Genomic DNA, 258602 nt, shown 5'->3' with positions numbered 1-258602 from the left:
TATCGAATGTGAGACATAAAGTATAGTAATTACATTATTATCATTTTCACTGATTTAAGAACATTGTATAGGAATAAATTCCATAGGGTCAAACACAGCCCAAATCTCTGCCAAGGTACAACCTGGAAAGGAGCCATTTCATCTCCAGGAAATGAAGCTGCCAAGGGCCTGGACTCTTGACAAAGGGTAACGGCTTTCTGCCTAAATAAATAGCCTTTAAAATGTATTTGGCGAAGACAAATTCATAAAACTGAATTGGCTTCACATTCCAAAGCACATAACATTTCTGTATCATTAATTCCTCCTTTCTGCAGACAGCAAAGAGGAAGGAACATCAAAAAAATGAGACAGAAATGTGCAGAATTTCTCCAACTTCCAAATACTGAGCCATCTTACGGGCTGTTCCATTGTGGTACATTTTTTGTCCATGAAGGCCATTTCAGTGCAGGAGAAAGTGCGTGCTGCGCTGTTTGAAGTGAGGCATGAAAAAGTGTAATCTTTTCCTGAAAGGGGAATGATAAATGAACAATTGTGGAAACTAGAGTTTCTACCTTGACCAGTGATTTTCAGCCTTTTTCATCTCACAGCACACTGACAAGGTACTTAAATTGTCAAGGCACATCATCAGTTTTTTGAAAATTGACAAGGCACACCATGCTGTTGGTGGGGGGGCTCATAGTCCCCAATGCCTCTACTAATAAATAACTCCCCCCCCCCAAGCACACCTGCAGACCATTCGTGGCACACCGGTGTGCCATGGTACAGTGGTTGAAAATTGCTGACCTAGACCAGAGGGTTGGAGCACCATCTTTATGAAGGTTGGGCTTTTTTCACTGACAATTTGGGGAGTGGACATTTTAGGAACCTAAAAAATGTTTACAGAATGGAGAGAGAGAGAGAGGGAAAAAAAATTCTCAGTCTGAGCCTTTAAGTTGATTGGCAATATATTCAGTGAAGGCAAAAGGAAATCTTCTTTCACACAACAAGTTCTGAACTTCAGGAATTCACTACCACACCATGTGGTGTGGTAGACTACCACACCATGTGGTGATAGACTACCACTGCCACACCATGTGGTGATAGACTAGCTAAAAAAATGGTTGGCAACCTTCAGTCTCGAAAGGCTATGGTATAAGCCTACAGCACCCAGTATTCCCAGGCGGTCTTCCATCCAAGTACTAACCAGGCCTGACCCTGCTTAGCTCCAAGATCAGACGAGATTGGGCATGTGCAGGGGAAGTGGCTTTAGAGAAAAAACCACTGAAGATAAGCATATAACTATGACACCTAGCTACCTAGCATATAGCTACCTAGCTCACATTCATCCCTTGCTTAAGATCTTCCAGAGGCATCTGGTTGGTTGCTGGTGGAGAAATAATACTGTAGTTGCTTTTCTAGGTCATGAGGTCTTAATGTCCATGTAGGGCTTTTCCAGAAGGTTATTAAAAAAAAAAAAAACACCTTAGAGTGTGTGATGTTGACACTAGGTTGATATGAATGTACTGTATATAGGTATGTCCCTAAGAAAGCTTCAGAAAACAGAAACCCAGTCTGGCTACAAAGTTCCTGGACACCTGGTGGAAACACCTTTAAGAGGAATGATATTAATTAGAAGTGTGGTGGGATTTTGTCTAATCCTCAAAGAATCCTATCCTGCAATAGTTCAGACCCTTTGTCTGTTATATCCCAGTCAAGAGGTTTCTATGTATTCCTTGTTGATTGTCCTCTAAATAGTTCTGTCCAGTCTACCCAGCAGCCCGTTCCTTCCTCCTGATGGCATTTGTCTCCTCTGGGATCCATCCTGTGCTTCTTATCTGGGAGCTCCAGGTGTGCATCAGAGTCATACCACAACAGCAGTGTTGCTGCAGTGTTTCTAGCCAGGCTGTGTTTACTTCTATCCAGGGCACTTGCTGTGAAGGTGTGCTCTTGCTCCTCTCACTGGAGAAGACCAAATGCATCACAGCCAAGGGACTTGCATCAGCCTTGTGGTTGCAAAATCCCTGGGTCCTTGGTAGTGAATACAAAGTCAGAAAATTGCCTTGAATATTATCAGATCCTTAAGCTGTGGCAGAGTGTTTGAAAGTTGTTTGAACAAGACATTCACCTTCTGGAACGTTCCCACTTTAATTATCCTTACACTTCACCAGCAAATAAGAAGAGATTGGTTCTTTCTCCAGAATGTACTGAGAGAATAGCTTGGCTCACGCAAAAAGGATCAGCGCCTACAAATATTAATCCTTAGATACTTCCATATAGCTGGTATAATTTCTGTAGGCGTGAGTGAACTCCAAACATCTGTACCCTACATGGCTTTGAGAACACGATGAAGTAAAATTAGATTGAACTTTAAATAAAGCTAATGCTATTTTTCCACCAGCTCATATAGCGGTGTTTTTAACACGTACGAGGCATAGATTAGTACGGTATCATTGTCCTTGAATAAATCTGTATTGACGCAACTTAATCTAAAAATTATACAACTTTTCAGAGGCTCATCATCAAAAATTGTCAGGAAATTATTGAGAACGAAATAAGGAAGACTATTAGGCATGTTTTGCTCTGCCCATTTCCCACAACACATATAAGCTCCAGGAGCAGCTTTTCAGATTCTTTGACAGTTAGTAGGGACATGTTGCTTTCGTTTAATCTAAGTTTCTGTATAAGTATGCTGGCAGTGGAAGCGGAAAGAGACCAGACACACAGACAGGAGAGCTGTACTCCTAAAACTCTTTCATGCCTCAGAAGCAACAGTGGAGTAGGGCTGTAGCTTAGTGGTGGAATGCATGCTTTCCATGCGCAAGGTCCCCAGTTCAACCCCTGGTATCATTGTCCTTGGAAAAAAAATACTGGTATTAGCACAACTTCATCTAACAACTCTGTAACTTTTCAGGAGCTGTGCTTCCCTAGTTGGGGCTGAGGAAGACCCCACTCAGTACAGATAATATTGACTTAGATCAGTGCTTTCAAACTGGGGCATCATGATGCCCCAGCCTGTGGGCCCTGGCCTCTGCCCCCTTAAGGGGCGGGGGCAGCCTAGAGGCAGGGAGGAGGCAGGGAGGAGGCAGCGGTGCGATCCCCAGGATTGTGCCGTTCAGGGGGCTGCAGGGGCTTGGGTGCACTTACCCAAGCCTCCTGCAGCCTCCCTGGGGTGCAGGGAGACCGGTGCGACCTTTGGCCGGCCCCCCCAGGAGTGAAAGTGAAAGCGGAGTGATAGTGCTCCACTTCTGCTTTAGCTCCATGAGAGTTTGAAAACCACTGACTTAGATGATCCACAGCCTGATGATAAACCCAATTCTAAACCCAGTCCTAAATGGCTATGGCTGCATCCTATGGGTGCTGTGGCAGCCGCTGGATTCTCCTCAGGGAAAGGGGGCATTTGTCCTCTTCCCATGGGTAAGGGTGCAGGCCCCACAATGGATCTCCTCCAGTCTGCACTGACTATTTTGGAGGAGATCCAAGTCGGGTTTTTCAGCCCGATAAGGTGCATACGCTCCTGCAGAATTGCTCTTTTGTCCTATTTGGGTTACTACAATGAACAATTCTACCCTTTCCCTGTTTCTGAGCTGTAGATATTTGAAAAATGCAAGCATATGCCCCTTGAATCTTCTGTTCTCTGGGCTAAACAGACCCAGTTCCTTCAGTGTGTCTTGACATGGTTTGGCTTGGAGACACGTTCCTGTAGTGACACTCCCTGGAATCCTTTCCAGCTTGTCTGCAGTCTCTGTTTGCAGATGCCGATATATACAATTGTTCTGCAGACTGGTTTTCTGTTTTTCCCCTGGCTGAAGTTCAGCACATTTGACAGAAAATGAAGCAAACTAAAGGGGAAAATGTGGAGTTAAAAAAAAATAGAAAAACAAATTCCAGCTTATAGCTAACAGAGGAAAAGAGGAAGATGTTTCATGCAGCAGAGGTTATTTGCTTTTGAATAGTTTTGCCAGCTTTGTTCTGCTGTAGCAAATAGTAAATAGGTCCTCATGTGAAGTTGCAGAGCCCATCACTTTGTGTCACCATCAAGAAGAACAAAAGCTTGCAGACCCCATTTCAGAACAAGAGCATTGGAATGGCACAGGGTTGCTGCAGCTGCAGCCTTGGCTCCGGAGTAATTTCTTACTATTAGGTATTTCCGCCCTTCTTCAAGCTCTGAAAATGGTTCAGCTGAAATACACTGGGCACAATCCACCAGCGAGTTCTGCGATCTCCTCTTTGAAGTCAATGGCAGTTGTACAAGAGCACTGCTGTCTGAAAGTGGCAGGGAGGTTAGAAATAGAAACTGATGCTTCATCGTAAGGCCAGAACTAGATGTGCTACTTGCATAAGAGCATCCCCACATTGGCAACTCCTCTCTCTCCCCAGATTGTGTACTTAACCCATTTCTGCCCAGCCCGCAGGTGTATACATTCAATCCCTGTTGCATATATGCAACATTGGGCAGAAATGGCTTAAGAAGACACACACACAGCCCTGTCCTCCCCTCTGCATGATGTTAGGAAGTCTTGCCCTACATTTCCATTATTACTTATTATGAGATCAGGAATTATGAGGGCAATACAGGAACCTGACCTAGGACAGTTTCTACTGGTGGCTTTTCCATGATCAGCACCTCACCCCTTCAACCTCCAACCTTATTTTTTTAGAACAGGGCCCTTCTAACTATGGCCTGCAGTGCATCAGAAAATCATCTCAGGTGTGGTATGGCGGTGGTGGAGACTTACTGTTTCGCCCCGCAGCCTCCTGTCTCCATGCCCAATCTTTGAAGAAACTTGCACCACTCACTGCACAACACCCCAGAAGGCTCTGCACCCCAATTTCCTGGGGGAAGTGGCTGCCTGGTTCGAGTTTCTGCAAAAGATTGGGTGCAAAGACAGGAGGCAGGGCAGAATGGTAAGGTTTCACTGCCACTACGCTCGAGATGATTTTCTGGTGCACCAGATCTGGCCCATGGTCCAGAGTTTGGAAGTCCCTGTTTTAGGACAACGAAAGAGCTGTTTGTGGTTTACCGACAGCCTGGGCAATACTGCAAGTAACTCAGCTGACTCTTAGCTAATAGTGCAACTCCCCTCGCTACCTACTGGTAAAACCTGAGACCATTCCATGTGCCACAGCATGGGCCTTCGCTCCAGAAGCATTCCCCTTTTCAGTCCATCAGAGTTTCAGCACCGAGGCAGGTGTGAGCAGTGGCATAGCTAATGATGGTGTAGACCGGTGCCAAGCTCAAAAAGTTGCCCCGGAAGTGATGTCACAACTGGAAGTGACGTCACGCCTGGGCTTTTTAAAAAGTGAAAATTGGGAGGAACCCACTCCCTCCCCCAGCAGCTTGCCACCCACTTGCTCTGCTGCCTCCCCCAGTCAGTGGCATAGCTAAGGCATCTATCTGCTACCTAGGGTCAAAGAAGATTTGTAGCCCCCCCCCAACAGACAAAATTAAATTAAGTAAATAAATAAAAAGTGTGCCATGTTAACCAAACCAAACCAACCTGATTGGTTTGAGACACTGTGGTGGGGTGAAGAGGGATGGTTATTCTCCCCCTAATAACAGAAGCATCACTTGAAACAGTGCCTTTTACCCAGTTAGCAGGGGTAACTGTATTATGATACACGGAAATGTGAGCTGACATAACAACATGTCATTGGCTCTCAGAACAATCAGTCGCATAGGTCAGTTTTGAGTTAAGAAAATTCACTTTTTGTTCCATAAGGCAGTTGTGTTTCATTTCTGGTTAATTGACCATAACTTTAGATAAAATACAGATATTCCAATGCAGTTTGATTAATTGCATTCAACATTAAATTACCTTTCCAATGATATATAACATGATGGTATTATTCATACATACCAAGATTTTCACAATTTTGGTCACTAGTGTCAAGCTCAGGTTGTTGCCCCCCTAAAGCTTGATGCCCGGTGCAACTGCTACTTCCTGCACCCCCTTAGCTATGCCACTGGGTGTGAGTCTTGTTCAAGGTATAAAAGGACTCATTTGAGATTTTGTCTTTGTGAAAGTTGAATTGCTGCTGCTTTTGGGGGGGGGGGTTCAAATCCATTTCATTTTTTGAACAACTTTGGTGCAATCTAGCAAGTACTGTTCAGGTGCCCCACTTCCTATTAATTTGCTGGACGTGTTCAAGAGCACTGCTGAGTGGATTGTTCCCTTTATATTGGATTGCTCTTGTTGTACTGGATGAATCAGAAGACTTTTTCAGAATGCTAGATGTAGTCTGAGAGCATCTTGTTCCAAGTCTTATATGACTTTGTCCATTCTGATTTTGGCCTGCGTGTCGCCCATCTTGATACGCCTCAGAAGTATAATTTGCAGAAATTAAAGCATGCAGCTCTTGCCAGCTATTGGCACAAGCCATACTCATTCTAGCTAACCTTCAAAGCAAACAGTGTTCCTGTAGGGAGAATTTATTAGCATGTCTATTAGGTGGTCTGACATCAGGCAGGACAATAAAGTGATTTACATGGAACAATCTATTATTACTGCTTTTAGACGAAATTAGTTTATGGTGATTAATGACTTTACTGTAATGACAAAGGGACCTGGCTATGGCTGGCCACTTAAATGTGCCCTATATTTTTATATTTCCCCCTCTTCCCCAGTTTAATTAAATTACAGAAATCACCTATTTTAATGTAAGATGGTGAAGGATGCCTTAAAATGGAGACTAGCTTCATATCCTAATTGAGGAAGTGGTATCAAGAACAGAAGACATCTACAGAAAAAATATTCCTGGCTCTTTCAAACGTAGAGCAGATTCATGTACAGTACATTTTTTTTTGCATATGATGAATTCCTTCCCTCTCCCCCAGTCATCCCAATGTTCGACTTGAATCTTTTTTCACATCATCATTTTTAAAGTGAAAGACCAATGTAAATAATTCTGCATACTTACAAGGGGCTTTGTTTTATGAGTCTCAAACACTTTGGCTTGTGTTTCTTGAACAGCTCTTCATTCCAACTGGCAAACCAATTGTAAAACTAATGGGACCTTTCAAAAGCAGTTTGAGATGTGGCACAGAGGCCTGCTGTTTAAAGAAATAAACTAAAGAAATTCCATTGCACATGTCCAAATCCTTCGGTAAACCTACGTTTGTTCTTTGGATACTGGCTGAAAGTTATTTGTGCTGGCTCCCAACAGTAGTGTCTTATCCTGCCGCCATGTGACGGTGTGATAGTTTTGTGGAGGAAGTATTGTAGAAAAATACGCTGGAGATATTGAATGGCCCTGTTATATGAGGAAAATGTTGCCTGCTGAGGTGAAAAAAATGGGTTCACAGTCTGAGGAAAAGTTGCAGAGGGGGAGGAAGGCTTGCTGGTTTTTATCCCTTTTGAAAAGGTTGTTGAAGGGATGAATGGCCATACTCGCATAGTACAAGCAAGGAGCACGTATTGATGCCGTGAGCCAAGAGCTCTCACTAAACTTTAGCCAAAGGAACGCCATTTTAACATCAGCTCTGACTCTGCTTCTGGCCTAACAAGCAAATATGCTTGTTAGCAAGAAGCTGCAAGCCACCCCTCACCCCGTGTCTTGTCCTAGAGATAGTGGGGCCTCAAGAGTCAGTCTGCAACAATACCTCAGAGCAAGGGCAACCTACATCAGAGTGCCTGTGGTCTCTTTTATCTCTCCAGTATGGTCCAGCTCACTATGGCAAAGGGTGGGGGACTGGGCAGTGAAAGTGGAAAGTTACTGGACCCTTGTCCCCTTAGCTTTGCTAGCCACACCTAAGAGTTGAAATGAGTATAAAAAGCGAGCTGTTTCTAGCTACACTTGTGCATGATCTGAGGCAACTGGCCTCCTTGCTGCCTTGCTTTGGTACAAGCAATAAACAAGCTGTTTTCTACTATAACTTCCCTCAGCATGTTAAATTGGGATGTAGCACTCCGGGTAACAAACCTCATGCTGCCTTTTTGGGTTCAAGGGCAACAACCTCTAAAGCTTTTTTTTTTTTTTTTTTTAGTGTGGCTTTAAAAAACAACAACAGGATTTCAGAATGGGGAAGATGAGAGACTTCTTTTGCTTGTCGCAAACATCTTATAAGGTGACCTTGACAGTAATTCAACTACTATGCACACAACACTCAATTGCAGTGTTTGTGTGCTTGTTTGCTACAAAACAATGTTTGTCCTATCTAACACATCCCTTAAGGACAAAGATGCTTTTTGCATTACTTATGTGCAGACTTCAGTGATTTAGTGGTAATTCAAAGAACATCATGTCTGTGAAAACCAATGTTAGTAACAAAACATTTTTACACATTCTGAGTATGACTGAATTACAACGCGGTATTTTCCTTAAATGTAGTGAAGAAGCTTCTAGACAGGGGACTGCAGTGACTGCAAAGCAGGCGACATGCTCTATTTGGAAGGAAGAGCTCCCTTTTGCCGTATTTAGTACTGATTGTATTTGTGAGCTGGAATCCAGTACATTGTCTCTACAAGACCCTAGAGAGATGCATCTGGTTGGAAGGTGAGAGAACTTATTGGTGACTGAGGGTTTTTTGTTGTTGCTGTTGGAAAGAGACAAACCAACAGGTGAATGGCATCTTCATTGTACAAAGAAAACAGATCAAATCTTCAAGGACAGACTCCATCCTGGAAGTAAAGATGCAAACAGCTGAGCTTAAGAAGGGCTGTAGCTCAGGATAGAACCACCACCAATCTGAGAAGGCAGTACAGGGCTGGATGGACCAATGGTCTGCCTTGACATATGGCAGCTTTCTACGTTGTATGGCCAAAGTAGATACAACGTAGAAGATTCACAATCAGGGCTCATTGTGTAGGAAGCAAACTTAAAATACCTTCTCTCAGCACTGGAGGCCTGTGCCAACTTTTAAGCTTTGAAAAAGACAGCAGGAGATCCATGTCGCATTTAGTTTGACCTTAAGCTAACGTTTTAAACATTAATTTAAACTGTAGTTCTAACCTTAAAATAAATGGTGAGCTGGCTGAAATATTACCTCATCATTGGGATAAGTATCCTCCTTATCAGTAGTATATGTAGAGTCTGGATCAAGAACATTCCAATTTGATCTGCCCATCTAAATTTGGGCAGATCTGTTATTCCATGCTAATGGGCACCCTCCCACACAGCCTCACCCTCTTCTTTAATCACCCAGCAAAGAGGATGGGCATTGCCTCCTGACGGGCTAGGACTCTGTGTGTGTGTGTGTGTGTGTGTGTGTGTGTGTGTGTGTGTGTGTGTGTGTGTGTGTGTGTGTGTGTGTGTGTGAGAGAGAGAGAGAGAGAGAGAGAGAGAGAGAGAACACCAGCTCTTTCTCTAGTTGGAAAAGTATCACTCTTCCTATTTACTTCTGGGTGGGAGCAAGAAGATTATTTCCGTTCTGAGTTTTCTCAGCTGCTTTTGGGCTCACTTGATAACAAATTTGTAAAATTTGTAAACCCCCCACCCCCCAAAAAACCTCAAATGCTCAGCAAGAGGAGGCATGGGACTTCTGAAACCATTGAAAAAAGATAAGATGGCGGTGTGAAAGTACTTAGTAATTCATGAAACAGGGACACTACCTTGAGCCACATGTTGCAACCTCTTCATCTCACCTCAACTGTCCCTGTAATTCCAGATCAGCTTTGTTAAAACTGCTTCCATTTCATTCCGCAATTTGTGGGATAACAACGAAGGGAGGGATAAGAGATAGAAAAACTTAAGAAAATCTTAATTTCAGCAGCCACTATCCTTGAAATTGGAAATCCTACCTACCGCCTTATATTCTGCTTTTGTTTGTGGATCAAAATGACAAAAATTCTGTCTTGGTAATGCCAGCTCAGAGGCCCATACCACCATGTCAGATTCCGTTCTGTCATCCTTGAGATTAACCACAACTAGATAATTTCCTAGAGAGATAAAACTGCAGATGCCATACGTTCAAGATGAGCAGAAGTGCTTTTTCACATAATAACTGAACTGTGTGTTTTAATTCATAAATATTTTTTTTAAAGGAAAGCCACACATTCTAAACTTCCATTATCGTCAGGATCAGTATGGCATTTTATTTCCTTATTTAAAGCATTTATGCTGCGCCCTTCAGCTGACAAAATGCTCAGGGCAACTGACAAAAAAAATCAAAGAATGGTAGGGTGGGGACAATGTGACTTCCTGACGTATTTTCTCCTCGCCTTTACAGGGTAGTTATTTTTATGGCCAAAGTCCAAGCTTAAAGAGGTGATAGTAGTTTTTCACCATGCTGGCTTTGCCTTTTCTCCTCCTCAGAGAGCAGTTGGTGTTTGTGCAGCCTTGTTAGAGCCAGAGCAGTGGGTTCTCAAACTTTTAGCACTGAGATCCACTTTTTTAGAATGAGAATCTGTCAGGAGCCACCGGAAGTGCTGTCATGGCCGGAAGTGACATCATCAAGCAGAAAAATTTTTGACATTTCTAGGCTGCGATCCTACCCACCCTTACCCAGGAGTAAATCACATTTACTATCATTGTTAAAAGCATATACATAGTAGCTTGTTAAAAGCACAGATGTGCAATATTTCCTCAAATGTGACTACAATATGGTAGCATAAAGTCTAATATATTAAAAATAAAATATTGAATGGGGACCCACCTGATATTGGTCACGACCCATCTAGTGGGTCCCAACCCACAGTTTGAGAAACACTGTTCTAGAGGTAATGCTGGGAAACTATTTGAGTTGCTTTATGGAAATGGGTAAGACAGGAAAAATCTCATTTATTTAAATACTTGATTTAACAATATGCAAATACTGATTAAATTAATACATTTTGTTGCCATCACAATGTTCACATCCTTGACAGCTACCATAACATGACAATTATTTTGGACCCCGGAGGACTGAAATATAAATCTAGTTAATATAATTTAAGCTAAAATGCAGAAGCTAACAACCAAAAGGTTTGTCCCATTCAGGTTACTCTGAAAGTACTGAAATTCAGGTCTGTCTGGAATGCCTTAGAAGACATAAAGTAAAGATTTAGAAAGGCAAATGAAATAAAGGGATTGTTGACTACAATAATTTTTAAAAGCACTATATCTTTCAATTAAGCACCTGCCTTCATCATTAACATTAACTAAAACTAAAGTCTTCTTAATTGACCAACCTTGATTACCATGTCCTATAGAACGTATGGACGTTTTACCTCTGTGGAATGCAGAAGCATGTTACTCTGATAACATGTGCTATTACCACTTTGAACATGCATCTTCATGCTGTGGCAAGGCCAGCTATGATACATTAAGACATGTGCACAGCCATTCAAATTTAGCATGTGTAGCATGAAATGGATTTTCACAGCTTGCTATTAAGAGCAACTGTGTCACCCTGACCCAAGGGATATTTCATTACAAAATGCAAATTACTTGCCACCTTTCAAAAGATTACAGAACAGCAACATTTTGTTATATAAAATTACTGCATTCCAAAAACTGATGTATTTTGGTTACTTAATTATACTTTAGCTGGGAACAGGCTTAGGAAGTTTTCTTTTATCTAGTTCCATCAGCCAAATTCTGGTGGTAGAAACAAAGCAAGAAAATACTTTTAATTCACAAGTTTTGTTCTTGGATTGAGAACTGATGTCCTGAGGAGATGACATGTCACCTCAGCAACAATGTCATTTTGATGCTGAATACAACTCAAAATTTACGAAGACAAAAGCCATAGTAGGAAAGCAAAACAGACTTCGAGAATTAAAGCTTTGGGAAAGAAGAGCAAGATGAAAAACCTACAACTAACGAATGGAAATAAACTAAGAATACTGCATATGGTGTAACACTATGATAAATTAACTAACGTCAACCATGACAGATTCTTTCTTCCATTACAAACATGATTAATTTGTAGAAGGGAACTGTCTGTCTTCCTATGACCGTGTAATCACTATTTAGTGTGTGGATAGATTTACTCCCTGAGTGACATTGCCTGCCACAGAAGGTACAGGGATGTGACACTCCGGGGTTGGGGACAACTGGCATATTACTTGTAGCACCCAAGAGCTGCTATACACTCTTGACATTTTGTTCTGCTCATCTTTCTTGGTGGCCCTTCTTAATTAGCTTTTTCTGGCTGCTCAGTGTGAAGAGCTTGTTTAGCCAAATGCGCTCCTTACCCAGCCATAGCAAGATGGCTAAAAGACCAAGCTATGAATTAGATGGTGCACCCAGCTAACCCCACATTGCAATATGGGGGTGAAAATAGCAGACTTCATTATAGGTTAGACATGAGGGTTGCTAAGGTATCAGTTGGCAGCCTTCAGTCTCGAAAGACTATGGTATTGCGCTCTGAATGGTGGTTCTGGAACAGCGTCTAGTGTGGCTGAAAAGGCCAATTCGGGAGTGACAATCCCTTCCACACTGGGAGCAAGTGCAGTCTGTCCCTGGTCTGTCTCCCTGGCTATGGGCCTTCCTTCTTTGCCTCTTTGCCTCAGACTGTTGGCCAAGTGTCTCTTCAAACTGGGAAAGGCCATGCTGCACAGCCTGCCTCCAAGCAGGCCGCTCAGAGGCCAGGGTTTCCCACCTGTTGCGGTCCACTCCTAAGGCCTTCAGATTCCTCTTGCAGATGTCCTTGTATCGCAGCTGTGGTCTACCTGTAGGGCGCTTTCCTTGCACGAGTTCTCCATAGAGGAGATCCTTTGGGATCTGGCCATCATCCATTCTCATAACACGACCGAGCCAACGCAGGCATCTCTGTTTCAGCAGTGCATAGATGCTAGGGATTCCAGTACGTTCCAGGACTGTGTTTGGAACTTTGTCCTGCCAGGTGATGCCAATGCGTCAGAGGCAGCGCATGTGGAAAGCGTTCAGTGTCCTCTCCTGTTGTGAGTGAAGAGTCCATGACTCGCTGTAGTACAGAAGTGTACTCAGGACGCAAGCTCTGTAGACCTGGATCTTGGTATGTTCCGTCACCACCTTGTTGGACCAGACTCTCTTTGTGAGTCTGGAAAACGTGGTAGCTGCTTTACCGATGAGGGTTGCTAAGATAATGCACTCAGTATATGAACTTTTATAATAAGTTGCTAGGAAAGTGCCCTTTGTCTCAGTTATATCATAAAAAAATGGAAATTTCTTATCTGAGAATTCCGGTTCTGGGGAGGGAAACCAAGGCATTCCCTACTCCTTGGGTAATGCCCCTCCCACTACCAGAAGGCTGTGGCACTCAGATCACAATCTCTTCCTGTTGTATAGGGCATCTCACCCCCAGACCATCCTGCAGAGGGAACATCCATATAACCCCCAGTAAGATCAACTACTATGCAAACTCCTTGGAAAACAGGTGAAAAGGGGGCAACAAGCCACACAGATAAACAATACAGATTAACAATACAGGGAAAAAGGCACGCTGGCAAAGCCACTGCCTAAAAGGTGGAATAGATTCCCCAAGGAAACCTAGCTACCATCCCCACATAGCCTGGTAAGACACTGATCCTAGTAGCAGAAGTGGATAGAATGCCCCCCTTCTCTCCCCAGAGCTCAGGTAAGAAATTCTCATTTTCTCTGGTGGAGAGAGGAGCAATCCTGATCCTTCGGGATTTATCTAATCAGCTTTCATACTGGATGGGCCAGGCAAAGTGGGAACTGCTCAGATCTTCACCGCCTTCCTGAGCTGAGAATTCTCCTGGCAAAGGCAGCTTCCACCAAGGCCACAGCATTCATCTTATAATTGGAAAGGTACTGGCTCAGCCAAGCCTCGGGTCCCTTGGCAGCCCTCCTTCCCTGAACCAGTACCCTGACCTAAGAGTGTGTGTGACCCAGGAGTCTTTTGGCTCATACAAAATCAGTGCCACTTGTGAAAAGGGTTCTAATTTGCTGACAAGAGCTGCTTGAGCCAACCAATGAAGAAGCTAGTCTGCAGTCTCTGGTGCCCTTCTCTCCTGCACCTGGTAGTGATTGAAGCCTCTGTGCCAGGTAACCTAGTTACAGCTTCAGTCAAGGAGCTGAACCTTGGCTTGACTCCCTGAAAGATCACGCAAGGATGAGAAGGTTGTAGCCCGTTTTGCTGGCAGAGTTGCTGGGGGGGGGGTGTCACAGCCTGGTTTGGGATCACTCTCTGCCGCCAATACTCATCCCAAGGCCATACCTGCTTCTGGAGAGGCAGGTGTATAATCCTCTGTCTCACTCTTGCTGCTAATGGCACAGTGTGGACACAGCATGAGGTGATGAGGGCATACTACCAGTCTCTGCCATGTCCAAGATGGTACAGGGTGAGACAGCTGCTATGGAAGAAGCTGAAGACTTCCAGACACTACCTAAGCCAGTTGAGGCACAGGCAAGGTGGGGGGTCAAGGAGCTCTAGGGCCCCTGGAAGCTTCACCATTGCTGCTGCACTGAGGCTGGCCAGGAGAAAATGCTGGTAAGATGGTTGATGCACTTCTCCTGAATACCACTGCAAGGATCTCTGTTGGTCACATGACAACTCTCCTCACTGCTGTGGGCTCAAGTTGCAAGCCCTCTGGTGTGGCATGAAGCCTTTAACCCAGGGCTTTTCAAACTGGGGTGTCGCGACACCCTGGCCTCTGCCCCCTTAAGGGGCGGGGGCAGCCTGGAGGCAGGGAGGAGGCAGCGGCGCAATCCCCAGGATTGCGCTGCCCAGGGGGGCTGTAGGGGCTTGGGTGAACTTACCCAAGCCTCCTGCAGCCTCCCCAGGCTGCGGGGAGCCTGGTGTGACCTGCAGCGGGGCTCCCTGTAGCAGTGAAAGTAAATGTGGAGCGATCGCGCTCCACTTCCGCTTTAGCACTTTGAAATGCTAAGTATACAAACACACATCCTTGTACCAAAAGCTACAAAGAAAAACATTTTCTGCTTTTCAAAACGTATGATACACGGTTGTGGCCAAACATGGACTACAACACAAAAAGAGGTTGAAACCTAAAACAGAACATTCTACAAAATAGTTTGCTTATCTTTGACAAGGGACACAATATTGCTACAACACCATTAAGCAACAATGCTTATATTGTTAGTACTATTGAAAGATTTTTCCCCCTTAGAAATGTATATAGCATTAATTCTTTTGTTCAAGAAATACTGAAAGCAAGCACAACTTTGTCAAGAAACACCCACATGAGCTGGTATCATGAGCTGGTTTTCAAGCCTATATGGTATCATGCTCAACATTTCTGAAGGACTTTCACAATCCTGCCTCCGACACATACAACACTCTCTCCCAGGCCCAAGGATTCCCAGGGTCCTTGCAAGGGCAGCAATCACTTCCTGTGAGTGTAGCTTGTCCCAACAAAAGATAACATGAAGCAATGTCCTGCAACCATTTCCACTTGTTTTATTCCTGAGGCTTCCAGCAGTGGTCATTGGAGGTCAGACACAATGGCAGTCAAGACTTAGGACAATTCTTATTCTGGGGCTCAGTCTCAACATAGTATCCAATAAAAAGGGTCTCATGAAGTGGCTCTGTTCTGACAGCTCTGCACAATGAGGACATGCTACGGATTAACATACAGACAGATGCAAGCCCTTTTAAGTGACTCAAAATTTTTTACACACAGGCTTATGTACACCAGTCATCAGTTTAGAACTCAAGTAATGGCATTCTTAATAATGAGAATTGAATACTGAAGTAAACAATGCACTAACCTTTCAGACTTCTGATATTAGAACCTAAAACAATGTCACACATGAAGGGGACATGTCACACACTAGGGACCAGCCAGAGCAACAACAACCTGCATTTTGATATTACTGTGCAGATGATTTCCCCCAAACACAATGCAGAAGTACCTTATTATAAGGTCACTTGTACAATATGATCAACAGAAAAAAAGAGGGGTTATCACATTGTTTACATGGTCCGTGATTAGCGGTGTGGCAGACCGCCCAGTGCAGCTCTGCAGCAGCAGGTTAAAGGCTTAGATCAAATCACATTCCATATACAATGTATTAATAAGTATGCTTTCTGCAAAAGTGCCTGTTCCTGGCTAGCCTGCACTCTCTTCTGCTCCTCCCCCTCCAATAGCATGTTGGGGTGGAGAACTGTAACTTACAAGGTGGGCGCTAAATAGAATTTTGACAGATGTTCTGAAATCTTCAGAATTCTTCATTCCTGTTGCATTCAATGTTTTGACTGCTAGTTTCTCAAAAATTAATTGACCCATTTGCTCATGACCCATAAACAGAATATAGTCAAAACAAGTGCATCACAATTTAACTGTTATATATTACTTGGTGTTGGTCATTAGGAAATTCCAGAAGGGGATGTCCTTGCATTCAAAGGACGAATGAATTTCTTGTCCCAATTTCTTCCATTCCAGAAATGTTGCTCCTGCTGTTCTCGAGCAGAAGTCATCCAGCTGCTAATGGAGAGCTAAGAAAGATGAATTCAGCAGTCCACATTTTGGCTGAGGTAAAACCATGTGCATTTATTTCATCCGCATTTTAGAATTAGTAAGCATAAAATTAAATATGTTGACTGTAATAAATTCAGTCATACAAGTGCAAGTCTCTAGCTAAAATGAATTTATGGCAGATTATTTAAAAAAGGTACCAGTAAATCATGAGAGAGAGCGTGTCCATTTGACCTTTATTGAAGTTTACAGGAGGATCTCTTTAGAAATCAAATATGAGAATGGAGATATGGCCAAACGTAAAATCTATCAAATTCAGTGAAAACTCTCAGACTTTAAATAGTAGCTGTAAGAATGACCAATATATATTCTTTGTTACAACCGCCCTCACTCTACAAGTAAAAAAAAATAATAAACATTCAGTAAACATTCTTTCCTAAGGTAGCTTCCCTTATATATCAGTGATTTATCCATTCTTGTATACATAACTTTTTAAACATACCAATCAGTGGTTCTCACAATTGGAAATAAAAGCACAAAAAAGTTTACACTCTTGTACAGGTAAATAAAAGATCATCTTGAATTAAACTGTATATCCTGAAGGGCATAGTATAGTTTCAATTTCATTACCTATTACATAATTAGCTTCTTAGATACAAATATTGACATATTTGGCTTGTGCTTCAAAGCCTTTTGTGTCTATAAAGTCCATGTCAATGCAGCTCATAATTTGAAGTCACTGGGGAGGTCTTTACTGCTGCTTGGCTTGACTTGCTCGTGCAACAGAGTGTCCTCCACACTTGTCATGGCACTGCATTTGTCAGCTGAATCATCAGCATCTGGGTCCAGGCCTTCAGGGCAGGGGAGTTTCTGAAGCTCTTCCCGCAGTTGAGCTGTGTGACGCTGCACATGTGAACAAAGTCATAGTGAAGGAAAGAAAAATCTTTGGCAGTAATTTGAGATAGGTTATATTAAAATTCTTTGGTATAGACATTATATATATATAGCATAACAAATATAACCTATTTTGTTACTGGTTCTGATGAATTATAGCCACTGCTCCAAGCCTTTGGATAGATAGATAGAACTCCAAGAACAATAGTGCAAACTAAAAGGGGTCCACTTTGTTATGCAGATGGGCTGCTGGAAGATTATTACACCATTACGGTCTTACAAGTCTTCTCAGGAGTGACTCAAGTTTTTAAATGCCATTTATTAAGTTCTCTGCTTGGATGCATCAAGCCTCAGGATTACCACTTCCATTGTGGGCTGGTTCACATATTTAAGTACATTAGATGATTTTTCATTCCTGCAACTGAGTGTGTGAAATGACTGAGAAGTACTGTGTTGGAGGCAAGTTGAAAATTCTCTGTGGTTTGATCTATAACAGCTCACTCACACATGCATCACTTGATGCTGTAGTCAAAGCAATGAAAGTACATGTGTGAACTGGTTCTTTGTTATGTCAATCTCTAAGATGCCTCCTGATCCTTTGATCTATATACCAGGTTCACACAAGGCAACATGGGGTGCATTTGCAACTGTAAATTCATTTTGAACCAGTGAGTTTGAAATTTTACATTTTAAAGTAAAATGAATGGAGCAAGTGAGAAAATGTAACAAGATCTACACTTAATACTAGAGCTAGATGTTATGGCGGATGTGTAGTTGCTGCTGCCACTCTCTACTCATAATGTATTACAGTTCTCATGTGTATTATAAATAAGCTCAATAAAATTCATTCATTCATTAAGTTCCATCTCTAATGTATTCATTTATGTAAATTTATCCAAATAATAAATGTAAATTAATTCTTTTTTTCCCCGGCCCCCAACAGAGTGCGGCCTTCCTGCCAAAAGTCTGGACACCCCAATGTATAAGCAAGGCAAAAACATGTGAAATAACATCTTGAGTTTCCTAATCCCTTACTCCTCTCCACTGACTGCCATTTGTGAGGAAAAGGGAAATACGCAAAACAATGACATCACTTCATACATTCTCTATTACTAATAGTTACTGGAGGAGGTGAAAACTCAGAGCTACTGCATTCGGCAGCAGCCACAAACTGGCTGAAACATCTAGTTCTGGTGCTGGACACAGCTGAACTTCCTGCTTGTCAAAATATTCTGACTCTGCAAAGTTACATGTAGACAAATGTTGCCTTATAAAAACAGTTAAAAGTACACAGTCCAAACTGATGCACTTTCATGTACTATAGTATGTTCTAAGCATTGGACCAACAATATTAGGCAGGAGAGATGGGAAGAAAGGTTTTACACCTTTAGTGTAGATTCTGATCCAGTTTCTTTTTTTTTTTAAAAAGCCCCTTCTTCACTATTTTTATAAGTGCAAGATCTATTAAAGACAACCGCATATGCTTAGTACTGGCCACATTACAAGCAATCAGGAAACCCACCTTTAGAGCTGCAGCATGATGAGACATTGTCCTGCCTACCCGTTTATCGCTGCTGTACTGCTGTATATCTGCTATCCATTCCTCACACTGAGCCATGATTTCAATTCTCTTCAAATAGAAGTGTTTATGTATAACCTATAAGAACAAAAAGCTGTGTGAAGGGGAGGGGAGATAAAGCTGTCAGCTTCTCTACCCGCAAAACCATTCTGAATCACCCATATTGTGCTCCTCATACTAACAAAGCACAGCATGTGGCATGGTTCTAAAGAAGATTTTAAAATGCTGTAGGTTGTGACTAGTAAAGGTCCACTGCTGGGTATAAAAACAAGAATGAAAGTAGGACTACTGCTCTCTGTTGCATCATACAATTTATGCTGGAAAATGCCACAAGTTCTCTGTCACATGTCTTTCTTTTGCGAAGGAAACACCTCTGCCACACCTGTCCACAAATTTCATAGTGTTTGGTTCTCCAAATAGGTATGAACAAATAATTGGATACTTTCCCTTTTTGATAAAAAATTATAGAGAACTCGTGCAAGGGAAGCGCCCTACAGGTGGACCACACCTGCAATACAAGGACATCTGCAAGAGGGATCTGAAGGCCTTAGGAGTGGACCTCAACAAGTGGGAAACCCTGGCCTCTGAGCGGCCTGCTTGGAGGCAGGCTGCGCAGCATGGCCTTTCCCAGTTTGAAGAGACACTTGGCCAACAGTCTGAGGCAAAGAGGCAAAGAAGGAAGGCCCATAGCCAGGGAGACAGACCAGGAACATGCTCCCGGTGTGGAAGGGATTGTCACTCCCAAATTGGCCTTTTCAGCCACACTAGACGCTGTTCCAGAACCACCATTCAGAACGCGATACCATAGTCTTTTGGGACTGAAGGTTGCCAACGCAAGTATCACAAGTAAGTGACATCACTACAATATCCAAAGGAGTGATTATCAGCACAGATTTTATTGGATTGAGATTTAATCTGAATTTTAGATTAAATCTTGGCATTCCACCAAAGCAAAACCAAAGCAAAACAAAAACCCACATACCCATGAAGATCACCTTCAATAGTGACCCTAGCTAAAGCACCTTAACAGATTTGCTCCTTCTTTCTGCTCATAAAGCGGAGTTCCCTAATAAGGCAACATTTTAAAGTCTCATTCCAAAATGTCCCATTATTATTATTATTATTATTATTATTATTATTATTATTATTATTATTATGTGACTTTAGACTAGGCGCAGGAATGCAGTAAATCCAATTGACCAACGCATTCAGTTTAAAACATTTTAAAAATCCATTCTAGCCAAAGCACGAAACTGCCTCCAATGTTCTTTATGTATTTTACATGATAAATCAATCAGGCTAATAAGCTTTCATTTTTAACCAGTGCATTTATAACCCTTATCTGGGATAAAACAGAAATGCTCATCATGTCAATTTACCACAATGTTCCAATGCATATGTTGCATTCAGCGTGGGCCATAGGACTGGGCACAACCCTCCCCCAAGGTCCTCCCAGTACAAATTCCTCTGTTTTTCATTCCTTCATGACCCCAACAACAGTTAATGCAAAACAAGATCTAAACACAGCTGTTCTCAAAACTATAACAGTGAATCTCAGTAAGCATTCAAAATGGTTAAGGTTAGCAATGGTAAGGTTAAGTGTTGGTGTCAGGAACGAGTTGTAGAGTATGTGTTCCAATGCTATCCCTGCACTTCTTTTAACCACAACTAAAGTGTGAGTGTTATGCATGCCAGTTCTGTATGTTGCCAACAGGTGAGCTTGATTTCTGAAAGCAGCTTAGATGGGCAGATGCTGTCATATGGCTGCTGAGCAAATTTTAGCTGTACTATTATGCAGTGTGACTTCACAATACCAATATATACACTCCAGTCAAGATAATCTCTACTAACACAGTACCCATTATTTTACAGAGAAATGCATTACAAATACAGGGGGAGGGGATTTATAATACAACCATGCATTATGAGGATGCCAGAGCTGCAATGCTAAGCAGAACTACGCAGGCAGCATTACCACACTGCAGCAAAGACTAGAATACCTAAGATTCTATGTATGCTTTACAATCTCACATAGCGACAGCAAACATATGACGAGCGAGAGACAGTAGAATCTGTTCCTGAACAAATCTGGGGCACAGCGCTGTCTACTTCTGTTCCAAATGCCAGCCTCCAAGGTCACTTCCAAATCTGGCAGTGTTCCATGGAGAAAGGGTATCGACAGATAATACAGGGAGCGTAAGAGCCAACTGTGTATTTCATTAGTGTCTTAAGTGCCTCAGAGCCTTAAAAAAGCAGAAGCTAGTGCTCTAACTTGTCCTTGCTGTGCTGCTAAGGATCAAAGGCATTTTCAGCATGATGTTGAGGCTTTTAATTATTCTACTTATAAATCAATGATTCAGCTCTCATTGCCAATCCCTAAAATTACAAATGCCTTAGGCAATGTCACACCTAACACAGTAAGGGAAATGCAAAGAGAGGAAATCACAAGGGAGTATCATGAAGTTTAATTACTCCTCCAGCAAAAGTATACTGGCATTCTTGTAGCGCCCCTAACTATAGAGCTACATTCTTTCAATGCAGTCTTTGAACACTAGTCTAGAACACTAATCTTGCTGCAAGAAACGACAGGCTTGGCACTGCTTAGAACATGGTCTCTATGGTAACTCCATATGTAGACTGTTCAAGTTGGTGTAACCTGATGGGTAACACTAAACTAATCATAATATGCTTGGGAAAAGTTATATCCACAGCTAACAGTCAATTTTCTCAATGCAAGTCTCCTTTTCATAAGTAAAAATATGTGGGCAGAGATACTGCATCTTGAGCTCAAAGTTTTAAAAAGGATAATTTTCTTAGGCACATCAATATCACCAGTACTGCATTAATCACTCTCAATACAATTGCCTTGGATGCTGGACAAGGTATCCAATTCCCTACTGGAAAATAACCTTAATGTCTGACATGCACACCTTTGTAGGCGATTAGAGTCATGAAATTATCAAAGAAAATTTATGACAAGTGTCAGAACTCTTGCTTGGCTATGTTATTAGCCAATTTAATAGCAGTATCAAATATCATTGGGGAGAAAAATAGATCATAGTCAGCTGACATCTTAATTAAAATGCTGAAATAAAAAGGAATCCCGATGAATTGCCACTAGTTGTAGAAACAGAGGTGGTTGTTTTTTATCCTCAATTCCCCCCCTACCACCTTTAGATTTTTTTTTAATGGACATTTGTATTTCTAGGGAAAAGAAAAACAACTACACATTAACATTATAAAGAAGAGACATGTGACCAATTCATGCCTGACACACAAATGGACCGATAGTGACATTGATCACAAAATACCACTCACCACACAAATTCTAATTTTAATGATGTCAATATGGATGGATAGTACAGCTTAAAGTGGATTTAAGGTTTAGTTTTGAAATCAAATTAACTTTTGCTACTTTAAGCAGAGCCTGATAGGTGGAGTGGGGCAGACAGAAAGGATCCTTTTAGATGGAAATGATTAGAACAGGGACTGCAAAGACACAGAATTAGAATTCATGGACAGCAACAAGCTCAAATTACACCTGCCTTATATACAATTTGAACTGCATAAATTAGGATGCATTGTGGTAAGCTACATTAAATGTGGCAAAGGTTGTTCATCACGTATCTTACTGATGCGTTTCCAGAAACACAGAATTTCCTACAATCTGGATTTTTACATAGCCAGTGAATGTTATACTGGCACATGACATGGAGGATTTCAGCAGAAGCAACAATCCTCCATCCTCAAAACTGATAATATCCAATATCACCACTCATTGCCTCTTGACAGTTTAGCTTCAGCCTATGCTGACTGACTGCTGAATTACTAAACCACGATCAGTTTAGCTTGTGTTATTCCATCTCTCTACGTTCAGTTTAAATTCTGAAGGAAAAGAATTTTTTCATGAGTCCTATATTTAAAAAGACGATGCTTATCTGACTGATCCAGCATGCCGCAAAAAAACCAGGACATGTGCCCTCTTGGTGCACTCCTGCCCTAATCGCATGGAACTGGGCTGGAAAAATAAACACTGTTCACCCTGGCTGAAGCAGGTATTTCAAACTACTGCTAAAAACACAAACCTCTTTAAAACATGGCGAGGGATTTCTGATTTGTTCGAGCATAGCCCACTTGACTGTTGCTTGCCGTATATTTCCATCGTATTCCCTGGAACTCTGTGTGCCACTTGGAGTCCCTCTAGATCTTTCATATCCTGGTTCATTGAAATAGGGCTCAGCAACTAATATGAGGGACTGCACAGACACCAACACCTATGGAGAGACGCAATTCAGAAAGTTTGCAATCAGAAATGTACACGACAGCGTTAGGGCTTAATTAATACAACATACTTCTGACTTTCGTCATAGTGGTATGCTTGTGTTGGCACTGATTCAGCAGCACCAGTGAAGATATCTTGTCCAGACATAATGGATTGCATAAGGTCACAGTTCATTTGAAACTTCTGAAAAGTAAAACAAAGGATGCCAGATACCACAAGAATGGTGCATTAGAGTACAAGCCCTTTATAGGAAATAAAAAATGAAGGTTCCCAAATGCTAAGGAATTGCTTGAAAGGCAGCCTTGCTGTTTTGTTCTTTTTTATTTACTTTTTTTGCAGGACTGCAAGAATGCTCCTGTGTTTGAACCACACAGCAGGGAAATGCTTAGTCTTTACAGAAGCTTAACAACATTTACAAAAGAGTCACAAAATGGTGTGGACAGAGGAGAAATGATTGCAGCTCATCATCAATGATATCCTCAATCCCATACGTCACTATGTAGAAGAGAATGGCAAGTGGAGAGGTTGGCAAGGACTCTCCTTAAATTAATACAGTATGTTTGGCAGAAGTTGGAAAGTGCACCTTCTGACAGTCTTTTGCAATACAATATTAAGAGGGGGAAAAGATGAAAACTTTTTGGGTTGAGAATGGAGAAAATGAAATCAATTACTCAAATATAAGGCCCTCACCATTTCTGTAATGGTTTGTGATAAATAATGATGCGTAGAGACAATTGTACCTGGCAAACACAGGTGAAGTATGAGAGGAAACCACAATCATGGGTCTTTTAAATGTGAGCAAGCCAGTGCCTTCAGGCTTATTTAGTCTCCTTTCACTTTATCTGATAGCTTAAATGGAAATTTGACTGGTTGAGGTAATTACCACACATGTAGCAGTGTTTTTTCACATAGTTTTCCACATACACTTTCTCTAATCCACTGAATACAAAAATATTTATCACTTCAGTTTTTCTTGTGACTGACAAATTAAGCAACTGAAAAAACAGCTAGCATAGCAATAAACTTTCTTATAGATTCTGGGTCTGGCCTCAACTGTGAATTCCTTCAGGGTCTGACATTTATGGTAAAAGCTCTTAACAAGTGCCCGTGGGCACTGTGACGCTGTCCTGTTTCATCCTAAAAGGACAGTCTCAGAAGGGGCTATAGCATCACAGTTGACAGCCATTTGTAAGAGTTATTTCCCAAATGAAACACGCATCAGTAAACGACTATACTGAACTCTGCACATTTTCAAAAAAAGTAATACAATAAAAAAGGCCTGCTATGCATTCATTTCCAATGAGCAATTATTCTGTGACAACTAAGCAAAGCTCTTTATCAGTGGCGAAAATTAACAGAAATTAGAATAAAGTCAGGAAGAGTCCACCTAGTTCATAAAGGTTTTGCTGCCAAGGTTCTGGAAAATCCATTTAAATATTGTATTTGCTAGGATTGTGCTTGCTAAATATAATTAGATGATTATAAGCACATTAAGATTGATATAGCTCCTAACAGCAGCAGCTGAGTTGAATAAGTGGATGTTTACATAAAATAAATTAATGTTAGGAGAGCGTGACTTTGTGCTAGATATTTAGTATATATTAATATCAGCAATGAATAATAGATTATGAAATACAGGTCCAGCCTATTTATACACAGATTTTTTTGTACACGGATTTGACTCAACACGAATGGCCCCTCCAAATGAGAAAGAATGTGCTGATCCCTGGAGAAGGGGAAAAATGCATCCCTTTAAAATCAGTTTAAAAACTGAACAGTCCTTTAACAACAGCCTCCTTAATGAGAAAGAGAGAGGGCAGCAGGTTAACAATCCATCAATCCTTCTCTCTCCTCCGGACCCCTCCCTTCCCCCTGAGCATGTGAAAGAAATGTGATAATTTTGCAATGGTGAAGGGAGGGGCTGAGTGAAGTGCGGATGGATTGTCTTCTTAATGACTCTTATCTGAGTCAAAGGGACAGCAAGGCTGTTTTTCCATCACTGTAGCAAAGAAACTTTGTTTTTTTAAATTGATTTGCTATAGTGCGTTTTTTTTAAATCCACATGAGTGCTTGGAACAGAACCCACGTGAATAATTAGTCTCAACCTGTAGTCACTAGTGGATATTACGTTTCCAGCACACAGATCAGTCATCCTTATAACACTAAAACTTAAAATATAGAGTATGAAAAACAGGAAGCCCTCCATTTTATAAGATGTGTTGAACTTCTTGGTATTTAGGTATGTCCTGAAATGGACAAGATTTACAATGTCTCATTTAAACACACACACTCATCCTCTTGTTGAGAAGCTTATTTTGTCCAGTACTGCAATTGCTCAAAAATAAGTCAAAAATACATGTAAGATCAGGACTCATGATTTCAAATAAACACTCCTTCAATTAAGCACCTTCAGGTACATCCAAGGCCACCCCGGAAAGTCAATTAACTTTTAGGAATACCTTTTGGATAACTGCACTGGGGGATGGATGGACGGACTTCAGAATAGTCAGCAAAATCGCATAGTGGCCTTTGAAGTAATTTTCTTGCAGACAAAATCTTTCTTTCTGTACTATACACATCCACCCCATCCCATACGTACAATGAAAAGGAGAAAAAACCATCACATACTTGTAAGAAGCTTGATGTCTGGGGATTCCACTTCTCTTCTGGTCTTCCATGCCAGGTGTTAAGTATACTTAAACAGACCTGAAGAATAAAGTTTTTGAATAGTGAAATAAATATTCCAATACGTAGCTAGTTCTACAACTTACGGCAGGAGTTCTCAAAGCGTGCGCCATTACACCTTAGGGCATCATGGCACACTCACAGGGGTACTGCAGGATGTCTCTGGTGGCCCTTCCTACTTGTTCTAGTTGCTGCCATTTTGGATCTTGCAAAATCTCATGAGATCAAGATGGTGGCACCCAAACCTTGCACAATTTAAGCACTATCCTTTTGGATCTCAAAAGATTTGGATGCATCTTGAATCGAGGTGATCTGCAATGTCAAAGTCAACATCTTTATTGCCCTCTTCAGTAGAACAGGAGCTTTCTTTTGCCAGCACAGATTGCGTCCAGAAGAACACCCAGACATGAAGGCTTGTTTCCATACAAAGGCCATATTGGGGCATATGAATATTCATGTTACAAACAGTTTAAAAGACAAGTGGACTGTACTATGCAGTAAATTGGGTCACTGACTTGCCAGAAAATTCATTTTTGCCACATTTATCAATGCGATAAAAAACCCAACTATTTACCTTGCCGTCATTGTAAAGGTTTGGATTGAATCTCACACTGTGTCCTCCAGTTGTTTCCAGATTTACAAGTGGAGGTGAATTAGGGTAGTCTTGTGGAAAATATACATCAAATTCAAAGCAGCCATTTGCATAAGGTGTGTCTGCTGGGCCAGTTATTAGAACCTTTGAAAAAAATTAAAGTTACAATGAGAAGCTTGGGAAACTAAATCCCTATATACCAGATAGTAACACTGCAAGTCAGATTCTTCCTCCAAAAATGCTTGGTTAATGTATTCAAATTCATCCCAACTCTGTAACCTATAAGTCTCCAATGCTACCTTGCATGCCTACTCCTTTCACATGAGCAGTTACAGCCCCTCTCTCCAGAAACCGTATGGCTTTGCTCAGAACTGCCCTTTTCACACTGAACTCTAGTTTCAGCTGTCTACTTCATCCTTTCCTCCTACATATCCTTCCCAGAATTTGAACATGACTACATATAAGCATGGTAATGAGTATCCCACACTTTTTGCATGGGAATTGGGCACAGAATGCAATCTTAACATTCTTCTAAAAAGGTAAGAAGCAAATGTGTACCCAACAGGCCAAGTACCAAGCAGCCACTGGACCAAATCAAGCCTCCTTAGTTGTCAGCTGAGCAAGAGGTATAGAGGAGGGTAAGGGCTGTTGCACAACACCTTGTCTATAGGCTGACTTTGGGAGGGAAGTATTTGCTCTTCTGTCCCCTTCTCATAAATACTTTCTGTCAACAGTAGTTGCTGATCAAGGTTTATGTGGCTTGTGGCTGCACAGAGAGATGTGAAAAATGGGTGGACAAGGTCTGGAGAAATCTCAAAGGTGGTGGCACTGGGCAGGACACTCAGTGACCAAAGAATGGGACTTTAGTGCCCTGCACTACTCCCTGCCTCTGTCCAAGTCCCACAAAAACAGAATAAAATGCAAAGTACATGGTAATCATGGTTATTCAGCATGATTTATACCAGCTGCGCAACTCAGCTGTTCTCTGAAGCCAAGTTTGATTTTTACCTTCATGATGTCTAGTCTCTCCTCATCACAGCGGACAAAGACACTAGATGAAGAGGAAAGAGGCAGTGATGTAGAAAGGGTCACAGCTTCTTGAGCAAGACGTCGAGCTCTGGCGGCGCTGTTAGCATCACTAGCATTTTTCACCTGAGACATGTAGTGGTAATTTACTTTAAACACCAGCTTTCCATCATCGTCTTCAGAAACCATTTCAAAAGTATCTAAGAGATGTAAAAAGCATCACATTGTAATGTAAGGAGGGAAAATGTAGTTAAAATTGCATCAAGTAATTACATTCATTCAAAAAAATAGCTAGTATGTAAACATCCTATCATTCCAAAAGCAAAATTCCACACTGTAACAAACAAACAAACAAACAAACAAACAAACAAACAAACAAACAAACAAACAAACAAACAAACAAACAAGAACAGCACAGGGCAAAGCTCCTCTAAGGTCAACTATTCTGCTGTTCTTGCTTGAACACACTGTAGCACTTCCAAGGGAAGAGTTATTCTAGCTGTGCAGCATTCAGGAATACACTGGCATTGATGTGTTGTAGCATTCTGGTTAGGATGTTGATAAAAGGGGAGATTTGGAATTACCGGAGGAAGCAAACAAAAATAATCGCATTGTACTTTATGGATGCATGGTTAAAGACTTATGCTAACTCTCCAGAACAAACATTCCATCATCTCTCACTGGCAGGAAGAAACAGATCACTGGACAGGAGAGTAATACCATTACAAAAAGTGCTAGCTTTGTTTCAACCCAGTTTTTTGCTTATTTTGCTGCTCATAGGTTTTCTAAGACAGCCAGTTTTGTTATTGCACAAGCTTAATGCAAAAAGAACTGAAGAAAATTCCAAGCACCATTATTTCCCCAGGTTGTCTAAAAGAGATTAAACTACACTGCCCCTTTTAAAAATGAAGTATCTTCAGTATACACTCTACTGACAATCCTCTGGAATTCATTCATGGCTGCCACAAAATAAAAGGTTCTAAATTTACTGCTAGGGCTTTGGTTTGGGAGACCACTTCTCTGAGAAGACAGACAGGCTTGACCGCATGACAAGAATGATAGATCACTTGTGGATTATCTCCAATATCTTTGGGTTGGTGGTTATTTGTCATAATATAATAGTTGTATTGCAGAGGCAATGAAAGAAGTTAACAGATCTATAAAGATATCCTGCTTTGCTTTGCTTCAGAAATTCCAGAGAAGCAGGAAGAGAGAAAGAAGAAGCCACTTTTGCTTCCCTTTCACACTGAAAATATTTAGGGGGAAACCTGTGTTTGGTCTGTGGAACTCCCTGCCACAGGATGTGGTGATGGCATCTGGCCTAGATGCCTTTAAAAGGGGATTGGACAAATTTCTGGAGGAAAAATCCATTACGGGTTACAAGCCATGATGTGTATGTGCAACCTCCTGATTTTAGAAATGGGCTATGTCAGATGCAAGGGAGGGCATCAGGATGCAGGTCTCTTGTTATCTGGTGTGCTCCCTGGGGCATTTGGTGGGCTACTGTGACATACAGGAAGCTGGACTAGATGGGCCTATGGCCTGATCCAGCAGGGCTGTTCTTTTGTTCTTATGAATCCTGGCAATTAGTAGAGATATTACAGACTATTATCAGCCTTTGCTACCCTGAATATATTAAAAGAATGAAGGGTTGTGTCCTAACCCTTACTTCCATTGAAGACAAGATACTACTATTCATGTGGTGGGGGGGAGGGGAGCAATCCTTGTTGATCTTCTTATAAGCACAGAGACCTTTCCAACTCACAGGATCCCAAACTGGAGGGTCGCCTGAACCTCCAGAGCTACTTTCTGTAGAGCGGAGACCTATCAAGCTGTGGATGGGTGAAGACAATCCCTTTGGGATTTACTCTGCAGAAAACAACTTTTAACACAATGTACTACTTAACTTTTCAGTAACTGGTTAATAAATCATTCACTAACTGTCCAGAGATTTTGAGCGTTTCACTTATACCTGATCAGCTTTTCAAGTGTTCTACTTAGAATTGGTTTAACCACAAAGCATCACTGTAATGAAGGTCTCAGACATGCACTTGGGGATGGATGGGATTTGAACTATATCATAGAAATGCATAGCTTAATTCAACTTACCAAACTGAAGTTTTTTCATTACAGCCACATATTTTTCTTCAAGAGACCTTAAAACAGACAAAGGCTTCGGCTTCACTGCAGCTTTTTTACAGTATTCAGCCAATTTTCTCTCTGTTATATTTTAAGAAAATGAAACATTATATTAAAAGGAATGCGCATGATAAAACAAGTTAAACATACAGTGCAATCCTACACATGTCTATTCAGAAGTAAGTTCCATCGTGTTCAACAGGGCTTACTCCCAGGAAAGTCTACATAGGATTGCAGCCTTAATTTATGTTAGATTATCATTCCTGCACAGCAACAAAGTCAAACCTATGTATGCTTTTAGTTTCAATTCAAAAGACAGAATTCGATAGGAACTGAAGACATTTTTTCCCAACTGGCAGATAGTAAGCTTGACATCTATGGTCCAAACTGGAAACCTGACCTTGGAGTGAAAGCACCATTACCAAGTGCCCCTATTTCTTCTCTTTTTCTTCCTCAATACCACCATCACTTGTCTTACCCATTTGCTCATATTTTAAAGAGGTGCTTTGGTTCAATCACTTCCTTAACCTGGGTGATGAGAATCTCCGTAAGATCAGGTTTACAATATATCCACTCTAGGCAAGCCTGCAGAAAAACGGATACTATTGACATACTTTACCTTGGTTTGCCTGGCGCAAACTTGTCGTAGCAGCATAAACTATCTCAGCAGTTCTTTGGATATCAGGCACTAAAAGTGTCAATCCTTCTGGTTCTTGATCTGAAGTATCTGATTTCACTCCAGTTTTAGCCTTGTCTTTTTTAGACCTGCAAAATACAGAAGTTACCTCAAGTTTTAAGGAAATGTTCACTTAAATTCAGAAGTAAAAAAATAGAAACATTCTGAAGTGCTAATTCCCTCCATTTATTATCATTAAGAATACTTATATATAGCTTTTAAACAAAAAGTTCAGACACAATAAAAAACCTAAATGGTTCCCTGTCCCAAAAGAGCTCACAATCTAAAAAGATGCAGATGCAACAGCCACTAGAAAATGCACTGCGCTATGGTGAAGAGGGACGGTTACTCTACCTCTGCTAAATATAAGATGAGCACTGCTTGAAAAAATGCCCTTTGCCCAATTTGAATGCTATGCACTGATTTGTTATTGAAGAAAATTAAAAGTCTGTTTGCGTTTAAATGTGAATATTTGCCAAATAATTTTAATTGTGAAACAGGATTTTTTTTATTTTGTTTTTTGCATTTTGCAGCACTGTGGGGGTGCTGGACGGGCACACGGGGGGGGTCACAGTTTTCTGGACCCTCTGGAGAGCCATAGCAACTCCCAGGTAAGTTGAAAAACCCTTTGCCCCACCAGCATTGCAATCATGTTGCTGCTGTCACCCTGTCCCTTACGGGGGCAGCAACATAGTTTCTCTGGTTAGGGCATCACGACACCCCAGTTTGGGAACCTCTGCAACAGAATATTGGCCTGCAACACTATATATACTTCCCTTGGAATAGGAATCACGGATTTCATGGGGCTTACTTCTGAGTAGACATGCATAAGACTGGGCTGTGGAGAATTCCATTCAAGTTCTCATTTAATAGATATACTGGTCAAATGTGAAAAGTCACACATAGAATGTAATAGGTAATGCATGCATAACCTGAATTCCCTATCATATTAAGAAAGTGATGCTTGTCCTTTAAAACATCCTTCAATTTTTTCAGGCTGGCTATTTTGACATGCTAATTTGTTTTTCAGAACTAGAATGTTTAGACTTACGCTTTAGGATGTTAGGTTCTAAGAGCTGCATTAACAAGAGCACTCACAGGAGTATTCAGAAATTCATTTTCACACAGGCCTCTGTGTCTGACTAATTTGATTTTTATTTTGTGCTCATCCATATTCTGCTCTACTGAACTGTCATTCAACTGCTAATAAGACTATTGTTCTTCATGAGTTATTTCAACACATTTTTCCTGTTTTGCTCTGAAAGATTTAGATCTCATCATCTGACTCCATTACTCTTCCATCTTTTGCCTATGAAGCTCTCTTCTTTTTATTCATCTCATTTAATGGGCCAAAGCGGGAGGTAGATTTTCCTACTCTAATAATGTTGCAGTTTTTCCTTTGACGTTTATGAATATCGTTTTTATTTTTTGATCCTGCTAATTTTTTTTTAAATTAGATTTTCCTTAATAGGTAAATAAGCTAATATAAAACAACAATACTAACAAAGCACAATACTACAGGAACTCTAAGTGAAATGGGACGGAAGCTGAGATAGGAGTTACAGGCAGCACTGACGTATGCTGTTCCTTACAAGGTGTGCGGCTGTGGCACAAAGGCACAGAGTTGTGAACAACCTGGAAGTTCAGTGATGACATGGCACCTTGCTGACTGCCTGGAGGCGGAGTCACAGTGAGTTGCAACACCATGCAGATGTCAAACAGGTCTGCACAATGGCATGGACCCCTTAGATGGAATGTAACTGATGTACATCATTGCTTGTGGAAGTTATGCCATAACATATCATCCAATAAAGACTTTTCAGTCATTGATGGGGAGCTTGCAGAATTGCCAGCATATATGTGCATAATAAATGAATAATAAATTCATTTATAAATACTATGCATAATAAATTATGTGCATAATAAATGAAAGCCATACAGTGGCAAGAATGTTCAATTCTGTATCCTTGCTCAGAGCAAATGATGTGTTAATTTTTTCATATGGGTATTTGCCAACTTTTCTGGTACCAACAATTTCAAGGAAAGTTCTGATAATGCTTGCCAGTGCTTTGAAATTTCTTCCGTTGCAGCTGCTAACCAAAAATGAAGCAGGCTTTCATTTGAGCCAAAAGGTGCTAGCAAAGCCAAAGTCAGATCTGGGATTCTTTCCTGCTTCACTCAGAATGTTGCTACACCCTTACAGTCCTACCACTTAGGTTTATAAGAACCAAGAGCTTGACATTCTGAGCCAATAGTGCTGTTGTGGTATTATATACTTGGATTATATACTACCAATAGGATAATTTAATAGGAAACAATGTGGACACAGGAGTTTTACACTACAGGAATTCTACACTTCCTTATTGTCTTCTCTATGATCTACAATTCCACTGGCCTCCTGCTTAACTTATATGATCTCGGCCTTCTTCTTGTGGAGTCCTATTTATTTATCAGTGACAACTTGGAGGTGAATTTTTTTCCCTGCTCTTCCCCTTCCTTTTTTGTACTCACTTTGTTATCTTGCCTATTTGTACAACTGGTCATGTTTTGGGTCTGGAAATATATTTTTCTCATCACCTCACAATTGTTCAGAGGAAACTAGATTTGTTTACTTAGTCACTTCTCAGTACTGGTACTTTGCTATTATGAAATCAGGTCCCCCCCCCCAAAAGGCTATGCAATCAAGGATCATACCTAGAAATGAGAAGGTCAGGAAAACATTTTTTTTTCCAAGTCTTTCCCCCCTTTCCCCAATTTTCCCAGTGAAAAAGTGGAAGGTTTGGGAGGAATGGAACAACTCATTTGAATGGTTTTCTCTTCTAGCATAATGAAGGAATGTTGTTTAAGGAAGAATTACAATCCCTGAATAATGTAAACATGTAAAACTCACATTCAGGTTGCATTTCTGCACCTGAGTGTCCCATTCTCACAACAGGAGCATCCAGGACCTTTTTGCTTGTGGATTGTTGAATGCCTTCTTCTGCTGATCTTCTGACTCAGTGTTTGAGGGGAGCAGTAATTCTTCCATAACAGACACCTTCCTGATTTAGATCCTATGAACACCTGTACACCTTAAAATCTCCTCACCTCTAAAAAGCCCTCTGTTTTCATGGAATATAAAAAAGTCAAGACAAAAAAATGTTCACTCTCACAGGAAAACTTGGGTTTGGGTGGAACCTGCTTCTTCCTGGTTCCTGAAACCCAGGCTAGAGACAGTGTTGTTTGTGTGTGTGTGTGTGTGTGTGTGTGTGTGTGTGTGTGTGTGTGTGTGTGTGTGTGTGTGTGTGTGTGTGAGAGAGAGAGAGAGAGAGAGAGAGAGAGAGAGAGAGAGCGCGAGAGAGAGAGCTAGCTGAAAAGTTTCAGAGAAGATTGTTGCTTGTGGGGTGTACAGTTATCCAATTGTTCCTTAAAAAACAAAACAACCACTATTTCTCCTGTTTTGGAGATAAAGTTGTCAGGAGAATATTTTGTTCCTAAGCTCAAATAAAAACTTTACAAAGTTGATTGTTTCTGTTCTAACTTGGTTTACTCTCCAGCTGGTTATTTTTCCAACTGGCAAAAAATAAAGTATGCTTTGGTACCTTACCATGAGACAGCTTGTAACCCCATCTCTCACCCTGGATTGTTTGTATATTATTGTCATTATTAAGAATATTGGCCTTGATTCTCCAGTGTGATCACAGCAGAATTGTGCTTCATACAGTATAATATCTGCATAAAGATGACAGACTTTGGGCCAGACCTGCTGGTGTATAAACCTATGTCTTGGACTATGCACAGGAATATATTATGTATGAAATAATATTTAATCACGTGAGCCCCAGCTGAACTATGAAGGATTAGAGTCCAGACACAAGTTCTCAGTAAAAGAGTAAGTCATAGTGAACCATTACATTCTTTCTTAAAATACAGAGAGCACATACCTCAGTCGATTAGTGTATGTATCAACACAGGTCTTCATTTTAGCCAACAGGGTTCCAACGGAAGCTTGAGACTCCAACTGCTCTTCTTCCTCTTCACCATTTTCCCCAGACAGAGGCAGCAACAGTGGTACCATAGATGTGCATGAAGCAATCGCACGGAGAAGCTCTAACAAAGCTCTGTACAAAGGGACATGTCTGGCCATATCCAAAACTAGGAAAGAAAGAGAGTAACATGGTAAAAATATATGTAATCAAGACTGAAAACAGATTCTTCTATACCAGGGGTGTCCAAACTTTTTGGTAGAAGGGCCACATTATATCTCTGATACTATGTCAAGGGCTGGGGGGAAAATAATTAATTTTCATTTAAAATTTGAATAAATTTACATAAATGAATATATTAGAGATGGAACATATGAATGAATGAAGGTCTTAAAATAGCTTAAGGTCTATAAAAGGCCTTGCACAAAGCAAGGTTGACCTTTCATTCACTGCCATTACTGCTTCACAGACTTAAAACAGCAAGCATGCAACAGAGCCCTCGGCCTGCAGCTCACACAAGAGGTTGAACAGTCGCCCTCATGCTGACAGCAGTTGTGTCGGGCCAGTACGTGCTTCAGCAAGCCTTCAGAGGGCCAGAGGCTCATTGGATTCCCTTTTGGGTTCCCTTTTGGGCCTGATTGGGGGTCCCTGAGGACCACAAATGGCCCCCAGGCCGGGATTTGGGCACCCCTGTTCTATACTGTTGGAACAATTACCTATTTTAGACCCCTGTTCATTGGGAATGGCAGCACAATCAATTTTCATATTTCACAATTAAAATGTGTGATTTTACTGTAGTTTACATTTAAAAATTAAAATAACCGTCCGAGTAACCTTCTTCTAACCAAGTAACCATGCTTTGCCTCTTTTAGCCCTATTAGGCAATTCTAGTAACAAGTTTTATCTGATCTACTTTATCAAAGGAACTACCCTCTTGAGCAACTGCAATTAGAAAAATAAGCACACACACAGTTTATCATTTTAAACCATATTGATAACATAAAGGATAAAAATAAAACTGGATTACTTTTCAGGACTAAAAGCTCCTTTAGAATCCAGTGTTCCACAAGCGATTCAGAAATGATCATATATTGGATAGAATTACCGGCAGGTTCTTTTAGTAGTTAGTTTGGTGGCAAGTGGTTGTGGATGTTACGCCTGTAGAATATCTTGGTATAAATACCTTGACATTTACTATCATATTCAATGACATTTGGGGAAAACACTGTGCTTTGTAGAGATGTATCAAGCAGACATTCACCAGGTTTATCTCTAGCAGGTGCATAGGGATGTGTCATCTATTGAATTTCTGTCTAGATACACCCCTCCCCAGCCCAATGTCGAGGTAGAAGACAAGGCACAGTGTTAGTTACCTGGAGCATAATTTGTAAAACCAGCATTATATATAAGACCATATAACTTCCCAAGCTTTTTGTAGCATGATAAAAAATTGAAAGCATTTTAACTCTCCACATCAACCAAATGTTTGTTTGCCATCCAGATCCTATTATGATCTTAACCTGTAACTAGAACTCATTTCTTCAGCAGAAACCCCCAAAACAAATAATCACAGAAAGCTACAGTATTTCTCTCTACTTAGGACAAAATGTAAGCAAGGGAAGACAAGGCTAACTAGTCAAAACATAGTAGCTCATTGCCTGGAGGCAAATAGGTAAAGGAAAATGGAAGAGGGGCCATACAGCATGGTGGAATTGTAAGATTCCAGAGAAGAGGTCCCATGAAGGTTTAAAAAAAGCATGGAAACTAGAAAATGGTCCCAAGACCGTTAAATGGAATAGTACACAGCTATCTATAACCAAACTGAACTGATGCAGACAGGCAGTGGTTTAATAATAGCTGAATATCCATCCAAGGTATATAAATTAACTCCTGCCTCTTCTAGCAACAACTTTTAGTTGCCAGGAAAGCAAGCAGGCAGACAAGCATCAACATCAAGATCCCATTCATCTAGACACCCAGCAAGCTGTCCACCAACTAGCTCCTCTCCAACTGGCTCTTTATCAGTTGGGGAGAATACTTGAGGAGGCGGCCAACTCCAGCTCTGTTCATTCACTTTTGGCCATTGACCATTTGGACAGTCTTAAAGACACCTGGGTCAGCCAAAGGTCCTGAAAGCAGCAAGGTAAACATCAATGTAAGTGGCTCACTCCCACAACACATCATCTCTCCCACTCTTCCACACTCGTCCCCATCATCAGTTTGGTGAGAACATGCTAAGGGACAGACTGATTAATCACAGATTCACTTCTGGCTACTTTGAGCATAGCTTAGTAGTCAAAAGCTGTGCCACTGGCATATACCTCAGCATGTCCCACACTGTGTCACCTAAGAATGTACTTAAGGTCGCAATTGAGGACATGAGATTCATAAACCCTCAGTCATTATGGAAATCATATGTAGCCTTGCTTCTGACTCAAGACTACAGTTTTAGAGTCATGAACCAGTGGATTTTGCCACAGCACATTGGTAGGGGAACACTCATCCAACTTTATCCACTTACCCACATAACTTACTATTCAACCCCATCTTGAAACTATTAGGCAAATCTGGACAGACCAGTAGGGTTTTCTCATGCACGCCTAAAACTAGGGTCTAATCTAAGACTACGTTTCCCACAAAATGGGAGCAGGTCTTGTTCCACATGCATTTATTAAACAACTTTTCAGCATAAGTTACCAAAGTGATACATGCTTAGAATAATAAATACAGTTTGTACTGTGATAGCTAAGGTATAAATTACGCTGAAAATTTGGATGATTTTTTGGATATATGAATATTTTGAGAAAGATTTAACAGAATAGAACATTCAAATTTTAAATACTTTTGGACTTTGTATAAGACATTGCTCCTAAGAAAATATGGTGCTCACTAGATGATGATGATGATAAATAGCAGTGCCCAGGAAATGGTGGGATCACAACCAAGTTATTGAAAATGAAGAGGTCAAAATACTGTGGGATTTCCACATCCAAATAGATAAACATCTGGTTTATCTGGTTAAATACACCAGATTTAACAGTGATAGAAAGGAAAATGGTCTGGATCATAAGATGTGACAACACCTAGAGATGGATGAATTGAAGATAAATAACATGAAAAAGTAATCAAATATAAAGACCTTCAGACTGAAGTCGAACTACTTTGGAGAGGAAAGGTGAAGACTGTGCCAACAGTAGTGGGTGCTTTAGGAGCCATATTCCAAAATTTGGGAAAAACCCTGCACGCGTTAGGTATAAATGAAATAACCACGAGTTGCAAAAAGTAACTTCACGAGGAACTGCACATATTTTATGCAAATAACTCCAGATATCCCAGGTCCTTGGGAAGCACTTGATATTTAGAAACACCAGCCACCATTACATGGGTTGTGAAATAAATCATCATCACTATCACCACTACTATTGCATAGTGACTCATACAGCAAAGAAACCCATATCAGATCAGGTGCTGCTGGGTCAACAAGGGTAGCACAAAACATGACTCCCTGGGCATCAGGTAAAAAAAATGGGCTACACATGACTCTGTGCCTTTTACTAGGGCAAGACACAGCAAAGTTATGAGAAGAACTATAGCAAAAGAAATGAACAGCAGCAAAAAATGGAGCAATAATGGAATGTGATTTCCAGGCAGATCTGTCTACTCAAGGACATAAAAAAATGAATGTTCATCATCTGGAAAGAAAAGCTTATAAATGCTGGTGTACAGAGCAATGAATATGCGACCAAAGATGGTTCATTATGAGAAATATTCTCAGATGTTATACTTGAAGAAGTGCAAGCAAATCCAATGGAACTTGAAACACACAAGGAAAGGAGTGAAATTGAGGAAACAGAATAAGTTGAAACTGATGTAACTGCATGTGAAATAGGCCAACTGTTGAACATGATATTAACACCCATCATGCGACTGAATAAAGTTCTAAAATGTTCAGATACCAATGGAAGCAAATACTACAAAGCCATTGCTATTTATTGTGTCTATCTCAGGGGTGTCAAACTCATTTCATACCGAGGGCCAAATACCATTCATGGTGCCTGCTGAGGGCCGAAAGTGATGTCATTAGGCCGGAAGTGATGTCATTAAACAGGTCATAACCGAAAATAAGCACTTTTTCTCATTTAGGAGCTCATTCACTGCAAATGACAGAAGAGAAAATACACAAATCTTGATCATATTTCAAGATATGAGATAGCCCAATTTTCATGTGGGCTGCCCTTATAGTAGTAACTCCTCAACACTGCTCAGCAGCTGAGAGTTAAGAGGGCCAGACAAAAAGCTTCCTTGGGCCGCATCCGGCCCCCGGGCCTTATGTTTGACACCCCTGGTCTATCTAATGGATAATTTGGCAAATTTTTCTTTCACCAAATTTGCATCCGCTAATTATTTTCACACACAGTTTTGTGGCACTATCTTTGCCTCCTACAAAGAAGAAAAACCATCTAACAGCAAACAGCTAAAAGTATTTTAGCTATACCCACAGATGCAGAAAATCTAACAAGAAAATCTATTAAAGTAAGAAAAGAATTTGCATAAAAAGCTGCAATAAGAGGGGTACATTATTAATTTTTGATTGCAGATAAAATATTTAAAGAAGGATCATAGGTAATCTGAATAGGTTGATTAAAACTTAGTTCACATTTTCAATAAATGTCACACCATCTCATTTCAACACCATCTCATTTCACCCATAAGTCTTCAATACATATTAATAGTCAGATATGTTTCACAGCTGCTTTCTCTGACCCTAGGACATGCTATTTTTAACAACACTGCAGAGAAAGACACTGCTCTAATTCAAAATACTTAAAGGTGAATGAGTTCATAACACTCTTCTGCTCTTCTTAGCAATTGGTGAAAAAACCCTACCTGCCTGCACTTTGCAGAAGGGCCCAGGGATGCACTACAGCATATCCTGAGCAGCACACCTTAACCTTGGAATTAACATACAACCAGCAACCTCTTCTGTTTCCTATGACTAAGCACCTTCATTCTCACTGAAGAACATATCCATTCCATTGTTTGTAAATGGTTCAGAGAAAACATCCACACTGATGTTCCTGCATAACCATAACCATCCCATAAGAACATACTGTAATTGAGATTCAGGAGCTGGACCAGTGGGGACAAGTATAATATTTTGCCCACTTCCCTCCTGTTTTCTCTGCATATATTATTATTATTATTAACAGTATTTATATACCGCTTTTCAACTAAAAGTTCACAAGTGGTTTACAGAGAAAAATCAAATAACTAAATGACTCCCTGTCCCAAAAGGGCTCACAATCTAAAAAGATGCAAATGAATACCAGCAGACAGCCACTAGAACAAACACTGCTGGGGTGAGGTGGGCCAGTTACTCTCCCCCTGCTAAAAAAAAGGAGCACCCACTAATATATGCCACAGCCAGTCACATTGTGGGCATTTGACTAGTCTAAATTCTAATGTTTGTAATGGAGTGAATATCTTTCACATTATTAAGCCCCCCCCCCCCAAAAAAAACAGGTATATGGCAAAATTATTATTAATAACTTGTGCCTGGCATTGTGCCCTTCACAGTATCTAATGCAGAAAGCATTGCATATATTTGCAAATTTTATGCTGGTCTGTGACCACAATACTAGGGACATGCTGTTTGTAAAGCAACATTTTCCTGTGTGTGTTTACATTTTTAAACACTCACACAAGACTTCTAGTACAGAAAACACTGGATAACTTTTAACTGATGATTTCTAAAACAATGCTATTCCAAAGGAAATTAAATTAAATTTATGAAAGTGTTCAGCTCTCCTTTAAATGGTCCCTCCACCTGGTTACACAGTATCACAACTGCAAGCTTATCCCTTTTATTGGCCAAGGGGACCAATGTTGTGTATTGGGACACTGCTAGAACTTACCACTTACTTAGTGCCCAGTGTGCTCCCAGCCACAATCACAATAATTACTTCAGCTGACCTGTGTCAGCTACCAAAATTTCTCTATCAACTGGGTACCCAAGGACACAATTGTATCAACACTACCTATAAGGCTTGTAACTATTTTGTACGTATACAGGCATGCCCCCGTATCCACGGGGGTTCTGTTTCAGAAACCGTGGATACGGTTGAACACCTTCCCTGCACCCTCCAGAGCCAAGGGGAGCTCTGCTCCCCTTGTTGCTGAAAGGCCCTCTGAGCCCAGCAGAGGATATCCATTTGTGGCCTCTGCCAGGCTCAGACTGAGCCTTAAGGTAAAAAAAGTGATTTCCAGTTTCTTTGTGAAACTGAAAGTGACGTTTTCAATGCCTTATAAGGCATTAGGAGCCCCGGAGAAGCCGTAATTAAAAATATCATTTCCAGTTTCAGGGAGAGGGTGCACCCCGGGGGGGGGGGGGCGCAGTTCCAATCTGTGGATAAGTGAATCCACAGATATGGGGGCACTCTGTACAACTGTTTTCATCAATCTGGTGATTTTTTTTTTTTAAAAGTTGTTAGTGCACTTATGCCTATAAGTTTTTAGTATATTTAGTTGTTTTTTCTTGGCTTTCATAACCTTAATATACACAATACTGCTCATGGAACACTTCTAAATTGTGCTTCTCAAATGCGTGTCTATCTAATGAAAAATTCATATGCCATAAATCAGCACTAATGACAGTCTAAAAACATGAAGTAGTAATGGTGACTGTGAAATCTGGATCACTGCAGCTTTGACATTGAGAGCACAGAGTGTGAGGGCAGTCTTGCTTCAAAATCCTCTATATCAATCCCGTGGTTTACATTCTGACATTTGCAGGTATAGCAGGCAGAACCATGAAGAGAGAGACAGATTAGTAAGCAACAGATGTGGACAGGGATGCTATGTTTATCTTAGAGAGCTGTCATTTAGCAATAATGATTCAAACAGGAACAGTACCTTAGAAATAAAGAGCCTTGTGTAATTTAAAATGTATCATAAATCACATGTAAATAGAAAGAAAAAGTTTAGAGAGTTTTATCCTCTTTCAAAGGGCATGGAGAAGCACAACGCAAGCTCTCAACTGTAGTCTGGGTGATACGTTTTCTGTGAATTTCAAGGGTAAGCACACAAAAAACCCACAAAATTTTTTTCTAATGCCAAATAAAGATGCCCTATAGTGGTCATGGGTTGAGTATCAGAAGGAAAGGTTTACTTAGCTTCTTTAATTCCTCCTAGTACAATATTTCTGGAAAATGAAATATTTTGTCACAAAACTTTGATGTGCAGTAAATGCACTTGGCTTTAACTATTCACTTCATAAGAAGGCAATATCTACAAAGATCATAACTCTGCAGAAGTATGGACTGGGATCCAAAAAGCCATATGCTCTTCTCAAATTTGCTCAACCATTGTAAGTGCAAGATCACCCAGGCATAAGCTGGAAATAAGGAAATAATTGAATAGAACAGAGTGCCTTTCGGCCCAAGAAGCTGATTCAATGGTTTTTGTGTCCAGGAGCGTCTATATTATTTCAAAGGAATAACAACTGTGTATTTCAAAGGAATAAGAGCTGTGTATTGCTATTGTCAAACATAGACCCTGGGGGGTAGGGTCTTCCAAGTCAACTAGAAAGAGGTTATATGTTTTCCTCAGAGGTGTGTTTTTATATGAGTTTTTTATCTTAGCAGATCTGAATTTATATCCGTAAATCATATATTCATACTGTTCAATATTAAAGTTTTGTATGACTTCCTGACTTGGCTGGCTCAAGTTTGACCTAATCTCAGATGTACCCAGTTTTGCTTTACTGAAAGGCTTACAGAATGCTAGAAACAGAAGACAACACCTACTGTTTGCAATAAAGTTTAACAAACTGGTTTTCCAGTTTAACAAAGAAGATATTATTCTATGGCTTACAGGACACTACTGATTTGTCCATAGCTGGTAAAGTCACTGGTTGAGAAAATGGGACTTTTCCTGGAAAAAAGTAACTGATCTTAGAAGTTGCTACTAAGAGCTCAGTTTGGAAAGATGCTTTTTTACTTTTGACCTGTTGTAAAGATTATTTTGAAAACATAGAATGCATATGCTCCTTGGTCAAGAGTATGCTAATCATTTGTCGCCAAGTTTCCTACGAGCTAACACACAAACACACTTTTAATATATCACCTGAAAGGTGACTTGTGTATTCTAAACCAGGAAGCAAGCTGCTGCTCAAAAGCTTGGAAAACTGTTAATGGATTTCCACCACAATAAACACTTTGAACAGTCAATGAAGTGCTGTCTATCACTATGCTTATCTAAACATATATCCTTCCATTATGAGAGAACCCTATGGCTTTGACCTGAGCAGCTTGCAAGATCCCAGAGACTTTGAGAATTGCATGCTATTCCCACTTATCTGAGCTACAGAGGGATCCTGTATTGCTATGTTCATGTGACAATTCACACCTAAGCTATATCAAGGAAATCTGAACATACAATTAAACAGGGATGGGAAAACCCAGCGTGTGATCACTATGAAACCTGCCTCCTCTCTCCCTGGGCTGAGTTGCCCCCTTTAAAAAGCCAGCTGTGGGAAAAACGGGGCTGCTGCTGGGCTGTGTGTGTGTGTGTGAGTTCTCTTTAACTACTCTCCTGCTGCCCCCTTCCATTTGTGAACAGGGTGGGAGGGACTGAGTGAGAGCCAGGACAAAAGCGGGAAGAGGGTCACAAGCAGCATCTGGGAGGCTTACCAGGACAACCCGATCCTTGGCAGCCCTAATCAGAAGTAGTCCCACTGTAGCCGGTCATTCAGTAAGGGTTGTCCCTCCCTACCACCCATGCTGGCTCCTCCTCCTGCCCTCCCTCAGCCTATGAAAATATGAGAATGCACATCCTTCGTCCAATGATAATCTGTTCCTTCCTATCAGAGATGGGAAAAGAGCCCAGTACTGCCTCCCTGTTCCTGCTCACATTAACCTTTTCCTGCCTGCCGGCTGGAACTCCATACTGCTTGCTGGTCAGAATTATGGCCCCATGAGGTTTTCCATGCCATAGAAACAATAAGCAAGCAACCCCCCCAGACACAGGCAGACTCGAGTCAACACACATGGGGACGAGGGGCTCTGACTTGAGTCTTTTTCAGAGTCTTCCATGTGCGCGAGTCACAAAGTCACCCCAAACCATGCATTTTTGCAACTCAAGTCTGAGTCACTGACTTGAGTTTCCAACACTGCAATTAAATATGTTTAATTATGCAAAGCAGACAGTGAGCAGATTTGTATATGTTTGCTTAATAGTGAGAGAAGTCTTAACATATAACAATATCCATCACACTCATGGGCCCAAGTTCTCAATTCAGGGAATCAAAACCTGAAAATGTCATTATGAAAGTCTGCATCAGTAAACTGTTACCAGTAGTTGTAAGTTTATTTACTGTATTTCTACCTCGCCTTTCTCCCTGAGGGGACCCAAGTTGGCTATGCCAAGGCAGTTACATTAACCAAGGAGTTTAGTGTAAGTTCTAATACTAATGCTATTCCAAGTCAAGCCTACATGAAACATGTGACATATACATATAAAAAGAGCATGATTACTATCACCATTAGTATTTCAATTTTTCTCTAAAGTATAACATTTTAGCCAAAGAGAGAAACAGGCGTTAAAGCATAATCTTAATACAAAATAAAAACGAACTAAGAATAGCCTGTCTCCTGAGGGGGAAAAACACACTATATGGCAGTTCTTGCAAACAGTTCCCTTTTCCCCCCTGCTGGTAGGGACGATTTCTTAGCAACTGGAGTTTTCCACCACAGTTACCCCACCATAGAAAGAAACTCTTACACTAAGAGCAACATTCGCAATTCAAAAAGTTTGCCAGCACACTTATATTCAAAAATTGTTGAAGATAACCAATACCTGAGCCAAAACCACCCATTACTTGACACAAACACACACACACATATTTATGGTCTTGTCTTACATAGCTCTTTCCTCATTCATTGCAGGACTGGCAATAACTCCATTTAATCCTTGATATGTATATCAGTTTTGACATGAGTCTATTAAAGAGATCTCTTGGAACAGAATATATATACGTAGAACTACAATCATGATTCTTTTGCTCTCCTTTAATGTTCCAGGATACTCCAAACTAAGAATAACTAAGCCTAATGGACCATTAAATAGATAATATTGAGCGACTCTAAATTCTTTTTCCAAACCATTTAACATTCCAAGTATAACTTAATTGGCTACAGGTGACAATAAAAAAACCCCATTGTTACCACTGAAATGTGAAATGTTACCACAAAGAACAGCATGAAATATAGCATATGCAATTATTAAGGAGGAAAAGGCAAGGTAAACACTGGATATTACATGGTACCACTATTGATTCCGTTACGCCAATATCTGAGAGGACATTCTATATGTTTTGGATTTTTCTAGTTCCTGTCTCCAAGGTCTGAGAAACGGCAGGTAAAACTGTTACAAGTTTCAAACCTGGGAAGCAGACTTAAAGATAGTCTGCTAGAAGAAAGCAATCCAAAGAAGCCTGTGTACGTGCTTCAATACGCACACATGAAGATTTTGCCTTCTGGTAGCACCCCATGATGCTCAAGAATAGAGTTCCAAGGGGTCTCTATTTTTTTTCTTTCAGGTCACAGGTCCATAGGAGACTGCTCCACGAAGGCAGAAGATTAAAAACCTACATGTGCTGCACTCTAGATCAGTGTTTCCAAACCTGGGGGTTGTAATCCCTGACAGCAGGCATTCCCAGCCTTCACATTTGAGCAGAGTCCTGGTTTTTCCTAGGTTTGTCCACCAGATCTGGGGGGGGGGGGGAGAAGAGGCCTGGGCACATGCTACTCTGGTCCTCTCCTGCTACTTTGGCCTGGTGAATGGCACATCAACAGCAACAATCCCTGCTGGTGCATCCTATGACCTGGAATTTTGGTGGTGTGGAAATACAAAAACAGGAACACCAGCTGCCTCTGGAAGGAAGAAAAGGGATTTTCAACCAAAAGTGAAGAGGCCTGAAGGTCCACTAAAAGGTGAAAGGGTGATGAAAAGGCAGCATACAAATGCCCAGGTAAATAAGGAAGCTTGTAAAACGTTGGGAAAATTCCTTTTTATCCTTCTTGTTCCTACCAGGCCTACTGCACTTGCTCTAAACTAGAAAAAGTTGTGATGGAAGATGACAAAGACAGAGGAGTCAGTTCCACAGAAAAGAAAGGTAAAACTTTGGAAGCTCTGCTACTCCTGTGCTTCCTGTAGTCAACATTCTTGAATCTGGGCAAGGATATTTCCAAGAGAGGGGAGCTTGGCACAGTATGCCACTAGTTTGTTTGCACATGTAACAAGATATAATTCCAATTTTCACTGATGGAGATATCTTGATGGCTTTTCTCTCTTTCCTTTTTTTGGCACACGTCTTTTTGACCCTGTTGGAGATTGAGCTGTCAATTGACCTGACAAATATATGCAGTCTTCTTGGGATCAAGATCACCATATCCACTTTCATTCTTTCAGCAGGCCTGACACTGTTATTTGAAAGGGCAGAGCCTTAATCTGGTATTATCTAAATGTTGTGTGGATCAGCAATTAACCCATTGAGCCATACAAGGCAATACTTTGGATGACTCTTTAAATACCAGTAAATAGTATACTATAAATCCTAAACTCTGTTTAGTAAAATGCCACACAGTGCTGCGGCACAGGCAGCTTTACCTCAAACTTTATTTTTAAAGTAAATACTATGATACTGAAGGTAAAAATACAGGTTTGCAACTATCTATTTCTCAAGCGCTGTGAGGTATGAATGAAAGAATGTCACAATCCATGTATCTCAAAAAGTTCTACTTCATTTTCATTTCTAATATCAGAATCAGAAACATGTGCAGTTTTACCTCCAGTTTACAGTGGAGAAAATCTCCAAAGAGCATCTTCCTGAAGAATCTGAGCCATGGACAGAATATGCAACAACTCCGTAATTAGAAGGACTGCTCATTCTAAGGCTATGAACTAATACTGCTAGCAAGCCTGAAACCTTCAGGGCCTGTTAGTTAATAGGAATTTCAAGGATCTCATGTGCACTCTGAAGATTTCAAGTAGCGAATACAGTAATTAAAGAGAAAAGATTTTACAATTTTAGCTATTTAATTAAAACATCTAATACTAGTTTTGTTGCTACAGGAATGGTCAATTATTTGGAGCTTCAGAGAAAGCATTTCTGTAAACAAAAAGGTCAAGCTTTTGTTCCCAATGTTTCTAAATAATTCAGAACTGTAGACTTTCCTCATCTCAGCTTCCTTAGTGCACCTTTCCAAACATATGATATATGAATACAGCCTATGCTAGAGGCTCTAGTGTCAGTTCCAAATGCTTCATGCTCTACTGCCTTCTGCTTTTCTATTTAAACAACCACCGGAGGCAAGTCTTTTAGAAAATGTCTAATTAACACTCTCTAGTCTGTTGCTTTTGAATGAAGAGATTGCCTGGAGAACTCTACATAAGATAGGCAAGACATCATTTATCTAATACAGGAAGAAATAACTTTAAATGCTTTCATTCTTTACACATTGCCTAACAGCTCTAATTACTGGCATAAATGCTATTATAGCCCAGTTTTAACACCAGAACATGAGTAAAAAAAACTAGGTGAGGTGAAAGTATTTCTGTGAATGTTAAGAAATGACTTCTACATTTATTTGGCAAGGCAATGCTACTATCACCATATTCTTTTGAGGAAGAGTTCTGATTACTATAAGATTCCAGGGTTACTGAAAAAATTACATGTAGTGCTTAGATGTGAGGCTTTTAGTACTAATAATTAAGAATGATTCTCACTTCTGCAAACAAGTATAAAACTTTTGCTTACGGGAGAAAAGCTGAGAATTTGAAGGCAGCACATTTGCCCTTGAAACTAAAACTGGCTATCCATCTAACAACTGGGTACTCAGTTTTTGGGAGCCTCTTTGGGTAAGAAAGGCAGCCTTTGACATTTTCAGATTTTAAAAGTTAAAAAGATTGGTACAAAGGCTTTCCAAGTCAAACTCATTAGTCTTATTTTATGGCTTCAGTTCAAACAATACAGTAGGAGAAATACCTTAAAAGATCACTGAAAAACACTCTTCCTGTTTACTCTATAATGGGAGGTCAAATGGCAGGTCTCATGACCCTTGCACCAGCAATGTTTTTCTGGTCACAGCACTACAGCCTCACCTTCAAAGCCCTGCTGAATTCCCTGTTCTTTTAAGCTACTGCACAATTCCACCCATCACTTATTGGCCTCTGCTGACACCATTTGCTTACAAATACTTCCAGCTCTTGCCTCACAGCACCACTGTATTGTAATCCCTTCCTAGTACAGTACTACTCACCTCCATGCAAATTGTTTCTCTCCTTGCTTCCAGCCTCAGCAATCTCATCTGCAGAGGAGCATGATTTACACCCAATAACTTGCTTTTTGTTTATTTTTAAAGGAGTAATTATCCCATACAGATGTTAACTCATTTACAATAAGTGATTCAGGATAAAACCTCCTTTTATCTATATAGCAAGTAACTACTACACTGTATAGCTTCACAAAAGTTCATGCTATAGCCTAACAGAAAATTGGAAAACTAAGAATTTATATTCTGCCAAGCAGAAAAACTAAATGGAAAAGGACCAGCCAAAGCAGGCTTGGTAGAGAGACTTCAATTTCTCTTCAGGTCCAGAATGCAATCAGTTTCCCATTTCATTCTACGGGCCGTCAACTGAACTAAAGCAAGAAAAAAGGAGGCCTGAGACATTAACAAGAGAGTTTTTGTTCCAATTATTCCAGTTCATCAGTTGACTCCAATACAATGGTTCCCAAAGTGGTGGGTCACAAACCACCATTGGGAACTAAAACCAGGGCATTTCCCCTTAAGGGGAGTGGTCCAGTAATGGGTGATCCAACAGCGCCACAGCGATCATGGTGCCATGTGAACCCAGGGGCTTTCCCCCTTACCTAGGGGGTTGCACTGGTCTAGTTCGAGGCCACAGGCACTGTGCGACCTTGAAGCAGCTGACAAGCTGAGCCGAGTTATTCCATCTGCTCTGAGCGTGGGAGGATGGAGGCCAGAATGTGAAACCACATCAGAAAGAAACATCTGAATGTTGTGGTTCTTGAAAGATAGAACCTTCTTTCAATTGTAAAAATCCCTATGGGGATTTAAATAGCCTGCCTATGTAAACCGTCTTGAATAAAGACCAAGAAAGGCAGTATATAAATACCTGTATTATTATTATTATTATTAAGGGAGGCTCCAGGAGGCCTGCAGCCCCCTCTGCAGGCCTCCCTGTTTGAAATAACACTGGGGAACAGCATGCATTTTCAGTTTTCATGGAATAAATCCATATTTCATGGAATATACCCACATTCTTACTCTTTTTTAGTTTTTCAGATATCACAACTAACAGCTAACTCCACAGTCCATCCTTTAACCTTTACTATGAAAAAGTTAAAAAAATCTACAGTTCTATGCTAGGGTGTCGCACTTATTTCATACAGCAGGCTAAACTATATTCCTGGCACTTGCTAAGGAGGTGTGGGCAGGAGTTGTGGTGTGGAGGTTGAGCTGCCACCTTGCCTGAAGAAGCTAAGCAGGATCAGCTCTAGTCATGTATTGGGTGGGCAACTGGAAGCCACTGACAGAGCTTTGCAAAGGAAAATGGAGGAGTCAGCCAGCAAAAAAATGGATAACATCTCAGAACCATCACTACCACTATCACTCTGAGGCTTGATTTGCAGCTGCCTGTGGAAGCTCCAAAGGCAAGAATTATTCAGCACAATTAACTCTCTATGAAGAGAAACTTCTGGAGAATTGAGGGTTCTATAAGTTTCTCTCATAGAATAACATTTGTAAAAACCCCATTTGAAAAATGGGGTTTATGGTCAGCCTTCCTATGTAAAGCACCCTGAGTCTATGACAGGGTCTCCAAACTTTTTGGCCAGAGGGCCGCATCAAATGTCTGGCATGGCTTTGAAAAAAAATTTAAATAAAAAATTTATATAAATAAATTAGAGATGGAACTTAGATGTGTGAATAAATGAATGAATGGGCTCATCCATTCAACCTCTCTGGCCCTTAGAACACCCTCCAGATGCAACCAGAGCACAGTTCCAGTCATGTTCAGCAAAGTGGGCCATGGGCTTTCAGGGGACAAGAGGCTGGCCGCGGGCCAGATAGAGGCTTCCAAAGGACCTCTATCCTGGTCTACCCCTGGTCTATGAGAAAGGTGGTGTATAAATATGGTACTAAAAAAGAGCTAGAAGTTATGTCATCAAGCAGGAAGTGGCGACATTAAGCAGGTGATGACTAGACATAAGCTCTTTTATTATCACTTAGGAACTCATTGGCTGCAAATGAGAAAGGAGAAAATATACAAATTTTGACAATATTTTCAAGTTATGGGACAGCCTAATTATCACACAGGCCACTCTTTTGGCAGCGTCACTTTTGCAGAGGCATCACTTTGCAGATCAGTAGCTGAGAGGTATTCTGCGACGCAAAACCTCAGAAGAAGTGGCACTGCTGAAAGGGCAGTCTTCATTATAAATAGGCTCACCCAGGGTCGCCCTTTCAGCAATGCTGCTTCTGCAGATGCATCACTATGTAGTTCAGTAGCTGAGAGCAGTGAGCACTGTGAGAACTCAATTATCATTGGGGGGGGGGCCTGGATAAAGAGCTTCCACCTTATGCTTGACACCCATGTTCTAGGCCAAGGTAAACCAAAATGTGTGATGAAAAGTTGAAATCTTCAAACTGTAAATTATGCAAAGTGCATTTGTTTGCAGAAACGATCCTGCTTCTGCTATTTCAAGGGAATAGGAAAGGGCCCTGAACTTCCTCTTCCTATCACTGAAAACCTTATGCAGCCATCACTCTGTTTCTGAGTTTTCACCAGCTATTGCCCACCATTTCCAAGCACTGATAAAGGCTTGAAACGTGCCCTCAATAGAAGACACAAAAACTGAATTTCCTCACAGCACATACTTATATAGCTCTGCTGACAGATATTTATGTAACAGTTCTTTGTCACAATACTATTCTTACAGTTTAGCTAACCCTCCCACTCCATCATCTTCTGGACTTAATTTTTTTTCCTCTCTCAACAATTCTCTGCAGTAAGGCCTACTTAGATATGGAATGCTAGAAGTAGTAGGGAATCAGATGTGGATTTTGTAAATGTTGAGATGATTGGCAAATGGTTATTTTAAGGAAACAGACTGGTAAAAAGACAACAATCATTTGAGCTCTGATGCGTGGCTGCCCAAAGAGGTTTAAGGTGAAACAACAATAGTGGAAGAATAACTGTACTTCATTTATGCCTTCATTGTTCTGAGGTATGATTTATAAAGACAGACTCAATTAAGATAGCTAGACAGAAGGAAGCAAAGTCGTGTGTTAAGGAGTTTGATCATGGGTTTAGAGATTTGTACTGCTGTCTGGAGTTCACCACTTTGAATCTTCTTATTTTTTTTGGTAACAACTTACTTCTGCTCTTTACAGTCCGTCCCTACAGATTCTTGTGTAATACTACCTGTGTTACAGAACTAAATTCCTACAGAGCAAGCAAAGCAAGTAGTCTTCTCAACTATTCAAAGAAATAATCTTGCAATATATATTTCAATCATGAAATATATTTAAAGATCTTGAAAGCTATGTGCCCACATTTCCTTTCCTGTTCTCATGTTCAGCTTTAATGTGAACAAAACTAATGTCTCTAAAAAACAAAAATTAATGTCTCAAAAAACTCCCATATTAAAACAACCTATGGAATATAAGACCACCAACTCAGTATCAACGAGTGCCTTGTGAGGTCCACCAGTTGTGAAAAATCTCCATGGTAAGCTTTTATTATAGATTCTTTCTAAATAAAATATTCAGATACTACTCACACTGTAAATTACACTCTTTCAGTTTAATGAAACCTTTCACTTGGCTATACAGATTCCATAGAAAATTGCCTAAGGATTCTGAAATCTGATTTTGTATAGTAAAAGAGAAGAGTACATATCTTGAAACATACATCCTTTTCAAATCACGTCACTTTTGCACCACTAGATATTTTTAAAGGCATCTTTTAAGAGTTAGCAATGACTTATCAGTTTAAACTGTAGCAGAGCCAGCACCAGGGTAACAGCCTGCTGCATGTCGAAGATACCACGAGAAGCATACAGTAGTCACCTCTGTATCAGAGGATCCCATATAGGCAATTCACAAATTCCCCCTATCATCCTGTCACTGTCTCCTGTGCGTTGTCCATTGCCTGTTAGTGTCACATTGACTGGAGCCTTGCAACCCACTTCCTTTTAGTGCAACACTAACAGACATCTCCTATTACCACCTTCGGGGATCCTTCAGCCAAGAAGGAGTGGAACTATAGTATCTTCAACTCCCAACTCAGAAGGACATCATGGTCAATGTGTCAAACGCTACCGAGATGTCCAGCAGGACCAACAGGTTTGTACTCCCTGCGTCCAGTCCCCAATGTAGGTCATACACCAGGGTGGTTGTCTCTCTCCCAAATCTCAATCTGAAGCCAGACTGAAAGGGATGCAGATAATTCATTTTATCCAGAACCCTCGGGAGCCAAGACACTACCACATCAAAATGATTGATGTGTTCGGCTTTATGGCTTTCCTTCAACAGCATTACACACAAGAATGTAAAATCTGTCTTAAAATCCTTAAATTAACACTATCATGATGTTTAAAAGTCTAGAATGCTAAGTAGGTGTTTCACATCAAAGAATTTTACTGCCCAGTAATCATATGATCACCCTTAAATGTAAACCACTCTCTCTCACTGTAGTTGCACTCCAAGTTTCAGCAGGAACTTTTTCTGCCCTGCCTGAAGATACCAGGGATTGAACCTGAGATCTGCACACAAAGCAGATGGTCTACCACTGGGCTGCGACCTCTTCCCAGAGCATGAAGTACAATGACTATGTACTTTTAGGAACTTGGAAAGATGCAAGATGAACAGCTTTGCCTTTGTATTTGCAGCTCTACTAATTCACAAGAAAGGTGAAGATTCTTTAAAAAGGACGACTGTAGTGGGAAATTGATATTTGGGGTAAGTGCTAAAAAACAAAATGAAATGAACACAGTGATGCACAATGCATCTTTAGTCTTCATTTATACATGAAATTCAGAAACAGCAGGCCCACAATCAACTCTAGTTTGACTTTTCACCCTGGAGGATGAATGCATGCTATTATTGGTTTCGATTCTGCAAACTGCAAGCTACAACTGATGTCATAGCATGTAGTAAATGTGTAGACTATGGTGAGCGGAAAGATTCCTTAGGAACTGAAAATATTCAACAATTTAATCCAGATAACCAGAGGTTACTCATGGCAAGGAGGGTGAGCAGAGGGAGATTTTTTTTTTTTAGTGTACACAATATTACTTTTAAAAGCATTCAGTACACTTCCAACAAGAGTAAAGTATACAGGTCCAGCCTTGTTATACACTGATTTTTTTATACATGGATTTGACTCAACATGAATGGCCAATGCAAATGAGAAGGAATGTGCTGATTCCTGGAGAAGGGGAAAAATACATCCCTTTAAAATCAGTTTAAAAAACTGAACAGTCCTTTAACAATAGCCTCATTAATGAGAGAGAGGGCAGCTGGCTGACAATCCATCAGTCCTTCTCTCTCCAGGCAACCCCTCCCTTCCCCCTGAGCATGTGAAAGAAAGGTGATCACTTTGCACTGGTGAAGGGAGGGGCTGAGTGAAGCTTTCTAAGTGCTTGGAGGACAACTGATTGATGGATTGTCTTCTTAATGACTCTTATCTTACACCACAAAGGTCAGCAAGGCTAGTTTTAAATCACCTGAGCAAAGAAACTTTGTTTTTTAAATTGATTTGCTATAGTGCGTTTTTTGCCATCCAGGTGAGTGCTTGGAACAGAACCCACGCGAATAATGAGGCTCAACCTGTACAACCAAATAAAATGTATGTAAACAAAAAAAACTATATCTCAGCATCTTTTCCCTGTTGCTCTTAAGACATAAAAATGTCTTGAAGATATTTTATGCCAAGCTAAGAAACATATTAAGAATTTTGTTGAAATTTGGAATGTGTTGCTTTCCATCAAGGAAGGCCATAGTACTAAGAATTTAAGGTATATTTCCATGTCATTATAGATAGTGTTACATTGTTCTACATAACAACTCTCTTTTTATTCTGTATACATCTTTTTGAGGATTTGAAAAAAGATATACCATAGTATTTACCTGGGAGGAGCTTCTGCGAGGAAATAAAATGCTCATAGAAAGTACACAACTGACAGTAAAAGAAGCCGCACATGCCACACAAACACACTAACCACTCAAGCAAACACAGTTGAAACCTGACAGCACCCTCCACATCTCTTTTAATGAATTCATAATGAATCACCTTTCAGTGCCACTTGCAAAGGTAACTAGAATCACCCAGTTTTTACCTATGAGCATTACACAAATTTCACACACTAACAGCACGAATACAAATTGATAATCCATGCTCCAGCTGATTTCAGAACCATTGCTTCCTATAATCAGGAACATTTCTTTTGTAAATTCTATTACCTTCAAGATGTTCACACTGACCTGAGAATGGAGAGGAAGAATGGTATTAAAATGGTCATCCCATCCTAAACAAACAGCTTACCAAAAGCAGCATAAAAAAGGGATAAAAACAAAAAGAAACCTCCAGCAGCCTTGTTTCAGCTCGAATTCCTTAATGCTACTGTCACACATGACATTGTTTAAAAAAAAAAGCACTGACAAAGCCCAGCTTTATTCTGCACAACACACTTGTTACTGGATTAAAATGTGCCTGGCCTGACAATGAAAAAGCAGAACCACCACGCATTGTTATGCAACTCACTGTCTGCAAGGGTGACTTGTAGCTTGTTCTTTATTCAGCAAGTGCCAACCGCATGTTTAATCAATGTCACCACTCACTACAGTATGCAACTGAAGCCACTGTCATTCCACTCCTCAGATTTGACTGGCTGCTTAGTTATGCAATGCTCCGAAGAATGCCTTGGAATTATTTGTCAGATGCTTTGAATGCAGGTGGGCAATACTCCTAACCTTACAGCAAACCAAAAACTTTATTTTTTCTGGACAAAAAAATGTAAACAGACCTGTCTACTCTTATCTGCTACGTATGGATTTACAAAATAGCAACATGAAAGAAACATCTTCAGAGAGTTAACAAGATACAGAGCATGTCAAACTACCATTCCACTGAAATGTCTTGGGGAACAGCTACACGTACAGGACAAGAAGCAGGAGATTAAATTTTTAACTGCAAGCCTGAATGCTGTATTCATTGTGGGCATAGAAAAGATCTCAGAAAATCTTATGGAAAAAACCAAGATTTAAAAAGGGAACAAACATACAACCTGGATATGCAGAGCAGGGTTTTCTTCCCTAACAATGCATTGTTTCGGTGGATAATCGAAATAAGGCCTGAATCCCTCGGACAATTTTGTAACATTATTGCATCCACAGCTTAATTTATCAAGAAATTGCTCATGCATGCATACAATCTCCGTTCTGAGTGAAAAGAACAGCCCTCCATGAAGATAAGGCTGTTTCTCCACTGCAGTGAGGAGTAAGCAGCATGTCTGATGAGATTTTATTCCTGATGCAATGTAGGGTAAGAGAGGCTTTTTAAAACCTTTATATAAATATTAGTTTATTAATTTTTATTCCTACCAGCACTCTATTGATGTTAATGTAATGGGATAAAAAAGTAACAAACCCATAAGACATGAGACCATTTTAACATACATTGTCCTTCTGAATGTTAAGTGTAACTGCTAGATATTAAATTCTGATTAGATTGAGAACAGAATTTTTCAACAGCAATATTTAAATACCACAGACAGCAGACAGCTAATATTTGATACCAAAGTAAATTGTCTACATACCTGATACCAATACATTAGATTATAAGCAGAACTATGAAATGAAAGCTGTCTGAAGTCTATTTCAACACAGAGACAATTTATTGAATGGCTGATAGGTTAACACAGCTTCAAAATCTTTCTTCCACCAAAAGGTGCTGCTGATGTACTACTCTCCACAGGCATACAGCATGAAAAACACCTGTATAATTTACTGGATTTTCCCTCTAGGATTGCATGCCTTTTGTAAATTTGCATATTCATGTAATAAACTAACAGTAAGGATTCTCTCTCCCCCCCCCCCCATCCAACCATCCAGAGGTAGTTCTGGATTTACAGCCTGCTAAAACTAGCTGACTTTTTCACAAAGGTATTTAGCCAAATGTATCACTATTGCAGTAAGATTAAATTCTGCACTCCAATTACTCTCAATATCTCATCATAAACACTTGTAAAGACCTGCATATTCATTGTATATGAGGGCTGTCCTTGGAGACACACTTGTTATCAACTTTATTTTAATACAAGATGCTGTGGTACGATATAGGTTTTGAAAACACATATACATTTCAATAGGAAAACACCACATTTAAATTGGATAGACATAAAAATCACTATCCACTTTCCACTATCTTTACTGTTAGCAACAAAACATTACATCCACGTGTGTGCATTTGTGCCTATGTAACACCTATGGATACAGAATATAGACAGACACAGATGCAAAGGTAGCATCAGAGTAATTTTTATTCCTTCTTTCTAGCCAGCTGTCAGAACACTGGTGAAGATATTTGCAGGAAAAATGAGGAGTTCTGCCATTACAACACTAGAAGACGTAAAAAGACAAGAAGAGAGCGAAGAAAAAGAAGAATCTATTTTAGCTCTGTTGGGAATAATTGGAACAGTGCTTAATTTATTTGTGATTGTTTTTGTCTACATCTATACAACACTTTGACGATTTTCAAGCAATTTTGAACAAAACACCCAGTGCAAAGACCAGCAATAGCAAGAAACATTTGTGAACGCTACCCAACAGGAAACAGAGCCCCAAAAGATCAAACACATTCCAGAGTGGCATACCTAGTTAGAGACATTGCACCTGTGACCCTAAAATACATCTGTGAACCCAGTTAAAAGTTTTAAATTATGTAAATGAAGACAGATAAATATTCAACTTCTCACTGATGACTGCTGAAGCTCAAATACTGGAGATGCATATGGTGTTATCCTGCCAATGAACACGCAAGACATTATGAACATAAGCAGGTTAAAAATCAATTGATAACGGCGTCATAAAACCTTCCTACGAGATGTTTTATTTACTTGACCGAAATTATGCTTTTGGATTTGTGACTATGTACCTCTGTGCAGGTGGCAACTGGAGCGGGAAGGAATCTTGTTCATTTTTAAACTATCATTATGTGCTAAAATTTACACAAACGTATACTAAGTGTAGAAAGAAGTGCTGTATTATGAGCAAATAAAATTTTAATTGACTGCCTTCTGCAATATTTTTTCATTTTTTATACACATTGTATTACAAAATGTAGTTTGTATCCCTTGTTATGGTTTTAGTACACTGTTTGAGTCATTTTCTAAATGTCTTTGTAAAATGCTAGAAGAATTTTCATAGCTCAAAGTTGGTAATGCATTTGAAATCAGCTATCAAAATTCTAAAGACAACTAGATCCAAAAGAAAAACAGCAATATTAAATTCAAGTTTTGAGCCATATGTTGGGGGAAAAAATCCCTTAAGACTGCAATCCTATATACACAATTAGCTGGGAGTAAGCCCTACTGAACATAGTGGGACTTACTTCTGATTAAACATATATAGGATAGCACTGTTTGACTTTTAAATGGTTTTGGTATCAATCCTGCTCCAAGTTGTTTAGATCCATGGGCTGATGTTTAGATCCATGGATCTTCCACATTTTTATTTAAAATTTCATTACCCATCTACACTCATGAGACCATTCTACATTTCTGAAGTACACAAATCTATACCTCAAAATATAGTGTGCTATGCTTATAAATCACTCAGGAATAATAGCTGTCATAATGAAGATAAATGTTCATTAACTCAACTTTTTCAGATTCTGCTCCAAATCAACCTAATACTTTTAAAAAGACTATACTTCACCATACTCCTGTGTCCTCCTCTACTTGCAGCTTTCTAATACAGAAACTAGAACTCTATGCTTCTATTTCAACCGAACGGTATAAACAAAAATTTTAACAGTGGGTATAGAATGTCTTTGAAAGAATGTTAACTTGTTACGTGATCTTTTTTAAAGTTAATTTTGCAGTAGGACTGTATTAAATATGAAGTATAACACTGCAGTTATCTTTTTACTATTGTTTAAACTGTCTACGTTGCAGTTTCCTTCTAAGTGCATGAAACAGGTCACTTTGCCGATGGCAACCTGTGGCCTAGAGCAGGGGTGTCAAACATAAGACCTGCAGGTTAAATACAGCCCACAGAAGCTCTTTATATGGCCCAAGATAACTGGGCTCCCCCAGCACCATCATCAGCTGTTCTCAGGTGCCATGTTGTAAAGTGATGCATCAGGAGAAATGGCACTGCTGAAAGGGCGGCACTGGGAAAGCCCAATTATCACGAAGGCTGCTTCTGCCAACACGTCACTGCTGGAGGTGTCACTGCTGAAAGAGTAACCTGTGTGGGTTCTCCCAGCACTGCCCTACCAGCAGCACTGTTTCTGCTGGGGCACTAAGAGGGAGAGACAGAAGGAGGCCCCAGAAGGTGTGAATTGGTATGGGGAAGAGGCAGACCAAGAGGGATGAGAAAGGAAGAAAGGAGGTGATGTCAAGGCACTGAGACAGCTAAATTTTCATGCAGGCCACCCTTTCAGGGTAATCTGTCACTTTGGCAGAGCACCTTTCAGTTGCCAAAAGGGTAGCCTGCATGCTAATTGGGCTCTCCTGTAGCTTGAAAATATGATCAAGATTTGCATATTTTCTCTTCTGTCATTTGCAGATGAGTTCCTAATTGAGAAAGAAGGGATCGTCACCTACTTAATAATGTTTCTGGTTGTCACCAGCTTAATAACGTCAGCTCCTGCTTAATGGCATCATTTCCAGCCCTTAGCCATAGGGAGGAAGGGAAGGCAAGAGAGCCAGATATGAAGCTGTTAGAAATAGATACATCTGAAGAGTTTTTAGAACAATGTAAATTTTGGGGTATAGAGTTTGATCAACTAATTGAGGCAATTAAGCCATTAAGAGCCCAATCCTATCCAATTTTCCAATGCTAGTGCAGCCATACCAATGGGGTGTGTGCTACGTTCTGTGGTGAGGAGGCAGTCACAGAGGCCTCCCCAAGATAAGGGAACATTTGTTCCCTTACCTTGGGGCTGCATTGCGACTGCACTGGTGCTGGAAAGTTGGATAGAATTGGGCCCTAGGTCTGGCCCATCACTTAAGTTGTTCAGTATTTAGAATTCACTGTAGCAGCAAATTGATGACACCTACAAATTAATCTATCTTCACTGAAAAGCAGATGCATTTCATATTTTGTGTGTATGCAGCATCAACTTTCTGAGGTAATGGCTTTTCATCCAACCAAATATGGTTGGTACTTTTTTGACCTGGTCCATTTTCATCCTGACGTTTATAGATGTGGGTTCATTGTTGCTTATCTTTGACAATCTAACACAGATATACAAATAGATTATGCAAATACATTATGGTGGGTTTTGCAATATTTCACCTCATCTGATAAAATTTAACAGATCAGGTAGCAATCCTAAGTTGATTGATTAAAAATAGTTTTTTTCAGTTAGTTGAGGCAACAGTCACTGACCATCCTCTTCTCAAGACTTAGACTCCTACTTCAAATGCCAACAGTGAAGCTATCCACTCTGATTTCTATTCCATTCCTGTTCCCCGCCCCTCTTCACCTCCCTTAACTCTTACTTTGGGCTAGCTCCAAGTTTTGTTCTTTTTGTTTCTTATATTTTTCTTTTAGAATAACTGGACTCTCATGCTATATCACAAATTGCTTTTGAACCTTCTTTATGTTTCACAAGTAGTTTGCCATGCAGCATGGGACACAATTGTTTGAGGAAAAACAAATCAACAGCTAGGGATAAGCTGATCCTACTCAAAATCAAAGTTTTGGCCAAAATTGGAGAGGCACAAACATTTTTGAAACTTGAGAGGGCACCAAAATAATCAGAGACACAGTTCCTTTTTTTTTTTTTTAAAAAAAGACATTTTGCTGTGACTGCATGGAAAAAAAACTGAGGTTGCTGAAAAGCCCTCTGCTGCAGAGGAAAGTAATTTTATACACAAAGCTACCATTGCTACCCTGCCCTCATCAAACATTTACTGCTCCCCCAATTGTCATCTCCAAACGGGGCAACGAATATGGAGAGATCATTTTTGTCGATTTGTACCTATGACCCTCTTGAACTCATGTAACTGTCTGCATGGATCTTTGAATTCTGGTTTGCGGTATATTTCTCACCAGGAACTGTCATACACGTGAAAACAGCAGAAAAGAGCTTCCCAGAGAAAACTAACTACCTGACTGAAACACTGAGCTCCTCAAATTTTAAAGCAGGACCAATTTCACTAGGTGAAAACTTGCACTGACATAAGAGAGGGCTCACACACAGGTGTTCATCACTACAACAGCAAATGGTGACTTTCATGCGTGCAGATGAGCCGCTGTAGATTACTACAGACAGAATTCAAAGTACACTCAAGAGACAGGGAATTTACCATTTTCTCCTGGCAGAAAACACAAGTGCCTTGGAATACTGTTCCAATGGGTTACCCTGTAAACTGCTATGGCAGGGGAGGGACACAAACTAAAAAATTCCAATTCACCTGTAGAAGTTCAATAAGAGCCCATAGGATCCTGGCCAGAGCATTTCAATTGAATCAGTTAACAGCGTTTCTCAAACTATGGGTCGGGACCCACCAGGTGGGTCCCCATTCATTTCAATATTTTATTTTTAATATATTAGACTTGATGCTACCATGGTATGTGACTGCATTTGGGGAAATATTACAGACCTGTACTTTTAACAAGCTACTATGTATATTCTTTTAACAATGATAGTAAATGGGACTTACTCCTGGGTAAGTGTGGGTAGGATTTCAGCCTAGGATTGTTAAAAATGTTTTTGCTTGATGATGTCACTCCCAGTCATGACATTACTTCCAGTGGGCCCTGTCAGATTCTCATTCTAAAAAGTGGGTCCTGGTGCTAAATGTGTGAGAACCACTGAGTTAACATATTTAAATGATGAGAAATTAAGGGATATGGACGTGTCAAAACTGTACCAAAGTCTATATGAGAATATGCAACCTCAGAAATACACATAACATTTTACAAGAAGTGAACTTCTTGAATAAGCAAAGTAATTAATCCATTTCAAAATGGTTTAAGTAAGTTTGCAGGAACAAAATGTACTTTAACACAGACATAAAACTATCCTGTATCAATGAACCATATGCTAACTGTCAAGAAAAGGTTTCCTTTGTTTCAGAGAGACAGCTAAACTGAAGGCAGACTATTAGATATTTGACATTTTTACCAATAGTGAGGGGGCATCAGATGAAGTTAGGCATACAACCTACGCAGATGTACAACAAAAACACTAAGACAATCATTTCTTCACCTCTTTTGGAAACCGTAACCATGCACAGTGATTGAGATGCTCAGTTCATAAACATACAAAGCAATGTCAATATAATTGCAGCTGTGCCCTTTATGAACATCTGAATGCAATCAGTCATATTCATAATGACTCTTCTTCAACAAAAAAGGAAGGGACAAACAAGGATATTAAAGAAATGTTTAATTTGTAATTGCAAGGACATCTGGATCACCTTGCCTGCAGAGAAGGATATGAGTCTGTTTTAATTAAATACTGCAAAGGAACTGATTCTAACGCATCCTTATGAATGAAATGTGGTTCAGATTTTGTTGGAAACCAACGAAAATGTGCAAATATATGTTTTTTAAAATATATATCTTACAAGACAGAAGGGGTTCATCAAATGTGGTTCAGAATGTCATACTTTAGGACAGTATATGCATGCATTTTGGTTATCTGACACTATCTGTGATAATAATCCTATCAGGGTGGCTTATTATTCCCTTCCTAATTGCTTCTGACCATTCAAAAGAGCCTCTTTCCTTTCCAGTGGCCCTTCTGGCATGGATCTAGTTCACACAACAGGAAGACTACTTCAAAAATATTGAATACTCTACTATAGTAATTCATATAATATCTGTGTTTTGGGCAACATAACAAATTACTACTTACACTACTTCTCAACTCTTCATTAAAACACTGACATAGGATAAATTCACTGACAAGTAAATTATGTTATTCATGTCATTTTCTTCTCCTAAATGTTTTCAGGCATTTCACAAGATGAAGGAGGATGAGGGATGCCAACAGCCTCACACTACTTATTCCTCATGATACTCAAACATCTAAGGAAGATATTTTATATCCTACCCAAAAAGGAAACCACAAAAGCTGTTCATACCACTGGGGGAAGGGAAGGGAGAGAGATGAAAGCTCAGGATTCTTGTGCTTCTATTCACCACCACCATACACACATATATCTAAATATTCAACCCTACACTGCGATTCAATCAAAGTCTGAAGTGAAACCAACCATCTCATTATCCAGTTGAGAACACATAAGCAATGATGCTTGCATAGTACACACTTTTAGTCGCATGATTTTATGGCATTCCTTTATTTTTAATGGTGTTTTATATTTTGTATTTTACTATATTTTATATTACTGTACACCACCTCAGATGCCTTCTTTGCAAAAGGAGAGGTGGGATATAAGTAAATAAATAAAACTGACATGTTGCTAAAGGAATGATGACAAATACTTATGGGAAAATATGTTACTGAGCAGTCAGCCTCATGCAAATTCAAATATACATGTTTGGCACACACACATGCCTCCAGACAGAGAAAAACAATAGTTTACTCGTAAATAGTGTAGGCAGCTCTACCTGCCATGCCACTTAACTCTGTTTATGCATCAGAGAGAGTCTGAAATGGGAGAATGAAGTTGCTATTCCTCCATCCCCACATGCCTCTTGTACTGCACTTTTAGTTCTTAAAGAGACAGTACATATTTGTTGACTTTAAAGGAGTTTTGACTACCTTAAATGGTATTTATATGGCTCTATACTCTAACCTCTGAAGTAACCTTTGTTAAGAAACCCTTGCAGGCTGACTGTACTTTGGAAAGATCATTTGGGAAGGACAGCATAAACATGATGAGCCCATAAAACACACAACCAACTTTAAACAAAGTCAGAGAACTTCACAAGTGGTTTGAATAATGACAAAAGACATGTAAGTGCCTTTTATCATGATAAAAGGTCATGATAATTGTGACACACAACAATTGTGTACATCATGAGGAAAATACGGAAGCAGAAAATTATATCGAAGAGTCCCAGACATGGCTCAGAGTAGAGAGCTTAAGTACAGACAAACTGAATTGCTGAGTTAGCTAACTGGACTTAGTAAGCAGAAGGCAATTAGAGCTTATGCAGGAGAGTTCAAGTCAACTCCAGTGATAGTCAACAACAGGACTGAAACAGAATGTTCTAGGCCCACAGTAGCCTGAATTGACTGAGCTGGCCTAGCTCAGGACTGGTAACACAGTCCTACAAAATTGAGTGTCAAATGTTTTTCCCAAACTTTATGGTGGTTTGATATGAATTTGAGGTGCCGATTCAAAAAATGGCATCCGTTTTGCCCTATCACTTGGAGATATAGTATAGCCTCAATAGTGAATGTTTCAAGCAGCTTCCTCATGAGGAAGCTGCTTGAACCATTCACTAAAGAGACTATGCCGTGTCTCCAAAACTAGACATGATAGGGCAAAATGGATGCCATTTTTGGAATCAGCATCCCAAATATACCCAGGAATTGGTGTAATGTTTAACAAAGCAGAATGGTGTTGGCCTGTGTAATTAGAGAAAAGTCCTACTGAAGAAATGAGAAAGACTAAAAGGTCATGATCAGTATGTAATACTCCCAGCTGGGACTGGCCCATAATGATACAATATTTTAATTTTGTATCCTGCTCTATCCTATCAGAGTGGCTTATTATTCCCTTCCTAGTTGCTTATGAAGGTCCAGTTCCCCTACCTATACATGGTTAACATCCCTGTCTATCTCCATTCACTCTTTCTGGATTGATTTTCAGGCTACAAATCCGCACTGCAGCACTCTTAACTGGCATGCAAGTTCTCATCTTCCACCATTTGCCCTGACTTTGGTGAATGTGCCTGCCATGGAACCTGAATTAATTTACAATCAACAATTACTACGAACCACAATAACCAGGAAGTCATCCACAAAGACCACTAGTTGTAGGATTAATTAAACTATAAATAAAGAACAAAACATCAGCTGCGAACTTGGCTTATGTGATCTTAATCTGAGTGAAACTTCTTATGCTAAGGCAAAGGTCCCTGACATTCAGGAACATCTTTGAAGGGGACCATGTGCCTACAGAAAAGGCAACTATTATTTGGGCATCAGTTCAAGCTGACCCTGGAATGAAAGACATAACATGCTGATAAGATGCTCCTTTTGCAACAGTTCTGTACAGGAGTCTGGCCCTTGCTGCTGCTTATATCATACTGGTCCACGGTAGTTTTCTGTGCTTACAGCTGTTCAATCCTACCTTTATATTAAACACAGTTAAACAAAAAGCAAAAGTAAACACAATTACTTTAGACAACTTATGATCAAGAAATAGAAGACATGCTGCTTAAAAAAAACAAAAAAGACATGCTGCTTAAAAAAGAGCAGCAACACTACCTGAATCATTGCGGAGATAAGATGACATTGCCGGAATAAGACATGATTGACTAAGTAGCTCTAGCAGAACTGATGGAAGGGCATTGCTGTTTTGTCCTCTACTTTCATGACTTGACTGGACATCTCCATTTGATACGCTGCCCGCAGGATTTATGTAGCTAGCTAAAACCTGAAAGTTTCAACAACAAGAATCAAAATCTGATGAACAGTAGAAAGACATTGTCCATACTGATCACAGACTAGAATGCAAGCTGAAGTATATTCGCCAGCCCCTACTACACAAAATGCATGAGACTCCTCATTTCTATTGCTATGTAAACTTCTTTTACTGAAAACCCAACCACCACCTTTTCCATGACTGCTTGGTAGATTTCAGTGGTGTAGCTAATGATTGTGTAGCCCAGTGCCAAGCTCAAAAAGTTGCCTCGGAAGTGATGTCATAGCCGGAAATGACGTCACACCTGGGCTTTTTTAAAAGTGAAAATTGGGAAGAACCCACTTCCTCCCCCCAGCAGCTTGCCACCTACTTGTTCTGCTGCCTCCCCCCAGTCAGTGGCATAGCTAAGGTATCTATCTGCTACATGGAGTCAAGATTTGTAGTCCCCCCAGACAAAATCAAATTAATTAAGTAAATAAATAAAAAGTGTGCCCCTGATAGGTTTGAGACACAGTGCTGGGGTGAAGAGGAGCAGCTCTTGAAAAAGTGCCTTTTACCCAGTTAGCAGGGGTAACTGTATTATGATACATGGAAATGAGAGCTGACTCATATTAATACCTTATTGGTTTCATGCTGTATCATGATAATATGTCATTGCAATATGTCAATAACATAATAATACGTCACTGGCTCTCAGATCAGTCAGTCTCATAGGTTGGTTTTGAGTTAAGAAAATCCATTTTTTGTTCCATAAGGCAATTGTGTTTTCATTTTCTGGTTAATTGACCATAACTTTTGATAGTATACAGTTATTCCAATGCAGTTTTGTTTCATTGCATTCTGCATTAAATTACCTTTCCAATGATATATAACATGATGGTATTAAACATACATACCAAGATTTTCACAATTTTGATCACTAGTGTCAAGTTCAGCTTGTTGCCTCCCTAAAGCTTGATGCCCGGTGCAACTGCAACCCCTTGCACCTCCTTAGCTACGCCACTGGTAGATTTATATTAACCAACACTGCAAATACTTTTCTTTTTCATTTCCCATAGGCAGTTTCAATGACAGGTGGAGGAATTTACAAATATCACCTGAAGAACAAGTATTAGAATTAAACCAAATCTTAAACTGTCTATTGGAGACAGATAGTATGATGATAGCAGCTTCTCAAATCAAAATTTCCAAACTTTCTCTGGTGTCCATATAGTTTATGCCACTGACAAAGTGTCAGAAGCAAGTGAGCAGAAGTGGGTTTTTTGAACCAATTAATATGCCAAAGCTGAACAAGTAAGATTCTCCTTACGCTACAAAAACCCTCTCCCACAAACTAATTTTCAAACTTCCAAGTTTCCAAATTGGATGTCAGGTAGGAGAGGAGCTTCTGACTAAAAAACAGAAAACACCAAACTGTAATGAAGCTTTCCTGCACACCCAGAGGCCGCCATGCTTTTAGTTGCAGTCAGGATCTTTTAAACTCATAATGCAACTGAAAAGTATACTATAACAACCCAAATATACCTTAACAGGCCACAATAATCTATTCATCTCATAACAAAATAATGTCAACAGCCTGCATGAACAGTGTTGTTGTCCAATACCTGTAAGAGACAAGTGACATGCTCTTCTTCAAGTCTTTGTTTAGTTAAAGCTTGCTCCACATCCCATCCAGAAGCAGTGGAACCAGTTCCAAACCCAGTGCCTTTAGCCCAGTAAAGCTGCTGTTCTTCAGTTGATGCACTGTTATGTGTGCTTGACACCTGTGGCTAGGAAAAATGAAAATCAATCAACAAACAGGTTGGGATGGCTTACATGGTATTCTAGACTCAGAAGATAAAGTCCCAGCCTATTAAAGAAGTATTCTCATTTCTTGGGTTATGCTAAGAAGTGAACCAAGAGTTACAAAAGCTCAGTAAAATTCTACTCAGCCACATACTTACTAGGTGGCCTAAACAATCATTGTTACCCTCCAGAACCCAAACTATAGGATGAGACTTAATCTTCTGAATAAGATAAGCATCTTAAGTGTTACATAATATGACAGAAAGGTATATTTAACCTTAATATTCATTTAAAGGTCATAAAAAATTAAGTGACCAATAACACAGGCCAACACACATTTTGCTTCCTTAAATGTTACACCAATTCCTGGGTATATTTGGGGTGCTGATTCCAAAAATAGCATCTGTTTTGCCCTATCATGTCTAGTTTTGGAGACACGGCATAGCCTCTTTAGAGAATGGTTCAAGCAACTTTCTCATGAGGAAGCCTACACCATGGCTTCTTCATGAGGAAGCTGCTTGAACCATTCACTAATGAGGCTATACTATATCTCCAAAACTAGACGTGATAGTTTTGGATGCCATTTTTTGAATTGGCACCCCAAATTCATAACAAACCACCATAAAGTTTGGGGAAAACTTTTCTGACCCTCAATTTTGTAGGCCTGTGTAATTAGATACGCTTTCCCATTTGTGACAAGCTCTGCTTCGCATATATCATGGATAGAGGCCTGGGTGAAAGTTCTTCATCAAAAGCAAATCCCAAATTATGTGACTGCTATATGCAATTTTGCACATATTTACACTTTAGATATAATCTAAAGTCCGTATTCTGCACAAGACACTGCCATTTATTCTTAAAATACTGGGATAGTTACACAAATTGATTTGATTTTGTTTGACTAAGAATGCATATGCAGGAAACAGTGGTATCCTGCAGACAGACAAGGATGGGGTGAAGGATGCAGAATTCTGCACTTAAATCGAACAAGGCTTCTGAACATTTAGGGGGATATGCTTCTCAGCTATGGAAGATAAAATTCCCATCTACCTTTATGTTCCTCAGCAAGTGCTATGCAATTTACACTCCTGCCCCATTCTCTAAATTTTTTTAAACCTTTTATTTCACTCATTTATACCACAATGGTGGAAAAACGAAGCGTTTACCAGTGAAATGATGGGAACATCACATTGTATTTAATAAAAATATAAACTTACATAATTTAATATGAAGTAGGTGATGGACAATATGATTAGGAAAGATTTCTCAAAACCATAAGCCATCCCCCCCACACCAGCAGATCAGCAGCTATTGGGGACCAGACTTCCAATATGTTCCAAAATTCAAACCTTTTATTTGAATATCTTCACATAGTACAAACACTGCAATTTTAATAACTGGACATATTTTTTTACACGAAGGAAAGTGCCTCTTGAAGATTTTTAGCAGACTTAGCAGAATTTTTGCTCAGAAGTTCTCTTTGAACAGAAGCAGCTTTTGGCAATGAAACACTGTTCGACAAAAGTTTGGATGTTACCTGATGTTAGTTAAAATTTATACTTGGAGACAGACTGCAGAGTTACATTGATGAGGTTTATTGCAAAGGTAATAGTAGAAAGTATGTCACTGGTTAGTGGCAAGCCGCGGCATGTACTTAAGTCTCCTAACCACCATTTGGAGGGTTAAGTTTGCAACATCTGAACTGCAGCCACTCTGTATTTCACAGGCCATTACAGCCCACATGTTGCATAAACAATACTGATTGCAGCTCTTCAGAACAAACTTCCGTAGCCTCATTGCTGTTCCTTGAAACAAAACAAAACCTGGCATCCGGTCAACAAGTTCCAGACCACTGAACTTACTACAAAGCACACAGTGCCTAGGCAAGCATCACCTGCAAAATCTGTGGTTACACAGTTTTTTTTCTTGAGACTGGACAAAGAACATTCATTAGAAAGATTTAAGGGATTTGGTACAGGCCCTTAGGGACATGGTAGATGACTTAAACATTGTATATGGTGACGGGATACAATGAGAATTGTGATAAGGTTCAAAGAACCTGCTGAGAATACTTCCTGTTGACAGCTTCATTTGGTAAAATAACCCTCTAGTGAGAACACTGCTGCAGAAAGCTATTGCTGTATCATCTTTTCTATGCTGTGTGACTCTTCTGGGCCATTAAACAAAACAAGTGTTATTTTAAATAAGGGGCAAAGCTTTGAAGTTTATCACAGTAACCTTACATGTCTTAGAATGTTAAAAAATTGAGATGCTTATATTTCAGTGAAGATCTAGGAGATTAAATGACACAATCCAGTGCTCAGATTACAAGCTGCACCAGCCTAGGGCATCACAAATGTGTCATAAAGCACACTGTGATACTCTGAGAGTAAGCAATGCACTGTTCTGCTGACACTAGAATCCATAAGGAATGACCAGTGGAGCAGGTAAACTCGCAATGGGCAGCATAGGGGCAGGGAGAGGGCAAGGAGGAATGTAACACGGAGGGGGGAGAGTGAAAATGGGGGTGGATTGGGTCCAGGAGGGGGCAGGTTGGTAGTGCTGGCCAGTACACACCTAATCCTATTCCCCCTCCCAGACCTGAAAGCCCAACACGAGGCTGCTTGGAGTTGCACCAGCAATTTTGTTTACGCAGATCTGAGTAGCCCCATTGCATAGGCTGGAGCTTGACCCAGGACAAGGGAACGAATGTCCGCATACCTCTGCCTCCAGCCTGCTCCTTCCCAACACTGGACACAGCATGGGTCAAGCGGCCCTGCTGCACTAGCACTGGTTAGGATTGTGCTGCCCAATCCATAAAATGCATAGTACCTACATGCTAAGCTAGAAGCATACAGAGCCCTACGTAAACCATTCCCTAAAGACTATTTTACAGAACAGAATGACCCAGGCAGTATATAACCATTGTGATTTTAAACCTGGCAATGGACAGAGCACTAGGCAGTTAAGTGAAGTACTGCAGAGGAATTACAATGAAGACAAGCTGGTGGGACATTTACATGTTTATCAGGCATGATAAAGATCTAGGTCAGTGTTTCTCAACCAGTGGTACAGGTACCAGCAATGGTACTTGAGGTGTTACCTGGTGGTATTTGTGGGACCCCAGAATATCTGCTACCTGGCAGAGCTCCAAAGCATGCTTTTCATGCACTCTAAAAAGCCCTCCTTGTCCATCCTGAGCCTTCCACTCTTAGCCTTTCACTGATGTTTGTCATGTTGCATCTGGCCTCTTAACCGGTGGTAGGAGGATCACATGAAGTGGTATGGCAGGGGATAAATGATAAACGTTGAGACACTCCGAACAAGGTAATCAGTATGCCGTTAGCTTTTTCTTAACAAAATATTGTGAATAGTCCCTACTCCCATTGAACTGCAATATTTACCAACTTCAGACATACATAAAGAATGCATTCACACAATTATTTCTAATTAATGTTGAGATGCTTATGAAGCACAAGACAATGATACAGCCCATACCCTGATGAACTAAAGACTGGAAGAATTCAGATAGAAACCTAAGCATGCCATGAAACATTTTCACAAGAAAATCATTTTTGTGTCATAACCCTAATCCTGTCACATTATAGGACTAATAAAATTTAGCAACTCTAGAAGGATTTTGTTACCAGCAATTATTGCTGTTGTGACTTGGCACTTTAACCTATACAATATTTCATGAGCATTTGGCTCCCCTACTTAAATTTTTTAAAATCTGCTGTTGTGGGAGTAAGTGATACAAACTGGCTAAAAATACCCTCATGAATGCTTAGGTATTCTGCTAGAATGGCAACAGACCCTCTGAAGAGGGTCTACTCAGAAGTAAACATCCTTGTGTTCAATGAGACTTACTCCTAGGAAAGTGTTAAAGGATTGCAGCCTTAGGCTCTAAATCAGAGTCTGTTACCAGACATTCCAGCCCTACCTGGGCATGCCAAGGACTGAAGTAGGGAGTGGGACTTTCTTTATTAAACATCCTTAAAATGTTGTGGCTTTCTGGATGGTACTTTTTATGTTCTAAGTCCAGACCATGTCTAATTTCATAAACCTCTTTCTTCTTCCTGAATTTTAGTTCCCCACTTCACCCCACCATCCTCATCCTCTCTCCACTCTAACTAAAAAGCCCCTAATCATTTTGGTAGCTGTTCTTTGCACCTTTTGTGTCTCTACATCGTTTCCCAGGATAACTTTTTGAGATGATGCAAATAGAATTGCACCCTGTAATATTCTTCCATTAGTGATCTGCATGTGCATTCTTGGCTTCCCTCCTTCCTGGCATAAAAGTTAAAACATCACTTCTGTCAGTGAATTGCACTCACATCTGCACACAATGCCTGGTTCCCTTCCATCAGGTTCCACAGAGGGAGAGATAATAAGAGACAGAAGCCCAGGGAGGGATTTAAAAGAACAAAGGGAAAAGATAGGACCCTGGCAACTTCTTTCAGCTGCATGGGGATTCTATTACAGCAGCTTACAGGGAACATTGCTTATAGATAGGTCTCACTAATACTTCTGTGCACAGAATGTTATGTTCATGCATGAAAGGAGGGATGACTTTTGCTAATCTCCCCATCTTTTTGGAGACTCTAGCTTTTCAGGTGCAGATTTGGGTGAGAGTACAAAGATGGAGGGGGGAGAGAATCCTCTTCCCTTGCATGAATGTATTATGTATGTAGCAGTACTAACTGGGATCCAATCTTATATTTGTGAGCTAATCAATCTGAAACTAACTCACCTCTGTCTGGTTGGGACCAGAATTGGGAACTCTTGGAGCATGGTGGCTGAGAGCAGACAGACAAGCAAGGATAAGATGTATTGCCCCAATTTCGAGTGCCATTCGCCTGAGGAGTACACCATCATCAGTAGTCAAAGGTGTGGTGCTGAACAAGCTACGTAACACGTGAAATGGAAGGGTTGGAAGCACATTAGCTGATGGAGATTGTAAAATATGACCTAAATGGAAAGAGAATAGAAGTTAAGCATTTATACCACAACAAGTTAGCATACTAAATTAACTTAAATCTATCACAGGTATTTTATTGCATTTAAAAACACACTTCTATTTATTATTGATTTTTACACAGTTAAGAGTCACTGCAGGGATCACAAATGGGACACAGAAAGATGTGATGATACTTTCTTCTTTGTCTAGATCCAGAATATAATAGTCATCTTCTTAATATGGAAGAGAAAAGTTCAATAATTATTGGTTTTTGATAAGTAATTGAAAATTGGGTTTTAGTAACATTCACTGTACTGGATGCACCAAGGCACAGCTCAGTCTCAAATTCTCCTTGCCACAGGATCATCTTGATAACGTGCTACATTTTTAGGGATGTTTGTGAAAGAAGTCTTAGTAAAGGTGGTTGGATCAATCCTTTCTAGATCTAAAATTCTATTAATGTAATGAAAAGACAAAGTACCTGGTGTCACCCTGTGACTTTTTTATCCTACATTTTTCAAAACACTATTGAAAACACGTGATTAGGAAGTCATGTCTAAACACCAACCTTCATCTTCACACACAACATTTATTCATGTTTTAGAACAGGGGTGCCCAAACCCCGACCCTGGGGCCACTTGCGGCCCTTGAGGACTCCCAATCAGGCCCACTCAGAGCCCCCAGTCTCCAAAGAGCTCTGGCCCTCTGGAGACTTGCTGGAGACCCTGATGGCCCGATGCAACTGCTCTCAGTGTGATGGCCAACTATCTGACCTCTCGTGTGAGTTGTGGGATGAGGGCTCCCTCCACTGCTTGCTATTTCACATCTGTGATGCAGCAGTGGCAGCAAAGGAAAGGCCGGTCTTGCTTTGTGCAAGGCCTTTTATAGGCCATGAGCTATTGTAGGACCTTCATTCAGTCATATAAGTTCCAGCTCTAATGTATTTATTTATGTAAATTTGAAATGTAAATTTTCTTTCCTGGCCCTCTGACAGTGTCAGAGAGATGATGTGGCCCTCCTGCCAAAACGTTTGGACACCGCTGTTTTAGAATAATATCATGGCAGCAACGTGCATCTGTTGCAAAATATTCCCCACTGAACACAAAAAACACATAGTAATGTCTGAGTACAAAACATTCTTCACATTCAGTGGTGGAGATCATAATAAGATATCAAGTAAAAAAAAAAATAAGGGCGCAATCCTATCCTGCGCTGGAACAGGCAACCCAAGAGGCTTGCACTGTATCCAGCGCAGGATAGGGGCCAGAAGCAGCTCAGCCAGAGGCAAGGGGAAACATTTTCCATTACCTAAGGGCAAGGGCCGCTGGCCCCTATGGGTCTCCTCGGACATGTGCCACCTCAAGAAATGGCACAAGTCCAAGGAGAGCAGAGTGGCTTGAAGCTGCTCCCCACTTCCCACTCCCTGCATCCTGGACGCCCTCTGCCCGCCCAGGAACACCTCCCTCCTGCCTCCTCCCCGCCTACCTTTGCTCCTTGCATCAGCCCAGCCATGCCGACTCAAGATGCTTGGAGGAAGCTGGTGCAGAGGCTTCTGTCAGCCTCTGCAGGCCGGTGCTTCTCTAAGCGCTGGGCTGGCTTCCTCCCGAGGAGGCACAAATGTGCCGTACCTCCTGGCCCAGTGCAAGGGACTTGTGCTGGCCCAAGTGAAGGGCAGGATTGCGCCCTAAATGTTACATCCAAATCAATATTTGTGAGATTTTGTCAAATGTTCCAGTGCAATTGAAATACTTCTTCATTCTGTAGTCTTAGTTAAGGGATTTGGAGCACCACTCACTTTCTTGTCGAGAGCTAATCATGGTATCTAGAGTTACACTGTTGGAGATGAACACTAAAATTTGCTTTGCCTTTAAAAACTAAAGGGACTAAAGTCACTGTTTGAAGTTGATTTGTAAATCCCAGTTAACAATAACATTGGTTAGCCTTAATACCCAGATGTAATGTTATACCATATTTAACAATGAAACAGGAAGGGAGGGGTAAATTTCATGCAGGAAAGGGCGAGCGGCTCATCTGATGTTTTGCAATGGTTAAGAGATATGGAAACATTTCAGCCATACTGGGCCAACAGGAAATTTTATACTGCTTGGCTTTTAGATTATAATTTACCCATTTGTATAACTGAATCCAAGCTACTTAAAAAAACATTATTAAACAGAGCTACTGATAATGTTTGGATAAACTTGCCAGACTAGATCAGACCAATGTGTATCACATCTTGGGTATCAGCTATTCCTGAGTTTATCAAAGCAAATGAAAAAGGTAAAACATTCTAAGAAGAGTATTTGAAGTTCTTAGTGAGACACTTTCAAAATAAATGTTGCCTATAAAAAGAGGTAACGTTTTCATTTGATGAAACACAGAATTTTGATTCTATCTTTAATGTAACAAGCAAATTCAATCATCGCCAAGTATGCATTAAAATACTGAAGATAATATTACTATGTAAAGGAAACAAAGTACTGAACCAGTGTTCTTAAAAGATCAACATTCACACATCAGGCCAATTATATGATGATAGAAAGATAGTTCCATCTACTGGTGACAAATTTAGAGGTTATTCAGAGATAGTTTGGAATTATGCCGAGCATCAACATTCTCACACTGTATGAAAACGGGAAGTTAGCAATAAGCAGAATGACAGTGGTCAAGAAGTAGGGAAACATTTTGATTAGTTTCCAGTAGGCTTATGCACACCAACTGGAGGGAATATTCACTTAGAAACTTTCTAGCAACCTTGGCTTGTATTGTCTCCCACCCTGTGCATAACATAAGAAAAGTTGCAACACAAACCTAAGGAGAGGGAAGCAAAAGCAGAAGATCAAGGTGCCAGTTAAGATTATCTTGTCCTTTCTTAACAGTTATGACAGCCTGTCAAAACTTGGATGGATTCAAACAAGAGCAGAAATAACCCTCAGATGAAAAAATAAAGCAATGCGTAGATAATCTTTGCAAGGCCATCAAGGCCTAGATCTCCTCAAAACTAGTAGAACTGAACTGAAAGGACATAGTTTTTGATTAAGGTTCCATAGGAAACCATGGAAATGATCAATATTTAAAAATCAAAATAGTTCTATTATCCCTGACCAATTTTTATCCTATGCAATGAAGGAAGAAGCAGAAGACCTGTCCCTTAAGGGCCAGTTTTTGCTTTCATATACATATAAATTCCAAAGCCAGAAGAGATTCGAAATTCCAGAAAAGCCAGTTCTATCTGTTTTCAAATTCTTGCAAACGTGTACACTCAAGTGAAAAGTTTAGCAGTAGTCCCCAAATATACTTAGTAGTACAGTAGTTACAGTACATACTTCCTTCACCATCATCTGTAACTCCCAACACCAATCTAAGCAGACACTGGGCATGTTTCCTCTCTTTAAGTAGCACCTCAGCATAGCCTGGGAGGCGAAGAAATAATCCAAAAGCAGCCAAAGAATGAGCAGGTATGGGAGACATAGTTTGGACTGTTGATTTGATTGGTGGTGGTTCTGCAGCAATTGTTTCTGGGGCTTCATAAACCAGTTCTCCCGACTGTTCAATGGTAACCCATTCAAACTGATCACTGTCCTTCTGCTTCTCCTGGGTGGTGGATGTAACCACTGGTGCACTCACCTTCAGAAAAAAAAAAGATGCTTAATACTGTCCCCTAAAGGCAGAAATTAAGAGTACTTTTTGTTGCAAATAATATATTTAAATATTAAATGTCAAAAATTTTCCAAAACTCTATACCAGATAACTTCTAATCTTATGCAGGCTTTGACAAAGTGTGTCATGTACTGATATTCTAGATAACACCAGAAATAGTCCTGGAACCAGTTTCCAATGTCAAGGTTTAGTACTGGGGCATATGAAGAAATAAGGGGCATTTCACCAATGATATTAGACTAAGAAGTACAATAAGGCAAAAGAGTTTCAAGTTCATGGATAACACTACAGCCTGTCTTCTACCCAGAACCTCTCACTGTAGAACTGAAACACTGATAAACCTAAAGCATGTATTTCAGGAACACTCCCAAATACTAACAGCACAAACAAGCCCCCCCCCCCGCTCCCCTGAGGTGTCAGTATCCTAGGGTATTAACTTGTGTCCTAATATTATAATGCCATTGTACAAATCGATGGTAAGGCCACACCTGGAGTATTGTGTCCAGTTCTGGTCACCACATCTCAAAAAGGACACAGTAAAAATGGAAAAGGTGCAAAAGAGAGCGACTAAGGTAATTACTGGGCTGGGGCACCCTCCTTATGAGGAAAGGCTATGGCGTTTGGACCTCTTCAGCCTAGAAAAGAGGCACCTGAGGGGAGACATGATTGAGACTTACAAAATTATGCACGGGAAGGACAGAGTGGATAGTGAGATGCTCTTTACACTCTCACATAACAGCAGAACCAGAAATTGAGTGTTGGGAGAGTTAGGACAGACAAAAGAAAATATACCTTCACTCAGCGTGTGGTTGGCCTGTGGAACTCCTTGCCACAGGATGTGGTGATGGCATCTGGCCTGGATGCCTTTAAAAGGGGATTGGACAAATTTCTGGGAAATCCATTATGGGTTACAAGACATGACGAGTATGTGCAACCTCCTGATTCTAGAAATGGGCTATGTATCAGAATGCCAGATGCAAGGGAGGGCACAAGGATGCAGGTCTCTTGTTATCTGGTGTGCTCCCTGGGGCATTTGGTGGGCCACTGTGAGATACAGGAAGTTGAACTAGATGGGCTTATGGCCTGATCCAGCGGGGCTGTTCTTATGTCTTTTCAAGAAAAGCTCTCCAATTCACTAGTCGTGTTAAACAGAAAACAATGGGGGAAAAATACATAGCATTTCACAACTCAAAAACAGGATATACCAAAGCCTTTAAAAATTATGCAAAATACACAGAACATTCAACACAAAATTCATATATACAGTATATACATAAAACACTGGGCACAAGCCAGCCAAAATTAAACACATTTCCAAAATATTTACTTCCAAAATATGTACCCTATAATGAAGTCAGCTATATATTTTTGACTTACTTGTTGAATTACATCTGGGTATAGCATAGGAAGCCTTTCTGCGATGAGGGCCAACCCACCCATTCCAGCAAAAACTTGCAGTGGAGACTGAATGGGGCACACTTCAAGAAAGGATTCATCCAGCACTGCATCTATGCACTCCTCACCTGGTGTGATTGCTTCATCTTCAGTGCAAGACCCCAATAAATCTGCATTCTCTACATATACACAAACAAAACAAATTAAACTGTTCAGTGCAACTACATTAGAGGGGATGTTTTTAGGACTTGCATACACAAATCAGTTACCTTTGAATAATAGGTTCATTTTAAAGGGATAAACATGGGCTGAAACAGTCTTGTCTTTAACCTCTAACCGCCATCTGTTTGCCACTGACAACCATAAATTCAAGCCTGGGTGAGTGCTGCAGTAGGGATTCAGTGCCAGGAAATAACCCCATGATATGATAGAGGTCTTTCTGTGCAGATTCTCAAGGAAAAAAAATGGCGACCAGAAGGAGCTGGCTGCTGTTAGTCAGGTATCAAGTGTTGTTAAAGCTGCTGCTGCTGCCTACTGTTGCAGAGATGCAACTAAACAAACATTTTAAGAAGCCTCCTGCCACCGCCAAAGGTAAGTGCTCCCCCCTCCCCAGCAGATAACAGAGTCTTTTCTGGGTGGGTAAATTTTGTAGCTTGGACTGTAATGATTGCATATGGAGCCCCTCAATAAAAAGAGCAGGGCGAGGGTCAAATCACACTCTTCCAGGACAATGGTAATATTTATCTGTGCAGGAAGTGGTTTGTCAGTAATACAGATAGCTAACAAAAACCTGGGCTGAAAGGATTCCAGAATTCTTTGCCTATGAAGATGAAATTTTGATTCAGGAGAGAAAAAAAGGATGAAATAAAATTACGTACTCTTAATTATTAATTATCCTGATCCATTTTAATCTGGCTTCAGGCTACTCTTTGGCACAGAGACAGCCTTGGTTGCCCTGTTGGATGATCTTCACCAAGGACGAGACCTGGGGAGTATGCCCTGGTTGGTCCCGTTGGACCTTTCAGTGGATTTTGATACCATACTAAGTTGGGTATAGGGGAACCACTGCTTTGAAGTCGTTCCACTCCTTTTTGGCTAACATATCCCAGATGGTGATGCTGGGGGGACACCTGTTTGGCACCCTGACCTAGTGTGGGGTGCCACAGGGTTTTTTTGTCCCCTAGGCTTTTTAACCTCTATGTTTCTTGGCATGGGCAGAAGTAAACACAAACATGGTTAAAGTGTCCATTTATGTACACACCAAATCCCATCCCCCATCCCACATGGAGCTAAAACTGACCAGAATACATTTTTCAAAAAAGTAACACATAAAATTTTAAAAAGCCTTCTGTAGCACCAAACCAGCTGTTCACTAAACCAGTAAGTCCTTGCGTGGGTGGGGAGGAGGCAGCAACACAATCCCCAGGGGTGCATAGGGACTGGCATTTACTTACCAGTTTTAGCAGCAGCCTCCCGGGGGTGCGGGGAGCCGTGCGCGACCTTCTGCAGGGTTCCCTGGGGCTGAAAAAGTGATAGCGGAGCGATCACACTTCACCTCTGCAAAACCAGAAGTGGAGCACCATTGCTCCGCTCTCACTTTTTAAGCCCCAGGGAGCCCTGCAGAAGGTCATGCAGGGCTCCCTGCATCCCTGGGAGGCTGCTGCAGGGATTGGTAAGTAAATGCCAGTCCCTGCAGCCCCCTTAGTGACGCGATCCTGGGGATTGCATTGCTGCCTCCCCCTGCCCCCGCCCCTTAAGGGAAAAGTGGCCAGGGCTCTCTGGCTGGGACATCACGACCCCCCAGTTTGAAAACCACTGCATTAGACACTGAACATGAGCAAAATGAAAGCATGACTTCAAACCACAGCCCCTCCTTGCTTTGCTTAGACATTACTTCAGTTTTGTGATGGTGCTGTACTCAATAAGTACCTCAAATATTAATGATTTGTAAAAATGTACTGCAACATTATTAGAAACAAGGAAAGTCTGAGTACAGTTAGTAGCTTTGGGGTTTTCATAGACACAATACACTTTTCACATATATGTATAATCAAGATTTAAAAACCGTAACCAGGCTCAAAAAACGGGACAGCTGAAAACATACATAATGAAACCAGTCAATTCTGTACATACCTTTTTCAGTGTGAAGGCGCTTAAATGAGTCTGTTTTTGAAAGGCTTGGGTCTGAGATCACTTTAGAGCCAAGCTTAACTGCCAAGTCGATAGATCGGTATCCCTGAGGGAGTTTGCGGTCGTACAGCAGAGTCAGGAGCTGGGCAAGTGTCATCTCAGGAGGCAGTGGCTGGCCTAAAAAACATTAACTAGTTTATAAGCAACTCTAAACAATGGTTTAACTACACATTTGGAAATCATAGTTTGGGTTATAAAATACGGTTAACACAAAACGTGGTTTGGTATGATGTCTCAGCTGAGCCTGTAATTTCAAGTTTTCACATAAATCCTATTTATAGGCAGTTCTGATCATTAAGCATACTTGCAGGGACTCATAAGATTTTCAATACTTTTGTTCAAAATTTGTACTTCAGAACTGGGCACAGTATATTACTAGCTAATATTAAAATGCTATAATACCACCCTGTCTACGTAAATCTGATACATGCATGATTATTCATCTACACTGTCAAATATATAACACTGACATTACTTACACACACACACACACACACACCATCCACTCAGGCAAGAAGCACCTAGATTGCTGATCTGTAGGGGAACAGGTTTCTTTCTCTTAACATACATCAGAGTATAGGGTTAATTTAATTGAAATGAACAAATTTTCACTTTACTCACAAAGTGCAGTCAAACTTTTATTCCACAGTGGAGAGTGGGTGAATGAACAGATGCATATAATTATCCAGCATTTACCTACCCCAAGATATTCAGAACATATGCAACAAGCATGCCTTACTGAAAAACTTGAATGTTACCTGGTAGCAATTTATGGTACAGGTGAAAAACAGGAACACTAATTGTTTTGCTAGAAGTGTCACCACCTGTGGAAGAGCCAGCCACTTTATCTGCCATCACTCTCCCTCGTCTTGAGGGTGGGCGAGGAGGTGTAGATGATACGGCCCTTTTTGACTGAGACTTCAAACCTGTAACAAAAAATAATTAATGTTCTAAAACAACTGTAAGAACAGAAACTGCGTGACTAATAGCACAATCTTAGGCATGTCTACTCAGATTAAATGAGACTCCCAAGTGAATATAGGTATTTATGGGATTTCAGCATTAAAGAGATATTCTGCACACACACACACAAAAACACTGCACACTCTCGCCTATAGGTCGAAAAAGTCATGCCTAAAATAAAGCCTGAGATCCTGGGTCGACTTATACCCGGGTCAAAGCAGTGAATGAGGCACAGTCCTCTGGGAGCTTCTGGGAAGCTTATGGAAGCTGTCTGGTGAAGGGGGGTGTGTGTGGAAACGGGCTGAGAAACACAAAGCAGGTGGAGAAAAAGGAAAATTTTTACCAGTAATTATGGTATTCAGAGGCAGCCATTTTAGCCTCTTCTCCAGACAGGAAGAGAAGTGAAGCGGCTACTGGGAATTGTAGTCTGTAAGGGGTTGCTGCTATGGAAGTGTAGCACATACTCCCACAAAGCCTCCCCACCATTCCCAGAAGCCCCTTTGTCTCCCAGTTTGGAGAAGGAAAATGCCTCCTTTTCTTCTTTTGCTGCTGCCTCAGAACATTCCTGGCAAGTCATTTGCAAAGAATTTCACCCCTCCCACCAAGTTTAGGGGTCTGGTTTTTAAAACCCCAGGATGTGATCCTCATTTCCCTTTAAAACGAAGTCCCAGGCTGCAGTGCACCGTTACTTAAGAATAACACCCATGGAAAGCACTGGGTCTGCTTCTGAGTAAAGAGGGTTGCAACTCTGTGCAGCTGCGCTTGCTCATGCTCAGTCCTTGTTGCTTGTCTCCCTGCTGTGAACGAAACTGCACATTCCCAATTACATGTTTTATGTTGCATGCTATATGTAGAGCCTCTGGTTTCACACACCAGACACCTTAAAGAAGGATTTGATTAATGGTTCTACTGGTATGTTGTCTACAGGCACTTACTCTGACAGTGTTTACACAGATGTTGTGAAGATCAGAATTTAAAAAGTTAATGAGCAAAAATGCATCTTATGATCTTTTATTGCATTTTTAATAATTTAGAAAAGGTACAGTTTTTAGGTAACAATTACTGCAAAATTATTTTTCAGGATCTGGCTTTAGGTAAAATCAGACAAAATTATAGTCCGACCCCCCTAAGTTTAACCCCCGACTTATCCAAGGGTCATAGAAAATTCCATGATTCGGTGCTCAAAACCTGCCCTTGACTTATCTGTGAGATCGACTTATAGGCGAGTGTGTACGGTGACCTGAGAAATTATTTATTATTACTAAGAGTATTTATATAGCACTTTTCCACAAAAAGTAGTTTACAAAGAGGTTTACATAGCAAACTATTGGACGGCCAATATTCAGCTTTTTGTTGTTCTGAACCTAACAATGATGGTCTCGTTCTTGTGTACTATTAGCCCCCTGTTCCTCCAGTAATACCAGGTGACTTGGCCTTAATAGCATGCGATGCCACAGGGTTCTAGTCTATCCCTCACGCTTTTAAACATCGACATGAAAACTGTTGGGGGAGTTCATTTGGGGATTTGGAGTGGGGTGTCACTGATATGCCAATGACACCCAACTCGGGGAGGCTGTGGAAGTCCTGGGGTGCTACCTGGCGGCAGTTCAGGTTTGGATGAAAGCCAACAAGTTGACACTGAATCCAGAAAAGAAACAAGACCGTAAGGAAACCCGCAATGTAGGTAATGAATCATCACCCACTATGAACAAGGTTGTACTCTCCCTGCAAGAATGGGTGCGCAGTCTGGGAGTGCTTCTGGACTCACTGCTCTCTGGAGAACCAGGTGACAGTAGCAGCTAGGAGTGAGTCTGTCAGCTCTGACTGGTGCACCAACCGTACTTGTGCCAATTGGACCTGGCCATGGTGGTCCAAGCCTTAGTGACTTCAAGACTGAACTACTATATTGTGCTATACATGGGCTACCCTCAAAGGCAGTTCAGAAGCTGCACTTAGCATAGAATGCAGTAGCCCAGGTGGTCACAGGGCCAGTCTGTTTGACTCTATTGGACCACTGTTTCAGTAGCTACACTGCCTGCCCATTTTTCCCCCAGTTTCAATTCAAGATGCTCCCTCATTGAGATTTAATCCATGGATACTCTAATCTTTTATTATATTGTGTTATATTTTACAGTTAGCCACCTTGGGCCTTCTATTGGAAAAGAGACAGGTAGGGTAAAAGGTCTGAAATAAATAAGCTTAAAACCAAAGATGAGCAGAACATACCAGAGGCCACAACAACACTGTAATTGTCCTGAAATCCATTTTCTGCTTTAACTTTTTCTTTTTCCTCATAGTTCTTTTTTTCCTTGTCTTCCTTTTGTTCACTGATTAATTTCGCAGTTATACTTGGGGTATCTGCAGAACAAAATATTATATTATGTCAAGTTAAATGAATGCTTATTTCAATACACATTTACTCAAAACCAACCTCAGATGCTTCTAGTTGTTCAAGCCTTCAAGTTTCAAGCCTTTTATACTTGCCCCTGTACCTATGCACATGCACCATCTATGACTGCACCAGGTCAAGGCTGTGTTGGCATTTCCTATTCACGCATTGACCTTCATCTTTGGCTAGGAGCCCACATGTGGAATGTTCACACACATATAGGCTTGATCCACACAAACTGAACCCCTCAAATATAGATGTAGAGATTATGTGAACAGGGGCCTACACACAGAGACCCCAAAGCATGTAGGCGCTATGAAGTGTACAAATGTCAAGTAGCGGGAAGGCACGCAAGTTGTGGAAAAAGATGAAATATGCTGATTTGGAACAATACAGGCTGAATAAGACTAGCCAATAAATAGCAGTTGGAATTCAACTTTGCCCATTTACTCCACCTCTTTCAAACACTAGTGACATGGGATCAGTCACATCACAATACTTTCCATGTTATTGTTGGTAATGTACGAATCAGGCCTCATTATTTTACCTGTTTGAGACATAATTTAAAGAGAACGCAACCACTGTTAAAAATATTAAGACATCTAGTAAGTCATGTTTTATTGGTACTGATAAGCAAGGAACTCTGATACAACTGTTCGTATGAAGAACACTGAATGGCAACAGCTCTCTAGGGTTTTTAACAGGAAGTTTTCTCTGCCCTACTTGGAGATGCCAAGAACTGAACCTGGGGCCTTCTACTACAGGGCTCTGACTCCTTCTTAGAGCTATAGCCCTTTCCTCACTGTAAAATTTCAATACAGGGCTAAGCCTCCACTAAATACATTGAAACGTCAATTAAAAAAATAGAAAAAACAGCACAGAACTTGCCTGACACACGATCAAGAACTTCTGCCAATGTTGTTGAAACTGGTAAGAGAAGAGTGCGGAACTTGTGTCCTGCCCCATACATCGGATGCTGAATTACATGGCTGGTTGCATTAATTCTACCCTTGTACAACTAGAAGTTAGGGAACAAAGTAAATTTATTTTAACAATTTTAAAACAACAACTAAGTTTCAAAATACTACAAAGAAGCTCTAGGCCTTGGGAGTCTAACTCTACTATAGAATTCAACTCAAGTGAACCTCATTAGACAGAAGATATGATAAAAGATTTCAGGAGAATTCCCAAATGAAGTTCCTTATAGTCAGTGACAAAAATAATGCTAATTTCAGTATTATGGGACAATAGGTAATTATTTCAAAAACAATTACTTATATTGAATAGATGCTGTCAACAGATCGACAGTTTTAACTGTAGTTCAAAGTTTTATTTATTTTTTTCCTTTGCATTTTTATACTGCCCTTTCTTAAAGGAGCTCAGGGTGGTGTATATAGTCCCTTTTGTCCTCACAACAACCCTGTGAGGGAGGTGAAACTGAGACAGTGAGAGGCCCAAGGTCACCCATGAAGCTTCAAGACTTAGTGGAGATTTTGAACCTAGATCTTCCAACTTCAGAAGTACTATACCATCCTGGTTCTCAGTTTATTTACTTAAGAAATTAAAGGATTCACATCTGTTCTTTGAAATAAGAGTAATTTAAACAAGCGTGGAGGCAATCAGGTAAAAAAATTAAAACGGAACTTGATTTTGCTAGTAATCGTGGAGAAAAAAAACCCACGTGTTAAAGTGAACAGTCAGCTCTGTCTGTCAGACACGTTAGTAGTTAACATGCTAGAACTAAAGTATTTATTTGAACATATGCAATATTTTTCTTTAGTGTTTTTGTGCACCTGGGGCTGTAATTAGATTGAACAAGTCTGCAACAAATCTACCACCTTCTGCTTTAGACCTCAAGAAAGGCCTAAACACACACAATACAGCATACTAAACTAAAGGAACAGTGTCGTTTCAGGGTTATTTTTCATTTAAGATAGTTGACATCAACATACTATTGGAATGCAATAGTTTTAAAGTATATTTCTAAACAGTTCATCATCATCATGACTGAAGAACCTTTTAAGTATTGAGAACTCTGGCCAGGATAGAAACAATATAAAATCCTTGCCCAGCATCTATTATTTAGATACGCAGATGTTTCTACTCATGAGAAAGGCTGAAGGAAAAAAAATAACACACAGCTTACAGGACAAGGTGACTGAAGGAACATTGTCACTTTTTCATCTTCAAGCATCAACTGCAAAAAAAGCCTTCTAATAAACCCTGAAATGTTTCCAGATGTTGGGAGATTGCTTCTCTGAGGAGAAGAGTGGAAGAGTTCACAGAGAACCTACAAAGGAAAGACAGATCATCTCAAATATGTTTACTAAATGATACTTGCACAATGAATTCCTATGGAGACTAGCATTGACCTGAGAGGCCTGTTGGTGCCAACCCTCTCTCATGTGCCCAGGGACTGCTTGTGACCGGTGTGCCCCAAGGAGAGGAAATAAGATGTGTCGAGGCCAGAGGGAGCTCATAGTGTCAGCTCTCTGCTCTTTTGGAACAGGAAACTATGTGCTTATTACTTTGCTATGTAAACCACCTTGAGAACCTTTAATTGGAAAGCTGTAAATACATATTCTGAATCAATAATAATGTGGTGACCCAACATGTGGTGACCCAATAATATCTGGACCCCTCAAAGGGGGTGTGTGTGTGATCAAACTCGCTAAGCACTCCTATTGCAATTCATCATACAACAAACCAGAAGTGGGTGACGATAGCCAATCTGAGAATTCCTGATTCACAGGAAGCTGTGCAGAGGGAGCCATGGTCTCCCCACACTCAAGAGAGTTTGGGAACTGCTGCACTACACTCTCTCTAAACCTTGGCAAATAGGGTGTCTCAGAGGTGCTTATTTGGTGCACTGTCCCCTCCAAAAGATGGAGGGGGGAAGTCTGGTCACCCCAAGAAAACTTCCATATTCCATCATTCTTTCAGATCCACACAAAAGGAGATTTTAATCGATTTCAACTTCTTAACAAATTAATGCGTTACCTGAGCCATCAACCTCTGGTTATTAGGATGGCAAGAGATGCATTGCAAGAAGAACGCAACTGTTGCATTTTCAATTGCAGTCCTTTGCTGCGTGGTCAGTCCTGTTCCTGAAGCTGATGAAAGTAAAGTAGGCCTTGCACTTGTCTGAGGTGTCACAACACCATGCCCTCCAGAAGTAGCACCAGAATGGCACAGGAGAAATAAAAGTGCTGTCCACAGTGGGTTGACTTCAGAGCCACCCAACCAGTCCTTCATAAGGTGGCTGTTCCCAACTTCTGTCAAAAACCTGAGAACAGGAGCAACTAAGTCCGCTGTGATGGGCATCTTATTAAAGTGCTGTGGAACATGGTGTCGTCTGAGCTTGTCTTGAGAATTGTCCATTGACTGCACACTGCAGTCATAGGTAGAGGTATGGTTAAAGCAGAAACTAGCAAGGCTTCTTACAAGCAGAGAGGGCAAACCTGAGTCCAACAGCTGTTTAATAGCTTCAGGAGACTGTGACGAGGCAGCAAGGGTGGCCAGGTGAGACCCTGTTAGTGCAAGAGGTGCTTGTGCATTTTTAGAGTCATCTGTTAAAGATGAACTAAGGTCCTGTTTCTTGCTGTCATCTGTCATAGACAGTCTGTGTTGTAACTGTATAGGGGGAGGACTAATGCCCATCCAGCCCATGAGTAAGGAAAAATAATTTGGGTGAATGTGGCACATTGAACAAAGTAGACTGTCAACAGCTTTCTTCAAAACCATATTGCAGGGAAGAGACATGGACCAATTAAAGAGAGACCTAAGGGTGAAGGAAAAAAGGTAATTAGAACATGTTGTATTCCCATTTCTCCTAGTTAATTAAAAAACCATCAACATGCTGTACAATTGTGTCTACTACAGCAGATATAAGCTACAAAGCATATGAAATAGTAACCAAACCTGCTGATACCGTGGAGCAGTGATTGTCAACCTTTTTCATCTCATGGCACACTGACAAGGCACTAAACTGTCAAGGCACACCATCAGGTTTTTGACAATTGACAAGGCACACCCTGCTACCAGTGAGAGGCTCACATCTTCCATTGGCCCTACTAATAAATGACCTTCCCCCAAATTCCTGTGGCACACCTGTGGACAACTCATGGCACACCAATGTGCCATGGCACAGTGGTTGAAAATGGCTGTCGTGGAGTGATAGAAAAATAAGGAGTTTAAGTAGAAGAAACACTACAGTGCTCAGGAAACTGAAATGGGCTCACCCTCATGAAAAAGACATTACTGTCCTGCAAAACAGATATCTACTCCAATGTATGAAATTTAGCTTTGTACTCCTCATGTATAAACTAGGCTCATAAAATCAGAACCTGGATGCACAAAGCATCTCTCAAAACAACTCTCACATGAAAATAAACCAAAGTTATGGCTCTGGCTGCCAAGAATTTGGAAGGCTTCCCTGGTGACAGGTAGAGAAAGTTGAAGGAAATTAAAGCAGCTAGCTACCTTTCCCTGTCCTTCCCTTTATCTGTGTTTATCTTATCTACCATTAAGCAACTCATTACAGGAGGATAGGACAGTGAAGAGTCAGGACAATTAGCAGCTAAGGAGAGATAAGCATAAACAAATGAATAGCCATGTAGATCTTGCAAGGATCTCTGCCTATCCTGGCAAACTTCAAAAGTCAGAGTCTGGCCTACTTGGAGTTACTTTTCCTGTGAAGAGCATCATGCACAGCCAGGATACATATGTGTATATTACGAGCGGGGGGGGGGGGGACTTAGCAAATTGCGCTTAGCATTCAAATCTGCAGACACTCTTTCCAATTAAGAGAAACTGTTCATTTCAGAAGCAGGAAAATATTGGTTTTAGAGAAGAAGTTCCTCCCTAGTTAAGCTTCAGCAAAAGCAGTCCTCTGAAGGGAATCTGCCTCCTAATAGATGGAGGGAGAAGAAAAGATCTAATTTTTAAAAAGTTTTAAAGTTTTAATAACAAATTTTGAAATATTTCCATCATGGAAAGCTGATCCACGATACAATCAAGGACACATGCATTGAATGGAGCTGGGGGAGCAGCAAAGAGATGCCCACTGCTTCCCTCCAGGCTACCACTGACACAGCAGGCTCCTTACCTCGCTCCTGCCTCTGAATAGACACCTTAAAGCAAGAGGGCACTGGGAACGCTCCCAGCATGTTTGTTTCATACTTTCTGCTTCGTATAAAGTGCGCTTCTGGAGGAAGGAACAAGATGAGAGGGCAGGTGGTCAAAACGCCACACTCCAAGGATTGGAATACAACAACCATGCCCCTTCAGCTTGCTCCTTCCTCCATGTGGCATTTTAAACAAAGCAGGAAGTGTAGAACCTGCTAGGCGTGCTCCCAGAGCACTCTATATTTCCTGCTTAGATTAAAGAAGGAAGGGGGGTATGCGGTACTACAGGGAAAGTGACTCAGGCAGCCCAAAAGCTTCTGCCAGTTAGAATGGCAGAATATTAGAATACATTTTATTTCGTTTTAAGTGGACACTTTGACACAGAATCTTACTTAAACTAGGGATCTATCTTATAAACATTTGCACATAAGTTTTGTGTATACTTATTTTACGCATACGTATATACTTGTTTTACGCAACCAAGTCAAACTCATATGAGTGAGGGACACTATATAAAACAGAGTTAAAATCTATGGTTGAAATTCTGAAACCAATCCATTTATAATAGCACCTTTAGAGTTAATGGTCCTATTGCACAATTACTGACTTCAAAATATACCCAAATAGGCAAGTACTGAATCAAAACTTTCATAGCTTCTTTCAGATTACCATATTCCCCAAACACTAACAAATACACATCAGATGGTGAAAGCATGTGGGAGACAGCTTCAGATTTCAATGCAATAATCATTCAACATCACTGCCAATTTGCTGCCTGTCTACTGTATTGAAAAACCTGCAACACAGAGCTGGTGCCAAAAAAGGTATGAAAATACCTTTCAAGGTCATTTAAATGTCATGTATAAGAATCAAGGCTAAATGCAGAGCAGACAGAACTGATCTTTGGTAAAATCATTATGAAGACATAGTTACTGCTTTTACAGCCTCAGCAACTTACACGAAAGTACTTTTGTGGCATTTAAATACTGGTATCAACGGTGTATTAAACCCATTATACTACAAGTGAAAAACTAATCTATGACTACGTGGAAAGAACAAAGCTTAAGGATCTTGCTTCCCAAAAGGAAATACAATTTGAGTGGTTGCATCTGCACAAATGCTTAAACAACTTACTCAAAGAGCTCTCTGTTCAACAATGCTGGCAGGTCATATTCTACAAGCAATTCATAGCTATGCCATAAAATTGCTGCTACACAGTGCAAATGGGAAGGTGATGGCATCAGAAGACCATACTCTCTTGTAGAGCTGTTGGGACAGATGTAGTTAATTCGGCCACTTTTTTTCATAGCAGCTATTCTTGCTGAATCGCTGACCCACTTCAACAGGGCTTGAATTCTAGAAGATGAACAAACATTAAGTAAGTTTGAGATAAATCCAGGTATAGATTGTGCTGTGGAACAGAAAAAAACAGACTGTGAAGAAACAATGAATTTCAACCAGAATACAAGCTAAAAATAACCATGCTGATTTACAGATGAAATGGGTGACATTTCAGCAATGCTCAGGTGACATCCATCTGTCATTCAGTGTTCAAGCTTTCATTTTGATAAAGATAAGGCTTCAGAACTAGGGCCAAAGTGAACCAGACAGAGTCAACTTTTTATTTTACTCCAGTCTGATTAACAGACTTGGGAATTATATTTCTTTAGCTTAAATCTTAAGAATGTTACTTGTATTTAAATTAATAGTGAATGATTTGTAATTGGTATTACTGATAGCTATGGGGGAATAATTGGACACTCGCAGCTATTGGGTGACCATTTCAAATGCTGTTTGAAAATTATGCAGGAGGAAAAGAGTTCAGGAGTTGCCTCAGTACAAGAAATTTTCTGAAAGCACACACAGCTCCTTCAAAGTATTCTCAGTTATAATTTGAGCTCACATACACCAACATTAAAGCCAGAAAACAGAGTGCTATCCATAATGCAGTGGAGGTCAACCCTGCCCTTTCACTCAAACACTATTTATTCAACTTACACTGATCCACTGACCAGTGTGCATCCATGCATATTTATGTGTTTATGTACATATCAATATGCATATGTGCAATTAGTACAACATCCCTCTCTCCAGGTTATCCAGAGCTTCCTTGCCTTCCCTTTGAGGAACACACTATAAACCCTGCAATCTGTATGTCCTATTTCTCCTAAACCACAAACATTTTGCACATAAGCATCTACATAATGCAAACAAAGCAAATTGTTTACCTATCTTTTGTTCCAGGGTCCTGAGTAGTCCCAAGCTGGTAGAGAATGTCAATTGTGGAGTCAGAAGATAGGCCATTTAATCTTCCAAACAATAAAGGACTATTCAAATCTTCACAACATAAGAAGAAAAAGGGGGTATTTTTTTAATTAAGGGTATGTTAAGCAAAAGTACAAATAACCCAAATCAGTGGTTCTCAAACTGGTGGGTTGCAACCCACCAGTTCATGTAACGCTTCCTTTAAGGGCTGCGCCGGGCTCCCCACACCTCCTGCAGCCTCTAGCAGCCCTACCTAGTTACAAGTGGAAAGCACCCCCTCATCCTTAGTGACATGTCCCTTTAAGGGATGGGGAAGGGGAGAGGCAGTGATGTGATGCCCAAGATTGCATCACTAAGGGGATGCTTTCCACTTACTTCTAACTAGGTAGGGCTGCTAGAGGTATGGGGAGTTCTGTGCAGCCTTCCAGGGCTTCCTGAGGCTTGGAATGTAAAAGTGGGCACAAAGCACTTCTGTTTAGCAGGAGGTGCTTTGCGCCCACTTTTACTGAAGATTCCAAGCTTTGTGGAGCCCTGCAGAGGGCTGTGCAGGACTCCCCACACCTCCAGCAGCCTCCAGCAGCCCTACCAAGTTACAAATAAGTGGAAAACACCTCCCTCATTTTCCTTAGTGATGCAAACCTGTGGATAGCATTGCTGCCTTAGCCCCTCCCTAACAAACACTTACTGAGGCTCCCCCAAAGTTTCAGAAACACTGGCCTAAATTTTTGTAATGTACTGTTTTGGCTCATTTTGGAGTATGGGGGAAAAAAGGGTTTAGGAGCAAATGTCATGCATGACAATGACTTTTTAAAAAGGGAGTGGATGAAAAGCAACTCTCCTGGAGAAGCAGCAGCTTGTTCCTTTCTTTACAAAAAATACCACACCTCTGTGGGTGGTGGCAACAATGCTTGAAGTGCTGCTGTTCCTGATCACTGCCATTCCTGATCCTGGCTGCCAGGAACAACAGCAGTGCTTCAAATGCTGCCTCCACTCACAAAGGCAGTGTTATCTGAAGAAAATGAAGGCACCTCAGTCATCAGCACTGGTAAGCCACCCCACATGCTCCAAACATTTAATCCCCCATTACTGGCAAAAGCTCCCCACATTTTCAGCACAAGTGAGGGAGGCAAAAATGGACTGAGGGTGGCTGACATTCAAACCAGCATTATTCTGAATTTAAAAACAGAACTATACATTTTAAAAAATATTTTTAAGCCTATCTTTAACTAGCTGCAAAGTATATTTCTGATTGCATTTCCTTCCAAGACAACAATTTGCTGGTTTGAACACAGAAACAGCAAGCCTCATCAAGTCAACTAATGTTTAAAACTGGAGAGAAAGAAAGCCACTTTCTTACCTGTAGGATCACTCCCCGACGCAGAACAGTTTCTTAAAAGAATGTCTATCAGTTTTAGGCCTATCCTGGTGGACTGAAGTCCAATTTTTACAAGCACTGCCTCAATGTTTGGAGAATGCATGCCACAATATGGAGACATCAGGAGAGCAGCACAGGTTTGCAAAAGATTGGCAGTGGGTGCAGCAGCACTAGCCATCATTCCTTCTAAATCACTTATGTGAGTGAGGCAATGATGCAACAACCTTAACCATCCAATGCTGAAAAAGCAAAAAAGAAACTGAAATGAGGTTATAAAGCTTAATAATCACACCTTTATAATTTATAAAAACAGTTTTGCACCTGCAAATAAATACATACAAGAATCCAGTCCCAATGGTAGCAAATTCAGCTTCATGTCTTTCTAAACTCTGGGATTTTGTTTATTTTCTTCTTTACCAGGCTTGCATGCACAACTCAGTCATCCTGCAATGATGTTGTACAACAGCAACTGTTTGCTGCAGATTAGTTTCTCTCTCTTTATCTCACTTAACTCTCAATATCCTATAACTTCCTTTGGAGATGTGCTTCTTCCTTTCTGGCTTGGACCGAGCTAAGGTTTTGATATTCATCTCATAGGAAACTGATTTTTTAAAAAGTTGATACATGTCTGGTGCTATTATCGAAATAAAATATTTTTGGCAAAATAAATTATCTGCAAAACACCACCACGAACAGGAAACCCAAAGATGGTTAAGGAATTATTAATTTGCAAAGAGTCATGTAAGGATAAAATTTAAAAAAAACACAACTTTGGCTAAATGAGTACAGTGGGCCCTCTGTATTCCCCGGGGATTGGTTCCGCTATACCCTGCAGATACTGAAAGCTGCAGGTGTTGAAATCCACTGGGACGGTCGGGGGGGGGGCAGTGCTGTGAAAACTTGCCTGGAGGCTGGTGCTGGTCTCCCAGCTTCCTCAGAAGGCCTCCATGACATGATCAAAGTCAACAGTATGATCCAGAAGTTGCTTCCAGTCATGTCTGGGAGGCCCTCTGAAGCGCAGGTTTGGATGCTCAAATCCGAGGATGCCAAGTCTACTGATAAGGAGAGTCCACTGCATTGTTGAATGTGAGGATTTTCCCCAAACAAAGGAAGCAAAGAGTGGTGGGAGAAGTCAGGGGACAGGAGCTGGGTTGCAGGGAATATCAATATGCTGGTTCACACACAGAAAAAAAGAGTAACAGTATACATCTAATCTCCAGTATGCTGATCCTTATTTCACCAACTCTTTGCTGAATTTTTCATTTGTGAGTCTTCCATGTATCTGTAGAAAATAATTTTATTGTTCCCATCTCTTATCTTGAAACACATGATGTTTTTAAGTAGTTGCACACATTCTAAACCAGTATTTAGTAATAGATGAGAGACCTCTAGAGGTTCCTGGCCTACAGCACCGGTGAAGCATTACAACAAGATACACAAGAGAGGAGGCAGGACAGACCATCTCTTATTTGCTTCCTGACAATACATACCTAGTTTTGGATACCTGATCTTCAGAAGGAAGGAATGGATTGTTGACTGTTGCAGATGAGGTGTTACCAAAGGCAGTGAGCCCAAGCAATTTAATCTGAGAGAGACCTAATGTGCTAGCATCTCGTGGGCGGTGAAGGCGAAGACAAACAGCTGAGGCAACTTCAGCTTTAACAAGCTGTATTTTTATGTAGGTAAGACCACTTGTGATTACAGGCGTAGACAATGGTAACATGTTAATCCCATCTGCACTTATTTCAACAGATACTGATGAAGGACAAGCTGTAAAAACACACAGAATTTTACTTATGTTACAATTTGAAGGCATTAACAATATTCCTCTAAAATTGAAAATATGTACAAATATTCAACACATGAAACAATAAGCAGCTGTATACCACTTGCCTTTAAAAGTGGTATGTTAACTAAAGAATGACAGGCCGTGCATTAAGTCAAACGCTTCTATAAGAATAAATAACCTACAACAACTTCTAATGCGGGCCACAGGTGACCCACATACTATCTAAGACAGGGGTCTCAAATATATGGCCCGCAGAGCCATTTCAGGCTGCCCCATGCTCTCAGGGAGTTCTGGGGCTGCCCTATCCCTATTCGCTCCAACTGTGACCAGACCTTTGCTCTGGTCACACCTGGAGGAAAATTCTGAGGGCCAGGAAGGCTGTGTGCAACATCCATGACCCTCAGAAAGACATTCTGAGGCCTCATAAGGCCTAGAAAGGTCACTTCCGGGATTTCAGAAAACCTGGAAATTACCTTTCAAGGCCTTATGTGGCCTCAGAATGTCATTCTGAGGACTGGAGATGCTGCGCATGGAGTCCCTGGCCCTCAGAATTCTATCTGGGTGTGATAAGACCTCACCCTGGCTTTGGTTGCATCCGGAGGGGGCTTCTGAGGGCCAGAGATGCTGTGCATGGCTCCAGTTGCAGCTGGAGTAAGTGGAGGTGGAGGTCTGAAACTCCCCAACTCTGGATCAGCTACAGTGGCAAGTAGGTAGGGGCTGGGGTAAACCAGGGGGCTTGGCTGGTGGGCAGATGAGCGAACAGGAGGGGGTGCTGCAGGTAGGAGGCAGGACAGTACCATGTGCGAGCAGACAGAAGCGCCTCTGTGGGTTAAGAGCTTGTGGTCTGGGGTGGGGTGATGCAGAAGACAGAGGGTGCTTGGTGGGGGTTAAGAGCATGGGGTCTGGGGTGGGTGAGGCCAACAGAGAGAACGTTCTTGATTGGAGTGAATGGGAGAGGGTCTGGGGTGGGGTAAGGAAGCAGAGCAAGGGTGAAGCCTCAGTTTAAAAAAAAACAAGAAGTGACATCACTTCCTGTGTTCAGGTCACTTCCATATTTGGAGTTCGGCTCTCAGCAGGTGCCATAAATTCAGTGTGGCCCCCCAGGATGAAATTAGTTTGACACCCCTGACATACAACGTGGTTCAGACATACTACAGCTAGCTGCCTAGTGTCATAAGACACTTGAAATATATACTGTATACTATTAAAACATTTAATCATAAAGTTTCAAGTCCGCTGCTTAACCTATAACATCAATGAACTGCACTCTACATATACATACTTGCAAGAGATGCAAGATGAGGTTGAATGTGTATTTCTTTTAACAGCACTGCAGCAGGAAGATGGATTGTAAGGTCACACCAGGCTTCCTCAGGCAAAAAGATATAAGACCATGCTGCAGATCGAGCTCTTCTGTGGGGCGGAGTTGCCTGCAGCAGTACTTCAGCAGGTTGGGCTGTAGGACTACTTGAAGTGATGGAACCTTCAACAGAATAATCTCCATTAATACAGCAATGTGGAGAATTTCAACAGAAGAAGAAATTATTTATTTTTAAAAGCATTTTCACCCTGCCTTACCCTTTGACAATGAAAAGTCCAAGGCAGCTAACATCAGAAAAAATACAATACAATATAATAAGGTAAATACAAAAACATTAAGCAATAACACAGGCCCGCTTATATTTTGCTATCTTAAAAGTTAGACCTACTCCTAGGTATATTTGGGGTGTTGATTCAAAAAGTGGCATCTGTTTTGCCCCATCACATCTAGTTTCAGAGACATTGCATACCCATGTTAGTGAATGGTTCAAGCAGCTTTCCCACGAGGAAGCGTATGCCGCAGAAGCTGCTACAAAAAGAATGCAACACTTATCATAGAGTTCAAAGAGTTTAGCATTACATTCTTTTCAGCCCTGTGCCTCACAGTCAGCCCTTTGCCTTCCATTTTACAGTCAGCAAATAACTCCTGAGATCCAGGAACAGCAAGGTTGCAATTGAAAGCTATTTGCGCAATGGGGGAGTGTAAAGGGGGGATTTTCTGAACGTTTTTGTTACTGTCCCCTTTTATCTGTGGTTTTTGTATCCACAGGGGGGATACAGAATGTATAGAATGTAGAAATGTATCCTTAGTGGATAAGAGGAGATGCCTGTAAATGCTTTTTAAATATTGAGGCTCTCAAACATCCGAAGTTTGTAATATGTGGTTCTTATGTTAAGCAAGTTTGTCCATCCCTACCTTATGAGACTTTAAAAAAAGTTTCACGTTACAAACTGCTCAAACCTCTGTTATCTGTGGGGGGCAACTACTGGAGCATTTGCTGAGCTCCACATTAATCAGATCAGAACCTTTTTGGTGGTCTTGCATTTCCCTTTGCCTGGCCTTTGATAGGAGTAAACGTGGGTGTGTAGCTCAGTTTTGCTTTCCATATGGCTCAATACATTTTCCTTGTTAGCATGAAGCTTGTTAGTTTCTGGAGTGTTTTCTGGGGCCTTATGTACATCAGATTGGGACCATTATAGTGGTGTTGCATTCTGTTCAGTCAGCCCTTCAAAGTGGACTGAGGCACATTTGCCTACTCACAAGTAAAAGCACCTATGTGGTTCAGTTTCATTTTCCATAGAGTTCAATATATTTGCCTAGTCAGCTCTCTGTTTGTCAGCTTCAGTTTCAAGACTGCGGCCAACAATCAGGTGGCAACCCCACTGGCGGTTCACAACCCAAAGTTTGGGAAACACTGGCTTACACTGTAAAGCCTTACAGAGACAGAATTACAAACAAATACTTCTTTAGGACCACTGTGGGCCAAGTAGATAAATTTTTTTGGGACTATGAGCTAAATGATTTTGGGTGGTGGGCTGGATCTGGTCCATGGGTCATAGGTTGCCTACCCCTGGTGTACAGGAGTAACATTAAAAACAGCTGCAGTTCTTTCTTCTGTCTAGAATTTCCATACAATTCCACTGCCTTGGAGAGGGAAACCAGGATTTAAAGCTAGTTTCGAATTTTATTAAAGAAGCAACCCTAATGAGGCTTACTTGAGATTTCCAGCACTTACACAGGAACACAGAAAGCGTCCCATCCCAAGACAGACCACTGGTCCATCTAGCTAAGTACTGCCAACATCAGCAGGCACCGGTTCTCCAAAGCTTCAGAGGGAATTGTTTTTCTGTCCTGTTTGGGGATGTTAAGGATTGAACTTGAGACACTCATGAATAATGTCAGTGGGTGAAGGGTAGGGGGAGCCTGTGCTTCAAAAGGAATGACCTAGTGAAACACACACACAATTTTATGGCCAGTTTCCAGCTATTTATACAGCACCATTAACATGTATGGGCCCATGGCATGTGGTATGTTCGCACACAAAATTTTCCTCCAAGTTAGGGCAGATTTAAGCTCTGCTTTTAGAATGTTTAGGGGGAAAGTAAAATTTGCAAAAGCTTATGAAATACAAAAGTATTGAAAGCAATACTAAATTACTACAGGTCAACAATATGAGCTTGGTTACCAGAGCTCAAAAATACAAGTATCTGGGACTTTAAAAACAAAGGTAGAACAATAGGTATTTGGGACTTTAGGATCAGAGCATTAGTTATATCAGTTACACTGGGTAGTTTGAAGAACTACTTGTTGTAGCTTCATCCTTTGAAAATGCCTACCAAAGGAGTAGATGAAACTTAGGTCATGGTCAAATAACCTGTTTCCACCTATCATCTCGAACATTGTTCTTTTCAATGTCACAACAATATAAGCTTCACAGATTAACAATGGTATATACAACTTTATAAAGAATAAGAACCACACCCATAGCAGCATTTTGAAACATAGTTGTCAAGTAGTTGTTCTTTTATTCACTATATTGAGAACAAGCGTGTTACTGCTTTTGCTCTGCTATTTGTAGGCTAAAGCTAAATACAATGGTTAAAATTATGCCCTTGTCTGGGCTGCAGTAAAGATGAATACACCCACTTTTGCAACCGACTGACCAGATGCTAACCATAAGAACATAAAAACAGCCCCACTGGATCAGGCCATAGGCCCATCTAGTCCAGCTTCCTGTATCTCACAGCAGCCTACCACATGCCCCAGAGAGCACACCAGATAACAAGAGACCTCATCCTGGTGCTCTCCCTTGCATCTGGCATTCTGACATAGCCCATTTCTAAAATCAGGAGGTTGCACATACACATCATGGCTTGTAACCCGTAATGGATTTTTCCTCCAGAAACTTGTCCAATCCCCTTTCAAAGGCATCCAGGCCAGATGCCGTCACCACATCCTGCGGCAAGGAGTTCCACAGACCAACCACACGCTGAGTAAAGAAATATTTTCTTTGGCTGTCCTAACCCTCCCAAAACTCAATTTTAGTGGACGTCCCCTGGTTCTGGTGTTATGTGAGAGTGTAAAGAGCATCTCTCTATCCACTTTATCCTTCCCATGCATAATTTTGTATGTCTGAATCATGTTCCCCCTCAGGCGTCTCTTTTCTAGGCTGAAGAGGCCCAAACGCCGTAGCCTTTCCTCACAAGGATGGTGCCCCAGCCCAGTAATTATGCGGCGGCCCGTGTGGTTACTGGAGGTAGGTGGTTCGACTCTGTCAGTCCGCTTCTCCAGCGGCTGCATTGGCTGCCCATTCGTTTCTGGGCCCAATTCAAGGTGCTGGTATTGACCTTTAAAGCCCTATACTGCTCTGGACCAGGGTATCTTAGAGATCGCCTGCTCCCGTACAATCCGGCTCGTCCTCTTAGGTCATCAGAGAAGGCCTTTTTACAAGTGCCGCCGCCTAGGGAGGTACGTGGGGCGGCTGCAAGAAATAGGGCCTTCTCAGTAGTGGCACCAACGCTATGGAACTCCCTTCCCCCTGACTTAAGAATGGCTCCCTCTCTTGAGACCTTTCGGCGAGGCCTGAAGACCCTTCTGTTTAAACAGGCCTTCTGAGTTCTCTGCCTTTTAACATCTTTTTAACATCTTTTAATATTTTTTACAGGCCTGATTCTTTTATGACTTGCTGCTGCTCTATGCTCTTTTTACCTATTTTTTACTCTGACTGCTGTTTTTTATGATGTGTTAATATGTTTTTATTTGTTTTTAAATTATGTTTTTATATGTTGTAAGCCGCCTTGAGTCCCTTTGGGGAGAAAGGCGGGATAAAAATAAAGTTGTTGTTGTTATTATTATTATTATTATTATTATTAATTACCTTAGTTGCTCTCTTTTGCACCTTTTCCATTTCCACTATTTTGAGATGTGAGATGTCCATTTTGAGATGTGGTGACCAGAACTGGACACAATACTCCAGGTGTGGCCTTACCATCGATTTGTACAATGGCATTATAATATTAGCCGTTTTGTTCTCAATACTTTTTCTAATGTAAATACTAAACATATGAAGAATGTATAAAAAGGCACCAATCCTGCAAATTGAAACTCATATACATACCCAATGGCGCGAAGTTGTGGATGCCTTCTGCATTATCAGGTTCAGAAGCCAGCACTCTTGCTTTCAAACTACTATCAGTTGCCTTGCTAGGGCCAGAGTCCAGGAATTTCATAATAGTTGAAACCATGCTTCTTGCTGTGTTTACAATGGCTCTTGTACTGGTCACCATATTATTGCAAATGAGCTGAACACCACCTGTAAGTAAAGTAGGGAGTTAATCAGTGTTAAAGCTAAATAACTGAAAGAACAAAGACTAGGCCTCTCCTCCTTTTACTCAGGGAAGGCAGGCTTGATTTGTGTCCTATAACTGGCTGTTCAATAGCTGAACGACAATGGTTCTTGGGACAAGATCAAAACATCCATATTCTTTGGCCATCCATATGGCCACAAGCCATGTAGGTAAGAATGGCATGCACACTTGTAACGGTTCTGGAATAGTACGTGTTGTTGCATGGGACAATGTCAGGGGGAAGGGGATCAGCAACTTCTCTGTACATACACAGAGACATCTGCTTACATGCAGGACTTCTGGATCTCAACCCTATATTTTTCTAGTCAATACTCAGGAGATGGGGAAGAAAAGAAAAAACAAACACATTTTACCCATATCATGAAATGCCTTCAGTGCCTCGCTGGTATCCAGCACTCTTAAGATGAACCACAGTAGTGGCTCAGACAGCTGACAAGTGGCAAGAGAACCCTGGAGGAAATACACAGAATTATATATGTATAAGTACACATGATTATACTATCCTGATTCAATACAGATATATTGACATCCGTGAAACAATTTATTCCTGCATATCATTTCTGTCTACTCCTCTTCCCATTTTGGCCTCAAACATTAGACGGGGCACCTGACTTTTACCTAATGCTTGAACTCTAGATTTTGCAAACATGGATTTGTATGCAACTTGTATGCAACAAGGTATGCAACTTGTCCCTCAAAACGGCCACGGTGCCAGAAGATTGGAGGATAGCAAATGTCACGCCTATTTTTAAAAAGGGAAAGAGGGGGGACCCGGGAAACTATAGGCCGGTCAGCCTAACATCCATACCGGGTAAGATGGTGGAATGCCTCATCAAAGATAGGATCTCAAAACACATAGATGAACAGGCCTTGCTGAGGGAGAGTCAGCATGGCTTCTGTAAGGGTAAGTCTTGCCTCACGAACCTTATAGAATTCTTTGAAAAGGTCAACAGGCATGTGGATGCGGGAGAACCCGTGGACATTATATATCTGGACTTTCAGAAGGCGTTTGACACGGTCCCTCACCAAAGGCTACTGAAATACTCCACAGTCAGGGAATTAGAGGACAGGTCCTCTCATGGATTGAGAACTGGTTGGAGGCCAGGAAACAGAGTGGGTGTCAATGGGCAATTTTCACAATGGAGAGAGGTGAAAAGCAGTGTGCCCCAAGGATCTGTCCTGGGACCGGTGCTTTTCAACCTCTTCATAAATGACCTGGAGACAGGGTTGAGCAGTGAAGTGGCTAAGTTTGCAGACGACACCAAACTTTTCCGAGTGGTGAAGACCAGAAGTGATTGTGAGGAGCTCCAGAAGGATCTCTCCAGACTGGCAGAATGGGCAGCAAAATGGCAGATGCGCTTCAATGTCAGTAAGTGTAAAGTCATGCACATTGGGGCAAAAAATCAAAACTTTAGATATAGGCTGATGGGTTCTGAGCTGTCTGTGACAGATCAGGAGAGAGATCTTGGGGTAGTGGTGGACAGGTCGATGAAAGTGTTGACCCAATGTGTGGAGGCAGTGAAGAAGGCCAATTCTATGCTTGGGATCATTAGGAAGGGTATTGAGAACAAAACGGCTAGTATTATAATGCCGTTGTACAAATCTATGGTAAGGCCACACCTGGAGTATTGTGTCCAGTTCTGGTCGCCGCATCTCAAAAAAGACATAGTGGAAATGGAAAAGGTGCAAAAGAGAGCGACTAAGATGGGGCACCTTCCTTATGAGGAAAGGCTACGGTGTTTGGGCCTCTTCAGCCTAGAAAAGAGACGCCTGAGGGGGGACATGATTGAGACATACAAAATTATGCAGGGGATGGACAGAGTGGATAGGGAGATGCTCTTTACGCTCTCACTTAATACCAGAACCAGGGGACATCCACTAAAATTGAGTGTTGGGCGGGTTAGGACAGACAAAAGAAAATATTTCTTTATTCAGCATGTGGCCGGTCTGTGGAACTCCTTGCCACAGGATGTGGTGCTGGCGTCTAGCCTAGACGCCTTTAAAAGGGGATTGGACAAGTTTCTGGAGGAAAAATCCATTATGGGGTACAAGCCATGATGTGTATGCGCAACCTCCTGATTTTAGAAATGGGTTATGTCAGAATGCCAGATGCAAGGGAGGGCACCAGGATGAGGTCTCTTGTTATCTGGTGTGCTCCCTGGGGCATTTGGTGGGCCGCTGTGAGATACAGGAAGCTGGACTAGATGGGCCTATGGCCTGATCCAGTGGGGCTGTTCTTATGTAACAAATCAGTTGGTCAGCACTGCAATCATTAGACTGTCATGAAATGAACAGATCCAATAACGCCCAACTCGGCCTTGCAAACAGCATGTCTACTAGTGCACACTTCTATAATGAAATGGAGCAAATTCAGAACCTACATTTTGGAGAAATAAGTAGGAGGAACAACATACATAAACCAGACCAGAATATGACACGAGCAGAGAAAAACAAAAAGCATCAGGACTCAAATAATCCAATCATGCTAGATGTTGCAGGGAAAGATAAAAATCCTCTAAGGTCACTGTCCAATTCAATGTGTATCAGGTCTTGGGGGGGGGGATTCTTCCCCAAAGCCACTACTGTGGCCAGTCATTTGCTTATGCACCAAGCTTCTGTAATTCTTTTGCAGAACAGGACTATGCCTACTGGAATCAACTGCAAATGAATCTTTGGAATACTTACTTGTCTTCCCATATAGCCACAAGCCATGTAGGTAAGAATTGGCTGAAGCATCACCTGCACCGTGGTGGCTTTTTTACTAAGTGTTGTTAGTATAGTAAATAATCCATCTCCAACAGATATGGCATCCAAACCACCATGAAAATTCTCATGTTTTGTAAGATGTAAGCCACTTGCACCTAGGAACAACAGCAGCTGATTTGAATCCATTTGAAGTAAGGCAGTACTCAGAAGACAGATACCATTCAAAAATAAGTTTTGAACTTATCTAATCTTAGAAGTCCCTTCAATTACAGTACTCCAAAAAACTGTATACTGTAAACTTGTGAGTTCTTCTGTATTTCATTGAAGGACAGATGACATATAAGGCAATACATTCTATTTGTATATGGCTGTTATGAATGTAAAGGAGACCATGGAAAAACTGGACTAGTTTGTCCTACATCCTTTGCCAATGTTACCCTTTTCTGAGATCTCCAAAGCAATGAATTATTTTTTCCTCGCTAATGCCATCAAAGAAAAGTCAGACCATGAGAGCAGTATTCCTTCCTTTTAGTAACCTATACTCTTGACTTCTCTAGAGTTCTGGAGGTACATATCCTATGAATCAGACAATCCCAAAGAGTAAGCGACACCTATTCTGGAGCAACAGTGGGTGAAGAGAGAAGCCTCATGTGACCAGAAGAGGCTGCAGACAGCTTGGTAGACTGGTTGCAGCCCTCAAAATGCTGTGGTTTTGCTGCACTTTGGTAGGAAAAACAATTTCTGGCTTTTTTCCTTTACTTTCCCTACCTTTTAAAAGGGCGTCCCTAGTATCTGCAGAATCCTCGGGGGGGGGGGCCAAACGGAACCTCTGCAGATATCAGGGTATGCCTGTAATTGCTAATAGTTACACAATCTATTATAGGTTATGGAAAAATATCCAGCTACATTTGAATCTTTTAATTATAAACCTAGAACCACCAGTGTATCAATCTCAGTGCCTACAAATACAGATGGATTTAGTCCTGTAGTATACCAGGATGGGAAACAGACGATATAAGCTGCTCTAAGCTTTTTGGAGACAGAGCAGGATATAAGTGGAACAAATAAATTAAATTCACTATTATAATACGTACCAATTATCATTGCCATAGCACTGCTGTTACACTGGCCCAGAGCAGACAGGATCTGGCTCATAATTTGCTGGTTAGCCAAGACAAGGTCAGCCACATATGCAGTTGAGCCTTGAGTACTGCCACTGTTTCCATTGTTATCTTTGCCACCTGAAACCTTTTCTTCATCAGAAACACTGTCCGTAGTGCTGCTGGCCATCTGAGCCCGAGCACTGTATTCTCTATTGCTTGAAAGTGGCAGCTGTACAAGGATGTTGACCAGTTTGAGCAAATCAAACATGAGCTGATCCCTTGTCATCTCTCCACAGACAGCCTTGGCATCTCCTGGGCGAATGATATTGGCAAAAAGCCCTCCAAAACATGCTCGAGCACCCACTGAGCTGTCTGATCCACTGCGAGACATCACTTTGTCAGCACATGTGATGTAGTGGTGCACCAGAAAAGTGATAGATTCAATAACAGCAGAAATGGTGCTAACTGAAACAACTTCAAAATTTTGTTCAAGTGTAAATTCCAAGAGCTTCACTTGGGCATCCAGAGGCCCCTGACCAGTTTGAAAAGCACCCCTAGAAGTTAATAAAAATAAAAGAAACTGGAATTATTTTAGCTCAGGAAACAAATGGCTTGCATACACTGAAAGCATTCATGTAACAAAATAACTTTCAAAGTTATAACATATCACTAATTTGTACTGTTTTAGTACGTATAGGCCACTTTGAAAACCTTAAATATAAAGCCCAAGAGTTCCTGAACTAGGTTTGACAGCAGACTAATTCTGGAGAACGACAATCTTTAGGAAAAGAAAGCCTTCTCCTTCCTGCACACATGCAACATGTTCAACAAGTTTGCTGACATTTTTAATGTTCTTGCTCCTCTCCATTATAATGTTTTGAACATGGGTAACCAAAATTGAAAACATTAAAACAAGAACGTATAAAACAGATTTGATCCTTTTTTCTTTAAGACTTTTAGTTAAACCCAACTTTGACACTTTAAAGGCAGGGCTTTTCAAACTGGGGCGTTGCGACGACCCAGCCTGTGGGCCCTGGACTCTGCCCCCTTAAGGGGCGGGGTCAGCTTAGAGGCAGGGAGGCTAAAGCAGAAGTGGAGTGTGATCGCTCCACTTTCACATTCACAGCTGTGGGGAGCCCTGCAGAAGGTTGTGGAGGGCTCCCTGCACCTCCGGGAGGCTGCAGGAGGCTCGGGTAAGTGTGCCTAAACCCCTGCAGCCCCCTCGAGAGGCGCAATCCTGGGGATCGTGCCGCTGCCTCCCCCCACCCCCACCAGCACTTAAGAGTGGCTCAAACTCTCCATGAGAGTTTGAAAATCACTGCTTTAAGGTATTATTATTGAATAAACTTTACCTTTCAGTTGAAAGAATATGTATTAACTTCAATAAAAATTCACTGAACATTTGAGGGCATGTTGAGGAAAGGTGTACTTGTAAACGAGTAAAAAATTCTTGCATAGCTTGTGTGGCTGTTGGGCCCACCTGGAAGAGAAAATGTACAAAAATATTTGTGTTGATCTATAGAGAAGGATATTTTCTAAAATACTGCTCAAGCCACTGGCAGGGGATGGATAGAGAAGAGTTTTACAGCCCAATAATAAACACGTTTACTCAGAAGCATGTTCTAATGACTTCAGCTGGACTTCACACAGAAGAAAAGCTGTTTAATGTTTGATCTACCTCCGTTGGTGTGAAGGCATCCTCAGTTTTAATGGAACGTCCTTCTTCCACCAGGTAGTATACATGTTAAGGACTGCAGGGCTCATCACCAATCTGCTGCTTAACCCTATGAACTTCCACTAATTTTAACATATTTTTAGTTCAATATTCATAAAGACTATAAATTTTGGTATGCCAGAGGGATAATTATTTGCTTACTAACCTGAAGAAAGTAGTAGTGTGCATATAGACATTCATAATGTTATTAAGATATAAGTACATAAGAACAGCCCCACTGGATCTCACAGTGGCCCACCAAATGCCCCAGGGAGCACACCAGATAACAAGAGATCTGCATCCTGGTGCCCTCCCTTGCATGTGGCATTCATGAAATTCTGGCATGAACAGAAATTCTGACAAAGCCCATTTCTAAAATCAGGAGGTTGCACATACACATCATGGCTTGTAACCCATAATAGATTTTCCCTCCAGAAATTTGTCCAATCCCCTTTTAAAGGCATCTAGGCCAGATGCCATCACCACATCCTGTGGTAATGAGTTCCACAGATCATATATAATGTGGCAATGAGTTCCACAGACCATATAAACAGAAAGTAGAGCACGCCCAAAAGAAACAGTGATTCTATAACTGTTCACTATAACTGAGGAATATAATGAACTTATCATCCTTAGGTGACCGAATGACTGCTATATTTGCTTTTACTCATTACTGCAATTAAAAATAAAATTACCTGTGGACTGTGTTGATTGGTTCCATGAGGATTAGTTCCGGAAAGGAATTTCACTAAAACATGAATGAGGTTGGGATCCGATACCAACAGCTGGGCAGTACTTTCCTGAGATGTGATGGCACTGCTGGGACCAGCTTTAACACAAAAAAAGAAAATCCAAACAAAACTTACGTTTGCATACACTACATAAAAGGTGAAGATCATATCATCAAACAATAGCAGCAAAGGGTGAGCTAGATTTCTGTGAAAAAGTTTTTATTGTGTTTTGTTGCTGTTGTCCCAGCACATGCTAAAGAAGTGCAAGTTTTGAGATTTTCCATTTCAGATTCTAATATATACACTTCTTTTACAATTAACAAATACATTTTCATTTCCTTGATGGGTGAACATCTTTTCCATAAGAAATAAAAGCTATGATATGTCTTTCACTCTATAAAACTCAGGTTTCATGTATTTCAAATACTTAACCCAAACTTCCCAACAAAATACGTTTTATTTATCATATATAAGATACATATGTTTGTACTTACATTAAGATATTAGAAAATGGACAAACAAAAGCGCTACCGTAATACAGATCCCTACTTTCATTCAACTTACTTCAACCCAATTGCAATTATTTACTGTTTTTTAAATTACAATTTAATTTTAAAAACTTAGGCTTCGTAAGTGCGATATTCCAAAGAAACTTACAGTTGAATTGCATGTTCGTCATGAGGGTTAGACTATGAAGTACAAGGCACCATGTTCGCAGTAAGGTATTAGGATACCATGCCAGGACAGTCAGGAAGCTAGTTACTGATGCTGTAACAAACACACTTAGTTCAAAAGCACGGCATTTCACAACTGCAAGTTGTAATTGTCTGTATTATTTGCAGACTTCAGTTATTTGAAGAGGAAACCTCACTTTTTAGGGTGGCAAGAACTGGATGTCAAAATCTGCCACGCTCATGAATACACTAAACCAGTGGTTCCCAAACATTTTAGCACCACGACCCACTTACATTTTCCTTGCCAGCTATCAGTTTGTCAGTTTCACAATCCATTAACAATCAAGTTGCAGCCCATTGATGGGTTGTGACCCACTGTTTGGGAAACACTGCACTAAATGAATTGGCCAATGCTAGTAACAAGCACACATGGGGATTAAACTGATGTGTGAGAGAGAAGTGTACAAGTTCACCAGCATCCAAGTACAGAAATGAATCACAGAACTCTTCGAGGGCAGAGGCCTGCCTAGTTTTGACATTTTCTCCAAGGGTGAAACAAATGGCAAGGCTTGTGTTACTACTGTTTTAAATTTTTTGCTTTGTTCAAAAGATCAGCTTTTGTATACTCTAAGGGTCCACTCCACTTGCAATAGTGGAGAGGTGAACAAGATGAGACAATTTTCATACTCAGGGCTCACACCACTTCCCATGCTGCCAACATGTTTGCAACATGTTAGGGTCTACTTGCAAAAATCAAGCAAATTTCCTACACGGACTTGACTTTTACATAGGAATTTGGTAGCATGTGAAGCAGCTATTACTCCATTATGAGAAGAGGCACTTGGATCCTGTGACAGAAATTGCCTTCTGGTCCCAGATTCAGCAGATTTTGGGTCATTTATGACTCAAGTTTACACACCTTTCCGAACTCCCTAAGTACATCAACAGGAAGTAATATGACACAACATCCAGCCTATGTAATTATAACTTTGTGGCTTTATTCAAATAGATAAACAGTGTTGGTATCATGTCTGCTTTAAGAATTTGGAGGAAGTAAGGAGTCACTGGAATATCAAGAGTAACTCCAATGAATTATTCCCTGTTTGGCAAAGAAGGAGCTTCATCCCATGGGGTGGGGGAGAGCTAAAAGTATATACTTATCCATCCCAACACCAACTAATCTTAGGTCTACTTTTCACACTAGGAAGCTGGTTCCCTGTGATGCAATCCAAAACTACTGGGCAGCATGTGTGCAACTATCACAACTGCATGGATAGGGTCTACATTCACAGCTCTTTCCCAGCCCAGATGGCAAAGACAACGCAATTGACTGCACATGCAGTTGTAATAGTCAGTCACTCCCCATCAATGCAGGATCACATCATGGGCAAGTGACTCTCATGCTGCTGGCTATGCGTAAAGGGGATCTAACACATAATGTTAGTTGCAAATGTTATTAACACTCATTTCTCTTTATAAAGATTACTGATACAAAGTGTGTGGCATACTGGGCTAAAGGATGATTTAATCCTAGGGACATCACTGTGGAGATAATTAAGCTACACTTTGGAGCTTCCATGATAATGTCCTTGAACAGCTCTCAGTGGAGACTTTAATCCCATAGGTTTCCATATCCTTTATGAACCCTGTAAAACTGCACTCTGGGATAGGTGGTCAGAAAAGAAAAAAAGGGACTTTAAATACAGAGTGTACAACATACAACTCTTCTATTCTCTTCTTCCTGGTGGCTAATTTTCCTTCAGGATTGAAATAGCATTTGAATATCATAATTAAACACTGAACTAATTTCCACTGCATACAAGATAAATTTCACTATTGATTTCATCAAGTACAGTACTACACCAATACATACATAGGTTTTTATCTGTATATAGATGCATAAAAACATCCTGCCTAATATGTACACACTGATGAAGCTCACCTTGATTCAAAGGAATGACAGGTGTCCGGTTGGCATTATACAAAAAAATGTCACTGCAGTTGTCTTTTGTACCAGTAGACCCAGAATTCAGGCTTAATGTGAGCCATAACTGTAGCAGGGACTCAAGCTAAAGGAAAACAACAGGCAATTGATATTTAAAGAGCTACTTAGAACAACTATGGAACAGAGAACATGACAATATATAATGAACTGATGGCTTAAAATTTCATCCCAACATTATATTCTCTTTCTAGCACATCACAATTGCCTGGGGTCGTGAATGAGTATCTTTCCATCTTCATAGAAAATATGTGGGCCTGTTTAAAATGGCTCAGGTTGAGCAAACCAGAAGAATTTCTCTGTCTTTCTAACTTCTGCCATCTGCACAAATGTGCAGGCAAAAGTTCAGCTGTGATGTATATTGGAGATGCCAAAGTCTGGTCCTAGCAATGTGACGCAAAGGACCAAGGGGCAATGCCCAGCACTTTGCTGAGTCTGGTATTTGTTTTCCTATTGGTCAAGCCCAACCACATGACCAAGGTCAAGGAGAGGTTCAAGGGGCTGACTCCACATTGCCTGCCTCTGAATTGACTAACTGAATTGAACAGTAGAGACTGCGCTACCAGAACCCCACAGAAGATGGTAGCGCATTTGAATCGGAGCTTGTCTTTGTACAAACACTGAACAAAAGATTATCTGCTAATTGCTGCTTCTTCAGAACCTCTTAAAGGTGAATATGGAAGCTGCAGAAAGGCAGAGGGTACTGTCCAGCTAGTTGCATTCTGTGTTTACTGCCTTGATTTTGTGTCCAACATTGAGACCTATTTTTCTTCTAATTGCAAGTGCCTGTTTTTTACCATTCCCCTCACCCCTTTAAATTTTTCTTAGTAAACTTCTGCTCTTTTTACAACTTACTTTCTAAGTCTTTCTGTCCTGAGCATCTCTCCTCATCTCAACCTCTCTGGGCTAGTGCTACTCAGGACAAGAGTTAGACCACAGTTCTGGCCAATCATAGTTTTGGCCATTCCTCCAGCTCAAGAACTGCTACATCATGGAGATGGGAGCAAACTCATGAAGCTGAGTTAAGTGGGAAAATGAATATCGACAAGCAGTTCTAAACCATGGTGTGCTAAATGTTCATCTGGAAGTTCAAACTACAGCATAATTTCTTAACTATGGTTAACACAATCACGTTTTGTGCAGTGGTTCTCAAATGAGGGTGCTGCATGTGTGAATGATTATGTGTAAGCTGCACAGCTGGAATTGAAACTCTGTGTCGCTTCCCTCTCAATGCTCCAGAGCTTGGTGAAGATAATGACAGGAAAAATTTTCAGACTTCACAACTGGATTTCATACCTGAACATGATGGACTTGTAGCAATGAGAAGAGTTTGTTGAAGCATGCACTTAACATTGGTATGGAGGACAGCTGGATAATAAACTGGTTGCTCTGATTTGGTGCATGAAGTCCCCGTAGCAATGAATCATCAGTTCCACTTGGTGACTGACTTACTAAAAAAAACCAAGGTATTTTTCAGTTACAAAAGAGAAACTGCACTTTTTTCTTTATCTTTGTCAATGAACACATATATGGTCTTTTACAACAGTTTCCTAGAATTCAAATTGAATAACCTTGAAATGTTATCACTCAATTTGCCCATGCCATTTAAGGCTGCAGTCCTAAACACACTTGCTGAGGAGTAATCCCCACTGAACATGAGGGGCTTGCTTTCACTGCACCTTAAACTTCCTACTAAGGGCATCAATTCAGTGAAGCTTCCACTGCTTTTGATCCATAAAAACTACATTCCTAATATCACCACTATTAAATTCTTCAAGACTAACTTCCTTGAAAGTATTTTCTAGGAATATCTTTAAAGACAGCACCTAGGTTTAATTTGTTTGCCACACTAATACTACAATTTCTAATGTTCCACTACTGAAAAAAATTAATTTGTTCATAGGAAGTTGCCTCTGACAATAAGGAACAAGAAGCAATATATACCCTGGACACTGAAGACAACAGCAAAAACCAGTCTAGATACACAGGTGGGTCATGGTCCAACCTCCGGTGGGTTGCACTAGTGCAACCACTGCTTGCTTCCTTTATTTATTTTTGAGGTCCAGGCCTGGTACAGTCTGAATAGTAGCCAGGGCTAGGGATCCTAGATAAAGCAAATCATGGAGACTTTGGAATTGGGAGAACTGCTTTGGCTAAGTCCCCCAATTTTCAGCAGGCCCGCTGGTGTCCTGTTTATCTACTTGCTCTGCCTCAACTCTCCTCCCAAAATTGAGCACATGGTTGTTGCCTCACTTCTGTCTGCCTCCTCCTCTCCTAATTAGCCTGGAAAGAAAGGGGCAGGGGAACACACTGGAGCACATAATGTACGATGTCATTGAGTGGACAAAGAAGAAGAAAAGCAGGAAAGAGGAGAAGTCATGGCCCAACCCTCTCATCCTCCCAATTCTTGTGGTAGATCTCATGTTGCAGGATAGGATTTGAAGTAATCCCAGCTTTTGTGAAACTGAAGACCACTGCTCCAGATTGGGTGCACAGACTTCATTCAACCTTCATATTTTCTTGATGCTCAACAGGCCCCTGTAGTGATTAACTGACCTTGTTGTTTCTTCTACACATGTAATTCAGATTCTCTTTATTGTTCCTGACTGTTCCAATCATCATACAGGTAATTCAAAAATTTTATAACAAGAATTAAAAAAATAATTACACACAAAATATGGAAGATTAGATCAATGGATATCTGCCAAATTGACTCAGAATTGGTCTCCAGGCATCGCATTGTTTGAAACACGCCACAAACAAGAGGAATGAGAATCTCCTATTTTTCCCATCTTTTGTTTTATTATATCGAAATATACAATACAGTAGCTAAGATGGTATATTTCTCTTCTATGATGCAAATTTTATATTGTCTCAAGGACACTACTGCATTGTCAAAAAAGTGGAATCAGTGAAGCCTGACACAAAATATTTGGGGTTCTTTCTGACTAGCTCAGAGTAACTCATAAGTAGAAAAATTTGGTGTAAAACACCTCTTCTAAAAGGAAGACTGACTCGAGACTGTCACAACACTGTTTTATTTACTGCACATATTCATATCAATCTTGCTATTGTTAGGAATTGCTCATGTTTTAGCCCTCACCACTTAAATAATCTGTTTAAAAATAGCCTAGGTAAGCAAGGACATCTGAGTTCCCAGGCACCTATCCCATGTGTAGCTAATTATGTGTATATTCAAAATTTTGAGCAACAGAAAAGTAATGATTAAAATACCCAAATATGCTTAGGTTTAAATTATGCAAAATTACATGTAGGAGATGTGTTGGTTAATGCTTGCAGAATGGAATCAGCCTCTAGAGTAGACATCATTTTCAGCATCAGTTCAGCCTGTTGTTCAAGTCCAACTTCTAAGCGGGCATCTAAAGCTTTGGAAAAACAACAGAGTAAACATCTAAAACTATTTCAGACAAGGGAAGTAATATTTCATCAAATCTTCAGCATATTCCCTTCATTAATACAGGGTACTATCTGTATGTTATAGCATATGAGAAAGGCAAGTTAAAGTAGGGAAAAGTGCTAGTTATGTAATAGAAAAAGTAAACATGAGAACTGGCAGTAAGGTGGACAAATGAAGCCTAAAAACATCTTAGATTTAATTTTTGTTTTAACCTTGCAAGTCCCCTTGAGTTCTCTTTTTAAGAACTGAAAATGCAATATGAAAATCCTTTAAATACATAAATGTTCTAAGATAGGCACCTTCAATCTACAGGTATTAACAGCCCTGGTATACCGCTCTAAACAGAAGTTTGACTTGAGATAAGATTGTTACAATCTTACAATAAATGCCTCGGGGCATTATGCCTGCAGGGGTGGCAGCACCTTCCTTGGGCCCCCACTGCCACCTCTCACACCCGCTCCCATCCTCCCCAATCAGAGGCTGGAAGTGACACTTCTGGAAGTGACATTATAAGGCCTTTGGAGGGCCCCCAGATGCAACTGGTGGGGGGCTACCTTCCCCTGGGATGTGTGCGGCATTCTGTGATCCAGGTCCGTAGCAGCACAGGGGCCAGGATCACCAGTGGTTAACAGAACAAGAAACAGTTTAATAAATTGATTCCAAAATTTACTCAATCTGATGCAGCTCTAACGGAATCAAACAGTAGGCTCAGATTATGCCTACAGTCTGAGAAACACATGACAAGTTCTGTATGCTGAAAAGGACAACTGAATCACTTCCTAGAGACAAACTACTGCAAAATAAAATGCACTAATTTAGAAACTCGGGCAATTTTCAAGAATAGTTATATTACAATATGGATATTTATATTTCTTTTCCTCCAAAGAGCTCAGGGCGGTGAACACAGCTGCTCCCCTCCTTTTGTTCTCACAACAACCCTGTGAGGTAGGTGAGGCTGAGAGAAAGTGACTGGCCCAAGGTCACCCAGGAAGCTTCGTGGCTGAGGGGGGATTCGAACCTGGATCTTCCAGATCTAAGTCTACCTCCCAAACCACTACACCACCCTGGCTCTCAATTAGGATATGCCTAATGTAGGTATTTAGATAGAAGTCCTTTTTGCCTCCAACCATCAGAACATGCATACATAACCAGTGAATTGAGTATGAACCATTTTCACTGGCACAAAGCAAATTCCTACTTCAAGCATCTAAGTAACCACTCTGTGACTACTACAGTAAAATGTCAGTAATTTCTCAAGCAAGTCAAATCAATTGTTTCACAGCATGTAAGACTACAGCTACTTTGTACCTTGAGAAACTGATACGCTTACGGTTTGTGATCCATTCTTTTCTGTTGTAACTGCTGGTTTTGCCACAGAGATTCCAACACCTCCAATGTAAGGGTTGTAATTGTATGTACCATAGTCAGCACCCCAGTAATCGTACCATGTGCTGCTGATAGGCTTTATTTAAAAAATGAAATATGCAGTAGTTATTATTTGATTCTCCACATACAATCTTAAGCAGCTGCTATGAAAACAATGTAAGCAGACATAAAATTAGACTGGTGTTATGGCAACATATTTTGGTAGGCATGCAAAAACACAAATGAGGGGAGTACTATTTTTCAACTAGCCTTTAAATTAAGCCCCTATTCATTCAACTATACCAACAAGTTGTGGTTGAACCAATAAGGGCAACAGATCACCTGATAGATATGGCCTGCAAACAACACATTATATCATAAAGCAAATCATGGAAGAGAGGAAGAAATTCACATGGGATAGAAGTGGAAAGAAGTAGGCAAGCCCTTGAAATAAAGGCATGGCCCAGTACCACCACCCCTCCCCACAGATACTGGAAACCGTGGATACAGGGGCACCTTTTTTAAAAAGATCGGGGAATCTTGCTTTACCTAAGTGTAGCGAAACCGCTGCATTTCCAGGACTGCAAGCAGCCTTCTGAACACCATGCAGCCTCTTCCTGTTTGCTCTGAGGCTCCTCCATTTCTCCAATGGAGGAGCCTCAATGCAGCGTGATGAATTCTGGGGCTAGTAGGAGTAATGGAAGAGCCTCAGAGTGACCAGGAAAAGACTGCAGGCAGCTCGGAAGGCTGTGATAAAGCAACATTTTAAAAAAACCTTATCACAGCAAAATCTTTTGCTTTTCTGCCATAGGACCCAAAATGGCTTAATAAAAGGCAAGTTAAACTCAAATTCCAAGTACAGGTCAGACCTTACCTGCGGATTTTGCATGCACAGATTCAACTCAACACGGATCGCATGACCCACGTTGAAAGCCAACCTGTTCCCTCCAGACATGACCGGTGGTGTCCTCTGGTCACACCCAGAACATGTTCTAAGGTCTGGGGAGGATGCACACTGCCTCCCTGTGTCTAAGAAAACCTATGGATGGTGTAAGACGCACTTTCAGTTTTCCGAAAAACCAGAAGTCTGTTTTAGATGTTTCCAGCAGGCATTCTGAGAGGCAAAGAGGCCACATGTTGGCCCACACCTCAGAATACCCTCTGGATAAGACCGGAGGACAACTCCGGTTGTGTTTGGAGGGTACAGGTTGGCCCACCCTGCAGATCCCATTATCTGCAGATTTCTGCAACTGTGGGGGTTCAGGGAATGGTACACCCACAGTATGCCAAGGTAACGACTACATGAATAAACCAACAATTGAAATCCAGCAGCAATTAAGAACAGCATCCAAACAAAATAACCAGCTACTATAGTCACCCGATATGAGCCAGGTTTTCACCATGTGCTTAAAGGTACAGAGGCGCACACAGCCTCAACAAAAAGAGTATTCAAAAGAACCAGCACCACCAATGAAAAGATCCCATTTCTCATATAAACACGTGAAACAGATTATCTGAGCATCCAAAACAGGGCCAAAACAGGTGATGCTGAAAGTGTACAGGACGGATACATACTGGTACATACGCAGCCTTCCAAGCTGCCTGCAGCCTTTTTCTGGTTGCTCTGAGGTTGTTCTTCTGTAGAACAGATCTACAGATGTCTTATCAGATGTTCTTAATAACATTACTTACCTGTTTGTGAAATGTTTCTATAGTATAAAATAAAGAACTGAGATTATATTATAATACTATTATAATATATTATAATACTATAATATAAAGTACAGATAAACATAACTGGCAAGAATGTTTACGAAAAACTGTATTGTTCTGCAAATAGCAGCTACTTTAAAAACTCAAGTGCACCATACCTTGAAAACTTTGGCTGCAAGAGGATCTTTTTCCAAATCAATATCTAAAGGATCAATATCAACTTCCATCAGGTCTTGCAGTAACTCAAGATCGATGTCTTTATCTTTTTCCAAAGATGATAGAGGTGGAGTACCTTTAGATAATTCAAAAAGCATATTAAGGTCCATAATAGATAAACTGGAAAAGCTGATTTTAAAGCTGTGTTTTAAAGCTTTGCATACACACAGATGAACAGGCCTTGCTGAGGGAGAATCAGCATGGCTTCTGTAAGGGTAAGTCTTGCCTCACGAACCTTATAGAATTCTTTGAAAAGGTCAACAGGCATGCGGATGCGGGAGAACCCGTGGACATTATATATCTGGACTTTCAGAAGGTGTTCGACACGGTCCCTCACCAAAGGCTACTGAAATACTCCACAGTCAGGGAATTAGAGGACAGGTCCTCTCATGGATTGAGAACTGGTTGAAGGCCAGGAAACAGAGTGGGTGTCAATGGGCAATTTTCACAATGGAGAGAGGTGAAAAGCAGTATGCACCAAGGATCTGTCCTGGGACCGGTGCTTTTCAACCTCTTCATAAATGACCTGGAGACAGGGTTGAGCAATGAGGTGGCTAAGTTTGCGGATGACACCAAACTTTCCCAAGTGGTGAAGACCAGAAGTGATTGTGAGGAGCTCCAGAAGGATCTCTCCAGACTGGCAGAATGGGCAGCAAAATGGCAGATGCACTTCAATGTCAGTAAGTGTAAAGTCATGCACATTGGGGCAAAAAATCAAAACTTTAGATATAGGCTGATGGGTTCTGAGCTGTCTGTGACAGATCAGGAGAGAGATCTTGGGGTGGTGGTGGACAGGTCGATGAAAGTGTCGACCCAATGTGCGGCGGCAGTGAAGGAGGCCAATTCTATGCTTGGGATCATTAGGAAAGGTATTGAGAACAAAACAGTTAATATTATAATGCCGTTGTACAAATCAATGGTAAGGCCACACCTGGAGTATTGTGTCCAGTTCTGGTTGCTACATCTCAAAAAGGATATAGTGGAAATGGAAAAGGTGCAAAAGAGCGACTAAGATGGGGCACCTTCCTTATGAGGAAAGGCTATGGCGTTTGGGCCTCTTCAGCCTAGAAAAGAGGCGCCTGAGGGAGAACATGACTGAGACATACAAAATTATGCATGGGATGGACAGAGTGGATACAGAGATGCTCTTTACACTCTCACATAACACCAAAACCAGGGGACATTCACTAAAATTGAGTGTTGGGAGAGTTAGAACAGACAAAAGAAAATATTTCTTTACTCAGCATGTGGTTGGTCTGTGGAACTCCTTGCCACAGGATGTGGCGATGGCGACTGGCCTGGATGCCTTTAAAAGGGGATTGGACAAGTTTCTGGAGGAAAAATCCATTACGGGTTACAAGCCATGATGCGTATGCGCAGACTCCTGATTTTAGAAATGGGCTATGTCAGAATGCCAGATGCAAGGGAGGGCACCAGGATGAGGTCTCTTGTTATCTGGTGTGCTCCCTGGGGCATTTGGTGGGCCGCTGTGAGATACAGGAAGCTGAACTAGATGGGCCTATGGCCTGATCCAGTGGGGCTGTTCTTATGTTCTTATGTAAGGAATTTTAAAGCTTTTCATTTAAAGCATTTTAAAGCTGTGCATTCTTAGGAATCTATGTAGTCTACATTCAAATAATCCTAAAACAATGCTATAGGGCAGCATTTCTCAGTGCTTGTGATGATGTCATCGCCAGTTACTTCCAAATTGGGAGGCCAGACACACAAACACTGGTAAGAGTCTCAGAGTGGACTGGAGGGTTTTTCAACTGCATGAAAAGTGCACTCTGGAGCTCTGGCCACAGAGCCGAGCCCCCTACTTCTGCTTGTTGCATTGCATGTCCTGCTGTCAGGTGGCAGAGATCTAGGGGTCCCAAATGTATCACCAGACACCATCACAAGCACCACCGGTTGTAGTAGAACCACTGCTATAGGAATTCCAATGAGAGATAGGAAAAATCTAGGCCTCTCCTTCACCCCATCCCAGTTTGCACAGGCATTCAGTATATAATATAGACATAACACAAAGAACAGAAAAGCAATAGTTTTTTGAGTGGTCATCTGTGCAGACACACATAGTGGAGTTCTTCAGGTTCACAGTGATGAGCTACAGAACAGAAAACTTCAATATTAAGGTTCTAGTCATGGGCAACTGCTTTCTTTTGCTCTACTTTCAGTCCAGCTCATTGTGGGGACAGCGATACTGCATGCCCAAAGCAAAGGTTGTCATATTATATAAAGTAGTTTCAGATTCTTCAATGGAGAAACTGACTTCCTGACCTCGACCTGATGCTCTAGTGAAGGCTCTGGCATCCTGACCAACAAGGAAGTCTCTGTCTTAGGAGGGAACAGGAGGAGAGAGAAACTGCCAGAGTCAACAGGATGACAGGAAATGATACTATTATTGGTACCAAAGGAGCCTGTACTGCTCAAATTACACAGGCCTACAAAACTGAGGGTCAGAAAAGTTTTTCCCAAACTTTATGGTGGTTTGATATGAATTTGGGGTGCCGATTCCAAAAATGGCACCCGTTTTGCCTTATTACGTCTAGTTTTGGAGATATATTATAGCCTCTTCAGTGAATAGTTCAAACAGCTTCCTCATGAGGAAGCCATGGTGTAACCTTAAATAATGTTAAGGTAGCTTTATTGACCGGCGGCAATGATTAAATGTTGAGAAGCACCCCAATGTACATTCAGCATTGTTTGACTTACAGTTTTAAAATAAATCATGCTGGAAGCAGGCTAGCAACATGCTAGAAATGTCACTTCCGCCTATTCCTCTAGCTAAAAAAGAACACAGCCAGGCTAAGGGGATTGATGTTCCCTTACCCCAAAGAGACTTCGGCTGCTTACCCAGTCCTGCAGGATACAGCAACAGCCATTTCAGCATTGGTGTGCTGTGGGGCAGCGGTTGTGGATAGGATTGGGCCCTGAAATACTTCTGCTAGAATTATGACAAAACCAAAACAAGATTTTGCAAGTAATAGTTACAGCTATGAGGTGTATATGCTCACCTGCAATGTCATGTGTCAAGGGCTCATCTATAGTTTCTACTAACTGAACTGTAGACTGCTGAAGAGAATCATCAGAGTCTCCAGCTGAAGCTCCTGCTTCTTCTCCCATTGCTGCTTCTTCCATTGCTTCAGCAGCTATTGGAGCCAGCAATTCCCCTGAACAGAACAAAGGCAGTTCATTTACCAAAACAGAAGGAGAAAGACTGGCTCAAATTATGCAAATATCTGCAGTATTTAATAGTATAGTATAAACCAGTGTTTCTCAAGGTTTTCTCAAGGGGACCACCAGTTTACATCATCACCAGTCACTTCTGGGTTCGGACGCCAGATGCAATGGGACAAACACCAGTAAGAGGCTTACGGTGGATGGGAGGGTTTTTTCAAAAACAGAAAAGCATGCTTTTGGAGCTCTGCCCTCCAAACCAAGCCACCTACTGCTGCTTGTTGCGCCATGTTCCTAGTCTCACTGCCGACTGGCAGGTGGCCAGGGGTCCTGCAAGTACAACCAGATAGCCCCTCAAGCAGCACTGGTGGTACCCATACCACTAGTTGAGAAACACTGGTATAAACTAGTAGAAGTAAAACGTAGCATCAACTAAAACAACTTGATGGCATTTCAGTACAGATACACCAGAATGCGTTCTGCACTTTTGGAAAATATGGATCATAAAACTTAAGCTACATTTGTTTCATACATGCATGAATTTCATTAATATAATGCTACTTAAAGAGTAGCAGCTTACACTCTGCTCTGCCCTTTTTTCTCACCCCATTCCTCCTGAGCCTCACAAAAATGCACTGCTGAGGGACCCTCCTGCTAGAGAAGCAGATGCCAAACCCTGGCTTGTGGGTTGGATCCAGCACCCATGAAAACCCCTCCCTATGTGAATGGAGCTTATCACTCTGCAGGGGAGACTGCTATCTTCAACTCTGATCTTTCCCAAACTTCGTGTGGTCAGCCACTTTCACATTCTGTCACCCAGCAGGCCCTGCACCCAGATTTCTGAGCAGACATTGCTGGCCAGGGTGACATTTGGGGAGTTCAGAGATGAAGATAACAGGCTCCTCTGCAGAACGGTAAGCTCCAGTCATGCAGGGGAGGGATTTCTTGATGCACAGTGGCCCCAAGTTTGGAGACTGCTGTGCCACAGCAGGGAAACATAAGGAAAATGCTGCAAGGGGAAAGAGTATATCCAAAAGCTAGGAGTTCAAACTGGAGTCGTCTAGCTGTGCATGCTATCCATCAGTTTTTATTACATTACATTAGTAAACTGCAATTATATTCAGAACAGATTTGTTTGCTAAATAACTCCAACAAGGTGAGATCCCACCCTCGTGCAACGGCCTGGTCGTGCAGTGCGGGGGTGGAAGGAACACAGCCCAGCATCATCTCATACTTTGGTCAACATTACAGAATATGGTTGGTTGGTTGGGGGGGGGAAGGAGGGAGCACCACCACTCCAGTTCCTATTGCTGAAAGGAAGACTTTGTCCCTAGAGAAGACTGTTCTATTTGATCCTCCATTATCTGCCCACCCACTGAGCAAGACCAGCTGGTTGCAGTTCTCTCAGGATCACTAGACTGGGTGAAATGACATACAACACTGGACACCACAAATTCTGGCCTTTTGTCAACCTAACTCAGTCTATTGGCTCTGTTATTCCTTCCTTGCTCCCATATAGTGAGTACAGCTAGCACTTCCTTTAAAGAAATAGGAGTATTTTAACCAACCTGCTAGAATATCTTGCAGCATACATGTGAGAGAATACTGAGCCCATGCTCCTCCCCAAGAAATGTCTCCTCTGTTAAAGTCTGTCCCAACCAGAAGCAACAGCAGCCTTTCCAACTGAGCTTCATTCACAATTTCACACAAATGAATCGTAGGTCTTGTGGCATTGGCAATTCGAGCAAGAACCTGGAAGGGAATTTCAGAAATAAAAAGCTGCAAGTATGGTTATGCCTGCAAAAACTTGCTTATAACTGTACAGGATGCAACACCTTTCTATGAAAGCAATTTCAGAATGCCAGGAAAGAAATAAGACTCAAGTAAAAGGTATCTGGGCTAGTATAAACCAATACAGACTCATTCGCCAACTGTGACCCTCAAGAAATTATGCAACTGCTTCATGCCGAAATGTTCAACCATAGGTGAGTTTACAGCCATGTCTAATATCAATGAAAGATGCATTCAGAAGCATATGAGAAGCTGAACAAAAGAGTAAGTTACACAGCCCATGTGTGTGATCCTTCTGGCATTGCACTTTAAGGTGCACTTAAGGACATGTAAGTGGCATGCTTTCCTGGATGGAGTTGGCTGGAGAAAGTCTTTTTCAAAGGGTGCATCTTTTTAATACCTTCCCTTCCATCTAAGAGAATGATGGAAATAGAAAAAAGAATGAAGTGGGAAATCTTACAAAAATCATAGCATTAATATTTTGTTCTTGCTCCAGCATGGGTGAAATGGGAAAAAAAAGATTTTTAAAAAATAAAATGAAATTTGGAATAGGAAGCAGAAATTTGAGATGCATGTATTAAAGATTAACCATGCTTGAAGCAAGTATGCCTCTCAGACGTCTTCCTTCTACCAAATGAAAAATCTGTAGACAACCAATTTTAAAACTGATGTTTTTAAATTTATAAGTCATGTAATTTAACTACATCAAGAGCTGGCCCCGAATGGCGAGGAACAGTATGTTCAGTAGGTTTCCTGTTTTGAAAACTGGTCACTTGTATTTAATAAAGTGGTCCAAGTTAAACCCAAATGGCAGACTGGTGTCTTCGTTGGGGGTGTGCAGGGGTAAAAAGAATGCCAGATGCAGGGAAGTAACAGCAAGATGGAGGACTGCTGTTGTCTTGTGTGTTCCCTGAGGCATCTGGTGGGTCCTTATGACATACAGGAAGCTATACTAGATGGGCCCTGGGCCTGATCCAGCAGGGCTCTTATGTTCTTAGCTGAAAGCATACCTGGGTTTAATTTAAACCCCAACCAGGCAAAATAAGTAAGGATGAGAAAGGCCAATTAGCTCATGGTTGAGTGGGGATCAAAACTCCCTAGCCAAACACGCATCTACTAAATCATAGTGACTCTCATGTGTGTAGCTTGATCAAGTCAAAGAACACCTGACAAAATAATGAAATTCCTTTCCTAACTGTTCATTCAGTCTGTCATGCTAAAATATTATGTAGGTTTCAGGATCTATCTATTTTTCCCTAACTCCATTAAATTATAATATATGGTGTACCTTACACACAAACAGGAGCAGATCTGCATGACAAGTAAAATCCATAGATAAAAGAAAGAGTGCCAGCTTCTGAACTACTGAGATGCAGCGCTCATGTGCCAATGTAAATGGAAGAGGTTCAATTTCAGCTGTTTCTTTTGTAGTTGATACTTCCGTGTCCAGTGTTGAACGAGGCCACTCTGCAGTCCGACGTAAACGAATCAGATCCTTAAAGTGCTGCGTAAGTCAAAAGTACAAAACAAAAGTTTGCCAATTTTTCAACTTATCAACTTCAATACATGGATGCAGCAAAATAAGTCCTAGTACTGAAACCTTGCAATACATTTGAAGGGCCTGAAGATTCTTTAAGGAGGCCATCTTCAAGGTTCTACCACATTCTAAGGCTCAGTGGGCAATGATTGCAAAGGGGCTGATCCCCCAAAACACCCTTTCCCTAAAGGTGTAGCTGTGCCTTCTTTGTAGGCTTTCTGGTGCCAAATGAAGGACGTGTCAATAAGCCTTCCCTAGTCAGAAGTATACTTTCCAGCTGCCTGAGAGTTTCATGTTGATCTATTTCAGTGAATGTAACAGCAGTAAAGCAAAACTAAATTTTCTTCTGTGATTTAACTTTGGGTCTTGTAAATTGCCATGAATCATTTCGAGAAAGGAAAGATATACATTTAAAAAAATAAATTAAATGAGAGTATGGAGTGAAAATCATTAGTCTCTAACTAGCATGAGCTGCACTTAATGTAGTGATCATATTAGATTTGTCAAATATTCCAAATAGAACAAACTGAAGCAGAAGAAGAGGAGAGCAGATTGGAGGACAATGCCCTAATTTTGACAGTATACCTATTTATGATTCATTAATTACCTTAAAAATCAAATTTAGCCCAACTACAGAAAGGAGATAGTTGATAATGAGGAGGCTGGTTAGAAGGAGGTTAGAAGGAGGTTGAAAGGGAGGGTAAAAAGAGTCCAATCTCTCCAGAGTGCATGGAGGCTGCTTAAAACAACAGTAATAGAGGCCCAGCAGAGGTGTATACCGCAAAGAAAGAAGGGTTCCAGTAAATCCAGGAGAGTGCCCGCATGGCTAACCAGCCAAGTTAGAGAGGCTGTGAAGGGCAAGGAAGCTTCCTTCCGTAAATGGAAGTCTTGCCCTAATGAGGAGAATAAAAAGGAACATAAACTGTGGCAAAAGAAATGTAAGAAGGTGATATGGGAGGCCAAGAGAGACTATGAGGAACGCATGGCCAGCAACATTAAGGGGAATAATAAAAGCTTCTTCAAATATGTTAGAAGCAGGAAACCCGCCAGAGAAGCGGTTGGCCCTCTGGATGGTGAGGGAGGGAAAGGGGAGATAAAAGGAGACTTAGAGATGGCAGAGAAATTAAATGAGTTCTTTGCATCTGTCTTCATGGCAGAAGACCTCGGGCAGATACCGCTGCCCGAACGGCCCCTCCTGACCGAGGAGTTAAGTCAGATAGAGGTTAAAAGAGAAGATGTTTCAGACCTCATCGATAAATTAAAGATCAATAAGTCACCGGGCCCTGATGGCATCCACCCAAGGGTTATTAAGGAATTGAAGAATGAAGTTGCAGATCTCTTGACTAAGGTATGCAACTTGTCCCTCAAAACAGCCACGGTGCCAGAAGATTGGAGGATAGCAAATGTCACGCCTATTTTTAAAAAGGGAAAGAGGGGGGACCCGGGAAACTACAGGCCGGTCAGCCTAACATCCATACCGGGTAAGATGGTGGAATGCCTCATCAAAGATAGGATCTCAAAACACATAGACGAACAGGCCTTGCTGAGGGAGAGTCAGCATGGCTTCTGTAAGGGTAAGTCTTGCCTCATGAACCTTATAGAATTCTTTGAAAAGGTCAACAGGCATGTGGATGCGGGAGAACCCGTGGACATTATATATCTGGACTTTCAGAAGGCGTTTGACACGGTCCCTCACCAAAGGCTACTGAAAAAACTCCACAGTCAGGGAATTAGAGGACAGGTCCTCTCGTGGATTGAGAACTGGTTGGAGGCCAGGAAGCAGAGAGTGGGCGTCAATGGGCAATTTTCACAATGGAGAGAGGTGAAAAGCGGTGTGCCCCAAGGATCTGTTCTGGGACCGGTGCTTTTCAACCTCTTCATAAATGACCTGGAGACAGGGTTGAGAAGTGAAGTGGCTAAGTTTGCAGACGACACCAAACTTTTCCGTGTGGTAAAGACCAGAAGTGATTGTGAGGAGCTCCAGAAGGATCTCTCCAGACTGGCAGAATGGGCAGCAAAATGGCAGATGCGCTTCAATGTCAGTAAGTGTAAAGTCATGCACATTGGGGCAAAAAATCAAAACTTTAGATATAGGCTGATGGGTTCTGAGCTGTCAGTGACAGATCAGGAGAGAGATCTTGGGGTGGTGGTGGACAGGTCGATGAAAGTGTCGACCCAATGTGCGGCGGCAGTGAAGAAGGCCAATTCTATGCTTGGGATCATTAGGAAGGGTATTGAGAACAAAACAGCTAGTATTATAATGCCGTTGTACAAATCGATGGTAAGGCCACACCTGGAGTATTGTGTCCAGTTCTGGTCGCCGCATCTCAAAAAAGACATAGTGGAAATGGAAAAGGTGCAAAAGAGAGCGACTAAGATGATTACGGGGCTGGGGCACCTTCCTTATGAGGAAAGGCTACGGCGTTTGGGCCTCTTCAGCCTAGAAAAGAGATGCTTGAGGGGGGACATGATTGAGACATACAAAATTATGCAGGGAATGGACAGAGTGGATAGGGAGGTGCTCTTTACACTCTCACATAATACCAGAACCAGGGGACATCCACTAAAATTGAGTGTTGGGCGGTTTAGGACAGACAAAAGAAAATATTTCTTTACTCAGCGTGTGGTCGGTCTGTGGAACTCCTTGCCACAGGATGTGGTGCTGGCGTCTACCCTAGACGCCTTTAAAAGGGGATTGGACAAGTTTCTGGAGGAAAAATCCATTATGGGGTACAAGCCATGATGTGTATGCGCAACCTCCTGATTTTAGAAATGGGTTAAGTCAGAATGCCAGATGTAGGGGAGGGCACCAGGATGAGGTCTCTTGTTATCTGGTGTGCTCCCTGGGGCATTTGGTGGGCCGCTGTGAGATACAGGAAGCTGGACTAGATGGGCCTATGGCCTGATCCAGTGGGGCTGTTCTTATGTTCTTATGATAAGTTTAGAAAATTCTGAAGTACATAAAATTTAATACTTCCTGAGCAACTAAACTAACTCTGAAGATTGAAGACCTTCTTTAGGTACATTTAAGGGTTAGGGATGCCTGCGTGAGGTGTAAACTTTTTCCTTCAAACAGGAGACTCCCATACTAGATCAAAAACAGCTTTCGAAAGTTAGTACCAAAAGCAGTTTGCTTTGTTGCACTGTGGGGGTATGACATTTTGAGAAATAGAAGCCTGCACAGAGCTACCTCTTGGGAACATGGAAGCAGTAGCGCATGTCTTTGAATCCTGGCCATAAGATTAATTCTGACAACTGTCAAAGAAAGGGGCAGGGGAGGAGGGTAAAGAAAGAATTTTTTGAAACCCTCTAATGCAGGGGTGTCAAACTCATTTCATACTGTAGGCCAAAGTTAGCATTCATGGTGCCTGCTGAGGGCCAGAAGTGACATTATTAAGCAGAAAGTGACACCATTAAGCAGGTGACCAGAAATAAGCACTTTGTTCTCACATAGAAACTCATTGGCTGCAAATGAGAAGAGAATATGCAAATTTTGTTCATGTTTTCAAGATATGAAAGAGCCCAGTTAACACACTGGGAGAACCCAATTATACTGGGACGGACACACACACGCACGGATAAATGGCTTCTGGGGGCCACATTCTGCCCACAAGCCTTATGTTTGACACCCCTGCTCTAATGTTAAACCCATCTTTTGTTCTATGCCACTTTTATTACAATATTTTGCGGTCAAGAACAGTGCTAAGGACTATTTTTTGCTATGAGGAACTAACAGGTGCCTATATTAGAATTAACTGAGGAACTGTTCCAAAACCAAATAACATCAGGTGATTGAATTAGCAAGCAGATCATGCCTTCAAAGGCATAACAAAATCAATTTTGCAAAAGATGAACCCAGAACATATTTGAATTTGCAGAAATGGGTCTTTCTGCACAAGACAATAAGTATAATTGCAGAACATCATACCTTTGACGTGGCCTGTTTTAGTTTTGCCTGTTCTACTAAAAGTTTATAGGATGATCCTTTGTTGCTTTGTATTTTCTCTTTTTCCATCTGTTCCACCAAAGCCTTCTGTTTTGCTTTTAGTAAGTTAAGTTGCTAAAAGAAAATGTTAACAGAAGTAGATGAAAATGTAAGCAATAAGATGCAGAATAGATATGCACTTTTGTATGATGGTAAAGTTAGAGTTCTTTTTTTTAAATTTAGTTTTTATCTTCATAAAACTTTAGCAGGCTGCCAACGGACTGAATGATAAAACCCAGTTCTAGCAGCAGCTTTAAGTTTACAGAGACTAGTAACCCTTCAGATTGTTAATAGCTGACCATTTGCAATACATTTGCCTGCAAGGCCAACTCTTCTAGCCAGTTGGGTGGGGTGGTAGTTAAAATTGGTACCAGTAGATCAGCGAGTTTTGCCACACTCCTTCCTGAAAGTTTCAGACTCATGCGAGCGACTCAGAAGGCAGAAGTCTGCTACGTCACCTAGCAGGACATACATAGGATCTCCTCACGTCCCTTGTCTGCAATTATTGTATTGTCAGTATCTGCCACACTTGTATACTTTCAGCTAGGTTCATAGTTGCTGTGGGAAAGCCAGGCACCTGGAATTTCCTCCAACTTATCACTTTACCTCCACGAACTCAAGCTACTTAATCCCTCACTTGCAAAACCCTAATTTAGATTCACAAAATCAGGAATTTGCACCTCAAAACTCATAACAGGCTTTAGAATTAATGACATCTAAAAAACAAATATCGCTCCTGAAGTTACCTGTTTGTGATGAACAAGTTGCTTCCTGATCTTTCTGGAATACAATCTATCTAAGCTACTGTTGCCTTTTGAAGACCTATTGAGGCTCTGTGTATGTAGATTGTTATTAATGAAACTCCACTGATTGCCTAAGAAAAAAGAAGATTAATGTTTTAAATGTTTGAAAGAAAACCACCAACATCCTGTTCTAAGTTATTTGCACAGAAAGGATAGCATTAAATGTTCAATTTCTAAAAGTATTACGTATTTGCAAAAAACAAATAAGTAAAACATGAAAAGCCTGTTCCACATTTGCTGAACCTCAGCCAGAACGTATCACAGTGCACTTCCAAAGGAAAGGTCATTTAAGAACAAGTAAGCCGCATCTACAGAAATAAAGAGAAATGGTGCCACTGGATCAACACAGGAGCCACAGATGGTCTTCCCATTCAAAGCAATGGCTCTTTTATATCCTATGGACATTTTTGTTGCAAGCATGGGCTGAAGTGGATTATTCAAATTGGAAATCCTCTCCATTTGTTTTGAGAGTTAGTAGTCAGAGGTTATGCCAATTACCTGTCTGTTTCCTTCTCTAAATTATTTTTTCCCCACCAGATTTTCAACATATTTTTTCCCAAAATTTTATACATTCTATGCCTTTGGAAGCTCTAAAACAAGTAAACAATTGTCCGCTTTGAGGCTTAAACACACAACTGTTGGATAGATATTACAACACTTTGCCTTTTACAACAGGCATGTTTTAAATATCTGGCCTGTGATAACAAGCAAGCACTGCTGTGTCAAGTACTGTATATGCTGCACCTGTCAAGAATCTCTCTCTTTCTTTTCCATTCAAAGGCTTCTTAGCTGTTGCCGCTTCATCTTCCACAGTTGTCACGTAGTCCAAGAGCCTGGACACCAGCATTACAACCCAGCTAATCATGGGAATATCTAGAACACCTTAAAAAACAAGAATTTGATAAAGTGATTTGGTTTCAGTTTAAAAGCAGAAACCTAAAGTTTCTGAAACCTAAAGTTTGAACCTAAAGTTTTTGTGCAAACTTCTGTGATGAAGATACACATGTACTCTTTTTAAAGGAAGAGCAACTCCCTTTAGCCATCAGCTCCCATCCTCCTCCTTCCAAAGCATATAAAAGGTTCAGTAAGGAGAAACAGCACTGCAGGCAGGGTAAAGGACAATTAACTTCTCTGATGTACTTCCACAAGGGCATGTGAAATGGCCTACCCAACAAAGTAAAACTAAGGCTACCTACGATTTCCCATCCACTGTAACCTTTGAAATGTACATAAACCTTCCCATTCAGCTATTCTGAACACATTCCAATTTCCAAAGTGGTTGATACATCGGGCGTTCACTGCTGAGCATTCTTGTAAGATGAATAGCCCTCTGGATTTGTCTCTGAACCGACTCCCTTCAGCTGTTCTCTCTCTCTCTCTCTGTCTGTGTATGTGTGTCTGTACACACACACTCTCTCTCAATACAATATCTGAATATCATTTCGCCTTCCCAGTTGCAGCCTCCAAGATGCCCCTGGAGGCCCATCTAAACCCTTAACATTTTTTTCAGTATTTGGCCAAGACTATTTTTCAGGTGCATCAGCTGCTTTGGTTTTTTTCCCCACCTAGTTTGAGTTTGATTTTGTAAATGATTGTTAGTGTTGTAAATCAATGTTCATGTTATATATTTATTATTATAGAGCTGCCTTGGTGGCCAAAATGCCAAATTTAAATAACTAGATACATTAAGACAACACTGAGGGCGAAATCTTAACCCCTTATATGTCAGTGTTTTCCAGCACTGGCATAGTGGTGCCAATGGGACATGTGCTGCATCCTGCAGTTGGGTGTCACTCACAGAGGCCTCCTCAAAGTAAGGAAATGTTTGTTCCCCTACCTTGGAGCTGCATTGCCCTTATGTCAGAGCTGGAAATGTCATTAGGATTGCGCCCTGATTCTCCTTCAAAAAATTCTGAAATTACAGAGCTTCAATTCTGGGCAACAGAAGGATGCTGTGCTCTGTATACACCAGGGTGTTTTTCAATCCCCTGTGCTCCTCACCCCAAAAGTCAGGGGATCTGCCACAGGCTACCAGCATAAAGGGGAAGGGGAAAATAAAGCTGTACTCCATCTCTCTATGAGCAGGCCAAAGTGCTTTATACAGTTCATCCAGAGATACGGTGACCAGACTATCTCATTTGCCCAGGATAGTCCCAGATTCTGCATGCTGCCCTGGTGTCCCCTCTGGTTCCACTCTTGTTCTAGACATTGCATCTGATTAGTGCTTGGCTCAAAGACGTGAAGCCCTGTTTTGACGCAGAGAAGCAGTGTTTCCTTGGTTTTACAGCTTTCAGTTGCTTTTCTGGTGTCTGGAGCATGGCAGCAAATTCTTTTTGCTGCAGTTCGGGCTTCCTCTTTGCCATTGCTTATTGTTTATTATTCCTCTTTGCCTCTTTGCTTATTGTTGGCCATTGCCAGTTGCAGTGGCGCAGTTTTCTTCATTCCCTTTTTGAGGGGGAGCGCTTGCAGTCTCCTTTCATTTTTTGCAGTCCATCTCCCCCTTTTGTGTTTTGTTTCTTTAGTCTGGTTGTTCTCCCCTCTCAGTCTGTTGTCCAGTAACACTGGTATTTGCTATCTGCCTCTTCACAAAGATGATTCCCCCCCTTTTGCTTAATTCTATTTCTCTTTTTCTGTTGTGCCTTCAGTCTGGTTGTCTTGTCACATTCCTAATCTGGTACACTGCTTTCTGCCTCTTCATAAAGGCAATTTATTTGATCATTAATTTAAAATACCAGGTTGGTTAAAGTACGTGAACATGTACCAAGAATAATTATTTAGTTTATTTTTTTTAATGTTCAGATATTCAATAAAAAGATCTAATACAAAGACCAATTGGTTGAATATTTCAAAAATTATATAATTTTAATTCAAACAATTTTTAAGCACCCTGCCCCTCAAAAGTGTCCCAGTCTGGACGATAAATTATATCATCACCCTATTCAGAGAGTACAAAAGATAAGTCAGTCTTGTATACTCCCAACCCTTTCTTCTTCTGGCAAAGGATAGCACTCCGTAGATATGAAATGTTCATCTACCCAGCAAAAGTCAACATAGCAACAGTCAGGTCTGGTATTTTTAAGAAAATAACTTTGTGATAATTAATGAAATTTATAATAGCATTACCTTCTGTGCATCTGTGTGCAGGTAACTGAGGCTGAAGAGGGGACAACAGGTTATCCAATAGATTCAGCAAACTTTCTAGGACTCCCGTATTGCTAAGTGATCTTTGGCCAATGCAAGAAAGCAACATGAAGACCCTTAACAAAACAAGTTAAAAAAAAAGTTAACTACTGCTCCAATCCTTTAAGAATTATTCATTAGCAAGATAGTGACATTCCAACTGACAAATCTACACTGCTGAATTGGAAAGAAAAAACCATGAACAAGCTCTTTTGCACAAACCCAAGATGATGCTCACAACCCTGATGAAATTGACAACTAGATACCGTTTTTTTTGAAAGAGTTGTAGAATCCCCTCAAATGTTTTTGCCTATTCCTTTCAAGTTCCAGAAATAAGTGGAACACCTTTCCCAATGCAATTTAATATACAATAAAAAGAAATGATCTTAAAAGTACCTGTCCTGTGGAAAAATTAGGAGCTGCTCTGAATTATATAATTCCTGCAGAACATTTGAAAGAAACTGTCCCCACCATCTTTCGCCTCCACAGAGCTGAACGAGTAGAAGGCCTGTATGCAAGCGTATCTTGGGGGTGCCACTGATACACAAGTGCTTGAACAATTCTTCACAAGCTTGAGCATGAAATGTACTTTGTAGAACCACAGGAACAGAGTGCCCTTTGAAGAAACCAAAGCCAACTAAATTAAGTGAGCTAAGTTTATACATTTAAGGACAACACAGATTAGCATAAGGTTGCTTCTAAAGTTGAATATAAAATTACATGGCCAACTACTCTGCTCATAAAACATCAACTTGATTCACACAAACACCGGCAACAAAGTTCCCTAAGGAAAGCAGATTATTTAGGTAATGAAGTTCCAGTTATAGGATGCAGCTTACCTACCTCTGAATTCTCTTTCTACAGATACTGGCTGATCTCTGTCCACCAGTGGCAGGTATTCTGAAGCAAAACTCTGTGAGAGGAGGTTGAAATAAAGGCACTCTTCCTTGGGTTAATTACTACTGGCATGGTATTATTTGGAAGGACCAAGAATGCTGAGTTTGCAAACTGTCAATTCACAATCTGCTTGTTTTTGTGACAAAGATCTACCCTAGTGTCTCTTCCATTTTTCTGTAGTACTTTCATTTTGCCATATTTTGGAAAAGTTGCAAAGCCCTTCTATTTGAGATTCCCAATTTTCTTTATATTTTAGGAAGAAATACTAGGCTAGAATGAATTATTGCTATGTCAGTAGTGTGCGTGCCCAGGGGAAGTGCAGTCTTTGGGCCCCTGAATTACGCAAAGCACTATATATATTGATGGGGCAAGACCACAATAGGAAACAGTCTTTGGGTGTTCACATTCTACCTGCAACCCTATGCGACAAAACATCAGAGCAGGGAACAAGTAGACAGTAGCCCATGCTGGACTAAGCTGGCCTCAAGAATGGTAACTCAGAGTCTCGCCACATTCCAGATTCCCCACTGAAGAGCAGATTGCTTCACAGTACTCTGCTGCAAGGAGTAAGACACAAAAGCCGTAGGCCCATCATTTAAGACTGATCCCCTAGCGCAGTAGCCTCCAAACCACAGGACAGATTTGGTGCAAGGAAAAAGCTTTCCGGGCGTGATGCTTTCTATTCCCTGCTTCAGCCTCCTATCTTTCCTGCCAATCTTCTCAGAAAACCATGCCAGACAACCGCTTCCACCCAGAAATCAGGGTGCAGAGCCTGCTGAGGCAACAGGCAGCAAAAGCAGCTGCCCAGTGCAAGTTTCTGAGAAGACTGGCTGGAAAGTTAGGAGGTTACAGTACAGAATGGAAAGCTTTGCGCCTGGACGACTTTTTCCCTTCGCATTGGGCTGTGGCCTGGAAACCACTGCCCTAGCACATGACTCTAGGTAGAGGCTAAATCCTGGCAGTAAGAACCCTCCCTTAGAGATTCTATAGTACCTCTCCATATCAGTACCAAAAACCCCAAAACACCTCTTGGTGACAGATAGCTCAAAATTTTATTTGCCTGACTGAGCAACTGCTCCAGCCAGGCCAGCTTCAAGCTTTGTAAGCAGCTACTGCGCTGGGAAGCTGAGTGGGCAGGACATGCCCCCCCCCAAAAAAAAACACCACCTCATGTTTTTCTTGGTCCTCCCAAACCAAAAAAGGAAGAATTCTTCAAGAACAACAAAGGGTCTAATAGCACTGAAAAACTAAACCCAGTCATACCACAAGACTAATGTATTATTATTATTATTTTTAAGCTAAAGACACTGGTATTTGTGTACAGACATAGCATGGATCTCTCAGGACACAGCTAGCAATTTGTTTGCTGGGAGAACTATTTCCACTGTAGAATGGGAAACATGTAAGTGAAAAAAATTTTCAAACCTTATGACAGTGTAGCAGACACTCCAAATTGCAATATGGTAACATCTGCAGTCAAATGGTTCATGGGCATGTATCTTGCCACCATGTATCATGAGAACAGGACCTCGTGTGCTTAACTTAGAAAAGCCACTGTGTTTTACATAACCTCGAGCCCACTAACAATACCTAACAAAAGTTCCATTTGATCAGGCCCAGAGTCCATCTAGTCCAGTATCCAGTTTCCACAGGGGCTCACCAGTTGCCTCTGGGAAGTCCACAAGAAGAAGGTCTTATAGTTGTACCTCTACAAGTGGTATTTAGAGTCATATTAAAAGACATGTACATTTCGGGGTTTTAAATTGATAAGCTGGCAAGCAGGTCATTCAAGACTTGTTAACAAAGATAGTCACACTACTAACCATTGGAAGAATGGAGCAAACTAAGTAAAGTATCCAAAAGGTATCGAATAATTGTGCGCAATTGCTCTGTGGATGACATCTGAATTAACTCTTTGAGATCGGTTTGCTCTTTTAGAATTTTCCTGCTTGCGCCTAGAGCTACTTTGAGCCTTTGGACAGCATGATGAGCCAAATTGAGCTGTAGCTGAAGTTGAATGCAATCTTGATAAGCAGAAAATACTCTACTGTCTTCCTCTACAGCTTTATCTGGTTTCCGTAAGAAATACTGAGCATTGTTAGCACTGTTCAGCGGAGGCAGGTCAATGCTCTGAAGAAGTGTTTCAAGTCTATGGCAGGCTAAATTATACCTGAAAAAGTGTTGAGAAAAGAAAACACATTTAAGCCAAAATACACTTGAAACCTGCAGATTCTTTCAACAGTTTATAAGTACATCATCTTACCTGCACTGTATGTCTTCCTGCAATGCAATCATCATGGCTAAGTGTTGATCAATTTCTGGCTGATTTGCAGATTCAACTTCTCCTCGCAGAGGATCATGCATAATCTTAAGCTCACTTTCCAGTGGCAAAATATATGTATGTCCATAGTAAAATCCTAAAGGAATTTTGGCTCTAGCATTTGTACTCCCATAACGACCAATGACTGTGATCTGAAAAGGAAAAAAAAATACAGCCTTTTGTACCATTTTACTTTTAAAAAAATGAGGAATGTACAATGACTGCTATTTAGTCTGACATTTAGCAAATCTAATATTAAAACTGAAAACTTTGTACTGGAATGGATGTTTACCTTCATGAACCTGCAAACTGGTGGTGGAATTAAATCGTGCAGAATCAATGAATGGGTGCTGATATCAGTAGCCACCACTAGCCTTCTTCCATCAACTTCTTCACCAAGTGTCCAAATGTCAATTGACAAAGAAGCCAAATCTCCACAAGTTGGAATCAGCACATCAGTCAGCAATATGGGTCTGCCAAAGTCCAAGGTCACAAATCTCCTTGCACCTTTAAAAAAAGGTCGGTTTGACAAAATATCAATACAATGAACTCAAAGTACCAGAAGCCAGTACCATATTTCTAAAACTATTAGATTTCTAACCTTTCAAAACAAGTTCCAATGAGACTGTAACTTGGCTCAATTTGGGTAATTCTCCAAGTTGAAAGTATCATAAACAAAGCGCAGATTCGCATGACCCGTTTTCTCTTTCACTTACTGTTTACCTGTAACCATCATTTGCCAAGTATCAGAGTGAGCAAATTACAACTAGAGCACACCCTTCAAACCAGAATCAAAAGTTATGGCTTGGAGCGAAGTTCTGACTCCAATTTGGAGAGCAAGCATTAAGCATGATCTACCAAGCTGGACATCATGAGACTAGTATACTGAAGAGGGAGAAAAAAAACCTAAGAGATGACATAGTAGCCATCTTCAAGTATCTGAAGATACTTCTTGCACTATTTTTCCTCTGCTTAACACACAAAACATCTTTCAAATGCTCACTGCAAGCAATACACATTGTCTGAGGTTCAAAGAACCACATCGTTTCTTATGTAAAAGGAATGGTTGAGCATCTGTTTCTTGAACAATCATGGCAAATCTTTAGCAAGGTAGGGCCAGACTGGAGCCAACAGAGTCAGTCCTCCACGCAAGGAGACTTCGTTGCTCAGCTGACCCTATCTCATGCCGGCACAAGGGCATTCCCATTCTGCAAGAAATGTCCCTTTCCTCTACCAGGGAACTACTTTTTGAAACTGAGGGAAATGCAAAAAACAATCTGTGATATGACACAAGGATCTGTCCTTTTAAAAAAGGGAAGCGAGTCCAAAATCCCAATGAGCAGGCCATACCCAAAATAGCTCTTTGGAGTCTTCCATTCATATACACTATTAAGACTAGCATGCATAGAAGATACTCACAAAATCTGCATTTTACCTGAATGCATTCGCTCTATAATGATGGATTGATGAGGTGGAGGCTGAAGAAAATGTGAGGCGTGAGAGATTGCAAGAGCAAGGCCAGTACCAAGTGGATTCTGAAAAAAGGGAAAATTAACCATATCATATGCTATATCTGGTATTTGTCACTTGCTACTGCACATGCAAAAATAAAAAGGCAGCCTTTGAAAACTCAAGATTGAAGAACTTAACATTCTTTACACTCTATATGGATTAGTTTATTAGCATACCAATGGAAAAATTTGAAAGCATTAATGTGTTATCTATTTGTACCAATGCTTCCTTTTAAGGAGTTGAGGTTTAAAGCAGATTTGGGGTCATAATACATCAAGGAGCTCTAACAATGCTGCCTGTCAAAAAACACTGTCTATTCTCAGACAAATAGGCAAATTAGCAATCAGTCAAGGCAGTTCCTGTCATTAACATTAATGAGATTTGAATTTCATGAAAGCTCTTCTTTTTAGTTACCGTTCTGGACTTGTTTGCATTTTTGTTGTGTGCAGAAAGGTTAACTGGTGGAGGATCAATGACTGAACCCGGGAAAAGCTGTGCAAGCTCTGCATTGATAACAGCAGAAACTGCCTCATTGGGTGGCGTTAGAGGTGGAGTCATGAACAGGGGGGTTGTTTTAGGAGTGGGTGGGATGACATCCGACGGATGAATGAAGAACCCTGGGGCTGCTACTGAGTTGGAAGGCACAGAGTTGTGAACAGGACCAACTGCTGATGCTGCTGCAGCAGCTGCTGCTGTTGTCTGATGTAGTTTTGCTTCCAGCTTTGCTTTCTGCAGGGAAAATAAAAGCAGCATATGTACTGTAGGCCTGTGCTGCCTGTGTAGGCACTAGCAATCAAGCATTAGCAACAAGCAGCATGAACAGAACAAACAAAAAAGCAAATAGCCTCAGCTTTTATTTCAACTCACACCAAACTTTTCCATCAAAAAAGATGCCAAGTAGCAAAAAAAGACAATCAACAATGCAAGGAAAAGTGGAATTTATAAGAACTAACATTTTAGAACTCACCCACACTCTGTTCAGCACATCAGTTAACGAAGTGGCAGAATGTAAGCACTGCAAATCCAGCTTAAGTAACTGGTTCATTAATTAATTCTAATTAAATGAACGCCAACTCAATTGCAACCAATGGAATTTATTTCCAAGGAAGTTGAGGGTTGAAAGCTGGATCCCAGATCCAGTCAGAATGACTCAAGGCCAGTTCACACATCTAGGAATCTCACACATAGGTGTACACCCTTCTTGTTATGCATACAATGTAAGATTCTTATGCCCATATTGACCCATTACCATAGTTGTTCCAACACAACAACAGACTGAAAGGATCATGGTAACCGGCACATAAACACACACACACACACACACCTGTACTCCATGTTACACATGACAGAATACTCTAAAGGAGAGAAGGGCACACCTGACATCTTATCTCACATATGGGATTACCAGATACACATGAACCAGCTTTAAGGCTTATCTTATGCATGCCAACTTGGAAATAAATGCCAATGAAAGCAATACTTATCACACAAATGCAGTCTCCATTTTAACAATAACAGAGTAAAAATACTTCAGTTGGGTTGCATACAGTGCCAACAACAAAATTCTAGTATCAGCAGGCTTAACAAGTAATTTTCCCCAGATGGACTGCATCCAAAACATGCACATGGAGAAACAGATACAAGTAATGCATATTTTCCTTCTTCAGGTCTATGGGTGCTTATCTGAAGCCTGTTACTAAGAAGCAGCTCATTTCAATCAAAATAATAATAATGAAGCCAACTGTGTTTTCCATTTTTATGTCAGATTGCAAACCAAATCTAGAAAACACCTCAAGTGTAAACTTTATATTAATTTAACTTTATATTAATTCAAGGTGCAAAATTCCTATATACAAGACTTTTCTTATGGGATTTAAGTGCAACCTAGGTTTTAGATGATCATGTGGCTCTTTCATGGCTTTGTAATGTATGAAAGAGGTCTCTATGTGATCTACAGTTTGTTGCTCAAAGTGTGAAAAAAATTTGAGGTACTTTTCGTAACTACAATAACTATTCTCTCAGCTTTTGAAGTTTAGAGACATCATGAAAGAGATGGCCTCCAACCTGTTGCTGAAGCTTCAAAAGCTGCTGCTGTTTCTCTTGTAGCACCTGGAGCTGTTGCTCGGCTGAGGCCATTGCATGAGAGAGAGACTGCAAAGCTACCTGGGCCGCTGAACTCAGTGCTGTCGAGGCTTCCCCAACTGTCCCAGATGAGAGGCCACCAACTGCTGGGGTAACCCCAAAGGTACTCACTGGCATGGAACAAAAAACACACACACAAAAAAAACCATGGATGAAGAGAAGCAGCACACCAACATATTCCTAAGTATCACATTCTGGTATATTATCTAGTAGGCATACTAAAACTGGAAACAGAATTTTAAAAATAGCCAGATATCACGTAACTTAAAAAAAATATAAAATCACAAACATTACATTTCTCTGTAGCAGTGACATTATTATGGAACTGCCTCCCAATGGGCTTAGAACTACCCCCTCACTGTTAGCCTTCCATCTAAAACAGAAGACTTTCTTTTCCACTTGAACTTCCCCTTCTTAGTTGCGCTTTTGGGTTGTATTTCATATTTCGCATTAGTATTTTTATTGCACTTTTTGTGATTTTATGATTACTACACGCTCTCATTCCTATTTTTACATTTTACTGTTTTTCTGTATATCATATACGACCTTGAATGATTTTGGGCCACTTTCATTCAAACCAGTTTTTTATTTAGAAAGCACCAATATCTCATACTAGCTTTTCCTGCAGCTTACTAGTTTGGACTATGATGAGATCCAAGGCTTTAATTTCACCCAATTCTTATTTATTTAGGGGGTCAAAAGTAATCCCTGCATTCTAGACCCAGTTCAGCTGGAACAGCTTTATCAGTGCAATAGTCTAAATAAATCTTATTTAGGAAGAAATAATAAAATGTATATACCAGTAAACGTACTTGCATCGTCCCTTTCTATCCTGGTCCCATCACTAGTCGAAACACAGGTAAAGTGCAGAGGCTCAACTTCTAGGAGACCAGTGAGGGAAGTAAAACTGCCTTCAGCTGCTGCACAGCTACTAATCTTTCCACTTCCTGAATGAAAAAAAAATAAACAGCATTAATGTTCAATTCATGCCCATAAGGACTAAGAAGTGAAATTAGTAATATTATAGTCCAGGCACATTCTAACTAGTGCTTCTAAAACAGTATTCCTAATACTTTCTCATCTTTACTTTCCGAATACCTAATTTAAATTAAGTTATGCTGAATTTAAGTAAATGAATAGGTACCCTCAGGCATCCAGCCTTCACAGAACTGTGCATACAAAATTTGCATTACCTAATAGTACAAAAAGAAAATTATTAGTTTGGGTTGTTGGCTTCTGACTTCTGCTTGCACAGTAAGGCTCTCTCACCAGCCACTTTCCTGTGCAGTGTCTTGGGCCACCTTGAAAAGCTACTCCTGTGGATTAGGCAGGATTCCGAACTTTCATGCTCAACATTTGCCATGGTAAGTGAGCCACTGCCTCTTGAGTGTAACAAGCAAATATCAGCCTTCCTCTCAACTGTGGAACTGTAGGGATACGCAGCAATTGTTCCAGGGACGTGCAGCAATCTCACCTCTTCCCAGCTTGAATGTCAGGAGGACAGCTGGGGCTTGTTTGGCCACTGCATTGGTGGGGCACAAGAGTAACTTGGGAGAACAGGGCCCACTGTAAACAGTGAAGGCTGAAGAAATTGTGGTTGCTATCTGATGGAGGCATGTGGAGAGGCTTGGCAGCTCAGGGATGGGGAGCAGGAGATTGCACAGCCCAGATAATCCACATATTACATGCTGATATTTTATTTTAGCATTTTTATGTGTTCATTTTATTGTTGTCGTTTATTATTGATTTTTTGTATTTATATTTATGGTATTTTTCAATATTAGCAACCGCTTGAAGCACCCTTGAGGAAAGGCAAAATGCAATCTATTAAATAAAAATAAATAGCCCTTGGCAGCATGTGGCGTTGCAGTGCAAGGCCAGTGATGAAAACAGGGCAGAGTCTTAGTAATCACAACTGCTGACTTTGCTACCAAGGCCAGCCAAAGATTGTGGACCCCTGCAGATGGGAATTTCTCTGGGATGGCATGGTATGTAGAACAAGAGATTGTAACAGGAAAAGGAAATTGGCAGAGACTGAGTGTCCTGAATATGTACATGTTAGGCCTTGGTTAGCATGTGGAGCCTGAACCAAACTAAGTCAGTAATGGAGAAGTGCCTAGCAGTTCCTAGCTGCAAAAATGTGAGTAAACAAACACAAAGATTGATGTCTCTCCTCTGCTGGCCAGAAAGGACAAACAACAAGAATTACAACCCACTGGAATGTAGCACCTTATCAAGTTGATGAAATGCAGCTGTGGATCTCCAGTTGGGAGGGGTAAGAACTAAGAGGGCTAGCAACCAGGCCCACTTCAAGAAGGTTCTGTCCTCAAAAGTTTCTGATTGGACAGTCTAAATAAGTATGAAGTCACCTCAGTACTATTAGCATAAGCAGTATAATAATGAGGCCCAAAGGGTGGGTCCAGGTTCTTCTTGGACAGAGGTTTTGGATGCAACATCCTGCACGCTGTGAGCTCCACTGTCCAAAATGGGCATCTGGCCTCACAGGTAGCCTGGAGCTAAAAGATCTATAAGAAGCTGACCCAGGTGAGAGATAGGGACTAATAGAGATAGCCAGCTAGCTTTATTATTTTATTGCTGATATGTTTCCTAGATGTTTATGCCTCTAGCATTTGCTGCTTTATGTAACCTTATGTACTTAATAAACTAAAATCTCTTTTACCAAGTTGTTTCATTGTCTGTTGGGGACAAAGGTTCAGAATCCTGCCTAGCCATTCAGCAAGCTACCAAGTGCTCATTGAGGTCCAGTAACTTGAGGACTGAAGCTTTAATTGGAGAAGGAGCCTTCAAGCAATAGAGTTAAGCCTAGAGGGTCTCAGTGTCCCTGGACCGAGGCACTGGCACATACAGGGTGGTGGCAGTACTACTGAACAAGGGGCCTTGAGGGCTTTAGGGTTGAGGCTTGAGGGCTTTAGAGAACCAAGAATTCTGAGCACCCCAAACCTCCCTAAGTTTGTGACACTGAGGAACCCCTCCTGTGCATGTAGAAGGACCTTTTGTTTATGCAAGAGCAGATTTTGGCCTGCGGCATTAAATACAAGTGCAATGTGAGCATTTAATTATCTATTTACATAATAACTTGAGGGAGTCATCTCACAAAACACACGCCAACACACATTTTGTTTCCTTAAACATTACACCAATTCCTGGGTATATTTGGGGTGCTGATTCCAAAAATGGCATCCGTTTTGTCCTATCACGTCTAGTTTTGGAGACACGGCATAGACTCTTTAGTGAATGGTTCAAGCAGCTTCCTCATGAGGAAGCCTACACCATGGCTTCCTCATGAGGAAGCCTACACCATGGCTTCCTCATGAGGAAGCTGTTTGAACCATTCACTAATGAGACTATACTATATCTCCAAAACTAGATGTGATAGGGCAAAACAGATGCCATTTTTGGAATTGGCACCCCAAATTCATATCAGACCACCATAAAGTTTGGGAAAAACTTTTCTGACCCTCAAATTTGTAGGCCTGTGTAATCAAGGAAGTGCATACACTAACCTTCAACAAAATTTCTATACTTCTTACAAATGAGTCAAAGGAAATGATGGATCTTCAACAAATATACTAAATAATAAGCCATGCAAATTAGCTATTACAAAAAAAGTATATACAGGTCAGCTCTCAGTATCTGCAGGGGATCCATTCCCAGACCCCCAGAGATACCAAACCTGCAGATACTGAGATCTTGGAGGGGGGCACCCTCAGAGGACCTCTAGATGCAACCAGAAGTGCCTTCTGGTTGTGCCTTGTTCTGAGACGTGAGGAGGCTGTGCGCTGCCTCCCTTTGCCTCAGAAGGCCCCGGGAAGGTGTCCGAAAGACACTTTCAGATTTTTCATCAAACCAAAAGTGCCTGTCAGAAGCCTCCCAGAGGCCTTCTGAGATTCAGGTCTCCCTACCCCTCGGAACACCTCTTGCACGTGACCAGAAGGCACTTCTGGTCACGTTCAGGAGGTCTCTTGAAACCCTACAGCCGCTGGTCAGCACCTGCACTGAGTCAAATTCATGGGAGCCAAATCTGCAGATGAGGGCTAACCTGTAATAATGATTTTTAATTTTTTTTTAATGTAGTGAGGATGAGTTGTGCTGTATGATATATCCACATACCTGAAAGGACATCAGATAAATCAATTTCATCTGACTGCACACCAATACTGCTGTTGTAGATATTCTTACAAAAAGAACCACTCATTTCCAAATCAAAGAGCACAGGATCAAAAGGTGAACTATACAATCCATATCTGTAAAGAGAAGGACAGCTCAGTATCCTGATAGGGTGAAGGCATATCAGATTTCCGAAATAAAACTGACAATGCACAGTTCAGGTGACTCCAAAATAGCAGCGCAACTCGTGGATTTCTTTCACACTTTCAGGAATGTTGTGGGCTGAGGGGGAGGAAACAGTATCATTTAAGGTATTTCCAAGTATTGCACAGATAGTTACAACTGCTTAAACAGAAATAATTCAGTCAATTTTTTTAAGACCTAAAAAGGAAAACTTGTCTACATTTGCAATAACCTTAGGCCCAGAAGCACGTTATATTTGTAAACCTCTTCTCCAGAATGTCAGTTTCTATCATAATAACTCCCTCAGTTCTCCTTTCTAACTATAACTAAGTTATAGTAATAAATACTAGTAATATAGTAATAAATACCCTTTAAATACTTCTATATGGCAAACTACTTTTGAAACCAACAACCTGCGTGAAGCAGGAGAGTCTTTTCTACAGCATCTCCAAAATGTGATAGCCAAGCCTCTGCTTAAAGACCTCTAGAGAGAGAGAGAACCCACCACTTCCCTCAGTAACCAGTTCCCCTGTCAAACCACTATTACTTTTAAGAATGTTTCCCATATAATTCCACAGAGAATGGAGATCAGAAAGCGAATCAGCAATGCACAGGCATGCACACACTGTGTGGGCACAACAGTGCTTCCTGCTCACAGATGGGAAGCTTTGGGTCCTGGTCATCATTTCCTCATGGAACAAGCACTTCCAAAATGTTACTAGGAAACTCAAAGACCTGGTGAAATGGATACTGTTTCCAAATGAAGACATCTATTTTAGCAATTCTTTGCCAGGTACCTGGACTACAACCTCCCTGTGCCAATCCCTGATTTATGTCCGTAAGGTCAGGGGCTATAGATTGCACAGTTCTACACAACCTAAAGAAAGTGAATTTCCTACAAAGATGACCAACAAAATGGGATGAGAGATGCAATTCATCGTAGAGATTTTCATCATGATTAGTCTACTGGAAATAACTTGCGAATCTAGACATTTTCTCTCTCTGTCCTGGCTTGAACAAGGCTTGAACAAGGTCAAAACTAAAATACAAAACACACACAACCTAAATGTTTTCAAATTACTTCTGATTCTCACAGGCTCCTTTAAAAACTCAATCTTATGGTTTAAGCCAGTAACAACCTAACAAAGTGAAAAGAAGCAAGGACACCTCAGTCAGCTCTCTATCCACTTAGAGGAAGAAGCTGTAAGGCTCTCAGTGAACATGGACTTTAGGACTGTCAAATTTCCCTACTAAGAAGAAAAGGAGACCAAAGGCAAAATACAAAACCAAATCAAGAAATTCGCTAAACCAAGAAAACTTGCAGGTAGTCAACAAGGAATTCAGAGGCGAACAACCAGTTTTTGGAGCAAAAAACTACAACAAAATCAGCAGAAGAGCGCGCGCACGCACACACACACACACACACAGTGAAAATGCAACTAAAATAAAATTGAAGACACTACCAATGATCAGAATATATGAATACATGTTTTTGCACTCTGATAAGTGTGGACATGGTAAACATTCATTCTCCTACCTGGTTTGAAGTAATGCTTCCATGGGAGTTAACCGATCCTGTAACTGTCTGGACACTGCAGTAAGCAGGGATGCACAAGCAGTACTGCAGCCTGCTAAATCTTCATCCTTTACATAATTCAGTAATACAAAATACCAATACACTGATCCTAGGAAAAACACCAACAGCTTTTCAGGTCCAAGTTATCATCAAAACAGTCGTTAAACATGCTAACACAGAAAATGACCTTATTTTGGTAACCATGCACCAAATAAAATGCTTTCCCTCTCCAAATTATTAATAAGTTTTAGTATATTGGCTGTTTTGGTGTGTGTAGGTTTGTAAATTGCAGAGGATTTAATGTTGTCTTGACCTCTAGGCTGTCATGAATAAGTGGAGGTGAATAAACAGAGGTCAAAATTGGAATTAAGACTTGCTCAGGAAAAACAGGCAAAGGGAATGACACCAGGAAGCCAAGCATCCCAAGGTAAGTATCAGTGCAAAGGAATGACAAGAATATGTCCAGTACATAATCACAAGAATAAAAATTAACCTCACCTCCAGTGGCAGCTGCAGGTAAATAAGATATACTGGCAAGCAAAGCCTTCAGAAGAACTGCACCAAATCCTTGCTGACTCGGCTCAAACTTCCCATTGCTTTAAAAAAAAACGAGTTTCATTTTACACTCTTGTTTTGATCATGAACCCATGAAGCTGCCTTATAAAAAGTCAGAACCCTGATTCATCTATAAGAACATAAGAACAGACCCACTGGATCAGGTCATAGGCCCATCTAGTCCAGCTTCCTGTATCTCACAGCGGCCCACCAAATGCCCCAGGGAGCACACCAGATAACAAGAGACCTCATCCTGGTGCCCTGCCTTGCATCTGGCATTCTGACATAGCCCATTTCTAAAATCAGGAGGTTGCACATACACATCATGGCTTGTAACCCGTAATGGATTTTTCCTCCAGAAACTTGTCCAATGCCCTTTTAAAGGCATCCAAGCCAGATGCCGTCACCACATCCTGCGACAAGGAGTTCCACAGACCAACTATGCTGAATAAAGAAATATTTTCTTTTGTCTGTTCTAACTCTCCCAACACTCAATTTTAATGGATCTGGGACCACTAAAGTGGTTTCTATAGGCCTGGGACCTTCTGCATGTACAAAGTGTGCTCTGCTACTGAGCTTCAGTTTCCTCCCAAATACACATATTGCTAGTTCATGTAAGTATTCTATGATCTGTTACACAGAAATATGCCTTGGTGGAGAAGAGGTAACTTTATAAGCCAACTAAGCCCAATTCTGAACTCTTACCACCAGTCCTTTGCTGGCGGCAAGTGTCGCAATCGTGCTGTAAGGGCGGCAGAGAGGTAGGTGGGGGCGTGACCAGAGAAGCTCCGCTACTCCATATCCAGAGCCTCCCAACACGGAGCCTCTTATAGTTGAGTAGTCCCACTGCAGGGCTACTTGCCTTACCTAGGGGAAGGGGACAAAAGTCCTCTTCCTCCAAGGAGCCGTTGGCGGCTGTCCTGCTGTGTGCAGGATGTTGCAGCAACCGTTTTGGCGCTGCAGCAGTCCTAGCACAATGGGCAGCTTAGGACTGGGCTGCCCAACACTTCTCAACTATAAAAGACTCTTCCGATCTCCCAGTACAATAAAAAAATGTTAAAGGAATAATCAGTGTAAAGTTATATACAGAAGAGATCAACCACAGATTATATCAATACCAACCTTATGCAAAGAGCCAGGAAGCGTGCACACTTATGTGCTATGCTTCGACCTGCTTCAAAGAAGCAAACACGTACTATATCGAAGAGACACATCCTTGTTCTAGAAAGCAAGCTCTCATTTGCTTCTTTTGAACTGAAAAACAAAATTAGACTTTGAAGCACAATCATTAAGATGAGTGATAGTTCATAATCAAAGGCAAAACTGAACTGTTTACCTGCCCGGTCCATTGGACTGAACTCCTGCCAGCCAACATAAGATATCTAGTACAAGACTCTGAGCATGTTCTGTGACAACACCATCTTCTCCTTTTTTACAGAGAGTGTTAAGTAGTCTCTCATGGAATTCTGAAAACTGTAACATAGCACACCGCTGAACTCTGGGGGAAAAAATATAGCACGAATGAAGTTAAATTACTAAAGTGAAAGATGCTGAAGTTAGATGTCTCCTTTAGAATATTATGATGCCCAAGCCTAAGTAGTCATAAGGAAATATACAGTAAACCTTTCTTGAGCTTGCCTATTAGCCACGCCCACAGAAACCCCAAACGGTGTTTTACCAGCCTGTCATTTCCTGAATCCCCTGAATTCCTTTTTAAATATCAGCATTAACAATGACTACCTACCATAGAGCCATCTGAGTGTTAGAGGAGAGATGATGTCTAGAGGCGGTAGGGATCTGGATGAGGGCCAACAGGTTGAGATTGAATCCAGAAAAGTCATCTCTGAGGTAAGGGAACAAACATTCCCTTACTTTGACGAGGCCTCCGTGAGTGACACCCAACTGCAGGATGCAGCACACGTCCCACTGGCACTGCTATGCCAGTGCTGGAAAGCACTGAGATAAGGGGTTAGGCTTACGCCCTGTGACAGTTAAGTACAGGACCTACATGTTCTAAGGCGGAATATCTTAAGTGACAAGATGATTTGGACAAGCAACAGGAGATATGGTGGCAATTGCCATTTAGTCCCTGCATTCAGGAACATCTAGATGGCCATAGTTGTGAGCATTTGCAACTGTGGCTGGCAGCATGGAGCCATGCCGCCAACCACAGGATTGGGCTCTTAAGAAGTTAGGATTGTGCCCACAAGGAGTAAGAACTTCTAAAATACAAACTCCATGCATTTGTCTGGGTGTATACCTATCCCCTTTCCCCTGGGGGCTGGGGATAAGAATAGGCCCTCCGTTTGGCTGTACTTGTCGTAAGAGGCGACTAAACAGCCACCGGGTAGATGGGACTCGTCAGCCTGGGAAGGCAGCTCATCTGAGAGAAGGAAAACTCTGATCCCAAACCTCCACTGCCTTGTGGCTACATCCAGTTATGGAAAAGGCTTCAGGAGTCAACCTCAAGGCAAAATCCGGAGCCGGAGTCCCTGAGGCAGTTCATGGCTGAACACAGTCACGTTCTGGCAACTCCTGCGACGCCGCTGGAACCAACCGTATTGGCCTTTGCCTTTCCATTGGACCATTTCAGCGACGTGGAGAGGGGGGATTTGCTGCATAGGTAACAGCGTATCCTCCATACCTACTTTACCCAGGCTTCGCGCACTGGAGAGGACACTCTGTTCCAGAACCACCATTCAGAGCGTGACACCATAGTCTTCCAAGACTGAAGGATGCCAACAACTGAGTCATCTGCTTAGAATGGGGCTGCACTCCCCCTGCAGGAGCAGGTGTGCAGTTTGGGTGCGCTCCTGGATTCACAGCCTTCCTTGGAGAGCCAGGTGGCAGCAGTAGCCAGGGGTGCATTTGCCCAGCTCTGGCTGGTGCACCAGCTGTGGCCATACTTAGTTGATCAGACCTGACCACAATGGTCCATGCCCTAATGACTTCGATTGGATTACTGTCACGCCCTCTATGTGGGGCTGCCCTTGAAGACAGTTCGAAAGCTGCAACTAGTACAGAATGTGGCAGCCAGGGTGGTTAGTGGAGCTAGGCAGTTTGATTCTGTCAGACTGCTGCTTCAACGACTGCACTGGTTGCCCATTTGTTTCTGGGTCCAATTCAAGGTGTTGGTATTGACCTTTAAAACCCTTCACGGTTTGGGGACACATTATTTGAGGGACTGCTTTCTCCCATATATTCCAGCCCACCAGGTGGCTGGAGGGGGCTTTCCTGCAAATGCAGTCTCTCCCCCAAGTTAGGGGGATGGCGGCACAGGGGCGAGCCTTCTCAGCAGTGGCACCACAATTATGGAACTCCCTGAGAGGGGAAGTAAGATCTATTCCCCCCCTCAAGGCAAGGGCTTAAAACATTTTTGTTTCATTTGGAGTTCGAGTTGTCTGCCTCCTGTGCTTTTGTAGCAGTTCCCTGAATGTAGATAGTTTTATTGTCCTCCAACTGGTTTTATTTATCTTTTGAGATTTTATTTGTTGTTTTAATATTATGCATTTTTAGCTATAAATTGTAAGCCGCCTTGGGCATCTTCTTTGACAGAGGAAAGGTGGGGTAGAAATCTTCAATAAAATGAAGGTTATAGGTCCTGCCTCCCTATACACAGATTTGGACCTGTGGTTTTAACTAACTGTGGGTTCTAACCTCTGTGGGCCCCAGAACAACTTTGGATTGCAACCAGAGAACATCTCCAGTCAGAGGTACTATGGACTAGGATTTGTTTATCCATGGGTTTCAGTTTCTGCAGGGGGTCCAGGAATGGATCCCCTGCAGCTACCAAGGTCTGACTGTATTTTTGTGAGTTCAGCAATTCCACATTTGAGAAACATTCTTGGAACTATACCTTCTATTATTGTCATTCTATTAATGGTTCAAGAAGACTTGCATCTCACTCTAGATCCTGAGTACCATATAGGATTAAGTCTAGGGTCACCCCTCCTAAAGGTCAATTCCAAGACCACCTATTCTAGGGGACTAGCATTTCATGTAGATAGAAATTTTCTCTTTGTGTCATGGCTTGAACTTGTATTTAACCATTCTATGTATGGGTAACTGAAGTCCCCCATTACTACAACATGTTCTTTTAGATGCCTCCCTGATTTCTTTCTATAAGTCAAAATCACCTTCAACAATTTGCTCAGGAAATAACATGTCCCCAGTACTATACTGGAGGGGTATGTGTAATATTTCTATTCACAATGATTATGTGGAAGAGTCACGTCCCCATAAATTTTTGAGTTTGGGGTTCTATATCCTCTAACATAGGTACATCACCCTCAATATCACCCTCAAGCCGCCTTGGGTGCCCTTCGGGGAGAAAGGCGGAATACAAATCCAATCAATCAATCAATCAATATGGCCTCTTCCTGTCTTTTCTATAGAGTGTATATCCTGGAATAATTGCCCAACTGTTCTCTTCATCCACGATGCTTCCATTATACATACAGTACATATATATATTCTTAGTCACACTTCTAGCTATCCCATCTTGACTTGGAGGCTTCTGAAACTTGTTTATAAATGCTTATAGAGTACATCCTCTTCCAAGTGTTGCTGGAGCGTGCCTTTACCCCTGCAGCATTTAGACCTGATGTCCTGACCCAGAATTTGTTCACTTCCAAACAGTACCCTTTCTCCACACTTATAGCCTCATCCCCTGGTAATGTTTAGGCAGCATCTGATTTCAGCCAATCCCCTAGGTTTTCCCTAGGGGCTAGTATAAATGTTTCTTGGCAATCTCTTAATGTTAATGGTAAGACTTCCACAAGTTCTTCTCCACAAGTGTCTAGCTGGTCCTGCGCACAGAACAAGAGGCATTTCTGAAAATGCTACCGTGGTCTTCAGCATCTTACCCAGCAACCTAAATTTGGCTTCCAGGATCACTCACTACATTTCACAACATCATTGATGCAGACATACATATTAAAAAAAATAAACATATCAAACCAACCTTTCTTTTGAAACTGATGTTTTTTTAAATCTTCTAATAGTTACAGAAACTTCTTGAAGTAAGTCACATCCTCGGAGGTTGTCAGATTTCCGTGATGAATTGCTGGCTTCTGTTTTATTGGATGATTTGTCCTGCAAATATTTTTAAAAGGAACCACACCCATTTGTTCCAAAGTCATATGCTGCTTACTGTCAAATATTTGCATCCCTCTACATTTAGTAAGTTGTATACAAAAAGCAACTTCAGTTACTAAACCAGAATATTTTCTGCTCAAATGCTAATAGGTTCAAACATACCTATTTGATATGAAATATGAAAATAATATATAGCTTATATTGCATAAAGTTTCTATTGCATTTATCCTGAATACAGGTACATGATATTGCAAAGATTTTCTTGACAAAACAGACTATTGAGGACAACATTTATAAAAACATTGTTGACGTTATCACTGTCTCATGCATCTTAAGTTATCAACAGGTTTGATCAATTTGACTATATTATGCAAATAGTGGCCAAGAACACTCAATTGTTAGGCTGTTGGCAGCCTTATTTAGAGCATTCACAGATAGAATCCAAGAGCAATCAAGGAGCACTGAAAAAACTGTAAGACTGAATAAAATTGCATAAATGTTATAAATACCAAATATGATTCTACACACTTGAACAGTTCCATTTACTCTTGACTCCCCAGTATTGGTTTTAAATTGATTGCAATTAATTTGCAACAGTTACACTTCATTTCTAAACAGAAGAGATTTTGACAAATGATTGAACAGCAGCAGTATTTTGACGATACTTTCTCTATGTTATTTAAATACCTTGCCTGCTGCAACTTTTGCCAGAAGTGAAGCAAGTGAATGACCCTTGCTATTTTGAGGTTTTAGAGATGGTATCCTTACAACAGGCCAGATCCCTCCATTGCAAATCTCTTCTGTTCCTCTGTCATTAACTGCCTTCACGTGGATTAAAAACGAACGATATTTTCCACCTGCCATACCTACCATAAAGCAAACACACACAACTGTAAAACAAAACCTTCAAGACCTATCACACCTACATTTTTCAAGCAGCCAATGCTCAAAACTATTTTTCAGATTTTAGTCTTGCAACCTAGGACTCAACAGGACAAACCTGGTTTGCATCTGGCAAATTTTAGAAAATGAATTCATGTTTCGCAGTTTTATTCCAATATTCTGGCAAGAGAGTTTACCTTTAACAAGTTTTGGACTTGTCAATGTCAACATTCCTGCATGCCCTGATAAATCAAGACCAGTTGCCAACCATACAGGACCGCACAGAATATCTTCTTTATGATCCTCTAAAAAGGGACACAGCCGAAAACCTTAAAGAAAGAGATTTAAGACAAAGCTGTGTCAGCCACCATTAAATAGTAAACTAATGGACACATGTTAATGTTCAGAAAAGATCAATAACACAGAAACAGCAGCAAAACACTGTTTTAAGACAGGTAAATTAGACAAACAGTTGAAAAAATTGTGCAATTTCATAACTTGGGGAACTTCCAAATTTGAAATAAGTCAATCACCTCTCATTTCTGTACAGTAATACTCCCCTAATGCTAAGTACTGCCTGAAACACTGCCATTAAGAGAAATCATTCCAGGAAACTGGCACCGATTGACCAGAAAGTGCTGTTATTTTGGGTTGTTTCATTATTTTCCTTTTGTTTGTCATTTTTGTGTAAACTGTTTGGTGAGGCCAGTATTTGGGTATTTTTTTGTTTACAAATTTATATCCCTCTTTATCTCCCTAGTGCGCATTCAAAGCGGCTGTGTAACAAGTACATTGTAACAAAACTAAAGGACAACAAAGCAACACAAGTTTAGCAAATATTTTACAAGTCCTAATTTTTCCAAACTGCCTCATTGATATTTATATACAAAGGCCAACTATGAAAGGTGGCAAATATATTTTAAGTAGTGCTGTATGTTTCAAGCTAACTCACATTGTGGCTCCTCTACATCCATATTTTGTATTTCTTCATTCAAATCATCCAGTCCTGGTTTTCCATTCCTCTCCATTTCAACATTATGGGCAGGAGATAGAGGAAAAGTTATCTGTCTATCTACCGCTGCTTCTGAGAAATAAAACACATTAAAATAAATCAAAGCAGATGCAACACACACACAGATACACACTCACTCATACTCTCCTCTCTTCAAAACTCTTCAATTGCTATTATTTGGTCCCACTAAATGAACTGTTTTCTAACCTGGAATTACAATTTTTATCTGTCTATGTTTAAAAAATGCTACAACAATGCAAAATTTCAAATTGCCTCCTAGAATCAGCCATAGATCACAATACAGTCAACTATTCAAAGCATTTTTAATTCCTGGGCACAAGAATCAATGTTGGAAGCCAATACTAAATCTTTAGGTGCTTGCTCTCTGCAAGGAGAGAAAGACCAATGTCAAATCCTGTCGGTATCTCATCATCAATTTTAGGTGCTAATGAAGACTTGGAAGAAGGGAAGGGGACTTTTCCACTACTGTTGCCTCCAGGTACTGTACATTCACATATACCTCTAGATGGGTCTATCACCAACTCAAAGTGTGCTAAGGTGATCAGTGCATGTATAGCTCATTCTCCCTTAGAGCTCTTTAAGGTCAGGAAGGAGACAAACAAGCATGCATTTAACTGGTAGTACTATGGAGGCTATGCACACCTATCCTTGCTGCAAGTTGTCCTCCTGGTTGCCTAGAGACAATTATTTCAGAGGTTAATATGACAAGCACTAATGTCAAGCTGCTATAATTTTTTGTATTATTTGCTGAATTCAGTTGAAGATTTAATTTTACAACGCTCCTATAGGTACAAGACACAAAGAACTAGTGAACACACATTGATTAGAATGAAATTATAAAACAAAAAAATGTGGAATGGATAACAAAATACTAACTACTGTTCAGAGCAGCAGACAATACTAAATCAGCATTTTCCTCTTCTCTTTACATAGAAAAAATATGTATTCAATTGGTTAATTATACAGTTGGCCCTTGGTATCTATGGGGATTCCATTCCCGGAACCTCTGCAGATGCCAAAATCCATGGATAATGGGATCCAGTAGCGTCTGCTACTGGAACAGGCCTCAGAAAACCTCCTAGCTGTGACTAGAAGGTGCTTCCGGTCATGTCTGGGAGGTCAGGTGGGGCCCTCCACTGTGGGTTCAGAACCCGCTGTGAGCCAAATTCACAGGTTCTCAACACACGGCTTAAAAGAGCCAACCTGTACCCTCAAACTGTTGTCCACTAAAGGTGTTTAACACTATCCTGTATTCCACCATTCATTTTTCAATTTAAAAGGGTATCAATTAAAGCAAATCAATATTACTTTCTACTGCATGCCTAGGAGCAAAACATTTTCATGGCCCAACTTGTTTCAATACAATAACCAATAAACAGGACAACAAAATTTTAGCCTAGCCACTGTAAGCAACAAAATTTTAGCCTAAGCCACAGTTATCTCATTTTAATGTATACAGTTAACTCACTGTGGGCCCAATCCTATGTTCTGGCAGCACAGGGCACTTTCTGGCAGAACGAAAGCTGGGGCACTGTTGTGTGCTTCCAGGTCACTGCTACAAACAGTGAGAGGCTCAGCTGGCAAGGTGACAACAGTGCCAAAAGGTTCAGCAGGTGCCAGTAAGCTGGCAACAGGGAGGGGGAGGATAACAGTGGCAGTTAAAAACACAGGATCCTATCCCCCATTGTTCAGTCCACCCTACCCCCCCTTTCTCTCCTTGGACATATGCCAGCAAAATGGCTGGCAAAAGCCCAAAGAAACCCATAGGCAGTTGGGCAACGTATCAGGAGATAAGTTAAAAATATTCTTACTTACCTTGTGCAGGCTATCCAATCGCGTGCACCCCACCATATCATGCAGTGCAGCCTCCATTGGCACGGCTGCATGCTATAACATGGCTGGGGATAGAACTGGGTAGTGTGTCTTATATGTTTCAGCAGTCTTGTTTTTAAATACTATAACATCAAAAATTAACACACGAACTTCACTCACTCTTACCATTGACTTTTCCTAAGCCTGGAGCTTTATTTTTCAAAAGAGTCACTTGAATCTGTGGAATGTTTGTGATGTTTGAATTCAAAACGAATTTGAAGTCCACGTGTCCAACCATACAAGCTTTTGACAAAACCAATTCAAAGACATGTTCATCCCAGCTGTTGCTATGGAAGGAGTAAGAGGGGGACACAAAATCAGGTTATGCACATTAAATAAAAAAGCACTAAGAAATCCCAGTTCACTTTTTGTATGTATTGCTACCTTGACTGTAGCATGAAAAGGCTGAGTTTTATATTCAACTCTTCTGATTTCCCCTTTAATTTATGAGCTTCTTCCTATCACACAGTATCTTTAAATGCCAAAATCCGGGAGATCTTGCATTCAAATATGTAGCAGTCTTTTGGTTCGAGGCATCATGTTCCACACTTCTATTATTTACCTATCAGTTTGCAACTTCCAAGTCCTAGTATGCTGAGCTGCATCTCCATGGTGTTGCTGGTGCAAGTGTTGTGGGTGGCGCCTTTGCTGCTGCTCCTGTTGAACCTCAACCCAGCATGGAGGAACAGTGGCAGAAAAACGTGGTGTTAAAGTCTCAAATCGAGTCAGTTCTACCAGTGATGTCAACGTTTCAAGGGAAAATGGTTGGTCCACCAGAAGATCAACTCCTGTTTTTGAATTAGAAAAGAAAAAGTCACAATGAGCCGAGCCAATTAAATAGTTAACACAAGAATGTGTCACAAGGTCTGCCTCTGAATATGCAACTAGCCCTTTAGAACAGCTATATTTAAACAAATAATTATAGTACCATCCAAATGTACAATATTTATGATATGCACATTTTAGATTTTAGAAAGCAATATATCAACATTTAGGAATAAAACAAATTAAACTGTATTAGGAAAGCAGCACATTCGAGCAGGATAATATATACTCAGTTTTTAAAAAATTCTAAAATTTTAAAGCACAATTCTACAAAATAATACAAAAGCCTTCTCCAAGTTCCAAATACATTAGACCTTTACCTGTAATGCCTGGACTGGAAGGATTAGATAAAGGCTTGGTGCCTTCTGTTAACTGTTCTGTCACTTTAGAGAGAGATGCATCTACAAGTATATCAGCTTCATCAACATCATCACAAGTCCCTCCAATCTGGAGAAAATGAAGTTCTCCACCTAAGAATGGGTGGAAATTACAATAGATAGTGTACATTAAAACTTGCATATCTTAACCTCCAACTCTCCAAAGTCATTAGAAAGGGTGTTTAATGTTGTTTGCTTGCTGCATTCCATAGCTCTGTTAGGACAAATGTGATGACCATTGGCTTAGGTGGCTTTAGCAAGGATTAGAGAGGATCATGGTTCCTTCCTACTTGCACAGAGCATTTTTGTCAGAATTTCTGTTAACCTCATCTCAAGCAGCCCAACAAGAACTTTGTTTCTCCCTCAATTTTCTAGCACACATTCTTTCAGGGCAAAAGAGCCAACATTGTTGACCCTGGCCAAGGTAAAATGCTGGCTACTGAAAGAACCCTAAAAAGAGCAAGGGGCAAATTGCCCCTTGCCTCTCCAGGAACCAGAGACCAGCTCATAGTAACAGAACTAAGCATTTATGTCCGTTTAGAAGATACAAGGAGGCTTATTCTTCAACACAATCCTGATGTTTTTGTATTCAGGATTACAAGGACTGCATCTAAACCTCATAAAGTGTCAGGCAATAAGAACTGTCCTTGGTCCTGAGCAAGGACCATAAATTTATTAGTTCTCATAAGCCACTTTTTAAGGAAAATCAACTTGTTTAACCTTCCAACATTACATAAGTTCCTCTCATGGTACAGTGTTCTGAAAGCCATTCTTAGATAGCCCTTACAAGTTAACCTCCCTACGCCTGGTCTCCTTCAAGGTAGTCTTCTTAGCATACATGACATCACTAAGAAAAGTCTTAAAACTCGCAGCTCTGGCTGTAAAGGAGCACATGTATATTTTCCATGACAACTGCGTGATCTTTTGGCCTGACCCAGTTGATACAAGAGGGAACTCAGTTTTCCATAAGTCACAAGAAATTGTTTCTCCTTCATCCCTAAACTGTATCATCTAAAAGAAACAGAATGGCATAGGTGAGATATGCTTAAAGCCTTTTGAACTTGTTATCAAATGCAGAGACATCTTCAGAAAAACAGTCAATTCATGTCTTCTCATCCTTCTGCCATGGGCAAAAAGTTAGTAAATCTGCTGTAGTTAAGTGGATTAAAGCAGGTGTCATATTAGCATTACAAAGCACAGCGACTTCTGGTTCCTTCAGGTATCACAGTCCACTCAATCAGAGGGGCAATTAGTCTGCAGTAGTAGGTACTAATGTCTCCATGAAAAATATATAGAGCAATAGGTCTTGGTCTACACTTTTACTAAGCATTACAAGATAGACAACTTTGCTTCTACAGATGAAGTCTTTGGCAGAGACTACTTCAGAAGGGTTTCCATCCTAAACATAAACAGTGAGAATGCCTACCCTTCATACTGGCACTATTATTGTACATTCAAATGGTGCCTCTGGAAGGAGGTAAATAACTCCATCAAGGCCAAAATTCTCCTCTTCTGAACACTGATTCTTCCATTTCTCCTATATGGACTGGAAACATGAACTCTGCTCAAATTAGACATGAACAAGCTTCCGGCCCTCCAAATATGATGCTTGAGACAGATCTTAGGTCTCTCTCTTCGTGATCGCCACCATCAATGAGACAATTCAGATAAGGTGCAAACATCAACCATCAGTTGAAGAACAAATCCAAAAATGCAGACTGCAATGGTTTGGCCACAACTGCAGAATGAACACGTTAGCTGCCACACAAGCTTCTCTGGCGAGGGCAACCTCCCTACTGGAGGATTTAACGGGCAGCACCAAAGAAAATGTGGCTCAAACACATTGAGGAAGATCTAAGGAGGAACGAGTGATTGACCATTGACAAAGTTAGAAATATCACCAACAATGGCCAAGAGCAGAAGTGGGACATGAATGACACATGGATACCAGAAGCACCTACAACAGGATATTGGTTGAGAGAACAACCTGCTCCCCAAGCATCAGCTAATGATGAAAGAATGAAAATTGTACATTCCGCTGCAGCTGTATTATCCTTAGGCTATTTCACAGTTCAGAGTATAGGGTAGGAGGTAGATACCCTATCCTTTTTCCATTTTCAGAGAACATCCTTTCCTCCTCTTTTCAGTAACATTTGTTCAAGTTTTATATTGTATAGAGTTAGAATCCTTTGGCTGGATGTCTCTACTCTGCTGCACTTTGAATCTCAGGTGGGGGGGGGGGCTTCTCCATAACATGGGTCGACTAATTTGCATAAGACCTGCCTCAACAGAGGGAAGAGATAACAAGTCTGGATACCCTCTATCCTCTATCTTTCCAAGAGTATACATACACCCCAACATTCCTTTTCCTTACCAGACATTTTTGAAGCTCATATTGCAGCAATAATTTAGAACTGCAACTAACCAACTTCCCAAAACTTTGTTCGAGCCTTTCAGTCTTTCATGGCCAATTAATTAATTAATGTAATGTTGGCAGCTGGTCTTCTTTTCTTCAGGTTCTGCAGCATTTGTTTATACACACACACACTATTAGTACAATAATTAAGAATCTTTTAGGAACATAAACCATTTAGGATCTGAACTCAGTCCAAACTCAGACCCACTATACTAGACTACTATTACAATTGTTATTTTGTGCAGTGATTCGAGGTACAACCCAGACACTGGACAGGATTCAGAATTACAGCTGGACCTCGGTATCTGTGGGAGATCCATTCCTGGACCCCTGTGGATAAGCAAATCCAGAGGTCTGGTCCACAGGACTTCCAAATGCAACTGGAGATGTTCTGAGGCCCATAGAACATCCCTGCTAACTGGGTAAGAGGCACTTTTCAAGTGAGTGCTCCTCTTTTCTTTAGTGGGGAGAGAGTAACTGGCCCTTTTCACCCCAGCAGTGTCTTTTCTAGTGGCTGTCTGCTGGTGCTCTTTTGCATCTTTTTAGATTGTGAGCCCTTTCAGGATAGGGAGCCATTAGTTATTTGATTTTTCTCTGTACACCGCTTTGTGAACTTTTTGTTGCAAAGCGGTATATAACTACTATTGTTATTGTTATTAATAGAGGCCTCTACGGGACTCAGAAAGGCCTCTGGAGTTACCAGAAAGACACTTCCGGTTTTTATGAAAACCGGAAGTGCCTTTCTGAGACCATGCACAGCTTCTGCAGGCCTCAGAAAGGCTCTAGGTCACAACTGGAGAACATTTCCAGTCACTGCCAGGAGCTCAGGTCCAGCCAGGTTCAGAATCCACAGTTAGTTAAAAGCACGGGTCACAAATCTGTGTACATGGAAGCAGGATCTGTACTTGTGTGCATGAAAACTATTTCTACATACATGCAAAGTATTCACACATGCAAAGATTTTTCATTTGGTTAAACCCCTCACACTTCATGGGATGATCTAGTACAGGGGTGTCCAAAGTTTTAGGCAGGAGGGCCACATCATCTCTCTGACACTGTGTTGAGGGCCGGGGAAAAAAAAATCAATTTACATTTAAAATTTGAATAAATTTACATAGGTTTACATAAATGAATATATTAAAGATGAACTTCTATGAATGAATGAATGTCTTGCAATAGCTCAAGGTCTATAAAAGGCCTTGCACAAAGCGAGGTTGGCCTTTCCTTTGCTTCCGCTACTGCATCGCAGACATGAAACAGCAAGCAGTGGAGGAAGCCCTCATCCCACAGCTCATGTGAGAGGTCAAGCAGTCGCCCTCACACTGAAAGCAGTTGCGTTGGGCTAGTGTGGGCTCCAGCAAGTCTCCGGAGGGCCAGAGGTTCATTGGAGACTGGGGGCTCCCTGAGGGCCACATTGGGAGTCTTCAAGGGCCGCAAGTGGCCCCAGGGCCAGAGTTTGGGCACCCCTGGTCTAGAACAAAAAATACCCCATGTACGAACCACCAGGGAGAGACAAGTAGAAAAGATCTGAAAATTTCATAGCAGCAGCACCCGATACATCACATCAGCATTTCAAAAATTCGATCCATCATCATTTTACTGTCACATTGGAATTCTAGTTGCTTTACACTTCAATGTTAAATAACCAAGTTGATGCATCCTGCGAATAGTTCATCTGAAGGTTTCTACCTACCTCTCAGATAACATATCAAACACCAGTCTACTAGAACAGCATCAATACATATTCAGCATTTTAATGCAACATAAGTACTAACTCAAAAAATGAACAACTAATCTGTAGCCATAAATTAAGAGGTTACCATGTGAGAAAAATTGATAACATAAGAATATCAGATGAATCTTGAGCTTCTTTCAGGTCAAATCAGCTTTGTGGTTTATCCCCCCTCCCCCCCAAAAACGTACAGCTGGCAAGCATGAATTCACAAAAGCAAAAACACAATATAAACCAACAAGGGCCTTTCAGTTACAGCCACAAACTTTTCTGGGATGTAAACAGACAAGGATGGCAGGCATGGATTTTACCATCCTGGTGAAACTACTAAGTCCCAATTGGCATAATTAACAGAGCAACCCCATGTATGTCAAAACTAAGTTCCACTGCCAAGTGCCTATGGTTGCAAACCTATGCACAATTGCCTGGGGTAAAGTCTCCCAGAACATAGTAGAACTTACTTCTGTGTAAACGTACACTGGGCTGCACTGCACAGCTTTCTGTTTAATGCTGTACATACTAGTACTGCTGTAGACTACAGTTTTAGCTATATAGTCAAATACTGATTGCAAACAACAACAGAGCCACTGATTAAACTCTTGGTTGTTCACATAAAAATACAACTCAAAGAAATGTACATTGCATACAAAATAATATCAGCTTGCTTGTATTTGCTTGAATTTTGATTGCTTTTCATTTTTTTCCTAACAAAGCCTTATCTGTGGTCACTTTCAAAACTATATGTTCAGCAGTCAAAGATGCATTATTTAACCAACTAGGCAAACAGCAAAAGTAAGCTCTAGTTTTTTCCACTGCAGTGTGCAAAACTCTCCATACTGTCAACTTTCTCACTCACTTTTTCCTTTGCCATATCTGCAAATAAGCTACTTCCCACTGGATTGTGCCTGTGTGCTAGTGACACCCAAGTAGAACAATCCATGTGTATCACATCAGATATGAATGTACAGCTTCTCTGTAGCCCCCTCATAGTTCACATGCACTGCTTTTTCCTTTATCTTAACCATCTTATCTGGTAAAGTATATCCAAGAACAAAATAAATTCACTTTGAGTATTTAAACACACATCATCTAAGTACCCACACTTTTCTTTTGTACATTAATACTAGAATTTCTCATTTTGACCCTTTTTCCTTAGATAACTATTTGGTTGACAAATTCCTATTTATAATGAATTCCTATCTCTGAATGAACTCATGTGTCAGTTAGCCTCTTGTAATTGCTTATCTAATAACCTCCACCAGCATTTATAAAGGCCAAGAACAGACCAACATGAGTGTCAACAGAAAAAGAAAAGGTAGCAATCTAGAGTGACAATAACTAGGTCCACAGGTCCATGTAGTTCTTGAACTGAAAAGATCACAACTCAGTTGCAACATCTCGTCAAACCATGGTTTTTTTTTAAAAAAAAGCTTAACTGTAGCTACTGACAAACCACGGCTGCAGCTCTTGCTCTGACTCTACAGGCAAATGCACATAAAGACAAGGGAGCACTGAGCAGATAAAGGCAGACAAGCAGCTCCAGGGCCAAGACTGGCATGTCAAATGCTGCCCTACTTACCCAATGAAGTACCAGCCTCTGCTGCTCCCAGTTTCCAGTAGTCTAACTCAGCACTCTCCTCCTCTCCACATTTTCTTTTCCTATCTGCCCCCCTTTCTTTTCCAATCCAGAGAGTGGGAGGAAGAGAAGTAGCAGTGGAAGCAAGCTAGCAGAAAGAGAGGAGGGCCCCACACCAATCCACTACCTGAAGTGGCCACTTCAGTTGGTGTGAGTGGATGGGCTAGCCATGAGCAGCTCTAAACATGGTATGCCTTTATGTGTAGAAGATTGTCTTATGATTTGATGTGATGTCAAAATTGAACCATGCAGTACAATACTTTGCATGTCTACTCAGAAGTCCTAAGCAGTTCAATAGAACATACTCCCATATAGGTGTGCGTACAGGGTTGCAGCCTTAGGTTTTTATGAAAGGATGAACAATATGCATAAGACAACAAAAGGAGGGCATGAATGCATATCAGAAGTATGTCAGTCCTTAATCAAGGCACATACAACAAACACATTACATACAAGTCTGATTGCAGCATGGAACAGATCTTACCTTTGGTGCACGCACAGAGTCTATCAGTGCCTGAGCAGTATATTACAGAGACAAATTTATCTGGTTCCTCAGTATCCTCCTTTTTAGGGGGCTCCACTTTAGCCAGAATTTCAAAGTTTGAAACATCTAATATTTTTACATATCCTCCCTGAGTGGTTATTACCAGATGCCCAAGAGTAGAGATTTCAGATCGTTTCTCTCTTTCACTGCCATTCTTTGAAGTTATTTGTATTTCCTCTGCAGCCTCCTCACAGTCATCTTCTCGATTATCCAATATGTCTGGTGGGAGCAAAATCATTGAGGTAATGGTATCCTGGGGATCTTTAATATGCTGGATTTTGATGGGTTCCTCTTCCAGAGTCACAATCCTAGTGGCATAGTTCATTTTGTAAAGTACTAGGTATCCACCACTAGCATTCCGTTGTTCTGGCTGAATTATTAAAGGCATCTGCACATCTGCTGGTGACTCATGCGGGATCATACTGATGTTTGCGCCATTCACCCCAGAAAGGCTGGATTCTAGTTCCCCCTTCCTTCTGTTACACAGTGCCGAGTTTAATTTGTTTAAATTATTCAAGGCCTCTACTTGATTTATTGCACTCAGGGATTCAACAGGGCATGTCCGCAGTCCTATCAACAAATGAACTCCATCTGCACAAGGAGTGATTGAATCGACAGAAAGGTTCTCCTCCTCTGCAAACTTCGGCAGCCGCAGGCACTGCACCAAAGTCCCAGGCTTGGGAACCATAGAGTTCCACTTGTCAGAGTCTGGAGAAGTTAGGCTAGCTGTTGCATCTGCAAACTGCTGAATGTAAGTCACAGGAGGATCCTGCAACAGCAGCTGCTCCTGACTATCCAGCTCCATCTCTATGATTTGTGGAACTGTGAAACCATCATCATGTAAACTTTTACTCATGATATTGTTCATCTGTGAAAAGATTTTTCCTGCTTTTTCATCAGATTCTTTAATGCTATAAAGTAGCAATATAGGCAAAGTCCTCCTTACCAGAGGAGAATTCAGTTCTGAATTCGTACAGGATTCATTGTCAGTTGATCCCTGGTCTGACACACTGCCACCTTGAGTCCTGCCTAAGTCATCCAGTGACCTCTGAGAATGACTACTAACAGGGGAGGTAGCAGGTGATTTGTATGTTAATAAGCCTCCAGCTAACAAACAAGGAAAGGGAATGCTATGATGTTCCAGATGCTTTTCCTTCATCTTTTCACTCTTACAGTTGCTTAGGCAAGTATTTGCCCCAAGTTCTTCTAAATCTTTCACTGTATCTTCAAGTACATTTGCAACTATTTCCCACTGAAGCTTTTCAGGCTGCTGAAGAATGCTGAGGGCTGTTATATCAAGGCTCACTTCCATGGTTTCCTTTTGCGATGTATGTCCTTAAGAAGAAAGAAAACAGTTTTAGAAAAACAAATCTCACAAAAACTGGAGAGATTATGAATGTTTTAGAAAGAAAGGTTCATCAATTATTTGGCAGCTGTAATCAAATAGCAAGGTAACACCCTAAGAAGAATCAGGCAAATTTATGTACACGTGTAAAAAGGAAATATCTAAAGTGGCAGTTAGTGAAGTGGAAAATCTTATGTTTCCTAGACCAATATACTTTCCCCACAATATGATGAAGTGTCATGTCTGATGGTACCGTAAAGCCAGCCCAACATCTAAGAAAATGCCTTCCACCCCATACACACAGGCTCAGTGGTAAGCTTCTTCCCTCTCATGATGGGCGGAAAACAGAATCAAGTTTACCAGGGGACCCCCTACTCCTTGCTTTGGTGCTACATGCTGGCCATACTCTTCACCCCAGAATAGCAGCAGCCATTTGTTGTTTCATGTAAGAACAAGCACAAATGTCTTCTTGGGCAGTGAAGAAAGAGCAGGTCGCTATTGGTCTCCAGAACACCAAAGAACACAAAAGCCGGTGGGTACAAGTATCTGTTTTAGTCAACTGGGGTCAAAACCTAACAGACTGGTATAAAAGCAGCACTTTTATAGAACACCACAGTAAGGCGACCCACAGGCTCATGTGCTTCCTCTGCTTCATATGTGCTCCAACACCCTGCAAAACTCACTGGTTTGCACAAACCTTAGTCTGCTTTGTTCACATGTCACAGCAAACAAACAGGAAAAGAATCAGTGCACAAAATGGGCAGGGAACGTGCAAGCCCGAGGACAGACAAACTTGGTAATACATTAACTCAGAGGAACAGTTCGCATGAAAAGTAGTACTTAGCTAGGAGCAGCATTATGTAAATGAGATACACAGTCTTTTCTATTCCACAAACATGAACATATATATATATATAGCAATACTCACTGGCAATACAGGTATGTACACATGGACATGTCAGGGGCATAAATGTTGGGGATAAAAAAGGAGAAAGTTGTCTCAGCTGGGATTGCCATCTTTATAAGACAGCAGCAAAGTCTACTATGATTGCCTGCCCAAAACAGCAAGGAGTGGCAGTTACATATATGCATAGCCAGAGAACATCCCTGGCAGAGAAGGGCAGCACAAAGGTGCTAACCCTCAGGCAGCAAGATGCTGGAAGAAGGATGCTTTCAGAAGCTATCTGAGCTGCACCTTCAATTTAAAAGAACTGGGGGTCGTAGGATTAGGATCACAAGACACACTTCCTCCAAGTCCTAATCCCCCTTCCTATTTAATATGAGAATATCTATAACTTCTAACTTCTTAAGAGGAACTCCAAAATATTTAAGACTTAAAGGAGCATATTAAGCCTGTTTTGCATGCAATACCTTCATTATCATGGTTTTTTATCTCAAGTATTATTTTTATATACAGTGTTCTTACCAGTCACTGATTCTGATCTGGAATGCTCTTCACTGTCTGAATCCTCCAGTAAATCATCACTAAAAGCAAGACAAAAATTACACAGATGGTGAAGTCAAGGCAGCAATTTAATGTAACCAATACTGTACTTGGCACTGAATTTCTAACACTCTATTCCATGACCGTTACAAAAACACCCTTTTCATTTTGGCATAAAATTATGATAACGAATTCCAAAGGGGTTAACACTGAAGAAACCAAGATCGCTAGTAAAGTGGAAAATAATTTCAATCATTATGGCAGACATGTGCAGAATGCATAGTCAGTAAGCAGTCCATGAAAAAGTGAGTGCTTAGTGAGCTATTGGTGAGCTGACGCAGTTCAGTGGTTAACTATCCTTGGATTATCTCATGCCTTGAGCTCACCTTCTAGTTCAGTAAAGTTGAGAATCCAACTACGTATCCCAAAAGTAGTTTCCAATTCTGCTTTGGTGTGCATGCTAGCCATAGTTGGAATAATTCAGACATGGCAGCAAAGTACGGTTAGTGCTCAACTGCAAATGGTATATAAAGTTGCATGCAAGGAAGGGGTGCACAAGCTTATGTAGTGTCTCCAATCCTCCAAATTACAACTGTAAATTGAGCTATACTCTCTTTCTCTGTCTCGGTTTCCCATATGCAAACTGAGAACAGCAGCAACCCCCTACTCAAAGGTGTTGTGAAGTCAAAAACAGTAACACCTATACAGCAAATAAATTCGCAAATAAATAAATAAATCTTTTATGCTGTATAAATTATCAACTAGTGGTTAATGCAAAATTCAAAAAATAAAAGCACCTTTAAACAACCTTCCAGTAAGTCTCCTCAATGTGATTTGCTTGCCAAGAATCCCATACAACCCTCCTAAAAAGCCTATTTAAAGCTTTAATGTAAAGTGTTTATTTAAAATAAAAATTGGTAGACATTCACATTCTTACACTCTACCTGCATGAACAGACTTGATGAAGATCATGCAGGTTTAATACAAATGCAAAAAAACCAATGCCCAATATGCAATCCTAAAAACAAATGCCCAATATACAATCTGCCACACAGGTGGTGTATCTGTATCTGTGAGGAATCCGTTCCTAGACTCCCCACATATCCGAAAACTGCAGATAATGAAATCCATGGTTTTTGGCGCCCACCTGAGCCGTTGACATGACCAAACATGACTGGAGCCATTCCAAAGCCCACAGAGGTCACGCATGTCCGCCCACAGCCTCCAAAGGTTTCAGAATGCCTCCGAGAGGCAAAAAAAGTGACTTATGGTTTTTCATCAGTACTGGAAGTGACGTTTTCATGCCTTTAAAAGGCATTCTGAGGACCTGAGAAACCCTCCAGGGCTTCACAGGATCTCCTAATGCCATTTAGGTCACAATCCTAACTGGCAGTTATGCCGGCATAGGAGCCCCGGGAGGGTCGCAAACATGCTGTAAAGAACGTTTGCACCTCCGTGGGAGGAAGCTGCATCGGCGCATCTAGATGCACCAACATATGGAGGCTGGCAGAAGCCTTCGCGGCAGCTTCCTCCCCGCCGCTTGTGCTAGCCACCCGTACCGACACAAGCGGTGAAGGTAGGCATGGGGGCGGGGAGGAGGCAGGAGGGGGCATTTCTGGGTGGGCGATGGGTGGCCCCAAGGGCAGGCGTGCAGGGAGCCAGGAATGGGGCTGGGACCCGGCGGTTATGCCAGATCCCAATCCCCGTACCCGGGGAGAACAGAGCAGCTTCAAGCCGCTCTGCTCTCCTTGGACTTGTGCCACCTCCAGAGGTGGTGCAGGTCCGAAGAGACCCATTGGGACCAGCAGCCCTTACCGAGAGATAAGGGGAAGCTCTTCCTCTTGCCTCTGGTTGAGCTGTTGCTGGCCAGAAACCCACATTGGATGCAGTGCAAGCCTCCTGGCTTGCCTGCTCCAGCGCGGATTTGGATTGCACCCTTAAAGACATAAAAACATCACTTCTGGTTCTGATGAAAAACCATAGCTTTTTTTTGCCTCTAGGAGGCATTCTGAAGCCATCAAAGGCTGTGGGCAGATGCACAGAAAGCCCTCCAGATGCAACCGGAGCATAGCTCCGGCCACCTACAGAGGGCTCAGGTTGGGCCAAGTCTGGCTCAATAAGGGTCCAGGGGACCTGCGTTAAGCCAGATCCACAGACAGAAAGTCTGTGGATAAATAGGCTTAACCTGTACTACTGCGGCTATGACTTTATTTAAGCAAGTTTTCCATTTATACAACATGAAGAATTTTCAGGGTGGTATCTTAGAATCTGTGACCTGGAAAGAATCTCCAAACAACATTATTTATTTAAAATATTTATAACCCACTCAAAGCAGCATACAATAAAATACAAAATAGATAAACCCAATAAATAAAATACAAACAATAAAATAAAGACAACTAACAATATGTGAATATCACTGCATAACATTCAAAGGCGGATAAACTACCAACATCCAAACAATTAAGATGTATTTTTACTTAGAGTCGGAGAATGAGAATGACTTGAAGATATGCTGGGATGTCATTGTGGAAAAGGGAGAAAGGCATGATGTAAGTCAATAGACAACTGAAAAGCTTTTGCTTCTGAACTAGACAGTTTCCTATTATGTTCAAACTCAGGAAACTGTGGTTTGTTCTAACTGTGATTAAACAAACTTGCTTACCAGACCATAATATGATCCTCATTTATTAACACCCCACATTTTTCCAAGTTTGGAGAATAGGGAGCCATGGTTACTTCAACAAATGGAAACTATCTCTTTCCCCTGACACATGGAAGAGGGGAGAGTGTGAGCCCTAACATAAGGGCAAGCTAATTCACAATAATTTAAATGAGGGATTCTTAAACAGAAGCACCCACACCTCTTGGGAGCATGGGAAACAAATAATAGAGGTATGGGACCCGCTCTCTGAACAATCAAAACAAAATTTTTTTGTCAGATTAACTATCGCCATTATCAGTATAGATTGAGGCATTTTGCTCTTAGCTATCCATATGTAAAGTACTGTAAAACCAAGCTATTGGCATCTTTTGAAGTCATACTGGTTCCTAAAAGGACAGATGATTATTATGATTTTGACAGTCTGCGAAGGGGCTATGAGGACATATTGGGCAATCCATTGGGGATCTGTAATCGTAAAAAGGTTAAGAAACCCTGATCTAAACCATGGTTTTAGACAAATATCTGAAGTAGCCCAATGCTCAGGGAAGGCATTACCTGGGGAGGGGGGCAGCCTCCATATGGAACTCTTCAGAACAGACCTTGCAGGGCTTGGGGGACCATGCTTGATTATGAGAAGGTAAAAGACACCTGAAGACAATTTAGGGGAGGGGGAAAGTTGAAAAACATCACAGAAAAATCATAATACCAAGAAATTAGAGAAAAGGATCTTTCTATTTTTTTCTTTTTCAAACAGCCCCCTCCCCCGCTGATACATTTGGGATCAACTGTAGAGTATAGAAACGACTTTTCCACTTGTACTGAATTTTGTTTTAAAAATGAAAGTTCCTCTTTCACTAGAAAGGGTTCAAATCAATATTGGTCACCATTCCACACATGATTCATGCTTACCATGTAAGAGCAAATGATTCATACAAAATCTGACTCATACAGTACTGACATTTTGATTCAACACTGGGAAGAGGTTTTAATCAACAAACCTGTCTCCTTCTAATTTTGGGATGTCTGAACAGCTAGAGGAATCTTCTATCCATGCTAATGTTGGTCTCCTTGAATTGACCCCTGAGCTCTGCTCCCCAGACGACACCAGCTGTTGTACAATAACTGGATCATAAGCATTGATCTCAAATTTTAAGTGCACCTAAGAAAATTCAAAAACATACTTAGATTTAGAGATAAATTCAAATTTAGCAAAATCCGTGTTATAACGCAAAGACAAGATACCTTCATAAGTTTCGAAACATCCCATATACAGATCTTCCCTCGTTTTGTTGCAGCAGCTAAAAAGTGAGGGCAGCTTCCAGATCCAAAGCAGACTATTCTGTCTGTGCCATCTGTACAAGGAAACTGTGCCGGACTTGTTGCCAGTGTGACTGAGAGGGGCACATTCTGCGTGTGTTCTCCTTTCACAAATGGGCAGTTTGGGGAATGTCTTTCATGTTCAGACCTTGATAAGATAAATGCAAAAATGCAACAGCGTTACTTCCTCTCACTGACTATTTTACTGCTTACAGTCCTTGCTAGGTTGTTCATTAACATACAAAACGATAATGAGCCTTAGACCCTAAAAAGTTAGACTGCACATTAGTTCATGCAACAAAATATTTGTGCATTTGCTCTCATTTGAACTACAGGAACTACTGAAGAATGACTGTTGCTTACAAACTGGTGTGTTTTTACATTTTAAATGATTATAAAAATTTAACTAGAATTATAAATTAAATATAAACAATACATCACAGAATAAACTTGAGAGATCTATACACTAGCCAGGAGTAAATCTAAAACCACTTAGCCTAATTTTTTCTTTAGAACCACTCATACTTCCAACTTTCATTAGCCCTGGATGGTGGTTGTAAAGTCACACCTGGCTGCTACTGGCTTCATGCACACCTGAAAGCCTGCTAAAGTTTCTTAATAAGAATGTTACTTCTTGGGGTAACTTCCCATGGGCCAGACTGCCTTTTAGTTTGGGATGAGATTTTTAAAGTAAGAGCTTAGTCTACATTTTAAGCTTTTTATTTGCATTAAAGTATTCTTGCTGGCCTTGAATTGACCTTAATTACAACTAGACCAAACATGCTTCAGCATTGGTTTATTACATAAAACACTGCATTTAGAAGAGAAAGCAAAAAAAGTATACTTCAAAAATTGTTCTTACCAAGGTTCATCCGTTGGCTCCCAACAGACCAAACACACACTACATGTAAAACACATGGCTCGATCATCTCCCGACGAGGCAGGCTACCAGGTGGGAGAAAAGGAGCAAAATGGTAAATGTTAAGCACAGTTCCGGTCAGGTTCTGAGGGTTTAGGGGGCCCAAAACCCACAGAGTTCTTTATCCACATGTTTTCTTATCTGCGGGGCTTCCTGGAACAGAACTCCTGAGGATAATGAGGGCTGCTCTGTAACCTCAGACCATAAAAACACTGGCTCTCTGAGTTATGAATGACTGCACTGGTGCTTTCGCACAGGTGCAATACATTCTTTGATGGTGCTTTCACACAGGTACTGGGTGAGCAAGAACTGTTTCATCTTCTACAGACTCCTAGAATCCAACTGGTCTGTAGGTGGAAGATTTAGTGTATTCGATTGCATTTCCCTCCTCAACATAAGGAAGTTTGATGAAATTATTTGACAACAGTGTTTGCTAATGAAAAAAATGAAGAAGTGTACACATTTATGAATCTTCATCATTAGACTTCTTCATTTTTCACCCTATTCAAGCTCTCTTATGAAGGCAGTCAAGTGCTGCAAGAATTATATTTCATAGTGTTTTGAATTAAAGAATAAACTTTGTCTCCAAAAATGGTCTCCAAGTGACTGGCATGAAGATTGTGTGAAGCTGATTACAATTAAACTCACAAGCAGACAGCTGAGATTGTTAAAAAAGAAGTGAGCTACTAGTTTTTATGGCTTATTTGCAGGGTTAAATAGAATAGACTTTAGGTGGAAAGCTAATGTGCCAGCCGTATTTGCCAGTGACAGTTGTGATAGTATCAATAAGGAGAGTTAGTTGTGTGGTAAATGGCTTTAAAATAAAAAGCACACACACTTATGGCCAGATGTTTACCAAGCAGATTACACAGAAGAGCTCCATGCTCCCTACGAACATAGCCTCCAACCCTGTCACAGAGATCCACAAGTATTTTAAACATCCACATGTAGCACAAATATACTGTTCTCATTTTTCTGCTATAGCAGTTTCACCATTGGTTTCATTTCAAATTTTTGTTTCACCATTACCAATGGTTTCATTCTTGTTCCTAGTAAAGACGAAAATCTCCAGAAATTTCAAAGCCAGGGGGAATGGCTTTTTCCAGAAAACCTACTCAAATTTGAGAAATATTAAAAATTATGCAGTATTATTTTCTTATTGGGTCTATACCTGCTTTACTACTTTAATATAAAATGCAATATACATAACAATCACCATAATAAAGTTAAACTGGTATATTAATGGCAGAAATATAAATGCTTAACTTTATTCAAACAATGATTACAAATATAGCCAGTATTAGAAGCTGAACAGCAAACCATGGCGGCCAAAGGTACCTAAACTTCTTAGTTTTTGCCATTTGTAAAAATGGGGGGAAACTGAAAATAGAAACCATCAACACTGTTGTATTTTTTTTTAATCCTTTTGTTTATTTGAACTTAAAAACTATCTTCTTTATATGCTTATTAATGTCAGCGAAAAGCAACACAAACACCTGCTTGCCAGAGGCAACAATGGGATGAGTGTACAAGACAAAAACCACAGTCTGTCTGTCAAATGCCTTCCAACCCTCTGGGCATCGATTTTCAACCTTTTTCATCTCAGGGCACACTGACAAAGCACTAAAATTGTCAAGGCGTGTGTCTTGAGACAGGGGCTTGATAGCAGGGGCTCACATCCCTCAGTGGCCCTACTAACAAATGATCCTCCCACAAACTCCCATGGCATACCTTTGTGCCACAGCACAATGGTTGAAAATGGTTGCTCTAGGGAAAAACTAAAATCTACCTCCAGCTTAACCGATCCCAGCATTAAAGACTAGCAGTAAACACCAATGTTAAGGGTCAAATGGATATTTCTAAATATAGACCAGTTTATTTCACATGCCATAGAAGGTAGAAAAAATCACAAACAGGTAGACATTTTGCGTTGTACATGCCAGCAGTATATAGCAATTGTAATTGGTTAATACTACAGATAGTCTTACATAGACCATCGTCTATGTAATTTGAAATACACAGTTATTTGAAAGCATTAGTTACTTGAAAGCATTTTGAAGGAATAAAGAGAAAACATCTTTTTCTTTATTTCTAATTTGTCCACTGGAAAAAAATGCCTCCAGAAAAACTGGGGTTTTTTTCCTCATTTCCAGTCGCTTTCCACATCTTCCCCTTTTTAGTCCCTAGTGAAGATACACTGCCAGCCTTTATTACGTCAGCATCATGGCAGACACACCTGCTTCTCTTACTCCTCTCTTGAACACTTAGCAAGTACAGCACTGCCCCAGGTGGAGGGACCATTTCTCCATCTGTAGATGAAGCTTCTTCTCTACAGAGAAGAGCAACACTGTTTCCATCCAGCACCAAGCACAAATGAATAGCCTCCCTGTGTACAGACAATATATAAGCTGGCTCTTCCAGGTGATTTACTGCTACAGCTGAGATGCTGTTGTATGCAACACCTTTCATTAAGGAAGCAAACCTGCCTGCAACACTTTAGAGGAAAAAACTTTAGAGGAATAAGTTGAGCTCTTATTTTCAATCCTGACTTTATATACCAAGCCCTCATTTGCAGACATTAGTGAGGAGATGACAACTTGCCTATATGCTATGGCAAAATATTAATCACAAATTATTATACACTTAAGTTTTCCTATGTAGTGGTGTTTGGGGAATTTCTCTATACAGGTTTCAGCTGTGTCTGGCAGTCACTTATTTGAGTTCTCTTTTCTACTGACCAAAGAGCTGCAGTTCACTGGCAGCAGAGGACGAGTGTCATCTCTGAGAGGACTAGGGAGGCTGTCAGAGGCCCTGAACATGGCTAACATTCAGGTGAAGCAAAAAGATCTCCCTCCTGCTGAGTTACTACAGGTCACAGCAATTTTTACTTTGGTAAAGGCCTAAAAGTACAGAACCTACAGAAACCCAACAAAATTTTCATTTTCCAAACATATTCCAAAAATTATTGCTATGTAATTGCTAACATTTGCAATTTATAAAAGGCATCAATAATTTTACCTGATGGTAGAACCCAGCTTGAGCCATGGGATCTGGCTGTGCCCACCTATAACCTACATGAGGCCATGAGGTGAATGTTTCCCGTCTGTTAGCCTCACTATACATTAAGGACCTTTAAAAAGAGAGTAAGACAATAATTGAAACCAATCTGCACAACTTGTGACCCTACACTGCAACCTTCATGGGAAGGTATATGGCTCAGTGAAAGAGCACTTGTTTAGCATGTATGTTCAAACCCTGGCAACTCCAAACTGAGAAGAATTCCTGTCTGAAACCATGGAGCAAACAGAACCAATGATCTGATTCAGTATAAGCTGATCTCCTACCATGTCAAATGCAATCCACCAATGGCTCAAACTTTCCAATGTCAGTTTTTTGGGTTAATGCAAACACAGAGAGACTGTCAGTTACCTGTCAAACCACAATGTATAACAGGTCTGTGTTTCGCTTCATAGGTTACAACTTGTGAAGCTCTGCCATACAGAGTCTGTTCCTCACCATCCAAAAACATCTGTACAGTAGCTGCTCCTTCGCACATGCACATACACACACCCCCAAGTTATACTTTTACCCAAAAAGTATCTCCAACCCATTTATTTCTACTGAAAAGTCATGGTGTCCTCCCAACCCACCCAAAAGAAATAAGGCTTTAAAATGGAGTTTCTTCAGACACATTCCAAATTTGGCCTGTATCAGAAAGTTTAAAAGACCTGTGTACAAATAAAAGATTGTAGAATATTTTTCTCGAATTATTCTTTCCATACCTATCCACTGATCGGCCAGGCCCCACACCCAGTTCAGGTCGTGCGCTGGGCAAGAGGTAAGACAATCTATCCATCACAGATGAGGCTACAGATAAGGCAGCAATATTTTGATTTATCTTCTTGAGTTCATTTACAATGGCACCGGCGACAGACTTCAATACGTGATGAGGGAGATGGAACGTAACTGTTGCCCACTGCAGAATAAAACACAAACTCATAAATTTAAAAACAATACAAATAATTTATAGTGAGCCAAGCTCAAATTTAGTAAGTATGTATTCTAATGATACAACCATAATAAAAAACAAAAGTTACAATGTACAGGCTGAGTTTCAATAGTACAACTCATCTACATGGTTATGTATCTTGGTAAGACATGGTCCTTTCTTGTTCTTGTGTAGCAAGCTACACACTAGAGCTAGTATGATTAAGCTTTGTATTCTTGGGCACTAAGAATGCCATACTGTTGAGTAAAACACATCAGCCAACATGAGAATCCACAAAATTTGTTAACTTGGTACAATATCTAAACAGCAAAGATTCCAACATGATTAAGAGTGAACATTATAGGTTTGTCACAATCAGTTCCCTGGAAGCAATATATAAATTGCTAAATATACCATGGGGCAAACCAAGGACATACAGTAGACAACAGAATGCATCTTGAGACTTTTCGGCGAGGCCTGAAGACCCTTTTGTTTAAACAAGCCTTCTGAGTTCATGGCCCTTTTAACATCTTTTCTATATCTTTTAGTATTTTTACAGGCCTGATTCCTCTATGATTTGCTGCATTTTGCTCTTTTTATCTGACTTTTTATCTGACTACTGTTTTTATGGTATCTGTTAATGTGTTTTAATACGTTTTTATTTGCTGGTAAATTATGTTTTTAATCTGTTTTTAACATGTTGTAAGCCACCCTGGGTCCCTTTGGGGAGAAGGGCGGGATATAAATAAAGTTTATTATTATTATTATTTTATTATTATTATCTTTAGGGGAAAAATTAAATGTAATGACTTCAATCTTACTTCCATGAGAAGGGGTTCCCTAATTTCCATCAAGTTTTTCCCTCCTCATCCCCATCTACAATTCCCCAGCACCACATGCTATTTTAGAGAATTTCTCAATGCTCAAGGGTGGGTTTTTAGCAGACACTAGTAGACTTGCAGCAGATGAAGGAAGCAGGAAAGCTCTATTCATGCATGAGCATAACTCCCTTGCAGTTCTCTAATTTCGAACCACTGTCTATAGTCCTTCCTTTTAACTATTATCTTCTTGAAATCTAGAGAAACTCAAAGAACAAGAAAGAAACTGAACTAATAAACACCTATTTATGATAATCCAAAGAAGCGATTTTCATGGTGATTCCTGAAAGCAATTGCTCCTTAAAACAGGACAAGTTCAGATCACTGTAGGTACTTAGATGCTTGCTCAGCAGCTGACAAATATCAGTCCAAATTTGCCAACTGCTGTCATTGGCTTCTTTCCTTTTCTTTTTTAAAAACCAGTGTTTAAACATGTTATAGAGCAGAGAAAGCTACCTAGCAGTTACACAGGAAAATCGCCTTTGTGTCCTTTGAAAAAGGGGCAGCCCAATCCTGAGCTGCCCAGAGCACAGGGCTGCCCGGCACCGAAAATGGCTGCCACAGCATCCTAAGCACAACCAGGCAGCCACCAGTGGCTCCTCGGGGGAAGGGGATGTTCGCCTCTGCCCCTGGGTAAGGAAAGTAGCCCTGCAATGGGACTACTCAATTCTGCAGCAGCCCTTGGTGTAGAATCAAGAGCCTCTGTGTCAGGCCATGCAGCCTAACATGGAGCTCAGGATTGGTCCTGCCCTCCTCCCCGCCACCCACACGCCCCATAACACCTCCTCCCAGCCTCCCCACATGCCCCCACCTACCTCTCCACCACCTAGCAGTTCAGGCACTGCCAAGCAGTGCAGTACTGGCGGTCCAACAGTGCTAGCTGGGCTCCATTGCTCGGCCAGCACTAATCCTCACAAACGTGCCTTATAGCACATTTGCGACAGTGTGCGCCAGTAGTAAGCCAGTGTTTAGGATTAGGCCTAAGTCATTCTAGGAATAATGACAAACTTGTTTGTGTTTATACCCAGATTAAAATCAGACAACTACATAGGAAGATTTAAACAATGACAAATGGATGGGTTCCTAATTTTTCCTTGCAGCAAAGTGCTCAAGACTGCAAGACAGAAAAAGTGTATTAAAACCTAGCAAGTTCTCCATTCCTAAATAGCCAAGTACAAATCCTTCTAGCCTTAACACTTAGAGAGAATTTCTTACCTTTGCAACTTTATGGTTTGCTGCTGTTTCATGTGAGGTATTTTTTAAGCCATCTTTCAGTTGCATGAGGAACAAATCATATCCCTCTGTGCCTGACACATCCACCTTCTCTATGCAAGCAGACAACAGCTGCTGAGCCTAAGATACATAAAAGAAGTTAGCAATTTCTAGACAACATCAAAATGTCAGTTCTAGTTCAGCATTTTTACTCATTTCCTATGTTTCCACAGGTACTCAAGCAGCATTATCCATTGAGATTTATAAAATAATGCATAGTGTGAAGAGCAAGAAGATCTTCTCCCCTTCTCACCAGACTAGAACTTGGGGTCATCTGAAACAACTTATTGATAGAAGATTTAGAATGGGCAAAAGAAAGTACTTTATACACCCAGTTTATAATTAATTTCAAATTGACTGCCACAAGATGTAGAGATGGCCACTAGCATAGATGTCTTTAAAAGGGAACAAGACAAACTCACAGAAGGAGAATCTATCACTGGCTAATAGTCATGATGGTTGCAAAATACCCGGTGCAGTGTGCTTTTGAATACCAGTTGCAGAGAAACAGTGTTAAGAGAGGAGTACGCTTTTCTCTCCTGCTTCTGAGTTACTCAGAGGCCACCGAAGGGCCACAGCAGGAAACAGGACACTGGACAACATGGCCTTTAGCCTGATTCAGCCAGGTTTGTATGCTTTTAGGTACAACAGCACTCTGGGTCATCTTCACTTCACCCTCTTCCCAAATGCAACCACCTGAGCACCCCTGCCTCCCAAAATCCATTACCAAAGGCCAGAGGATCTTTAGGAATAATGTGGGATGCTGCAAAGGAGGGAGGAACCCCCAGAATGCACACAGAGGCACTTTCCATGACTGGCAATTCTCTTCTTCGCTGCAGCCTCTCATTGTTGCTGAGAGTTTCCTAACAGCTTTGGGAGAGGGCTCAGGAGGCTGAGCTGAGAGAAGGACAGAGAAGATTAACTTCAGAAGTCTGTTATACAAACGCCACTCTAGTTGCTACCTATGGAATCTTATAAAATCAAATTACCCAGCATCACATTTTCAAAAATGTAAGGACTCTGCAAAACTTTACAGATACTGCTTCTAGGTATAAATCCAATGTAGGAAAGATGAAGTGATATATTGACCACAAATAATAAATCTGGATGGCAGTGAGGCACAAACTACTCACATTGTGATGCAACAAAATAATCTGACAGCACCCAATGGAAACATTATTAAACTGATAAAATCTGCTTAAAAGCAAGTTATTTGCTGCTAATAGCCAACTGCATATCTACCCAAAGCAACACCGAAGGTCAATACACTGTGATAAGCTAGGCACAAATAATTAAGGAGAGATCATCGAAAAGGAAGTTTACAAGCAGTGTAAACATCAATCATTTCTGACTTTCTGAGCCACTTCAATACCTAAAGGCAGAAACAGGCCTCCAGTTATTCACCAGCAACTTCCAATCAGGAAGAGCACACAGCCAGAAGCACAAAAGGGCACCCACCAGAAGATAAAACAATTTTTTCTCCACCTCCAAAAGCCTACCTGGTCTTTATTACCAGCAATTATTCATTTGTGGAGGAAGAACATTGGTATTAAAGAAAAACAATGAATTACTAAGCAGCAAGTGAACATGCTGTGAAAACAATATCAGGCCTCGAACACTAGGAAAAAACAAGGTAATAAGAATAGGTTGGGTGTTTGTTCTGATTTTAATTGATTTGCATTTGTAACTCTCCATCAGAATAAGGAAAAGTTAAAGCAGCTAAAAACACAAATATAATTCTTCCTGCCCTGTTCAATTCTACTCATCAAACATGCCACCTGATTTAAAAAGCCTTACGACTATTGTGAATATATTGTGGAAGTACCTTCCAATCTAAAACAGGAGACAGTCTTAATTTGGCCAATTCCAGTCTTACACCAGAGCCTGTTACTAGGAGATCAAGCTATGAACGAAGGCTGCCTCAATTAGAAGCTTGCTTCTGCCATGTACTGATTAGATAGACTTGGACACATCACTCCCTCTCAATCTCAGCTCTCCAGGGAAAATATGAAATTGCTACTACTTATGAACCTTACAAGAAGTTATAAGGACAGCATCAAGAAAATATATATGAAGTGCTTTGCACACTCAGAAAGCCCTATACCAGGGGTCTCCAAACCCTGGCTCGGGGGCCAGATGCGGCCCGCAGCAAGCCTCTGTCTGGCCTGCGGCCAGCCTCTGATCCTCTGAGAGTATCTGGCCCAGTTGACCAACACAACCAGAGTTGTGCTTGTGGGGTGGTGGAATGTGGGTCCATTTAAGTGTGTGCTTTATTTCTTGGGCTGTGTTTGTGCTTGGAGAAATCCTGGACATTTGAGCCCATTCATGTATTCATTCATCCAAGTTCCATCTCTAATGTATTTATTTAAATTTTATATTTAATATTTTTTCCCCGGCCCTTGACCCTGTGCCAGATATTTGATGCGGCCCTTCAGCCGAAAAGTTTAGAGACCCTTGCCCTATACAAATGCTATTATTAACCAAAGGTACTTACTCTCTACTGTCTTCTTAGCTCAATTAAATTAGAACAGTGGTTCTCAAACTGTGGGTGTGGAATCCAGCAGAAAGGCAATGATCCAATTTTTGGTGGTTCGCCAAAAAGACAGGGCAAATTAGGCTACGTGCATCAAGGGTTAAACAAACTGCTACTTGGGGGGAGCACTGCTGCCCAATCACCATTATAGCCACACTCGTTGGCATTTATAAACCAAGCAGCAGCTTCTAGGACCTCTAAAAAGTTTTGAGACCATTGAAGAGAGGATAAATGGCTACGAAGAGCATAGGATTCAACAGGGATATGGATTCAGAAGACATTTTGGGTGAAGTTGGTACTGGAGGAGGAGACTGGGTGTCAAGAGCAGTGGCAGCCCATCAGAATGGTAAGTGCTGGTCACAATGGGAGTGCTTCCTCCAAACACTGGATACAGTCCGTGGGCCGCAGTTTGGAGAGCCCTACTCTACAACAAAAGGATCATCCTCAATTTTAGAACTCTGTAGTACTTGCCAATTAGCAAACTAACTTATGAAATATTAACTTCTGTATTTGTATCTCCCATTATTATTACTGAGTAGCATTATTACTATTACTATAACTGAGTAGCATCTTGAAGTTATGCTCACTCAGCTTCACAAGCAAAAGCCTACTTCTTTCCAACTCTCCAAATTCCTTCAAAAGACACTGACAAGGGTCAGACGACCTGCAGCACAGCATGGAGGAAAAGTGGGGGGGGGGCAATATCCATAATCCACAAGGGGAACTCAATCATAATCTCAGTATATTGCCTACTATTACCTAAAATGTTTGAATCCTACCATTCTTCTAAGGAACTTGGGGGGGGCAGGGTGTGTGTATGAGTGTACACATGCAAGCATGCATGTTCCCCACTACCCCCATTTTATTCTTACAATCACCCTAAAAGAAAGGTAAGTAACCGGTTTAGTGTCACCCCCAAAGAGTTGCATGGTTGAGTAGGAAATTCAGACAGAGGCTCTACAGTCAGTAGTCCAAAATTACACTGACTTTCAACAGTAACTCTGACAATAGCAGACGTTAAAACCAGATAACCAGAAACGGATTATTTTTAAAATTAAAAATAGATTTTTACTTAAATTTCATTTTTTTTAAATTTAGTATCTCTTAAATTTTCAAACCAATACCTGAATATAAAAGAGATCAAGTTCCATGCATTATAATCTTTTTAATTTATCACACACTGAATAGAAGCATTCTATGGGAAAGAATAAAATAGCTGGGATAAAAATGAGACCACTGAGGTCAATCATTACAAATAGGACAAATAGATCATGAACTGTGCACATTACAAATATATAGATTACGTCAGACAACCTGGACATTTACTTTGCATGCCATGGAGAAAAACTGTTCTGCCCACTAACTACTTTCACAGGCAAAATAAGTACATTACACTGCTGCATACGAACAATGAACACACACAAATTGTGCATTTCATGGCAGTCGCAACACTATAATAAACTGAACAGCTTGTTTGTATTACGGCTGTGACATACACTTGTAAATTGCATCCATTAGACATATAATTCAAGCACAATTAAGACCCTGGGAAAACAAAACTTGCAATATAAGTAAGAGCTCTAATGACTTACCTCTGTAACTGGCAATTCAAGTTGAACCACATCATCTTGTTTAGAAACAGGCGTTTGAAGAGCTGTATCTAACAGCAAGATACCATTCAAATCTTTCCTACATCCAACTGCATAATCATCCACAAAGATGACTTTATCCACAGCAGAAATATACTGACATTTCACCCGTCCACCTGGTTTGGCTGTAGAGAATAAAAAAGAGAACTAGGTTACATGCTATTCATTGTACTCTATGACGGAAAAGAGAATACCACACTTTTGTTTTTAGAACAAACTACAACGAATCACCTGCATCATGAAGATGATGAACACACTGTGTATTCTCTAAAACAGGGGTGTCAAATGTATGGACTGTGGGCTGGATCCAGCTCATGGAAGTTATTTATCTGGCCCACATAATGATTGGGTGCGTTTTACATCTGTGACAATAACCAATCATTCTGACCCACAACTTAGCTACATTCGGAGCAGGTGAGTCGCATGTGCTTACACAATGCGACTCGTGGCCAACAAAAGTACATACATACTTTGTGGCCATTCTTGTGCAGTGTGCCTGCACCTTCTGCTCTATGACTTCTCGCACCAGCCCTCAGCTCCTTTTGCAGCAGCTGCTGCTTGTTCCAGCCTCTGCCTCCTAATACTTCTTTTTACAGATGTTATGAGTAGACATAAGACTTTGTCATCTTCTTACTGGGATGTACTGTGAACATATGTAGGGAAGGAGCGAAGCGTCTTTGATTTTGCATAGTAATCTCACTGCTTTGCTTGTCTGCTATACTGACTAAATTTTCCTGTGCAGGGAAAAATGTCTTTGCGTTTGGGGCTTCAGTGACAAACAAGAGACTTGCAGCCCAAACTTGTGCAGAGGGTAACTCCCACAAATTTCATTGAGTCTTACTCCCAATTAAGTGTACATAGAATTGAAGCCTTGGGAGCCTAAATTCCTGAACTAAGGGGTTCAGGCAAGTTTAATCCTGCATAGGATTGCAGTCTCAAAGACAAAATAAACTATGTCTTCATCCTGTATACATCCTGTACAAACAAACATGATTGCAGTACATTGATTAAGGCTGGAGTCACAGCACACTTAACTGCAGGTTGGGGAAAAATTTCATTGCATTCAGTGAGACTGACTTCCAAGGAAATGTTCTTTCCTGACCTCCAAGGAAATGTTCGGCCTACATGAAGCACTGTCTCAGCCCCCCCCCCCCCATCTACAGACACTAATTGCTTAGTTTTCAATAACAGTAGTGCAGTGTGTCAAATATAAGGTCTAAAATGAACAATATTGAATCAGTATACAGCACTATAGTAATATATAGTGGATATAGCCTTAATAAGTTACATTGGCTATGAATTGTACTTACCTGCTTTGCTAGTCATTGTATATCCTATTTGTTACACAAATATGGTGTTCAAAACTGACCTGCAGGAGACCATGAATTCAATACAGTCTGCTGCAAGAAACAAATTTGACACCTCTGCTCTAACATATAGTGCTACTTGGAAAATTTGCCACTCTCCTACTGAGCTTGAAGCAGGAGAGCAGACCCCACTGCTGATGCTTATTTCACTTTCTGCTTACTGTCACTGCAGTCCTCTCTTCATCTCTTTTTGGATCAACTATTTAACTATTATTAGCCATAATGATAAAAGAATCATACACAGTGTCTCGGGGGGGGGGGGGCAACAATCTTCAGCAGACTTCCTTCTAGTGCTAACCAGCTATATGAAGCCAAGTTGTTCCACCACACTGGTTGCACAACTGAGAAAGTCCTCCTTTCTCAGTTAGCAGATCATTTCTCATTCACTAAGAGAACTTTGAGCATGGCCTCTCCTGCAAATCTTAATGAATGGCAACAAGTATGAAGTCCTTTCATGAAGACATACACTCTACTAGGTCCAAAGGACCAAGATACATGAACATTTACATGTTAAAACCAATACTTTAAGACAGCGGTTCCCAAAGTTTTTCGGCTGGTGGTTCCCTTAACCTACTGGTTTATTGGCTATGGTTTCCCTTTAGGGCTACAATGCTATACACTGTACAGGGTGGTGGGTTTTTCGCAATGATTCTGTGGCTCCCTTGGCTGGTTTCCATGGCTCCCCAGGGAACACAGCTCACAGTCTGGAACTCACTGCCTTGTGCCTAGAAAATGACTAACAGTCCTTCAGCTGCCATAAAATAGGCTGAATATTATTAGTAATACCCATATTATTATTTTGCTTTTCAGCAAAATAGATTACAAACAGGATTATACAGCAAAATAAATAAAAGTGTCTATGTCCCCAAAGGATTCATAATCTAAATAGATGCAAAAGAAACACCAACAAAACAGCCACTGGAAAAGATAATATGCTGGGGTACATAGGGACGAGTGGTCTCCCCCTGCCAAATATAAGAAGAGCACCACTTTATTGATTGCCTCTTGCTCAATTAGTAGGAATAATGGTACTATTATGAACCTTGCTGCAGCTTTATTCTCACAAGCTGAAGTTTCTGAACAGTCAAAACTTGAAGCTAAAAAAGCATGAAAAAATGGTAGTCCAATAGCTGTAGGTCTTCTGGATAATAGTTCATATCAGATGCACCTGACTGAAAATGCTTAGACCACAACCACGACTTAAAATTACTAAACATAATGCTGGTTCTGAACTAAGCATAAGCTATCAACAAGATCCCTCAAGTTAACAGTTCCCATCCATGACAAATTCAACCATCCAATGAGAAGATTCATAGGTTCTAGATCTCCCACCAAACATTACTTCAGTTACATCTAGATTCAGTTTGAGATTGCATCCTATCTTCCACAGCTCCCAGGCACTAAAGCCTTACATCTGCTAAAATTTAAAGCTCAATGCCATCAGTATATTGATAAAACCTAATTCCAAATTTATGGAAGATCTCACCCAACAACTTCATCCATCAATCATGACAACAAAACCAACTCCTATAGAACAGGAGAGTTTCCTTTTCTTGTTACAGTCTTGAGTTTGACCAGAAAGAATTTCATGCTGCAATTCAGAGCTACCAGAAGCTTTATCTGGTTTACACCAAATATCAGCATTAACACAACAACCACGATCCATACCACTGGTATTCTATATAGCAACAAAAGTCCTCAGAAGAAAATCAATAGGGGAAAAGAACCCCTGTCAAACTCTAGACACACATCATCCATCAGAATTGGCTTCAATGTCTCAACAAGACCAAAAAGTAGACTAAAGAACCCAGGAAAAGTGTCTCATTGTCTTCAGTTGTATTGTAACAGCACTCTCCTTAAGGGGTCCATTGCTGTGCATGGATCCCTCCAGTGGCTGTGCATCAAGTCACAACACCCACTGCAAATGTCTGGCAAACCAGGTTGCCAAGCCCTGCATGGCACAGAGCTCAACAGGGAGGAGCACAGCCACTTGGCCACATGAATTAGAAGGAAACTGATTGCAATCATATTCTTCTCTAAAAAGGAAAGATGAGAGATGAGTCCATAATTTGGAAGGGTATCATAATCCAAAAAGAACACTAGAAACACTGAGTCCAAAACACACACACACAACCACACACACACACAACCACACACACACAGAGAGAGAGAGAGAGAGAGAGAGAGAGAGAGAGAGAGAGAGAGAGAGCTCAGAGCAGTCAGAATCAGTGACTGGTGGAGAACTTAGGGCACCCGCTTACATACATAAGGTCAAGCTCAAACCCTGACATCTCCCAGAACATCCAGTAGTAGTGGGAAAGACTTCTTCTGAGGACTTCGTTGGTGCTAGTTGGAATAGAAAGTACTAGACTAGATAAAGCAATGAGACGATTCATTACAAATTGATTTTTATGTCCATATGACTAAAATACAGATATATAAATGTCTCTATAATATCCACAAAATAGACTTATATGACAAATACTAAAGTAGAAATCAACAACTGGAGAGCCTTAAGGACAGTGGTTCTCAAACTCTCAGGGAGTTTCAGGACAGAGTTTTCAGCCTTAAGGACAGTGGTTCTCAAACTCAGGGAGAGTTTGAGCTGCAGTGTTGGGGGGGTAGGCAGCAACGCGATCAGCTGGATCACACCATTCTGAAGGGGAGCAGGGGCTTGCTGCTACTTACCAGAGCTGCAGCAGCCTCCTGGGGGTGCAGGGAACACCCGCATCAGCCTACATAGGGCTCCCCATGCTGCAGAGTCAGTAAAAATTGCAATCACAACCACTGCCAGTTTCACAAACACAAAACCTTAAGGGAGCAGAAGCCAGGGCTCTACTGGCCCTGACAGTATGCATGACACCCCAGTTTGAGAACCACTGCCTAAGGCACTGGTTCCCAACCCATGGTCCGGGGACCACAGGTGGTCCGCAAGACCCTAGGAAGTGGTCTGCGAGGTCTCAGGGGGGAAAAAAAGCTTTTGATCACTTCCAGTGTCTCACTGAACAAGCAGTCCCCCATGGACCCCCCAGAGAGGCCCGATAACAGACTGCCTGCAGCTGGTAGCAAAAGCAGCAAACCACAAATCTTCTCTATAGATAATAAATCTCAAATAAATCTTTTCTAATTACAGGCAGCCCGCATAACCTGTGGTGCGGCCAACCCGGAGCCTCTGGAGGCAAAGGGAGCTGTGCTCTTCTCACCTTTGGAGGCTCTTCTGAAGCCTGCAAAGGCTGTGTGCATCTGCCAATGGCCTCTGTGGGCTTCAGAATGAAGCCTGGAATTGCTTAAAGGTTACTTCTGGTTTTTGCCAAAAACCAGAAATCACCTTTAAGTATGTCCAGACTTCATTCTGCGGGCTTAAGAGCCTCCAGACTGACCTGAGCTCAGCTTCGGTTAGATTGGGGGGGAACCACAGGCTTCGAATACTCATGGTTTGCCTTATCTGCAGGTGTTCCGGAACCCCCATGGATGGTGAAGGTCACCTGTATTACAAATTTAATGTATTTTTTTGTGCGCAGGGGTAGGGGGTTGCATGTGGTCCGTGACAATTCCAATTTTTCCTCAGTGGTCCGCGGTCTCCTAAAGGTTGGGAACCACTGGTCTAAGGGGAACAAGAATAGGTTCACCAATCACCCCCTTCTCTAAGTGACACAGAGACTACACTACAACTATACCCTATCAAACACTTTATTTCAAAAGGACTCTCTTCGCATGCAAGTATGACTAACCCCCTACAGGTTCATGCTAATGCTAATATTCAGTTTACCTGGTGGAGGGTTTCTGGCAGAATATGTTTTAGCCCCACCCCAGGTGAAGTTTTATTTGCATCATGCTATGGACTAGAAACAATAGTAATCTGTTTGCATTGGATTTATATAAGAACAGTGCCCGCAGCCAAATTGACAAAGTTTATTTGTATTCTCAGATTGACAATTCAATCTTTAGCATGACTACTCAGAAGTAAATCTCATAGTTCACTTGCGTACCTAGGGGGGGTTGGAGGGTGCAAGTGTCCCAGGCTGCCACATCTGCAGAGGAGTTGGTGCCTTCCTTGCCCCACCCCACTGCTTTTCTCTCCCATTTGGAGAGCTGGGAAGGCCGTGAGCAGCCTCCTCAGCACTTCAAAGGCCTCCAGAGAGCCTTTGAATCTTACTTTTGTTTTTTGGTGAAAACCAGAAGTGATATTTAAGGTCTTTCAGAGGCCTCGGAAGGCCAGAGGAGGTTGCACACTGCGTCCTCCAGCCCTCAGAAGGCTCCTGTATGGAGGCGGCGGCATTCGTCTCAGGGGGGAGAACATCATTCTGCGATCCTGGCCCCACAGGGCAACACAGGGGCCAGGATCGCCAGTGGTTCAGTGGGGTTTACTACCAGGAAAGTGTGTCTATGGTTGCAGCCTGAAACAAGTTAATTCTATTTCCAGAAATGGAGGAAAGGACTCTGATTTCAACTGTATGTTCATCAGAAATACATCCCTGTAGGCAAAATTTTTTAATCCCTTTCTGCTAATATGTAGCATGACAAAACTAATACAAAGCTGTACAAGACAGAAACAAAGAATAATCAATTGAGTTCAAGCAAGAATACATATCATTATGCTTTAAAAAAAGAGGGAGAAAGAATTTCCCTTTCAGCTCTGGTCCTTGCCTAACATCAACAACTTTAAAGACTGTACAAGCCAGATTACACCCTTGCTTATTCTTCTCCAAATTCATCACTCCAGTAGTCTAGCCCTAGATGAATGTTGTAACCTAATAAACCATTCTTGATAAATAAAAAGACAGAATTCATATCACTCTATTGTTCATCCTGCAATTACAAACACAAGTTACAGATTAAGAAACAGCACTGCTTAATGCAAAAATGAATCAATGAAATAAGAAACAGAAAAAAAGACTATTACAACTACAGTTTCATTAGAGATATAACTGCTTACACTGCAGACAAAGGGACCAATACACCAGTGTAAAGGGCATTCCTAAAGACAGGCTCAAATGCAGGCAGAATTTTAATGCATAGTGAAGAACACACCATCAGACATGTGACTCATGACCTGTATACAAAGTTCATGAAAAAATTAGACCCAAATGTTTATATTTAAGAAAATGCATTCCCATGCACAAAATTTATGTAACATTCAAGTGCATCCTTCAGATGTCCATCCATATGTTTTCAGTACTTACACATTAATAAGGAACCATGACTTTATTAAGCACTAACTGCTTTTGATTTTTAGCTTTCTACCCCAAAGTGTATGAGACAAATGATAATACCTTTAATTCAAATACTACATCACAGTTAATATGGAACATTTCTTTAAGGAAATAACTGGTTTAGGCTGCTATCCTACACAAACCTTTGTGGTAATAAATCCCATTGAATTCAACACAACTTACTTCTTTGTAGATGTATTTAGGCACAGCTTCAGGACTTTTTTTTTTTTAACTGGTGCTGGTCCTCTTTATTTTTTTGATTTTATTGAGTGTATTTGCCGGACATATTCTGAGCAAATATTCAAAAGCCTAAGAATTCTATAGACAGAATTCACCTCAAAGTACTTATAAGGAAAACCGACGAGTAATCTCATTGGCCACAAATATAGATAACTGAGGGCCCAATCCTATCCAGTTTTCCAGTGCTGGTGTAGCCATGCCAACGGGGCGTGGGCTGCATCTTGTTGCAATCTTGCAATCACAGAGGCCTTCTCAAGGTAAGGGAACATTTGCTCCCTTACCTCAGGGCTGCACCGGTGCTGGAAAGTTGGATAGGATTGAGCCCTGAGCTATCAATCTCATGTTAGGCTCTTACAGTGCAATCCTATGCATGTTTACTCAGAAGTAAGTCCTGCTGTGTTTAGTGGAGGTTACGCTCAGGTAAATGACCACAGCATTGCTGACTTACCCTCCTTGCCCCACAGCTCACTCATCAATTTACAAAGAACCTCTCTTCACAAAGCCAAGTTTGCCCACCTAGACATTTCAGCATTTTAATTATTTGTATTTAAAAAATTCCACACTTGTTTCGTTTTACAGTACTGAAGCTGTTGTACTGTTTGTTTGCTTTTAAAATAACCCAGTAATTCTACTATAGTCTTACAACATACAAAAAGATGTTAGAACATAAGAAGAGCCCTGCTGGATCAGGCCAAAGGCCCATCTAGTCCAGCTTCCTGTATTTTAGTGGCCCACCAAATGCCCCAGGCAGCACACAAGACAACAGACACAACCTGCATCCTGGTGCCCTCCCCTGCATCTGGCAATCAGAGGCAGCCTGCCTCTAAAACCAAGAGCTTGCACATACCTACTATGACTTGTAACCAGTAATGAACTTATCCTCCAGAAATTTGTGCAATTCCCTCTTAAAGGCATTCAGGCAAGATGCCATCACTACTTCTTGTGGCAAAGAGTTCCACGAACTAATTACACGCTGGGTAAAGAAATATTTTCTTCTGTCTGTCCTAATTCTCCCAACACTCAACTTTCGTGGACGTCCCCTGGTTCTGGTGTTATGTGAGAGGGAAAAGAGCATCGCTCTTTCTGCTCTGTCCAACCCCTGCATGATTTTGTATGTCTCAATCATGCCCCCCCTCAGGCACCTCTTTTCTAGACTGAAGAGGCCCAAACGCTGTAGCCTTTCCTCATAGGGAAGGTGCCTCAGCCCAGTAATCATTTTGGTTGCTCTCTTCTGCACCTTTTCCATCTCTATTCTTTTTGAGATGTGGTGACCAGAACTGGACACAATGCTCCAGGTGTGGCCTTACCATCGATTTGTACAACAGCATTACAATATTAGCTGTCTTATTCTCAATACCTTTTCTAATGATCCCAAGCATGGAATTAGACCTCTTCACTGATGCCGCACATTGGGTCGACACTTTCATCGACCTGTCCACAAGCACCCCAAGATCTCTCTCCTGTTCTGTCACAGACAGCTCAGAACCCATTAGCCTATATGTGAAGTTTTGATTTTTTGCCCCAATGTGCGTTACTTTACTCTTACTTACATTGAAACACATCTACCATTTTGCTGCCCAGTCTCCCAGTTTGGAGAGATCCTTCTGGAGCGCCTCACAATCACTTCTGGTCTTCACCATTTGGGAAAGTTTGGTGTCGTCTGCAAACTCTGCCACCTCACTTCTCAACCCTGTCTCCAGGTCATTTATGAAGAGATTGAAAAGCACTGGTCCCAGGACAGATCCTTGGGGCACACCGCTTTTCACCTCTCTCCATTGTGAAAATTGCCCACTGACACCCACTCTCTGCTTCCTGGACCTCAACCAGTTCCTAATCCAGGAGAGGACCTGCCCTCTAATTCCCTGACTGTGGAGTTCAGTGGGCATAGTTAAGAAATACTCTAGAGTGGGTACAAGCACAACTAGCTGTGATCAGGTTAAAGCAGGAATGTCAAACACAAGGACCAAAGGCCAGATCTAGACTGTGTAAGCACTTTATCCAGCTCACATGATAACTGGGCTCTCCCAGCACCACTACCCGCTGCTGAGTTGCAAGTGACATCTTGTCAAAAGCAGTGCTGCTGAAAGGGTGGCCCATGTGATAACTGGGTTCTCCAATATCTTTAAAACATCAAGATTTGGATATTTTATGTTCTGCCAGTTGCCACTAATGAGTTCCTAAGGTGAGGAGAAAGTCCTTATTTTTGGTCATCACCTGCTTAACGATGTTACTCTCTGCACAAAGACATGCCCGTCCCTCAGCAGATGCCCCAAATACTATTTGGTCTGCTGTATGAAATAAGTTTGACACCCCTGGGTTAGAGTGATAGTTGACAGTTCTTCATCTGCAGATAGGCAGGCACATCTCTACATACACATCTAGAGCACAAGCCTGGCTACATAAGGATTTTGTTATCCTTAAGGTAACAAAAATTTGAACCCAGCTCTCAGTCAAACACTCTAGTCACAGGACCACTCAAGGCCCAATCCTATCCAACTTTCCAGCACTGGTGGAGCCACAATGCAGCCCTGAGGTAAGGGAACAAATGATCCCATGCCTTGAGGTGGCCTCTGTGGTTGCTTCCCCAACACAGGAAGCAGTGCATACCCCACAGACACAGCAGAAAATCGGAAAGGATTGGGCCCTCAGGCTGTACGCAACCTCCTTTCTCCTTTGCAGTATTAACCTATTCTGTTTGAACGAGATTACCAGAACTGCTTTAATATGTGCAGTTCAAGCCGGGCTACACAAGTCTTATGTTTCTTTTCCACCACTCCTCTCACAATGTTTCTTTCCACCGCGCTAGTTTCTATTTGGATACGCAGAAGCGTCAAGTAACATGAGGACTCTGAAATTTAACTGAAGAACCCAAGGACAGGGGTATGTTATAGAAAACAAACCCCCAGATAAACCCACATGCCTTTGTTGTCGTACAAAGTACAAACCTGCCTATTCTGCTCCAAAGCACCACCTCTGAAATAGGAGAAATTAAGTGTCATCACGTCAGCGCACACGCAAAGAGCAGTGCTGCTCTGCTGCTGCTTTTGAGGTCAAGAGACTGTATTTCTAGGCCAGCATCTAAGCGGAACGTTAATGCTGAAGGTGTCAGGAAAGTGCTACCGGCGGGGGTTCTGCAGCTGCCCCGCCCGCAGGCGCACCACCGGACCCCCGTCGCGCACCCAGCGCTGGGCACACAGGGCTCCTACAGGGTGCCGTGCCAGGCAAAGTCCTCAGCCACACTTTGTCCCGCCTCGCGTGGCGGGCAGGAGGGGAAGCCCCGCCGGTGTGTGCTGGCCGCCACACGCCGCCGCCCCCACGTGCGGCCCAGAGCGCGACCGCTCCAGCAGAGGGCTGGGAAGAGGCCGGGAGCCCGCGGGCAGCGGCAGGGCGAGAGGCGCCCGCTGACGTCACGCCGCCGCGGACCCCCGACCGCCCCCCGCCAGCTTCCCCTCCGCCGCGCTCCTCCGAGGCTTCGCCGCCCCGACGCGTGGAAAGGGGAGGTGGGCGGGCGCGAGACCGGCTCCCTCACCTTCGCGCCCGCGGGCCGGGCCCGCCGGCGCCCCTCCGCCCCGCCCCGCCCCGCCCGCTCACCGCTGAGCGCCGACGCCTGCAGCGTGGCTCCCGAGGTGCCGTCGATGACTTTGATGGCGCCGCGGGCGGTGACGGCCAGGATGGCGTTGAGCGCCGGGTGGTAGCAGAGGCTGCAGAGCCCGTCGGCGTCGCAGCGCAGGCAGCCGTCCCGCAGCAGCAGCCACTCGCAGGGGCCCGTCGACACCGGCGCCGAGGAGCAGGACGCCCCCGCGGCCGCGGCCGCCTCCGCCGCCATCGCAGCACGAGAGCCCGCCGGGCCTCACTGACAGTCCCGAGAGGAGCCGCCGCCGCCAGTCAGCATCCGGGTCCGGAGAGGGGCGAGGGAAGGAGGGAGTGGGGAAGAGAGAGAAAGGGAGAGAGCCGAGGGCCGGCGTGAGCAGGAAGTGACGCGGCCGCGCCGGAAGCAGGACGCCGACTGATTCGCAACGTTCAGCGCGTGCTGGCGACGAGAGAGTTAACGGGACTACGGCGGCCGCCCGGGGTTATTTTTTCCAAACGCTTTTCGCTTTTGCCTCCCGAACGGCCCACTGGAAGAGACGGTTCCGGCGTTGCGTCACTGAAGCCAAGAGGCTCCGCCCACCGCCGTCGCTTGACGTCAGCCTTTCCCGGGTAACAGGCACTGGCTGCCCTGCTGGGGGGGGGGGGCGTGTTGATTGTGCCGGACGCCATGTGGAGGAGGCTGAGGGAATAAAGAGGCGCTGGCTGCAGTCCTGTCCACACTTACCTGGGAGTAAGCCCCATTGACTATCATGGAACTTGCTTCTGAGTAGACAGGCATAGGATTGGGCTCTAAGGCTGCCATCCTGTCCACACTTACCCGGGAGTAAGCCCCATTGACTGTAATGGGGCTTACTTCTGAGTAGACAGGCATAGGATTGGTCTCTATCAGGAGCAAGACGAAGGAAGGTCAGAGGTTTATTTTGGAAGCTGGGCTCAGGCACTGAGGCTGCAGTCTGAGCCACACTTTCCTGGGAGTAAGTCCCATTGAACACAATAGGAGTGACTTCTGAGTAGACAGGCCTAGGCTTGTGCCATGTCTTTGGCTTCTTGTACTTGCTGTGGTTGGGTGACCAGATACTGAGAGGGCCAGGGGACCTCTGCCTTTAACCACTGAATAGAAGGGGGCATTTTGGCAGGTGCAGCTCATCAGGGGACGGTTTAAAAAGCTGCACCTGCCACCATTCTCTTATGAAGGTTGTCCTCCTCCACACCTGGTCACTATGTGGGTGACTGACTGAGCAACTAAATCATCTTCCTAGGAAGGCAATCCAGCATCACTAAGATATTGTAAAGTAAATTATACTCATATATTCGCCTCTGCCTCCTCTAAAGATGGAATTTGTTATGACAGCTGGAATGTGGCTTTGTTCTATGAGAAACCATCATGCCACATTCAGGACTAGACCACCTGAATTTACCCACCTGTACTTGGTATGTTTTCTGCATCTGGCTCCAGATCCCCACATCCACTTTGCCTTAACGATGGACATGTCACCCAAACAGTGTTGAAAGAGGTTAAGAATGCTCTTTTCTAGTTTTGTCCTATAAAACCAAACACCATGTCTGTAATCCAATTAAAGACCATTTCTGCCAATGCTGCATATAAGCAACAGGGATCAGATGTGTACACTTGTGGGCTGGGCAGAGAGCAGTGGGACCCACCTAAAAACGTTTCACTTTCCCAGCTGCTGAAGCCTCTGTGGCTATAATGATTAGGCAGCAGTGTTCCCCCCCCCCCAAGTAGCAGGTTGTTTAGCCCTGGATGCACATAGCCTCATCTGCCTTGTCAGTTTCACAACCTACCAAAAATTTGGTCATGACACACTGGTGGGCTATGGACCCACAGTAAACCAAACCAAGGCTAGTTCCATACAAAATACACTATTATGTCATATGGTCCACACTTTCCTGAGCAGTGAGATGTTCCTAGGGCAGTATTACCAAGTTTACTTTCCCCTGAATATCACAGTACTAAAGCCTTATGCTATACAATATTTGCTTTATTTACAAATATACTTATGTGCAGTGTATAAGTGGAGGCAACTGTAAATTTCTCCCAAAATGGTTGTTTCTTAAAATCTATCAAACACCTTTCTCACATCCCACCCTTGCAGGTGAACTGCCTGTTCAAGGAATCATCCATAGCTATTAAGAAATGTTCTTTTGTCAAAACTTGGGCTCTAATAAGGCATCGTTTAAAAACAAATCTATAGTGATAGATTCATAAGGTAATAAAGCTTCCTTCCTCAGAGAAAGAAAACTTCGGAATACAATCCATTAACAATGATCAGGCAGCAATTTCCAATGTCACCTTTGATGCTGGGGTAACCACACCCTGATTTCTAAACAGGGAATCTTGTGGCACCTTAAATAGCAAGCTTAATGTAGTATGTGTTTGTGGATTGCAGTCCACTTCATGGTAGTCTGAAAATTTGTAAATGTGTTAGCTTTTAGGATGTCACAGGATGACTTTTTTTTGCTAACAGTTATTTCTCTGGAAATGGTTACTTTTTTAGGTTAGCGCTCCATCTCATTTTGTTGCTTTCATCCAGGTTTTGTTTGATCTACCCTAGCATCAACAGTAGTTATGAGTACTGCTTTTTACTATTTACCATGGAAGCTATGAGGGTTAAAATTACAATTGTTCAACTGTGTCATGAAAAGATCAAGGGAAAACTTCTGGGATGTAGGCAGCTGATTAAGGTTACAAACAAAAATGTTTGGTATACCAGGTGCACTAATGCTGCCAGTATTGCCCCTGGTCCCAGCCCTATTCCACCTGCCCCTGCACCAACTTATTGGCACCAGGGCTCCTCTGAAGGCCGCCATGGCCTCTTCCTGCATCAGCCCAGCTACACTGAACAGTTTGCCATCTTCTGCAACCTCTAAAAGGATACCATGCTGCTGGAATGGAGTTCCAACAGCACAACGTGCACATAGGATTGGGCCATAAGCCATATAATGGCAGCTGCAGCTGAAACTTCATCTATTACTATTAGCACAAATGCTGCAGCCATATGGCTCGATGCTTGTTAGCCTCTTTTCACCTCAAAATAGTTCTGACTATATCTGCTATGCAATGGAAATTATCTCGATATCATTCAGAAGTACTACTCATTCCTTCATAAAATAACCATTCTGAATTTTGGGCAAAATGTAGATTTCAAAATAAGAAACCATCACACACAGAATTCCTCTCAATCTCGCACGTGCTGGTTATGAAAGAAATATACATTCTTCTTTCACTCTCAAGCTTGAGCTGGAGGTTCTAAAGAGAAGTCATGGCAAGGAACATCTAAGTCAACTTACTTGTATTGGAAATGAAGCAAAAATGGTGATCAGATTAGAAATTCAATGAACACTTTACTGGGTCAGAACCACTAGGCTCATGTGCCTGAAGTTAACCTTTAACAATGGAGTTTGCCCAAGGAAATATGATTTTTATTTGATACGTTACTGTCTTAGACTAGAGAGTCCTGATAGTCTCATACATTAGAAAGTCTTGTCTTCTAAACTTGCTATCCGTTTGTCCATGTAGAAGCTGTGCTGCAATTCCACATGCAGCTTGGAGTTGAAAATCAATTATTTGACACCCTCTGGAAGCAGCCAACTATCTTTTGCAACATCCCTTACACAGCCCCCTCAAGCCATCTCCTTTATTCTCCCATGCTGCTTCTCTCTTCTGCTATCCCATCCTATCCCATTCTCCTATACCCATCTCCATCTTTCCGACTTGGCTCCCAGACACATTTTTCTAGCTAACTGCTTATATTAGTAACAGGGCGCAATCCTAACCCCTTGTCAGTGCTTTTCAGCACTGACATAAGGGCAATGTAGCTCTGAGGTAAGGGAACAACCATTCCCTTACTTTGAGGAGGCCTCTGTGAATGACACGCAACTGCAGGATGCAGCACATGTCCCATTGGCACCGCTATGCCAGTGCTGGAAAGCACTGTCATAAAGGGTTAGGATTATGCCCACAATCTAGTAACATCAGTTTTCCTGGGCAGCCCCAGGCTTGCATTTGAGGCTTATTTCTAGACATGTTATCAAAAACACATGCATAGTTGAGTTTTTTGTCCACTGTTCCCTTTCCTTGGAACAGAAAATACATTGTATCTCAGATGTCTATGGCCCAGGGTGACCAGATACAATGGAGGACACACTGCCTATAGTTTTAACCACTGTATAGAATAACCATCGATTTTCAACCTTTTTTAACTCACAGCACACAGACAAGGCACTAAAATTGTCAATGTACACAATCAGGTTTTTGACAATTGACAAGGTACACCATGCTACCAGTGGGGGGCTCACATCCCCTATTGACCCTACTAATAAATGACCTTCCCCCATATTCCTATGGCACACCTGTGGATCACTCACAGCACACCAGTGTGCCATAGCACAGTGGTTGAAAATGGCTGGTCTACACCCTGTGAAATCAATGTACATGGATATATAACTCTGCAAAACAGAGGAAAGGTGGTATAATATGCACTACTATATCCATACTAATTTACTGTTTATTTTTATTAACTGTATTATTGCCCAAACTAATGGTAATTTGTATTTACCCTAAATGTTATCAATACACTTTGTCTTGGAAAAAAAATTAAAATTAAAATACCTAAGCAATAGCAAGATATCTATTCCAGGAGAGTACAAAATGTATGAGGAAGGTACATATATGGAAGGAATACAGGAGAGAATTGGGAGCTTTTCAAAACACATTTCAAAACTATTGTACTGTTACTGGAAAATGACTATAAGTGTAAAAGTGCTGGTATAACTATTACAAATTTATATATATATATATATATATATATGTAATAGTTATTACATATATAATAATATTCATTCATTCTTGCAGTGTCAGCAGGGGAGAAGTTAAACTCACAGCAGTTCTTTATGTCCAACAGAAATGTTAACATGAAGTATGACAAAAGTTTATATTTTCAATAATCCTAAAAATTTATTTACATTCTTAGAAACACAGAACTTAAACATATGAAATGTAGATACTTATCCCTTGGTTTAGTGAATATAAATAACCTTTATAGGTATTCTGCAAACAAGTTTAATTCCAAATGTTTATAAAATACATTTTTGCTGTATTTACATACATGCCTGATCTCAAAACAGGAATTAACTGAAAACAACATAAACAAACTGCTGGAACTATTTGAGAACTCTTGACATAGTGTTCTTTGCATAGTATATGCAGAGAGGCAAGATATATCTTTTGAAACATTATGCAGTTCTGCTCATGTGCATTAAAAAGTCTTGTGATGTTATATGCAAATATACAGTACACTACAAATATACACTTATTCCAAACTGGGTCTCCAGGAGTGAAGGTTTAAGCGAGCAACAGCAGCTTTTAAAGGGAGTCAGATAGTTGTACCAATCATATTTGATTTTAAATTGGTTCATAATTATTGGCCTAGCATATACCTCCACTTTTATCCCTACCCCCCACAAACCAGTAGAGGTGATTATACTGTTGTTTTGGCGCCAAAGATATTGTATAAATTGTAAAGCTAGGGAAAAAGAGGCAGTCTAAATCCATTTCCTGGATCCACATTTGTGCAATGCTAACATTTATCATAAGTAGTTGTGATACTTCTGTGTACTCTCATCTATGTACTCTCCCCCCCTTAAATGCCTAATGATTTTTCTTGTTAACTACCAAGGCACAGACAAAAAATCTTACAGATAAGAGGCCATTTAAACATACATAGTTCTGAAAATTGTCACGTAACATTAATGGGAAACTAGAGATGTTTTTAACTAGAGATGTGTATTTTCAAAGCTTTTATAACTGGATGGATCACTTGACATGGAAAGCATTTATATGTTATTCCATTAATCAGATGCAGATATGCTGAACTATTCCTGGATTCTTAAAAAATGCAAGCACCTTCACAGAAAGCACATATATAAAGTTTTTCCATTTTCCTGTTTTGCTCAGAGGGGTTCATTCTTCAAGGAAAATTCTAATATATGGACTCTACTAAGATTGTGAGCCTGAACACCCATTGCCTTATTTTAGCAAATCATTGAAGTTATAGTTTAGGTTGAGCTCTACGTTTATCTGTTAACTAACTCAGCAGTTAGTCTCCCATTACTAAGTTGGGCCTAGCATATAAGCTACAGAATACAACTGCAGTCAGTATACAAGACAGTCATTCGAATGTGAGAATTTATTATCCAACACCTTAATTCAATAAGAATAAAGATTTAATTTTAAGTAACTTTTGTGGTAAGAATCAGTTTGACAAACCAACTATCAACTGCTTGGTCAGTCAACTTCCTGTTATTTTGTAACTAGTGACAGCTTGGCAATATGTTAGCAGTTTTGCAAGGTAAAGAGTTCATCTTTTCAGTTCATCTTTCCTGTTCAAGGGCTCCGATCCAGCTCTTGCCACATGTAAACAAAACAGACACATGGGTAATTGCTGGATAAGATGGGTATCAATGTTTGCTTGAATGCACATTAGAAAATGCATCATAGCCAAAACATGTAATGCTTACTGTATCTCCATTTGGATAGATATCTGGATGCACATCTGATTCATGCCTATCCTCTCTCTTTCAGCAACAAATACACACAAATATGCTTAGGTGTTCAGGTCTCCTTAGATGGACAGGGTTGAAGATAATTATGAAAATACTAAAAATATACATACTATACAAGTTACCATACTTTAAAAATGTAACTTTCATAGGTTTCCTTCATGATGGAAAAAGCTTATTAGGCCAACATTAACAAACCACTTCCATCATATCCTCAAGCTATGAAAATCCTGGTCATAAAAACAAAAGTTTGATTTTTGCTGCTAATCAGAGCCTAAATGTTGCTGTTCTTGTTCATTAAGAAGTGCCATTTACAAAAAAGAAAACAGTATTATTCCTATCCACAACCAACCCTGCATTAAACAGTTATTAGGTCAAAACAAGGTGTTATAAAAACCAAGTACAGTTTTGGAGGAGCACTGTTTATTCCATTGCAAGACATTGTTCAGAATCAAATGTTTTAGCTTCTCTCCCCTATCACCACCACAACCACAAAGCTGCTGCTGGTTTTAAAAAAAAATCTGCTGAGATTTCAAAATCAACATCATAAAATAACATACTTTTACAGCATACATACACTGTTGGTTAAAAAACGAAGGTTCATTTGCCTCTTCAATTTATGCAATCTATAACACCACCATCCCCTCAATAATGATAAAGCTACATATGGATGAGGGACCTAAAACACTTTTTAAAAATCAGAATTTGTAACTCAGTCGCCAAATCAAATGTACATGAGGCATCCCATAAAGTGTCATGTCTTGATTATAGGTTAGTCTGAATTATCAGGACTGATTCATAAATATATCTACAGAATCTGCTGTACTGAAAGCAAGGACTGAATTTTCAAACCATTACCAGTAATCGGAATTCCCCTTCAATTTAAAATACCAATCATATGGTCCTGGTGCTTTTGGCACAGGTAGCAAGCTGTAATTCTGATACTGCTTAGAAACCTACAAAGTTCTTACCTTTGTTCAATAAAATCTAATAAGTCTTAAACCCAGAACATTGTTATAAATCTCTAAAATAACTAAAAATGTTTAAATAATATACACAGATATACTCAGATTACCACTTTATGAAACTTTGAGAGCCTGATATGATACAGTCACTTCCCCCCAATCAGGCTGTATACATTTCTTTAGTCTTCCTGGTGATTAAGACATTGTTCCTGTCCAAATCCAACATTGCAGGTCACACCCCAGTATATAAGGACAAAAAATAAATGTACAATAAGAAGATGGGATAGATCAGAAGAGGCTTCTTGGTCTTAAATTCTTCTCCAACTAATAATGAAGCAGCACTATATGCAGCCCAAAAAACTCCAAAAAGCTGACAAAAATAAAAAACGAAATGTTATATGACATAGCAAAGATGTTTCCAACAGAGCAGAATTTCTATTAAGAACAAGTAAGAAAAACAATCTGAGGCAGTGGTTCCCAAACTATTTTTGACTGGCGGCTGCCTTGACCTACCAGGCCATTGGCCATGGCTCCTAATTAGGGATACAATCCTGTACATTGTATAGGGCGGTGGGGTTTTCACCCATTGCTCCCCTGGTTGGTTTCTGCAACTCCCCAGGGAGCCATGGTTCATGGTTTTGGAACCACCAATCTAAGAGATTGTGACTAAGTTCAAACACTTGAATCCAAGGTTTACTGAAACCGAGTAATAATTTTTATAGTCTGAACTAGGGAATTTTAACATTTGTTGTCTCTCTTATTGAAATGACAGGCCAATTCACAGTCAATTAAAAAAGGAATAGATTCATATGAGTGTCTCCATAGACACATACTTCATTAACTTCATACTGCATCAGAAGGCTGATTCTTTTCACACAAGCAGGAACTGTGCAAAAACGTTAACTGTCCTAAACTAAGAGACAGGGTTACATCACCAAGTTTCAACCACTGTTGGAGGTAATGCTCATCCTATTAGTGTCTTTTGGCATTATATTCCAGCCTATTTCAAGAAAATTGTCCTGTTTAAAAATATGAAGCCACTTTGTTTACCATGGACATTTTAGCAACTGCAGTAGGCATGAGGCTTAGAAGTATTTACTTATCCTAGTATTTGGGATAAAATCATTGACAAATGCTACAAATTCATATTATTCATAAGCAAAGGATTCTGAGCATAATCCTCCTAATGGTCCTTTCTCCCCTTCCTACTCTATATCATTGGCTTGCCTTCCTTCTGTTCATGCCATTGAATTATCCATAGTAACAATGGGTCTATGTTCAAAGGAGAGTTACTCATTGGAGGAATTTGTCTGCTTGAGTCCAAACTTTTGAGAGAACTTTTGGGGTTATTTTAGACCCAAGAATTCAAATTCAGAGATCTATGAAATTCTATGTGTAGCATCCTTGTTTTTAGTATTTTGTCATGAGAGAGTTAAAGAATATTTTACAGATCCAGATTAGCTGAACAGGCATAGTTTTAAGAGGAGGACAAAAACGTGCTGTAGAGAAAGGTAAGATGTGCTAAACTGTAGGAAAAATAAATGGCACATTTTAAAGATGCAGCTTCGCCCACTGGTCAAACTCTGAACTTACTTTTATTAGGGTAGAAACAACTTCAAATGATCCAACCACCAGAAGCACAGGTGCAATTACAATAAGGGGTAGTAAAGAATATCCAATCACTCCAAGAACCTGGCCATATGCAACCTGCATATTTGAAAATAAAATTATGGACAATTGATTCCAACAACTCAGTCAATAAGAGAAGCTTCAGCATGCTATTTTTAACTGTGAGCCCAGGCCATCATTTAGAATTGTGACTACTGCTCAAGAGCACTGTCTTCAGCATGTCCTTGCCTGAGCAACCACAGCCTTAGTTTATCCACATTGCTTACTCCATGACTATTCTGTCAATTCCCATTGTCTCACTCTATGCTAACTTCAAACCTAACCCTGGATAAGAATCATATCATTTCTATACTCTGCCTATTCTTGGTCATTGTTCATGCAATATTAATGCTCCATTTACCAACATAATTATCACATACTACCTTTGAAAGTTTCAGAAAGAAATTAATAAATTACAGTGAAACCTTATTCATGCGTACTGAAAATTAAGCAAGTGTATTCACTGGGGTTTACTTCCAGGTTTGCAACCTCAGTGATACAAAAGTGCACATCTAAAATAAATTGTTAATGTAATTCAGGTTCAATTTTCAATAACCAAGTTAACTTTTACAAGATCTTACCTCTCCTCCAAGAACCCTGGCCAACAGGAAAATTGTCAAAGATCCAAATATCCAAATAGTTATAATCCAAGACACCACCTTTAAGACATTAAAACATCTAATCAATGCTGTATCTTCTTTTTGTGAAGAATAACTGATTATGATGTAGTGATTAAAGGACAAAGTTTGACTAATTTCTGTAAAGTTCTTAGTTTTTAAAAACAGTAATTTTTATATTGGGGGAGAGAAGAGAAGAAAGTGGGACACATCCAAGGGAGATGTCATGGATGCAATAAAACAGTGCAACCCTATACATGCAAACATGGATCTCTAATCTGTGGGCAGTAGCTAAACAAAGCCTTCCAAACGTTTGCAGAGCTTTGCCTTCACAACAAAGGGAACCACATCCAAGTGCAAGATTCTGAAGAATGAATGAGTCTTGTATAGCACACCACAGAGGTCTTTTTACAGCTTACAGGGCAGTATGCTATACCAGAGATTCTGAATCCCAGTAAAGCATATCTCCTCAAGCCAAAAGCTATCCAAACATTTCTAAATCTACAAAAAGACAAGCATTCTTAACCAGCAAGGGAGATCCATTCCAGATACAGATCTGCATCTGGCTGCACACCCCCACCCACTTCACCATGCTCATTTACCCCCACTGAACTGAATGGATATGTCTTTTGATACAAACAGGAATTCATATCCTAAACTGGAGTAACTAGTAGCCCAATCCTATCTAACTCCCCACACAGTGATGCAGTGGAGCCAACAAGGCAACTGCTACATCTCATGGGAATTTTGGCCTCCTCAGGGGAAGAGAACATTTTTCTATTTCCTTCCCTTACTGGGGTAAGCCCCTGCCATCCTGGTGGAGAAGTTCAGACCTACTCCAGTGATATTGCTTGTGCAAGTCTGTGTGGACCTGTGAAGGTGGATTGGGCCTAGGAAGGCAGTTTGAATTTGGTGGGTGCCACTGCTGCCAAACCCACTTCCTTCCCAGTCCCAATCTGCCCTCCTCCCCACCCACACCCACCCCATTCCACCCAACCTTACCTCTCTCTCATCCCCTATACAGTCTTAACTTGGGTGGTGGGTGTCCAGTGTCTGCTGCAACACAGGGCTGGCCATTTGTCAGCAGCCAGCTCATGTGCTCCTGTGTGTCACCTTTCACAACAGCCAGAAAGTGCGTCACACCACTGGAATTCTTGTTCCAGTGGCATAACATGCCTTCGGGATTGGGCTGTAAATTGTCCACAGCTGGATCAGTGCACAAATGTGTATTATCATAGTTATTCATTTCCTGACTCCATTTCCCCTTCCAAAGTTATTTTCCAGACTAGTCTGCATGCATACTTCAAGCACCAAAAAATATATGGTTCAACTGATCAGTGCAAGACCATGCTTTAAGATAATGCCCTTTACAAACCTTGAATTGCCCATATAATGAGATCATTGAGAAGAACAGGACAACTGCCAATGGGCCCCAGAAGTCTGGATTATCTCTTACTACTTGTCTGTTAAATCCAAGAGAAGGCATCGGCATCAAGACACATCGAATTTTGTAGTATATATCCTTCAGATCAATGTCTAGCTCCTCCCTAAAATTATAGACAAAATTTTCATAATATGCCCCTTGAAATGGTTTAAACCAACTGAAAATAAAAACACATTGTGTTAAGTAGTAAAAAGCTATATAGCATATTCATAGTGGTAATGTTTTTGAGGCTATACCTCTCTCCCAAAGAGTTGTCTTTCCAAGAAGCAGTGTCATATACTAGATCTTAACAGTGCATTGGGGGGGGGGGACTTTACATGAAGACTATGCAAAGTATAACAACTAATAGATGTAAGGTGCAGTCTATAGTTGCAAAGTCAAAAATTAGGCCCACACAGAAAACTAGCTCATACAACATCAGATCATTGGTCATCTAGCTCAGAATTTTCTCTGCTGATTAGCAATGATTCTCCAGAGTTTCAGACAGGATATTTTTCCTACCCTGCTTTGAGATCCCCAGATCCTTCCCCTTAAGGAATACTTTTAGAAGTTGCATTAAGATTAGGCATGCCCTCTTTCTATCAAACAGGTACATTTTGGCAACTATTTAATAAGCAGTTCTCTTATAGCTCTATTAACGGCTTCATCAAAGCAATTCTTCCTATACTGTGCCAATCTGTGAAAGAAATTTATATAAAGACGTTTCTAGCCATCAAAAATGTTGACATTTGCATGTCAATTATATTATGTCATTGAATGACTTTCTACACTAGAAAGGAAGAAAAATTATCACTCTCTGCTCATGTTAATCTCAGGTGCCACTGAATAGAACAAATAGAAGTGTGCTCATTTTTCAATAATAGGGAGATTACCAGCAACAGAGAAAACCCCTTCCTGCCATGTTCATATGTAGCAAGAATCTACTGGGTAAAACCTAAGGAAGCACACAGCCATTAAAGTCAGGTGGAACCTAGGAAGACCAGGCAACAAAGATATCAAGAATGTGGTTGTTTATAGATCCCATCTCTGTTCAGGAAAGATACTGCTAAATGTAGACTTTAAATTACAAGTTGTTTCAAGCAAATTCTCACATCTATGATGTCTTGAATCACACCTATATAATATTAATTCTACTGAAGATCTGAGTTTAAAATTTAATAAGGCGCACAGATATCTGAATATGAAATTCAGCTCTCTTATCTTAAATGTGCAATGAGAAGCACATGATCTCTTGAACTCAAATGCATTTATAATAAAAAACAGAGCCACACATAGACGAGTAAGAAAAAGAATAATTTAGAAAACCATGTGCTGTGTTCATATATCAGTTATTATGGGGTTTTAACTTACTGATTTTTCATGTACATCATTGTTCACCACTCACACACAGAAACTACTTGCTCTGAACAAGGTTCAAATACAGTACTAAACAAGAAATCTCAGAGGGATGTCTACTTACAAAAGTGGCTTATTATCTTCAGGATCATCATCTTCTACTTCCAAAAGCCAACCATATCCTCTCTGCCTCAGGAATGTAGTTGCAGTAGATTCTTTGATGAATTCTCCACTTCCTCCTCCAAGGTTGAGCTTCACATCTGGAGATGCTATTGAACCACTCAGATCTGAGGACAAGGAACAAAATATATTTTTGAGAAGCCAATTAAGAGTGTTTTCCCAATCTGAAGTGTATGACAATATAAGAGTCCTCTTGTGATATACTGCACATTTAAGGCACACGTGTCTCAACTATAGCGAATTTGTGTCGACTCAATGTGCGGCAGCAGTAAAGAAGGCCAATTCTATGCTTGGGATCATTAGAAAAGGTACTGAGAACAAAACAGCTAATATGTATTATAATGCCGTTGTACAAATCTATGGTAAGGCCACCTCTGGAGTATTGTGTCCAGTTCTGGTCGCCGCATCTCAAAAAAGACATAGTGGAAATGGAAGAGGTGCAAAAGAGAGACTAAGATGATTACTGGGCTGGGGCACCTTCCTTATGAGGAAAGGCTACAGCGTTTGGGCCTCTTCAGCCTAGAAAAGAGGTGCCTCGGGGGGGACATGATTGAGACATACAAAATTATGCAGGGGATGGACAGAGTGGATAGAGATGCTCTTTACACTCTCACATAACACCAGAACCAGGGGACATCCGCTAAAATTGAGTGTTGGGAGAGTTAGAACAGACCAAAGAAAATATTTCTTTACTCAGCATGTGGTTGGCCTGTGGAACTCCTTGCCACAGGATGTGGTGATGGCTTCTGGCCTGGACGCCTTTAAAAAGGGATTGGACAAGTTTCTGGAGGAAAAATCCATTACGGGTTACAAGCCATGATGTGCATGTACAACCTCCTGATTTTAGAAATGGGCTATGTCAGAATGCCAGATGCAAGGGAGGGCACCAGAATGAGGTCTCTTGTTATCTGGTGTGCTCCCTGAGGCATTTGGTGGGCCGCTGTGAGATACAGGAAGCTGGACTAGATGGGCCTATAGCCTGATCCAGTGGGGCTGTTCTTTTGTTCTTAAGTGGTCATTATAAGAGGTACCTGAATCACCCAGGATTAAACATTTGTCCCATCCCACCCACAAATTAGCATATTAGAGAGGAGAAGCATACAAGACTATGAAAGACTAAACATTTACACTGCAACATAAGCTTTCATAGGCTACTGTCCACTTCTACAGCTCTATCGAAGGGAAATAGGAAACATACATGAGACATAATACTCAGTTGAATCCATTTGGCTGATCTCTAGCTCTATCCAAGCCTACAAACGTTGCAAAAACTAGCACAAATCAATGCAAGATTCACTCAAAATTGATATGCCCTTGACATACAACGTTTTTAGCCAATAAATAAGTGGTGTGGTATGGGAGAGGTTAGATTGGGCCTATCACTGCCATTATGTTCAATACAGCCATGACAACATTAGTATGCTAAAATACTGAATAATCACCATCTCCTAGCATTAAGGATCACTGCTAAGGCAACAGTTATATTATGCCTTACAGCAAAAAAATTTTCAACATGTACTCTAGTCTTTCAATCATTACTTCAGTGAAACTCACTGCTACCCCAGTCTAGAAATGGAAGCCCGCACAGCTGATGCAAAAGCATGTCTGCCTTATGATGTTTATTTGGGACCCATTATATTTAGTAGTCCACTGTACTCAAGATTTGTACCACTCTGCATGCTCCACCTATTGGAAGTACCACCAGCAGTAACTGGCAATTACATCATTGCCAGTTACTTCTGGACTGGAGGCCAGATGCAACGCATCAAACACTGGTAAGAGGCTAATGGCAGAATGGGAGGCTCTTTCAAGCACATGCTGGAGCTCTGCCCACCGCACCAAGCCTGCTACTGCTGCATGTTCCATTACATTGCATGTCTCAGTGCCAGGTGGCAGGGATCTGGGGGTCCTGTGTGTACCACTGGACACCACCTCAAGTACCACTGGTTGAGAAACACTGATCTAGAACAGAACACACCGGTTAATGAGAATGCAGGAGTTATCAATTCCTGCACAAATAAAGAGATTACAGTTCATTCACACCAGTTGTTTTTTTCAGTTTCCTCTTTCAATCCACTTTCTCTCTCACAGGCTGAAAAGACCTGCAGAACACAAGTCACATCAACTGGATGCCACATGGTTTCCAATGTCCTCTACCTCTGTGTTTCTCAACTGGTGGCACTTGTACCACTAGTGGTACTTGAGGTGGTGTCTGGTAGTACACACAGGACCCCCAGATCCCTCCTGACAGCTAGACAAGCAATGCAACACAACAAGCAACAGTAGGAGACTCGGTCAGGTGGGCAGAGCTCCAGTGTATGCTTTTTCTGTGCTCGAAAAATCCTCCTGTCTGCTCTCACTGGTGTTGCATTGTGTTTGGTCCTCAATCTGGAAATAACTGGCAATGACATCATCACCAGTTACTTCCCGCAGTACTCCCAATAGGTGGACCGTGCAAAGTGGGACGGTAGGGGACAAAAGTTGTACCTGTAAGAGGGGGATACATACACTGATCCTGCAGTCTGTACTTATGGCAGACCAACAGGAGACGCAACAGCAGCTAGGAGCATAAGGTGTTTATGTGATGTAGTTCCCGTATGCCATACACATCCTCAACATCATGTTCCTTGTTCTGTTCTCAGAAGCTTCCTTCCATGACTGCTTCTCCACCAGGAACAGCTGCGTGGCTCTTAACCTCCCTGCTTGTTTGTTCCCAGAACAACCCCGGGATCCAGACCATCCCAACCCCACCCCACGCAGGTGGCCTCTGCCACGCAGACCGGGCTGGGCCACCAGGCTTAGAGGCGGGGTGTCTGCACTGACTCCGGTTTCCGATCCTAGCCTCACTTTCCTGGGAGAAAGCCCCATTGACTACAGTGGGACTTACTTCTGAGTAGACACTCATGGATTGGGCTGGTAGGCTGCAATCGCAGCCTCACTTTCCTGGGAGGAAACCCTATTGACTACAGTGGGACTTACTTCTGAGCAGACACGCGCAGGCTTGGACCCACCCAGCAGGGGGAAGCCCGGAGAGGTCTGCCTGCCGGGCCTAGACGGCCCGCCGCCTCTCCACTCGGGAGCGCCCTGCTCTTACCTTCGGCGTCGGCCGAGGAGACGAAGGTGAAGTCCCCGTTGCTGGGCGCGTAGAGCGGCGGAGGCAGCGGCGGAGGCTGTTGGGGGCCCGGAGGCTGCATCGCTGCCCCGCCCGCGCAGGGCCCGCAAGCCCGGCCAGAGAGCGAGAGGGCGGCCAGGCAGCCCGTCAACAACCAGCTCCCCCGCCGCTGCCACCTCCGCCGGACTGACAGGCGCGGCCACAACAGCGACGCCGCCCCTGCGCTTGGGCCTCTCCAAGGCCGCCCCCTATTGGCTGGCAGCAGCCTCTGTCCCCGTTGACGCCGCCTTTCCCACCTCTGAGTGGACATGATTGGTCCGCGGGGTCCTCGCCGCCGCCGATTGGGTGAGCGGCCGCCAGGGTTGCGGAAGAAGGAAACGGGCCTGTTTGCGGGCGTGAACACAGACTTGCAATCACCAGAGTGACCGGGCAGCGCGAGTGTCCTCTCAGTGGCAGGAGTGACAGCCTTCAATAGAGACCAAGGGGGAACGGCTGGGAGGGATCGTCGCCACCACCACTAGCCAGGGGTCCTCTTCTTGCTAAGGCTGCAAAGCCAGCCACACTTCCCTGGGAGCAAGCCCCATTGACTACAATGGGATTTACTTCTGAGTAGACAGGCATAGGATTCAGTTCTCAGTGTTTTTACCAGAGTGTGGGGAAAGGTGGTTGTTCTGTTGTGTATGTATGTATGTGTGTGCATCATGTGCATCATGTATGTGCATCATGTTTGTATGTATGTATATACTTGTGTTTAAAAGTGCACATGTATCAGTGGAGCTTGAAGTTTCAGTATGCAGTGGTTCTCACATACGTAGCACCAGGACCCACTTTTTAGAATGAGAATGTGTCAGGACCCACCAGAAGTGATGTCATGACCGGAAGTGACATCATCAAGCAGGAAAAATTTTAACCATCCTTGGCTGCAGTCCCACCCACACTTACCCAGGAGTAAGTCCCATTTTACCACCATTGTTAAAACAATGTACATAGTAGCTTGTTAAAAGTGTGGGTCTGTAACTTTGCCCCAAATGCAGTCACATCCCATGGTAGCATCAAATAAATAAATAAATAAATAAATAATAATACAGGTATTTCTATACCGCCTTTCTTGGTCCTCAGATTTCTCCTCGGACTTTATTCAAGGCGGTTTACATAGGCAGGCAATTTAAATCCCCATAGGGATTTTTACAATTTGAAAGAAAGTTCTATCTTTCAAGAAACCACAACATTCAGGTGTTTCTTTCTTGATCTGGTCGCACATTCTGGCCTCCATCCTCCCACGCTCAGAGCAGATGGAATAACTCGGCTCAGCTTGTCAGCTGCTTCAAGGTCGCACAGTGCCGGTGGCCTTGAACTGGCGACCTTCCGATGTTATCTTCAGGCAAATGGAGGCTCAACCCTCTAGACCACATCTCCTGCCTAACAGATTCAAAATAAAATGTTGAAATGAATGGGGACCCACCTGAAATTGGCTTGCGGCCCACCTAGTGGGTCCAACCCACAGTTTGAGAAACACTGCAGTATACCATTGAGCACAGAAATTTGGCCAGGGAGGGGAACAGAGAAGGCCATTTGCTACAATACAAGAAATTCATGTTGCAGTAAGAATTGTTTGGACTTAATGGCCGTGTTCTTCTGTGAAGGATTTTGTTTCCTAACGTTTCACCTACTACTTTGGTAGTGGCAAAGAGCAAGCTATTGACAACTGTTCTGGCGTGAGACAGACGGTCTGTGCTTCTCACCTCTAGTCCTTTGAAAATGCCCACGAAAGTAGTGGGCGAAACATTAGAAAACAAAATCCTTCATAGAACATGGCCATTAAGCCCAAACCGTTCTTACTGCAACACTTTAACTATTTCAATAGCTTCTCTGTAAAGCCTTGGGAAATAAAATCTATTACTGGAAAGAACCTGTGTGGCTATGAAATTTAGTTGATGACCTGCTTCTATTGTATGCTGTGCTATTGCTGCTTGATCCCGGTGCATTAAACAACAGTGCATCTCATGTTTTGCATGTCTGGCTTTTATAGAACATTTGGTGGTGCCTATGCAGACATGATTACACTCACAGGGTATCCTGTACACGCCAGGTGTATCTAGCTGTTGTCTCCTATCCTTAGGATTTCTAAGAAATTGCTGAACCTCAATAGTTGGCAAGAAGATTGTTCTGGAGTTTGCTTTATGGAGAATATTTCTCATCCTGTCTGTTTTGCCTTTGATGTAAGGAAGTAAAACATTGCCTTTATATGCAGGTGGCACCTTAGCATTTTTATGTCATCTGTGTTGTCTCATAACACTGTTGTAATCATTTCTGGTATACCCATTGCGTTGCAGAATTTGTTGGACATGTAATTCCTTCTTCAGATATTGTGGTTCTGAGAGTAATTCTGCTCTGTTTATTAAAGTGTTGTTAATCCCTAGTTTTTGTTTAGGGTAGTGATTGGAACAACTGTAAATAACAATCTGTATGGGTGGGTTTTCTGTAAACTTGGTAACCTAGAGTGAAGTCTGCTTTTCTGTTGATCAAAGTATCCAGGAATGGTAGACTTCCATCGTTGTCTTTCTCTATTGTGAACCTGATAGCTGGATGTATCTTGTTAAGATGATTTGGAAAATTCTCCAACTCCCTGTCTCCATGGTCCCAAATTACAAAAATATAGTTCATATACCTCATAGTCTGAGGCAAAGAGGCAAAGAAGGAAGGCCCATAGCCAGGGAGACAGACCAGGGACAGACTGCACTTGCTCCCGGTGTGGAAGGGATTGTCACTCCCGGATTGGCCTTTTCAGCCACACTAGACGCTGTGCCAGAACCACCTTTCAGAGCGCGATACCATAGTCTTTCGAGACTGAAGGTTCCCAATATATAGTTCATATACCTAACCCAGAAATTTGGTTTAAATTTGGCAGTTCTCTATATGGAAATTTTTCCATATAGAGATTTGCTACTAACAGGCTGAAAGGACTCCCCATTGCAATACCCTCCATTTTGTGAAAAGATTAAAGAACCTAAAGTTGACAACAAATTCTTGACTAGTTAGCTTTGATGTGGAGTCATTGTTTACAAATATTCCTATACAAGAAGTTATGAAAATTATTAATAACCTGTTTCCCAAAGACATAACAAATCTATTTGAACAATGTCTACCACTATGTATTTCTTATACAATCAATCTATGAGCAAAAAGATCATCCACCCCATTTGTTTCCTGCTCACTTTTCCACCTTTAACCTATGCGTGAACACTTGAAGTAAGAGAAAACCAAAGTTTGTGTGGGTAAACCTTTCCAACTTGATAAAGTAAGGGCGCAGTCCTAACCCCTTATGTCAGTACTTTCCAGCATAGCGGTGCCAATGGGACATGTGCTGCATCCTGCAGTTGGGTGTCACTCACAGAGTCCTGCTCAAATTAAGGAAATGTTTGTTCCCTTACCTCAGAGTTGCATTGCCCTTATGTCAGTGCTGGAAAGCACTGACATAAGGGGTTAGGATTGTGCCCTAACAGTGACATTGCATTTGGTTCACAAAACCAAGTTCCCTAGGGACAAGTTCTTTCAGGCTTAGCAGAGATATCTATCTTGAAGTCCCAGCAGTTATAAACTGCTACCCTTGTCAGGAGATAAGCGGCTTTGGGGTTCATTTTAGCTGGACTATTTCCCACAATTGTAATAAAAGTATTCTTAATGCTCCTTTGAGGCTTGTTAATAAGATTAGGGGCAGGATTGTAATATTTGTGGATGACTGTATGATAAATGGCTAATCTACTTTTGAGGAGACCTTTGATAGAAATCCCAAACAGTAGCAATTGTTAACTTGCAGCAGTTTATGAATATTACTGGGCTATTTGCTAATTAAAATTCTTATACAAAAAAGTCATTTCACCCTGGCCTTGACCTGCCTCATATGATTGCAAAAGTTGTATTGAGTTACTGAAGCCCTGGAATGTGCCAAGTGTTTGCTGACCATCTTCCTCACTTAGCTTCTCTAATGAACAAATAGCATGCAACAGGAACCTCAGAGGTTTAACCTGCTAGTAGGCAAACATAATTGCGCATGAGGAAAGAAAGGAAGAAAATTTTCTTAAAGGACTCAAAATGTATATTAACGAAGACGTAATTTTTCTGCAGTTCATTTTTGCAGATTGCTTCATTCACATTCTTTAAATACTTTGAGTCTCAAAGAAACTCAAAGATTAATCTTAATTAACAGGCCTATTGCAATGGTTCAATCACTGTCAGAATTTGTTCCATGGAAGAGATTGCGTTTAAATCTCATATATAATTAAGAATCTTGGGTAGCAGAAAGACTAAAACATTAATTGTGGCAAAGGCTTTCAGAGGGATGAGTGTACTGAAATCATGTAGGACAAATTTGGTTTAGTATTTTTTGACTTTTACATTTATTAATGGAATAAATGGAATAATTAGCCATGTCATTGTGCTAAACAGATACAGCAGTGGTTCTCAAACTATAGGTCATGACCGGTGGGTCATGCTTGGGATTCACTGCCAGCTGCCACTCTCATTGCCACCCAAGTCCCTGCTTAACTGTCTTCGCCCCTCTCCAGGTCTCATGCCTCACTGGGCTCGGCGATTCCTCCCAGGCAATCCCCATAATCTGCAATTAAGAAATTCCATATGAGTAGCCACCCATGGGGGAACTCCAGTGAAAGGAGCTGGGGGTTCTGGGATAGGACTCAGGACTAACTTTTGGCACTGTGTGTGAACTAGGGTGTAATAAAAACCTCTGGCAGTATATCTAAGTACAGCATATACTTTTGGGCTAAGATGGAACCCAGTTTGCTTTATCCCACCCCCTTTGACATTGGGACCATTTCATTGGAGGGGACAGGGGCCCCAATAGGAACTTACTTCCAGGTAAGTATGTGTAGGATTGTGACCTAAATGAGCTATGAGTCAGGATGTAGGAATTAATGAGACCTGAGTATGGGTACCCATAAAATGATTTTCATTACATAAAAATGTATTAACTTGGGACTGGTTGCACTTCCCAAGTATATAGTCTGCTGCTGAGTGTGCTATTAAATCTGAATTAACATGTGCACACAGGGAAGTTTCTCTCATGTGCTGGGATCCTGTGTAGTAGTCAATGGTACAGCTCAGTGTTTTGGCAGGGAATGAGGAGAGAGTCAAATGTGAAAGGTGCAATACATACAATTTTATTTGTGGTGATAATTTAGTCATAATAAGGAAGGAGAATTAAAATAAAGCAATTCAATATTTCTTACAGCCCAATCCTAACCAGCTTTCTAGCACTGATGCAACCATGACAACAGGTTGTGCACTGCATTCTGCTGTGGGGGGGGGGGGGTGTGATGGCGAGGCTGTACCAAGGACCAGGATTACCAGTCCATTTCTGCTGGATGGGGCGTGATGCTTTATAGAAGACAGTCAAACTTGGGAATATAATGCTGTTTAGTACATTACTGGCCACTGGATGTCACTCTTTTTCTATTTCTGAAATGGAAAGAAGCAGGAAGGAGTTGTTCCACAGCTAACCCTGCAACTTCATACATGTACAATATGCACCATTCTGTGGCTGTAGTTCTTCAGCTATGCATTACATTAAATACTCCCCTTCCTCCCTTCCATCTTTCTTTTTTACTTATTTAAATAGCGGCTGCAGAAGGGTCCTATGTCAGGATTGCACCATTGCATAGGCAGTGCGGGGAGAAATAACTTTAAACCATTTCCTTGCATGCCACAGTCGCAGTGAAAACTTATCTCTTTCTGAGAGAGAGAGAGAGACTGCTGTTTACTCACAGAGGAAAGCTGCCAATAGCAGTTTTAAATACTCACAGTAATTGCTGCCAATAGCAGTTTTCTTCTGGGGGAAATAGCAGCTTCAGGTGGAGTAACTGAGATTTTTGCAAGGGAAAACAGTTTTTTAAAATCCCCCCTCCATACCTGGGTCCCAGTCCTGATTAGATTCATGCAAGTTTTCTTTTCTTTTTTTAAGATAGAAAGAAAAAACATGGGAATGTAATGTGTAATTTTACTTCTGAACTATAACATTAAACTGTTACATATAATAAAATCAACATCTGCTCTCTAGAATGTGGATTGCAAATGATGGTGTAGTTCTGTAATGTAAATAAAGGCATGATCCTTGCTTTCAGAATACAAAACCAAAGGTTATTGTTAGCAAAAGTGAGGTTGTGTCATAAGATATGAAGAGCCTTGAGGACTTGACGAAAGGTCCATGTAATCCAGGGGTCGGCAACCTTAAACATTCAAAGAGCCATTTGGACCTGTTTTCCGGAGAAAAGAAAACCTCGGGAGCCACAAAAGCCTCTTGACCTCTAAAATGAAGATAACACTGCATATATAGTTTTTTTTACCTTTATGCTATGTAAAAAAAAAACTACAGTGTGTTAAAATCAATGGGATTTCATTTGACTCCAAAGTGGAGTCAGGGGAGGGGAAAAAAAACCCGACAGATGCTGCTTTGCGCTGAATCAAAGCAATGGGAAGACTTATGCAGGCTTACTCAGAAGTAAGCGCCTCTCTGATTTCCATGGGGCTTCCTCCTTAGTCAGTGTGTGTAGTATTAGGATTGCATCCTCCACCCTCAGACTTCTTTTAGGAAGTCTGCCTTGTCGGTTTCAGAGGGACTGACTTCCATGTTCAGGTGCACTGACCAGGAGAGAAATCGCACGAAGGCCAGAGGGGCTGATTCCGGAGTCGGCTCCCAATCCTAAGCATGCCTACTCAGAAGTAAGTCCCATTCAGTTCAGTGGGGTTTACTCCCAGGAAAGTGTGCACTCCCTTCAGGCGCACTCCAGGGAGCTCCAGGGTCGGTCACCCCTCTCTTCTGTAGTGGGGGGGGGCAACATTAAGGCAAAGGGCATCACGAAGCCTGCCAGACTCAGAGGGATGGAGCTGAAGGATCCCCCTGCCTGCTCTGTGCCGGGGGGGGGGGAACGGCGCCAGGGTGAGAAGAGCCCAGTCTGGGCGCAGGGGAGGCGCACGCGCACCTCGGGCTGAGCACTCCAAGTTGCGGGGAGGGGTCGCAGGAGGCTTCGGAGCGCAGCTTATCTGCCTCGGAAATGCCTTTGTATTTTTATATAGTAATTAGTTTAGCAAAGGGGTGATAGAGAGGCACTCTGTCACCCCCTTTGCCACTTTCACCCACTTTCACTCACCTTTCCCTGCTGAGCCCATGCGCCACCAGTTCTCCCTGCCCGGCCACAGGGGTCCCTGCAAAGCGCCCCCGCACCTGCCACCAGCAGCCCTGTCCCGCGGTTCAGCCCCCTGCCCGCTGCAGGGAGAAGGAAGGAAGGACACAGGGAAGAGGTGCCCGGCTGCCCCCCCGCGCCTGCTCACAGTGGGGCACCTGCTCGCAGTGGGGCGTGGAGAGCAGGTGCGGGAGAGCGCCGCTGCCCCTTCCTTTGATGCCCTTCCCCGCTGAGCCCATGCGCAGCCGCGCCGGTGCTGCCAGCTCTCCCTGCCCGGCCACAGGGGTCCCTGCAAAGCGTCCCCCGCGCCCGCCACCAGCAGCCCTGTCTCGCGGCGCCTGCTCGCAGTGGGGCATGGAGAGCAGGTGCGGGAGAGCGCCGTTGCCCCTGCCTGCCAAAGGAGCTACTGTGGGCGAGGGCGGCGCCCTGATCCTGCACTCACCAGCAGCCAGCGCCTGCAGCACATCGCACCGGCGAGAGGCACCCTCGGGGGAAGGCGCCCCGCTTCCAGCCCCCACTTGGGAGCCGCAGCAGACCACTGAAAGAGCCGCATGCGGCTCTAAAAACACAGGTTGCAGACCCCAGATCTAGTCAGAATTCTGTATCTAGTAGTAGTAGTCGTCGTCGTCGTCGTCGTCAACAGTAATAAAACTAGTTAAACAACCACTTTTGGGATGTTCACAAGGAGGGCATATAGCCCCATTTGTCTGCAACACCTGCTATTCAGTGGTATACTGTCTCTGGAATTGGAGGCCTCTTTTAGCACCCTCACATTGGATTGGTTCAGACAATACATCACCTAACAGCCCCTCTTTTTGTGTTTGTGGAATGAGTGCACCAGGAACATGTGTGCTCCACCTGCATACAAGTATGCTGGTGCTTTTTCACACATAGAGGAGCAGTTTGGGTGAACCATCTCCCTGTGATAATAGCACAGATTACAGCTTCACTTTGGCACTTACGCAGCTATATGTTGGGTGAGAGTGAGAGTATGGATAGGCAGGGAGCTATGCCTATATTGTCAGTTCTCTTCATATGTGAATTAGCTATGCGCAGATTCGCTTATCCATGAGATGCAGAATTACCATCTACCTCTCATTATCTGTGACTCTGTTCTCATCTGCTAATACTGTGCCGGCGCACTCAGGGTGGGGGGAGGGGCTCAGCACAGCTATGAGCAGGCAGGTGGGAGTGAGAGAAGTTGGGGAGAAGAAAAGACAGTGGCCTCCTCATGAGCAGGAGGCAGTACCAGCACTGCGCAGGGGGGAGAGGAAGAGATGCCTATACAGTATACGGCCAACGGTGAGGGGGTTGCAGTAGGAAGGAAGCATCAGATGTTGGAGATGCTGGTGAGCGCTTGCTATCACCCAGCCCCATAGACTTCAAGTTAAAATTCAGGTTTATAAAGTTCATTAGAGCATATAGCAGGGGTCTCCAAACCCAGGCCCGGGGGCCAGAAGCGGCCTATGGCCAGCCTCTATCTGGCCCGCAGTCCAATCCCCTGAGAGCCTCTGGCCCAGCTGACCAAACACAACTGGAGTCATGCTTCTGGGGTGGGGGAATGGGGGCCATTTGTGCTTTATTTCTTGGGCTGTGCTGGTGCTTGGAGAAATCCTGGGCATTTGAACCCATTCATTTATTCATTCATCTTAGTTCCATCTCTAATGTATTTATTTAAATTTTATTATTTATTTTTTCCAGCCCTCGACACTGTACCTGCTATTTGATTCAGCCCTTCGGCCAAAAAGTTTAGGGAGCCCTGGCATATAGTGAAGGGGGTCCCCTGGAACCTATTTTTCCCATAGGCTCAGTTAGTCAGTATCTGCTAATTCAGTATCCACTAGATTTTCCAGGAAACTAACCCTAACTGATGAGAACTGACTGTATTTGGAGTGGGTGGGGGAATTATCAAATCAAATATCCTAAGCAGCAGGGTATGGGTGCCTATAAAGTCAGTCTCAAAAAGCACGTTATGCAAATCATGTCTGACTTGGTCAAAATAACGGGCTGAAGCTGTAACAACATAAGATGTAAGAAATGGAACCCCCCCTGCACCTATGCTGGCCTTTGGTATTCTGGCATCTCAAACCTAATAGTGAAATAGTGTTCTCCTTTCCTGCCACCACTGGATCTTGCAGTTACCTGGATTGTTCAGCCTCCTCCAGCACAGCTGCATATGGATACTGCATGACCTTGCAACAAGTTATAGGGCTGTAAACATCTTTTTTCCCCATACTCCACCTGTCATTTGGCCCATCACATTTCCCTTCTGCCTCTCAGAGCCCAAGCCTATGCATGTCTACTCAGAAGTAAGTCCCAATATAGTCAATGGGGCTTACTCCCAGGTAGGTGTGGATAGGATTGCAGCCTCAATGACCTGTGGGACCTGACAGACCCTTCATTCAACCCACACTATGGCCAGTGATGCCCTGTGTAGGGTGTAAAACAGGCTTGGGAAGACTGTAGGCTTTTGGGTTTTGTTTTTATTTCTGTCCAATGCTGCATATACGCAACAGGGATCAAATGTGGACTGGACAAAAATGGGTTAATTAGAAAGGTTGATGGACTCAGGTCCACCAAGCCACATGCAAAATAGTGGGGAAGGAGCAGAGCCAGATGCAAAATTGTAGCTCAAGTGACAAAGCCAATTATCTGCTGCATTCGCATCTATTATTGAACAAGGATTCTAACAGCCTTCAGTGGGGTAACAAATTTTGTTGTTGTTGACAGTTGGGAGCCAGAAATGCTGCTGGTTTAGTACAAATCATCCAGTGATCTATCAGTAGATCACAGTTGAGTTGTATATTCTGTCTCAGCTTAGCTGATGTCACAAAGGAGTGACACTTTGCTGTTCAATCTCCCCTTTAGCAAAATATGGCACATGAGTATTGTACAAGATGCATAACACCACCTCTCCTTTCCTAGTTTTAGGCTCTCAACATTTGCACTGCCAGACAACATTTCTGTTGCATGGAGCACTTACATATCATCCCATGGCCTTCAGGCTATAAGACAAAGTGACATGTCACATGAAGAAAATCTTTCTGACAGCTATGGCTGCTGTTTATTTCTACTGTTTGAGAATATAAATCCATTCAAGTCACAGAGCAGTGTTTTCTTCAAACAGTTTTGCCAAATGTGAAATACAAATGGGGTAAATGTGACCACAATAACAGCTGAAGGTCTACTAGATGTTTGAAAAGAAAATACATTTTTAATGTTTACTAGAAGTCTATTTTTTAAGTCCCTAACCCACCCATTTGCCCTTGCCCTGTGTACTGGTGGCACAGTACAACAGCTTGTATTCCACAGATATAGCAATTATGCCAGCAGAGCATAATGAATACTGGTAAAATACTGGTGCAATGCTGATAAAAATACTCTTTACTGGCACATATTTGTGTCCCACTATTACAAGGAAATACAGTAGCAATCTTATCTCAATCCACACCCATCAAGTGTTACTTGAGGAAAGGTTTACACTGTTAGTGGATCATTACCTCAAAGCCTCCTTTTTTCTGGTGCTACATCTAGCCTTGAATATAGATGATAGTGTCAATTTTCTTATTTCTAACTGCTGGAAAGCAATGAATGAGGGGAGGCGATGGTTTCATTCCAGAGATAAGTGTCTAGCTTAATGCTGCCAAGCATTCACATCCATCCTCTTGGTTCGGTGCCTGAAGGCTAACAGCAGCCTTTTCTTTACTCTTTTGCGTTCTACTTTTGACTCTAAGTGACATATATTTCTTTTTAAAATCTACAGCTCTCAGACCTAGGGGCTTTTTTTGGTTGAAAACAATCTGCTATTTAATACACTATGGACTACTTTTTCTTATAAAAATATCCAACATTTAATGGTGAATGACTGTATCTAAGGGACAGCTTCAGTTGCTGTGGTGCAAGCTGTAGTTCTGGCTTGTGTTTAGTAAAACATAGATCATGGAACTTACAGACTGGCTCCTTGTGGTTTCAGCCAGCCATTGCTGTTCTGGCAGCCACATGCAGAATTAAAATGTTCCTTTTATAGTACAGTACTTATAGCGTGTTTTGGGGTCACAGCAGACTGATCCCTTTGCCCCTATTTCTATGTTATATTTTGTATGTATCAGGATAGAACAGTACTGCTATCAAAACTTCGCACCTCTGTTCACGGCACTGATACTCTGTTCTTCACCCAAAAAAAGGTTTTATTTTCTTCACTAATATATGTAACAATTTAAGCATAGGGAAAATTCAGGAGAATGGATGGATGACCCTGTTGTGTGACTATTCCCCTCCCTCCAACCAAGTACGATGAACAAAATGTGACAATTTTAAACTAAATATTCCATTTTGAAGTGGCCTAGATCAAGAGTGTCACATATGGCCACAGGCTGGATCCAGCCCTCAAAAGCACTTTATCTGGTCTATGTGATGACTGTGCACTGCCATCAGCTGGTTTCAGTCACAAAACACCTCTTATCTGCTGAACTGCAAAGTGCTACCTCACCAGAAGTGGTGCTGCTGAAAGGGTGGTGATGGGAGAACCCAATTATGATGTAACCACCCTTTCAGCAGTGCCACTCTGCAAAGACCACCCTTTCTGCAGAGCACCTCCCTAGTTGCTGAGCTGTAAGGAATCTCTGGGCAGAAATGGTGATGATGGAAGGGCAGCCCACTTCATAATTGGATTCGTCCATATCTTAATAATATGATCAAGATTTGCATATTTCTCTTCTGTCATTTGCAGCTAATGAGTTCCTAGGTGAGATCAAAGTGCTTATTTCTGGTCATCAACGTTAATAACACTTTATGCTTAATGGTGTCACTTCTGGCTCTCTGCAAATGCCATGCATGCTATTTGGCCCACTGTATGAAATGGATTTGACACCCCTGGCCTAGAAGATACATGAGCTATCTAAAAGTTTGATAAATAAAGGTCGTTTGTCATATTATTACAAGATTTCAGTCATATATTTCTCTCATATCTTAAAATAAAACCTGATAGAGATTTGATAACATCCACTTTTTTGCAAACCTCAAAATATAACCTGGTAAGCAGTCTAGAAATTACTATGGAAGAGCACAATCCTATGCATGTTTATGCAAAAGTAAGAGTAAGACCCACTGTATTCAATGGGGGTTACTTTCTGGTAAGTGTGTATAGGGATTGCAGCTGAAATTTTTAATAAAAGGCGGTTCAAGACAAGCAAAAGGAAAAATTGTTTCACATGTTGCACTTTCAATTTGTAGCCCATTTGCTATGGTATCAAATTTGGAATGCTGCTAAGTCACATGACAGATTTACAAGGTAAGGGTCCTCATGAGGAGAAAATGCTGGAGTCTTGTGCTGTTTGTTTTCCAAGTATTGTCCCTGGTTGAATGGCCTCACATATGAGTGTGCATAGGGGCACCATTAAAACTTACCAAAGACAAAACTGTTCAGACTTCAGAGACTGCAAAAACACTCAAAGTGCTACCGCTACGAGGGTTGGCGATGGTTTCCCACAGTGGGTCCAATTATTTGGGGGATGTAAACTTAGAAGCTGACTATTCTTATCTTATAGAAAAATAAACGTCACAGTAGTCTGATCGGCTCATAGGGCACAAAAAGTCACTTTAAGAGGGAGAGATAGGGAGTGAAGAAATGGTGGGCAAGGAAGACCCAAACATAAGAACATAAGAAGAGCCCTGCTGGATCAGGCCAAAGGCCCATCTAGTCCAACATCCTGTATCTCACAGTGGCCCACCAAATACTTCAGAGAGTACAGAAGACAATAACCCGAATCCTGGTGCCCTCCCTTGCACTGGCATTCTGACATAGCCCATTTCTAAAATCAGGAGGTTGCACATACACATCATGGCTTGTAACCGGTAATGGATTTTTCCTCCAGAAACTTGTCCAATCCCCTTTTAAAGGCATCCAGGTCAGATGCCATCACCACATCCTGCGGCAAGGAGTTCCACAGATCAACCACACGCTGAGTAAAGAAATATTTTATTTTGTCTGTCCTAACCCTCCCAACACTGAATTTTAGTGGATGTCCCCTGGTTCTGGTGTTATGTGAGAGTGTAAAGAGCATCTCTATCCACTCTGTTCATCCCCTGCATAATTTTGTATGTCTCAATCATGTCCCCCCTCAGGCACCTCTTTTCTAGGCTGAAGAGGCCCAAACACCACAGCCTTTCCTCATAAGGAAGGTGCCCAGTAATCATCTTAGTTGCTCTCTTTTGCACCTTTTCCATTTCCACTATGTCCTTTTTGAGATGTGGTGAGCAGAACTGGACACAATACTCCAGGTGTAGCCTTACCATCGATTTGTACAACAGCATTATAATATTAGCTGTTTTGTTCTCTATACCTTTTCTAATGATCCCAAGCATAGAATTGGCCTTCTTTACTGCCGCCGCACAATGGGTCAACACTTTCATCGACTTGTCCACCACCACCCCAAGATCTCTCTCCTGATCTGTCACAGACAGCTCAGAACCCATCAGCCTATATGTGAAGTTTTGATTTTTTGCCCCAATGTGCATGACTTTACACTTACTGACATTGAAATGCATCTGCCATTTTCTGCCCATTCTGCCAGTCTGGAGAGATCCTTCTGGAGCTCCTCAAAATCACTTCTGGTCTTCTCCACTCGGAAAAGTTTGGTGTCATCTGCAAACTTTGCCACCTCACTGCTCAACCCTGTCTCCAGGTCATTTATGAATTATTATTATTATTATTATTATTATTATTATTATTATTATTATTAACAGTATTTATATACCGCTTTTCAACTAAAAGTTCACAAAGCGGTTTACAGAGAAAAATCAAATAACTAAATGAAGAGGTTGAAAAGCACCGGTCCCAGGACAGATCCTTGGGGCACACCGCTTTTCACCTCTCTCCATTGTGAAAATTGCCCATTGACACCCACTCTCTGTTTCCTGGTCTTCAACCAGGTCTCAGTCCATGAGAGAACCTGCCCTCTAATTCCGACTGTGGAGTTTTTTCAGTAGCCTTTGGTGAGGGACCGTGTCGAACGCCTTCTGAACGTCCAGATATATAATTTCCACGGGTTCTCCCGCATCCACATGCCTGTTGACCTTTTCAAAGAGTTCTAAAAGGTTTGTGAGGCAAGACTTACCCTTACAGAAGCTATGCTGATTCTCCCTCAGCAAGGCCTGTTCATCTATGTGTTTTGAGATTCTATCTTTGATGAGGCATTCCACCATCTTACAGAAGATGTAAGAAGGTATAGAAGTTAGGCTGACCAGCCTATAGTTTCCCGGGTCCCCCTTGTGCCCCAGCCCAGTAATCATTTTGGATGCTCTCTTCTGCATCTTTTTCATTTCCACTATATCCTTTTTGAGATGTGGCGACCAGAACTGGATGCAGTACCCCAGATGTGGCCTTACCATCAATTTGCTCAATGGCCTTATAATATTACCTTTCTTATTCTCAATACATTTTCTAATGCTCTCAAGCATGGAATTACCCTTCTTCACCAATGCTGCACATTGGGTTGACACTTTCATCAAACTGTCAACCAGCACCCCAAGATCCCTCTCCTGATCTGTCACAGACAGCTCTCCTTTTGATGGCTTCACCATTTCCATCACCCCTGCAAAGAATAAAATCCTTTTAAATCCTGTGCCCACCAAATGTAGCTCTGACATAGGTAAGTGTTTTTAAATGGCCTTTAAGTGGCAGTTACGTTTAAAGTGGCTGGGGTTGTTAATCTTGGACTAAGCAAACACAGAAGTCTCTCACTAATATGTCTGGCTTTTATCCAAGCTAATACTGAATTACCCCTAAAGCAGTCATTAAATGGCAGCCAATGGTTTACTCCATTGTCACTCTGTGCTCTTGCTGGACACTTCTTTGGTAATGTCAGCTATGAATAAGTCACAGTCAACAAGAGACTTTTGAGTTCAATCTACATTTTCCTCATCCAGTTAGATGCCGCTTGGTTCCTGTGTCTGGAACATATTGTATATGTGATATTTAATGATATTTAATAAATTACTTGAAAGAGAAATAATCAGAATGATGGATCCCAGGATAAATAAACCTGATGTTATAAATAAGAAAAAATGACAGTGTTAAAAATAGGAATGCACTTAGGGTGTGCTGTCATTTTGGATACTCTGATAGCCATCTACTATTCCATGTTTAATATTGTATCTCTGATCTGGAAAAGTAGAAGTCAAAAGAATAAATGTGCTACAAGAAACAATCAATGGTTCAAAGCCCACATAAAAATTGTACAGCCTTATCTGTCCACAGTGAGTTGTGGCAGCAGTCAGCATGGATGGAGTCTCAGCATGACTCTTGGCTGTGTATGCTGCTAAGTTTAGGGAGCATGAATAAAGGTATTTATTTCTAGGGGAAAAAAATATGAGACCAATTATTTTCTATGGAAACTGGAAAATAAACACCCAAACTGGCAGCAAAACATCTCCCTTCTGTTTAAGAAAAATACCAAGTGAAAGGTTACTTTGTAATCTTCACTGCTAAAGTGTTTATTCAGTTAAATTCCACATTAGCTTTTCTCAGTCAAACAGAGCTCGATACAACTCCCTGTGAAGTCAATGGAAAAAGACCCTTTGACTTCATGGGAAGCTAGGTCAGGCCCACAGGGACGCACATTTAATTATGGACCAGTCAGTCCAGTCCACAACTCATTTAAGCCAAATGCTTGGATGCAAGCCAATATTGTGCCATTAAAGTCAGGAGAACTCAATTTGTTTAAATCCAAGACCTTTGATAAGCTCATGGACTAGTCTGTGTAAAAAAATAAGAAAAAAGAAAAAAAAGGTTTTGCCGTTTTTAGTTAATGTTGTGTACCTCCCTCCCTGCAGGTGATTCCTGAATGTAACTGATTACATTTTGAGCTTTCTGAGAAATTTCCAACGAAAAATTTCTTCCAATTTTTCTTACCTTTTTTTTCTTCTGAAAAGAACTGGAAAATGATGATTTTTACAAGCAAACTAGGTCCAGAAATTTTCTAATGATTTCTGATTAAATTTTCATTCATAATAATTTTGATTTACTCAACTTTTATCCAAAATAACTAAAAGGAAAAAAATATTTTTTTGATTTTGATGGTCCATCTTCATTGGCGATCTTCCCAATGTGGCCCACACTCACTCCATGTTTTTTGGTCAATTTAAAATTTTTGAATATATAGGCACAGCCTATGAAATTGTTTTTGTGTTGAATTTTAAAGTTGCATAAATGTACAACCTAACCCTATGCTCTGAAGGAAGCCCTCCTGACTTCAGTAGGACTCTAAAAATTGGGTCACCCAAGTCCTCCTTCATATGTGATTGGAACAGGTTTAAAGAATGTGCCTGCTGCCAACATCATGTGTATTTGCAACTCAGTGCAAGGAGATCAGCATGGCAATTGTCATATTGTCCAAATTGCTTGATGGTAATGTAAGTGCTGATTTAGAGCCCAATCCTATGCATGTCTACTCAGAAGGAAGTCCCATTGCATTCAATAGGACTTACTCCCAGGAAAGTGTGCATAGGATTGGGCTCCTGGTGCCCAGATACCTATAAAAAAGCTCAGTCCGTAACTACTCTGCATGTGCTATAAAGACAGCACCTGTTAATATTTTGAATGCAGAACTAAACATTTTCTTCCCTGGGACTATAAAGATTTGTGAATTGCTTCACCCCGCCCCATCTAATGGATTTAAATTAGCAGTACAAATGTTTCTAACCTATTATTTTTCTATTAAATATTCTAAATTAATAACAGCAACCCATGAGGTGATGCCATGAACGCTGTTTCTTTATAACAGTTAGGAAAAGCACTCTGAAATGTGTATTTGCCACCGGTACACAGAGCAGCAAGTGTTACGGGTGAAGTCATTTGTTTATCTAGGGTAGCTTGATGTATCAGTCAAGAGGCCTTTGGCCTAGTCACCATCGCAAGTTCTGCAGTCTAAAGCTCACAGCACCTGTCAAAAGGCTATTGCTAGAGCAACTGAATTCTCTCATAAGACAGCTTTTTGTTGCGAGGCAACTGGCCTTTAAAGTTTATCTATAGTGGTTGTTTTTCATGAGGCCAATGAAACTTTGGGGGAGGGCTTCACTTTATGAAACTTACAGCAAAAGCCTTACTCAGAAGTAAGTCTCATTAAATTCAGTGGGGCTCACACTCAGGTAAATTATAGGATTGCCGCATTAGTCAAACATGCTCAACGGTGACCTATTAGGATTATAGGTCCAGTACTAGTGAATTTGTATCTTCCTTCAGAGAAACTGTGTACTAAGGTGTCTTTGGAGGCTCTCCTCCTGGTGCCCCTGAGAAGAAGCCTTCCCCATTGTGGCACTGTGTCTGTGGAATGATCTCCCTAGAGACACTTGCTTCATGTTGATGCTGGGCTCTGAGTATTTTTGGTGCCAAAGAGGCCAATCCTAACCTCCTCTCCCCTGCCAATTTAGCCACATTAAAAAGGTGCTCACTGTATCCAGTGGGGGGTGGTGGAGTGGGAGGGGAAAGATCAATTTTTTCCCCTTACCCCTCCATAAGCCTCCTGGTCTCCAATGGGACTCCTTGGACCTGCACCAGTTCTGTAGATGACGCACGTCTAAGGGGAAGAAAGGGCTGGGTAGCCTCAAAAAGGAGGGGATATGATTTAGCGTGCACTATTGTGGCTGCTCCATCCCCATCCCTTGTTCATCCCCATTCCCACCCAGTTTTGCTCCCATCCTTCCACTCTCGATCCCCACTTGCTGCTTTACTTGGTCCGCTGGGCAGGTTCTGGTGGCAGAGTTACAGTGCTCTTGCACCTGGCAGCAACAGGCGCAAAATGGCTGCTGACGGAGTGCTCCACAGTCTGTTGGCAGCCATTTTACAACAGCAGAAGCAACTTCCATTGTAATGGGCTCCACAGTACAATCCAATTCTGGCAAGGATTGGACTGAAAGACTTTTTAATTCTCCCAGGCCTTTCAAGCTTTCAGTTTTTAGCTGTTTTTAATTGTTTTTGCACACATCCAGAATCTTTTCACTTTGGAAATGTACCACAAATAGAACATTCCTGTACAAGTTCACTCAGAAGTAAGTCCCACTGTGTTCAGTGGACTTACTCTCAGCTAAATATGGATAGAGTCATAGCCTCTGGAGCAAGTTGGTTGTGGACAACACGCATTATTCATTATTGTACAGTGTCTTATTCATTTTTATTAAATACTTTTTCCAAATGTCTATTCAATTACCTGGGCTTGAATCCAGTATGAAATTTATCAAGCAATGATCAGGTCTTTCTCAGGGGAAGTAAGGAGAGAGGAAAAAGCATGAGCTCATTATTAAACATACATGTAGTTTTAGTAGCAGTTGGTTACGTGGTCGCTCAACATTTCAACATGCTGTCTTGGATGAGCTGTAACCGATCATCCCACTTCTGCATTTGTCTGTATAACTGTGTATTATTTGCAAACCAGACAGGAACATAAATTCTTTCACCATTATATGTATTCAGTCAAACCCTCCCTATTGGACCCCATTTTTGGGGTGTCCAGCAGCCCCATCTTACATCCTAATTCCTTACAAAGCTAGCTCACAAAGGATTCATCATATTATAACTGTAGTATCCTCACCTCTTAGAATATCTGAAAAGTATTCGATCCACTGGATTCCCATAATTAGCTGTTGGAATTTCGCAGCGGCTCTGCTGTCCCACCAGATTTTACAACTGTACTCCATAGTATCCTCTGACCTAGAAAAAGACCCTATTGTGGGGATGTATAGGTTGTAGGTCAAAATGAGAGGAAGATGGTCACTCATAGTATTATCACCTATGTAAAAATCCATCACATGGGGTTTCAATTTTATAGGGACCAAAATGGATCCGTAGTGTGATTTCGGGCACAATCCTATCCTGCGCTGGAACAGGCAAGCCAAGAGGTGTGCACTGTATCCAGCACAGGATAGGGGCCAGAAGTGGCTCAGCCAGAGGCAAGGGAAAACGTTTCCCCTTAGCCCTGGGTAAGGGCCGCTGGCCCCTCTAGGTCTCCTTGGAGTTGTGCCACCTCTTGAGGTGCGCAATCCAAGGAAAGCAGAGTGACTTGAAGCCACTCTGTTCTCCCCAGGAACAGGGGTTGGGATCCGGCATAATTGCCAGATCCCAGCCCTGCCTCCCACTTCCTGCCCGCCAGCCCCCAGGGCCACCTACCACCCACCGTCCCCCCGCCCAGGAATGCAAATGTATTATGGCATGCAAATAGACACCCACAGAAGGTAATGAAAATATTGTGGTTGTTGTATTATGGTTATTGTATTATTGTATTACTTCCACTCTGTCTTTCAGTTCAGAAGTTCAGATGATGCAGTTCAGATAATTTTCAAGGTGGTTTCCAAGCCAACAGATAACAGTTAACCAAACGATAACAAAAATAAAAAGACAAAAGCCCAATATGTGGCAGGTGTGGTCTGATGGTTGAGCGAATGCTAAGCAGGTGTGGTCCTGGTTAAATTTTGGATGGGAGACTGAAAACTGATAAAGCTGTTGTGAGACAACAGAGCCAGAAGGAGTTGCTGTTTACAGCTTGCCAACCCTGAAATTGGTCCTGCTTGAAGCTTGGAAGGCATACCCAGATGCCAGATGTGATAACCACAGCATGAAGGATTCCATCTGGAAGAGAAGTGTTCTAAGAGTTCTAATAATTGCCTGTAGAACAATTATTGTAAAAACTCATTTGTACTCTACTATGGAGTTTTGTAAAGCTGCCTTGGGCATTTGCTTCGGCATAGGAAAGGTGGGATGTAAATTTCAAAAAATAAATAAACATGAAAAACCAGAAGATGGTGCCCTCAGAAGGCATTAAGTTGTGGAGCAAATTCACTCTGTCAGATGGGGTTATATTATATTATTATATTATATACAAAACCCACTGAGAGATTCAAAATGACAGACTGGACTATTTGCATCTCTTACAGCTTGAAATGTTCTCTTGTCCTTTCAAGTAAAACTGTGGACAAACATTTCACTATACAGGTTGAGCCTATTTATCCATGGATTTTTGATCTGCTAATTTGGCTAAATGCAGGTCCTCCAGACCCCCGTTGAGCCACATTTGCCCCAACCTGAAGCCTCTAGAGGCCCATAGAGACTGCACACAGCCACCATGGGCCTCAGAATGGTTTCTGGCTGAAAACCAGAAGTGCCTTTCTAGGACCTCTGGAGGCCTTTCTGAGGCCCCCAAAAGTGTTGGAAGGCAACTTCTGGTTTCACCTTCCGACACTTTTGGGGGCCTTCCGACGCTCTTGGCGGGCCTTTTGGAGGCCTGTGGAGGTTGCGTGAAGTCTCCACAGGCCTCTGAACAGCTCTGGATGCAACCAGAGCACGGTACTGGTTGCGTTCGGGGCTCAGTGGACCCTGAAATTTGCATGACTTGATATCACGTGGAATTTGGTATCTGCGAGGGGTCCAGGAATGGAACACTCACTGATAATGAGGGTCCACCTGTACTTTTTACCAGCAGCGTTACTAGGATCAATGTCAGCCCATGCAGGAGCCCAGTGTGTCACCACTATAATGGACCTTCTCCCATGCAGTGAGCAGGGCAATGCCCTGGGCAATGGGTATGGTGGTGTACCATTGCCCCATCCCTGCTATTTTTGCTATAACTTTTGACAGAATAGAGATATTTCAATGTGTTTCATTGCATTCTGCATTAAATTACATGTTGATTGATATATTATTCAAAAATATCAAGATTTAAAATTTTTTAGCAAGTAGTGGTGTCACACACACCCCGTGTGTGGCCTGACACCCCTAGCAACACTACTCCTTTTTACAGCATTGCTGGGCAGGGTGGATGTGGCTTGCAGTCCATTCTTAGAGTATGCAACTCGTGTTTCTGCTTACTTCTGCATTGTGTGTCAGTCGATGCTGCAGTATTTTTAGTTCTCACAAGCTAAGCAGATCAATACTTAGATGAGAATTCCTCAAAGGAAATATCATCTGTAACAGCAAATATTTCAATTGGCTATAAAAAGGTCACCTTGTAGTAGTTGGTCATTAGGTCCTTGGTAAAAGTTGAAGGAAGGTGCTTGAAGTTGACATTGTTTGTTCATGTTTCCTCTATGTCAGGGTCATGTACAATTCCATTTTCTTTGCAAATAATTTGCAAAGCACCATTTTTAATCATCCATCACTATCCGTTTGCGACATGAGAATGGACATGTGAAATGGAAATGTGACATCTGACCTGGGTTATGTTACGCTCACTCGCGCGTGCGCTCTCGCTCTCGCTCTCTGTCTCTCTCTCTCTCTCTCACACACACACACACTCTGAACATCTGTATTCCTGTATTAAAAAAAAAACTGTAGTGTCATCACAGTGTAGTAAGGCAGCAAGCAAACATTCATCCTTGAAATTTGCTGCACTACAGATCTTTGCAGTCTGTTACAATTGTACAGCTGCAGTATTCTTTCAGCTGAAGGAGTTTTTTTGTATTGCCTTGATATCAACAAAAATTGTTGTTACTCATAATTGCTGCAATTCATGGTTGGCTGCTGTTATAGGTCTTTAAAAAAATCCCTCACCCTATGAGTTTTTCTGGTGATATACCACCATGTGGTTTCAGGGAGAGAGGCTGTAACTCAGAGGGAGAGAACAGGTTTTGCATAAGGAATGTCTCAGACTCAATGATACCTCCAGATAGGGCAAGAAAAATAATGGTCTGAAACACTGACAGCACTGCTAATCAGGGTCAGTAATCCTGACCTAGATGAACCGATGAGCTGACTCAGTGTAAGGCAGCTTCCTATGTTCCAAATGCATAGAATGCACCCACTCAGTACTCTTGTACAACCCTATGTACAGGGTGACCCATAAAGAACAGAACCCACAAATCTTTGAGTAAAACTGTTAATTTTGATTTGTCTTCTTTTTTCTTTCAGAGTATACAAGTCAACTTTGTGCATGAAATATTGGAACAATAATTTTCCCCAATATGTCTTGGTCAACCAAGGAAAAGACATTTTGAAATTTACTGGACCTTTGTAGGATTTAATAAAATTTTTATGGGTTCTGTTTTTTTTGAGTCACCCTGTATGTTTGCTGGAAAAGGGCTAACTATACACAAATGTGTGTATAGTATAATATAATTATATTAAAAGTCACTTTAGATTGCTATGGAACAGACAAGCAGTGTTGGGGAGGATTTGTGCAACCTTTTCCCCACCCTTCTTAATCAGTTTCCCTTAAAACACACATGCACACAGCATAACACCATAGGGAATATTTTACACACATTGTGTATAACACACAATTAGCCCCTCAGTCCCCAGAGCTGTCCCATGTAAGTTCTCATCTTGCAACTGACTTTGATGATAGCCACAAACTGATAACCATTTACCATGTCTAACGTCTTACTTCTAGGGACCTGCCAAACTGCAGCAGCTGAAGTTCACATATGCTCAGCTTTGAATCGCTGTTATGTAGTCATAGTTTTAAAAGTGTCTTTGAACATGTAGCCAGGAGTGATTCAGAGGTCAGCCAGGTGATCTTTTGCCAAAGGACTGCACCCATCAGAGGACCGTCTAGCTGCCAAATTGAGCCCCTGAACTCCCCAAAACAGGTCAGACTCCACAGATTTCCCCTCCCTTTGCCATTGGGGAGGGCAGGAGGAGCCACCCTGTGTGGCCTTTCAAACAGGCCTGAGCCTCCGAAACCGACCACTGGAAGGACAAGCAAAGCATGGGCCTATGATTGGGCCAAAGTCAGTGGACCCTACTCTGCTTTCCAGGAAACCCAAACATCAACTTTTAACTCTCTGTCAGTACCAGAGCAGCTTTTCCTGTATGATCTCAGTCAAGAAATTCAGAAAAAACTAGGCCAGGGATACTTGCCAGGACCTTTAGGAGTACTCAAAAAAGAACTGAATAATGGGAAGAAAAGGCAGGTCTGTATTAGAATGCCTTGTAGAGTTGGCAAGGCAGGAAAGAAGGCAGATAGCTGGCTGCAAAAGCCCCACCAACTGCTAGTTTTTGATCATCAAGTTGGGTATTATCAGATATTGCTCTGAGATTGACAATATATAAACTTCAAAAATCAGTAACTATATTAATTACAGACATTTTGCTAATATGAGGGTACAGTTTATGGAAATGTGTTGCCAAGGGGTACACAAGTGAAAAAAGTTGGGAACCACTGGACTAGAGTATCAATTAGACGACCACTCTTCTCTCTTCCCCTCTTCCCCTCATTCTTTTCCATTTCAAGAAGCAGGAAGGGCAGAAGTGTTGCATCACCAGGTAAGGAGGAGGTGGGATTTGGCAGGCTTCCTCAGGCACCTGGAGGTTTGGGGCTAGCCTTGCTTGCAGGCTCTCCCTTTTATACTTGATGAAAAATATATGTGCAAAAGCATCCATAAGAACATAAGAAAAGCTCCGCTGGATCAGGCCATAGACCCATCTAGTCCAGCTTCCTGTATCTCACAGTGGCCCACCAAATGCTTCAGGGAGCACACAAGACAGCAAGAGACAACTGTGTCCTGGTGCCCTCCACTGCATCTGGCATTCTGAGGTAGTCCACCTCTAAAATCAGGAACTTGCACGTACCCATCATGATTTATAACCCGTGACGGACTTTTCCTCCAGAAATTTGTCCAATCCCCTCTTAAAGGCATCTAGGCCAGATGCCATCACAAGGAGTTCCACAGACTAATTTATAAGCTAAATAAAGGAATATTTTCTTTTGTCTGTCCTAACTGTCCCAGCACTCAATTGTCCCCTGGTTCTGGTGTTATGTGAGAGGAAAAAGAGTCTCTCTATCCACTTTATCCATCCTCTGCATAATTTGATATGTCCCCTCTCAGGCACCTCTTTTCTAGGCTGAAGAGGCCCAAACACTGTAGCCTTTTCTCATAAGGGAAGTGCCTCAGCCCAGTAATCATTTTGGTTGCTCCCTTCTGCACTTGTTCCATTTCCACTACAGGTGGAGCCTATTTATCCACGTTAGTTCCGTTCCGTGCAATTAACAAAAAACGCGTTGTGCTAAATTCCATAGAGTTATGCAAATTTGCTGCAGCCTGACACTTCTGGATGGAAAGAAACTAAGGCAGCTGTTCTCAATCCCCTCTGCTCTGTACTCAGCCCTCCCTGTTGCCAGCTGTCCCTGCTTCTTTCACAGTTGGGATGCTGACCTTTTAAGAGTTCTCCCCTATGTGTTTCTACTCAGAAGTAAGCCCCATTCCAGTCAATGGGGCTTACTACCAGGAAAGTGTGGAGAGGACTGTAGGCTAAATCTCATGCTTGCTTGGTGGGAAGGCTTGCTTGTGTCCGTGATTGCCTGCACCATGGGGGGAGGGGGTTTGCTTGTGTCAGTGATTGCCTGCACCATCTCAATGAGGGGGGGGGAATTTGGCAAACACTCCCTGGGTTTTTTAAAGCAATCCCCTCTGTTGCTACCACACCTGCCCCCATGTGAGTGAGCACCACCTTGCTGCACGTGTTCTGGCTATAGAGATTTTTGCCCCCCCCTTCCCCTCTTCAGCCTCTTTGCTGGCTCAGGGGCTCCAGGAGTGTTACTGTTCCTTTGAAAGGGGAACCTCTTCCAGGGCTCCAGGGCTATTTCCCTGCCTGGGTGAGGCAGAGCCTTTTTGCAGTGTTTTGGGCTGCCTGAAAATGGAGCGAGATGCCAGTGGAGGGCAAAGGAGGCAAAGTTGTGTGTGACTTTCAGTACCCCCACCCCATTCTTGTTGAGACAAATCCGCAGATTAAAAAATCCGTGGATAAATAGGCTGCACCTGTATATCCTTTCTGAGATTTGGTGACCAGAACTGGACGCAATAGTCCAGGTGTGGCCTTACCATCGATTTGTACAATGGCATTATATTAGCCATCTTATTCTCAATACCTTTTCTAATAATCCCAAGCATGGAATTAGCCTTCTTCATCACCGATGCACATTGGGTCGACACTTTCATCGACCTGTCCACCACCACCCCAAGATCTCTCTCCTGATCTGTCACAGACAGCTCAGAACCCATTAGCCTATATATAATGTTTTGATTCTTTGTCCCAATATGCATGACTTTGCATATACTTACATTGAAACACATCCACCATAAGAGAAGAACATTTTTATGCCTTCTAGAGAAGGGAAGCTCATTCAGCATCAAGGAACAAATCCCTAGCATTGCTAGTCTAAATGTGCAAAAGCATTATGAGTCCACGAAACATAAGAAGATTAATTTAGAAAAACCAAGAGATTTGCAAGGCAAACAAATACAGAGATCTTGTTATTTGGCTCTGTGATACTGTCTTCATATTTACAATCTTATATTTACAACCATCATATTTACAGCATTATATTGACAATCAGGAATGTTAAACACTGACTTTCTTCAATACACATGCTGAAATAAGTCAGTCTATAGCAGGGGTGCTCACACGTTTTTGGCTCGAGAGCTACTTTGAAACCCAGCAAGGCCCGGAGATCTACCAGGGGGGAAGGAAGCATCTGACAGACACCCCCTTTAATTTATGGAGCCCCTGCTGGAGTCTAGTCAGTTTCGTCAGTTTTGTTGCTGCATGCCTGAAGAGCAGCTAAAGTGTCAGTTTCAGTTTAGTGTCAGCTAAATATGTCAGTTTCGTCTAGTCACTAGACGAAACTGACATATTAACAGTTTGGAAAGACAGGGCTCCGCGATCTACTCATTTTGCCTCGCGATCTACTGGTAGATCGCGATCCCCCTATTGAGCACCCCTGGTCTATAGCATCTTGATAATAGGGGAAGCATATGCAGTCTGCTGTGTTCTGCAGGTTGCGTACACTTGGTATACATTTTCTAAAGGAGGCAATACCACAGCATCCTGTTAGTATAACATTATTGCAGTGTAATTATCCATCCATACATTATCCAGTGTATATTATCCATTATATCCTGCAAGAAATAGACAACGCACGCAAAACAGCTGTCATCGACATGTTGCTGAGCAGACTGCAGATGGACATCATCGCCCTTCAAGAGACTAGGCTGCCAGATTCCGGATCTGTCAAGGAGAGACATTTCTCATTTTTCTGGCAGGGAAAACCACCAAACGAAACCAGGGAACATGGCGTTGGCTTTGCGGTCAGAAATACCCTGCTGAAATCCATCATCCCACCTACTGTGGGAAGTGAAAGAATTTTGTCCCTGCAGCTCCAGTCATCAGCAGGACCTGTCACTCTCATCAGTGCTTATGCACCGACTCTGTCGTCTCCAGCAGAAGCCAAAGACAAATTCTATGATAACCTGGCCACCGCTATCAAGAAGATCCCCGTAAAAGAGCCATTGTTCATCCTCGGCGATTTCAATGCTAGAGTTGGTGCTGATAACAGTTCGTGGCCCACTTGCTTAGGTCAGTTCAGCATTGGGAAGATGAACGAGAATGACCAATGCCTGCTAGAGTTTTGCTGTCTTCATGGTCTCTGTGTCAGCAACACGTTCTTCAACACGAAGCCCCAACCTAGAGTCTCCTGGAGACACCCAAGATCAAAGCACTGGCACCAGATCGACCTGATTCTAACCAGATGCTCCAGCCTTCCCAGCATCAAGATCACGCGCAGCTATCAGGGTGCTGCTTGTGACACCGACCATTCCCTGGTGTGCAGCAGAGTGAAACTGCAAACAAAGCGACTGTACCACATGAAAAAGGAAGGAAGACCTCGCATTGATACCAGCAAGACCCGGGATCAGAGAAAATTGGAGGAATTTGCACGAGCGCTTGAGGAATCTCTTCCAGGCCCAGTCGATGCAAACGCATCCAACAGATGGGAACATTTCAAGAATGCCGTTTACAACAACGCCTTGTCCATATTTGGCAAGAAGACCAACAAGACGGCAGACTGGTTTGAAGCCCACTCTGAGGAGTTGACACCAGTCATTGAGGAAAAGAGGAGAGCTCAAGCAGCATACAAGGCCTGTCCCAGTGAGCGCAACCTGCAGGTCCTCCGAGCTGCTAGCAGCAAAGTCCAGCAGACTGCCAGGAAATGTGCTAACGACTACTGGCTCCAGCTCTGTTCCGAGATACAGATAGCAGCTGACACGGGCAACATCAAGGGGATGTATGATGGTATCAAGCAGGCCCTAGGTCCAACACAGAAGAAAATTGCCCCTCTGAAGTCTGCCACAGGCGAGGTCATCCAGGATCGGACGCAGCAGATGGAAAGCTGGGTGCAGCACTACTCTGAGCTATAGTCAAGAGAAAATGTAGTCACCGAAGAAGTGCTGAACAACATTGAGTGCCTGCCTGTGCTGGAGGAGCTTGACAGTGAACCAACCCTAGACAAACCCTAGACAGCATCCCTGCTGAAGTCCTAAAGTGCTGCAAAGAGATCATCGTCACTGAGCTGCATGAAATCCTCTGTCTCTGCTGGAGAGAAGGTGGAGTACCTCAAGACATGAGGGATGCAAACATCATCACGCTGTACAAGAACAAAGGCGACAGGGGTGACTGCAATAACTACCGTGGCATCTCTCTCCTTAGCGTAGTAGGAAAGTTGTTTGCCCAAGTTGCACTAAAGAGGCTCCAGGTACTTGCAGAGAGCGTTTATCCAGAATCACAGTGCGGATTCCGAGCCAACAGGTCCACCACTGATATGGTATTCTCCCTTAGACAACTGCAGGAGAAATGCAGGGAACAACAACAGCCACTCTTTATAGCCTTCATAGATCTCACAAAGGCTTTCGACCTGGTCAGCAGGGATGGCCTCTTCAAGATTGGATGTCCACCCAGGCTCCTCAGCATCATCAGATCTTTCCACAAGGACATGAAGGGCACTGTTGTCTTTGATGGCTCCACATCAGACCCCTTTGACATCCGAAGCGGCGTGAAGCAGGGCTGTGTTCTTGCACCAACCTTGTTTGGGATCTTCTTCGCTGTCCTTTGGAACTGCAACAGAAGGCATCTATCTCTGGACCAGATCAGACGGAAAACTCTTCAACCTCTCCAGACTGAGAGCAAAGTCCAAAGTCCAGCTGAAATGTCTTCGTGACTTCCTCTTTGCCGACGATGCAGCTGTCACTACCCACTCTGCCAAAGATCTCCAGCAGCTCATGGATCGTTTTAGCAAGGCCTGCCAAGATTTTGGACTGATGATCAGCCTGAAGAAAACACAGGTCATGGTTCAAGATGTGGACTCACCTCCCTGCATTACAATCTCTGCGCATGAACTGGAGGTTGTCCATGACTTTGTGTACCTTGGCTCAACGATCTCCGACACTCTTTCTCTCGATACCGAACTAAACAAATGCATTGGTAAAGCAGCTACCACGTTTTCCAGACTCACAAAGAGAGTCTGGTCCAACAAGAAGCTGACGGAACATACCAAGTTCCAGGTCTACAGAGCTTGCGTCCTGAGTACACTTCTGTACTGCAGCGAGTCATGGACTCTTCGCTCACGAGAGGAAACTGAACGCTTTCCACATGCGCTGCCTCCAACGCATTCTCGGCATCACCTGGCAGGACAAAGTTCCTAACAACACAGTCCTGGAACGTGCTGGAATCCCTAGCATGTATGCACTGCTGAAACAGAGATGCCTGCGTTGGCTCGGTCATGTTGTGAGAATGGATGATGGCCGGATCCCAAAGGATCTGCTCTATGGAGAACTCGTGCAAGGAAAGTGCCCTACAGGTAGACCACAGCTGCGATACAAGGACATCTGCAAGAGGGATCTGAAGGCCTTAGGAGTGGACCTCAACAAGTGGGAAACCCTGGCCTCTGAACGGCCCGCTTGGAGGCAGGCTGTGCAGCATGGCCTTTCCCAGTTTGAAGAGACACTTGGCCAACAGTCTGAGGCTAAGAGGCAAAGAAGGAAGGCCCATAGCCAGGGAGACAGACCAGGGTCAGACTGCACTTGCTTCCGTTGTGGAAGGGATTGTCACTCACAAATTGGCCTTTTCAGCCACACTAGACGATGTTCCAAAACCACCTTTCAGAGCGCGATACCATAGTCTCTTGAGACTGAAGGTTGCCAACAACAATTATCCATCTCCATTTCACTGTGCCAGAGAGTGTACATTTAGTATAAATTTTACATGGGCAATTTATTAATATTGTAGTGGTCCAAATACTGTGATAAAGCAAGGTCATAAATGTGTGTGAAATCAGACAGGGCAGAATTCCACCAGATAACATGAACAGCTTGTATGGCTAGAGGACTTGGACGTCAGTTCCCACATGGGCAAACATTAATGGATGCTAATGTTCATTAACACTGGATAGATCCTTTCCAGAAATTACAGAAGCCACTCTATGTTGGCTTACATCCAGCACCTGACAAGCACAAATGCAGCCAGGGTATTCCTATTTTTGGCCAAGGAACGAATTGCCTTCTAGTTGACAATGACACCTTGGTTGCGTGCTGAGTTTGCTGCATCAGGGTCATTGTCTGCAACCTTGCTTCTTATATATTTAGGATCCATATAAATATTTGCTGATATCAATCTGTCCGGTCAGCTGCTTCCCTCCCACCCTGACTTACCTGGAGAGGCCGGGCGAAGGGTCCCCAGACTGGCAGCAAAAGCCTCAGGAAGAGTAGGAGAGGCTGCCTGGACACACCCACCCAGCTGCCTGTTCCACCAAACACAAGGGAAAGAAGGAAGGCAGGGACCAGAGCCCCAGGCCCCTTTAAGGTTCTCACAAAGGAAGTGGGAGGAGGGTGAGGGAGGAAGGGTGGAGCAGAGAGGGCTTCATAAGGGAAGCCTGTGATGAGGATAAGGTGTAGAGCAGTTCCTGCTACCCCACTGGTGAACACTACCTGCAAGAGATAGAGAGGAGGGTGCTGTAACCCCCTGCCTCTGGTTGCCCTCCTGAGGCATGCTCCTCCACCCTTCCTTAGGCCACCTCTCCCTTGCCTGGGAGGCAGGGAACAAAGCTCCACGGATGACAACTGCCCTGCCCCCACATGAAGCCCAACACAATCATAGAAAAAAAATAGACATTAGCATGTAAAATATTATCAACCTTCAATACTGTTTATCACAAACTGGGATCTGGTATCAATTCTGCTGAGACTGAACAGCTAATTCACTTTGGAGAAATATCAACTCTTTCTGGAAAACCAACAGCCTTATTGCATTGGCACAAACACATTATTCCACAGTGAGCAGGTCAGGAATGGATTGGAGACAGTATATTGGCTCTTGCTCTATTCTGATAGAGCAGTGGTTCTCAAACTGGTGGGTTGTGACCCACCAACCTGAGAACTTTGGCCCTTTTCTCTTTAAGGGGTGGGGGCAGGGGGAAAGCAGCAATGCAATCTCCAGGATTGCACAGCTGTGGGGAAGGAGGGCTGTTTTTATGTTTCTTGCTTCGGCGGTCCAGGGGGGTGCGGACTTTGCAGGACTCCTTGTGGCTTATAGAATATTAAAAAAAGATTGCAACCCACATCTCGGTTGAGATTGCTAAACTGGGTTGCAATCTTTTTTTTTAACATTCTACAAACCACAGGGAGTCCTGCAAAGGGCTCTGGGGGGCTCCCTGCACCCTCCAGAGCCCAGCAGCAAGTAACATAAAAAACAGCTCCCTTCCTCCACAGTGGGACAATCCAGGGAATCGCGTCACTGCTTTCCACCCTACTCCCACACAGACTTACCTTGGTTCTTGAACTCCTGGAGAGTTTGAGAACAAGTGTGATAGAGAAAAATGTTACATCTATCTATTTCTCTAACATCCAAGAAACTTTCTGGATGATAATAACCTCTGAGTTTACCTCTTAGCCCTAAAAATAAATATTAGACGTACTAGTTAATTGTGGCCTCCTTACGCAATTTCTTCTTTTTCTTGTGGCCTGGAGGCTGGGATCGAGGGGTGAACTGCTGTAGGTGAATAACCATGATACTGTGTAATGTTCAGAAAGTTGTAATCACTTTTCATGTTAGCTTTTAGTGATCCTGCGCTGGAGAGAAGGATTGCACAGGCTAAAATGTAATTTAAACACAAACGCTCACACAAGAAAATGCTGACAAGTAGGCAGGACAGTGTTGTGAGGGAGGAATGATACCGCTTTGCCAGTGTTCTTTGACAGTCAATGCTCCCTCAGGGATGGGGAGCGCTCAGTCAGAAAATTAAAGGAAAGTTGGTTGTTTTTATTTTTGCAAAAGTACAACAATCTCATTTTCACATTTTTTAAAGGAATAAATTAACAAAACAAAGATACCAAACTTCAAACATCCATGGAGCTATGTCAGATAACAACCAGACTGAACAGTGCAAAAGAATGTCAAGGAAAACATTTCTTTCATGTTTTATCTGAAATGGAGACCAGGCCCAGTCAGAGCCAAAACTGTGCCTAAAGAGGTGTGCAAATTCGACCACCCGCCAAAAAATACATGAGTGTACCCCAAGGCTGCCTCCATCTCCTCCCCCACCAAGCAGCTGGGGCTTTTGACATGTTCTGTTTATCTTGTTTGAAATAAACAGGGATGGTGCAGAGGGAGGAGGCAGTGCTGGAGCTCAAGGTCAGTGGGCAGGTTCCATCATGCTCACTCTGCTTCTCCCTGCCCACCTCAGCTGCTTAGTGTGCAAGGAGGTGGTGGCAACAGCAGCTTTTCCCCTTTTCGCCAGCAGCACTGGAGGAAGAGGTGAGCTACTACTGCCTTGATCCTCTTCTCACTCACACTTAGTGAAGTGGATGCGGGGTGGCAGGCAGATGTGGGGTGCACGGCTCCTCTCATCAGCTCATAGCTTTCTCCAACTCACTGCTTCAAGCAAGCCTTTCAAGTTGGCCTCGTTGCTAGGCTTGCCCTGAAGGAGACAGACTTTTGATATATTGTAAGAAAACCGCTATATTTTATGTGTTTCTATTCCTGTCTGTATAATGGTTCCATGTGATTCTGCATGTTCCTCATGGATTCGGGTATTTTCACCCATTCCATCTCCCCGCTTCTTGCTACCAAAGAATATGCCACTGACCTTGATTTGGTTTGGAAACCCCAATTTGCATGTTACTTCCTCTACTGGAGTTCAGGAATGTTTTTAGGTTAGAGCCAGCTAATTGGTTTAGGTTCCTGCCAGGCAGGGTGAAGGCAGGGATCAAACAACATGATGATATCGTTACAGCCAAATGATAAAACTCCTGTGTGTTAAGAAGTAGATGCTTATCGTTCTAATAGCCTGAGAACCTCACTCTGTGAGCTCCTAGGAAGGTCTTTCACTGGATGCAAGTGTAAAGGTGTGTTCAACCCAGGTAAAAACAGATAAGGAACTGTATATGTAGAGAACTGTAAGGATTTTATGTTGGTTTTAGAGGTTGTCTCCTCTAAGCTGCATGTTACAGACCTCTTCAAAATGTGTGCATTCAATCACTGAGTTAAAGCACACACGTGAGATCCTGCAGCACCTCAGTGCCACCTGCTGATCTCCCAGTATTATCGCAGCATACTTAACCCCCTTTTCTGTCAAATTCAATTCTCCTTACTCTTTTTCTTGTTCATTTGAATTTATTGTCCCTTTTTCTTTTATTAGGCATTTAACGAACCTTTCACAGTTTAACCTTGAGTCTGTCTCGTCCCTGATACGGGAAGTACAGTGAATTGTCACGTCTCCTTAATCTGCAGGCACTCCTATGAGAGTGATTTTGATAGGAACTCCTGAGGTTCAGTATTGTTCTAGGACAGGGTTCTGCCTAGGGAGCTCCTCTGGTTATCCTGATCTCCTGGACTGGTGGCAGTGGATTCAATCTACTAAGGCTTTCCCCCAGTAAGCTGTAAACATAGAAAGGAAGGGAGCTGGAAGGGAGTGAGCATGCTAACCACCAGGCACTATTGCTCTGGGTTAGCATCCAGTTGCTGGCAGCTCCTCTCTTGATCCTTACACATATAAAGTCAGCATGCATAGGATTTCACTAGTATTGTGCCTTTGGTCCATCTAGCTCAGTACTGTATGTAGTTCGTACCAGTGACTGCACTGAGTAACTGGGGTTTCAGAGAGGGACCTTTCCTAGCCATCCCTGGAGATGTCAGGGCAGGGATTGAACTTGGGACATTTTTATACAAGTTGAGTGTGATGCTTATCACCAGGGACAGACTGCATGAGCACTAGCTAATATGTGCCAATCAATGTTTGTGCTACTGTTTCAAATCCCTTGAATTTACTAACTGGCCTGGAACATTTTCTCCATATCAGAAGTGTCAGTGAAAACACTGATATCCAAGTCTCTGTTTGGATACCCTTGCAACAGACATGAATATCCTAAATTTAATCATGTCAGAGAAATGAGACAACATGGAGTTCAGACAGATGGTCTCAAATTTAGTGTTGAGTATACAAGAGTTGCTCAAGTCAAAATCTGGCAGCCCTAGGGGAGAGGAACCTCACTCTGCCACTGCTTGCCCATGAGGACTCTTCCTTTCTCAAGCGAAGTGTCTACATGAGGGATAAAATGCTAGTTGTGTATGATACTGCACGAGAAGCAACTTGAAATATAGAGCAAATGTACATACCTTGGTGTATGTTTGTGAGAAAAAGACAGAAAATATGAATGTAAGAACTTCAGTGTGAAATGCTAGCCAGTTCAAAATTAACCAAGAAACACCACTGCTGGCTTGTAGGGCTAGGTTAAAATTGTTGAATATTCTCAGGTAGTGACAGATTTGCTCCAGTTATAATGATAAATTCTTCTCACATTACAAGATGCATTTAAGTCATGTGGACCCCAAGATCAGATTCTAGCTCATTTCTTAACATACTTGGCCTGCAATCCTATCTGCACTTTCCTGGGAGTAAGTCTCACTGAACGCAATAGGAGTTACTTCTGATTAGACATGCATAGGATTGTGCCCTTGATCTGTTAAGGCTTTTCAAACATCTTTCCACAGAGTGGGATTAATCAGAATGCCAAATGCTATGGTTGATTCCCATTTTTGTGTACCAGTGCCATTAATATCAACAATAGGGTCCCTAATGTAGTGGAGAGAAATTCCTATAGCTGACTGAGCACCAAGGTTTTGTATACTGTATGACTGTGGTATTGCAGGGCCAGGTTTATCCTTGCTTTAGGTTGCTTGGATAGTTGGTTGCTTAGGTTGCTTGGACAGGGAACTAATAGTTGGGTTTGGATTTATTTTGAGGTAAAAGAGATAAGTTAGAAATCTCTTTACAAACTTCATCTTCTGACATTTTCTGTTTCTGCTGTAGTGCGATAAACTTCTTTTCTATTGTTATTTCCCAGTGTTGTTTCTTGTACATTGCGTTGACAAGAGAACTGCTCCATTGGCCATAAATGCCTCATTATTTGGTCTATTTATCACTTTTCATTCTCAAAGGTGCTTTCTGTCTTAAAAATGGCTTGGGCAGAGGAGATGTGGACAAAAGCATAGTTTGGGGGCAGCCCTTCTCACAGTAGGTCACCATGCTCCATTTGTTTTTATTACTTATTACCTTCTGGATACCATTTCATTTTAAAGTATATACGTCATTGCACTGTAACACTTCCTTTAATTAAAATACAGAAAGACAAAGGGTTTTCTGTAAAATCTTATAAATTGTACAAAACCAGGCATTTGGCATTAAGCTAAGACCTTTATTTGCAAGTTTCGGCTGGATTAAACTCAGTCCATCTGATTTATATTCTGTATATCTTTATTATGCTGTGGTATTTCCAAAACAAAACTGAAGGATGTTATCTTCATGTCACCAGGAACACAAACCTATCTCGTTAAATTCTTGAAGTATGCGTATATTTTCTTGGTTCAAACAACTAACTCAGGAGACAGATAACTTTTTGTGTTAAGACCACTTTTTTAAAAGTATGAACTATGCCAGACCAAGTCAAAGTACAGAGTTTGCTCAGAAAGGAGCTTTTTAATTAAGTGTGCAATCCTGTTCACACTTACTTGGGAATTGTTATTGGACTCAGTACTTTCCAGCACCAATGCAGCCCCTTAAGGAGGTTTCCATGACTGCCCCCCCCCAGCAAGATGCAGCGCACACCTGGCTGGCAAGGTTACATCAGCGCTGGAAAGTTGGATAAGATTGGGCCCTAGTTTGTTTGGCCCAGCAGCCATCAGCAAGTGGGTTGACACTAGCTCTGTGTAGATCTGCATAGGATTGTGCTGCTATATTTTCTTTTGAAAAAATATATTTTCTTTTGAAAAAATAGCAGTCTAGTTCCCAGTAAGTCTAGATGAAATATTCTGATCAAATATGTGGTCAGGTGGTTTTGGAGTGGAAAACCTTATTGACCCTCACTGAAACAAGATAAAATCATTTTCAATAAGTCTGTGACTCCTACTGCTGCTTTCTTTCAATGGCAGGAAAAAATACAGTATATGTCCAATGTAATACGGAAGTGACTAGCCTTTATTTCCTGCTCTGGGAAGCAGACTGGACTGCAACTGAGCAAGATTTCAGGGGTAGGAAGACACCTAAATATGAAATACTTGAGTGGATCATTATACTGTATAAACAAACTTATAAACAAACTTATACTAATGTATAAGTATACATTATACTGTATAAACAAACAATTCTGTAAGTATTGCTTACAGAAAGTGTGTATGTGATATTGTGAAATAAACTTATTTGACCAGACAAGGCCTGAAGTGGTAATAAAATTCTAGAGGAAGGAAATGTTTTGAGATCAGATTCTGTAGAAGCCATTACTGTAATCTGTATCTATAGTTTCCTGGCAACAGCTGATCTGGCAAACCCATGTGAATAGTCCCCTGGGTCACATATCATGAAATGACATTGTAGGGCATGTAAGGTATGTGTGACAGTTTGCAGCCCCAGGACCAAAGATTTAACATACATGGTATTAAATGCAGACCTTCCAACAGCAGCCATAGACTTCATTTAATCATAAATCTCTTGAGGAAACAACCTCAGAAATAATATATGACCCTGGAAAAAATATTTTTTGTACATAAATAATGACAGAGGCATTTTTAAACTTTGAAACAACTTTTCTATTGAGGCAGATTTAAAGGCTGTTTAAAGGAAATGCTGAAGCATGATTGAACTAGAGAATAAATTACTAAAAAGATGAAAAGTTTTCATTTTTCTTTTTCCGAATACAATTTTGCTGAATTATATCTGTTTACTTCCATCCCATTTGCAGTGGTTTTATTTATGAAAGGCTGTGTTTGAATCTGAGGTGACTCTTGAGTCATTTCCAATTTCCAAAACTCTTTGGCATGGATCTGAAAAAGGGAACATGTGGGTGCATGATATAATTGTGTGCAGCCCCAGAATTTTGCTTCTTGATTTCACTGCATGCTGTTTAACAAGTGTCTTGTCTCTGGGGGATAACCCCTGGGGGCTGGGGGATAAGAATAGGCCCTCAGTTTGGCTGTACTTGTTGTAAAAGTCGACTAAACAGCCACTGGGTAGATGGGACTCGTCAGCCTGGGAAGGCAGCTTGTCTAAGAGAAGGAAAACTCTGATCCCAAACCTCCACTGCCTTGTGGCTACATCCAGCTATGGAAAAGGCTGCAGGAGTCAACCTCGAGGCAAAATTCAGAGCCGGAGTCCCTGAGGCAATTCATGGCTGAACACAGTCACGTTCTGGAAACTCCTGCGATGCCGCTGGAACCAACCGTATTGGCTTCTGCCTTTCCATTGGACCATTTCAGCAACATGGAGAGGGGGGATTTGCTGCATGGGTAACAGTCTATCCTCCATATCTACTTTACCCAGGCTTCGTGCACTGGAGAGGACACTCTGTTCCAGAACCACTATTCAGAGCGCAATACCATAGTCTTCCGAGACTGAAGGATGCCAATGTGTCTCTTATGCAACTCACCTCCTGCCAGGGCAGAGGGAATACTTCTCTGAGTGCTTCAGGTGCTGCTGGCTTTGCTGTCTCAAATGCAGAGTTTTTCAGGCAGAAGAATTTATCAGATAAGACAGGTGAAATGGTTCCAGCCACTAAGGGGTGAATTCATAGGCACTTATGCATGGAAGCCATACAGAAACAAAGGGAGTGCCTGATACAGCCTTGGGTTACAACAAATGCATTATCCTATCTTGAAGAGATTTATCACCACCATCCTAGATGGGAAAACATCCTCAAAAATGCAAATTAACTAAATGGACCCTAAAACCGGTCCGTTTTAGAGACATTGTTCAGAAAGATCTTACAATACTTGACTGAAGGCATACTTGTGACATGTTTTTAACATACTGGCTATTGAGTGAATAGGCTGTGTTCTGGTTCAAGAGGCTGGCAACTTACAGCCTGCGTCATGGTAGCATAGTCAGAAGTAGTAGAGGAGATCTCCTGACCTCATATTGTGGGATTTGACCACAAACCCATGCTCTGTTCCAGTGCAAACACAAGTCATATAATTGACATTGTTGGTGAATCATCAATGAACTGCATTCTTGTGATTCAGTTTTCAAGTGCCAGAGGATATTTATGTGAACTCCAGATACATTGTTAGATGGGTGAGTAACTCAAGGCCAATTATTCAGGTTAAATCACAGCAAATGCATGCATACTCTTACTCAGGAATCGAAAGGTCACAGAAGTGAACAGAGGCAATATAATACCTATTAACGGGCACCTTCCTTAATTATTGAGAACAAAACCAATGTGTAGGGGCTGGTTGAGGTTCCTAAGGGAAAAGAACTTTAACAATCATTTAGAAACATTACTGCTTTTGCTTTCAGAGACACAGGACACAGTCTAGGTTCTGCACAGTGGCTTCACTAGGGTTTGCATCATCCTGTACAGGAGGCCAGAATGTCACCCCCATAGTGGACCTCCTCCCATGCAGTGGGTGGGGCAATGCCCCAGGATGTGGATGTGATGATGCACCATTGCCCCAACCCACTAATTTTTTGGCTCTAACGTTTGATAGGATAGAGATATTTCAATGTAGTTTGTTTCTTCTTGAAATTCCCCATCAAATGATTTATAACCTGATGGTATTATTCATAAATACCAAGATTTTAAAATTTTGACCAGTAGTGGTGTCACCCCCTGTACGTATCACCCCCCCTGGCACCCTCATAGCTACGCCACTGATTCCACAATTCTACTCACCTGGATGTCAAGAGCAACTATCTCTTCTGTTTGTGGCCACCACACTTCTCCTGTCCTGCAAATCGCACAGAGCTGAGAAAGGTTTCAGAGTGAATACCTCAAAAATAGGACAGAAGCCTCCTGCTTTGTTTTGCAAAGGTAGTTACCTGTTGTGTACATTTCATGCCTAATCAAGGTCTGGGAAAACTACATCATCAAAGCTACATCATCATCATTTGACTACATCATCAAAGCTTACCATTTCCTACTGAAGTCTGTAACCTTTTGTGTGTTTATTAACTGGCAATTACTGATTAAAACTAAAAAAGCTACTAATTGCCTGGAATGGCTTTTGCATTAGGTTTATTGTGGTGGGTTTTTTTTTTAAATTATTTTATAAAATCCTAGCTCTGTTCAAATTTGTTCAGTACTTACAAGTTTTCTCAGCAAGTGTTCAGAAAAAAGTTTTCTATTTGTGTATATGGAAAAGAACTGGAAATGTTTTCCATATACACTGATAGTGCCTTGTGTGCACTGATGGTATTACCCTCAGGGCTGGATTAAGCTAGTGTGGGGCCTGTAGCATATGTTTTAAAGGGGCCCTAAATTAAAAACAAAAACAAAAAAATATCGTACTATGTACTACTACTACTACATCTATAGTAGTAAAATTTTTGTCAAGTAATCAAGCTCAAATTATCACTTCACCTTATCTCTGGGTCAACCAGAGGGCAGAGCTTTTCAACTCTGAAAAGTTTGAAAAGCTCTGAAAAGCTCAGGCAGGCACCTCTTGCCCATTAGAAGCAATACAGAGATCGTTAGTTTCTATAGTAGCTTTCCTGGGAAATTCCAACCAAAGTTAACCTTTTATTCTCCTCCGGAGAATTTTGCAAATTTGCTGCAGCCTGGTTCCCTTTTGCAAAGGCTTTGCATTTGGCAGAGGTCTGGTTTTTTTTTTTTTTAAACACCAGGATGGGATCCTCCTTTCCATTTGAAACAAAGTCCCAGGCTACAATTCAATGCACCATTACTTAAGAACAACACCCATGGAAAGCAGTGGGTCTACTTCTGAGTAAAAGGGGTTGCAACTATATGCAGCTCATCTCTCTGCTGTGAACTGAATTGTACACTCTCAGTTATGTGTTATAAGTTGTATGTTATATGAAGAGCTTTGGGCAAAACACACCAGACACCTTAAAGGTGGATTTGATTCATGGATCTCCTGCAGTGGTTCCCAACCTTTTTCACTTGCATATCCCTCTGCAGTCCATTTCCATAAATTGTACCCTTCCTATTAGCAAAATGTTGTAATTAATAATACAAGTCCTCGTCTCCTCCATATGAAAACCCAGGCTTCATGTATTCATCAGAGTGTTATTTACTTGTATTAAATAATTAAAGTTTATCTGCTCCAACATGCTCTGGTCTTCTGCGGGTGCCAGCAGGCTGGCACAGGCCTTCCTGCCAGTGCCTAAAACTCTTTCACTGTTGCAACGTGCTTTCTGACATGTTTGCGACAGCCGACGCTGGTGGAGCTGTGCCCGCAGTAAAGTTAAATCTAGAATTATTTAAGTTAAATCTGGAATTATTTATTCATGTTATGAGTGACATCTGTAATGATTACATACCATGCAGCATGCAGCTCCCCTGACATGTAAACAACAGGGTTGCCAGATTATGAGATGCTGATTTCACCAGAGATCGCTTGCACGCATTTAGTAGGGGGCCCGTGAAAATGCGGGGCCCAAATCCTATGCTAATTTTAGTGCTAGATGAATCCAGCACTGATTGCCCTTGGAAACTGTAGTTCCTAGCACCAGCCATGGTGGAGATGTGCTTAAATGTAGAATCATTCTTCATCAAAAATGGTGGCACTATGCTGGCATAGATTCCTGATGACTGAATATCTATGGCCTCTACAAAGGAAATTAGGAACGTTTCTAATCCCACCCAGCAATGTAAATTACAGATGGTATTGCTGCTCTGTGTATCTCCTTGCTTCTTTAGACCCTGAGGAGCCTGTAGCCATTACATTAAAATCCAATAGGAAATATGTCATTAAAGTGTACAATACCAATAGCTTTAATGTGTTTGGAAAGAAGTTTTCTTTTCCTTATGAGGGAAATGAAGTAGAATCTTTATCCTAACTTGATTTAAAATATTGCAGAACTACTGATAAAATTGCTTCACAAGATGGATCTGGTACACAGCCTGCCAAGACTGTTACGGACTGAAGTCTTAAAACATTTGGAATAGGTCATAAATGCTTAGCTTAACTATTAAGGTTTACTACAAATTTCAAGAAAGAATGGTTGAGCACAAATCATGTAAATTTGTTTCCACAGTTCATTTGGTAGTAGATGATTGGAAGACACCTACCTTAGTGTGAAGCAGCAGACTTCTGTATTCATGCTAGTGTATCATAGTGACCAGATGAAAGACCTGTTGTAAGGAAAGTCTTCGCTTCAAATCTCATGGGCCATGAAGTCCCTAGACGGGCTTAGAGAGAAACTACACATTACAAGAAATAAAGACTTGCTGCTGAAAATAACTATTTCTCCTTTTCTGCCACATGTGCTATAATTTACTTCATGATCTAAAGCAGGGCTGTCAGGCATAAGGCCCAGGGCTGGATGCGGCCCCTGGAAGCTTTTTATCTGGCCTTCAGGCTCTTAGCTGCTGAGGTGTTACAGCTGAAATGGCAGCCCACATGAAAATTGGGCTTTCCCAAATCTTGAAATATGATCAAGATTTGCATACTTTCTCTTCCGTCATTTGCAGTTAATCAGTTTCTATATGAGAACAGGGTCTGATTTCTAGCCATTACCTGCTTAATGATGTCACTTTTTGCTTAATGACATCACTTCCGGCCCTCAGCTGGAGCCCTGAATGCTAGCTTCGACCCTCTGTATGAAACGAGTTTGACACCCCGATTTAAAGTCCTTGCCTTGCTCCATGTTGTTTAAACTCAGGTGAGCCACTATCAGCCTGAGGGCACAATCCTACTACACCTACTATTTACTACACTAACTACTAATTTACTACACTTACTAGGTAGTAAATCCTCATTGAACGCAAGAGGAGTTACTACTGAACAGACATGTATAGGACTGCACTGCCAGTTGTAAAACAAAGATGACAATAATACTGTCTTGCCTTAAAGGTTTGTTGTGACCATTGCTGATGTAAACTGCTTTAAGAACTTATGCAAAACACTGTATACATCCTATATGAGCATTGTACTATATGCAAACAAAATGTTTTCACACACACATTTATGTAACAGTATATGATGACCATCAAAGCGAGAGGCAGAAATCTCATATCTTTATTGTGAAAGGCTATTCACATATTTCTGAAAAAGGTCCCCAAATATTAAGAAAAATAATAATAATGACAAACCTATCTAGTCATCTCGGATTTTCTAGCAGAAGTTCCATATTGCATAGTGTTAAACCATTGCCATTAAAATCCCTATCCAAAATTACAGTACACAGTTAAACCCCTGTGGTTCACACACTGCTGCATAAAATATTGAATCCTGAGTGAAAATAATGCTTTGTCAGCCAAAGGTACTCACAAGAATTCCCAAAGAGGCTTAGCAACATACCAGCTAATGGGAGATTAATCTTTTAGAATGAGAAATTGACATATGCAGTCAGCATGTAGCACACTGTATGGGCCTATGAGCTTTCAAAGGGAGAAGAGAATTTCTGCATAGCTTTGCACTTTGGTTTTAAAAGAGCTGTTTCTTTCAGAGGGAGACTCTGCAGCTCCAGTCATCAAACAGCTCAATGAAATATAATACAGTTGACCTCTCAGAGCAAATTAATTGTTGATCACCCCTCTGTACAACCAAATTTGGAAATGCCATTATTCAAAATGTGAATGCCACAGACAAATCATGCTTTTGATTAGTCGTGTAAAATGCTGACCTTCTAAGTATATTTTTAAATAAGGCTCTTATTTCTTCAAGTATTTTAAGAGTTCTGTTTCAGTGGGATCCTTACAAACTTCATTTCTGGAGTGGAGCACATTTGTAGAGTACAGATTTAGACAAGTCTAATGTTTTAAAAATTTATTTTAGCCTCTTTGGCAGGCAACCATCTCTTAAAAAATAATAGTTTTACCATTATTCCTTCATTCCAGGAAACTCTTAGACTGTCCCACCCCCATTCTGCCCTCCCCCTGCTTTTGCCCATCTGCATCCTTACCCATGCCCCTGCACCACTTGGGGCTTATCTGGTCTCTGCTGATGGCTTCAACTGTGGCATTGATGGGGCAGTGCATGCCTCCTCACCAGCGCCACTTACTCCCTGGGTGGTACAAACGTGCTTTATGGCACATTTGTGACACCCAGCACTGCGGCTGCACTGTTGGTGCTAAGATAGCATTGAATTGGGCTGTAAGAGTATAGAAACTTCTCACAGAGAAATCTCAGCACTCTTGCCAAACTATTAACAAGTTTCTTAGGGGAACAGTTAAACTAATATAAAATGCAAGTGCGCAGGGCAGGTAAACCTTTACGTGTTCTGCCATTGTTCTTTTCTTTCTCTTCACTCCCATTATGAGCTAAAATATTCCTTTTTGTAATCCCGTGATCCCAATAGTGGGGAATTCATAAGCACCCACTCATCAAGTCACCCTAAGGGTCCAGTCTTTGACAGCTAGATCACCTCTGCTGAGAAGATAGATCATGATAACAATGTAATTACTATACCAATTAATTACCAAATAAAAATGTATGATTAATATTCACAATGAAGCTGTGTAGCCATACAGGACATTGCATGTAAGTATGTGATAATTAAAGCTATAGAAAATATACTTGTCCAGCAGTTCTGGGCCTTTACAGTTCTATGCTTTTATAGTGACATGTAAAGAAAACAGGTGATCAGAGGGCTAGTTTTTAGCCTTATTTGGTAAAGAAATCTGAAAGGCAGACAGAGAACAAAGCCTATAGAAACAGGTTCCAGTTAGGCTCTGACTGACTCTGAGATATTCCTGCTGCTTTCCTCAGCTGACTGGATTCAGAAACTCTCCTAGGGGAAGAGTTACCTTCTATACTGAATTCCCACCTTTTCTTCCATATATGGTAATTCCATAAAACTCTGTGGAATGCCTTGCTACCTGGTGAGTTTGCCACAGCACAGTTCATGTTGTAAGTATTGGTTACCTTTCTGAACAGCAACTTTGTTGTATCAGTGTTGATGTCAGGCAGCTTCTAGCTGGCCTTCAATCCAAGCAGAAAATCCTCAGTCCAGATCCCAGCCTCGCTTTACCGTTCTTCTCTTGGATGCTTTGATATCAGGTCTGTGCCAAACTCCTGATCTCTTCCGTACATTTGGCATGTGTCTCTAAGAAAGAGAAGAAATTGTTTGGCAGGCCTTTTTAGTATAAAACATTTAGGAACTGCTGACATAATGCTGATTCTTCTGTTATATGTTCCAGACACAGCTTCCAAGGAGATATTTCCATGCCTGGACATACAAGCAAACATATCATCAGAGTATATTATACACATTCTGTTATACTTGCTGTTCAATGATCCTGAACTCTTACAGTGTGGAATACTTGAATTTCTTAGAACATGTGCATCTCACACTCACACATTACAATGGTCTGTATATGCAGGCATCTGAACAACACAAAGAGTGTAGGAGAACGTAAGGATAAGTTTAAAAGACCATTCAGGCTCTTGGTTCACTACATGGGTGCTGAATCTTCATAGGCTGTAGTCCCACAAACAATGGTTGTATGAATTTATGGGGGAATGGCACTGAAATACTGGTTGTCTAAATGAGAGATAAGGGAGGGTCATTCATTAGACAGACATCTGAGATCCTTTTAAACCATTGAATGCACTCTATCCGATGAGTTTTCCTCTGAAAGTCTAATGATACCATATTCTGTTCTTTCCTTCTAAAAATAATGCACTGAATCATCTAGTCAACTCTGTAAACCACTGAAAATAAAGGAGAGTCAATAAAATGGACATTGTTATGAGTCAGTTCCAATGACTTTTGTTTAATTTGCTGACGAACTGGCAGTGGTGGTGTGTTATCCATAGAAGGTTAAAAAATGTACTTCAAGAGCTGGTTGGATTTCAGAGAACCGGTTCTTGGCATCTCTCATCACTGATTAATGATACTAAGAACAAAGTAATTGGAGAAGCCAAGAGAAAGGCAATTGTGAACAAACGAAACAGGCCCGAAAATGTTTCGAATTTGAAGTGATTTCTAACATTTGCTTATTTCTCTCCCTCATTATCATAGTAAGACAGCTACTTGTGGTGTATACAAATATCAAACTTCCTTTGATGTAAACCAAGTCTAAATTAAATATTTCAGTCAAAATGGTGAGGGTGATTCTTGATTTAAATAAGAACATGCATGTATTAAAGATGAACATTCTCCATCTCTATAAATATCGGACTCATGGCATGAATTATGTATATGGAAAAAAGTGAAGAAAAGGACACTTTAAATCCCTGATTCCTAGAAGGAAGCTTGCCCTAGTTCTGTCAGGGAAAGAGGTGTGTGAACATTCTCTTTCCATCGACTCTTCCATTATCCGAATAGGACTGTCTATTAAGGAATGCTGACTATCATGACAAGGAGATTTTAAGGCTGCTAAAGAAAGGTAAGTGATGCCTATGTTTACAAGAAAAGACACAGCTCAAGTTTGTGGAAGCAGAACTTTCTGATCTGAAAGCTTTTCTTTCTAATACCTGATGGGTGATGGTTCCCTGTAGTGATTAAGTAGTGACAGAAATGTACCCCTCTAGGGCATGCTCATCTACTCAGACATGGTATAGTTTAAGGTTCAGCAGTGGCAATTAGAACAGATGCCATGGCTGAGCCCTGATGAGCTCTGGTACAAATTAAGCAAGATAAAGCTACTACTCCCTCTATAGTCAGTATACAGTATTTGTCACAAGGCAGGAGGATGCTGTCCACTGCACAATTTCATCTCAAAATGTAAGGTAGGACCTGGAACAATTCAGCTTCTTCTTGTTTGGTTAGGAGACCAGATGCCAAGGATGAGAAGAAAAAACCCTGTACCTTCCATCAGTACCTAGTAGAATTGTAGCTTTTGTCACACTTGCATGATATGCTACATCTGAGGAAATGATCTCTGCTTTTCCTTTGCTCCTGCTAACCCTATCCCCTTTCTTTTCATCAGAAAATCAAGATATTATGTTTCCACATGGCCTCATTCACATTTATGACTGCCCCTGAGCAGAGGATTCTTCACCATTCTTCAGACTGGGCTGCCCATCATGTTCCCCCTCAGGCACCTTCTTTCTAATTTAGACTCAAGAGCCCCAGACACTGTAGCTTTTCCTCATAAGGGAGGTGCCTGACCCACTAATCATTTTGGTCACTCTCTTCTGCACCTTTTCCAGTTCCACTACATCCCTACATACATACAGTAAGCAAGTGCATCTTTCACAAACTAGCAGCTGCTTTCATGGATGATTCACAGCAACACACCTAAGTATCATTGTGCAAGACCTTAAAAAAGTAGTCTGGATGAGGCCATAAGTCCACTTGATTGGATGGTATAGGATCCTTTGGGCATCCCTGCCCTTTGGCCTGGGCAGATAGGTCTTTGATGCACAATCACCTGGTTCTTGGAAAAGCCAGACAGAAAGGCAACAAATGCACAAAACAGCCAGTCTGTTTTGTCCTGGCCATATGGACTTTCTGCCATGGCACTAATTTCAAAGAGTTTCAGGGAAGCAACCCAGGACAATGGCTACTGCATCAGGAAAGCTCAGCAGCCTCAGGATTCTGAGGTATCTCACAACAGAATCCTATGTAGGTCTACTCAGAAGTAAGTCCCATTGAATTCAACGGGACCTACACCAATATAAGTAGGACTGGAGTCTTAGAAGATTTTGGGGGAGGGGGGTGACAACAGAAGGCTCTAAAATAAGGAAAAATTGGGGGAAAGGAGTTTTTATCACAGTGCCTTTAACTTTGTGCAAGTTATGATGTCTCCCTATATCCTATTCAATTCCTCAGCAATGTTTTGTTGTAAAACTAAGAAAGCTGTTTTCCAAGTACTAACTGTATGAAGGTTGATAGGTTTCTTTCCTGGCTCCAGAAGCACAATTCCACACGATATGAGAATTCCTAAATCATCCCTTTCCTATTGCTTGGCTTTGACACTATATTAATCTTTTTTTTCTTCTAGGTTTCATTAGGTTTGCCAAGGCCAAATTCTGTTCTTTGTTCTTCTATACACATGTGTGTACACACACACACACACACACACCTGCTATTCTTGTTGCTTTTTTTTAACATTCTTAATGTGTGAGGCATTAGATTCACTGAGTCCTTTCTCAGAAGAATCTGGATGCTAGTTGAGGTACTTGCATATCAAGTCTCTTATAGAAGCAGGGTCAGCTCAAGGGTTGTTTTCTTCTTGCTCTAGGTGGGGTGGAATGAATTTATCCCCGCAAGAACTGTGAGAGTGCCACAGACTCCCCTGCACCACTACAGAGACACAGGGCCCAATCCTGTGGTTTGCCTAATATATTCTCAGAACTTAGGTTCTAGTTAGAGCCTTTAATTTTTTGCAAAATTCAAGAGTCCTGCCTATGGTTCTGGGATTGTTTGTCAATCATGCTCAAGGAAGTGAGAAATGTTATGGAAGTGAAATTAAGAGGTAGTGAATTGACCACAGTTATCCACAGAAGTTATCCTGTAATTAAATGTGATTAATCCAGGATTCAATTTATTCCAGGATTCAGTTTAAAATTAGTTCATAATTATCATTGTGTATAATTTAATTAGATTATTCTAAAATATTCTAGGATAATTAAAAATTATTCTAAACATTTTTATTTCTAATAATGTGAGTTCTCCAGCAGCCAGTACTTGCAGATGAATGTTGTATGTGCAGAGGGCTAAGGAGGGGGGCCATGGCTATCTAGGATGTGTGATTAGTCAATGTGTTCCTGCTGCTCTTCCCACATGTTTCCTGTACTCAATGCTAGCATCAGGTCTCTAGGTCCTCTGGAGCAAAAACCTACATTGTAATCTGCTTGGTTCCCCCCACCAGCCCACTGATGGTGAATTACTGTACACTATCACTGCCACCACTTTCCTCCCTTCCCCCTCTGCAACCTCCATTCCCCTCACCCTCTCTCCCTCTGCAATCTCCATTACCCACAACCCCCCTCTCTCCCCCTGCAGTTTTCCATCCCTCACAATCTCCCTTTCTGCCCTTCCACTCCTGCATCATCCCACGAGGGCTGGGGATAAGAACAGGCCCTCAGTTCGACTGTAATTGGCATAAGAGGCGACCAAACAGTCACCGGGTAGATGGGACTCGTCAGCCTGGGAAGGCAGCTCATCTGAGAGAAGGAAAATTCTGATCCCAAACCTCCACTGCCTTGTGGCTACATCCAGTTATGGAAAAGGCTTCAGGAGTCAATCTCGAGGCAAAATCCAGAGCCAGAGTCCCTGAGGCAGTTTGTGCTTGTACACAGTCATGCTCTGGCAACTCCTGCGATGCCGCTGGAACCAACCGTATTGGCTTCTGCCTTTCCATTGGACCATTCCAGCAACGTGGAGAGGGGGGATTTGCTGCATGGGTAACAACCTATCCTCCAGATCTTCTTTACCTAGGTTTTCGCACTGGAGAGGACACTCCAACTTAGTCATACGGCATCAGCACAACACGGGAAGCAGCAGTTTACCGGTTATAAGTCTTTGCTCGATTGGCGTAAAGCGTGACGCCAGGGGCTGCTTTTGACAGTGGGAGAGATCACTGCTTCTCATTGGGCAGCTACTACCTGCCAAGCTGGGCAGTCCCCAGCCAGTAAGGTGCTGCCTCGCCACGGTCCGTTAACCTCATGGGGTGCATGGGGTTTAGGGTGAAAACTGACAAGCGGATCAACAACTCTGCAGCAGGCAACAGAAAACAGAAAGCTCCTGCCCTAAAGCTGGGCACCTGGAACATTAGGACAATTACACCTGGCTTTTCTGACGACGTGCAAGAAATAGACAATGCCCACAAAACAGCTGTCATCGATATGGAACTGAGCAGACTGCAGATGGACATCGTCGCCCTTCAAGAGATGAGGCTGCCGGATTTAGGATCTGTCAAGGAGAGAAATTTCTCATTTTTCTGGCAGGGAAAACTACCAGATGAGACCAGGGAACATGGTGTTGGCTTTGCGGTCAGAAATACCCTGCTGAAATCCATCATGACATGAGGGATTCAAACATCATCACGCTGTACAAGAACAAAGGTGACAGGGGTGACTGCAATAACTGCCGCAGTATCTCTCTCCTTAGCATTGTAGGAAAGCTGTTTGCCCGAGTTGCACTAAAGAGGCTCCAGGTACTTGCAGAGAGCATCTATCCAGATTCGCAGTGCGGATTCCGAGCCAACAGGTCCACCACTGATATGGTATTCTCCCTTAGACAGCGGCAGGAGAAATGCAGGAACCTCTGGGAAAAGACAGATGATGAATCAAATGAAATTCACCAGGTGCCTTTTTGGGTACAATCCCCAGAGGTGAGATCCTGAGATTGGGGAGGGGAAGGGAGGGGAAAGGCCCAGCCACTCAGCCAGCTGCCACCTCTTCAGCTAACTTACCTTTAACCTCCTCCCCCATCCCCTGAACAGACTGTAAATTGTCAGCCAATGAAGGGCATAGAGGGGGCGGAGCAGGGATTCTAAACCCAAACTGAAACCCTTCAGCCAAATAACGAGCAACAAACCTGTCTGGGTAAAACTGAAGAAGATCCAACAAAGGTGTAATCTTAATCAGTGTTGGTCCCCTTTCCAGCAAAGGAGGGGGGCCTCCACCTCTTTTGCTTCCTGAAAACTGGCTTTTACCACCCGGCTTGGCAGATGCCACCTGAGGGCAGGCAGAGACTGCGTGATGAAACCCACAGACTGCACAGGCATGGGTGTAGTAACAACCTTGCCTAGTGCACGTACCTGACATGTTGTATTCATAACAAACACAGGAGTGTTGAACCCACTGCGTGTCCATCTTTACATGCCCCATGGCCATGTTACCACAACTTTGACTACTGGTATTCCCAACAATTCGATGGCCACTGGGTGCCCTGTCTCCAGATGTTATTTTTGTTGGCGCCACTAACTGGTTCCACAATTCCCACTGTGGCACCCACCACTCTAGAGCTAGGTCATTAGCTGCCCTTAAGCGGAATTGCTCATCATAAGCCATCCAGCCTGGACCCACATGGTCCCTGTATGCCCATGGATAATGTCCATATACTTAATTAAGATTATGGCCCTTTTGGGGTGCATTTGCAGCACCACGACCATGTAAATACTATAACCACAGAGCCAATTAGACCAGTTCTTACCAACCTTTTTACAGCAAATGGTCTCAGGGTCCTGCTCAAGATCTCCTACCTTTCTTGCTGGCTCTGGTTCCTTAAGAGTCTACAAATTCCCCTCGCCAAATCTTCTCTTTAATGGACAAGGCAAGGTGACCACCTAAAGGAAGAACTATATCCCTGAAAGGAATACGGGGGCGCTCTTTCTGCCCTTCAGAGACTGTGGCCATGCCCCACCCAATGGAGGGACGCCCCAGCCGGGAAACCAACCACCCCAATAAGGCCAAGGATATGGGAGGGGAGCCTCACTCTCAGGATGTTGAGCCATCCCAGGCCATTCGCCCCAATAATATGGGGAACCTTGGTAAGGTCCTGGAGCGAAAGCTCCCTCTTCAACTCTATCCACCCACACCCCAGCCAATGCTTTAGACTCACCATGTTCTTCTGGGTCCAGCTCAACAACTGAGCTGCAATCTGCCAAAACCCGTGGCTGGGAAGCTGTACTTGTGGCCTTGCCCCTTGATGCCTTCTCGAGAGCAGCTAACCTGGCGGCAAAAGAGCGACGTGCGTCATCATCCTTAGTCTTGCGTGACAACTGAGCCCCCCCAGATGATGCTCGCCACCATCGCCCTTACCAGCCTCCCTCAGGGCTCTCTCCTTCTCAAGGGCCTCAAGCCTCAGGAACATGCTCCTCCAGTCCTCCCCCCCTTTCCTCATGGGGTGCCAATGGGGTGCCTATTGTGGTGGGCGCTTGGCAGCCTTCCCCCTGACTTTTGGGCTGGCTTAGGCATGCTGGTGCCCAGTGCCACTGACTGACAGCAGGCTGAGAAGCAGGGACTCGCTAAAGGTGGGGAGCACCCAAAGGGGAGAAACCTGAAATGGGACCTTGACTGGCTCCTAATGCAGCCCTAGGTGGCTGACTGTGTCTGTAGCTAGTTTAATACCGTTATTGGCCCTTTAAGAAAGGGTACTATACTGCTCCCTTAAGGAACAGCTAGCTTAAAAGCGGAACTGGCCAACCAACTAAGAAAACAACTAACTTCAAAGCAGTTTAAGGAAAACGGCTGCCACACAGGGAACAACAATACAAAATGCCTGCTGGAGCAATAGCACAAGGGAAGCCCAAAACGGCTTCCAAGCAGGATGGTGGCTGCCTAATAATGGGAAGGAATTGTCCCCCAAACACCAGCCCAGAACTCCCAGGTCTTGAGTGCAGTTCAATTATTTGAAATACAACCCGGCCCCAAAGGAGCCCAGGAGCAGGAGCGAACTCCACCCTCTGATCCAGCAATGCCTCCACCAGCTCTCCTGCGAAGCAGCAACCAGGACAATCAACATGGAGTGCTGGAAAGAAAGACCAGCACTGGGGGGGGGGGCTAAACCCACCACCTCAACCTCTCCAGGCTGTTTCTCAGCTCACTAAGCCATCTCAAGCAGGAGCTGGGAAGCAAGAGCCTACAATTGTATTGGCAACCTTCAGTCTCGAAAGACTATGGTATCGCGCTCTGAAAGGTGGTTCTGGCACAGCATCTAGTGTGGCTGAAAAGGCCAATCAGGGAGTGACAATCCCTTCCACAACGGGAGCAAGTGCAGTCTGTCCCTGGTCTGTCTCCCTGGCTATGGGCCTTCCTTCTTTGCCTCTTAGCCTCAGACTGTTGGCAAAGTGTCTCTTCAAACTGGGAAAGGCCATGCTGCACAGCCTGCCTCCAAGCGGGCCGCTCAGAGGCCAGGGTTTCCCACTTGTTGAGGTCCATCCCTAAGGCCTTCAGATCCCTCTTGCAGATGTCCTTGTATCGCAGCTGTGGTCTACCTGTAGGGCGCTTTCCTTGCACGAGTTCTCCATAGAGGAGATCCTTTGGGATCCAGCCATCATCCATTCTCACGACATGACCAAGCCAACGCAGGCGTCTCTGTTTCAGCAGTGAATACATGCTAGGGATTCCAGCACGTTCCAGGACTGTGTTGTTTGGAACTTTGTCCTGCCAGGTGATGCCAAGGATGCGTCGGAGGCAGCGCATGTGGAAAGCGCTCAGTTTCCTCTCCTGTTGTGAGCGAAGAGTCCATGACTCGCTGCAGTACAGAAGTGTACTCAGGACGCAAGCTCTGTAGACCTGGATCTTGGTATGTTCCGTCAGCTTCTTGTTGGACCAGACTCTCTTTGTGAGTCTGGAAAACGTGGTAGCTGCTTTACCGATGCGCTTGTTTAGCTCGGTATCGAGAGAAAGAGTGTCGGAGATCGTTGAGCCAAGGTACACAAAGTCATGGACAACCTCCAGTTCATGCGCAGAGATTGTAATGCAGGGAGGTGAGTCCACATCCTGAACCATGACCTGTGTTTTCTTCAGGCTGATTGTCAGTCCAAAATCTTGGCAGGCCTTGCTAAAACGATCCATGAGCTGCTGGAGATCTTTGGCAGAGTGGGTAGTGACAGCTGCATCGTCGGCAAAGAGGAAGTCACGCAGACATTTCAGCTGGACTTTGGATTTTGCTCTCAGTCTGGAGAGGTTGAAGAGCTTTCCGTCTGATCTGGTCCGGAGATAGATGCCTTCTGTTGCAGTTCCAAAGGCCTGCTTCAGCAGGACAGTGAAGAAAATTCCAAACAAGGTTGGTGCAAGAACACAGCCCTGCTTCACTCCGCTTCGGATGTCAAAAGGGTCTGATGTGGAGCCATCGAAGACAACAGTGCCCTTCATGTCCTTGTGGAAAGTTCTGATGATGCTGAGGAGCCTGGGTGGACATCCAATCTTGGGGAGAATCTTGAAGAGGCCGTCTCCGCTGACCAGGTCGAAAGCCTTTGTGAGATCTATGAAGGCTATAAAGAGTGGCTGTTGTTGTTCCCTGCATTTCTCCTGCAGTTGTCTAAGGGAGAATACCATATCAGTGGTGGACCTGTTGGCTCGGAATCCACACTGCGATTCTGGATAGACGCTCTCTGCAAGTACCTGGAGCCTCTTTAGTGCAACTCGGGCAAACAGCTTTCCTACAACGCTAAGGAGAGAGATGCCGCGGTAGTTGTTGCAGTCACCCCTGTCACCTTTGTTCTTGTACAGCGTGATGATGTTTGCATCCCTCATGTCTTGAGGTACTCCACCTTCTCTCCAGCAGAGACAGAGGATTTCATGCAGCTCAGTGACGATGATCTCTTTGCAGCATTTTAGGACTTCAGCAGGGATGCTGTCTTTTCCAGGTGCCTTGCCAAAGGCAAGGGAGTCCAGGGACACGTGAAGTTCTTCTAGGGTTGGTTCACTGTCAAGAGCCTACAAAGAGAACTGGAAAAAGGCTGGTGCTGGCAACAAGCCAGCATAGAATGTCAGGAGCAGCACAGAGGTGGGATTTAGAACTCCTCTAATAGCTGACAGAAAGATCAAAGCCGGAGGGCCCAGGCAAGGCTCCTGAGCAGCAAAAATGCTGCTCCCTTGCTCAGGAAAACCAGCAGACTGGAGCCAGAAGGTGAGGAGCCTTCTGGGTGCACAGCCTGCCCTGCCCCCACAGATGATGCAGCCAATAGACTGCCCCCATTTTCCCACCTCTGCCTGGAGTGCACGGAGTGCAGGGCAAAGGGGGGGGGCGACACGTTATGGTGCCTCACCCTCATTTTTAACATTTTATACCTCTAATGTTCCTAGTTGTACAAGAAACAAAGAATAGAAAAAGAAACAAAAAAACAGGGGGGAGAGTTGCCATCAAGGTCACTTTTTAAGAGTGCCCATGACGGAATATGTCCCCACACAGTTCATAAATATTTCCACAAGTCCATTTAAATGTACGGTAATATTTATTTTACTGACATGAAGTACAGTGAAGGGGAAATAGTTGTTATGGCTCCATTTTGCTATCAGGCACTACTGGGAATAATTAGTGGTATAATGAACACATTAAAACCTCCAAAGTGGGACTTGGGTAGACACCAAAGCAAACAATACGTTAACACATGAGAGGTTACAAGCATCTTTCAAAAACCTTAGGTCTTGCTGGGTGGATGATATTACACAGGCAAAGTCTCAGAAGAATGTTTGCTTGTCCCTTGTTAATATTGGTAGATTTAGGTTGTCATTCAGCTCTTAAAAACATATAGGTTTAGGTATTTGAACACATTTTTTGAATGGTTAGTCTTTTCATTTGCATCAAGGGATGCAAAGAGTGGAGGAACCTTATTGCCATCAATTCTTGAGGGTCAAACTACACATTACCTTTAACATAGTATTAATTGGTGGGCTTACAGCAGGAACTGGACTTGAAGTAGTCCCTTTTAGCCCACAGACAGCTGCAGGAGGCCCATTTCAGCACAGAAGTATGGGGGGGGGGGAAGAGGCCACCTCAGCTGTTTTCACATAGAAAATAATCCCTTAAAACGGCCATTTGCACAAACAACCTCTCTAGATTAAAACATCTGGTTTTAAAAAAACCGTTTCCTGTCCATTTTCCTGTTTTAAATCTGCCAGTTTAATAGCAGGTTAAATATACAGTAGAACCTCCAAAGTTGACCACCTCTCTATATTGACCACCTCCTTAAGTTGACCTAATTTTCACAGTATGGACAGGCAGTGCATATACACTATGGGAGACCAACCTCTCTATATTGACCACATCGACCATTGCACAGAGTATTAATTTATCCTCCCTAAGTTGCCCACTGAACGCAATACTGTGGGCCTGTGTTTTATCTGGTTTGTCCCATCTTGGAAAAGCAAGAAGCCACATGACAATCCTTCCTCTACGCCTGCTAGCGCGTGTGCAAAAGGGTTTTTATAGGTGGGCACACTGCACACTGCACTTTGAGAGATACAGTAAGGAAAATGGAGGCCTACAACAGAAAAGAAAGAAAACTTCGCTTGATGAAGTAAATGAAGCTACTTTATGCTGGTTCAAACAAATGAGGGCAGTGAACGCCAGACTCTCAGGGCCAACGATCCAAGAAATTGCTAAGGAGTTTGCGCAGGAATTTGGGGTAGAAGATTTCCAAGCATCAAGGGGTTGGCTTGAAAAATTTAAACTGCGACACGAGATCTCCCAGAAAGTCTTGTGTGGTGAGACAAATGAAGTTCTGGCAGAAGTTGTTGAAGAATTCATTACTAAGTTCCCAGACTTTGCAAGAGGCTTCAAAGATGATGACATTTTTAATGCTGATGAGTGCGGACTCTTTTTCAAAGCAATGCCTGATAGAAGGCTCGTCATGAAAGGTGACAAATGTAAGAGTGGAAAACTTTCAAAAGAATGTTTCACAGTTGTGCTTTGTGCTAGCTCAACCAGAGAGAAGCCAAAGCCTTTGGTGGTTGGAAAAATCGGCAAAGCCACGCTCATTCAAGAACCTGAAGGCTGAAGACCTTCCTGTCACTTAGAGATCTAACAAATCTACCTGGATGACTGGTTCCATATTTGAGGAGTGGATAAGGGGTATTGACCAAGAAATGAAGAATCGATTCATTCTATTGACAGTTGACAACTGTCCTGGCCACCCGCAAGTGAATAATCTCACAATTTGTTGCAATTGATGATGAGGTTGCAACCTGCAATGAACCTGATCCGGAAACAATATTCCAAGCAATGTTGTCCGAAGTACAGCCCAGCAGAGAAGTGAAGGACGCACCCAGGGAAGTGGAACAAGAAAGTGAGGACGACATGGACGCAAAGATTCCAAAAGAAGGGGATGTTGGGCATCTGATAAAACAGTTGAAGTCATATGCCATGAATAAATGTCCAGGCATGTTGAATGGGATAGCCAGCATTGATAGTGTATTCTCTTATCTTTACACAAAAAAGAAGAAGCAAACCAGGATTGACTCTTTAAAAAAAAAAAAAAAGAATAATAAAGACTCTAAAAATATAAGTACAGTATTATATATTTTTCCGTATGTTGACCACCTCCCTAAGTTGACCAATTTCCTCCAGTCCCTTGGGTGGTCAACTTAGAGGTTCTACTGTAATGTGTAGTTTGGCCCTCAAGAATTATGGAAAAATACAAGCAGAATTTGTAGCTAAGCAATCCAGTGAGATAACAGTGCTAACATAACCAACACTGTGAAGCTCCTAAATTCCTTTGTCTTTATGTTTGCAATGTGATTTACAATTACAAAGCTCACAGGGCACAATCCTAAACAACTTTCCAGCACTGACCTAGCTGAAATGCAGACCCAAAGTAAGGTAACAAACATACCCTTACCTTGAGGAGGACTTCTTGACTGCCTCCCCACTGCAAGAAGCAGTGCACGCCACATTGGCACAGCTATGTCAGTGCTGGAAAGTTGGTTAGGATTGCGCCCATAGTCTCTTTACTAGGAGACATTATTCAGATTTGCACCAAATGCAGATTTGCAGAATAGGATCATAAAAAGATCCATTCAAATCCAGTTAAATAACTAATGGCCCAATCTTATCTGGGTTGTACACCACCAGAATGCTCATACTGGCAGAAAACTGTCTGTTACAAAACTCAGCATGCCATTTGACATGGCCAGACCATCACTGCAAGCAGCTAGTGGCTGGATCTGCGCACCAGCAGATTGCAGACACCCACTGGTGCTGGTGACTCCTGAAGGAGATGAGGCATCCTTATGTCATGTCTGTGTCATTGGGGAATCTCCCAGGTTTGGTGGTGGTGACTGTTACTGTGGTGGTGGGGTATCACCCCAGGAATGGCTCATTGGCCCTGTGCCTGCTTGCTTTACTCTGGCAGCACTTCTCTGGGTAGTGGGGTTGAATAGATGTACTAATTGGCTCCTGGTGCATTAGGCTGACATTGCACTGTTGTCAGGCCCCCTCTCCATGGACAATGGGCTTCCATTTGTGGGTGTCAGGGTTTCCATGGATGCTGGCAGCATTATTGGGAAGGCTTTGCCAGCATGGCATTGCCTTGCCTCTGGTGTTTCTCCTCCTGTTTCATGCTAGATGGGCTTAGGTTTTTTTTGCCATCATGGTGTGGCATTGGTATGGTATCTGTATAGGATTGGACCATAAGAATCATAACAAAGCATAGGGCTTTTCAGTTAGTGGAAGAATGTGACTGAAGTAGACTGAATGTGACTGAAAAACCAGCATTAAGGCTCTCTACACCAGTGGTTCTCACACATTTAGCACTGGGACCCACTTTTTAGAATGAGAATCTGTCAGGACCCACAAGAAGTGATGCCATGACCAGCAGTGACATTATCAAGCAGGAAAATTTTTAACAATCCTAGGCTAAAATCTTACCCACACTTACCCAGGAGTAAGTCCCATTTACTATCATTGTTAAAAGAATGTACATAGTAGCTTGGTTAAAAGTACAGGTCTGTAACATTTCCCCAAATGCAGTCACATACCATGGTAGCATCAAGTCTAATATATTAAAAATTAAATATTGAAATGAATGGGGACCCACCTGAAATTGGC

General features: G+C 41.8%; 2 protein-coding genes across 7 annotated transcripts; both read right to left on the bottom strand.

The window, feature by feature from the left end:
• Positions 1–16484: 16484 nt before the first annotated feature.
• BIRC6 (baculoviral IAP repeat containing 6) lies at positions 16485–186124 on the bottom strand. 6 transcript variants are annotated; one of them, XM_066618148.1, is made up of 74 exons: positions 185855–186124; positions 175387–175568; positions 171205–171342; positions 168906–169099; positions 168142–168253; positions 165067–165149; positions 164130–164352; positions 163886–164046; positions 160205–160263; positions 157374–158768; positions 151049–151198; positions 150466–150691; positions 150030–150190; positions 147951–148082; positions 147196–147327; positions 146804–146982; positions 145983–146113; positions 142356–142517; positions 142142–142273; positions 140963–141060; positions 140426–140573; positions 138709–138842; positions 135378–135524; positions 134500–134687; positions 132850–133164; positions 132359–132458; positions 131216–131430; positions 130867–131075; positions 130427–130773; positions 128103–128322; positions 127650–127783; positions 125271–125408; positions 124470–124597; positions 123667–123798; positions 119490–119705; positions 117979–118162; positions 116248–116403; positions 113173–113306; positions 111245–111398; positions 109788–109904; positions 107815–107969; positions 106459–106585; positions 104500–104610; positions 103807–103940; positions 102750–102877; positions 101389–101951; positions 100274–100449; positions 97942–98038; positions 97339–97533; positions 93183–93383; positions 91602–91881; positions 90094–90350; positions 88700–88808; positions 87606–87827; positions 84345–85125; positions 83491–83634; positions 82233–82362; positions 81182–81313; positions 78751–78918; positions 77936–78109; positions 75785–75981; positions 74074–74374; positions 70541–70758; positions 65607–65771; positions 63846–64014; positions 34074–34284; positions 30094–30239; positions 29445–29555; positions 27318–27535; positions 26292–26453; positions 25661–25738; positions 22836–23024; positions 18694–18828; positions 16485–17180 (listed from the first exon to the last, which is right to left on the bottom strand). In XM_066618148.1, the coding sequence occupies exons 1-74, from the start codon at positions 186087–186089 to the stop codon at positions 17001–17003; spliced, it is 14565 nt and encodes a 4854-aa protein (XP_066474245.1). In that variant the 5' UTR covers positions 186090–186124; the 3' UTR covers positions 16485–17000. The 6 variants fall into 6 exon arrangements, with proteins under 6 accessions (XP_066474245.1, XP_066474263.1, XP_066474276.1 ...); XM_066618166.1 differs by having other exon boundaries at positions 65607–65765; XM_066618179.1 differs by having other exon boundaries at positions 134599–134687.
• A 6715-nt stretch (positions 186125–192839) lies between these two features.
• On the bottom strand, positions 192840–201962 carry YIPF4 (Yip1 domain family member 4). The gene is made up of 6 exons (XM_066618136.1): positions 201737–201962; positions 198587–198749; positions 197059–197230; positions 195648–195725; positions 194992–195105; positions 192840–193768 (listed from the first exon to the last, which is right to left on the bottom strand). Exons 1-6 carry the CDS (start codon positions 201834–201836, stop codon positions 193631–193633), a joined length of 765 nt encoding a protein of 254 aa, XP_066474233.1. The 5' UTR covers positions 201837–201962; the 3' UTR covers positions 192840–193630.
• Between the last annotated feature and the right edge of the window lie 56640 nt (positions 201963–258602).

The sequence above is a fragment of the Tiliqua scincoides genome, chromosome 1 (assembly GCF_035046505.1).
Source record: "Tiliqua scincoides isolate rTilSci1 chromosome 1, rTilSci1.hap2, whole genome shotgun sequence".
Taxonomy (NCBI): Eukaryota; Metazoa; Chordata; class Lepidosauria; order Squamata; family Scincidae; genus Tiliqua; species Tiliqua scincoides.
This window is presented reverse-complemented; position numbering and strand designations above follow the sequence as displayed.

Coding starts and splice junctions, on each gene's coding strand:
- BIRC6 (XM_066618148.1), bottom strand. CDS start 186,089: ATGGCGGCGGAGGCGGCCGCGGCCGCGGGGGCGTCCTGCTCCTCGGCG. Junction 150,191..150,465: donor TGGAAGTTGCAAACTGATAG/GTAAATAATAGA, acceptor CTCCTTCCATAG/CAACAGCTGGGATGAACATG. Junction 107,970..109,787: donor AACCAACACATCTCCTACAT/GTAATTTTGCAT, acceptor GGTTTTTTTTAG/TAAGTCAGTCACCAAGTGGA.
- YIPF4 (XM_066618136.1), bottom strand. CDS start 201,836: ATGCAGCCTCCGGGCCCCCAACAGCCTCCGCCGCTGCCTCCGCCGCTC. Junction 195,106..195,647: donor CCAGGGTTCTTGGAGGAGAG/GTAAGATCTTGT, acceptor TCAAATATGCAG/GTTGCATATGGCCAGGTTCT. Junction 193,769..194,991: donor TTGTTTCTACCCTAATAAAA/GTAAGTTCAGAG, acceptor TATTTTTGTCAG/CTTTTTGGAGTTTTTTGGGC.